Below are 288,358 nucleotides of genomic sequence, written 5' to 3'. Positions count from 1 at the left end.
GTTGGTGACTCTAATCTTACTATTAGTGAATTAACTGATAATAATAAATATAATTGTGGTAATCAATATAAACTGGTAATAATCAGTATAAAATTGAAATAATTGCTGACAGATATTAATTCATTGGCCATAAACCATTTGATAATAACGTCAGTATCTGAAAGATAAATTAGCTTTAAAATACTGGAATGTTACTAAATGAAGTGATAAGGTGAGAGGTTACAGTGCATGGCCTTAACCCTGGGCATTGGTGTCTCTTGAACTGAGACAGACACGACTGCTATCAGGAAGGTTTGCCAGTAGCATTTTAACTTAAAAGATGCTGATTTAACCCTTCAGAACATGATAATGCCCCTAATCAAGAGTCAGGCTTTAACCTCCCTTCCCGTTTCCTGTTTTTCTGATTATAAAGGTTTATTCCTGGCTTGTTATGCCTTTTGTTGCTACTAAAATGGTCAGTGCTTGTATGGCTCTCATCTCCCCTATCTTGCTTCCCTCCAGGATTTTTATTTTATGGGTTTTAAGGCCAAACAGAAATAATTCAGCAAAAAGGAAAAGCCTGGCCATTGTTTTTTTTTTTCATTTGTGAGGGTTCCCTGTTCCCATACTGCTACCCTTGCTCATTGCGTGTGAAAGCTCGCTTTATACGAAGTGGCATATTTGTGAGACTGTGCCTCCTACTCTTCATTCCCCCAGTCAGCAATTTAACTTATACAGTACATGCCCTAAAGTCAACGCACTAACACTACAGAATAATGACACATATCAGAGCTTTTATACAAAAGAAGTAACCAGATGTCAGACTGTATTATCAGCAAGGTCAGAGGACACAGTTTAGCATATCTATGCCCTATATGTTGCATCAAGATGCAAAAGCAGGCGAGGACATTTATTTCGCTAGCTTTCATCTTGAAGTTGAGTAAATCAGAACATTTAGTGGAAGTTATCATACATAGAACAAATGTATATAGATGTCCCTAAACAGCATATGGCAGTTATAAATAGATGCCCAATGGCCACTGCCACAATCCCAGGCTGTTATTGAATGATGAAAACATCCAAGGTCGGAACTAGGAGTAAGCAAAAGAGGCAGATGCCTAGGGTACAATGGTGATGGGGGCGCTAGGCACATAACGTTTTTGTCTGCCTACCACTAGGGGCACATTTACTAAGACACGAATCTGAACCGAATTGGAAAAATTCCGATTTGAAAACGAACATTTTGCGACTTTTTCGTATTTTTTGCGATTTTTTCGGCGTCTTTACGACTTTTTCGTTACCAATACGATTTGCGCGAAAAAACGCGAGTTTTTCGTAGCCATTCCGAAAGTTGCGCAAAATCTGGCGATTTTTTTGTAGCGTTAAAACTTGCGCAAAAAGTTACGCTTTTTTTGTAGCGTTAAAACTTGCGCGAAACGTCGCACCTTTTAAGTTTTAACGCTACGAAAAAGGCGCAACTTTTCGCGCAAGTTTTAACGCTACGAAAAATCTGCAGATTTTGCGCAACTTTCGGAATGGCTACGAAAAACTCGCGTTTTTTCGCACAAATCGTATTAGTAACGAAAAAGTCGCAACATTTTTCCAAAAAAATCGCAAAATACCGATCATTACGAAAAAAACGCAATCGGACGCATTCGGCCCATTCGTGGCTTAGTAAATGTGCCCCTTAGTCTGTGCCCTTGTCCACTCATCAGTGACTCTTGTCCCCAGCCACATTGTCACTACACATTTATGCCTTGTAGCACTGGGGTCCTGAGTTTGATTTCAACCAGGGTATCATCTGAGTGGAGTTTGTATGTGTGTGCATGAATTGTAGGGACTTTAGACTGTAACATCCACCAAGGCAGGGACTGACGTGCATTATGAACAATATCTGACAAATAGGATGGATTACACAGTGGTTTATATAAAATTTGCTGGGCATTATAGGAATCTTCTCTTTAGGGTCCACAAACCTTAAGGAAGATAACCTGTATATATCTGCATATTAGTTTGGACCCCATAGGACCCTCTTTACTCATGATTCCTGCCCCCATGAGCCACTGACTGTTCTGCCTGTGGCCATATACATTTTTAGTTTCAGACTAGACTTCTATTTATGTGCTCTGTTGCTTTATGTATAAAACAAATGGTGGTCCTAACTGATTCTGAAAAGGTTAATATGTGTTGTATTGAAGAAAAACAAAGCCATGAGCTGAAACACAGTCTTATTCCACCAATGTGGAATGTGAATAACATTTTGCCTGCTGTATGTATAAATACAAGTTATTTTCTGGAATCCTTTAATGGTGGTGGGAAAGAAATGCAAGCAATCTGATTATAAAATAACGAAGGTGTTGAGACTTGTGTGAGCTGAACTGATAAATGATAAGTGTTTAGTTGATTGAGGAGTTGATCCATTTATCACTGTATTTTTTCACTTGGTTTAACCAATGTAACAATTATTTGTATAGTATTTAACAACTTTACAGTATAGTACAGGTATGGGACCTGTTATCCAGAATGCTCTGACCTGGGGTTTTCCGGATAAGGTATCTTTCCGTAATTTGGATCTCCATAACTTAAGTTTGTTAAAAAATCGTTTAAATATTGAATAAACCCAATAGGATTGTTTTGCCTCCAATAAGGATCCATTATATCTTAGTTAGGATCAAGTACAAGGTACTGTTTTATAGTTACAGAGAAAAAGGCAATCATTTTTAAAAATTATAATGATTTGCTTATAATGGAGTCTATGGGAGATGGCCTTCCCGTAATTTTGGATAATAGGTTTCCAGAGAAGGGATCCCATACCTGTATATTAAAAGATTTAACCTGGTGCCGGTGATTTTTACAATAATCATCTTGTGAATCACTGAATCTAACACATGAGTACGAAAACTGAAAATTGATTTTGTTTTACAAATATCTTCTTACTCCCAAAACTCTAATTATCAAACTCTGTCTGTGGGCTGTTGTTATGAAGTGAGGGGTGTACAGATGCCCTACAGGTGCTGGACACCATTGGGGTAGGGGTAGGCTATCACCAAAATTCAGATTGATTCTGTAACCCTCTATTAATTGACCATTCCCTCCTGTTACTGTCGCCCTTCCAGTCCATAATGAACCAAGCTGCTAGACTTCTCTTGCTGTGCCGTGCCACTTTGCCAATCTCTGCAGCGGCCTCCTCTACCCTTCATGATGAAATTCATACTACTCATCCTGATATTTAAAGCAGTTAAAAAATCAGCCCCACCCTATATCTCTGAACTTGTCTCAAAATACTAACCAAACTGCTTGTTATGCTCTTATAACAATCTACTTTTCAACACCTCACTCATTACATCTTCAAATACACCAATTTAAGACTTTGCTGGAGCTGCACCCCTTCTCTGGAATTCCCTCCCACGTTCTATTAGTCTTTCTCCCAGTTTCTCAGCCTTTGAACAATCTCTCAAAGCACATTTATTTACGGAACTTTACCTTTATCTAGTCTGGCATTTCTTTATACACTATATAGTGCAATGCTTAGTGCCACGTCTTTCACATTGCTGACTCCTAATCTTCGCCTTCCTTAAACCTTGTCTATTAGGGAGAAGACACATGGAGCTACTTAGTAGCAGCTACTTGTCACAACTACTAACCCCTAGAAAATACTCTGCCATAGACAATACTGAGAATTGCCTCTTCTAAAACACATGTAGACAATTATCAGTAAATGATCAGCATTGTCTATTTTAGTAGCCATGACAAGTAGCTGCAACTAATAGCTCTGTGTGTCTTCCCCCTTATTGCCCTTCTAATTTTAACTCCTTCTCATTTGTAAGCTTCGTTGCACAGGACTCCTGTAATATCCTACATGTGTCAATATTCATCTCCAGCAGATGGCAGAGGTGTTCGGGTACATGTGGTTGAGAATTGAGGGTGTTTCATACCATCTGAATAGGATTTTCCTTTGGTTTTCTATGTGGTTAGTACATTTAGAGTATTTGTAAGCTGCGTTGGCCACTTGAAACCATTGGGATATTGTAAACGTTGTATTGAGATCATTTTCCCACTTCAGGATATGTGCTGGCTTTTCGTTGCCTGGTTCAGACAAGAGTATTTTGTATAATTTAGATAGGCCTTTCTTTTGTCCCGCTTTATGAAAGCACCAATGTTCGTAAGTAGTTTGCTGGTCTGTATGTTTTTCAAATAAGTAAATAATGAGTAAGTGGCTTATTTGGAAGTATTTGTAGAGATCATCTTTGGGTAGCTGGTATTCAGTTTTTAATTCTTCATAAGATTTCATAGTGTCGTTTGATAAAAGTTGTGATATATTGACATTGTGTGAGCTTACCATTGTGTGAGTTACCAGTTTTCCAGGTGATCAGTGCCGCCCTCTAATTGTTTGACCTCATGGTGCAACTCTTGTACTGTGTTTTTGAAGTCAGCCTGAATGTCTGATCGGAGTGAAGTAAGTAGCTCCTTTAGTATGGGTAGTGTTATATGTGGTTGCGCTGTTGTGTTTGCATCCGCTTGTGAGCTTGTTTTAGGGTAGAACGCTGTCATTTTAATCGACGATGCCTTCTTTTTTGTCTTGCCCATAGTGTTGGGGTTGATGTTGGTTGATTTGAGCCGGATCACCTGTTTTTCAAGGCTGCCCCGTTGGTTATGTAGCTTCCTCTGCACGGATCTCTTTAGAAGGCTTCCTGCTTCATTGGGTGTTGGCTCCACCCCAACTTTTCATCATTTTCTATCATTGTTTAATGTTCAGTTGGTTTTGTCCAGAGCAAGGGCACCTCAGAAATTGTCTATAAGCTGCTAACTTAGGCTGGGGAGTTTTGATCAATACAAGTCACAACTCTCCATAAAACTATGTATATTTCATATTATCATACATGTAAAAATTCAAAAAAAAAACCTTTAATAATCTTGTGCATAGGAGAAAAAAGGTATTGGATACATTTCTCTATAATATGGAAAATGATCAAATGTTGTAATTTTTATGTATTTAGAGCCTGTACCTTGTTATAGTAATAAAATTATACTACAGTTTAAGCAGATTTGGAAAGGTCATCAATACCTCCTAACCTGTAGGATTCAATTTACTCAAAGTAGCATGCCATTGTAAAACATGCCTTTCTCCCAGCTGACTTTAAAAGGGAAAACTCTTTTTACTACATATATTACAAGGAAATGTGATGTTTGGTCTTTTCTCTTGATGATTCTGATTTAATGTAAAGTTGTATAATTTTGATTAAAATGTAAAATACAAGAAAATATAGATGTCTGTATATATAGCCTTATATAATATAGACTTTTTTGGCACAACCATAGATGATCAATAGAAATTAGCAATTTTCGCATAAAGCTCAAACAAAATTTGAAAATCTCAAAAGTCTCAAAAGTTTTTACTAGGACACTGTTTTCCACCAGAAGGCAGGGGTGATCAAAGTGGCCCATGTACTAAATGCTCTGTCTGACATTGGCCTTGAGGGCAATATTAATCTTTCTGCTTTGTTATCTTCAGCCATTTACTGCTAGAGTATGATCCACCAGTTGTTTATTCCAGTGTATCTGGATAGGCTTGCATCCTGACCCATACAAATGCAAGTTGTTAGTGGTGTTGATAATAAGTTGTAAAGTGCCTTCTGTGTGTTACTTTAGGACCACATTGATGGGAACATAAGGCTTCATTCACTTTGTGCTGGTAGAAACAGCTGTATCTGTGATATATGGAACCTTTATCCAACACAGCCCTCGAAGTATGTAAAATAACAGAGGCACTTAATAGAAATTGAAGTCCTCTGGTGGCTGGAGGTAAACATACCACACTCTGTTTCCTATGTGTCTTTCATAAGTCAGGGAATCTGTATGAAACAGTCATTTGACTTGTAAAGAAAGGAAAAAGGGCTTGTTTGTACATTGGCTGACTCCTCACATATTCTGTAGTGTAGTTCTACTAGCCTGGAACTCATTTCATAGAGTCTCCCTTGTGGCCTATTGGACTGCCTCTGACTGGGACCTACATTAGATGCCTACGGTAGCACTATATAGTATATATGAGGGGGTATAAGGATGAAGACGGTGATGTTCTAAAACAATTTTCAGTTGGTTATTTATTTATTATTGGGGTGTTTTTACTAATTACTTAGTTCTTAAGTTCTCCTCTTTACAATTAAGACTTCTATCTGCTTTTCATGGTGGCACCTATCCTAACAACGAGGTAATCATGGACTGAAAGATGAATAGGAAATAGTCTGTCTGGAAGAACATAAAACATATAACCATAAATATACAGCAAGAGACTGAATGTGCTTTCTGGTTGCTAGGTGTTGCTGGCCCTAAAACCAGCAAGAGAGTGGCAAATAACTGAACAAGAAGACCAAATTAAAGGTAAAGGAAAGTTACAATCACTGGGGGGTTGTCAAATGTTAGGCACCCCAGTGATTATAATCACTTACCTGATACCTTGGGCCAGTGCTCCTTTTAGAAGAAAGCTGCACCAGGCCGGGGTTCATGCGACCAAGCAATCCTCTTCCTTTACTCGTCTAGAGCAGATTACATGCCACCCCCCTCACTCCCGCATCACTAGCTACTATTGCACTCTCTGCACTAGAAGAGCCGAAACCCTGATTTACAAACAGGAAATTTGGCTTTTAAAGTTACCAACTTGCCAGGTGCTGTCGCCTGAGGAAACTTTCACAACTCATCTCCTGGCAGCAGTGCCCCTGCCCTGCACACAAGTGCAAAAGCGCGCCCCTTAGTCCTCATTTTAAAATAACTTTTTGTTTGTTTATTTGATGTATTTCAAATCTCCTGTAAGTCAGTGTGGCACTTTCAGTAAAAATTGCTTGTTTCTTTTAACCACCTAACCTGCCAACCACCAGAGCAAGCTCAGCTGGAGTCCCAGTGGTTCTATTGATGCTATGTGTTCAGGTGCAACTGATCAAACCCAACCCATCTCAAACTGAGGGTAACTACAAAGAAATGCAAAAATAAAATAAATCTAAACTGCCTGTTTTTGGGGTGAGAGGGAAACTGGAGTACTTGGAAGAATCCATACAGTGTTGGACTGGCCAGCCAGGGTACTGGGAGAAAACCTGGTGGGACCTGGCCCTGTTGGCCCCCTGGGCACACAGCCAGGCAGTACAGTGCAACAGTGGAGCACGAGGGGGGCAGACTGTTTCAGGTGGCAGCAGCAGTAGTATTCATTGGTGATATTGGAAGCGGTATAGCAGGGATGTTTTGGCCCCTAATGTCACCCTGAGAAAGCCTAAGGAATGCCACCCCCTTACCCCTCTGTGCTTAGGTTTCTTGCGTTGAAGGGGGCTGAGGGGCAGCTGCTTAGCTAGTGCAGAGAGTGCAATAACTCTTTCTGCAAAATTCTAAATTTTGGCTCTGGGGGTTACCAGAAGTGGCTCTTTGCAAACCCTGATGAGTTTCTCAACTTGCCTCATGACAGCAGCACCCCTCAGTGGCAGCAGTAATGGTGGAAGTGTTGTAACTACTAGAAAAGCTGACGCCGCAAATATGGTGGGGGACCAGTGGGGGTTTAGTTCCTCGATATTCACATGCGATTTTCTGTGAGTTGGGGGTCATGGGGGACATGTGATTTAGTGGCAGGCAGTTAAGGCATAGTTGGTCTTGTACAATCATGGGTGCTAACCAATGTACAATATAAAAGTGTTCACAAGGACCAGCACTTAATTTCTTGTCAATTATTGCTAGATAACCAAAGAGTGATACTATCACATACCTCAGAAGGAAAGCTTGTCTTGATTGGAGTCAATGATTACACAGCCTCACCTACACCTCCCACAGGTTACACAGTCACTGAGGGTTGCAACAGAACTGTAACCAGTGGAATAGTGGCAGGAGTGCCAGAGATGTTCCAAGCATCAATGTAGAACCAGAACCAGAATAGCAGAAATAGTAGTCAGTTAGGGAGACGGTTGGTGCAAGTGGCAGACATTCAATCATAAGTCAGGCTGAAGGTCAGGAACTCAGAAGTAGCTTTAGAATAAAGGGGCTCAGTGTCTCACAAGTAGTGATGATCACTTTACAATGGAGCATTTATGTGCAAAGGCCTCAGGTAACAGCAATGATGTTGATGTTAGGTTGTCTTCTTCCTTCTCCTCAAACTGTTTGACGTCATGTTTTGTTGCTCTCTAGTTGATTTTCAAAAAGTTGCAAACAAATTACCTTCTACATTAATCTTCTTGGATATCTTTAATGTCCTCGTCCATCTCCTTGCACCCAGAAGGACTCATACTGCTCATAGCTTACACTGAAGCCAAAGATGGGGTGATGAGAGTCTACATTATGGCTGTTGGAAGTCATAGCTTGGTTCTTCTCTAGCACTAAAATGGCTCATCAACATTTGTTTTTTTTTTTAAATAAATGATTCATGTAGGTGATAAAACCTTCTTTACCTCCTCCTCCTCAGACTATCGGGCTGATTTACTAAGACACGAATTCGAATCCGAATTGGAAAAATTCCGATTGGAAAACGAACATTTTGTGACTTTTTCGTATTTTTTGCAATTTTTTCGCCGACTTTATGACTTTTCGGAAATTATCGCGACTTTTTCGTTACCAATACGATTTGCGCGAAAAAACGCGACTTTTTCGTAGCCATTCTGAAAGTTGCGCAAAATCAGGCGATTTTTTCGTAGCGTTAAAACTTGCGCGAAAAGTCGCACCTTTTTCGTAGCGTTAAAACACGACGTTTCGCGCAAGTTTTAACCCTACAAAAAAATTGCGACTTTTCGCGCAAGTTTTAACGCTATGAAAAAATCGCCAGATTTTGCGCAACTTTCGGAATGGCTATGAAAAACTCGCGTTTTTTCGCACAAATCGTATTGGAAACGAAAAAGTCGCGATAATTTCCGAAAAAATCGCAAAATACCAATCATTACGAAAAAAACGCAATCAGACGCATTCGGCCCGTTCGTGGGTTAGTAAATGTGCCCCTATGAGTAGTGCTATTTTTTTCAATCGTTTACCTACACTAAATTGGTGCAAGAACATGTTACCTTCTTCTTGAAACACAAAAGTAACATATTGCTTTGCTTCATGGACATCTTCAGTCTCCTCACCCCAAAATGACTCACATGGCTCAGAGCTTAAACAAAGTCCAAACTTAATCTTCTCCAAGTGCATTAGATGGGGTGAGGAGATGGTACATCACCTATATTAATCATGTAGACGGATGAAAAATAAGAGTTCAGAATTTCTGCTTTTTCCCTATTCTCATCAACCAACTGACCCCCTGTGAAAATAAGGGTCCCGTCCCTTCTTGCTTCATTCAAATTATTTTGGATTCCTTTTACTCCTTGCTGCAATACCCCTTTACATCTCCTTTACCCTGCTACTTTCCATTAATCATGTCTCTTGGGAATCTGGAATCAGCACAGATTACCAAAGTCGGCACACAAACTACAGATAAATATGTTTTAGGCCCAAATAACATGTCTGGGAGAAACAGGTACTCTAATCTAAAATATTTGCTGCTTTCATTTTCCTGATTAAATGCAACTTTTACCTGCAAGCTGTCCCATCGGTCAACCCACTATTGATACTCACATGGTAACCCATATCAAGCAGGACTCATATTAGTCCAGCGCAAGTCATCAAAGTGTAATTAACTGTGTGGGATTCAGAGATAATAGCACTAACTAAACTGTCCACCAGACCAAGAATATGATATTATACTCCAAAAATCCCAGCAACCTTACTGGTAAAAAACAAAACAAAACATAAAGGTAAACTGTGGATTCTTTGAGTTCTTCTTCCACTCTACTAAAACTGAGTTATAAGCAACTGTCAAACTTGTACAGTGTCTAATCTAACTAGAAAAGAAACTTAGCATTACCAGCTCTAAAAGGATCTGTATACAGAAAGAAGGCCTTGGCATTCACATCCCATTGGAAGAAAGACTTAGGGGAGCCCTAGACAGTAACAGACTGGATGGAAAGTTTCATTTCTGTCTTTATTTAAGCATCGTGTCATTTCTATATGGTACTGATGCCCCTCATATCTGCATAAATTGTATCCAAATATCTGTCTTATTAAATAGTCTGTACATTATCAATTCTCCATTAGTCCCAAAATACCCATGCGGTCAAAAAAAATCAGAAAACTTGAGTACTGGCAAAAACCCATGTGTAAATCTCAAAAATATCTAGATGTGAAAAAGAAATCGGCTTTTTCTCAAAATTGCTTAGTAAATGTGCCCCTAAATCTTAAATCTAAAGAAAATATTTTTACTTTTATGGCGTTAAAAATACAATAAAATGTTATTGATTGCCAGTATGGCAAAGAGGGGAAATATACTGTGGTTCTTCAGATACTGCACCTGAAGGACATGCAGCTCTTCTCTCTAGTTCTTCTTCATTGTGTTGTTCCACTGGTATTTCAGTTTTTGTTTCTTCAATTGGAAAAAGAACAATTTATTTTTCTATTGGTTTGGGCTTCTGATGAAAAAATATTGGGCACAGCATTAAAAATGTTATGAGAAAAATGGATACTCTTGCCTTAAAATAAATAAATGATCAGTCTTCAATCAAACATTTAACTGATTCAGAAAGATTGATTCTCAGTCAAATTAACAACAATGCACCAGGAAAATAAAACTCATTTGATATGATTATTTATCAAACAGGGAATGTAAAAGTTATCATTGCCTATATCTGGCAATTCAACAGAAATTGCATTGTTCCATTCATTATGAAAGAGCTCAACAGGTTGCTTCTTCATCATCATAGTTTTACATTATCATACGTTTGAAAAACTCAAATTAGAAAAAATCAAGATTGTATTTTAGTGCCATACTTTTTTACCCCCTAGGGGCAAAACATAAGAAAAATTATGGAAAAGTTAATCACAATTCTTTTATTTTACAAACGTCACCAAAAAATCGTGAAATATATTTTTCTATTCACATTGTTATAACAATATATTAACCCAGTTTTTACAACCACAATTTTGATAAATCTGTCTGAATGGTACCTCACCAACAACAAAACTGACACTAACTAGTTTGTAATTAGAAGTTGCCACTTTTTTGCAGTACTTTGTACCAATCCAGAGTCAGTTTTTAAGCCTTCATCACCTTGAGACTCGGCAAGCATTACTTTGATTTTGCATTTAATGATAAAGTGCCAGTTAGGGGGAGATTTAAAAAAAAAAACCCTAAGAGAAATGATTGCGGACTTCACAAAAACTTCACAATCTACCACCAGATAGCAGCATTTGCTAATATTACCTATTATTTAATGAAAGCAAAAAGTACTGTGAATTCAGAAACACTCATGCACTATTAGAAAAAATGGGGAAAGGTTAGAAAAACAGGCATAGAAAACCATGCTGTTTGCCCTTTGCACCTTGCAGCCTTCAGAATTGCTTACTGGGCGGTGGGGCACAACTCTTTCTTCTCTTAAGGCCCCCATACACGGGCCGACTATAGCTGCCGATATCAGTCCCTTGGACCGATTCGGCAGCTAATCGGGCCGTGTATGGGCAGAACAGAGCGGCCTGGCCGACCGAGATCTGGCCTGAAATTGGCCAGATCTCGATCGGCCAGGTTAGAAAATCCAGTCGGATCGGGGACCGCATCGGCTCGTTGATGCGGTCCCCGAACCGACTGCCCCATAACCTCAAAAATAATCCGATCGTTTGGCCCTGGGGCCAAACGATCGGATTATTTTTTTTTTAAGTCCCTTGCTACCCGATATCGCCCACCCGTAGGTGGGGATATCGGGTGAAGATCCGCTCGCTTGGCGGCATCGCCAAGCGAGCGGATCTTATAGTGTATGGGCACCTTTAGACTGGAGCAAAATGTCTTGCACCTCATACTGTACGCAGTGCTGAGAGTTGTCATCCTCAGAAGAAAATTCCAGCTATGGTTAGGGATAAGGTTAGTGAGTCTGGTGAGTTGTATTGGGGGTCTGGGGGGGGGGCAGGAGAGAACAGGGCTGACTTGGGAGCAGGGATTGAGGACAGGTATTTTCAAATTAACTGATACATGCATTGTTGGTAAATTAGCAAAACTGGCCCTGGCCATTGGGGGTCGCAGGGGCCCCTGAAGCAGAAGTCCCAGTGGGCCATGCACCCTCCAGTCCAACCCTGGCCCTGGCCAATGGCTGGTATCAATATACTGGCTAGGCTGTTGGAATACAAGCCAGGGCACATGGGTATCACCTTGTGGGTCATTCAGAACAAACAGTCCCGTAGGGATCTAACACTTGCACCTTTAGCAGTGGCATTTAACTCTACTCTTCTTTTCAGAAACAGAAGGGGAAATTGCAACTTTATAAGGTAAGCCACACAGCCCTACCACATTTATTACTGACTCTGCAGCAGCGGACAGGCTTGTCACCCAATAGCTTGTTCCCACCTTAAAGGACAACTATCAGGGCCAAATTTTCTTCCGCAAGTTGAGGGAAACAATAATATTTTTCCAAAACATTGCCCCCATCAGCACTATGCTGCTCATACTGGGAGGTGCAGGCGGTCACTCAGGAAAAAAGCGTGCAAATTACATTAAGTCCCAGATTTCTGACTGAGTGCATGCATAATGTGCAGGCCGGGACGCTGTATCTTCAAGCACGTGTGTGAGGAAACATGGCCGTGCACGTCCCAGAGCTCCCCCATCAGCAGCATGTCACTGGTAGGAAGCAGTTTGGCCTGCAGCTCTGGTGAAGGAAACAGTTTGGTCCCAATAGGTACCCTTTAATTTCAGTCTTCTTTGTGTATGGCTTTTGGATATAAAAGGCCAGTTCAGGTTTAACATAGTGTGAATGTACACAAAGATGAGGGAAATAGTCTTTATTTCCCAGCATTCTAACAAGCCTACTATAATAATAACACATGAGAGATAAGATTTGATAGGCTAATGGCACACAAAAAATTGAGGGCCAAAACGTTATCCATAATTGTCAATATTTATAATGTTATTCAGTAGGAAGCACACCGAACAGGCGGATCTCTCAAGCAATTCCCATGAGACATTAGGGTGAAGACACATGGGGCAATTAATTGGCGCAAGTTGGTTGTGGTGACTAATTGTGGTGGAAACTTTTTTACTGGGGCCTGTGAAATCTTCTCCAGAATGGGGGCCCGAATGTGCAAATGTGAAAGTTACATAAATTGAGTAAGTTATGTATTAAGTTACAGCAAAACATGTACAATTTGCCTGAATTCACAAAAACTGCTTAGAAACGTACATAACATACAGGCACATTTCCTTTTGTAGCTTAGGTAGTTGGCTTCATATGTTTTGGTTGTTGAATCACAAAGGTCTACTCCTATGTAAGATATGGATTGTGTTTGCTTTGGTAGTGAAACTGGTGTTTCTAGGGGTAATATTTGGCATTTGGTTTTATCAGATTATAATATGAAACCTTGCTTGTCCTGGCTAGAGGTTCTAGAGTAAAACTATAAGCTGTAATATCCCATACACAGTCACTATTTATTGGGCTGCTAGGGGCTGTTTGGGCCTCTGTGCACTAACATGAGTTAGACTCACCTCTGAACTCCTGTATGGGTAAGTATGGGATAGAAGCTAAAGTAGAGACCTGGTGGTGCCCAATTACTTTGGTTGTAAAAACCAACACTCTTCTGGTATCAGAGAGTGATTTGTGCCAAAGGGCCCAGACTAGTACTGACCCCTATAATACCACTTTTCTATTCCCAGGATCATTCTCCTGCTCAGTTTGAGTTTTTTAACACTAATAAGCAAGTATTGGGATTAAGGAATAGAATGCGTGATGTGCTCCAAATCTTGGAGCACAAGATTGGGACAATTATGGTATAATTGTCCCAGAATTATTTAAATATTTTTTACAGTAGAAGAACATACCTATATGAATGCTATTAGCAAATAGACTATTTCCAACCTTTTAGTATTGGCAATAATATCATCATATTTCCTGGCCAGGTGGTGACACTAACTTAAAGAAAACAAGAAACATGATGAGACAAGTCTCCACAAAGTTCTTCAAAATGTTTATTAAATACCTAATTGGGAAAAACTGTTTCTGACTTTGGGCCCTACTATGTACATTATGATCCATTATTAACAGATTAAAAGACAGTGTTCCACTTTCTGCTCACTGATTGGCTAGTGGTACACTTGCAGAATAATGTATCCAGCCCTATAACACAGCTTTGTTTCCCGCTGAAACACTCTCATTCCTTTCCAATTACTTTATTTTGCAGATGACTTGCTTTGTGTACAAACACAAATCTAAATAATAATATTTCCTGCTTTAGGTTTATTGTCACTGATATTGTGAACCACTGGCTCCCCAGAGACATTAGCAACAGATAATAATATGAGGTTTCTACTTTTGGAAACCTCATTAAAGTTGGAGACAGGGCACTGAGACAGCTGTTGGGAATATTAAACAGAGTATTTATAAACTGCAGCCCTGAGCTTCCCTGCACTACATCATCCGGCCTCCTGCTCCTGGGGATAAAGTGATCTCTTTTTCCTGCCAATTTTCTGTGGGAAAGTTCTCTGTAGTTACAGTTCTCCAGGGCCCTGTGTTTTGACTAGGACAACAGACACTATAGCATGTTATCTATCTGACTGCCATTCCTGCTCCGAATTGTATTTAGATTATCCTATAGATGCTAACACCAGTGCAGTGATGGTCTATATATGGTATAATTCCAAGTTTGAACCTAATTGGCTGGGTGAGTTTTCAGCAGTCTTTAGGGAACCTCCTAGCTTAGTGGGTAGGTCAATTAGAGTAAAATAGGAGGGTAATAAATGCAGTCATTCACAATAGTTGGGGCATTGTGGCATAGTTGTCAAGGCATATTCTGTGCTAGTGCTCCAAAAGGTAGGGTTTGTGTTTAGCTTTAAAGAGGCTGATGCAGAGTTGGAGTGGGGTACCCGGGGGGCCCACTGGGTACCCAACTCAAAGGCCCACCACTGCTTCCACTTTGGAACGCATGGCCATCTTTATTTTTTCACAGCAACTATGAGGAGGAACAGGAGCAGCTGGGTGTGGAGCAAGGTGTGGCCAAGGCAAAACAGAATTTGGCCCACCGGGTTTTTTCTTGGTAGCCCGGTGATCCAGTCGAACCCTGGGCTGATGGTAAGTTTCTTACTGAGGAATTAAGAAGCTGTAAGAGAGAAATGTTTACAATGGAAGATTGCTGTAGATATAGGGGTACAAAAATGCAGGGACTCAGGGAGGAGGAAAATTAAAAGGATTTAGAAAGAAGTGAAGATATGTATAGAGGTTTATAGGAGTAAAGTGCTTTGCATGACAAATAAAGGGAAGCATATAGGCAATATAAAAAAGGCAAAACACATTGTGGGTCATTTACATCCACAAATGCAGTAGCACTTGTCCCCACAGTCAGTGGCAAGGTACAGGTACTTGCATTCAAATGTGCTTTTTGCACTTCCGTATAATTACGCACAGGATCACTCAGTCCTTCCTAATTCCCAATCAAGTGCAGTTGCACCTATCGACACAGAGGAACCCCGAAACTAAGGCCACCTCCAGACTAGGATTCCCTCAGTGCCATGCATCAATAGGCGCAGTGCACTTGCATCTAAGGAATTGGTCACACCCGTCACTGGAAATGTATTGCTTTTTCCAGACAGGCACCTGTATTTTTTAACTAATTTCTATGTTTAAATTAGCCCTCAAACTGTGCTGTGGATATTTAATTTTTTCGACTGGAAATGGAGCACACCAGGAAACTTTTCATGATTTTTTCACACAAGTGGAGTGCAAGCACAATTGCATTAAGTTTACACATCAGATGGAATTGCGTCAGGCGCAATGCCATCTTGTGACCTCAACAATGCTGGAATTTTGGAGAAAAAACACTGCATTATGGGAAAAAACAGGTTATTAAACTTGAAATTGCACTTCACTCACTGCACTCGCAGTCATAAATGAGCCCTATTATGTTTCAATCTTGGACAAAAAATACAAATCTATTCAATAATCAATAGTGGTTTAGATAGAAATGGTCATAAAGTGACCCCTATAGCTTTTTGGGCCGAGTGCTGTCACCTAGCCTAGTGCTGAGTTAGGCTGGACATACTGTATATGGAACCACCTGCTCTGCCCAAACAAGTTTGTGTGGTCCTTGCCTAATGGGATTTGCAAGCTAGCTGTATTTTGGACAAATATTAGTCAGGCATGCTTTCTGAGGGTCTCATAAGCTGTCAGTTCTTATAAACTAACTTTATTAACATGCCTATGGAGGGCTTGGGTGGCTAGAGCAACCTGTAGGCCTCTGGCCTGAAAGTGTCCACTTTAACAATACTGTGCCAGCCAGTCCCACAAGTGTCAGGCTGCTAGTGACTCTGTTTGGAAACAGACAGTAACAATGGCTGTAACTGGGATGTCAGTGGTGATTGAACCTTTTTGTTATGCTCATTTCCCCTGCTGTGATATTAGCAGCCAAAGCTTGTTACTTCACCAAACAAATAGCACACATGATACATGAAATTGCACCTCCTGTCAGTACAATTACCAGTAGTCGGTAACACTGGTTCTGCTAGAAATTAAAACAGGCAGATGTTGGCCATTTACAATTCTCAGCTCAATAAGCTGCTGCCACATTGTACATATGGTGCAAGAGATAACTTTCATTGAGATGAACCACTCTGTGAATTATTTACACTTTGTATTACATTGTTATGGGTGGCCACACAAAGTGAATATACACAGCCATGCGCTAAAAGGGCCCATGTACAAGTCAGGCTTTCTTTATACAAGTATGGGATATAATATTTAGAATGTCTGAGACCTGGTTTTTTTTTTTTCTCCATAAGGGGTTGCTCCCTAATTTAGAACACCTTGGGGCACATGTACATCCGCAAGTGCAGTGATCAAAGAGACATTTCAATCACCATGTTTTTTTTCCCTGGAATTCCAGTATCTTGTGGGTGCAAATGGGCTATTCACTTAACGCAATTGCACTGCACCTACCACAGTTGTGCCCAATTGAAAAAAGTGGAAGCAACTATATGTGCCCCATTTTTCCCCCTCAGTGTAGTGTTTTTTCCCAGAATTCTGGCATCATTACAGTCACAAAGGGGTGACACTGCACCTATAGCACTTGGGTCCGATTAGCCAAAAATAAGTGCAAATGCACCCTATTGTTTAAGTGCAACTGATCTGTGGTGATTGACATAGGGTGCTGAGGGAATCTTGGAGCTACCCCTGGTCTGGAGGTGATGGTAGCTTCAGGGGTGCAGAAAGAGCCCTCATATCTTAAGGCTACAAAATGTAAATGGTAAAATTCCCAATAGGATTCTTTTGCCACCATGGATTTATGTAGCTTAGTTAAATAGGACTTAAAAATGGCATTAGTGTATTTAGAGCTCTCTTGAGAATAGGTTTCCAGGCAATAGATCCCCATACCTGTAACAATATATTAAAGTGTGACGGTAACGGACTAGAAAAATAATATATGGTTGTCAGATCAACCCAGGATCTCCTAGGATGTTTCTAACATAATATAACATGGACTTCACAGTGTCAGGTTTGGTAACTAAAGGCATCAGTCACAGCGATGTAATTCCATATATATGTCACTTCCATTAGAGCACAGTCCTGGGAAGATCATCTGTCAAGCACAGAAACAGAAGTGAATAAAGCATGGAACATTCAGTGACAAATATGGGAGAGACCCTTACAGTGGGCTGATTCACCTTTCCAGATATTTGTTCAGTACAATTAAAAGAGAGAATAATTTGACAAATTACACATTTGCATTTTTTTTTTTTTTTTTTAAACAAACATATTTGTAATAGCATTGCTTCAACAGACATACGATTACAGTTAAAATATAAATAGGATATAAAACACACTACTTTGAATAAAGAAAGTCAATGCTGTCCAAAATATTTTTCCATGCCCAGAAACCTCACCCATCCTGCAGATGAAATACTAAGGAATTCTCAAACGGTGGCCCTCCAGCTCCTGTATAGAGACCCCTAGTTTAGGAGGAAGTAATACAAGTAATCTTATTGTCAGCATATGAAAGATCCACTATGTATCTATTGGTTTTCAGTTTATGAAAGTCCTCACATATAAGGGATATTAAATGCACTATTTCAGCATGATTGGTGGACTTAGAGATTTATTTAGCAGCAGGGGCAGACCAATAAATTGGACAGGTACTACATTATGTAGTCTATAAGCACCTCCAAAAGTTTCCAGTTGGGTACTGAAGAGCACTGCTAAGGACATGTGTATAGCACCTTCAGCTACACTATGTCACAAAATTCCATGGTGGGCAGCTTTGTGCTATAAACCCAGCTCTTGCCCCAGCCCAGGAGGTGTGCAAAATCTAAATGCCCCACATTGGAGACTGAGGCTTCCAGCTAAGTTGCAAGAGCGTGGGGGCTCTTAGTGTGAGACCCCTGTGCTACAACATTGCATGGTATCCTATCCAACGATGTTTATGAAGCCTATCCTGTAGCCTGAACACCGTAAACACTTTCCGATTCCTTCTACTGTTTATCAAGTTCACCTACAATTCAGATTAACTCAGAACATTATTTGTCACACAAATATAAATGTCTCTCATTACCCCTATGGAGTAATGTTGCTGTATAACAGTGCTATCAGGCTATACTATTCTGTTCTTCCCCTGGGTCTGGCTTGGCAGCCAGAGTGATGGCAAATTGAAATGCTGGACACAGTTCGTGTTTGGGAGCACAGCAGGACACGCTTGGAATGTGCTGGGATGCAGGTCTGAGGAATAAAACGTTGCCCAAAAACACGGAACTTAAGTGCAATAAGAACATAAACATATACAAAAGAATTTTATTTCTTATTTTTTGCTGGTGTTTCCTCTGATGCTTTAGAACTTGGTGTCTCAGCGTCTTTATTGAGTTTCTTAACTTTCTGCTTGCCCTTAGTGGAAGCAAAGGAAAGACAGGGCTTGTTGAATTCCAGGGAGAAGACCCCAACGTCTCCATCAAATCTGTTCTTTGCCACCTGCAGGTGTCTCTTGCCTGGGCCAGTTACCAGCTTTCTGTCCTGGAGTATGAGAACATTATCGGCTTCCTGACTCGCCTGCAAGCAACAGAGCACATTATACTACAAACAATGGGACACAGGGCATTTGATTACCAAGTTACTACCTATAACACCCTTCTCATTCCCTTGAATGAAAAAAAAAAAAAAAAAAAAAAAAAAAAGTTGGACCTGCCTACCAGCATACAAGAATCCACACATGACAAGCTCCTTGGACCATGGTTTTCCTCCCTTACACTAGCCCCTACTTTCAAAGCTGCACCTCTATCCAAAATGGTGTCTTCCTGAACACGGTGACAAATAGAAACCCACTTAGTTCATCGTGGCACCACGTATGCCATCCCACCGACGATTTACATTCTAGCCGGTGGGATGGCATTGCGAGGAGATTAGTCGCCCACGACAACGAAGATGTGTCACTGCCTTAGGGCTCTGGGACACGGGGAAATGGGATGGCGGGTTATGGCAACTCGGGGAGATTAGTCGCCCGCGAACATGGAGTTTTGTCGCGGGCGACTAATCTCCCCGAGTTGCTATGGCCCGCCATCCCACCGGCGAACATGTAAGTCGCCGGTGGGATGGCGGGTCATGGCAACTCGGGGAGATTAGTCGCCCGTGACAAGGGAGATTTGTCGCGGGCGACTAATCTCCCCGTGTGCCAGAGCCCTTAGGGTGAAGACACATAGAGCTACTGGTAGCAGCTACAGAAATAGACAATGCTGATCATTACTGATAATTGTCTGTGTGTTTTAGCAGAGGCGATTGTCAGTATTGTCTTTGGCAGGGTATTTTCTGGTGTTTAGTAGCCCTGACAAGTAGATGCTACCAAGTAGCTCTGTGTGTCTTCACCCTAAATATATTATTTTTTTAGCCTTTAGTTCTCCCTTAACCAGCAAAATTTTGTTTATAGTGGTTAGACAGAGATATTAGAAGGCAGTGGCATCAAAGAAAGTCTGTATATAGGCAGTGCCAAGACAAACTGTTGCCAACTTCAGAGTGGTACTTTTGTTTTATTTACGCAGTTACTGGTAGAGTGCACATTATCAGTTTGGGCCAAAAGGCACTCTCACAAGCAATTTTAAAATTGGAACAATGGACTGAAGAAGCCATTATCTGGTTCTGCAAACTCATACGGGAAAGAAATCCATAAATAACACCACTTTGCCTACAGTAACAGAAAAAAAAATCATCCTACTTTTGCAGAGCCAAAAATTGATGAGGTTTGCAGTTCCTTGTCGTCATCTTCTTTCCGGGGATGAATGACTACGGTTACATGGCAATTATTATCTGTAGCAAATTTCCTGAAAGCCCCAACCATGTAGTCCTGAGCAGCAAATCTGGAACCAATAACGATGACAAAGGAGTTAGAGTCTTCACAGGAAATAAATCGGAGAGACAAAACAACACATCCAATCCCCATGCTGAGCAAGTCTTGGATATGATGCATTAAACATGTGCCCAGGGGAGACGTCTAAAGAGCCGCTTGAATCAGTAAGAACAATATGCAGGCATTTCCCATGTAAAAAAGGGCCGATGCCTGATGCCAGCAGTTTCAGTGAAGCTGATGTGGCACCCACAGGATATTATGTACCATACAACACAACTGTAGGAGATTACTGGCAGAATCCGTGCCCCGAGAATATATAAAAGGGATGTCCAGGCTGCGGCTCTTTACTGAAACAGCAGCTCCCATAATCCTCAGCCAGACACTGTGAGAATTACTTTTCTGTCTTCTATATTCTCCTACATCATAGGCTGTGTTTATATTTTGCACTTTTTACCCAGACTGCTCTGTAATGTTCACAAATTTACCATCTATGTTAGTACTTTCCATCCCATCCAGGACCCTAACCAGGTAACTGTCTCGGGATGATTGTATACAAATACGTGTTTGACACATAAAAATGTACATTAAATGATTTTTATTATCATTTTTGTATGCACGCTCATTACATAGGAGTGCATCCATAAAGCCCGGAGGCACCTGATCAGCCCCCAAATGCTTTATATGTTACTCTGTATGTCCAATGTATGAAACCCACTTATTGTACAGCGCTACAGAATATGTTGGCACTTTGTAAATAAATGTTAATAATAATAAATGCAATGTCCCATCAGCAGAACCTGTTTACCAATGCTCATTAACTACAAGTCCCAGCATTCTCTCTGCATGAGGCTATATGGCCACATACCAGCAGGTCAATCAACCGTAGCAGTTCAATGACCTAGAGGCGCATAGTAACAAATATACAAGTTCAGGTTTTTTTCAGGGAGATGGACAGATATCATGGATAAACTGTGCAAAATAGTGCATGTCGACAGCCTGTAACAGAAGAGCATGTTGTATTTAGTTACTCTTTATCAAATATTTTGGTGACCATGTCTTTTTAAAAAAAAAAAAAAACATTTTCTACAGTATGAACATGTAATTAGACATCTAAAAATGATGGGGTGTTGAGCTGTACAGAGGCTTACCTGTCAGTATAAAGGTTTTCTTGCCCCATCATGAACTGCAAGTTATCAATGATCACATGGGTAATATCATACATATACACGGCATGCTGCATGGTGTCGATGACAGATCTATGGAAAGAAAGGACTTGTGGTCAAGCTCCCTTACAGGAAACATGGCCATGGCTAACACACAGGGAACTAGATCCAACATGGCCATAGTACAACTTCTGGGGCCAGGACAGTTTGTTCTGTAATGTGAATTCTAAGCAAAGAAGAAGCAACTTTTGTTCCTTACAGCTGGATCACATTCTTTAACAAAGAGGCTTGCAACGTGCAAATTGGCAAAACCTGTTATATGAACCATGCTCCTTGGAGCGGCGCCTGTGTGGATGAAACAGACATTTTGCACAGCACTTACAGAGAATCTACAAAGCATCCCATTATTTTCCTTTCAAGAGCCAAGCAGCCAACTGTATTTTGTTTGTATTAATGCCTAGTGCCAACAACTTCTATAATAAACTCTGCCCCCTCAACCCACATATTATGGAATGTACAGAGCTGCCACTTAATGTCAGGTTCACCTTTGAGTTAACTGTTGGTATGATATAGACAGTAATATTCTGAGTCTATTTTTTAATTATTTCACTTTTTGTTTATAAGCTCTCCTGTTTAGAATTATATCTGTTATCTGGTTGCCATGGTTCAAATTACCTTAGCACCCAGGGAGGGGCTTGAATGTGAGAATGTGTTATAAATATATCTTATTTACCCTAGCAACCAGGCAGTGGTTTGAATAAGAGAGGTACTGAATAGAAAGATAAGTAATAAAAAGTAACTAGAACAATAAAATTGTAGCCTCACAGAGCTATTGTTTTTTAGCTGAGGGGGTCAGTGACCCCTGTTTGAAAGCTAGAAAAAGTCAGAAGGAGGCACATAATTCAAGGGCCAGTCCAAGAATCAGATGGGATTTGCTTTACCTTTTACTCACACAATGTCATACTGGACTTGCAAATCTGTTCTACAAGTCACACTGCTAAAACACCCCATTCAAGCACATAGAGTAGAATAAAGTGAAATGGCAGCTACATTACTTGATATTTTGCTGTCCGTGGAAAGTCATAAAGTAAAGAGGCAAGTCCTCAAATCTGTCTGCCCACTCATCGTATTTGTCCAGCTGCTCCTCCAAGCGCTGCAGAGCAAACTGGGTCAGCATGATCTTGGCCAGACGCACGTTGTTAATTTCAAAACTGCCCCACAATGTATTAACCCCCTGGATGCACAAGTCCAGAGCATACTCGCTGATGAATGTTGTTTTTCCACTACCAGTTGGGCCTAGGAAAACAGGGAAATAATAAGGTTAGACACGCTGAATTAAGGCAATTAAAAAAAAAAAAAAAAAGTGCCATCATTCATAACCATATACCCACATCATTTGATGTACAGTTACATCGGCGCCACCTAATGGCCTGAGAAGGTTGGTTCTTGCTCCTGGCAACAAACTAATATGCATTCCATTCACATGCCCAAAAATATTCAGAAATTTAAGTTCTGTACAAATGAAAACACATTGGCAGTCTCTGATTAATGTAGGCCAGGTCCAGACTGAGATTTATAATAGCCCTGGCATTTCAAATACAAAGAGGCCCAAACAGCAACCCCTCCCCCCCTCACTAAATAGTGACTGTCTATGGCATCTTACAGCATCCCCTCCGGCATCTGCCAGATCCCCCAGATTGCCAGTCCAGTCCTCGAGTAGGGCCTGGCTGCTGCCTAGGGAATGATGGTGGGCTACATGTGACATATCAGTAGGGTCACATGGGTGTATGACACCATTTTTTCCCTTGAATATGATAGGCCAGCCACTCTGGAGGAGGGCAATGTAAATTAAAATGGAAGATATGCGCAGTATAGTATGATTTGATTCCAAACTCTGCATGCACTAAAGAGCTAGAAGGGGTCAGTGCATATCACTGGTCACTTAGACAAACTCTGAACAACAATTGAGAATTTTAAATGCATGTTCATTACCAATATGCTTGATACTACATTATATGCAATATATAAAAAAAATATTGTCATCAACATGAACTACCTCTTTAATAAGCTTCTGCAACATTTCCACTTACTGTCTGCCTGCAGCTCTGCTTACAATAAGAAGTAGCCAAGCGCAATACTACATCCATTAATGTTTACATGGTATGCATTATTAACTTCTCATTCCATTAGGGAGGTAGGGTCACTACATCGAAAATTCAAGTAACTTCATAATAAAAGGTTCCTTGGATTATATGTATGTGTGTATATAAAAGTCCCAGTACAAAAAAAGCAGATATTTTACAAGGTAAGTGCCTTTGCTATGAACCTGGGTGCAGCCTTGAATAGCTCTGTATAGTGAACTTCAAAAGGCAATGAAAACAGATATTGTTACCCCTGTAAATGGGGATAAACCGGGTAAAGACATGTTCACAGAACTTGTAGCAGAAGGGTAAACACACAACCAGTTCATATTCTCTGCATGCCATGACTGTGATATTTCTTGGGGCTGAAATAAAGCTAAAAACAGAATAGCACTACTCAAATGTCATTCAAAACAAGTAAAGGCAGACCTATAGTAGCTGCCAAAACTGCCTGAGGTTTTTAGTATCTATCACTTGTATTAAATGATATTTTAATAAATGTGTAACTGTTTTGTTTATTCCAGCCTTGAGCAATATAAATGTGGTTGGTGGGCAGAGAAAATGGATGAGTGGTGCTTTTCAGTAAGGAAGTTTGAGATGAACAGCAAAAACGACCTGATGATCAAAAGGTACAAGGCTATTTCTACACTAGGCGGCTAAATGTAGGCTGGGAATCAGTTCCTAACTGCTTACTGATTTTTGCTAATGCAAATATATTATTTAAACAGACAAATCTGTTTATAAGGATGAACATCCCCTTTAAACCTTAAGAATCCCAAATGCCCCATGGACCACTCAGTTACACTTACACATTTTGGCCTAAGTGTGGTACTACTTGCTTTTTAAAAGCAAGTCCTTCTTTTTGTGTTCAAATGATGGCTTTTTATTTAGAATGTGGATTAGACAGAGTGCTGGCACAAGGGTGCGTCTAGCAGCTGCCTTGCTACATTGTTGATCTGGGGGTTTTTGTAGATAACAATTTGTCTGATTCCAGGCAGTGTCATTCTGTGGCTACTAAAGCAAATAAAGTGATGTCTTGTATAGGGCATTGACTCAAAGGAATGAAAACATAATTTTGCCTCTTTATAGGTCCCAGGTAAGGCCTCACCGTGAGTATGCGGTGCAGTTTTGGGCTCAAAAAGGATATTAATGAGCTGGAGAGCGTGCAGAAACTGCAACTAAACTGGTAAAGGGGGTGGAAGATTTAAACTAGGAAGTTAGACTGTTGAAATTGAGGTTATTTTCTCTGGAAAAAAGGTGCTTGTAAGGGGACATGATTACTCTGTACAAGTACATTAGAGAGGATTATAGGCAGATGGGGGATGTTCTTTTTTCCCCATAAAAACAACCAGCGCACCCGAGGCCCCCCCTTTAGATTAGGGGAACAGAACTTTTATTTGAAGCAGTGTAGGTGGTTTTTCATGGTGAGGCCAGTGAGGTTGGGGAATGCCCTTCCTAGTGATATTGTAATGGCAGATTCTGTTAATGCCTATACAAGGGGCCTGGATGAGTTCTTGAACAAGCATAGTATCCAAGGCTATTGTGATACTAATATCTACAGTTAGTATTAATGTTGGTATATATGGTTTATGTATGTGAGTGGATAGATAGGTCAGTATGGGTCTGTATGTGAGCGGATAGATAGGTCAGTATGGGTCTGTATGTGAGTGGATAGATAGGTCAGTGTGGGTCTGTATGTGAGTGGATAGATAGGTCAGTGTGGGTCTGTATGTGAGTGGATAGATAGGTCAGTGTGGGTCTGTATGTGAGTGGATAGATAGGTCAGTGTGGGTCTGTATGTGAGTGGATAGATAGGTCAGTGTGGGTCTGTATGTGAGTGGATAGATAGGTCAGAATGGGTCTGTATGTGAGTGGATAGATAGGTCAGTATGGGTCTGTATGTGAGTGTATAGATAGGTCAGTGTGGGTCTGTATGTGAGTGGATAGATAGATCAGTATGGGTTTGTGGGTGCTGGGTTTACTTGGAAGGGTTGAACTTGATGGACTTCGGTCTTTTTTCAACCCTATGTAATTATGTAACAATGTTGTTATATTTATTGGTTACATTCAATCAAGGGCAGTCTGGTCCAACTTATTTAATGTCACAGAGGTGGTTTAAATGGGGTTTCCCACCTTTAAATTACCTTTTAGAATGATGTAGAGTGTGAAATTCTGAGAATTTGCAATTGATCTTCATTTTTTATTATATGTGGTTTAATTTATATTTTTATGAAGCAGCTCTTTAGTTTGGAATTTTGACAGCTATGTGGTTGCTAGGGTCCAAATTATTCTAACAACCAGGTATTCACTTGAATGAAAGACTTGAATATGAATAGCAGATGCCTTAATAGAAAGGTAAGTAACTACTAACACAATTGTAGCCTTACAGGCCAAAAGTTATAACATACTAAACGTTAACTCAAAGGTGAAACCCCCTTTAAAGCTCTCTTCCTTATAGAGAAGGCTGCTAGCTATAAAGTCCTGTGCCAGTTATACATAGTTTTATTGTTCATTAGGAAAAGTTTTTAGGGGGATGTTGCAAACACAATGATTTTTTACATATAGGCAGTCTGAAGTCTAGAGTTTTCCCTTATACAGACATTTTCCTGACTTAAGCTGGCCATACACGTGGCGATCTGACGATGTTTCGTGTGACCATCGGTCGCACGAAACATCGTCAGATCCGCCACACACAGTCAGGGCTGAAACAGCAGATAAGGAGGTAGAAACAATAGGATTTCTACCTCCTTCTGCCGATTCAGCCCTGACGGCAGATTTTGGTCAGGCGCCTTCTATGGCGCCCGATCAAAATTGTCAAACTGGTCCGATTGGCGAGTCGGCCAATATCAGCAGCTTCCTGCGATATCGCCAACATGCCATACACGCACCGAATATCGTACGAAACAAGGTTTTGTACGATAGTATAGGTGCGTGTATGGCCAGCTTTACAGATATAGCCACCAAGCTTCACTCACTGCCACTCAGCAATACATGAATACAAGACTTCCAGCCAAGCACACTGGGCTTCCACAGATAAGTCCCACCTAATGCCACATAATGGGAAAGGAAGAAACTCAGGCCATCAATAAATTACAAACTCCATTACAGCATGTGTGTATATTTAGCAACTATATAAGGCAGAAAATTACCACACAGGTGGCTTCTAACAAATATTTACATTTTTAAGTGGCAAGGAATCACTAATATGTACCTGTAAATACAGTCAGTTCCCCTTTGCGGTGTCCCTTAAGAAGTTTATTGAGCTCGGGGAATCGTGCCCATTTTACTCCGGCAACCTGATCTGCATTCTCCAGCTGCCCAAATACCTCTTCTCTGAGTTGGCGGAAAGAGATGATAGATTTGTGGCTGGCAGGAAGAGAGGCCTTTAGGATTTTAGTGATATTCAAGCCATCATTAAGGGCCTGCAAAGGACTGGGCTGCTTGTCCCCAGGGCGGATCAAGGAACATCTCTTCATGTTTAATTTGCGAGCAAACAATTTGGAGGCTTCCCAGGAGCGCAGGTCGTCCCCTAGCCACAGGATGATACGCTTAAATTGCTCCAGATAGGGTAGGAGGACAGGGGGGAGGCAAGAGGCTCCCCTAGGCAGCGCTAAGGTGGTTACCCCAGTAGACTGGTGTATCGCTAAACAGTCCACTTCACCGTTAGTGATCACCACCTCCGTCTCCTTCTTTCCTGAGACACAGAGGCCAAAGAGATTGTAGTAGCGGGCAGGTCTTGGGAAGGTGGTTTCAGTGTAATGGATCTTCTGCTTATGGCTCTCTGCAGACAGTAACTTTAAGCCATTCAGGCTGAAATCCCTGGGGTTATACCATGGGAACACCAGGCTTTTGGTAGGCTGGAAACACTTCACCCCGAACTTCTTAAGGGTGCTGTTGGCAATCTTTGTAATGTTGTACATTGCCTTGATTAGCTCGGCCTCCTCCTCCCCCAGGTCAGAAAACCACACGGCCTTGTCCCAGATCCTGCGCACCTCACTGTCATTCAGCTGAGCCTCCGCCGAGTCCGAGTCACTCTCCGCCAGGTACCCGGCCAGGATGTCCGGGCTCAGGTAGGAGCAGCCTTCCTTGTGCAGCAGCTCCATGCTGTCCTGGAAGTCTTCCCAGCTGCCCTCCAGCAGTGTGGCCTTGCACAGGAAGCGCCCGGTGGTCTTGTCAATGAAGAGGCAGGTGTCCCGCTCCGGGGTGAAGGGGCTGGGGACGTGCAGGCAGCTGTACCCATCGCGGAACGACACGTTCTTGGAGCGGAGATACTGGCGGATTTCCGTCACAGTTACCGGCTGCAGGGAGCCGTCCAACACAGTCAGGAGACCCTTCTTAAAGTGCCTACGAATTGGTTCCCCCGGCACCTGGATGGCTTTACGGGGGCTCCGGCCATCTTGCTTCCTTAGGCAGCTGGCGAGGCGGTAGCCCCTGGCCGGGAGCCGCTGGGGGGACAGATGGGGCACTACACAGCGTATACACCTAACCCACAGGCGCTGCATGTTCCACGCAACATGTCCACACTTTCATCTCATATAGGGGTGACTCTTATCGGGCCGCAGAGCTCGCCTTACTGAGCGGGCATGGCCTCACGCATATCACTCGCCGCGTTGGGTCGGGGTGCCGGTTTCCCGCTCAGGTGACGGCACACATGTGCGCATAGGGCGCAGCCATGACACGTTTGACCTCAAAACAACAATTACGCATGCGCCCAACATCCTCTCTACTCCGGAAGGTAAATACCGGGTACGGGCTAACCATGTGACCTGAAAGCCCCGCCTTCGCTTGTTTGGAGCCGGAGAGAAACCTGGCTGGCAGATATAGTTATGATTAGATCAAGCATTACCGCGGACAGTATTATTTAAACAAACATAACATATGCTATGCTTGTGAAAAAAACACTGTATATTTGCTAGTTTAGATTATCACTAATGATAAACATTCCCTTATCAAATATGGCCGCCGATGCTAAGGTAGTGACGTCAGCAAAGCCGCTCCATGGACAGAGAACTTCCGGATCAGAGGCGTCATTGTGTCTGGGTGACCGTGGGGTTGGCGGTGTGTTAGACATGACAGCCCGGGGATCCCCCAGCCGCTTTCTGCAGAGTGTGCTACACAATGGGGTGGGCAGATACGTGTGTCAGCTCAAGAGGGTCTCTCTGCTCTTCAGCAAGGACGCCCCCAGCTCCCTGGGAGCCAGGTGAGAGCCCGGGGGTGTATGTGAGGGACGGGGGGTAAAGAGTGAGGGAGTGGGGACATGCACCGATGTAGGGACTGATGGGGACCGTATGTGAGGGGGAAGCTGAGACAGCAAATATGGAAGTAAGTTAAGTATTCGGCCTCTCCGCCATTGCTTTTCCCAAAGCCTTTATAAGAGTTTTGTGCGCCACCTAGTGACACAATGCGGAATCTGCTCCTACATAGCCATACCTGATACAGAATAGTGATATATACTTGGGCACAGGTAATGCTGAATGTTATAAAGAAACATCAGCAGTGATACTGTCCCCTGTGCAATGCAAATGGCAGCTGCATGGATTCCGACCCATAGGTCATAGGAAAACTATATTACGCCTGCATTTTTGTCACTGGCAACTGTCTAAAATGTCTCATGACATTGCTCTGCTTTAAAACATCACAAGACTACTGTTCTCAGAAAATTCATTTTCAGCCAACTGTAGCCAGTTGGCTGAACAGCAGGTGTTGCTTTTTCAATTAATGAATGCATTAGTGTTTAGATAAGCGCTCTGAGTAATGTTACATGAAAACTCATTATTTAACTTGTGGTAGATGCTCCCTAAGCAATATACATCCCTTTCATTCTGAATTTATAATAGGGGGAATGATTGATGTTGTTATAACAAAACTGCCCAGCATTATCTGTGGCCCCAAGAGGCCAAGGGAGTTATGTGCTGCCCATTACTGGGCTCACAGCATGTGCATCTAGTATCTCTATTCACTTGCCCTAAGAATTGGTTACAAAAGCACTCGCATAGGCGGCATATATATATATATATATATATATATATATATATATATATATATATATATATATATATATATATATATAAACATGTATTTAGCTATAATGATTTAGGGCCGATCCATGTTTTCTTTTCAGATTGATTTGCAGTTCTAGCAAGCATAGTGTTACCTTATATTAATACAGGACATGCATGGGTGCGTGCTTCTGTACTTATGGTTTATTCCTTTGATTTCAGAGAATTTATTGAAGAAAAAGCAGTGGATTTTGCCAGGAAGAACCCCAGTGTGGTGCTGTATGTTCATCCTCACAAATGCAGAGTCCCAAAACTAGTGGCAGAATACCGTAAGTATAAGAAGGTGATGTAGTGCTCAGTTGATTTTAGAAGGAACATCCCATCTCCAGTAAAGGGGTTATGTTTTCAGCATTCTTTAAAGGGGATATATACCCAGCAATGTAAAGTTGCTTTAGAGAACACTTTTGCAATATAGATTATTAAGTCAAGTTATTGCACATTCATTCAGTTTGAGGGGTTTATATTTCCTTTAATTAACTGATGCAGGAAGCATCTCCTGACGTTCCCCTGCTCACTTATATCACTGATTGTGACAGAAGCAATGGGACTGAGCAGAGGAGCGTATGTGAGGGTTACTGGCTATGATTATTAGTCTATATGGCAGAACTACAGCCACAAAATGCAAATGCATTTAGGTGATTACAAACCCAGTGTGTTGCTTGCACTGTTATTCTGTTTGTTTGTTTGTTCTAAGACAAGAAGGTTCTGATACACATTCATATACAGAATACTGGTTACCTGATTCCATGATTCCAGTATGCACACAATAGCACATTTCTGGTACTTTCTAGAACAGAGAGTCGGGCAGAGATATGCACCTAATATTATTCACTCTGTGAGCTTTGCAACAACATCTTATTTACACAACATCAATATGAGCTTGCGCCATGGTCAGGCTTCACACCTCCAAATCGCACGTATAGATAAGCAGATTTTAGGGACTAATTTGCTGCAGCTGAATTTTGTTTTAGGTGTTTCCCCATGTCTTGAAGACTATCAGCCAATTACATTTTCCTGTTTCCACGACTGCCATTGTATTAGGGAAAATCAGGGTTTTAATCTGCTGATTTCCATAAACATTAAAGGGGTTATTTACAGCAAAGAAGGGCTTGTGTAAAGTGCAAAAAAAGCTCAAATTGCCCATTTTTTTGCACTTTGCATGCTGCTTTCTTTCTGGCTGGTCTTTGCGTTTCGTTTTGGATTACAGATATCTGTGGCTGCCCCCTTGAGTAGAGCTTTGCTTGCATTCAGCAGCTTTGTATTCAAGAGAGGAGAGCCATGGAGATGCCCCTTGCCTATTCTCTGTCTTGCACATCATTCAGATGTACATGTTAGGGAGTAGCAGGGCCCTGTTGCTGCTCTACAGCAGGCAGTAAGGACAAGGCTAGCCTGCACCCCCTGACACTGTGGTCGGCATCTCACATTGGATTTTTGTTCCTGTCACGAGGTGCAGACTGGGGAAGGAATGCTGTGTGAATGAGGACTATGCGGCATATACTTGTGACCCTTGCACTTCTTCTCCCATTAAATGACCGAACAGAACCCAAGGTGGCGCTGTGTCTTTAGTTTTCACTTCACTCTTTATTTGGCTGGAGAAGGCTGCTGTGAATTTTAGCTTATGGTTCTTTGGGTGGGAGGGTACTGATTTATCCAATTCTCCATATAAATGAATGTGCCTTGAGTTTGCATATCTATCAGGCTATGGCTGCTATAATTCAAAAAAGATGTATTACACACTGCACTCCGCTGTCCCAAAGTGCCCCCCTCAGTGCAATAAATAGGTGCAACATGATAAAATACAGAATTTCCCATAGTGCTGAAGTGCAGTTATTTCTGCCAGCGCCCATTTCTCTTCCCTGATCATATCTGCACCTTGCCATGCCTCCTGTGTGCATCTTTAGTGCCTACAGCCGGCATTCACTCATGTCTAAGGGTGCGTCTTAGAGAATTACAGGAAAATAAGTGGAAGCAATATTACTGTTTGCATTTGGCCCTGCTGTTTTGGACAAAGTACCAGTTGAGGGGTGCCAGCCTGGAGGCAGCTGACATAGAGCTGTTGTACTGGGGTTTGAATACAGCTGCAGCTTATATTGCACTTTAAACATATCTACTGGCACAGCATCAGTGTGTCTCTCAGAGCTGACGAGCTTCATCTATTTACACAGTACATAAATGAGCAGCAATATAATGCAGAATTACGATGTCATATAACAGGACAGTTTTATATTGTTGCCAAAATACAGTGACATTTCTGTTATACATATTTGTGACACACTTATATTGTGGCACTAAACCTGTTGATAATAAACACTGATATACAGAGAGGCAGGTAAAAGATGAATGTGACCATTTTCTCCTCGCTGACCCTGGGGACATTGCTGTATCTGCCGGTTGGTATAAACCCTTCCGGTCTGAATGAATACACAGCAGAGGGGATTAAGCGCGGTTCTGAGTTCTAAAGGGACAGACAAAGCCATCTCTGATAGGCAGAATAACCGCCCGACACTTCATCCTGCTGGTTTTGAAATTGGGAAAGTTCTCAGGGCCGCGTTGTTTGCTCTACATTTCATAAGCTCCTCAGTGGGGGGGGGGGATGTGTCCAGGCCGGCATAGCAAAGCCTGTGCTCTCTCATAATAGATCCCTGGGCTGCCTGTATCACATGGAGGCTGACAGATATCAGAATATTGGCATGGGAGCCTGATACGACTCCTGTGTGTGTGTGTCTGGGTCAAAAAAGCGCAGCACTCTAGAATATATATATTATATGTATATACCTTCCCTTTGCCTTTATAACTGCTACAGAAAGTGACTTTATTTCTCATAAATCCCTATGGGGCAGCACTCCATGGTATTGCAACTTTGCAGTAAGAGAGCTCCCTGCCCAAGAGGGCCTGTAAATCAGCCTGTGAATGCTGCACCATGATTCCTGCCATTACTACACCGTCCCTCCCAGAGCTTCACGCAGCCTCTATTCTTATTTATCAACTACAGATTCCTTGGAAATCAACCCTGGGGTTGTGCAAAGCAGTAGCTCCCATATGTAATAAAAGGCACTGTTTGCCCATAAGCAGTAACCCATAGCAGCCAATAAGATGTTTGCTTTTAAATAGGTGGTCAGTAAATTCTGATTGGTTGCTATCAGTTACTGCTCCTGGGCAAACAATGCATTTTATTACATAACCTCTTACCTATCCTAATTATTCTCACACATTTTCTTAACCCTGCATTTTGTCCCCAATAAAATCAGCAGACTTTATCATTTTGTACAATAAAGTAAACGCCACCCTATCTCTGACATTCACATATTTATAAATATTTTATGTATGGTAGTTACACCAAAGAGAAACACAGCAATGTTTGAACTATGGAAATGTATAAATATTTATTTCATTTTACACCAATGCTTTGTACTTTGTTTTTCCCCAGTGAATGGCGCAGTGAGAGAAGAAGGCATTAACAGCAAATCTGCAGAGGAAATTGTCCAACTTATGCAAAAACTGGCCAACCAATCCGGTCTGGATATTATCCGCATCCGCAAACCCTACCATACGGATTCCCCCAGCGTCCAGGGACAGTGGCATCCCTTCACCAACAAGCCCCTATCCAATAATATAACAAACTTTAATGCTTTTAGTGAACACACACAATCTGTTCAGTAAACCAAAATGTGTAACCCAAGTGCCCATTTATTCTCACTGAGTGATCGGATAAAGCGGGGAAGTACAAAGGCTGTTTGTATCCAGATTAAGAAGATACATTGGTGGTGTGACACAAAGCCAGTGATGCTCAGCCTGTAGATCTACGCCTCCCACTTATATGGGTGCTGGGAGATGCAATTCAGCAAAAACAGGATGCCTGCTCATAGCTCTTATTTCTGTCATATTTGTGTTAGTTCAATAAAGATCTTTTTTTTTCCTAAATGCAATTTTGTAGTTAATATGTGTCAAGCAACTGGGGTGTGTCTGGATTTCCTAATAAATAGTGTCTATGGAATATTACAGCAGCCCCTCTGGCATTTGCCTGAACCCACAGATTGCCAGTCTGGGCCTGGCTGTCACCTGAGGTCATAAATATATTGTTCGTAGTAAGAACAAGGAAGCTTTGACTTTGAGACTCAGTTGTAGTATAGTATTTAGGGCATTATTATTATTATTATTATAATCCTTTAATATATACAAAGCTAAGATTCCTTAGCGCTTTACAGTGATTGTATCTGATTCACATAAGACCCTGCCCCAATAGAGCTTACAATCTGAGGTCCATATAACATTCACACATACTATCAGGTTTTAACTGTTTTTGGGGTATGGGAGGAAACTGGGGTACCCAGAGAAAACCCACACAAGGATGGGCTGAGCATACAAACTCCTTACAGATAGTGCCCTGGATGGAATCAGACCTAGGAGCCAGCCACTGCGCCACCATGCCATTCCAACTACTTGTTGTCAAGGACTTGGCAACATCGGGACCTCAGCAATATGACCCTATATGCTCTCTGTATATACGCACGCAGACAAATAGAATGTTAAAAAAACACAATGTACAGCACAACATGGCAATATGGCTTGTTTATAGAATGTTATCTAGAGATCTTGTAACTGTGCTTATACAAATCCCTAAAAGCAACTAAATGTCCTGGCCAGATTTTCATTTTGTGTTTTAATAGGCAGTTAAATATAAAACAGGATGTTTATTGCCTGCTGAAAGCCTGGGGCTAGCAGACTGAAGGGGAAATAAAGCTTAACTAAAGAAGTAGGCTAGAAATGTACATTTTTTTGCTTGATAATTTGCTATGACCCCTAAGCTTAGCTTCTCTACAGCTGCCCAGAGCGCACTGAGCATGTGCAGTGCCACTGACGCATCTAACTAGTTCCAGTATAGAGACCCCCTGTGACAACTTTAAAGTACTGAATCATTACTGAACCTTTAGGCTGGTTGTAATAATGGCCTTTCTAGCCATATTCAGTTTTAGGGTTTAGTTCTCCTTTAAATGAGGGGCAGCGAACACTCATTAGGAGAATTCATAATAGGTAGCTCTAGAGTCTCTCCCGCCTCTGTGTGGTGCCTCCGTATTTGCCTACAAACAATGGGTTCAGCATCACTACAAAATGTGCATTGTATGCTACTACAAGTACCGACCATTGGAGTGGGTCACAGTAATGTACTGCAAGTAGGGTTGCCGGCTTTCCCTTGCTGAAAGCTGGGCAGGGTGGCGGGCAGTGACATCACGGGGTGGGACAGTGATGTCACAGAATGGGGCTATGATGCCACAATATGTGTTTGGCCAATTGCTGCATCAGTCTAGGAAAGTCTTGCATGTTTTTCCAAATTTGGAAGACCGGGCAGGCAGTTTTGGCCTGAACAGCCCTTCCTAATTACAAGTCTGAAGTAGGTCTAGTAACCCATAGCAACCAAGAAGTAAAATTCAGTTATTTGAAAGGAAATATGAGATTGCTTGATGTGGACCTGGCCAAACTGTGCAACATGAATTAACACCATGATCATGGAAATAATCCATTAGAAACAGTGAATGCCAGACTGATGATGCCTTTATTCTACAAAATACTGTGAATTTAGTGTCAAAGCTCAACTATAATTGTTTTGTGGCTTTGTTTGATCTGCTTTCAATTCCTCTATATAAATCCTCTATATAAATCTTACTCATTTTGAAACATTCACAATCATTACACATCTTTATTTCTTTGTTTCCTTAAGGGACAATGTAGACCCCTTTTCAACATGAGCTACAGTAGCCGAGGGCCTGTGCCGCACGTACTTTTTGCTAATTGCTAATAACTATGGTTTCTGTTATTTCTGGCACTAAACAAGAATTTAAAGCCAATTTCATTTTAGTACTTCCTGTCATTTCCTGACCCCAAAGAACTTCAGAGGAGCTGATAAAACCAATTACCAGTCCACTAAGAAGCCCCTGACAATGAGCTGCTCAAAGGGAGAGGTTGGTTTGTGCAAAGGTAAATAGGGAGCTCTGAACAAATTGTCCTGTTTATAAAATAATGGGAGATGAGTTTAGTGAACAATGGGCAGAATGTAATTTCAAGTGCTATTTATTGTGGTAATTTAGCTCAGCTCAGATAGTTTGAGAGACATCTCTGCTTCATCTCACTTTAATTGCTCTCTGTACTGAGCTCTCTTCCTCCCAACTGCTCCAGTGAGTGTTATGGTTGCACAGAAGCACCACTTCCACCTCTCTGGGGCATGTGACTCAGCAATGACTGGAGGGCCCCAACTGGAAGGTCCCCACACTGCACTATGAGCATGACGGCCCCATTAGTAGGAGGATTTGGCATTATACTTGGGCTTTTCTATAAAGGTTAGAGGAATTTGCTGGAAGGAAAATTGTTCCGCTGAAGCTTTCAGTTTAACAGAGATAAAACTGAGCTCCAATCTACATTAACCCTTCCTACAGAACTGTACAATCTACAGCATTGGCCTGACTCTACAACGGTAGTTACATAATGGGTTAAATGAAAAGGTCTTTGTTCAAGAATGTAAATGGGGCAATGGATTTGACTACCAGACCATCTGACAAACAAGAGACTCATGATGATATGATGATTAAAGGAAATCTAACCCCCCCCCCCCCCCCCCGAACAATGTAGGTCTCTACATACAGCATTTCATAAAAATATATTTTCTTTAGCAGTATGTGCCATTGGGTATATCCTAAGTAGAATATTGCCATTTAAAGTACTAAGGGCCGCCCCCTGGGATCATAGAATTCACAGTGCACACAAACAAGCCAAGGCACACATACATGCTAGGCCCCATCAGCCAATGAATGGACAGAGTTCTGCCTTTTGCTCCCACACTACTTCCTGTTACAGTTAGAGCTGCATCACTTCCTGTCAGGTGATCTCTGAGGGAGCGCACAGCCCGTCACTAAATGGCACTTATTATGATGTATACTATTTTTTAGTTTCGCTTCGCTTTTTAGTTTTCCTTTAAAGTAATAACAGGAGTATATGTTACCCTTGATGCCTGAGGGTAATAGCTAAGAATATGAAAGTGACCCTGTCAGATCCCCACTATAGCCGTACAGTACAGCACTATGGAGTACACACAGTGCTTCATTAATAAGCAAGGGGTGTATGCACGCACACATGCGCTAACCTACAGCAGCCAATCACAGGGTCTCATTCAATTCAATTCCTCTTTAGTGTAATCAAAGCTACAGCCTTTCTAGTTCCTATGGGTTAACTCATTTGTGCACTTTTACACCTCAGTTTACATAAACTCCATAATGGTAAATGTTACTGGGAAATCTTTGTGGTGGGTGGAAATTCCTCTGCCACAAGATAACTCTTGTTATACTCAAATAATCCCAATTATACTACATTCACAAGAATTATCCTGCCTAGCGGCCATTTTTACTTTCTCCTGTGGGTTTGCCATGTCTGCTTTCCAGAATATTTGCTCTGTGTTTTTATGTGGGTGTAATGTCCCTCCCTATGTACAGTATACCTTCCATCGGCTTCTTAACTTTACATGTAGGGTTGCCACCTTTTATGTAATGTAATAGCGGCCTTTGTGTGGGGGAGTAGGATGTGATGTCACAGGGGGGTGGGGAAATGGGCAGACTGGGCAGGGAAATGGGAAGACTGGGCAGGGAAATGGGCAGACTGGGCAGAGAAATGGGGAGACTGGGCAGGAAAATGGGCAGACTGGGCAGGGAAATGGGCAGACTGGGCAGGGAAATGGGCAGACTGGGCAGAGAAATGGGGAGACTGGGCAGGGAAATGGCAGACTGGGCAGAGAAATGGGGAGACTGGGCAGGGAAATGGGCAGACTGGGCAGGGAAATGGGCAGACTGGGCAGGGAAATGGGCAGACTGGGCAGAGAAATGGGGAGACTGGGCAGAGAAATGGGGAGACTGGGCAGGGAAATGGCAGACTGGGCAGAGAAATGGGGAGACTGGGCAGGGAAATGGGCAGACTGGGCAGGGAAATGGGGAGACTGGGCAGGGAAATGGGCAGACTGGGCAGGGAAATGGGCAGACTGGGCAGGGAAATGGGGAGACTGGGCAGGGAAATGGGCAGACTGGGCAGAGAAATGGGGAGACTGGGCAGAGAAATGGGGAGACTGGGCAGGGAAATGGCAGACTGGGCAGAGAAATGGGGAGACTGGGCAGGGAAATGGGCAGACTGGGCAGAGAAATGGGGAGACTGGACAGGGAAATGGGCAGACTGGGCAGGGAAATGGGCAGACTGGGCAGGGAAATGGGCAGGGAAATGGGGAGACTGGGCAGGAAAATAGGCAGACTGGTAAGGGAAATGGGCAGACTGGGCAGGGAAATGGGCAGACTGGGCAGGGAAATGGGCAGACTGGGCAGGAAAATGGGCAGACTGGGAAGAGAAATGGGGAGACTGGGCAGGGAAATGGGCAGACTGGGCAGAGAAATGGGGAGACTGGGCAGGGAAATGGGCAGACTGGGCAGGGAAATGGGCAGACTGGGCTGGGAAATGGGCAGACTGGGAAGAGAAATGGGGAGACTGGGCAGGGAAATGGGCAGACTGGGCAGAGAAATGGGGAGACTGGGCAGGGAAATGGGCAGACTGGGCAGGGAAATGGGCAGACTGGGCAGGGAAATGGGCAGACTGGGCAGGGAAATGGGCAGACTGGGCAGGGAAATGGGCAGACTGGGCAGGGAAATGGGCAGACTGGGCAGAGAAATGGGGAGACTGGGCAGAGAAATGGGGAGACTGGGCAGGGAAATGGGCAGACTGGGCAGGGAAATGGGCAAACTGGGCAGGGAAATGGGGAGACTGGGCAGGAAAATAGGCAGACTGGGCAGGGAAATGGGCAGACCGGGCAGGGAAATGGGCAGACTGGGCAGGGAAATGGGCAGACTGGGCAGAGAAATGGGGAGACTGGGCAGGGAAATGGGCAGACTGGGCAGAGAAATGGGGAGACTGGGCAGGGAAATAGGCACACTGGGCAGGGAAATGGGCAGACTGGGCAGGGAAATGGGCAGACTGGGCAGGGAAATGGGCAGACTGGGCAGGGAAATGGGCAGACTGGGCAGATAAATGGGGAGACTGGGCAGAGAAATGGGGAGACTGGGAAGGGAAATGGGGAGACTGGGCAGGGAAATGGGCAGACTGGGCAGAGAAATGGGGAGACTGGGCAGGGAAATCAGCAGACTGGGCAGGGAAATGGGCAGACTGGGCAGGGAAATGGGCAGACTGGGCAGAGAAATGGGGAGACTGGGCAGAGAAATGGGGAGACTGGGCAGGGAAATGGGCAGACTGAGCAGAGAAATGGGGAGACTGGGCAGGGAAATGGGCAGACTGGGCAGAGAAATGGGGAGACTGGGCAGGGAAATGGGCAGACTGGGCAGGGAAATGGGGAGACTGGGCAGGAAAATGGGCAGACTGGGCAGGGAAATGGGCAGACTGGGCAGGGAAATGGGGAGACTGGGCAGGGAAATGGGCAGACTGGGCAGGGAAATGGGGAGACTGTGGTCAACCACATTGGGTAATTATTTGGGTGAAATTTCTAGTCAGGCTCTTGCATTCTCCTTTCTCCTCATCTTCATATCTTTTTATTGACTCCATATGGGCTTTATGGTTATTCAAATGAGCTAAGCGATGTATGAAAATTCAGCAACAATGCAAGCAGTGAACCAAGGGTGTAGAACAAGGATTGACATTATGTGCACAGCTTCCATATGCCACCTGAAACAGTGTGATATATGTGGGACACCAAAACACCTCTGTACAACTGCTCTTACAAGCCAAGATGGCAACAGTTGTAAAATGTGTATTGTGTCAGAGAATATCACTGGGCCCAAGGCAATTGTTTCCTCTCCCAAATATACCACTTATGGTGGTTGTGACTAGCACAGCAAGAACATTTGTCTGTTGTATACACATATATGCAGTTCTATTCTTGTGCATCTGATACCTGTACCAACATGCTGCTGTCACATGGAAGCATATTTGCCCTTTATGTCCATAACCAGATGCATGACCTTGGTCTGTTGGTGTTATTCGATTTGAAAATATCAAGTAAAAAAAAGACAAAGTGTGCCAGATACCAGAGGCCAGACATTAATGTAAACTGTGCCCAATTTGAACTTGCAAGGGATTGCACTTTCACACCCTTTATTTGCATGCATATTGTATTAACCGCTGCTTCAGTGGACATTTTGGATAAGGGCATTCTTCCGTTTTGCCTTTTGTCTATGATCCATTATCCTGTTCCTGTTTCCCACTTCCTGTCTAAGCTGAGGGCAAGTATGGAGCAGGCCAGTCTTACCTGCCATGTTATAATAAATGTACAGAAGTTACTGTGCTTGTCTGACTGCTTCCCCTGTACCAACACAACAGAATCATTTAACCCACTGCTATCCAAGCAGTTTATCACACATATGAAATGAACACAATATGTGCCCAACCTGTACTGATACCTGCCCAGGCAGGAGATAGGTACAGAGCCCTTGCGCCAGTGTGAGCTCCACCTTGAGCCTTATGCACCGAAGAGGGCACAGTGGGCAAACTGGCACAGGCTGCTGCCATACACGAGCACACACAGGGGCTCACATTTGCGTATGCTGTTTTTGGACGCAATCCTGCTTGTTTTACAACCTGCCAATGGGCCTACTAACCATAAATAAGCCCCTGTGTTTTTGGTACAGGTATGGGGTCCGTTATCTGGAAACCCATAGACTCCATTATAAGCAAATAATTAAATTTGTAAAAATTTTTTCCCTTTTCTCTGTAATATTTAAACACTGCCTTGTACTTGATCCCAACTTAGATATAATGAATCCTCATTGGAGGCAAAACAATTCAATTGGGTTTATTTAATATTTAAAATATTTTTTATTAGACTTGATTTCTTGAACAAGCATAGTATCCAAGGCTATTGTGATACTAATATCTATCTATATAGTTTATGTATGTGATTGTATAGATTGGTAAGTATAGGTTGTGTGTTACTTGGAAGGGTTGAACTTAATGGACTCTGGTCTTTTTTCAACCCTATGTAACTATGTAATGTATGGAGATCAAAATTAGGGAAAGACCCCTTATCCGGAAGACCTTAAGTCCCAAGCAAGGATTACAGGTCCCATACCATATAAATACTGGGGTTACCAGGAATACTGACCCTAACTGTAACTGTAGGGAATAATGGAAATTAAGGCGTTTGGCCTTTCTATTTTCCCCAACCTTATTTTACAATGTTCCCAACAGCTGTCATGCCATGGAACGCTACCTGCTCTGGCTCTACCAACATTCATTAAAATGTGCCCTTGAGCAAAGGGAAATTATGCATGCAGTTATGTTAAGGTTATGCATGCACAAGACTGCAGGTTAGAGCCCTATTAACTGTGGTCCATAAAGTGACTCAGGGTATAACAGAATTAAATAGGGTGACTAGATGGGTCTCCTTATGGCCTTAGCATTAGCCATCTCAGGGCTTGGATGGACTGAAAACCAAAATATAAATAACGGTAAATTTATATGAAAGTTGCTTGGCATTGAAATATCCCTGTAGTTTTAAATATCACACAGTGTTGTTTATAAAATTGCCTTTTAAAGTGCATGTTTGCCTTAAAATTCACAAATAGTCTGCAAGATTTGCAATTGAAAATAAAAACAAACATAAAACTGACATTTCAAAGTTCTGATTTTTGTTTGCTACAGTCAGGGGCCATGGCAACCATTTTCAGTTGTAGGCTGGAAATAGGATGGAAAATAGTTCACAAAATATATAGGGAGAAATTTATACCTTGCTTTCTCAAATATTTCATGAAACCCGAAAAGGTCATTTTCCTTTAAACACATTTTTAGTATATAATATACATATTAGTCTGAGTGATATTCTGAGATAATTTGCATTTGGTCTTAATTTTTAAACTTTTTGTTGTCTGAGTTATTTAGCTTTTTGTTCAGCAATTCTGCAATCCTGAATCCCAGCAGCTATCTGGTTGCTATGGGCAAATTTATACTAGCAATCTGGCATTGGCTCAAATGAGAGACAGGAAAATGAATAAGAGAGGCCTGAACAGAATAACCAGTAATACAAAGTAACCTTTGCCACCAATCCGGCCTGACTAGTGATGAGCGAATGTTGTCGCCAACATAAACGAGGGGAGCAATACTCCAAGTAAATATTTTTGTCCAGCGGGTAGCAATAAATTGATCGGAACTTATAGGTAAACCATTTACATTGTCATAACATTCTTTTTATTTCATATAACTGCCCTATTCACCAAAGGTTACATTCATTAAATAATCTGAATATGAGAGTTACAGTTCAGCAACATTGCCCTTTCCCTCCACCTCTGCATTGAGGTGCATAAGCTGACCCTATATCCGCAGAATCTGTGGGTTTACCTGTGGATCAGTCGAGTTTAAGCCAACTCTTTACTTTATGGATAGGTTCCCACTACTCTATCTCTGACAAACTGCTCCAGTCCCTTGCTGCTGCCACATTTCATTTATATACTGAAACGCATGCAGGGTCGGACTTGGCCGCCGGGACACTGGGAAAATACCTGGTGGCTGCAGATGTTCTCCCCTCATGCGTTTCACTTACGCGCATTTAGGAGAGGACATCAGGCGGGGGCAGCACCGGATTTCAATTCCAGGTCCCCCAAGGCCGCCCCCCCCCCCCCTGGCACGCATGCGCAAACATCTCCCCGCCGAGCCGGCGCAAGCGTGGTCATTGCTCCGTATGGCCGCAAAATGTTAAAATTTCGCTGCGGCGGGGAGACATGCTGCCCATAAAATTGTGCCGCCCTAGGCCCGGGCCTTTGTGGCCTTGCCACAAATGCGTCCGGCGGGGGTACCTTGGGGGGTGTGGGGCACCTGGGTCTATAGCCCTGATGGGCCCTATACCCCCTTTCATCTGAACTTCTCAAAACAAATACAGCATTGGTCACAGACATGCACAGGGGGGGAGAACTCTAATCCAAACCTGTTTTAGACCCTACTGACTGCCCCATCCTCTTTTGCAGATCCTACTTGCCTGGGTACAACGCTTTAGGTGGTCTGATCAAGCCTGTAATGGAGAGACTAGGCATTACTAAGCGTAACCTGGAGGCCTGCAACAAGCCTGCAAGTAAATGGTAACGCCGCACTGTTCCAGGCATCCACAGTCCACAGAATGCTTAGGGTCACAATAACCCATGAAATGGTGGAGACCACAGGGCCTGTCATTTGATGCACTGTATGCATCTGCTGCTGCCATTCCAAACATTAAACCAATGTGTTTTTGTAAAATGGGCATGAATTGGGGGCATAGCCACAAAGTCAGTGTTGGAAAATAAATTTGTGCAGTGTGGCGGATTCCTATATCTTTTTTCTATTTTGTAAGTATTGAGAAGTATGCATCTGCCAGTCATTAGCCCTCTAAGGAGGAGGGCCCCCATGTTTGTCTGCAGGGGATATATAGTGACCTTCTAATTCACAATAATGTTTCACATCCGCATGTACCCCAGGCAAAGACAATGGCCGGACATTATTCTCTTTTGTTTTCTCAATCACTAAAGGCCCACCGATTAAATGTGCACTCCTGCACCAGCTAGATCAGGCACCAATAAGGCTTTAGGACAATAAGAGGTTAAACTACCTTTTTGCTCCTTTTTACTACATAAAACAATAACTTATTATTTAGTGGCACATATTGAAATGTTAGATTGGCATCAGGTTTGTGCCATTTACTGTTCCCCATGATAGGGTATGTGATGCTAATGCTTTTGTTACGCTTTTCAGTATGTATAAGCTCTCCTGCACTGTGTGTCCTGCTAAATTTATTTATATTACAATATAATGCATAAAATAACAGTTCCTAATGAAAATGATAATAATTTCTCTAATAAATGCTCTTTCATTTCCTTAACCTGCACCTCAGGGTGAGTAAATATCACATACTGACATAGATCTATTTTATACCAGTGGTGCTAGAGTATAATGTGTTGGGTCTCTTATTTACTGTATATAAACCTTACACTGTAGGGAAGGGAGAACCTGCATGTTGGGCTCATGGCAGCTCCCACACAAACAAATGACAGTAAATGGTCTTCTATGCACACATAAAGCAATGTACATGGAAATTCATATATTAAACAGCCCAGAATCTGATTTGGATCTGAAAAAAGGGATTGATACATATATACATTAAGAATAAGAAAACTGATAAACTAACAGCATAGGGAATGTATGGGGGTTGCTAGATGCACTTTGTACTCGTAAGGGTCCTCTGTAAATAATTATAGTATCTATTATTTTAATGGAGATTCATCCTCATATTTCGTGCTGCAACAATGGTATCTAGCAGCCTGTGCCCAGGTTGGGATATGTACCTGGCTCTGTGCTACAATGGTATCTTCCAGCCTGTGTCCAGGTTGGGATATGTACCTGGCTCTGTGCTACAATGGTATCTTCCAGCCTGTGTCCAGTGATGATGTCACAGGGAAAGAGACCTCAACCGTTGGAAAGTGACAGTTGGTGTGAAGATTCAAGAGTGAGAAGAAGCAGGAGAGATTTCCACCCAAGAAGATGAAGAGAGCGCGCACTAATTCGGACACCCAGCCATCAAGAGAGAAGAAAAGGAGAGAAGAAGATGAAGAGGACAAGTTGAGGAACAAGGGCATCAATTCTGATTCTGATTCTGGAGAGTTGGACCCCCAGCCATCAAACGAGAAGAAAACAGAAGGTAAACATCAAGAAGAGGACAAGTCGAAAAAGAAAAGGATTTATTCGGATTCCAGGGATTCAGGCCCCGGACCCTCAAAAAAGAGGAAAAGAAGAAAAGAAGATGAAGAAGATGGAGAAGAACAGATGAAGAAGAAGAGGGAGAGGAGTTCAGAGGAACAACTGTCAGATGAGTGCTGCAGCGAGGAGAAACGAAGAAGGAAGGAGACTGATGAAGGTAAGAAATCACTCAAAAATTGCAGCCCACATGATTGCCAACTGCCACTAATTTACTGGGGCAATTGCTGATATTAACATCAGTACTAAAGTAAATTGCATTTTTAAATTGTAAGCTCTTTGGGACAGGGCCCTCTTTACCTCTTGTACTGTTTTTGGTTGTTGTTGTTGTATATATTCTGGTATGTTTAATGTATACACCCATTTATTGTAGAATATAACAATTATAATAAATTGCACAAGGGCAACTAATCATCAAATAGCTTTGAACAATATAGCCCAATTTGAAATATCTAATTGGTTGCTATGGGTAACTGCACTGGTGCAATTTAGCACCTATTCCTTATACATAATAAAAGGTTGTTATAAGTAACTAGATCTGTGCCAACCTTGCAACTTTACTACCTAACCCTATTGGGCTGATTTCAAACTTAAATGCTAAACTGCACCAGTGGAGAGACCCATATCAACCAATCAAATCATTGCTTTCATTTTCTAACATAGGCTGGATGTGTAACCGTGTGTACATTAAAGCCAGTAGCAAAACACTGAGCTACCCAATATATATTAGTACAATGGGGCCACAATATAATGTTACAGTGACCCATCAACTTTAAATCCATTCCCAATACTGTTTTCCCTGAAATTCTATAATTGTTCTGCTATCAGTTTGGCTGTACCTGTGGCCTAGGTGCCTTATATGCCCATGTGACATGTGCCTTGGCCATAGCAACAATACAAAGAACTCCATGAATTTTGGATACCAGAATTTGAGACATAATTTTAAAAATGTAGAATTTTGGCTCTTAATGTTACCAGAAGTAGATTCTTTTTGCCCCTGGGCCACAATGTGTCTATTAGCCATTTGACAAGGTTTTCCTGTGCTGTTAGGGAAAAGTCCTTTAGGTGCAGTATAAGGGAACAGCAAAATTAACTATTAGTTATTGAATAATTACCTATGGGAGCAGTATATATAACTTATTATTGTTCTATGAGCAGGAAATAAAATCTCTTTTCTTCTCTAGGAGGAGCCGAACCCGTGAGCGCACAAGCTGAACCTTCAAGGCCAAACCCGCTCAGTATCTCCAGCTACAACTTCTACTCCCTGCTGGGATCAGGAGGATTCGGCAAAGTGAGTGATTGGTTCCCATTAGGCTCAGATCTTTTTTGTAGGGTTTAAATCCTAAATGTGGTAGAAAGTAAAAGGAATGGGTGCTCTGGCAGTATTTTAAATGATGTGATAAGAAACAAAATCCAAATCTGAATAATATTTCCACCTCAGGGCTTAAATACACAGTAATAATAACTCTTTTCTTCCCCTTTTTAAGGTTATGTTGGCATCATTAGGAGACAAGAAGGCATATGTGGCTGTCAAATCCATCCCTAAAAAAGAGGCCACCAAATACAACAGCCTTCTCACCGAGTCTCAGGTGCTGAACATCGTCAGGCACATCCCGTTCCTTTGCCAAGGCTATGCCGCTTTTCAAACCCAGGTAAGACATTGGCTCCATATTGCCATTTAGTTTGTAATACTGTTCCCCTGTGTCCCCTACATGATAGCTTTAGTCATACATCTGATCCCCTTACATAATGTCCCACATATTATATATATATCTTATAGGTAATAATGAGCAAATTCTCCAGGTGGTAGCTTCAGAAGTGAAACAGGACAGATTGGCCCATTACTAATTATAGCTATTACAAATTACTTGACTCCACATAAAAACCAAACAGATTATACAGCACAATCCCAAAACCCTTCCTAATGTCATTATACACATTATATACGGCCTGCTTGCCTTGTACTCCCCATACATGTTCATGCAGGATTTATATATCCAGTACTGCATTCTGCCTGCAGAGATTAATAACAACATGCAGGGAACCCATCAACTGCCCGCAATATTATCTAGCTGATTCCATATATTCCTATTGTATCATTTTAATCTTTTTGTGCAGCATGTACAGGAGTGGGTACTACCCTATGTTGTGTAAGTGTTCTGCCATTTCTTCCCCCCTTTGACTCTTTCCATTTGTCTGTGTAACCAGCGGCATGCCTTCTATGTGATGGAGTTCCTGAGTGGGGGCAGCCTTGAGGATCAGCTGAAGTGGCACAGGATGCTACCCATGGACAGAGTACGGTAAGTATTACATGGTGCTAGTACAATATCACTAATACATAGCTTTATATCAATTGCACCTATAAGAGGGAGGGATAATACAATATGTACATTTTGGCACTAGGGAGCATCATATTCAAATTTAGTCAATTTTTATCTCATTTTCTCAAAAGAAAGCTAATGTATTACAGTTGAATCTTCATGGCGTTAACCATTATTTCCCTGTCTAAAAGGTTCCATTCTGCGGAGTTGATCTGCGGCCTGCAATACCTCCATGGCCTTGGGATCATCCATCGGTCAGTATAGATTTATTCCTGTAACATTCTACAGCAGAGGCCTCACACAGGTTGCTCTGCAAATCAGCAGCCCTACTTTTCTGTAACTCCTTTAATCTCTATATTACAGAGACATTAAACCCATGAATGTCCTATTGGACCATCAAGGACATGTTAAAATTGTAGATTTCGGCGTGGCAAAGCAGAGCATCTTTGAGGACGACGCCACCACTGGCTGGGCCGGAACCCTGGGATATATGGCCCCGGAGGTGAGACATGCAATTTCCGTTTATTAACAATAAAAGCAAGAAGTACAGGAGGACAAAAGAGCAGAATAAAGATTCCAGTTGAAGTCATAGAAGTCCCACTATTGGACTAATAAGGAAAGGGGGGGGGAAGGTTAGGAACTTTTTTCCCCACACCAGTGCTTCTGATTGTAAAACATTGCAGGGATCATTCTTTATAAGCACAAGGCCGCCATGTTACCTACATTTCCCAAGGATCCCTTGTGGCTTCTTCAGACTCCTAGATTTGTGCATACATACGATAGTTACATTTTCATATGCAAGGGAGGCTCGGGAAGTACTAAGAAGTTGGCTGTGGGACACTATTACCAAAGGTCCCCAGACCAATGCATTTTTTTTAGTAATAGGAGCACCAGTCTGGCAAAAAGAGTTAGCAATTAGATACACTGCACTCCATACACTCTGTGATCAGCTGAATCCATTAAACTCTGTTGCCTATATTATGCCAGTAGACATACCTCAAAGGTGCCATTTTGCAACTTGGTAAGTGATTTTTTTTCTTTTTAAGATTCTACATGGAAAAGCCTATAACGCAGCAGTAGACTGGTGGTCATTTGGTGTCACCATTTGTGAAATCGCCACCGGACAGTCGCCCTTTTACAACAGTGACCCCGACCAGCTTAAGGATTCCATCAAATTCCATGAGCCAGAGATACCTGATTGGCTGGATGAAGATTTAGCACATCTTCTGGGCAAGGTGGGTACAACTGTGGGATAGAAGCATTGCTACATTTACAAATATATTTATGTGCCATTTCTGCTCAGTTACTGGGATTCAAATTATTGTCCTTTGATCCTTTAGCTACTACAAAAGGATCGGAAGCAGCGCCTTGGTGTTCGGGGAGACATCAGGAGCCACCCATTCTACAAAGGCATCGATTGGGTGGCACTGGAAGAGGGAGAGTTACAACCCCCCTACCAGCCGAAAACAGTAAGTACATGGTTGGGGAATACAAATCACAAATGATTATACCCTGGGTGAATATCACTGACTAGTGAAATAGGTGAATCAGAAGCAGTGGGTTTAGTTTGTGGAACTCACACAGCCATGGCAGCCCATGGAAAACCTATACACAAGGCAGGAGGGATACTCTATGGGGGGGGGGGCAGGTAATGTGATGATTAAATCACTGAACCTTCTGGATTCCTCAGTTTAATCTGTAAAAAATCAGCCCCACAATGTCATAAAATGAGAATGTAATTTTCCATACAAAAGAAAAAGCTCTTAGCATTTATGCCCACTAGGGGCGTTGTAGCATTAAAAACTATGGAAGATGTCTCTACAAAGGCAATCAATAAACTACAAAGGTTGTATATTGCCATTGTAATGTTTATAATATAGTGATGTGAAACACATGGCAAACTGAAGCACAAACTGTTATTTTTACAGAATCAGAACCTTCATATGGACTTCCAAAAGCAAATGCAATGACTATTCTCTTGTTCATAATACATATTTTTCATCATGTTGATTAAAATTATTTTTTCCTTTTAATGCAGCCATCACCCGATCTGTTCCAGCCATGTACTGAGAAGCTGTCATTCCTCGAACCCCAGGAGGATGAAGCAACATCAGGGGAGAGTAACATCGTTCCCGGCTTCTCATTTCAAAGTTCCACCTGGCTGGAGCAAGTATGTAGGCATGCATGTAAGCCAGCCAGTGATAACACCATGCAATTACATGTAGCACAGGTACATAACACCGGCGGGAAGTTGGCAAATCTGTGGGCTTCGGCATCATCACCTGCTGCACAAAGGCCAGGTCATCTCCTGCGATTCCTGTCTCAACCATGAGCTCCACCTTCACCTGGGATTCCATCTCCCAGAGTATGAGACTGCCGGGTAACATCAGGCCTGGAATTATGAGAGGCAGTCTCTCATCTGGCACATCAAGAGAGGTAAGTTCCAGGTAAGTATTTATTTCTAAGAGAGAATGTGTGAGAGAATGTGAGCTAAGGGTGTAACAAGAAGGCGAGCAGATACTAAGATCCCAGCCTGCTTTGCCTTCCTGCACATCATGTCTATAGAACCCATACCCTGTTAGTTATGTTTATAGTTCTGTAATTCTGTAGTTTTTCCAGGCCAAGGGTTTTTTTCCCTGTCCGAGGCAAATTACCAGCTGCTTCAGACAGGTTTTTTTTTACCTTAGCCTGCAAATTTAGTTAAATCAGTTAAGGTTAAAGTTAAACGAGCAAAGGGTGGGACTCATAGACACGTGCAGTTGATGCCTCTTGAGTTGTCGTTGTTTGTCACGTTTGACATGTTTTGTGTTGAGGGGAGCCAATGGCAAATTATTCCCATTGGCTCTCCTCTGAGGCGTTACACCCGGAGGGAAAGGTGAGTGAATGCCGGTAACAGGGTTGAAGCCTTGCCGTGGCGTTACTGCTCACATGTAGAAACATGTGCTAATTCAACCAATGGTGTGCAGTGTCGGACTGGGGAGCCAAGGACCCACCAGAAAACCTTAGACCTTACGCCCACTCTCCAGATCAACTTTCCTTCCCTATTCACTTACTTTATTTAATTTCCTAATGACTTCTTTTTACATACTATTATCTATCCTTTCTTCCATTTCTTCTCATATAGAACTGGTAATGGCCATGGTAGAGGGTTGGGTGAGCAGAAGGGCCCACTGACCCTTGGGCCCACCGGGAGTTTTCCTGGTATCCTGGTGGGCCAGTCCGACACTGATGGTGTGACTGTGAATGATGTGTTTTTACATTGATGGAATTTGCTTCACTTGTTCACTTTCTTAAGTGCTGGATATATAATTTGGTCAAATTGTCTTTGAAATTTGTGATTGAGGTTTTATACTCTGATCATACTCCCCCAACACACTAACAATTAGTGGATAACTTACATTTTATTTACTTCTACCAAAGTGCATAACCTTGAATCTCTTTTGCCAGTTTGCTGCCCAGTTTTGCAGTTTAGTCAAATCACTCTTCATTGGTTTTCTCTATTCGCTAATGCAGTGCTGTCCAACTGGCGGCCCGCGACCCCCCTCTGTGTGGCCCCCCACCTGTCTGGCTGCTTTGATGGCTTACCTTTGAGTAAGCATTAAATGGTATCAGTACTGAGATTAACTGCCCCCCTGCATGGTTCACACCTCAGATTCAGGCTATAATCCCTCTGTAATCACTCCCATTGTTCACTTCTTCACACCTCAGACAAAGGTACTGTAGGCAGAGTATGGCACATACAGCCAGCATAGGGCAGGTAGAGTATGGCACACACAGGCAGCATAGATCAGGGAGGGTATGGCACACACAGGAAGGGTAGGGCAGGCAGAGTATGGCACACACAGGCAGGGTAGGGCAGGCAGAGTATGGCACACACAGGCAGGGTAGGGCAGGCAGAGTATGGCACACACAGGCAGGGTAGGGCAGGCAGAGTATGGCACACACAGGCAGGGTAGGGCAGGCAGAGTATGGCACACACAGGCAGGGTAGGGCAGGCAGAGTATGGCGCACACACAGGCAGGGTAGGGCAGGCAGAGTATGGCGCACACACAGGCAGGGTAGGGCAGGCAGAGTATGGCGCACACACAGGCAGGGTAGGGCAGGCAGAGTATGGCGCACACACAGGCAGGGTAGGGCAGGCAGAGTATGGCGCACACACAGGCAGGGTAGGGCAGGCAGAGTATGGCGCACACACAGGCAGGGTAGGGCAGGCAGAGTATGGCGCACACACAGGCAGGGTAGGGCAGGCAGAGTATGGCACACAGAGGCAGCATAGGGAAGGCAGAGTATGGCACACACAGGCAGGGTAGGACAGGCAGAGTATGGCACACACAGACAGCATAGGACAGGCAGAGTGCTGCCTGTGTGTGCCATACTCTGCTTGCCCTATGCTGCTTGTGGGAGGTGAACCTGGCAGGGGTTTGTTGTGGGAGTTTGTTAGCAGTTAGAAATAGCCATTAAATGGTCCCTAAGGTGTGTAATTATGTACTGGGGGTTGCTGTGCTATCCACAGGGGAGGAGGCGGCATATGGAATTTAAGGGTATATCTTAATATGACATAATTCTTTCACATATGAATGATGGTTGATATCCCCACAGTAAGGACCAAGCATTTGGGATTTTGCTGTGCTACCACCATTGTGACAAAATAGGTGTGGTTTGAAGTGGGTGTGGTTTCAAAAAGGGGAGTGGTCAAAACTGGCTTCCATTAGCGGCCCTCCACCATGTATGCTAGAGAAATTCCGGCCCTCGGCACCGTAGAAGTTGGACAGCACTGCGCTAATGTAATAACATATTAAATGCTAAGCTTTATCACTTGCTTATCTTGAGCTCCCTGGCTGGATTAATAATATTAATATAAATGATGTTGTAAAATTTGCCATTCCAACACCATATAAAGGCAAAAGGTTGGTTGAGTGCTTTTGTATAGGTCATGGAATCCAGGGTGAATATTATGCTTATATTTTACACTTTTGAGCTAATAACCGATTTTAACTGATGACATCACTAAACACCTTTTGTAATTTTATAGGATATTCACTGGGCTGCTGTATTATATATATAGAGCTATAAATATCATTAAAGTGGCTAGTGTCAGACCCATATGGATGTTAATTGCTAATAATCCATTATTTTTTGTAGGATATGGCTAATCACAAGATAAGTGAATTTTGCAGGAAGATTCAGCCTTTCCCAAGCAGAAGGTTTCGTTCTGCATTGCTAGGAACAGAGTGTTGTTACCTTTGCTGTGTATGGAGGTAGCATCTAAAGAGTTCAGCTTGTATGGCTGGATCATGTGGCTCATTAATCATGACTTAAAACCATCCGCACCACATGGCTTAATTATAAGCCATCTTCCCAAATTTATCCTAGCCTTTCATCACGTTGACCTTGCAGCATGGGAGGTGCTTACGAGAGTAAAAAGGGACCTTGACATGGCTGCTTATCATGTTGTTATGTTACCATCAAGGGTTTTAATTCCTAGAGTTTCCACAAGTTCTTTATAAAGTCACAGCAAGGTGTTCAGCTCAGTTCTGATTCTACATTGTATTTTATACTGGTGTGTAAAGGATAAAAGAACCATAATGAAAATATATTGCAGTAATTAGGCCCTACTCTCCCTGGTCTTGCAGCATGTAACTGGTTTTCTGGTCTGGTTTTGTTTGACCATACTTACCAACATTGCTTTAGGTTTAGTCCCCTTTGTCAAAATGAACACAGGCATAGGATCCATTATCCAGAAACCCCGTTACTTAGAAAGCATAGAATTACGGGAAGGTCATATCCCATAAACTGCATTTTAATCAGATAATTTAGATTTTTATAAATAATAAAACAGTACCTTGGCCTTGATCCCAGCTAAGATATCATTTCCTCCTATTGGTGGCAAAACAATCCAATTGGATTTATTTAATGTTTGTATGATTTTTGTAGTAGACAAAGTATGGTAATGCAAATTATAGATAGACCCCTTATCTGGAAACCCTGGGACACAAGCATTCTGGATAACGGGTCCCATACCTGTATAAGATCATTTGGGTTGTGATTGGAAAGCCAAAATCTGAATTATCAGTGGCAACTCACAAGGCAATTGGTCCCTAGCGACCCATACGTTTAGGGAATTCACTGAATATCTATGTAACAACAGGTGTGGTCAAGTCAACCACATTGGGTAATTATTTGGGTGAAATGTCTAGTCAGGCTCTTGCATTCTCCTTTCTCTTCATCTTCATATCTTTTTATTGACTCCATATGGGCTTTATGGTTATTCAAATGAGCTAAGCGATGTATGAAAATTCAGTAACAATGCAAGCAGTGAACCAAGGGTGTAGAACAAGGATTGACATTATGTGCACAGCTTCCATATGCCACCTGAAACAGTGTGATATATGTGGGACACCAAAACACCTCTGTACAACTGCTCTTACAAGCCAAGATGGCAACAGTTGTAAAATGTGTATTGTGTCAGAGAATATCACTGGGCCCAAGGCAATTGTTTCCTCTCCCAAATATACCACTTATGGTGGTTGTGACTAGCACAGCAAGAACATTTGTCTGTTGTATACACATATATGCAGTTCTATTCTTGTGCATCTGATACCTGTACCAACATGCTGCTGTCACATGGAAGCATATTTGCCCTTTATGGCCATAACCAGATGCATGACCTTGGTCTGTTGGTGTTATTCGATTTGAAAATATCAAGTAAAAAAAAGACAAAGTGTGCCAGATACCAGAGGCCAGACATTAATGTAAACTGTGCCCAATTTGAACTTGCAAGGGATTGCACTTTCATGCCCTTTATTTGCATGCATATTGTATTAACCGCTGCTTCTGTAGACATTTTGGATAAGGGCATTCTTCTGTTTTGCCTTTTGTCTATGATCCATTATCCTCTTCCTGTTTCCCACTTCCTGTCTAAGCTGAGAGCAAGTATGGAGCAGGCCAGTCTTACCTGCCATGTTATAATAAATGTACAGAAGTTACTGTGCTTGTCTGACTGCTTCCCCTGTACCAACACAACACAATCATTTAACCCACTGCTATCCAAGCAGTTTATCACACATATGAAATGAACACAATATGTTCCCAACCTGTACTGATACCTGCCCAGGCAGGAGATAGGTACAGAGCCCTTGCGCCAGTGTGAGCTCCACCTTGAGCCTTATGCACCGAAGAGGGCACAGTGGGCAAACTGGCACAGGCTGCTGCCATACACGAGCACACACAGGGGCTCACATTTGCGTATGCTTTTTTTTGGAAGCAATCCTGCTTGTTTTAGAACCTGCCAATGGGCCTACTAACCATAAACAAGCCCCTGTTTTTTTGGTACAGGTATGGGGTCCGTTATCTGGAAACCCATAGACTCCATTATAAGCAAATAATTAAATTTGTAAAAAATGATTCCCTTTTCTCTGTAATATTAAAACACTGCCTTGTACTTGATACCAGCTTAGATATAATGAATCCTCATTGGAGGCAAAACAATTCAATTGAGTTTATTTAATATTTAAAATATTTTTTATTAGACTTGAGTTCATGAACAAGCATAGTATCCAAGGCTATTGTGATACTAATATCTACAGTTAGTATTAGTGTTTGTATATATAGTTTATGTATGTGAGTGTATAGATTGATAAGTATAGGTTGTGTGTGCTGGGTTTACTTGGAAGGGTTGAACTTAATGGTCTTTTTTCAACCCTATGTAACTATGTAATGTATGGAGATCCAAATTAGGGAAAGACCCCTTATCCAGAAAACCTTTAGTCCTGAGCAAGGATTACAGGTCCCATACCATATAAATACTGGGTTTATCAGGAATACTGACCCTAACTGTAACTGTAGGGAATAATGGAAATTAAGGCGTTTGGCCTTTCTATTTTCCCCAACCTTATTTTACAATGTTCCCAACAGCTGTCATGCCATGGAACGCTACCTGCTCTGGCTCTACCAACATTAATTAAAATGTGCCCTTGAGCAAAGGGAAATTATGCATGCAGTTATGTTAAGGTTATGCATGCACAAGGCTGCAGGTTAGAGCCCTATTAACTGTGGTCCATAAAGTGACTCAGGGTATAACAGAATTAAATAGGGTGACTAGATGGGTCTCCTTATGGCCTTAGCATTAGCCATCTCAGGGCTTGGATGGACTGAAAACCAAAATATAAATAACGGTAAATGTATATGAAAGTTGCTTGGCATTGAAATATCCCTGTAGTTTTAAATATCACACAGTGTTGTTTATAAAATTGCCTTTTAAAGTGCATGTTTGCCTTAAAATTCGCAAATAGTCTGCAAGATTTGCAATTGAAAATAAAAACAAACATAAAACTGACATTTCAAAGTTCTGATTTTTGTTTGCTACAGTCAGGGGCCATGGCAACCATTTTCAGTTGTAGGCTGGAAATAGGAAGGAAAATAATTCACAAAATATACAGGGAGAAATTTGTACCTTGCTTTCTCAAATATTTCATGAAACCCGAAAAGGTAATTTTCCTTTAAACACATTTTTAGTATATAATATACATATTAGTCTGAGTGATATTCTGAGATAATTTGCATTTGGTCTTAATTTTTAAACTTTTTGTTTTCTGAGTTATTTAGCTTTTTGTTCAGCAATTCTGCAATCCTGAATCCCAGCAGCTATCTGGTTGCTATGGGCAAATTTATACTAGCAATCTGGCATTGGCTCAAATGAGAGACAGGAAAATGAATAAGAGAGGCCTGAACAGAGTAACCAGTAATACAAAGTAACCTTTGCCACCAATCCGGCCTGACTAGTGATGAGCGAATGTTGTCGCCAACATAAACGTGGGGAGCAATACTCCAAGTAAATATTTTTATCCAGCGGGTAGCAATAAATTGATCGGAACTTATAGGTAAACCATTTACATTGTCATAACATTCTTTTTATTTCATATAACTGCCCTATTCACCAAAGGTTACATTCATTAAATAATCTGAATATGAGAGTTACAGTTCAGCAACATTGCCCTTTCCCTCCACCTCTGCATTGAGGTGCATAAGCTGACCCTATATCCGCAGAATCTGTGGGTTTACCTGTGGATCAGTCGAGTTTAAGCCAACTCTTTACTTTATGGATAGGTTCCCACTACTCTATCTCTGACAAACTGCTCCAGTCCCTTGCTGCTGCCACATTTCATTTATATACTGAAACGCATGCAGGGTTGGACTGGGCCACCGGGACACTGGGAAAATACCCAGTGGCTGCCGATGTTCTCCCCTCATGCGTTTCACTTACGCACATTTAGGGGAGGACATCAGGCGGGGGCAGCACCGGATTTCAATTCCAGGTGCCCCAAGGCCGCCCCCCCCTGGCGCGCATGCGCAAACATCTCCCCGCCGAGCCGGCGATAGCGTGGTCATTTAAACTACCATACGGAGCAGTGGGGAGAAGTCCCCATTGCTCCGTATGGCCGCAAAATGTTAAAATTTCGCTGCGGCGGGGAGGCATGCTGCCCATAAAATTGTGCCGCCCTAGGCCCGGGCCTTTGTGGCCTTGCCACAAATCCGGGCCTGGGCGGATGCCCCTGCGGGAGGGTTAGGGGTGCATGGCGGGGGCCCCTGCAGGAGGGTTAGGGATGCATGGCGGGGATGCGTCCGGTGGGGGTACCTTGGGGGGTGTGGGGCACCTGGGTCTGTAGCCCCGATGGGCCCTATACCCCCTTTCATCTGAACTTCTCAAAGCAAATACAGCATTGGTCACAGACATGCACAGGGGGGAGAACTCTAATCCAAACCTGTTTTAGACCCTACTGACTGCCCCATCCTCTCTTGCAGATCCTACTTGCCTGGGTACAATGCTTTAGGTGGTCTGATCAAGCCTGTAATGGAGAGACTAGGCATTACTAAGCGTAACCTGGAGGCCTGCAACAAGCCTGCAAGTAAATGGTAACGCCGCACTGTTCCAGGCATCCACAGTTCACAGAATGCTTAGGGACACAATAACCCATGAAATGGTGGGGACCACAGGGCCTGTCATTTGATGCACTGTATGCATCTGCTGCTGCCATTCCAAACATGAAACCATTGTGTTTTTGTAAAATGGGCATGAATTGGGGGCATAGCCACAAAGTCAGTGTTGGAAAAAAAATTTGTGCAGTGTGGCGGATTCCTATATCTTTTTTCTATTTTGTAAGTATTGGGAAGTATGCATCTGCCAGTCATTAGCCCTCTAAGGAGGAGGGCCCCCATGTTTGTCTGCAGGGAAGTCCCCTAATTCTAGTTTCACCACTGTGAGGGATTGTGCAAGGGAATAGCCTCCAAATATCAGCAATAATAATAATTAAATTATACTCGTGTCCTCACACTAACTTTTTGGTGAGAGGAGAAGTGTGCTACATAATTTGTTTCATACAGGGGATATATAGTGACCTTCTAATTCACAATAATGTTTCACATCCGCATGTACCCCAGGCAAAGACAATTGCCGGACATTATTCTCTTTTGTTTTCTCAATCACTAAAGGCCCACCGATTAAATGTGCACTCCTGCACCAGCTAGATCAGGCACCAATAAGGCTTCAGGACAATAAGAGGCTAAACTACCTTTTTGCTCCTTTTTACTACATAAAACAATAACTTATTATTTAGTGGCACATATTGAAATGTTAGATTGGCATCAGGTTTGTGCCATTTACTGTTCCCCATGATAGGGTATGTGCTGCTAATGCTTTTGTTACGCTTTTCAGTATGTATAAGCTCTCCTGCACTGTGTGTCCTGCTAAATGTATTTATATTACAATATAATGCATCACATAACAGTTCCTAATGAAAATGATAATAATTTCTCTAATACATGCGCTTTCATTTCCTTACCCTGCACCTCAGGGTGAGTAAATATCACATACTAACATAGATCTATTTTATACCAGTGGTGTTAGAGTATAATGCGTTGGGTCTCTTATTTACTGTATATAAACCTTACACTGTAGGGAAGGGAGAACCTGCATGTTGGGCTCATGGCAGCTCCCACACAAACAAATGACAGTAAATGGTCTTCTATGCACACATAAAGCAATGTAAATGGAAATGTATATATTAAACAGCCCAGAATCTGATTTGGATCTGAAAAAAAGGATTGATACATATATACATTAAGAATAAGGAAACTGATAAACTAACAGCATAGGGAATGTATGGGGGTTGCTAGATGCACTTTGTACTCGTAAGGGTCCTCTGTAAATAATTATAGTATCTATTATTTTAATGGAGATTCATCCTCATATTTCGTGCTGCAACAATGGTATCTAACAGCCTGTGCCCAGTTTGGGATATGTACCTGGCTCTGTGCTACAATGGTATCTAGCAGCCTGTGTCCAGTTTGGGATATGTACCTGGCTCTGTGCTACAATGGTATCTAACAGCCTGTGCCCAGGTTGGGATATGTACCTGGCTCTGTGCTACAATGGTATCTAACAGCCTGTGCCCAGGTTGGGATATGTACCCGGCTCTGTGCTGCAATGGTATCTAACAGCCTGTGCCCGGGTTGGGATATGTACCCGGCTCTGTGCTGCAATGGTATCTAACAGCCTGTGCCCAGGTTGGGATATGTACCCGGCTCTGTGCTACAATGGTATCTAACAGCCTGTGCCCAGGTTGGGATATGTACCCGGCTCTTGGCTACAATGGTATCTAACAGCCTGTGCCCAGGTTGGGATATGTACCTGGCTCTGGGCTACAATGGTATCTAACAGCCTGTGCCCAGGTTGGGATATGTACCCGGCTCTGTGCTGCAATGGTATCTAACAGCCTGTGCCCAGGTTGGGATATGTACCCGGCTCTGTGCTACAATGGTATCTTCCAGCCTGTGCCCAGTGATGATGTCACAGGGAAAGAGACCTCAACCGTTGGAAAGTGACAGTTGGTGTGAAGATTCAAGAGTGAGAAGAAGCAGGAGAGATTTCCACCCAAGAAGATGAAGAGAGCGCGCACTGATTCGGACACCCAGCCATCAAGAGAGAAGAAAAGGAGAGAAGAAGATGAAGAGGACAAGTTGAGGAACAAGGGCATCAATTCTGATTCTGGAGAGTTGGACCCCCAGCCATCAAACGAGAAGAAAACAGAAGGTAAACATCAAGAAGAGGACAAGTCGAAAAAGAAAAGGATTTATTCGGATTCCAGTGATTCAGGCCCCGGACCCTCAAAAAAGAGGAAAAGAAGAAAAGAAGATGAAGAAGATGGAGAAGAACAGATGAAGAAGAAGAGAGAGAGGAGTTTAGAGGAACAACTGTCAGATGAATGCTGCAGCGAGGAGAAACGAAGAAGGAAGGAGACTGATGAAGGTAAGAAATCACTCAAAAATTGCTAACAAAAGAGCAGCCCACATGATTGCCAACTGCCACTAATTTATTGGGGCAATTGCTGTTTATGACCCTGATATTAACATTAGTACTAAAGTAAATTGCATTTTTAAATTGTAAGCTCTTTGGGACAGGGCCCTCTTTACCTCTTGTATTGTTTTTGGTTGTTGTTGTTGTATATATTCTGGTATGTTTAATGTATACACCCATTTATTGTAGAATATAACAATTATAATAAATTGCACAAGGGCAACTAATCATCAAATAGCTTTGAACAATATAGCCCAACTTGAAATATCTAATTGGTTTCTATGGGTAACTGCACTGGTGCAATTTAGCACCTATTCCTTATACATAATAAAAGGTTGTTATAAGTAACTAGATCTGTGCCAACCTTGCAACTTTACTACCTAACCCTATTGGGCTGATTTCAAACTTAAATGCTAAACTGCACCAGTGGAGAGACCCATATCAACCAATCAAATCATTGCTTTCATTTTCTAACATAGGCTGGATGTGTAACTGTGTGTATGACAATTGGTAGGCCCAACAGTTCTATCTAACATGTGTTCTCAGCATGGTAAATACTAGTACAGCATCTAATGGTGCAGACCCTCCCAGCATATATCTGCACAGTGGGCCTGGCATATCATTTTACATTAAAGCCAGTAGCAAAACACTGAGCTACCCAATATATATTAGTACAATGGGGCCACAATATAATGTTACAGTGACCCATCAACTTTAAATCCATTCCCAATACTGTTTTCCCTGAAATTCTATAATTGTTCTGCTATCAGTTTGGCTGTACCTGTGGCCTAGGTGCCTTATATGCCCATGTGACATGTGCCTTGGCCATAGCAACAATACAAAGAACTCCATGAATTTTGGATACCAGAATTTGAGACATAATTTTAAAAATGTAGAATTTTGGCTCTTAATGTTACCAGAAGTAGATTCTTTTTGCCCCTGGGCCACAATTTGCCAAGGTTTTCCTGTGCTGTTAGGGAAAAGTCCTTTAGGTGCAGTATAAGGGAACAGCAAAATTAACTATTAGTTATTGAATTATTACCTATGGGAGCAGTATATATAACTTATTATTGTTCTATGAGCAGGAAATAAAATCTCTTGTTTTCTAGGAGGAGCCGAACCCGTGAGCGCACAAGCTGAACCTTCAAGGCCAAACCCGCTCAGTATCTCCAGCTACAACTTCTACTCCCTGCTGGGATCAGGAGGATTCGGCAAAGTGAGTGATTGGTTCCCATTAGGCTCAGATCTTTTTTGTAGGGTTTAAATCCTAAATGTGGTAGAAAGTAAAAGGAATGGGTGCTCTGGGACTATTTTAAATGATGTGATAAGAAAAATCCAAATCTGAATAATATTTCCACCTCAGGGCTTAAATACACAGTAATAATAACTCTTTTCTTCCTTTTTTAAGGTTATGTTGGCATCATTAGGAGACAAGAAGGCATATGTGGCTGTCAAATCCATCCCTAAAAAAGAGGCCACCAATTACAACAGCCTTCTCACCGAGTCTCAGGTGCTGAACATCGTCAGGCACATCCCGTTCCTTTGCCAAGGCTATGCCGCTTTTCAAACCCAGGTAAGACATTGGCTCCATATTGCCATTTAGTTTGTAATACTGTTCCCCTGTGTCCCCTACATGATAGCTTTAGTCATACATCTGATCCCCTTACATAATGTCCCACATATTATATATATATCTTATAGGTAATAATGAGCAAATTCTCCAGGTGGTAGCTTCAGAAGTGAAACAGGACAGATTGGCCCATTACTAATTATAGCTATTACAAATTACTTGACTCCACATAAAAACCAAACAGATTATACAGCACAATCCCAAAACCCTTCCTAATGCCATTATACACATTATATACGGCCTGCTTGCCTTGTACTGCCCATACATGTTCATGCAGGATTTATATATCCAGTACTGCATTCTGCCTGCAGAGATTAATAACAACATGCAGGGAACCCATCAACTGCCCGCAATATTATCTAGCTGATTCCATATATTCCTATTGTATCATTTTAATCTTTTTGTGCAGCATGTACAGGAGTGGGTACTACCCTATGTTGTGTAAGTGTTCTGCCATTTCTTCCCCCCTTTGACTCTTTCCATTTGTCTGTGTAACCAGCGGCACGCCTTCTATGTGATGGAGTTCCTGAGTGGGGGCAGCCTTGAGGATCAGCTGAAGTGGCACAGGATGCTACCCATGGACAGAGTACGGTAAGTATTACATGGTGCTAGTACAATATCACTAATACATAGCTTTATATCAATTGCACCTATAAGAGGGAGGAATAATACAATATGTACATTTTGGCACTAGGGAGCATCATATTCAATTTTGGTCAATTTTTATCTAATTTTCTCAAAAGAAAGCTAACGTATTACAGGAGAATCTTCATGGCGTTAACCATTATTTCCCTGTCTAAAAGGTTCCATTCTGCGGAGATGATCTGCGGCCTGCAATACCTCCATGGCCTTGGGATCATCCATCGGTCAGTATAGATTTATTCCTGTAACATTCTACAGCAGAGGCCTCACACAGGTTGCTCTGCAAATCAGCAGCCCTACTTTTCTGTAACTCCTTTAATCTCTATATTACAGAGACATTAAACCCATGAATGTCCTATTGGACCATCAAGGACATGTTAAAATTGTAGATTTCGGCGTGGCAAAGCAGAGCATCTTTGAGGACGACGCCACCACTGGCTGGGCCGGAACCCTGGGATATATGGCCCCAGAGGTGAGACATGCAATTTCCGTTTATTAACAATAAAAGCAAGAAGTACAGGAGGACAAAAGAGCAGAATAAAGATTCCAGTGTAAGTCATAGAAGTCCCACTATTGGACTAATAAGGAAAGAGTAGTACACGGTGGGGGGGGGGAAGGTTAGGAACTTTTTTCCCCACACCAGTGCTTCTGATTGTAAAACATTGCAGGGATCATTCTTTATAAGCACAAGGCCGCCATGTTACCTACATTTCCCAAGGATCCCTTGTGGTTTCTTCAGACTCCTAGATTTGTGCATACATACGATAGTTACATTTTCATATGCAAGGGAGGCTCGGGAAGTACTAAGAAGTTGGCTGTGGGACACTAATACCAAAGGTCCCCAGACCAATGCAATTTTTTTAGTAATAGGAGCACCAGTCTGGCAAAAAGAGTTAGCAATTAGATACACTGCACTCCATACACTCTGTGATCAGCTGAATCCATTAAACTCTGTTGCCTATATTATCCCAGTAGACATACCTCAAAGGTGCCATTTTGCAACTTGGTAAGTGATTTTTTTTTCTTTTTAAGATTCTACATGGAAAAGCCTATAACGCAGCAGTAGACTGGTGGTCATTTGGTGTCACCATCTGTGAAATCGCCACCGGACAGTCGCCCTTTTACAACATTGACCCCGACCAGCTTAAGGATTCCATCAAATTCCATGAGCCAGATATACCTGATTGGCTGGATGAAGATTTAACACATCTTCTGGGCAAGGTGGGTACAACCGTGGGATAGAAGCATTGCTACATTTACAAATATATTTATGTGCCATTTCTGCTCAGTTACTGGGATTCAAATTATTGTCCTTTGATCCTTTAGCTACTACAAAAGGATCGGAAGCAGCGCCTTGGTGTTCGGGGAGACATCAGGAGCCACCCATTCTACAAAGGCATCGATTGGGTGGCACTGGAAGAGGGAGAGTTACAACCCCCCTACCAGCCGAAAACAGTAAGTACATGATTGGGGAATACAAATCACAAATGATTATACCCTGGGTGAATAGCACTGACTAGTGAAATAGGTGAATCAGAAGCAGTGGGTTTAGTTTGAGGAACTTATATTTAAGTATTAAAATCACAAGTCCCCACACTCACACAGCCATGGCAGCCCATGGAAAACCTATACCAGGGGTGGGCAAACTTTTTGGCTCACGGGCCACATTTACTCACCCCCGGGCCAGGGCGGGCCCCCTTCGTCTCTTTAATTCCGGCACGCCAATGACACCAAGTCTCGCGTGATGAGACTTGGCGTCGTCGGCGGGCCGGATTAAAAAGGCAAAGGGGCCGGATGTGGCCCGGGGGCCGTAGTTTGCCCACCCCTGACCTATACACATAAGGCAGAAGGGATGCTCTATGGGGGGGGGGCAGGTAATGAGATGATTAAATCACAGAACCTTCTGGATTCCTCAGTTTAATCTGTAAAAAATCAGCCCCACAATGTCACAAAATGAGAATGGAGTTTTCCATACAAAAGAAAAAGCTCTTAGCATTTATGCCCACTAGGGGCATTGTAGCATTAAAAACTATGGAAGATGTCTCTACAAAGGCAATCAATAAAGTACTTTCAACTATAAAGGTTGTATATTGCCATTGTAATGTTTATAATATAGTGATGTGAAACACATGGCAAACTGAAGCACAAACTGTTATTTTTACAGAATCAGAACCTTCATACAGACTTCCAAAAGCAAATGCAATGACTATTCTCTTGTTCATAATACATATTTTTCATCATGTTGATTGAAAAATTATTTTTTCCTTTTAATGCAGCCATCACCCGATCTGTTCCAGCCATGTACTGAGAAGCTGTCATTCCTTGAACCCCAGGAGGATGAAGCAACATCAGGGGAGAGTAACATCGTTCCCGGCTTCTCATTTCAAAGTTCCACCTGGCTGGAGCAAGTATGTAGGCATGCATGTAAGCCAGCCAGTGATAACACCATGCAATTACATGTAGCACAGGTACATAACACCGGCGGGAAGTTGGCAAATCTGTGGGCTTCGGCATCATCACCTGCTGCACAAAGGCCAGGTCATCTCCTGCGATTCCTGTCTCAACCATGAGCTCCACCTTCACCTGGGATTCCATCTCCCAGAGTATGAGACTGCCGGGTAACATCAGGCCTGGAATTATGAGAGGCAGTCTCTCATCTGGCACATCAAGAGAGGTAAGTTCCAGGTAAGTATTTATTTCTAAGAGAGAATGTGTGAGAGAATGTGAGCTAAGGGTGTAACAAGAAGGCGAGCAGATACTAAGATCCCAGCCTGCTTTGCCTTCCTGCACATCATGTCTATAGAACCCATACCCTGTTAGTTATGTTTATATTTCTGTAATTCTGTAGTTTTTCCAGGCCAAGGGTTTTTTTCCCTGTCCGAGGCAAATTACCAGCCGCTTCAGACAGGGTTTTTTTTACCTTAGCCTGCAAATTTAGTTGAATCAGTTAAGGTTAAAGTTAAATGAGCAAAGGGTGGGACTCATAGACACGTGCAGTTGATGCCTCTTGAGTTGTCGTTGTTTGTCACGTTTGACATGTTTTCTGTTGAGGGGAGCCAATGGCAAATTATTCACATTGGCTCTCCTCTGAGGCGTTACACCCGGAGGGAAAGGTGAGTGAATGCCGGTAACAGGGTTGAAGCCTTGCCGTGGCGTTACTGCTCACATGTACAAACATGTGCTAATTCAACCAATGGTGTGCAGTGTCGGACTGGGGAGCCAAGGACCCACCAGAAAACCTTAGACCTTACGCCCACTCTCCAGATCAACTTTCCTTCCCTATTCACTTACTTTATTTAATTTCCTAATGACTTCTTTTTACATACTATTATCTATCCTTTCTTCCATTTCTTCTCATAAAGAACTGGTAATGGCCATGGTAGAGGGTTGGGTGAGCAGAAGGGCCCACTGACCCTTGGGCCCACCGGGAGTTTTCCTGGTATCCTGGTGGGCCAGTCCGACACTGCAGACGCCATCCAATGATACGTCCCAAGGGGAATGTATTGAAGCAGCATGTTTTTCTATCCAGCCTAGCGATGCTCAGTACAAGATGTGTGGATATCTGTATATATCTAGTAATGAACATTAGTTAGCCACTCCAGCAATTATTCAAAAACAGGATTTTCCGTGACTTCCTTTTAGGGTAACCAACATGCACAGCCATTCAAAAGGCCATTACCCGTTCAGCCAGGGAAACGTGAAGCATAAGTGAGGCTGAATAAGGCTTCAAAAAAGTGTTCCTTCCAACCAGAATTCATACACAGGATAGTACCTTATTAAAAATCTGTATATATTATAAGACATAAAAGTCAACAGAACAAGTCACTCATGTCCACCCTGGTAATACTACATAACTACAGAACATAAATAACCGAATATTCCCTTTAAAGTTCTATATAAAAATTATGGGTGCAGAGATCATTGGGTTACAGGAGGATCAGCCTATCAGTAGATGAACAGCAAAACAAGAGGACAACGAGCAATTTGTAAGGGATTAGCAAAAGCCTAGGTAGGAGATAAGCTGATTTATTATTCAGAATGCCTGGGCTTGGGGTTTTCTGAATAAGGGATCTTTCTGCAAAATGAAGAACTCAAAGGATTGTTTTGCCATCAATATGGATTCATACAGGTTAGTTACCATGAAGTACAAGCACTGTTTTATTATTAAATAGAAAATGGCATTTTGGAACTTTCTGGATAATGGGTTTTCCAGATGCCATTGCCGTTGTATAAGAAGATATAGAAGGGCTGTGACATAAGAAACACAGTTTTAGGAAGAAACCCCTGTAGACAATTCTATGATAAACAGTTGGAAATTGTTTTGTGGAATTGCAGTTGGTCTCTAGCAACTTATTTATATTTGACAGTTCAAAAACCTTTTTTAAATGTTCAATGTTCCAAAATGTGTCTGGAATAAGCGAAATCAGCCAACAGCTTGCCCAAAGCGGCATTTAGCCACAAGGTCCTTTCTTGTTCCTGTATGGGGTAGCTGACAGTCAGTGCAGCTGTGTAGGTGTAACATTAGGTTCTGCCAGGGATATTGGATCTGTGCCCAGAAGCTTCTGTACAATGGATAGACAGGCCGCCACCAAGATAAGCCGTTTGCAGAAATATGAAGCTCCCTCACCTTGCATTGCAGTCTTGTTATAGCAGAGAAAAACATGGGATGATTAATGGGAGCTCGGATTCTGACAAGCTCCTTATTCTCTTTCCAGCAACAATTGGCACTTCCCGCACTGCTCTTACAGGTGGAGGCTTGCAGTTGGTTCTATTTGTAGCTGCTACTGTACATGAAATACAAAAGGCATCAACATGAGACCATGGCATATTTTTTATTTAACCCTTGATATGATAAAAAATCTAGTTCCAATGGGTATCTTGAAAAGATCATTACTTCTTCTATGTTGATTTATAACCAACAGTGCAATGCCAACTCACTGGGTTACCTGCTGTACCAATACCCTGCTCCACTTGCATATTCTCTTGGTTTCTGTAATATCCCAGTGTCTGGCAGTACAGAGCTAGTGTATAAGGGCAAAGACTAGGGTTGTCTCCCAGCCAGTATTTGATAGGCCAAGTCAGCTAATCACCAGCTAGAGCCAGTGCTGGTATTACAAATTTGCTGGCAATATAAATGCTGGTAAATTTGTAAGGGCTGCAACCCCTCCTATAATCCCTCCCTTCCCTGACTCTTTCTATGGCAGATCATCCCCTTTTATATAGTGGCCAGCCCTTGCCCTGCCCATTCCCCCACCCTATCTGCACATTCCCTGCCCCATTCCCCTGCCTAACTCGCCTATTTTCCCACCCCCATAGTATCATTACTGCTCGCCCCAACCTGGGGCTGGTAGTACTAGCTGGTAGTACTAGCAAAAAAAAGGTGCCAACCCTAGCAAAGACTAGTTGTTATTGCTTTTTTTAATCTTTTTTAGTCCGGCCCTCTTCTATTCATATTCCTGTCTCTTATTCAGACCACTGCCTGGTTGCTAGGGTAATCTGTACCCTAGCAACCAAATAACTACTGAAATCCCAAATTGGAGAGCTGCTGAATAAAAAGCTAAATAATTCAAAAAACACAAATAATCAGAAATGAAGATCAATTGCAAACTGTCTCAGAATATCACCCTCTTCTACATCATACTAAAAGTTAATTTAAAGGTGAACAACCCCTTTAATGTCCAATATATATAAATTGATAATGGGTGAGTGCAGAGGATCTCTTGTATCTCTCAATATGGATTTGTCCTCTCAGTAAAGTGTAGTGTAATATGTTGGCATTATAAAAAGAAATTGAAATGACAGTAACAATTCAATCAGAATTGGAGTTCCATACACATTAATGGCTCATTGCACACATACAGCACCCCATAATGACATGGGAATATTTCATAGCTCTGCTATAAGCTTATTTTTTTAACTCTTTTGTGTGACTATAAACCCATACGTGCGAGACTCAGATCAGCTGACCAAACGACCAAAATATCATGTGAGGCCAGCGCCCTTATGTACAGAGGTGAGGGATCACTGGCCTTCCCAGACTGCATTTGTAGACCAATCAGCTTGTGGGTAAAATTAGAGTAAACCTAGCCAATTGCATGTGGCCAAACTCATGATCTGACATGTGTGCTCAATGTTATTTGGCCACAGACCAAAGCAGCTGATTTATGAGAAACCTGTGAGTTAACTTTTAGTATGAGTATAATATTCTGAGACAATGTGCAATTGGTTTTCATTTTGTATTATTTGTAGTGTTTTAATTATTTCATTTTTTGTTTAGCAACTCCCCAGTTTAGAATGACAGACTGGTATATGAACCACAAGAGGTCCTTAATAGAAAAAGAACTAATAGAAAGTAACAATAACAACAGAATTGGAGCCTCACAGAGTAATAGTGTTCTGGCTCCGGGGTCAGTGACCCCTTTTGAAATAAAGAGTCAAAAGAAAGCACCCAAAGCATTGAATATGTGGCCGATATCCGCTGAAAAACACAAGACATTTTACATGTGGCATTAGCCTAAGCTGGCCATAGACAAGTTGATAAATGCTGTCAATGAGTCAGCGGTTTATTGGTCCGTGTATGGGGCCCCCAGCCTACCCAACTGATATCTGAATGAAAAGTGCCAGTTTTAAAAATCCCGTCGGGACGAGGAGCTCATTGGAACATTGATGTGGTCCCGTCCCCATGGCCTCTATCCCAGCAATGTGATCTGATATCACCCACCTCATGGTGGCCATATCGGGGAAAGACTTGCTCAGTTGGGGGCCTTGCCAAATAAGCAGATATTTCTGTGTATGGCCAGCGTTTCCATGCATATGAGCTGTGTAGTGGGTCAGGCAGGTTTGAAATCTTTGGATAATGTTCATGTATAGTAACAAAAAGGATTATAAGGAGCATTAGAGGCAAAGTATGATGTTCCTGACTATGTCATAACTGAGGTCTTTACAAGTCCAGTTTGTTGGTGGATCTTTCCTGCATAAAGTCATATTTCCAAGAAATCTTCATGTTAATGGTTTATTGCTTACATCATGGCTGATCTTTAAATCATTCATAGGGTTATGTGATATGTACATAATAATCATAAAGCAGCCCCCAAGATACTCCCAGTAGTGCTTATCCCTGTCTGTGGGGTATATATCAGCAGAGCCAAGTAATATGGCTGCTCCCACTCATAATTTAAGAGATGCACAGATTATTATATACCCTGGCAACATATTTCCAAACCTACCAAGCATTTGATTTTTTAATCAAGCATTTTTATGTGCATATCAAATGAGTTATTATTACAAGTGCCATTAAATGTGCATTTTCTGAACTCCCAAATTAACATCTTTGTTAATCTAATTCTGTTTTGCAGGATAATTGCTGACTTATCTACTGGGTAATTAGACAACATTCCCCCTTTCTTTAATGCATGAAATCAAGGCAATGGGAACATTCTTTGTTTGTGCAGATGCGCTATTGTTACAAGCACACAAACATTCCAATTAATCACAGGCAGTGAAATAATTGGACAATGAGGGAGTGTTACACCGATACAATGGAGCCGCGTGCTGCCCGGCAAACACCGACATGTAATTGGGCCGTCGTTCTTTATTTCAGTATTTGCACTGAGATATAGAATCACTTGGTGACTGTAATCCATTCTACATGTAAAATACACCCACTGGCAGATTTGTGTTATTCTGGGTATTACGGAAGCCTAGACATGTCTGGAGCGGCACAACTCCCCAGAGGTACAGTGCAGCCCTTAAGCTGGCCATACACGGACCGATAATATAGTAGGAAACCTCGTTTCGTACGAAATTCGGTGCGTGTATGGCAAGTCGGTGAGTCGACTGATATCGCAGGAGGCTGCTGATATCGGTCGACTCGCCAATCGGCCAGGTTAAAAGATTTTGATCGGGCGCCATAGAAGGCGCCTGAGCAATATCTGCCGTCAGGGCTGAATCGGCAGAAGGAGGTAGAAATCCTATTGTTTCTACCTCCTTATCTGACGTTTCAGCCCTGAACGTTAGTGGCGGATTGGAACGATGGTCGCATGAAAGATCGATAATCGCCACGTGTGTGGCCACCTTTAGAGAAATTATTTCACTTCAGACCAATAAGGGCCTCAGGGTAAATGCTACCAGCAGGATTCCTCAATGGCACATTTGACCAAAATTTGGCAGCTACTGTACTGGAATAGTGCACATCATTTTGTTGGTCCTTAATAACTGGCAAAGGCAGGTACTGTATATAGAGTGCAAGCCTTCAAGCACCCCATACAAATGAGTTTAGAGCTTAATACATAAAAACATAATACATAAAAACGTTCTATTAATTCCTATGGGATTTGTAGGGTATTTATTAAATGGTGAGTTCTCTCACTGATAAATACACTCATTGATAAGACCCATTGATAAATACGCTTCAAAAAATCTCATAGGAATGAATAGTATGTGGGTCTCTATGTACTAATAATCTATATATGAGTAAATATTGCCGTTTTACATCTTTTCTCTGTGTGCTCAGAGATTACCTGACAGGAAGTAATGCAGCTCCAACTGTAACAGGAAGTAGTGTGGAAGCAAAAGGCAGAACTCTGTTCATTAATTGGCTGATAGGGCCTAGCATGTATGTGTGCCTTGGCTTGTTTGTGTGCACTGTGAATCCTGTGGTCCCAGGAGATAGCCCTTAATTCTTAAAATGGCAATTCTCTATTTAGCATTACCCAAAAGCACATACTACTAATAAAGTATATTTTTCTGAAAATGGTTTATTTAGATGAAGCAGGGTTTTTACATATGAGCATTGTTCGGGGGGGGGGGGTATAGTTTTTCTTTAGAGGGCACCTTAGGTTAATGCTTTTTTTTACTTTCCTGTTAGGCATTTTAGATTTTTAGAAGGTTCTGGACAATAGAAAAAGTTTCTGAATATATTTACAGTTTCTGTATCTGAATATCAAGCATAGGCCCTATTTTTTAGGATATATGTAATAATTAAACCAAGCTTGTTTATTTCTCCAGCATCAAAGCAGACTTCCCTGTAGCTTTCTCATCCTAGAAAATAACCATGTAAAATGCATCAACGTCAAAACAGACACCCAGGTCACAGGGGCCACATTAAAGGGGTCACTATGCTTTATATAATGTGTGTAGCATCGGGAGCTTCTCTGTAACACTCACTTTGTTATGTGGAACCTTGGGCACAATCTGCTGAACTACAATAATCACCATCTCTTGCCTTGATGGTGGGAAAGAGAAGAAGCTGGGAATGTTGAATTCCTCATATAGAAAGGGGGACCCTCTCAGGTCTTCTGACCTGTATATATATATATTATTTTCAAGTTATTAACATATAAATGTTAAACATACAGGTGTGGGTTGTTTGGTAGGGTAAGCCTTCATTTACATTCTACCTGTGCTTATTCACATCAGTGGGAGCAGCCATCATTAGTCTCAGCTGCAGGCTCACGTTCGCCCTCTTGTGGCTGAGTTTTTTAGCCATTTCTACAGACTCCTTATCAGGCGACTGTATGAAGCATCCAAGTACCACAGTTCCCACCAGTTGATTTTAAATATCCAGCACACAAAAAAGGACTCAGGTTTGTTTTGTCACATAAAAATAGAAATATTTTGCAATTAAACTGTACATCCCACATTACATTAATTTTTGTTACACAAAATGAATCTTAGTGCACAATATTGTACAAAAACCATTAATATAGAGATGTGAAATTTGGTGCTTACAGAGTTTCGTGCACATCTCCCAGCATCCTCAGCCAATGAGCAGCAGCCGGGGAATGCTGGGAGAAGTAGATCACCACAGCTGAATTTGAAAACCCAAATATATACTATTTACATCTGGTTATAGATTAAGCACTGTATATCTGTATATTCTATATTGTAAGGAGAGCTTGTATCTACTGAAGCCACATATAATAAATAGCCAAACTGCCACTATGTATACAGTACGTATTGTTTTGTTTTGTTTTTTTTAATACTTTTACAGGCATTTCCCATGACCCTTCTCCCTGCTGATATTTCTTGAGAAATATGCTGCAGCCCCTGGTGGTGTAATTAGAAATTCACAGGCCCCCCAAATCTTCAAGATGATGATGTGTTTCACACACATATGCTGAAATTGCTTATCATTCAGTAACCCACCAGGTCCAGACTGTGATTCTGAATCAGCAGAAGGAGGTAGAAATCCTATTGTTTCTACCTCCTTACCTGCTGTTTCAGCCCTGAACGGTGTGTGGCGGATCTGACGTTTCGTGCGACCGATGGTCGCACGAAACATCGTCAAATCGCCACGTGTGTGGCCACCTTAAGTCTCTTTCAAGTCTTGGGAATTGCAATTGAAATTTACCATATCTGATTTCTTGTAAGTCAAAATGTTACATAAGTAAAGCTGGCCATACACATCAAGATCCACTAATTTGGTGAGGTCCACTAATTTGGTGAGGTATCCAAACGAGCAGGTATCTGGGCCATTGGACAGAGGACTCCATCAATAGACTCAATGTGGTCCCTGATCTGACGAGTAAATCAAGCCTGTCCAATCAGTTAGGTTGATTGACTCTTTTAACAGTCCAGAATGTGATATAATGACTTGTAAAATCTTCTGACTGCCCAAATGTCTTTATTATTAGTTAAATTGAGTGTACCTGTGGCTGTGTTATAGATCTCAACCCCAGAGACAGAATGGTCCAGTTCCTCCTTCAGAAAAGCTGAAGGTATCGTGAGAATCTGTACAAACAATTATATGCAAATCATCCAGGGATAAATGGACTTTGTTAGGGCAACAACAAAGGACCTGGTGCCGAAGATGGAGGCAAAGTACAGTGTATCAGCATCCACCATTGAGAGAGTCCTTTATTTCCATGACCTGAAATACTGACATGTAAGGAATAAATTCCTACTCCTACTCGGCACATAAATGCCACACTAAAGATTACAGATGATACTCAGGACTTAGACTCTGACTATTGGAGGAGGGATCTCTGGTCGGTTGAAACAAAAATAAAACTGTTGGCCATGATGATCATCACTATATATTGAGGAACAAAGGCAAGAACACCATCCCAGCTGGGAAGCATGGGGGTAAAGGATCATTCTATGAATGGGAGTTGCTGGATAATGGACTGGTTCAGAAACCAGATGGCATCATAAGGGAGGAAGCATCAGCCCGGTATCCAAAGCAGAACTCCAAAGTTGGAAGAAAATGGCTGAAAGATAATAGTGAAAGAATCCAAGTCATCACAAAGCCCAGACATATTGTGAGAAGCTTGCGGAGGGCGACCCAAAGTGTTTGACTCGAGCCAAATTAAAGGCAATTCCACTAAAAATGAAGTGCACGTTACTTTTGACCCACAGAATATTAGATATGGTAAATATAAGCTGAATTAAATCAGCAAATACAGTAATCTATGACTTTGAATACTTTTGAATAGAGATATAAAGTAGATACCCTAATGCATGGCAACATGGTCAGAATGAATTTGTAGAAAATGAGTTTGAACATTTTCATCATATGTAAACTTTAGTCTGATGCCACACAGGCTACTGTAGGTTTATTCTACCTTGTGCCTGCACCCGAATAAATAAAGTACGCTCGGGTGCAGGCACATGTAGCTGATATCCGCTAAAAAACACGAGACCTCACATCTTCAGCGGATTTCAGCTACATGTGCCTGCATCCAAGCGTATTCCATTCATTCAGGTGCAGGCACAGGTAGACGCATATGGCGTTATTTTTGGCAAGCGATTTTCGGCTTGCCGAAAATATACACCATACGCTTAGTGTGGAGTCAGCCTTAGGTCTCAACCACAGGCCTTAGATGCCACTGAAACCTCTTGAGTAGTTAATTGTATACCAGACAGGGGCCTGCTGGTTTGTACATCTAATTTTTTAGGGTTTCCTCAGTTTGTTGTTTTGGCAGGAATTTGTTCCCTACCTTTTACATTTGTTAACATTACACCAGGTTAGCTAAAGCTGTAGGAAGAACTGACTAGGTATCACTAAGATCTGACAACTTGAAAGGGAATTCATGCTCATGCCCTACTTGCTAAGCAATATAATAATAATAATAAAAAAAGGCTAGAATTCTTCACACCATACTGACCAACTTCAGTTTTGGTTCTGCTCTCTCATGCAAGGATATGCCGACACTGTGCCCGGCTGGGTGGCCCGAAGGAATCAATACTGCAGTTCAGAGGTAATGAATGTGTAAATGCAGCACAGTAAATACATCTGTTTTGGCACATGTACCACGGTGGAAATTAAAGTTGAAGAAAGTTCTGTGACACAGAAAACAGTTGCAGGACCTGCCAGCAGATCATATTGTTGCAATGTGTGTGGTAAAGCAATTAAGCACCAAAATGACTAAAATGTGCGCTCAACCAGCAGTAAAATCCTATAGTTGACTCATACATTAAACACAGAATGGGGCCCTAAACATCAACAAAATATAAAATATGTGCACTGTAAATATCTGGCATAAACAACATTTATATAGTTCAAAACAGGTTAATTGCGCCTGCATGGCCAGGGTCTTATATATACTCCCTTGTTCTACATGAGTGCAATGAACAGAGTTTGTGCAGAACATACATTTTTGGATAATTGTTTTAATCATGAAGACTCTATGTTTTGTTTAATTTATTAATCTCCACATTTGGTCCTTGCAAGATGAATAATTAGGTTCCCAGTGTACAGATAAGTAGAACTGCATTACGCAGGGAAATGATCTGTGCACTGGGAATCTATTTATCTTGCAAGGACCAAACATAAAGTAGCTTCAAGTTCCCTGTCTGGCCTGTTTAGCTCGAGAAATAAAAAACAAAGATTTTTTTTTAATACAATAGGCAATAGCCCTGACTCTTTATGCCCCACATGACAAAGACACTAAAAGGGTGGCGGGCAGTAAGACTATAATTATTGTATCTGAGCTGTTGCACACACACAGTATTGATGATGATGATGATGATAGTGATGATCAATAATGATATGTTTCAAAGCCAAGATGATCAAGCTCCAAAATCATCCGTTTTCCCCCACCCCCAGAAAGGCAGAGATCTCTCAGTAAAAAAGCAGAGCTTACAATGAGGGCTGTGGCTTACGCTCATGTGTTTGTCAATCAGATAGAAAGATCATTGCGAGACTCCCATGGCCGCTGTAACAATATCAGAGACCAAATTAAGGGGGTCTTTTTTCAATGACCATGGAAAAGGTGAAGAAAAGAAAGGGGGAGAATAGGAAGTGAGGGAACATGCAAGGTTAGCAAATGGGCACATAAAGCAATAGAATGGAGAAGAGAAATAAGAACGGGGCAAAAAACATGTATTCCTCTTAGCATAGGTCATATCTGCCACTATTAATGGTCTCACTGCAGTCACTGACTCTGAACGTTATGCAGTTGTTTGTACTATTACAGTGCTTATTATTGACAAAAGATGCTCAGTTATTTTACAGAAGTCTCAACAAACGCATCACATTAGCCCTTTCTAATAGCCACGTTGGCCTGTCCCTGAATCCAGCCATGCAAACACTGGCCCAAAGTCAACCGGAGAGCACAAAACATAATATTAAAATATATATCCCATTTGGGATCATATGACAGTATCACCTCCAGCTTGGTACCCAGAGAAATAAGATGGAGAATTAAACTGGAGCAAGAACAATCTGCAGGTGGTTCATAACAGAATATCTCCCTGAAGTTCATATGACCATGTCTTGTAATGTGATGGTAAATCCTAGTAACATGGCTGGGAAGCATCGGTAACGTTCTTTCCACCTTCACGTCTGACATTTAATCACTTTTAGTGGAAGATGTTTCCATCTCTTCTACAAATTCAGCACTCAAGAGGTTCTCAATCATCATGGTCGACATTATATTTCTTTAGCGGAAAATGTTCCCATCACTTCTAAAAATCCAGCACTGAAGAGGTTCAGGGTTGTCTGTGTTTCTCTGTGAATAAAGGCAGAGCAGACATGTAGCCCCATCCACGTACTTTATGAAAGCAGAAATATCCCTTTGTTTTCTTTGCCATGGTTATGTTCTCCTGGCCTATGTCTGCAGAGATGGAACACGGCAGTTAGTGCCATAAATTGATCAATTTGCTTCTAACCAGCAGCTCCAGTGCTGTGCATCCTCCTCACATCCAAAAAGTTAGGGAATTTTCCAAAAACATAACTCCGATTTCCTTCTCCATCTTTTTCTCTCATTCATCTCATTTTTTTTGTTCTCTCGCTGAATACATTTCCTGTGTCCTGCAGAAAAGGGGTAAGTTAGTCAATTGCACTGTAAGTGGACAGAGAATTCTGTAAATGTAACATTCAAGCTAAACGCTATGGCTGTGCCTAAATTATCGATTTTTCAAGATCATTCCTTTAGTGCTCTGTGCAGCAAATACCTAGAAATAATCATCTGCACGAGAAGCTGCTGCTCTCCTATTCATTTAGACTTGGGTATCATGTTATTTGAGCCATGCAGCAAGATACATTACCTACACTATGGGGCCTATTTACTAACATTTGTATTTTGTTCACTTTCATGAATCAATGTTTTTTAGTACTAAATATCATGTATTTTACTAAGTGTAAAAACCAAATAACACACTAATACAAAACCACCACCTAAAAGCTGGTGAGGTCATGTACACATCGACGGGAGGTGTTCTAGGCAAATTGTAACTGTATCTTTATTTGAGGTTTTTTGTGATATTTTTCCTTTGTAAGTACACAAAGATTCTTACAAATAAAAAGAATTTCGAGATTTTCTTTTTCTTATTCAGATTGGTTCCGCATTTTCTATTCATTCACGCTTTTTATTTTTATTATAATAATAAATAATTCAACATTAGTGCTTTTTTTAATTTGTGTATTATTTGGTAGTAGAAAAACCCACAAAGATCCAACTTGTTTTACCCAAAGCAACATGTTCTCTTAAACAAAGCAAATACTTTGCACCTTACTCAAAGCTGTGACATAAGGGTAAACACACACTGAGCTACTTAGTAGCAGCTACTTTTTCATGGTTACTAAAACACCAGAAAATATCCTGCCATAGACAATACTGAGAATTGCCTCTACTAAAACACATGTAGAGACAATTATCAGCATTGTCTTTTTTAGTAGCCACGACAAGTAGCTGCTACTAGTAGCTCTGTGTGTCTTCACCCTTAGGGCAGTGGCACATGGGGAGATTAGTCGCCCCACAACAAATCTTTGACGCTGCGATGTCCCAAAGTTGCCCGGAGTTTCCTCTCAAGACAACTTTGGCCGACTTCGGGATATCGCAGCGACACGTATGCCATCCCACCGCCGATTTACATTCCAGCCAGTGGGATGGCGTTGCGGGGAGATTAGTCGACTAAAGCAAAGCGACTAATTCTCCTGATTGCCCCTATCTGCCTCATTTTCAAGGAGAGGCGCTAACATTTTGCACTGGACGCTATTATGCCAGTATATTCAGAAAAGGACGTCAGTGTAGATACATACGTTATGACTATTCTTGCTTTATTCAAGACTATTGCACTATTTTGGGATTCTGCCGAATCCTAATTTGCAGGGGTTAAAGAAAACTGTGTGCACAGAAAAAAAAAATTCAACATCTGTGTTAAAGGATTTGAATTCAGTTCGGCTAGGCACTTGGATTTGGTAGAATGTGAATCCTGCTGAAAAAGGCCAAATCCTGGATTCCTAAAAACTATAGGCAAAGAGTAATCTCAGCACAAGCCCTACTCACTGCACTCATGTTGAACCAACAGGGGGAATACTGCCCCTTTAACAAAGCAGCTTCCCTAACCACAACCCCCTCCCAGCGCCCTGTCTGAGGTTGAGGAATTGAGGCAACAATGATTATTTACAGATGCAGGATGGATGTCCGTATAACAAACAATGGTTTGCTAATGAATAATGCATTATGATAAAAAAGATGCACAAAATGACTCCTCTAATTCACAATATTTCCCCCCAGAGGGGTTTACTTATTTGTAACACATCCAAGCTGGAAATCTTCTCTCACAATTTACATTTCACAGCAGAAGTTTCTCTGTTCTTGGCAGAAGACTGGCTGCGGCACAGCTTTTATCTAGATAAAACTAAATATAGCGAAGCTGAAGGGAGGAAACCTGAACTAGGTTTATCTTGGATTTCAATGGAAATAATATAATCTTTGCCAGGAAAGTGCCCATGCTTTGTAGAATCATATAGTAGCTCAGGGTCCTGGTGGGAGGTGGGGGGGCCCCTAAGGCCTCTGCACCCCCCAGTCCGACCCTGTAGTAGCTTGGACTTACTATGTAGATTGGGCACAGAGAGTAGAACATATTTTACTATTTATAAAGCATAAGTTAAAAATTATTAAAAAAAAAAAAAAAAGTCTAAAATATGAAATATTCACATATGTAATGGCAAAAGGTTACTTTATTTCAGTTTTTATTAACAAAATAACTTAAAATCCACTGAAACTCTATGATGAATGCATAACTGAAAGTTGCTTACAGTGATATTTTCTATTATTATGCAAAAAAGTTTGTGGTCCCAAAATAATGGAATGATATGTGTCTACAGCTCATTGAAGTCAATGCAACACACTGTTTATAGCCAGTAGAGCCGGGCCAAGTAGTACAGGTATGAGACCCGCTATCCAGAAAGATTTGAATTACAGGAAGACCATCTTCTAAACACTCTTTTTTAATCAAATAATTCACATTTTAAAAAATGATTTCCTTTTTCTCTGTAATAAGAAGATAGAATTCTGTACAACAGGTCCCATACCTGTATTGAAGCCCAAGGCAATAGCCCTGCACCCACAAGCCCACACATACGCCTACCCTCTGGCATGTGTCTGTCCTGTCTATCCCTAGCTCCAGCCCTGTCTATCCCTAGCTCCAGCCCTGTCTATCCCTAGCTCCAGCCCTGTCTATCCCTAGCTCCAGCCCTGTCTATCCCTAGCTCCAGCCCTGTCTATCCCTAGCTCCAGCCCTGTCTATCCCTAGCTCCAGCCCTGTCTATCCCTAGCTCCAGCCCTGTCTATCCCTAGCTCCAGCACTGATTACCAGGATCATCTGTGAAGCTCTGGGAAGCCTGAAATGACTTGCACGAGCCTGCCACTATGTTTAACTCAGTTAATAAATTATATGCATCACATACTGACAGAGGTGAAATAAAACTGCCTTGAGGATACCTCCTATAAACTATTGATTTAGCACAAGACCATCATCATGTGCATATTCTATGCCTATAATACTATAACACTGTAATCTAAAAACATCTGGTAGCAAATGTTAGACAGGGTTAGCAGACTAATGGGGCCATGTAATAAAAGATGTTAAGTTTGCCAGGTCCAATAACCCATAACAACCAGTCAGCATTTTATTGGTTGCTATGGGTTACTGCTCATTGGCAAACTTAGTGCCTGTTATTACATATAGGAGTTAATATGGCAACAGTTACAAATGTAACTGATTAATGAAAGTATTACATAAAAACATTTTGTCTTATTTTATTTTTTTACCTACCTGATGTGTAATTTGGTGTAGTTTGATGTGTAACTTTTTCCCAAACCAAACAGGATCCAGATTTCTGCCTCAGCTGGACGTGCCTAATCCTTCCCACGAGTTTATGATTTATTCAACAAAGCTTAAGCCCACAGGCTGGTGGAAAAGCCAATGTCTCCAAACTGAGGTGGCCATTTCGTACTTATAATGCTTCAAGGTTTTTGGTTTTTTTTTTAAATATGTAATGTGGGTTAAAATAAAAAAACAATATATTATAAAATGTAATTTTTTTAAAAATTGCCATTGAGGTAGATGAGGTTTAGTTCTTTGTATTTTTTCAGTCTATACTACACAGAACTTTCATCCAATTTTTCAACCAGTTGTGTATGTTTCCTCTTCTCAAGGATCTTGCTGAGCTCCTCTGTAAAAGAATTGTATGAGGGTAGGCTGGACTCCTCATTCTGTCTAAGAAGCATATAACTGTTGCCATTCATTTTCCTAAGCATGTTGGGTAGAGTGCTTATTCCATTGGTGAACTCCGAGGGCAATGGAGGTGGTGGAGGTGGGGGCGGAGGCATGTCTTTGTGGGGAGACAGTGTGGGTGCCTCTCCAGGGATGATCTGCAGGCACCCATCAGAATAACTGTTCAAGTCCTCTGCCTTTTCTTTAAACTGAGATGATACAGTCTGAAGCTCAACATTTGTGGAGCGAGAGTTTCTCACAGCATACTTACCCTTCTTTTTCTGCTGGCAAGACACATATAACAAAACAATAGAGAGGACGACGCACAGAACACCGAGAATGGTGATTGTGGAAATGTAGATGAATTGAATATTACCAGTAGACTGAGGGGCAGCTGTTGGCAGTTGGATTATCGGTGTTGGCGTGGAATAGTTCTTCTCTTTTGGAAGCTCCAAGAGGACATTTAGAGAATACACTGCTACCAAAGACTGCAATCCGTTCTCTTCTGAGTAACAGCTGTACTCGCCACTGTGCTCCGGGAGAGTGTCGGTAATTAAAAGACCATCGACTCCCAGCCTGGTGTGACCCTCACTGTCATATAGCTTATCGGTGCCATTAACATACCACTGAGGCCTGGCTAGATTGGACCGCAGCTCGCACTGCAGTAGGACATCGTTTCCTTTTAACACTCTCCGTACCCTCTTCTTTAGAGCTCCTAATAATATAAATGACAAAAAAAAAAATATGATCGCACTCTGTTATGGTGACATTCATTCAACTTAAACTAAACTATGTGGTAGAAATGAAAATGAAAGGAATCAGTTGTGGCACCGTCAAGGTCACACAATGTTATGCTACCTCCCACTCACCTACCTACAGCTCTATCTAGTATTTATAATAAAAACCGAGCAGCTCAATTGTGAAGTGGATTAAACCAAAGTGAAGTCACAAATAAAACATCCATGTTACTTCAGCTTTGATGAGCTTTAAGAACAAAGTATAGATATAGAATGTGTGAAGCTTATTTATCTACTGAAGCTCAGGTTGTGCCTTAAAGACTTGCCAACCCCCCCCCATTTTTTAAAATTGTGCCTTGGCATTTCTGAAAAGGAACCATCAAGATAGACGAATGCACACTATTTATGTTGTTGAGGCTTCCTTAGTATCTAAAAATACCCATAACCAAACCTGCAAACTTATACTAACCCTAAAATGCCAGAGTTTCTTTCATTCTACTTAGGTTCTCCCAAAGTCCCACTGTCCAAACAAAGATCCATCCCCCTACCCATCTCATTCTCACCTGACAGATCTATGTTTTGCCTGTAGACATGCTGATTTGGTGCTTAATAGATACAAGTCATTAAAGTGCATGCACAAATTTCACTTGGCTTTATATTCTGTCCCATGTGTAGGCAGTGTTAGTATTAGTTATGTGTCATAGTTGTTTGGGTATGTATCTGGGGATCAGTGCATGGTCTTTAATCCAAGGGCCTAAGGGACTGGTAGCCAGACGAGCACAGCCATATTTGGTCACAGCCTGTGCAGAAAGACAGCATTGCATGTAATGTGCTGTACGGTTAAGCTAAGCACGTTTATAAATTAACATAAATGTTCCTTTATAAATCAAATGCACTGCCTAATTGCCTATTGATGCTATAGTGTTTAATAAAATAATACTGACACTTACTAACCAGCCTACGTCATTTTAAACAAAAAACTAATGGGCATAATAAAAATAAATGGGAAATTTTAAAGCCAAGCATACAAAGTAACTGGTTAGGGCAGCATTGTGGCTGCGTGCAGGTATTTCCATGCAGTGATGTGTGACCTGTAGATTTGTGTGAATGTACGGCAATAGACTTATGTATACTGCGAAATATGCTTGGGGAGCATACATATTGTTTCTAAAACACCAACTGCTCTTAGATAAACAGCAGCTGATGTTGGTTCTTGAGGCAGAATAATGCTCTGGATAATTTCCATTTACCCATGATTCAGTGCAGCACTGTTAAAATGATTGAAATTAACATTGGAAAATAACAAGGGAGCCTTCTCTAGCTGGCTCCTCAATCCCTCTACCGTGCCAGTTCCTATGTCCCATTTTATATCTTGTTGGTTAACCCTCCCCCCCCAATACTATTAATAAGACGAGCTGACCCATCTTGCACAAATTCTGGCAGCTTGTAGAATGCTTGCCCTGTGTTTATTGTACATATGTTTCTAAATTATAAACAGTTAAAAAATTCTTTCCCTTGAACAGTAAGACGCACAGAGCTTTAGTCCAGCTTAAAACGCTGACTTCATGGGATCTATTCCAAGTGGAGCTGGCCACAATGACTGCTGCATGATCTAATCATCTGGCCTGTAAGCCCACGTGTTAGAACTGCCCATAAATGTGGATAAACAGATCTCCTTTGGTTGGCATATGGGCTGATTGATCAAACTGCAGGAACCATAAGAGTGGGGTGATGCTTATTTCCTGTAGGCTATTTACAACCCACATTCAAAATTGGGTGCTAATTTTTTTTTTGCTCTGACTGGCCAAGTCTGAATTATGCTGAAGCATGCTTAGTACATGGGTACTCTATAAATGTCTTGTGGTACAGGCGTTGCATTGTGCAAGCATGGGGCATGGGTTGTTCTACTACTGGTACTGACACATCTTACTGATGACCAGCAGCACTTTTGGGGGTATCCGATAATAACCCCACTGGATAATTTTTTAGGGTATTATTAATTCATAAGATGTTATGGAAGGTGACAAGAATGAGTTTGGGACAAGGAAAGAGTCACTATAATTTATTACAAGGTAAAATCTGCAAGCAGATTGAGACAGGTTTTTAAAGAGAAACCATTAAAAACAATTTATTTAATACATTTCTATACAAAGATAAACTTGAAAAACTAATTGGTCCCAAGAGTAGATAATCTTTTGAGGCGCGTGGGTCAGGTTGAACTCCTGATATGAGACAGAGAATGAAACACAGGTGATCGCTAATTCCCTGACTCTATCCAATGTATGTAACTAAACACAACCTACAGAGCTGGCTATCAGTTTGCATGATTACATTCCACTGTGTGTATTCGCTGCTTAAGGAACGTCGTCCTACAGGGTAACACTAAACAGCATTATCACTTAAAAGAAAAATCTGCAAGCGTGCAACACTGATGTTGTAAAATAAACAGAGCATTTACCATCGTCTGTGCTGTTTAAACATCCTCCATTCCCATTCTGCATGTCCTGCGTCATCTGTGTCCTGCAAGCAGCCAAAGAAAACAATTTGTACTGTGAAAACTGATGACAATTACAGATCTCGAGTACATTGGAGGGGAGTTAAAGAAGCCCAGCAAGCTTGATTTACAAATAAAATGGATCACTAGAAAAGGCTCAACAGTTTCCCAAGATGGGAAAAAGTAGGAAGAGGCGGAAATGCAGATTTCTGCTCACTTTATTTACATTTGGTAGCTAAGAGCAATGGGACATGGGGGATACTGTCATATTCGATTTGGGGAAAATACTTTCATCAGTTATACTTCTGTCAGTTACGTAAACAGTGTTAATAGGTACGCTATGTTTTTATGAAAGTAACATAAGATTTTGCATAAGTTACACAAATTGCGTAAGTGTAGGGGCCCAATGATGTTGCTGCAGGGCGCAATAACCAGTAATTCCCTTGCTGGAAAGTTCATGTAGAAGATGCTGAAATTTTTGATATTCTTGTTTAGCCCTGGTCACCAAATAAGCAAATATTTTTTTGTCAGATTTGGCCATACAAGTGGCCTCACATTGTATTTGTACTAAGTATGATCCATTACTTCAGGAGTTCACTGTATACTCTACAGAATGGAAGTTTTCACTTAAAGAGCACCCTTCTGAATTAGATGGGGTGCACTGTAATGAGTATATATGCTTGGTGAGGGGGTGGCCTGGCCAGATTTGACTAGGGTACCAAAAGATCTAATGCTGTCTCTGACGAAGTAGGACCTCTTCACTGTGGTGTGCTATGCCTGTATTCATAATTAATTTGGTCTATTTCTATTTCCTTAAGGGCCATTTAGCTCCTATAGAGTATGTTTTTCGAAAAAATCAAAAATTCATGGTACTAGGGTAACAACCAAACCTATTAGAATAGGACATTTACCCTCCCTGGATCTACAAGTACTAATGTGATTTATGAAACTCATCACCACAGGGCTATAGAGCCAACAAAGGGCAATCTTGCATCTAAATCACCAGCCACAGACAGTCAGGGGCTTTCTACTGTTTCTGAAAATGTCCAGCAGTTATTTTATGAGTAAGTCTGCAAAAATGTGCTGACTCGATTGAGAAGCCATTGCTCCCAAACCACTGCCATTTGCAGAAATGCTGCTGAAGTCTTTGTTTTACTTTACAAGCAGAGTTTTCAATTTCTTTTAAACAGAAAAATGAAGACACGTTTGACCAAATTCTTTTTTGTCAAACAGATTTCTGTGCTTTTCTGATGTTAAACTACAAATTCACGAACTCAAACATCCTCCATTACCTGAATGGCTAACCTTGAACTGATTTTCCTTTAACGATTTGCACACCCCAGCCTGGCTTTTCTGGACATCACTGGATTGTTTGGGTTGGGTTCTGTTTAAAATAACATCTACATACTGCACACTGAGCAGGTTCACACTACAGAACCATGCAATATATTATGCAATATATTGTCTGGGATTTAGGAAAGTGTAGCCTTTCTTTCTATATACACAAAAGACCTGCATCTCTAGCAATATTAATCTGAACCCAACCATAACAATAAAAAAGAAATATGTTGGCCCTCTGGCCAACATCCTGTGTATTATGGTCTAACACAGGCCGCACAGGCTAATATGATGTGCAACTACATTTTCTGCCTGGCCAGACTGATCAGTAAACAAGGTTAAGTAGCTAGAATATAGTTGCACTTGCATTGACACCATTACAGGATAAAGTCAGCTGGTGATGGTAGCTTGGAGTCAGCCAGGGGTAGGGTTATGTTGGGAGATGTAGTTAGTTTTTCCATATTTGTAAGGCCAGTGACTTTGGCAATAAGCAAAAAGCTAAATAAAGGTCATTGAACTGTATATAGTACATGTAGTAATGTTGTTACCAAACCAGTGGAAACACAGGACTGTTGCATCTTAGTAATACTTGGAGCTTATTGTGTACCAAACAAACTGACAAAAGTTTGTCTCTTGGGCTGTCTGATGCAGAAGACTAAGAGTAGTGTACAGTATTGGGGCTCTTCATTGTACAGTAAAGCCCATACCTAGAATTGAGCTCTGTTCAGCTATTTGCCCCATGTGGCTGAGCTGTTGAGCAAACCCAAGATTTTCTTGCTGACCAGTCAGCCTAATCAACAGCCACACAGATAGGAACCTCATTGTGCTTTGTGGAATGCCTATTATTTATTTACCTATTCTTTGCGCCAATAATGTCCCGACAGGCATGTCCGTCCCAGGCACAGTAAGGGTTCCTGGCGAGGATGCAGTCATAGCATGAGGTATATTGGCTACAGCCAAACAGCGGGATCTGGAGGACACCACTTTGTGCTCCGATGTATAATGCATTCTGCAATTAAAAGCAAGAAAAATGTCACAAAGTACTTAAAAATCTAACGTTTGAGATCTGGATTGTTCATATTTTTTAATGAAAAGCTTCATAGAAATGTCTGTTGACTTTAGAACAAGATGCACTTTATCCATAAAGGCAAAATACATGAAGACATATGTCATTTCCATAACTGTGCTGCTGGGAATTCCAGCCCACATATAAAACAGTTAGCAAAAGTACATCAGTTGTAATATAAATCTTGTTTAGTCCTTAAAGGGAAAATACTATCAATAAGCTGTTCTAGCACTCTTTTTATGTAAACTGTACAACAAATGCCCTTTGAGTTAACCCTATGTGCTATTTTCTCTAAAGCCACCCTATTCTTATCCATAGCATATGAGGGAGGGAGACCAATATTGTTATTAAAAAAAAAATACTAATACAAAATGTACAGGAATATTTGCATTCTAAATGGATTGTTGGGTTATGAAGATGACTCTCTGCCTTAACATGGTTCCCATCTGAAAAATATTAAGAGGAAGTGGTGAATAGGAACTCCCACTAAAGGCCAGTCAGGGCGAGATTTGAAGATGAATTCTTATTTGCTGTCTTATATATGACTGGGACTATAGCAACATTTTCTGAAGAGTTGGGGGTACAGAGAGGGGAAATGTAGCCAATAAGGCTGAAATAAATAAATTCTGCACAAAGTACTTTTGGATTAACTCTGTTCCTTAGGGGTAGAAAAGAGAGGCAGCTGCCCTGGGCCCTGTGCCCAAGAAAGACACTCATGGACTGTGTTTTAATGGCAATTTATTTGTAACTTATTATTGCAGACAAGCTATCCTATTAGTAACGTTGTGCCCTTTTGCAGTGTGGAAGCTGTGCCTGGCCCATGATGACTGCTGGCTGCTGCCTCGGTTTGCTTTAAATTGCCTGCTTACTGACATCCACATAGTCATGAAAGAGGCCTTCAACAATATAGGGACACCAGCCAGCATAGCTTGCCCAAGGCCCCCTAACTACCCTCAAGGGCAGCCCTGCTGTTCCAAACTCCTTTCGGATATATTGCCTTTACTGTACAAGCAAGCATATGTTCTTTCAGCTTGCAGATTTTCTTGGAATCCCCAGTTATTACAGTTGAGGGGGAGTTAACTGATAACTAATTAATTCTCTGAGGTTCCAAAATGTTGCTTTGCAGTTAGAAACCATCAATATTTGCGTCACAGAATGCCAAGGCATGGGATAGTGGAAAGAGACTTTACTGCTACTGCCAAGCTCACATTTCTGTATGCACAATAACAGGGCTGAATGGGGCTATAAAGATGACTATTAAAGCATGAAGTTAAATTTGACTTTGTTTGAATCTTGGGTTAAAGTACAACACAGAATATCCTGGCATCCATATGGTAAGCAAATGAATACAGTCATTTCTTTTTAACCCACACACTGAATAATGAATAAACAGAACAAGATCTGCCTGTAACAAATCCCTACTGTATCCAAACCACTAAATCAATAAATGGCTATTCCACAAGCACGTTTTGTATCTGCTTCTCTGTGCTCTCTGACAACCACAGGGCAAAATCCTAATTCTATTAAAGATTTCCACCTGAAAAGGTGATAATAGAATTATTTGTATTATTTGACACACAGATATGTAATTGTATGAATACAATTCGTTCCATTCCACCAAAACTGTGCAGGTATGGAATCTGTTATCCAGAAACCTGTTATCAAAAAAGCTTCAAATTACTGAAAAGCCATCCTCCCATAAACTCAATTCCTATACAGTACATTGTGTATATATTTTATGAGTATTGCCTTTATAACACAAACAGTTAAACCATGTTTGATTGTATGCCAGTGTGAGTGCCACCTATTGTATTGCTTCAAGTTTGGCTTTAAATTTTTGTATTCCCCATAAAAGGGGATGGAACAGTTTTGCAAACATCAGCTTTATGGCCCAGAGAACAATGGACTTATTGAGCCTATTTAAATAATATGCCCTGAGCAAAGCAGAAAACATGGAAAATGCAGTAAATATTGTTAGGTTTTTTATTGCAAAAAAAAGGGGGCAAAGTTTACCCAACCTTAATAATCCAAAGCCAGTACTAAAATGTTGAAGCAGAGTTACATGTTTTAAAGCAAAGCTGTACAAAGCAGCCTGTTAGTATTTTTGCACAGACAGAACGAGAGACACCCTTAATGCACCCATATTAATATACACAGGAAGGACAAACACTATAATAAATATAAATATATGAAGATTAAGTGCCATGGGTAAGAAAGACAGTAAGAAACAGGTCTCTGCCCCATAGAGCTTGCAATCTAAGCAGATGGATAACATAGTGGCACAAATCGGAGGGCAAAAGTGCACAAAGCTTTAGGATTGTTAGTCTATATACCAAAATATACATCATCTTTGCACAAAAATTGCTTAGTGAGACCAAAACTTCCCCTTTTGCTAATCTATCTTTGAAACTCACTGGAACAATACAAGCAGACAGGATTTATATTTCCCCACAGTCCCCACCAAATCACCAATATTACTAATTATTAACATGTTTCTTTTGGGATCCCAGAGTCACTTTGATCCTCTGCACATGGCTGATATATAAATTGCCTTTGAATTCCATGTATGTACCTGCTGGGAGAGCTCTGCCCTTATTAATCCATAACACCAGATAGGGGGGCAATTTTTGCTTATGTAATATTACAGGTGCTGTTTTAGCAGGACAGGATACAGAAATATTAATTGAACCAAGGTGAGATTGAAATATATTTATAAGTAAATATTACACGATGGACTATATAAATCCAAATCCCTATAATGATTATACCAGTAAGGAGTAGTACAACAGCTATCTGAGACAGCTATGTCCTAGATATACAGTTTGCACAAAAGGCAATTCACTACTAGGGCTGCCATGAGTGCACTATGAATTACGCTTGGCTAGGTTAATAATACCCTGTTCCACCTGTATGTGTTCACTGCTTTCTGATCCGATAGTCATCATGGTAAAATGCTGCTTTTTTGGAGGTTGACCATTAGCCTCTGATCCCATAGAGGAAGACAGGCACGCATGCAGATGGGTGACCCTGGTGATTGGCATGTTCCCATGCTAGTCACTTAGCCGCAGCTGCTGATCTAAGACATAAGGAGACAAAACGGCAGCTCCTACTTATATTTGAAGGTTCCCTCTTATTTCAGAATATAATTACTTGCCTCCAGTAGCAACATTCTTAACTTAATTTGTGTATGTGTGGGAGCTACATGGAATATATTATTCTGTGAAGGTTTCTCTGGCCTGGATCTGGGGCATTTCATTTGATTCTTATGTAATAAAAAGGCACTAAATTTGCCCAGTAACAGGAACCCGTAGCAACAGGAACATGCAAACAGTCCTAAAGCCCTGAGTCTGGTACAACTATTCTATAGATTCAGGAAAAAAAACTGACACATAAGTGATAGCCCTGGAGAAAGTGGGACTCCATATCCAAACTGCTACTGATAGGTTGCTATGCGCACACAGTGTATATATACCTACCACATGTTCCTGCAGTAATACATCTGAATCACAGCTCAGTTAATCCTGAACTGGTAACAACGAGACAGATGCTATAAACCAAACTCTGATGCCGCCCCTGGCAGGACTGCGCTTATATTTCCTGCAACCGAATGACTTCACATTGCAGCTCAGGTTTAGACTGATAAAAACTACAAGCACATAGAAATTTATGGACTGATCAGAGTCCCATGTGGCTTTTGAGATATCATTTCAAGGGACACATTCTTGGAAAACATATAATTATTTTAATGGATATTCAATCACAATCTTCTGGGAACCGTAATCATTTTTTTCTATCTACTTGTTTCAAATTAACCTTCTCCATTTGTACCTGGAGCACTGCGAGCCGCACGGATGAACTTAGTGCATCCATGGTCCATTTAATTATTTTCTCAGCATCAAGCGCATGTGCTATATCACATTTACCAGTGTCACCATCATGCTTTTATTATCACCCATGGCCAGCACCCAGAAGGAAAAGAGCAATGCTTTCAAGGACCACTTCATCCATCTTGATTTTATATTATCCTTCAGTGTATATCTGTACAGTCAGTGGCAATATTACTATGTGTAAGTGATTATTCTGTCTTGCTTTGTTTTAGAGGCTTTTGTGAAGGTGATAATGATTCATCTTGCAGAGCCATAAAAGGGCCAATACTGTCTGCCAACTCAGCCACTCCTGTTGGTATATCTGGAGCTTGGCCAGATAAAGATTTGGCTGGATGAAAAACCTATCATTCTGCTGAATGGGGGCAGCATTGAGCCAGCGACAGTCCTTTAACATGAACTGACCATGACCAATTTGGGTTTTATCATCTCTTATAACCCACACTTAGAGAGTTATAATTAATAAAACTGTGGTCTATCTAATCAAATCAGCTGTTACTTTTTACTTTCCCCTACTTATGTATCATAAATAAATATATATATATATATACATACGAGGGAGTAATCGACTATCTTGTCTGCTGAAGCCAGACTGCACTAATCAGTTGCAAAGTGTTCTGGCTCATGTAGCAGTAATAGTGGCAAACAGAACACAGCCATTCAAATGAAAGGGGACATATATTGGCAAATTAAAGGGGATATATTATGTAAAAAAAAAAATGAAATGTGCCAATGCATTATACTCTTAAATACAGAAGGAATGTGCTAAAAAAAAAAGTTGTGTTTTGAGCTGATTTGTTAAAAATTGCTCCAAAAAACCTACTAGTCCCAGCCATCTATTCCCCTGCTCCCTCCTTTCCCAGGCTGTGCAGGGGGGCTGCAGCACTGATGAAAAGCTTTTGAACCGACCCCACCAGCCACTTAAAACACTAACTGCATTACCCACTCTGACAGCAGTTACCAGATGACAATTAAATCATTTTTTTTTAAATGTACTTATAAACATGTCAAATGGGAATTACTAGGAGCTATTTTCCATTTAACCTTATGCATGGGCAAATTTTGCTTTGTTACATTGCCTTTAAATTTAGATTGTTAACTTTCGAACTTGCAGTAAATACTGAAACACAGACAGTTGTGACAAGCAGTTGCAGCAACAGAAAAAAAAAATTCCACAATTGCAAATAAAAGTGTGTGATGACAAATTGTTGGCAAGATATTTGTGTGATTGATGATCATGTGAAGCAAGATACCACAAAGCCAGGTGGAGCATGATGTTGGCAGATCTAGTCCCTAGTCCCATCAGGCACATGGTGAGAAGACTCACTATCTGATAAATACTGTTATGGTCACAAAGTGTTCCATTGAGTGAAATACAGCAAATAAGACTTGATTTGAGAATTAAGGGGATTAGGTTTGGGTTTCATTTTTTTTAATGTCATTAAATCATTACATTTCTTTGCAGCTCACACGGCGTGATCTATTTTTTATCATCTCAGTTACCTATCATTTTGCAATTCAAGTTACTGCAGTCCCTCTAGGAGACATGCTTGTTGATGATGGTCGCTTCAAATTAATGTGATTGGCAAAGTAATGGTCTATTGTACATGCTTCGGACAGTAGTTGGGATCACTCAGGAATATTTAATTCAACACAGCCAATTAAACTTGCCCTCTGCCAATCACTCCTGGGATAGTCTTGTCACAATCAATGACAAGTCTGTCATCACCACAGGGGACCGATGCAGGCAGCAAAGTACCTTCTTGGCCTAGTGCTGGGTGGAACTTACACTGAGAAAGGGAGTGTTAGGGTGGCACATAGCAATTGAAATCCCAAGCCTTGGGGTTGCACAAGAAAAAATGGAAATAATTCAATGAAGACAAATGGCAAACTGTCTTAGTATACTGTTTTCTACATCATAATAAAGTTAATAAGGCAGTCTTTCAGAGCTAGTATTCAAACTCTCTTTCACATTTCCCCTATGCCTTGAGCTTGGAGCTCTCCTTTCCCAGTTATATATCATTCATGCACCCTAATCTGCACTTGTGTATCTGCACTGGCTATCCAATGCCAATTATATGAAACAGGAGTTCTCTAACACCAGGAAAGTTACTTCGCAAAATAGAAAAGACCTAAAAGGAGACCCAGAACCATTTGTATTAATGTATCTACCATCATCTTTAGGGAAAGCTACAAAACTGGTTTAAATATTTTACAATATTAGTACTCTTAGTACTAGTTGATCCAGGGACTGGTCCGATTGCCATCTTGGAGTCAGGAAGGAATTTTTTCCCCTCTGTGGCAAATTAGAGAGGCTTCAGATGGGGTTTTTTTGCCTTCCTCTGGATCAACTAGTAGTTAGGTAGGTTATATATAGGCATTATGGTTGAACTTGATGGACGTATGTCTTTTTTCAACCCAACTTACTATGTTACTATGTTACTATGTTACAAGGATATAGGAAAATTGGCAACCACATTGGCACTATTACTTTCTACATGAAACTGAGAAAACTGCTTTCCCATTGGTTCTGACTTGCCTTACAGTAGAAAGTATGCTGCCCAAACATGGATACAGATGCCTGCTACAAACACTAACAAGTACAATCCGGGGAAACACAGCCATATGTAAACAGAATGTCAGGGAGTAACACACACCAGGTCAAACACTTCCAGGCCTGTTCTTTTGAGTTCTGCATTCTACCAACAATAACCATAGAAATGGAAAACATACTCTGTGGATTAAAAGTTTATTTGCATGCGTTTATTTTGATGCTTTCATTTGGAGTATGGATTAAGAACAAATCAATAGCTACAGGGAGTTCCTTCCCTATACACAAATATATTTATATTACATGAGGGGGCGTTCGTTGCCATACAGCATACCTTGGGAGATGTCTTTTCCACAGTCCAACTAAATGCAGTGCAGTCTGTTTAAACTGCCAGCTTACCTGATAACTGAGGTCTATGTCTAATATTGCAAGTGTGATGGGCAGTAGCAGCTGACACTCAAATATATAAATGTGTAATAAGTATATTTAATATGTAAGTATGTGTGTTGAGGTGAAGAAGTGGGCATCATTAAAGTGGTCAGGTATCCTACAACTCATACAAGACTATAACTGCTAAAAATCATTTGAACACTATATTCCCAGTAATTAAAATCTAATCCCTATTAATTACCTAGTCCTCACTGACCTGTTTCTTGGAGATCACCAGATTTTCAACTGGCTGTGGGAACTTGTAGACTTGTATTTCTTCTATTATATGGACCATGGATCCAATGACCACTGCCTTATGAATCCAGCCATCATCTGTATAATTTGAATTAAAAAAAAAAAGTTTAGTAAATGCAGTTTACGTGTACCAAACAGTAATCGATAATAAAATATTCGATCATGTATAGTGTTGCCACCTTTTCTGGAAAAAAATACTGGCCTCCTATATTTTTATGCGTTTTTCCTATTAATAACATTGGCATCAGTTTTTCAAAAACATAAACAGATTTTTTTTTTTATATTTTATTTAAAAATTTCACATAGGGCTAGCCATATTCTTCATTTCCCAGGGTGCCACAGGCATGTGACTTGTGCTCAAGATAGCAGCCCCCTGTATTGTTAAAAGTGGTAGATATCAGAATAGCACTCAATAGAAAGAAATCCAAGTCCGGCTTGGGACTCCTCCAGTTACATGGGAGTAGGGGAAACAATAAGTTACCTGAAAGCAGTTCTAATGTGTAGCGCTGGCTCCTTCTGAAAGCTCAGACTCAGGCACAATGCACTGAGATGGCGCCTACACACCAATATTACAACTACCAAAAAAATAAATTTGTTGGAAATTTGTTGGTTATTAAATTTGGCCATGTAGGGTTACTTTTACCAGCTGGCAATTTTTTTTAATAGATACTCACCATATGCTTTGTTAAAAAATAAAATAAAAAAAAATGAAGAATGTCACTGACCTGTCCCAAGAAATAGCACATCGTAGTACTCGTCGTTTAGCGCTTTAACCCTATCCACAGCTATTCTGGTGTATATGATGTTTTTCTTAACGAGCAGCGGCTGCTCCCCAACCGGTCTCACCTTCTCGTACATCAGCGGATGAAGTTTTACAAAATCTAGAACGTTATTGGGGAGATCCTGGGAGGTGTTGAACCCATTCATCCGAAATTCATTTGTGATGCACTGCAAACAAAAATCAGAAATGCAATGAGGTTTACACACAAGACATTTAGAAGTTTTCACTTTTTTGGCAAACTTAGTGGCATTAGTTACTGAAAACCCTCCTTATAAGAACATCTCAAATAGCGCGGATCGGCGGTCGGCATGGAAAACATCTGCTTTCGCGTTTTCCTGGCCGACCTCTGATCCGCTCCACTCTGTGTGCACACACTCAGGCTGTTGCCATAAGTTTGAGTGCACACAGAGTGGAGTGGCGTACAGAAGGAGATCCGCTCCAGGCAGATATGCGCAGGGCTGAAGCAGATATACGCTTCGTCTGCCCTTGCCCTTAAGCTGCAAGTCTCAGTTCCCCCAAGACACCTGTTCAGCTTATTAGTTACAATCGTATCTAAGTGCAGGTATAGCTTAAGTTTCTGGGCTCTCTGCCAAAAGCTACTTTTTAATTCAACTGGTATCCTCAATTTGTGTGCACACTGCAGGACTGTAATCTTCCTGTAAGTACACACATGGAGCAGATTTCAAACAGAAAATGCATGTTTTAAGGCTAAAAATCCCCTCTGTGTCTGCAGTGACTGAGATAATACAGTCTTTTACTATGAGTTAACAAAAGACATATAAACACGCATAAAGTATAAGGATGGATAAAGAACTTATGTGAATAATTAAACACCACTGTAAAGGAATGTGTATAAATTGCATAAACGAGGAATATTAAAATAAGCAGGTAGTAGGAACCATTAGCACCAGTGCTAAAAGGGAACCTGCCATTTATTCTATAACTTGTGCTATTAAAAAAGAAGGAAAGTCTCAATTACCGGGGGGGAGGGGTGGGGTGCCAAATGTTAGGAACCCCTAGTGACATGGCTTACCGGATACCCCCGGCCGGTGCTACTTTTAGCAGAAAACTGCACCAATCCAGGGATCTTCTCAAAAAGCACCACAAAGCGTTCCTCTTCCTCCTTCCTATTTATTTAAGTGGGTGCGCATGTGAAGTAGAATGAAAAGTGGAACTGTATTGTGCATGTGTTACCCCGGGGCAGTGCAGTTTTCTGCTAAAAGGAGCACTGACCCTGGGTATCAGGTAAGCGATGACAATCACTAGGTTTTCCAACCATCTGGCACCCCCCAGTGATTGAGACTTTCCTTCTACCTTAACAGCAGCTTTGCTAATATATGCGTCCCTCTAACATTACATAGTAGTGGAGGCTGAAAAAGGATATACACTTTTGTCCAAGTGAAACCTACATAAAAAGTCTAATTGATCCAAGCCATCTTAAGTCAACTCCTATTTGCTTCAGAGGTGGGTAAAAAAATACTTCCAGAAGGATTTATAAGCCCCCCTATCCTAAATGTGTATGAGAACTGTGGGGGTAATTGCTCGACATGCCGTTACTGGCAGTTCACACTGCAGTAAGTATGGCTTTTTACTATGCAGTTATCTCCTGCTGATCCAACCTGACCACAATAGTCAGTTTTTTCCTGGTTCATCCAGCCTGAACGCTGTTGTCAAAGTTACTTCCTGGTTCATCCAACCTGACTGTTCTAGTCAGTCATGTCACACGGAAAGGAAAAAATGTGTTCTATGTGACCCTTGTAAATTCCTGATTCAGAAATAAACATGTTTACAGCACCTTTTCTCTTTTAACTAGTAGGATGTGATCATAAGACTTGTAGCTTCAGGACTGCCATGAGGGAAAGCTGTGACAGCAACATTCAGAATAATGTAAAATTCTTCAGGTCATGTTAAAAGCTACTTACACCTTTTGTATCAAATAAGGGTGCAGCTAGGAGCAGTATACATTCATACTCTGCACAGGATTGTTACTCTTACAACCAAGTGTTGCAGCGCTGCTGCTGCCGATATGAAGCACTCAGTAACATGATTTTTCTTGTGGAGAATGGAAAGGCCACAATGCTACCATTTAACATTCTATAAAGTATTATTTCCTTACTAAAGCAAAGATGGGGGCAACATAAGTATAAAGTAACTGCCTTTCATCAGGTGGAGCCGCACTGAGGTGTACTCCTAACAAGGTGGCTAATAGGGGATGGAATAGGCGAGTCCCATTAGGGGCTAGGGGGACGCAGACAGACAGTCTGATTCTTGGTCTACAAAAGGAATTGGATTTGCAGGTAGGAGACAGGTAGGATTTGAGTAGATTATGGGTGTGTTTAAAGGACTTATATTTCATGATCTAAAAATCCCCTCAATTCCCAGACTGGCAAAACTGGGATACTGGTTGTTGTTGCTGGAGAGCTACAGGTTGAAGACCTGAATTAAAGGAAAACTAAAAACGCCTACAGTTTCAACCCTTCACCTTCTCTTTACATGCAAAGTTTTGAAGTGGAGTTGGCAGCCTTCATCTATGGGCTCACCCCTTCGGGTTTTAGGCTTCATGATGATCACTGACCAGGACCAGGCACACTGGAGGCCAGGATCCAGAATAGCTTCCACTAAGCGTTCTCCCGGTCATAAGTGTCCAAGCCAGATGTGGCATTAGTGAAAAAAGTGGCTGCCAACTCCACTGAGCAGTACATTTTTAATAACAAGTTCCAGGGACCCGAAGAGTTTTTTAAGGTGCCTGCAAAGCAGTTAGAGAGGCTACATGGGGCCATGTGTGGGGTGTTTAAAAGTTAAAATCTCACAGTGGTTTAGTTCTCCTTTAAGTAGAATAAATGTAAAAATACATTTTTGGCATGGTTATTTATGGCGAAACGAGTTTATGAGGAAATGAAACATCTGAAAATTAAAACTGGTTTAGCCACTTAATAAATCAGTAAGAATCAGAAAATGTAAAGTTTCCTTAGCAAAGCTGCTATTTTATCTGGCCCTAAAGTATCTATTCTGTAGCAAGTGCAGGCAGGCGTGTTTGGCAACGCAGAGCCACAGCTGTCATACTTTAGTTAACACAATGTTGTAATTAGTCACAAGCTTTAAAGCAAAAAGGTGATTAAGGCAAACACTGCCCACTCCTCTGTGATGATGGCGAGGCATGTGCCTTTACTTGCAAGCTAGCAGAATCATGAGAGAACTTAGTGGATATGAAACAATATAGGTAACATTGTTAAAGGCAAATATACTCTATTTATAATTATTATTATCTAAATTTTTCATATAAATATAACATTTTGCAGCTCGGTTCCGCCAATATTTAAATCTATAGCAGGGGTGATCCTTGTAGCAGCCCCGAACCTACATCCATGAATCTGTTCCATTAATGTATATACCAGCCCATAGTGTCTTCGGCTTACAATAGTTGGAGTGCCCTTCAAGTAGTACATTTAAAACACTAGAATTTTGCTGATGGTGCTGTACAGGCTATAAACTAACAGAGGGTGGCTTCTTCCACAACAATGTCCAAGGCATGTAATCACTGGTAAGCTGTGGGGCACCATGGATGTGCCCAGTACTATCAGACCACATTTCATATTAGGTCACACCTTTTACTGGCACAGAATGACAGGTGACAGTTGGAGAGGAGCAGATTGACCACCTTTGTTTTTCACCTGATGGCAATGCTGGTCAAATCCCCCCATTTGGCCTAAGCATTATTAGAGCATAATAAGAACTGCAGTGAAAAGGCATGGACATCTTATACAAGCTTAAAATAACAAGACCAGGTCAATGGTACAAGCAGTAAGAAACTCAGAACGGAGGTTTACCTGGCACCAATGTGCATGGGATGCAGTGAAAGAAGAGCATTTTGACCTTGTTTTGTTATTGACATCTCATTTTTTCAATTAAATAAATACAAAGCAAATGCTGTGTTTATCTAACCTTTCTGTATTATTTAAGTTGGCTAAACAGTAGAGAACAACAAAAGAGTGATTAAACATCTTGGTGCACCACCCCATTATGGCACTAAACACTCTGCTGTGCAACACCAACCTGCAACAGTGAAAGAGACATTTGATTTGCATCTATCTGTCTATAAGTCAAGAGATTTAAAACAATTACATTTTGAATTTAGGGTGAACAGACTTATTAAAGCTAATCTGGTTCCCTCGTAGGGCCCCAAGCCCTTACAGAAGTCTCATACCATCAAACAATGCATTTACAGAAACTAGGACACAACTGTTCCAGAGCAAGGCAAGCCTGTAGTAGTGAATAATCATTTTAAAAGTAATGCATTTTTGCTGACCCACTTCAATAATATGCGCTGTTTACCTGAGCATAATAAAGCACACGATTTAATGAACTGGGTGTAGCACTTGTCATTTCGTGACTGAGGGCACATTTTTCTGTTACCTGCATCATGAAAACACCATTTACCTTAAAGGCACATTCAGATGACTACTGTGTATAGTAAAAGGCTGCATAAGTCACCAAAAAGGATGCAACTGTATGAACATCTGAAAAGCAGCTACCACTTCCAAAAAAGCTAAAAACTAAAATGTCAGTCATAGCTGGCTGTAATCTTTACTTAAGATCCTCACTAGCTTTGTACATTTGCTGCAGATTTCATCCCACTCCCACAGGTACTATACTGTATTATTCTCCCACTCCCACAGGTACTATACTGTATTATTCTCCCACTCCCACAGGTACTATACTGTATTATTCTCCCACTCCCACAGGTACTATACTGTATTATCCTCCCACTCCCACAGGTACTACACTGTATCATCCCACTCCCACAGGTACTATACTGTATCATCTTTTCCACTCCCACAGGTACTATACTGTATCATCCTTTCCACTCCCACAGGTACTATACTGTATCATCCCACTCCCACAGGTACTATAGTGTATCATCCCACTCCCACAGGTACTATACTGTATCATCCCACTCCCACAGGTACTATACTGTATCATCCCACTCCCACAGGTACTATAGTGTATCATCCCACTCCCACAGGTACTATACTGTATCATCCTTTCCACTCCCACAGGTACTATACTGTATCATCCCACTCCCACAGGTACTATACTGTATCATCCCACTCCCACAGGTACTATACTGTATCATCCCACTCCCACAGGTACTATACTGTATCATCCCACTCCCACAGGTACTATAGTGTATCATCCCACTCCCACAGGTACTATACTGTATCATCCCACTCCCACAGGTACTATACTGTATCATCCCACTCCCACAGGTACTATAGTGTATCATCCCACTCCCACAGGTACTATACTGTATCATCCTTTCCACTCCCACAGGTACTATACTGTATCATCCCACTCCCACAGGTACTATACTGTATCATCCCACTCCCACAGGTACTATAGTGTATCATCCCACTCCCACAGGTACTATACTGTATCATCCTCCCACAGGTACTGTACTGTATCATCCCACTCCCACAGGTACTATACTGTATCCTCCTCCCACAGGTACTATACTGTATCATCCTCCCACTCCCACAGGTACTATACTGTATCATCCCACTCCCACAGGTACTATACTGTATCATCCTCCCACTCCCACAGGTACTATACTGTATCATACCACTCCCACAGGTACTATAGTGTATCATCCCACTCCCACAGGTACTATACAGTATCATCCTCCCACAGGTACTGTACTGTATCATCCCACTCCCACAGGTACTATACTGTATCCTCCTCCCACAGGTACTATACTGTATCATCCTCCCACTCCCACAGGTACTATACTGTATCATCCTCCCACTCCCACAGGTACTATACTGTATCATCCCACTCCCACAGGTACTATACTGTATCATCCCACTCCCACAGGTTCTATACTGTATCCTCCTCCCACAGGTACTATACTGTATCATCCTCCCACTCCCACAGGTACTATACTGTATCATCCCACTCCCACAGGTACTATACTGTATCATCCCACTCCCACAGGTACTATACTGTATCATCCCACTCCCACAGGTACTATACTGTATCATCCCACTCCTACAGGTAATATACTGTATCATCCCACTCCCACAGGTACTATACTGTATCATCCTATCATTGTTTTGTTCATTTCTAGTTACAGTGGAGCCCTCTTGAGACTGGATAGCTGGGAAACAATCTAATGTTGTGTATCAGTGTTATAGTGCCAGGGCCTGAATATCTGCTATCTGTACCCACTGCTTCTCACTGCATATAATGTGCCTGGGGTGCTAGAACCCACTGAATATAATGTCCCTGGGGTGCTAGTACCCACTGAATATAATGTGCCTGGGGTGCTAATACCCACTGCATATAATGTGCCTGGGTGCTAGTACCCATTTACTATATTAACCTGATGAGAGACAAAGTCTGCTTATACAGTGAATACTTTAAATATATGATTGCAAAAAAACTATTTATGCTTGAACAATTTTGGACTACACCAAAATAAAAACATATTACTTACAGATCCTGGCCTGGGGCTGGGAACCTCTCCTTCGTATCGAGACCATTTACGAGATGAATACTGATATTCCATATAAGGTCCCTCAAACACCTTCTGGATATCAGAAATGCTGTATCGACATATAGCAGACTCTTCCATGTTTTTCCTGGGTACAACACAAGTAATTTATTTAGTGATAATTCAATAATCTGATAGAGAATAAAAGCTCCATTAACATAATCACGAGATTCTTAATTGAACACAGCACTTCAAATTACATGCAGCACTGTACCTTTGTAATGTGTTGTTTGCAAACTTACACCTCTATACATCTCTGTACCCAGCCACATCTACATTAAGCTCAGTGGGGCTCATTTTGAACGCAGTGGTGCAAATAGCGCCTGCAGTGGTGCAAATAGCACCTGCAGTGATGTTAGTAGTGCCCACAGTGGTGCAAATAGCGCTGCAGTGATGTTAGTAGCGCCCACAGTGGTGCAAATAGCGCTGCAGTGATGTTAGTAGCGCCTGCAGTGGTGCAAATAGCGCCCGCAGTGATGTTAGCAGTGCCCACAGTGGTGCAAATAGCGCTGCAGTGATGTTAGTAGCGCCCGCAGTGGTGCATAATTGGTCCAACTTACACCTAATCTGATACTATATGGCGCTGTTTTTGTGACCGCTACGTCCCTGAATAATGGGCTGATGTTTTTCTGTTGTTGGTGTGTCATTTTCCACACATTTATTTGGAGTCTTGTTGACTTTTAAAATAAGAAACAGCGCATACCAAAAACCCCTGTGGCCTGCCAGCCTGCCCTAAATGTTTTATTTATACAATATTCCTGGCACGAGTATTTCTGTGCCAACGCAGTGGGAACCTAGCCATCCTGCAGGTCCCTACATTTCTCTATCCTGCTCCCTCTCTCTTTATTTCGCACTCTCTTTGTGAAGAGCGTTCTCCCCACCACGCGGTTTCTCTTCGGGTGTTGTCATGGCACATGCAGCGGCGCGATTTCGGCAAATCGACGAAAATGCCTCGCGAGGCAACTTCGGCGATTTGCCGAAATCGCCTGCGCAGCGTGTGCCATCCCACCGGCGACTTACATTTTCGCCGGTGGGATGGCAATTCGGGGAGATTAGTCGCCCGCGAACAGGGAGATTTGTTGCGGGTGACTAATCTCCCCGTGTGCCAGAGCCCTAAATGCTGCAATCCACTCCCCCCTGACCTAAACCCCCCACTAGGTGTGAAGTGGCGGGTGGGGAAGTTAGAATATTTGAATATTTTTTAGGATTACAAGATAGGGGAAGGCAGAAGGAAGAGGTGTGTGCCTAGCACTCCCCCAAGTTAGTGGACAGGTAGAGGATGCCTACGTGCCTCCTGCCGTTCACCAATACACTTTGGATAAGGAAAAAGGTCACTGTGCTCTGAAACAGAACACAGAAACAATTCCTAAACAGTATAAAAAATGCCCCAATAAAGCATTTTTTTTGCACTTTGCACGCTGCCCTCTGTAAATGACCCATTATTTGTTCTAGGTTTCTAGCAAATACTAAAATGACCGTCATACATGAATTTGCCTTTGTGGTGCTGAAATACCATCTAGATACGTATCAAATACAACCTTTTCTCTTTCATTTCCTGGAAAGCTATATAAAGAACACAAGCACAGATTATCATCGCACACCAGTGAAAATATTAGGTAAAGTTATTTAGGAGAGAACTAGGATATGGATAAATATACTGTCCAAGACCACACAAAGGGTATAGATGAACCTTGATAAATGATCTCTTGCCTGTCATGCAAAATATTCCTAGGAACACACCATAGTTATGACTCCTACTCAGCTCTTGTTTAAAGAAGCTCAGCTTTGTCTTCTGTTTCTCTGAAAGAAAACTCTATTGACTGTCTCCTATTCTTCAGGGGCATGTAAAGATTCCTCTTCTTTCTGAATAGCTTAGATTGGGACCAGTCAAGTGTGGGTGGAAGTGGGAGGCCCCGTAACATTTTGCTTTTAGGAAAACAATGGCATCTGTCATAAGCCCAGCTCCCTGCAGCGTGCATCCCATTATCTCACATGGCATCAAGCTTTCTGTGCATTTTAAAGTGACAGCAAAACTAAGCTACAGATCCTTATAATGATCAGGTGAAATAAACAAATATATAGGTAATAATGTGTAAAAATATAAGGCTATTTGAAAACAAAAAGAGCACCATGACCAAATAAAAACATAAAGCTGCAAGCCATCATATTTTAAAGTAGGGGTTAATTTTTTATAAAAACATGTGTCTAAGAGTGACATAAAAAAGGGACATTGCTAATCAGCAATAATAACATCACTAAGCAGAGTTAATACAGCTCTAGTATATTAACTACATATATGATATATAGAAAAGCTAGCAGGGTGGTACAGAGATACAACATTATGGGTGGCATTCTTTGCTGGGAAGCTGACACCTAATATTTAAAGGAGAAGGAAATAAGTAATCCTATGCTTAGCTCCATTTGTTTAGTTATTATCTCTACCCTTGGTTTCTGAGGGGTAGAGTTTTTGGGGTTTTTGTTTGATCTTGATCTCCACTTGACATGTATATAATCTGTAATACTGTATTTTAAAACTCAATAAAATTCTTTCAATCATAGTGATAATTCATAAATGATTCATCACTGGGGAGATGCCAATTTGTTGGGTGGGGGGTACCCCCGAGTGATAATTATCACTTATCACAGACCCCCGGTGCTCTTTTCCTAGCGAGCACCATGCTTCTCGCCTTTCCTTGGGTTCCTTACCTGCTGCTCTGGGCTCTGCACATGCTCAGTAGAGTAATATTGGAACAGAGAGTAAAAAAGACAAACTTTTGCTTTACTGTGGAAGACAGGAAAGAAAAGTGCGGCACAGTGCTCACTAGAATACTAACCTGGCCAGCAAATTTCATTCAATAGGGGCAAAGTCTGAGGTAAGCAATTATAATCACTAGGGAGTGCCTACCTAATTGCCACCCCCCTGTTTAACCCTTTAGCATGTCACAGAAATTTCATTTTAGTGAGCCCTAGAATTTTTAATTGTCAAAATGAGGACATCACTATTTTATTTAAGCCAAGCCCCCAAACATTTTAGAGCAAATTCACAAAATAATAAATTGGGGAGCCCAAAGGACTCACAGAAAAGCGTTTCATGAACAGACACACTTTATCAAAGCAAATCAGTGTGTCTCACCAGAATGGAAACAACTGCTTTGAGCAGTCAAATTCAGTTCTTTCCTATGAGCATTAGAGAGAAACCCATGCCAACACCATCTTAGCTGCTGTTCCTTAAGCCAAGCTGTTTGCATTAAGGCGGACATACACATTTAGATTTTAGTCTTCTTCCAATGAACGTTTGGAGATCGATCAGAAACTAACATTCAGATTGAATTGTAGGATAAAGCACTAAAAATAATAAATCGGAGAATGTTCTGAACATGAAATAATATACACCAATCGTGCAGTGCCCACACAGTCCAAAACTACGCTTTGTACTTTTCTTTACTTTAGCACCTTTCTAATGTGCCACACAGTCTGGATGTGGGTTGAACATAAGCTGGTTAGTGTAATGTTGGCTTTTATTTATTGACCTGCTTATCTCTAGTCAAAGACTAAAAATCCTGACCCATAACATACCACCGATGTCGGATAAGAAATCTCTAGATCATTTACTGCCCATTAACCTTGTGATTATTTGACAGATTTGTTGGATTGCACTGAAATTGGTTGTTAGGTTAACATGTATGGGCCTCCTTTACAAAGGCACATTGGAGGATTGCGCCAGAAGATAAACAAGCTGTTTGCATGGAATTTCACAGCTGCTAGAAATTAATGAAATCCAATGATTTGCAATAAATGTAGTAATTGCAAGCTGTGTGATTGATGTTTTGTAGATTTCCAGTATCTCTGATATTAGCAAACAGTCCCATTTCTGTGCCAGCTTCTTACTCAGAGATCTTGGCAGGGTCCCCATACATATTTAATGTTTGCAACAACAGCAAATCTGTGTATCTGCTAATAGGAAGAGCCACTATTCCACCTACATGTACAGATATTGTCCCAATACAGGGTTTCGCATGATATTCCGTTTGCATATAGAGGAAATGCTCTGGACAGATATTATTATGCCCTGGGTACTGGCCATTTTTGCTAATGGAAAGTCTGATTGCAGACTCCAGGTTAAAGGAGAACAAAAGCCTAACTAAAAAAGCAGCGCAGACATTATGTTTTGGGCTTCTGTACCAGCCCAAGGCAAAGATGGCCCTTTAGCAGGGAAGATCTGTGCCTCCAAAGATTACCCAGTAGCTCCGCATCTTCTCTTCTGCTGATTCTATGCATATGCTCTGTGCTGCTGTCACTTATATATATATATACATACATACATACATACAATATAAATGTCACAATATAGGGCTAACTAATAATTAATACAGATAATTACAATATGGCAGCTCAGCAACCAGTGCAATTAAAATGATAATTTAATAATCAGCCCTGTAGCATCAGCTTTTATGAAAGGCCAACCTCATCGTCTGCTTGATAATTTGTTACAACCCCAAAGCTTAGCTTCTCAAAATCTGCTCAGAGCGCACTGAGCACGTGGGTGTGACAGACACTTTCCAAGATGGGAAGCTCCTGTGACAAGTTTAAAGTCCTGGATCATTGTTGCTATTAACATGCTGAAACTTTAGGCTGGTGCAGTAAACACAGAACATAAAATAAAGCATTTTTAGCCATATTCATTTTTAGGGTTCAGTTTTCCATTAAGAAAATTTGTATGTGTCCATCTTACTATAACAAAGGTACAATCTTTCTAATCTAGATGATTTGAAGATTGATCTTTTATACTAACAATCCAACTGTATTTGCAATATAGCAGCCTTTATGTTTATTGCTGATCCAGTCTTATGACCATCAGTGTGGTATGGCAAACTATCTATCCTGCAGTGACAGTCATTCCAAATCTCCTGATGTGTGTGCTATGTACTTCCTCAGCTTCAGTACCTTACAGAATCACTAATTTGATATCTTTGCTACAACTTATGTCTCAACGTGCTATCCTAATACTGCCAGCCACACCACATAATAACTTCCATATTGAATCTATTTATTCTATAAAATTCAACTGGTACTGGAATGAAGACCTTCTTGGCCAGCGTTGAGTATCACACTAGTCTAAGCTCCTCAGACAAGCCAGGCAGTATCTATAGTGATGCTCTTTAGACAAACATCTTGCTACATGTTGATAAATGTGGCCAAACATTTCATATTTTCAGGATATTTTTCTGCGTCTGGAAAACCAATTTTTATTGTGATGAGTTGCACATCTGGAGTTCTTAAGGCTGAAAGCTGAGTGGCATACTTCCCGCTGTGAGGAGAAAATCCATGTCTAGCGGAAAAAAGAGAGGCTTTTGTACAGCAGAATGAGACTCCTATTCCTTATTGTTCATATGTTATGGTAATAAGCTTGGTATTATCTCTAATACAAAAAGCAGTAAGGAATGTGAATCATTTATACAGTTCCAGACTGGCAAACTTTGTATTCAACACCTACCAATGTATTCATAGTCATGTGGGCCACAATTTGGGATGAAAAAAATTACAGACCCGCGACCCAGACCAATTGCCTGCCTAAACCCTGGGCACTCTCCCCTGACCTTCCCACCCAATTGCGGGTGCAAGGGAGAATGCAATGTGCACGCAAGTCAGAGTCAGCTGTAAATATGAAAAAGAACGGCACATAATGTATACAGTGTATTAGACAAATATTAGACAGATATTTTCCCTTTAGCCTAACCACTGGACGCACATATCAGACATTCTTTGATATTGTTGCTTCTGATTCAGGTGACTGATAAATGCTGTTTGCAGCAGATTTCAAATTCAATACTTCAATCTTAGTCCATCCCTAATTAAACCTTTGCTTCTGATACATGGTTATCTCTTGATAAGTTAATCAGCAGCAATGCAGCAAAAAAATACATATTTATTATACCTCTTTTGCTTGTTCAGAATGATAAATACACAAAGTTTGCCTTGCTTTACTTGGTCAAAGGTAGGGAACATTTTCTCACCACTGCAAGATGAAAGCCCCGTAGAAAATGGTCGTATCCCAGGATCCCAATTCCAGGGTGTAGGCGCTCTTTAAGACTTCATAAAAAGGCATGTAGCAGACAAGTCTTGCCTTTAAGAATGATGTCCATTTCTTCTGTAAGATTTTCTTGCCACCCATGTCATCCTAAAACATGAAACAAACAGGGAGACTCAGTTCTCATGATACTGCAATACTCCACTTTCACACTGTCCCTGAAACACAAATACAGATTAAATGGATCAAACACTTGTCTGAATCATGCTAAGGCTGAAGCTATGCGTAGCTGATCCAGCCACCTGGTATTTCAGGGCAATTTTATGCTTGAACAACATAACTGCAATGGTCAATAACTGGCTTAGAAAGATAATTCTTTCCAGGCAAGGCAGCCTCAGTAACAAAAGAGCAGACATTTTCAAACCTCTCAGGCTGGAAAATCTCTGTCTACTGATCTAAAATACTTGTTTATGGGTTCTATATTTCACCAATATTATTAATTAATTCACTGTAACTTTATTCAGTCATGAAATAACCATACAATAGTTTGTCTGTGCATAATAAGGGCATGATGTTGAGACTAAAATATGATTAAAATGTGTCTTTTCTTGCAGTCTTGTAACTAGTAAGTTGGCATAATAAATGGGGTAAGCTCCCCAGCTGAAATTTTGCTTGAGTGCAGTCTCTATTTCTGCTTTGTTCTATACATTGTAACTAGTAAGGCAATTCCAAATTAATTATTTAACCCTACCATTCTATGCGTAGCAACAAATGCAACTTGATCTATGTCCATTTACAGAGATTTGACCCATTCATTCCCAGGTATTTGTTATGATAAATCTATTGAAGCAATATGCTTTAAGGCTAATATTACCCTGTAATCTGTTCCTTCGTATATAAAACACCATCATCAGATGGAGGTGAGGAACCATGAGAGCTCCATGTCATGCTGGCTGATCAGAACCCTGCTCCTTCCTGATGAGCGCCAAGCCAGTCTGTAGCTGGAACTTGATCTGGAACTTGGCTGTAATTTTAAAACCCAGTGAATTAATCTGTAGGGTTTCCATGGAAGCAGAACATGAGTACAGGTGGCCATACATGGGTCAACCTTCCAGTTATTCGAAAGACCGACTCACCAGCTGAATTGAGACACTGTATGACTTGGCCATTTATGCACTGGCTTTTCGGACAGCACCACAGAGATTAATTGGTCCCTTTCATTTCTATAGGCACCAGCACTGAACTCAAAAACAGAGCAAGGCCTATCTGAGACGATGCAATCTAGGGTAAAAATGATCAGCAAAGTGACTGTGTGTCTTTTATCAAAGACACGGGTCCTGTACCCGACCCAAACTGGCTATCCACACCAGCAATGGCAATAACTGTAGTACTGCACTGCTGTCTGGAGAGATCTTTGCCCCTTATAAGTGCAAAAGTGGACAGGATAATCACTCTGGCTAAAGAAGAACAAACAAACCATGTAACTATGAACCTACCTAGGTATATGAAATCTAAAATTGTGTCAAAAACAACATAGAACAAAAATGCTTTGGATAAAAACAACTTTTAATATGTTATAGAATGCCAAATTCTAAGCAACTTTTTAAGTGGTCTCCAGTTTTTGAATATTTACCTTCTTCTTCTGACTCTCTCCAGCTTTCAAATGGGGGTCACTGACCCCAGCAGCCAAAATACTATTGCTCTGTGAGGCTACAAGTTGATTTTTTTTAACTTTTTATTATCTTTCTATTAAGCCCCTTTACTATTCATATATCAGTCACTCTTCCAAACAACTCCCTGCTAACTAAGGAAAATTAGACCCTAGCAACCAGATAACTGCTGAACTTCCAAACTGGAGAGCTGTGGAACAAAAAGTAAAATAACTAAAAAAAAATACCAATAATAAAAAATCAAGACCAATTGCAAATTGTCTGAGAACAGCACTCTTTGCATCATACTAAAAATGTTCTCAACGGTGAACAACCCTTTTAACAATGGGATTATCAGCACAAACAGACCTGGTTCCATTTGGAGAATAACATTTCATGGTACTTAAAGGGAAAACTATACCCCCAAACAAACTAGGTCTCTATAAAAATATATGCATGAACCAGGTGATTTGTAAAACCCTGCTTCATCTAAATAAACCATTTTCATAAAAATATGCTTTTTAGTAGTTTGTGCCATTGGGTAATCCTAAATAGAAAATTGCCATTTTAAGAATAAAGAGCCACCTGCTGGGTTCATAGGATTCACAGTTCACACAAACAAGCCAAGGCACACATACATGCTAGGCCCTATCAGCCAATGACTGGACAGAGTTCTGACTTTTGCTCCCACACTACTTCCTGTTACAGTTAACGCTGCATTATTTCCTGTCAGCTGATCTCTGAGGGAGCACACGGACTGTCGCTAAATCGTGGATCAAGGGAAAGGATTTAAAAGTGCAATATTTACTGATATATATATAGTCCAGTTTGGAGAGATTCTTTAATTGGTCACTTAATATAAAATAAACTATCTGTTGGTTAAGTATTCATTCTGGGGGTATGGTTTTCCTTTAATCAAATTATAACCTTGCATACTAACAAGGTACATGACCCATTTACAGAAACTGGGGATGCTGGGAGTTGTAAAGTGCAATATCAGATCTGCTATACAGATACTATACTTGCTCAGATCTGGGGCCTGATCGGAACAGCTGCACTAATGCAGAAGGATAGGAAAGGATTTAGCTCACAAAGCCATGGCAGCCAGTTCGACTCCTGAATTAGTGAACCAGAACCATGACATTTTCCTTTTTTTTTTTCTTTGCAAGGCCCATATCTTAAGAATTTCAAAAGCTTTCATTTATCAGTACTTTTAGTTGACAAGTAGGAGAGAGGTATTTTTCTCCAAATATGCTTTGAGCAGGGTTGTTGGCTGAAACACCGGCATTCCTTTATACAAAAACATTCCCCTATTTTGGAATTGTATGCGTTAGACAAGAATGATATTGAGAAAGACATGTTATCAAGCTGTTAGGAGTGAGGAATGAAAGCTGGGTGCGTGTCTGTTCCTCGCACTCTCGAACACTAGGCTGCTGATGACTGCCTGCTGATTGCTAAGTGACAACTTACAAGGGGGAAACCTAAGGCTGAGATAGTTCAGCACGTACTGTTAAAGGTATATGCCACCCCGATAAGAAAATAAAAAATTAATATTCTGACCATGAGGTGTCCCGAAAAATGTCAAAATATAATATTTCTAGCCTGCACGTCAATGAAAGAGGCAGTGACTTGCCTGTGGTTGTTTTTGCTGCACTCCCCAAAAGAAAAATTACAAGCAGTGGCTTAAATAGAGTCACCCCCTCCATCTAGATTAGTGATCCCCAACCAGTGGCTCCAGGGAAACATGTTGCTCACCAACCCCTTGGATGTTGCTCTCAGTGCCCCCAAACCAGGGAGTTATTTTTGAATTCCTGACTTGGGTTGAATAAAGACAAGATTTACTACCAAATAAAGCCTCCTGTAAGTGTGCACAGAGGCCCCTAATAGCCAATCTTAGCCCTTATTTGGCACCTCCATGAAATTTTATGATGCTTGTGTTGCTCCCCAAGTCTTATTACATTTGACTGTGGCTCACGAGTAAGAAAGGTTGGGGACCCCTGATTTAGACGGACCCCTCCCATAACTGTAATTATAAAACAGTACCTTGTGCTTGATCCCAACTAAGATATAATTAATCCTTATGGGAGGCACAACAATTCTATAGGGTTTATTTAATGTTTAAATATTTTTAAGTTCACTTAAAGTATGGAGATCCAAATTATGGAAAGACCGCTTATCCAGAAAACCTTAGGTCCCGAGCATTCTGGATAACAGGTCCCATACCTGTAATACACTTACTCTGTGACCACAGCTATATAACTGCTTTACACTGCAGGGGTGAGTCATTGCTATTGAATACACATAGGACAAGTAACAGAACAATTTCAAGATTATAAAAAAAAATCTGCAAATCAGACTGAGATCAAAAAACAGATATTAGAACTCAATAAAAACTATTTTTAAAAAAAAGTAGAGCCATAAAGTGGCAGTGCACAGCATGTTGATTAAACATGGCCGGTTGTTATGAGCAGGTTAATCTCCTGTATTGTTATAATTCAAGCAAAGTCACACAATGTTTAGGTTGAAGAGTGCATGAAGCACAAGCTGCTGAAACAGTCTGGAATGCCTCTGGAGTCTGGTAATTTAGGGGTATTGAGAAGCTTATTTTACAATTCATCTTCTGCTTTCATCTGACAGGCCGTTCAGTCACAGCAAATTACTTACTGCTACTTATCCACAAAATCTGTATAAAGTTTGAAATGAGATTAAAAACAATATCCAGAAACACTTGTGTGGGGTATGTGTGTGTTTTCATATTTTAGGCTGTCTAACCGGTGGGCATTGAAAGAGTTTTTGGCTAATAGCATAGGCTTGAATATTACTATGGATCTGGATCACTCTTCCTGAATAGCTTAGAAGTTAGTGTTCCAAATGAGGTCATATGATTCTTGCACCTTGTATCCTTGAGCACTTGGGTCATACCTTTCTATGGGTTTGTGTGACCTATCACTTTATGAACAAACTGTTCCTACACCTAGACATAAGAACGTCCCAATTACTTTGCTTACTGATTACTAAAGAGGCTCCATAAAGCAGAATTTTTTCTTTTCAAGTCAGCCTTGGTCACATTCATTAATAGTACCATGCACTCCTTGCTGTTCTGAATACATGAATACATCTTCTAGCTTCCCTTGCCAGAAATACTGAATCTTTTCTTGGAGCAAGTTTTACTTTCCACTATATAAATATTAAACATTCATCCAGAAAAATAAAAGAAAAAAAAGCAAGACATATCTTTGTTACACAGTAATATTAATCAGCAGTGCTTTGCAATATAACAATTGGTTGTTTAATAGAAAGAACTGTATTGTAAGGAGTTTGACCATAAGGCTTCACTGCCGCAAATAGACGCAGAGCATGAAGACATACGTTTCTCTAATATAAAAACCTGATGTAACATTAACTCATAGCTGTGCGGCAGTGTGCCTGGCTAGGATACCAATGTTCTCTCTCTGTAAAACCAACTTTGTACAAAGTGTCCATATAAGGTCTCCTTCTCCTATAAACATGCAGGGAGCTTAAAAGGGAAAAAGAGAAGAAAAGGAATCTAAAGCACATTTCACAACACCCAAGAAACTGCAGAACTTGGACGTGATTTCATAAGGCTGATTCCATGATTTCATAATGTTACAGGAGCTGCCATCTGCCTTGGAGTCACAGGGCAAATAGCAAGATGGGCAACCTCCTCCGGGAATCCCTTTGACATCAATAGTGGTAGGATAGAGGTTTTGCCCCAGTCAGCATGACGCTGAGTGGGAAACTGCTCCCAAACTAGCTCCAGGTTGGAGTGGAGTACAAATACAAATACAAAAATGGAGTACAAGGTATGTGATCGGATCTTTAGAAAGTTCTGAACTACAGCAGGTCATCTCCCATAGACTCCATTTTAATCAAATAATTCAAAATTTAAAACATTTCCTTCTTCTCTGTAATAATAATAAAACAGTACCTTGCACCTGATCCCAACTAAGATATAATTAATCCTCACTGGCGGCAAAACAATCCTCTTGGGTTTAATTCATGTTTTTAATCATTTTTAGTAGGCTTAAGGTAGGAAGATCCAAATTATGGTAAGACCCTTTATTTAGAAAACCCAGGTCCAAAACATTCAGGAGAACAGGTGCCATACTTGTACTGGTCTATGTAAAAGATAAATAGAGCCCTGCTTCTTAAAGCTTGCAGTCTACATACTGTAACTAAGGAAGTATGAACCATGAATAAATAAGGTGAAACACCAATCCAGTTACACGTATATGCTGTATGCGGCCCTGTGCCCTGGGGCTGCCTAGCAATGCCTCCGTACCCTCCCAAATGGCTGCAGCAATAGCATGTCTGACCCTGCATATTGTATGTAAGTTAAAGGAATCTGTAAATTAAGACACACATTCCATTGAAAGTTATTACTGGCACTATTGCTAATGTTTTTACCCCATTTACACAACCTCCACAAACTGGAGTGCATTCCCCTTATATACCCAACCTCAAAATCTGCCGCACAAACATCTGAAATACTTACAAAGATACTTAGCATTGACTGAAAAGAAAAACACTGAATGTGGAGAACAGAAACCATAACATATGAGATTGGCAGTCCCCTATGTTTGCACTAGATAGGTAGCGAGAGGGTGGTTACAGTCCAACAGGTACATACAGGGAAAGAACATTCAACTCCCTTACCACAAAGCCATATAAGAGGGGAATTCTGCCGGTAATTACACCCTGCTGGGAATCACTGCTGTGCACCAGCACAGGCACACCCACATGCTTAATAATGCAAAGAAAGGTTTAGTGGCATGGTACCAATTAGGTACAACCTTTACTAAAACCACTAAAAAATTATATGTATGCATGTTGCCATTTATAATCAAGTGGATAACACTGGTGCAGTCAAACAGGGATAGGAAAGGGTGTAAATGCGACCCGCTAAACAGAAAGGCCTCATGTCCCTGTAGCAGATCGCTTACTTTTTTTCCCTGGATATCCTAAATACTGCCTGCAGTCTCTGATTTTCCTAAATACTATATTTCTTCTATTGCAGCCGCCATGTTGGATAATCATTAAACATGGCGCCGTGTAAGTTACTGCGCATGTGCGAACCTTCTCCCTCCCCTAGACGCAAGCGCGACCTACTCTACCCGAGCTCTCCTGCTTTGTGAGATGGAAAGTGCGCTCACAGTCTATGTTATATGCGCATGCGCTTTCTGAGTAGCTGGTCATAGTGTCCGTGCAGGAGCGATGCATTCTGGGAATCTTCACTACACAGCTCAGCGTTTTTTCGTCCTGTTTGGCTTCTGATCTTCTGAACGACTGAAATATGGGGAGACTTAAGGGCACTATTGAGAGAACTGAAGGTATGCCTGCAGCTTGAGATTAACTCTTTACTAGCCTTTTCTTCTCCGTTAAGCAAAAGAACTGCAAAAAGGGGGCATGTGATTCTTCCCTTCATATTCTGTTTTATGTGCTTTTCACTGGCACGAGAGCCCACTGTAATAACTTTTACCCATGCGTACCTGTAACATGGGTGGGGTTAGAACTAACCTGTAGCTTAGAGCTTTCTGGACTTTTAGGTCTACTATGAGGTGCAGCATATTGTCAGGGCTCCTCTTAGATATTAAGAAGGTAATTGACCTTGATGTACCAACGTCTATGCTGGACCCTGGATTGCCACATTTCTGGAGATGAATTCTGACCTCCCTATATTTTTAAGTTTCTTCCCTATTATTAACATTGCCACCAAGCATTGATGACAACCACTGGCCAGGTCAGTAAAATTTTGGCTAGGTGGAGAACCTGGCTGACACCCCTCCCCCCCAGCTACTGCTTCCTGACCTACTGGGGGGCCAGCACCACAGCTTGGCAACCACTGCCGTAGCCAATCATAAACGGAGATTAATGCTTCTCCACACCAAACTGCAAGACGATCTGTTTATCCATGCATATGATCTATTCTTACCATGTAAAAAAAGATAAAGGCACAAAGGGCATACATGCTTTATCGGTTGTACATTTTTAATACATTTTCAGAAGATAAATCAGAAATGACCAACCTGCAGCCCCCCCAGCAGTGTTGGGACTGCAGCCCCCCCACCTTTGGACCAAAAGGAGAGTGCTGGTAGGGAGAAACAGCTGAACAACAGCTGGATGGTTACAGTTTGAATATCCCTGCCTTACATAATTCTTACATCTTAGATTAGTAATGCTTAGCATCTCCGTATTGCTAAGTTTAGCCCCGTGGAGAGGTAACTGAATAAGAATCCTGATTTGCATTGTGTGCGCAATTGCTCTAAAACAACAATGATTACATCATCTTGTAAACTGCAAAATTCCAAGGACTAGGCTGCATCCACAGTGGAACTTTGGGTTTGGAACATTGCTATTCCATAATATTTCCCCTTCTTTCAGAAGCCAGTCTGAAACTACTCTACTCATTCAGGCAGCAAGTTAGTCACTCTATGGGAATTTTACAATTTTACAGAATGGCTGTTCTCCCTGACAACAAGTATGGGGGAACAGAGAACCCCATTTATTCCCATCATGTGCAATTCTCCTGCGGGCAGTAAAGTCACTTCTATTTAACATGAAAGTGCTGGCACAGAACATTAGTTCAGTACTCTACCTTGAATGTGTGTTATACCACAGGAGTTATTGCAGCCTGGGGTGCCTTTTAAATAAGCAAAATAAAAGTGGTAACACTGTGAAAAGTTTACATTTACATTTACTCACCCAGAACATATGTTCTCTGTGGGAACATGCAATGCTAATGGGACCGAGGTCAAATAAATAAAATTTACTAGCTTTAAGACTTATATCACACAGGGATATACATTATATTGCTAAGATCCCAGACAAACTGCCTGTACAATACTACATGGTACTACTAATGGTATTATAATATAAGATATATATAATATAAGACCCCCCTTTGCTGCTATATCAACCATTCTTTCTCTGGGAGGGATTTCCACTCGTTAGTACTGGTGGCTACTTTACTGGTGGCATTTACTTCCATAAGAGCATCAGTAAGGTTGGGCACTGATGTTGAAAATCAGGCCTTTGTCACAATCAGCAGTTCTATTAGTCCCAAACGTGTTCAGATGGATAGAGGGCTTTATGCAAGTCAGTCTAGTTCTTCCACTGTCCCTGTATGCTGTAGCCTTAGGGCAGGGGTACACAGGGAGATTAGTCACGCCGCGACAAATCTTCGCTGTTGCGGGCGACTAATCTCCCCACAATGCCATTACACTGGCTAGAATGTAAATCGCCAGTGGCATGGCAAACGTGGCGCCACGATTTGTTGAAGTTGCCCTGAAATGAAACTTCGGGCGACTTCAGCAAATCGTGGTGCCGCCTATGCCACCCCACCAGCGATTTAAATTCTAGTTTGTGGGATGGCACTGCGGGGAGATTAGTCGCCCGCGACAATGAAGATTTGCGACTAATCTCCCCATGTGTCACTGCCCTTAAGGTTAGCTTTCAGTGAAACAAGGGGCTTCCACACCAAATCATGAAAAGCAGTCCTAGACCAATTTGTATTCTTCACCTGGAAGCCACCAAACCCATACATGTGCAGAATCTGGTCATCTGTCACTCTAGTTCTCCATAAGATTTGCGACTAATCTCCCCATGTGTCACTGCCCTTAAGGTTAGCTTTCAGTGAAACAAGGGGCTTCCACACCAAATCATGAAAAGCAGTCCTAGACCAATTTGTATTCTTCACCTGGAAGCCACCAAACCCATACATGTGCAGAATCTGGTCATCTGTCACTCTAGTTCTCCATAATTGCCAATCTGCTTTGATGTGATGAGACCAGAGGTTTATCATCTAAATATCTCAGTAGGGGGGCCACACACACCAAGGATCTTACCGTTGGTCTTAAATGAATCAAAATGTATAAGAAATTGATGTTTATGGTTAGCATTGCAGTCTGTTAATATTATATACGAGGAGAATAAATGTATTCTGCGCTCTTTTGTGTCTCGAGTATCTATCATTGCAAGACACAGTCAGCCATTACCACTACAACTTTTATCCAGTCGCAAGTCCGATCATCCTCTCCTAATTGAGACAGACCCAAATTCATCTACATCGTGTTATTAGATCAGACCAGGTACCAAACCCACTCTTCTGCATTGGTCTTTGAAGGATACTGGACTTCATATTTCAACAACAGGTAGAGGTCTTAGGATAATGGAATAAAGTTATGTTAAAGAAATACTGTTATGGGAAAATATTTACTTTACTGCAAGTTGGAGTGATATCACCCCCCTCTCTTTCCTCCACAGCAGAACAATGAGAAGGGAACAAGATAGCAGCTCCCAGTAGGGAGCACTCAATAGTAAAAAATCCAAGTCCAGCTTGGGACTCCTCCAGTTACATGAGAGTAGAAGAAAAAATAAATTTGTTCATTCAAGAATAAAATTTAAATGGCAGAGTGAATAATTTACTATGTAAACAGTGTAATGTAGAAATAAAAAGTACCCCATAAAAATCATGACAGTATCCCTTTAAATGAAATCCTTAAACCCATGGCTTACAGCTATTAAAAATGTGTTTGTTATATAAATTCCAATTAAACTCCAATCCTGCCCCTTCCCAAGTAAAACTGAACATAAAATTGCTGTCAGTGAAACTGAAATGCCTAACTTATCCTGAAAACTATGGAGTGTATGGTCATATTCAGATGATCCATCTGGTCACTGAAATGTTGCCTTAAATGTCCCATGTTGTGAAATTAAACAGCAAGAGGAAATGTTCTAGATAAGAAATAAAATTCTTTACCAGCTGTCTGAACTATAAAATATCCTATCTGATGGCATGTAGCACAACAATAATACGATCATTTAGAGAACATTGCTTTATTGAATTTTGTAAATCTGTGTCTTGTTTTAAGACAATGCAGTTGAATTGCTTCTTGAATTAATGATTACATTTTAATAATCATAGAACTCTATAAGACTCTGTGCTATTACAGATTAAACGTGTGTGCACAAATGTCTGTTACTAAGATAATATTTACTTTCTACTGCAAAAAATAGCCCCAAAGCAGGTTGTATATATGTGTTGGGGATAGAATACGGTTAATAAAATCTGCTCTTTCGTACAATTTTCTTCACTCTATTTTAAGCTCAGACAGTGAATCTGCTATCACCTATTCGCTTAGTAGTAGTTCTATAATATGAATAAAGACAATTCAGCAAATTCACTAAATTCCTAAAAAGAAAAATATTGATAGCTGCCACTTAATGAGGTGTTTCACTTCTAAATTAACTTTTAGTATGATGTAGACCAGGGGTGGCCAATATGTCGATCGCAGTCCACCAGTCGATCCCCCGTGGATTTCTGATGGACCGCAATGAAGCCGGGGATGTGGACGTGCTGTGTGAATGCGTACATTCACACCGCACTTCCGCATTTCGCGGTCGTTAGTCGATCGTGGAGGATACTAGGAGGGAGCTGGAGGATACTAGGGGGGAGCTGAAGGATGCTGGGGGGAGTTAGAGGATACTAGGGGGGAGCTGGAGGATGCTGCAGGGGGTGCGGCCAATAGTATGGGGACACTGGGGGAGAACCAGCAATGTTTTAGGGGGCCCTGGGCTGGCTAGCAATGTTTTAGGGGGTCCCTGCCCTGGCACCACTGCAAAACATAACACCTGGCTACCAATGTTTTAGGGGGGCCCTGGCTACCAATGTCTGTGTGTCCTTTGTACTGATGGGACATTATTCAGTTCTGGCGATTTTCTGAGTTTTGAATTGTTTAGAAATGGGTATTAGAGATGCTGAGGGTCAATATGTAGCATGGGATGCTTGTGCTACACTGAGTCTGTCATGATATACAGGTGCCACAGTGTGTAATTAAATCCTTAAGGCCACAATATGTCATAAAATGATTGGGGCCACTGTGTCTGTCTTCTGGTGTACTTTGTGCATGTTATGCTTTTCAGGTGTGGTTTTGTAAAATGGGCCTATTTTTGGGGTGTGGCCATAAAGTGGGCGTGACCTGATATTCTTGTCCCTCCTTCTACTTTTCAAATGTTGGGAGGTATGCTTGGGGTACTGCCCAGGTCCAAATTTGTCCACTACAGTTAAATGTGCCCCATATGTAAGATTCCTCCTACATGGCAAAAACCAGAAGTTTCAGAAGAAATCAGAAGTTTATCTGCCTGCTTCCTAAGGCCAATGTGTGACTGGGGCAGACCACGGGGACAGCGATTGAACTGAATGCTTGAACTTCGCCTGCTAAAGTTTGTCTGCTATGTTGGAACTATATTTATAAAGAGTGGAGGCAAAGCTCTCTCCCAAAAAGCTATGCATTGCATGTGAATACATTAATGTCAGACTTGAATAAGCGCACTACAAACAACCCCCCTGCAGTAAGTGGGGTGTACCCATTCCAAATGATCCCTCATATCTTGTGGAGCTAAAGCAAACTGGCATGTGATGCAGAGAACCTTGGTAAGGGTAGTGTGAAGTTGTTTGTGTTCAACAGGGCAATAAATATTGTAGTGACTCTATCGCTAAGGAACGGGTACTCCCTTAACATCATAACGATTATTAATTACATTTGGTGAGAAAAGATATTCAAACAGGTGTGTGACCATAAAACACCTACACAAAATATCCTGAACTTTCCCAAGCCTCTTAGACAAATATGAGATATTGCTGATAAAGCTTTCACTCCCCTGGTCAAATTTCACAGTTGCACAAACATGTAAGTTGTTAATCTTTCTAAATTACATAAATATCATATAACCAAGGTAGAAGCTGAATAGCAGGAATAGAGGGGGCAGAGACTGCAAGCAGGATTATGGCAAATTGCAATTTTCTTTCTTTACAAATATTCCAAGTAATAATTGGCTGAGATACAACCCAAAAAGCTGTGGTTATGGCACATGCAGGGCATGATCAGTGTAGAACAGAGGCCAATAGCAATTCTTTATGTCAAAGGATCTGTGCTACTCCCTTATTTAGCTGCACCTCTAGTATTACAAAATTGCCTGGGTAGTTGGTTAAGTGTATGTTTCAGGCTGATACATATATATCATCTTGCGAATAATTGCAAGTTGGGCCTGAAAATCTAAAGGCTCAGTAATAATTGCTATATTTTGTGAAGCTATTACAGGTATGGGATCAGTTATCTGGAAACCAGTTAATACAAGCTCTGAACTATGGGACTCCATTTTAATCAAATAATTTAAATTTTTAAAATTGATTTCCCTTTTCTCTGTAATAATAAAACAGCACCTTGTACTTGATCCCAGAGAGATATAATGAATCCATACTGGAGACAAAAAAATCCGATTGGGTTTATTTTATGTTTTTATTTTTTAGTAGTGATCCAAATTACAGAAAGATCCCTTATCTGGAAAACCCCAGATCCCAAGCATTCTGGATAACAAGTCCCATACCTGTACATTACTCAGTGACAAGGAAATAATAATGCAAAGTGGGGGGGGGGGGGGGGGGGGGGCTGGGAAAGGCAAAGTTACTAGATACGAAGGTGATCTGACCCATTGCTTGTCACATTGTGGCACTGATATAAAATGTTAGCATTAGAACTGCCTAATAAAGCAATAATAATCAATACAGTCTATTATCTTCTATTATCAGTTCTGTAACTGTTCCAACTGGATGAAATATAACCAGAATTCACCTTAAAAATGAATTCTACAGCAGTGGGCTGTTTTCACTCAATGAAGGGTTGACAATACCAGTTACTCTACTTTATCTGTCCTTTATCTACTGTATAAGGCTTAAAGGGGACCTGTCATCCAGACATAAATCGCTTCATAATAAAGCCCTTTTCAAATTTAAAAAGAAACTCATTTTTTTTATTACAACATCCATTCCTGTTATAAAAGCATTTGAAAATTCCTAAATTGCCTTCTCACTTTCACTTTCATTTTTGCACTTCCTAGATGTCACTGCACTCCTCACATCCCCCCCCCCCCTCCTTCTATAATTGTGTACTCTGTGCAAGGGAAAATGTATCAGGCCCTCTTTCTGCCACCTACACAATATTTTGGGATGTTACAAAGTTTGCCCTGATAATAGCTTCCACAAAATGGCTGCCACCTGCTTGCTGTAATTATGAATTCCAAAAGAAGAAGAAAACAAATAATATTTACTTGATTTATATAGTGTATTCAACTTTGTTCTGCCAGACAAAGTTTTTTGAATTATTTCTTAGGGTGACAGGTCCCCTTTAAAAAATGAGCATGACTGGAGTAATGTCATATATTTTATCCTGCCATAGGGGCATAATTTGCAGTCTACCATGAAAATCGCAGATTCTCCATTAAAAATATAACTGCTAGCTGCTTCTGAAAACAACAAAAGAAGGCTTTCACATGCTTAAAGATGAAATCTATTCCAAATAATGTTTAAGGCTAATCCATGCCAAACGGCACTCTCCTATATTATAAATGTGCAAAGCCTTCTCTATGAATATACTTGCAATGGAATTTGCTTTTTGCTTTCATGCAGCTTAAACTCTGGCCTACAATCCAAATGTCAACCACAAAGCTCAGCAGGTGCAAGACAAGCTATCTCTGCAGAAAGTCTGTTAAAAAAATCAGATCACCTACTATTGATATAAACATAAAGAAACTGCATCACTGGTAGGTCAAACAATTGACCACTACACTTCTTCTAAAGGGAAACAAAGCAAAGAGAAGTTAAAATCAGAACATGTTTTTCGACGGTGTGAAAATATCCATTTGCAACAAAAATAACACCAACAAGATTTTGACAGTTCATTATATCCTGTGTATGTCAGCGGGGAATGTGTCATGGGCTGCTCACAGCCTGCTGCCCCCATGGATGATCTAAGAGCCATGTTAGGGGGTCAGTGACCTCCAGCACTGACTGCTTTACTAAGCTCAGCTGTAAGTTTAATAATGTGCAATAATAGAGCAGATTCAGCATAAAATGGAAAAAAAAGGGTAACATGACTTGTACTTGTGTGGCAGCCAGCAGAATTTACAGATAGGAAAGTAGAGTTTGCACTGAATGATACATAGGTCTAGTTTAACCACCCAAAGTATGACTTCAATTCAGGAAAAGCTATCTCATGGTTTATCACATGAAAACTCAACTGAAGCCTATGAGGGATAAACTGGAACTGAATTAGGAGAAATGAGTTTTCACATAATAAACCATAAGATAACTTTTTCTGAACTGAAACTGTCCCAAAGTGTACAAAGTCGCAGTTAAAGTGACACTGGCAGCTTTTAAAATATACTTGATCACGTGCACATTCCACCTTTGTATGTGTCAGTAAATCTGGATCAGAGGTATTTTGACAGAATTACCCTATTTAAGAAGGAGAGGTGCCAGAAGTTTAACTTTTGTTTTTTATTATTTTTTTCACAGAATTTGGGAAACAGTGGCAAGAAGCAGTTGTGAGGGGGTTAAAGGATTAGAATTAAACAAAAGGTTAAACCACTGGGCACACAGTGATGTGATGAAATGGTTCTTTTCAAGGTGAACTCTGGCTTCCACACTAAAATATGTTAAAGAGCCCCACACAACACAAAAAACCCTAATATACCTATCACTGTAATCTGTTTCTTCAAAAAGTATAAGTATATACTATTTTATATGCTAAAATCCAGGATGCAGGCTGAGGACAGTAAACTACTGACACATGTTTTTTTTGAGTCTCAAATTAGTCATCCAGATCAGTTGTAGAACAGGGGGCCAGGCTTAGGTAACTGTATTATTAGATTTAAAATAATGAAAAGGCTGCATATTTTTTAACTGATGTATATAGCAAAGTTGTTTGAAATGAGCTTTTCATAAAGCTTAATTTGTGTTTGGGTGAAGTTCCCCTTTAAGTTATAATCATCACTCCCTGATGTCACATTAAGTAATTTATAACAAAGGTATAGCAATTTAGATGCCTCTGGTGCATAATAAAGACAACAGTTCCACATTCTTTAAGTCGTGGCTCTAAAAAAGCTTTATGATTACTGTTTTTTTCTTACCTTGCACACCCGTGCTACACTTGCCGTCTTGCTGCCGAGGAAAGCGGAGTTCTCTTCTACAACTTTTTCATTAAAGAAATAATAGATTTTATCATCATCCCCCACTTCAACGTTCATGCTTTCCTGAACCAGAGCAGCAGACACGAACTCGGGATCTACAGAAGAAAATCCCAGGAGTTAAATCATTTTTCTGACAGCTTAGAAGACACACTGACAATGCGAACCATAAGGAATGATGCTGTTAAAATAATGAGTTCACTTGAAAACAATGTGTAATAGTGTGTAAATCAAAGTAGTTCTCAAAAAATCTATTCATTTTTCTTACATGTTACTTGGCCACAAGGGGTCCACTGGAATATTTATTGGCTCTTGGTGATCTTTCTATTGATACAATATTTTCGACTGCAGAACCGAAAATATTGTATCTCCCACTCCCATGATGTTTTCTCACAAATAAATATTACCATTTTATATCTTTTTTGCCTTAATGTCATTGAAGATATGAAAGATCTATGATCTGCAAGGGGTTTGGATTTTCAATATTCCCCCAGTAGCAGAATAAAGCTAGATGTTTTTCTAGGATGGAAGAGAAGGAACACTAGAATAGAAGAAATGTTTCAGCAAACAGCAATACAGGGAGCCCATTAACATGGCATTAGGACTGGATATGAAATGAATTGTCTATTTAAACTCCTGATGGTGTGAAAAGCCATTTTAATCTGAACTTAATAGACTGGACATTTTCAACATATAAAGCAGCTGAACACCCAGTAATATGTAGCCTGTAAGAGCCTTGCAGGAATAGGCAGTTATTGGTACCAGGAGGAAATGGGCATCAGACCCCTGCACCAGAGATCTGTATATGGATTTATTATTGATATGCATGAAGAACTCTGCACCCAAGTCTGTTTTGGGAACATTTTTATTATATCCTGTACGGTTTTTGTGCATTATATAGTGCCATGTCTTAACATCTACAGATGAAGCGCAGGTTTTCCCAAAACTTAACTAGTTACAAGATAACACAGGCTATCCTGTTGTGTTATCTCGTGCCATCTCCCTGCTGTGTCAGGGGAAAAAAAGCCTTCTTAGGCTGTTATTCTGTTTTTAGACAGCAGGTGGTGCCTGGAAAGTAACGTTAACATGCACAGTAGGGGGTCCATTTTGACACCAGACTTCTCCAGCCTTATCTTTTTTCTGGAATGTGGGAAGTGCTAAGAGTGATTAAGATTATCCCCTGGTAAAAGCAAATAGAGCACTAGTCTCTCCTGTGGGTAATTACACACTGGGCTGTTTCTGGGCAAATCCAGTTGGTACAACGTATATCAGGCGCATAATCATATATTTTTAATACTGTAGTTTGGCATTTTTCCCTCCTCTTTTCACATTATGCAATTTTGTTTTCCTCAATCATTTAACTATTAGAGTTCCCAGATCCCTGCAAAGAATGGGCCCAGACAATACATAAGTTCCCTTTTCTCTGTAATAATAAAACAGTACCTGTACTTGATCCCAACTAAGATATAATTACCCCTTATTGGGGCAGAACAGCCCTATTGGGTTTATTTAATGGTTAAATGATTCCCTTTTCTCTGTAATAATAAAACAGTACCTGTACTTGATGCCAACTAAGATATAATTACCCCTTATTGGGGCAGAACAGCCCTATTGGGTTTATTTAATGGTTAAATGATTCCCTTTTCTCTGTAATAATAAAACAGTACCTGTACTTGATGCCAACTAAGATATAATTACCCCTAATTGGGGCAGAACAGCCCTATTGGGTTTATTTCATGCTTAAATGATTCCCTTTTCTCTGTAATAATAAAATAGTACCTGTATTTTATACTGGGTTTTTTTTGTGGTTAGGATGGTTTTGAGAGAGGGCCATTTGTATAACTTAGCCTGCAGCCTTGTGCTTTATATGGGCACAGAACCCCTCAGTGACTTCTAAAATCCTTATCATTTACAGTAGGGGGTACATTATCCCTTATCATACATGAGTGATACTCAGAGTTCCTGTATAACTCAGCCTGCAGCCTTGTGCTTTATATGGGCACAGAGCCCCTCAGTGACTGCTAATATCCTTATCATTTACAGTAGGGGGTACATTATCCCTTATAATATACGAGGCCTGCAGCTTTGTACCTTTATCACAGAATGCCTCCAATATCCCTTTTAATACATAAGAGATTATTACAGCCATGTTTTTCATTTATAGTTATTAAGGTTAAGGCCACAGGCAGTGACAGCAGCTTTGGACAAGTATAAATGATAAATAAAGCAGACATTATCAATAGTTAAGAAATATATCTTTCCACAACTTGGGACAACCTATCTGTACTGAACCCAGTGAGTTTCTTAAGCCCTGTAGGCAACACTGACACCCAACACTGCACCACACCATACCTCCCAACATTTAAAAATTAAAAAGAGGGACAAAAGTATATGCTGCGCTAAGTGATGCAATATTTTTTGACCACGCCCCTCTGACCACACCCATATTACAAAACACCCCCATTTTCCATGGTTGGAATGGCAGCATCAGACAGACCGAGTGCACTAGTGTTTTAACTCTTTTACTGCCAACGACGTATGGCATACGTCGTGGCAGTAAAAGGACTTAAATGCCAACGACGTGTCCCATACGTCGTTGGCATTTATGCGCAGCTCTCTGCAGCGGCGGCATGTGCCGCCGCTGCAGACAGCTTCTATCCATGACAGCCCCCCTGGGCAACGTGCCAGGGGGGCTGTCATGAGGGTCCTGCAAGACGATCGCTCCTGCTTCCTCCTTCCCCCCTGCCGGCCGGCCCACTGAAGAGGAGGCGATCGGGTCTTCAGGACAGGTAAGAACTTTTTTTTTTTTCATTTACACACTTACATACATTTATACACACTTACATACATTTACACACACTTACAGCACACATTTTAGCAGTTTTTTTTTCATTTTTCACACTTTTATACACTTATTTACACTCATATACACAATTACACACTATAACAAAACTTTTACACATGTACACACATGTATACACAAACACTTTGGTTTTTGTTTTTTGTTTTTTTCATTTTGCCACTTTGTTTTTAGTTTCTTTTTGACAGCGTGACTATTGGATCAGATATTCTGACCACTAATTACACTGTCATGTGACTTATTTTGTTGTTTCACTGATTTGCACAATTTTTGTGGTTTTATCGCATTTTATCCCTGTATAAGTGTTCCTAATCTGTTTTTAGCGTAGCTTTGCCAGGTGTAACTTTGGTGTACAAAAATAACTTTGCCTATTTTGAATTCATCAGAATGTGTACTTTCCAAAAATATATGGTTTCCTGGGGCTCTCTGTATAGTTGGGGGGGGGGGGGGTTACGGCACATAATACACTGACAGGGGGCTCTGTGTGCAAATGCTGAGCTGGCAGGCGAGAAATCCTTATGCGCTATTTTCATTTCGGGGTCAGTACATACCGCAGACTTTGGTATATCTATGCATATTGGGCATCAAACTGTTCAGTAGGCCTCTGGTGTTCCTATTTGGGGTGATTTGCCTTTATCTGATCTTTATCAAGAAATTGTGAGAGATAAATGCGGCAAATTGCAACATTTTTATGCGATTTTCTAAATGTCATATAAATCTGCAAACTTAGGAAAGCTTTACAGCTTGGTACTTTGGAGCAAAAAGAAATGTTTACCCATTATAGATTCGGGGGGATGTGTACTTTCCAAAAATATATGGCTTTCTGGGGTGAGCGTACTTTTTTTGTAGCATTATCCCACATAAAGGATGTAAATGTGTTGATTTTGCAGGAGCTGAAATGATACATCATATGGGGGTATGTTCCCATTGGGGCCCCTACATGCCACATACTTAGCTAAACCTATACATATTGGGCATCAAACTGTTCAGTGGACCCCTGGCGTTCATATTTAGGGTATTTTATTTGGTTACTTTATGACCTGTAGGAGATAAGATACTATAGACTGGAAGTTTTGAAGCAATTTTTAAAAAAAATCACAAATTTTGATAAAAACCAATAACTTTAGGAAAGCATTGCGACTTGATAGTTTGGAGTAGACAGACAGTTCTGCCTATTCTGTATTCCCCAGAATCTGTTCTTTCCAAAAATGTACAATTTTCTGGGATTAACCTTCTGTTAGTGGAAATTTTGTCCTTGAAATCTAAGGTATGCCGCTTTCTGGAGCAGTGCTTTGGAAATTTGGTAATGTACTGCTGGGAGTTTTTGAGAAATCTCCATAAAACTATATATATTTGGTATTGGCACGTTCAGGAGACATGGGACTTTACAAATCAGTTGTATATTCGTGCATAAAATAATTTTTGTTTCTAGTATGTGTGTTTATATTATGGAAAATTAGATTTTTTTTGCATTTTTAGACATTTAGAAGCCTATATCTTGTTACAGAATTGGAATTACACAAAAATTCTACCATATTTTGAAAGCTTAGGTTGTTCTGAAAAAAACGATATATTGTTTTCCTGGGTAAACTAAAAGTCCCCCCGAGGAAAGGCCCCTAAAGTGAAACAGTGCAAAATGTTCAAAAACTGTCTGGCAATACAAGTTCCGCTTTGACCAAAACAGCTGGCAGTAAAAGGGTTAATAGCTGGCATCATAAATCATGAGCTGCCCTTGAAAATACAAAAAGGAGGAGGCCAGGACGCGCCTGTGGCCATCAATGGTCCTTCATAGTTCAATTCCCTTGGTGCGTCTGCCTCTATCAATGGGGCTCAATGCTGATACCATTTCTGATACATGCCCTACCTAAGGCATCAGCTTTGAGACCCAAGGAAGCTCAGCTGCCAGGGCGGGACTCGAACTCCAAACCTTACGGGGTAGGAATCGAACTCCAAAGCCAACGGGGCAGGAATCGAACTCCACACCCGGCGATGTAAGGGCGTGCGCTCTACCACTTCGCTATCCTTCCTCCTCCCACTTGTAACATGTTTCTTCGTAATCTTGTCTTCTGCATATTGGCGGTTGGTGTATCCTAACCGACTGACTGAAACACTCAGGGTTAGAGCCTGCTGCTTGCCCCAAGCCCTATATAACTAGGGGGGCTGTTATAGTAGGGGGGAATGAATCCTCCATTTATCAACATTCTCTGGGGGGAATGAATACAAGGGTATAAGTTTTACCCCCGGGGCAAGAGAGGTCCCCAAATTTGCCCCATTGACTTATGATGGGGATTTTGTCAAATAACTAGTTTGTCGTAGACCCATGAATGAGGTGTTAAACTGTGCGGCTAATTCGAGAATGGGGTGCAATGACTTTTCTGAGGGGTGGGCAGTTAATTGCCCCAGCAGGGGGCAATTATCCGCCCATAGACTTAACATTGAGACCAACTTTGACTGAGTCCCGCACCATTTTTGGTAGACCCATGAATGAGGTGTCAAACCGTGCGACTTATTCTGGAATGGGGTGCTATGACTTTTCTGAGGGGTGGGCGGTTAATTGCCCCAGCAGGGGGCAATTAACCACCGTTTGTCGTAGACCCATGAATGAGGTGTCAAACCGTGCGGCTTATTCGGGAATAGGGTGCTATGACTTCTGTGAGGGGTGGGCAGTTAATTGCCCCAGCAGGGGGCAATTAACCACCGTTTGTCGTAGACCCATGAATGAGGTGTCAAACCGTGCGGCTTATTCGGCAGTGGGGTGCTATGACTTTTCTGAGGGGTGGGTGGTTAATTGCCCCAGCAGGGGGCAATTATCCGCCCATAGACTTAACATTGAGACCAACTTTGACTGAGTCCCGCACCGTTTTTTGTAGACCCATGAATGAGGTGTCAAACCGTGCAGCTTATTCGGGAATGAGGTGCTATGCCTTTTCTGAGGGGTGGGCGGTTAATTGCCCCAGCAGGGAGCAATTAACCACCGTTTGTCGTAGACCCATGAATGAGGTGTCAAACTGTGCGGCTTATTCTGGAATGGGGTGCTATGACTTTTCTGAGGGGTGGGAGGTTAATTGCCCCAGCAGGGGGCAATTAACCACCGTTTGTCATATACCTATGAATGAGGTGTCAAACTGTGCGGCTTATTCGGGAATGGGGTGCTATGACTTTTCTGAGGGGTGGGCGGTTAATTGCCCCAGCAGGAGCACGTGTTTTGCCACGCCAAGCACCACTCACATTTTCTTCAGGAAATATACCTATCTAGTTATTATTATTGCCGTGGTAAAACTCGTGCCCCTGCTGGGGCAATTAACCGCCCACCCCTCAGAAAAGTCATAGCACCCCATTCCTGAAAAAGTCGCAAGGTTTGAAACCTCATTCATGGGTCTACAACAAACGGTGCGGGACTCAGTCAAAGTTGGTCTCAATGTTAAGGCTATGGGCGGTTTGACAGTAAGTGCCCAGCTGGTATATAATACAGGATATATCCTCTGAGCGCTGTTACCCCCTGCTGGTATATGTGCCACACCTCTCACAACTCTGGTCATGCCCATTCCCACACGTTGTGTCTCAACCCTTTCTCCTTGTAGACTGTAAGCTCTTTTGGGCAGAACCCTCTTCACCTCTTGTATCGGTTATTGATTGCTTTATTTGTTACTCTGTATGTCCAATGTATGGTGCTTGCCGTGGCAAAACTCGTGCCCCTGCTGGGGCAATTAACTGCCCACCCCTCAGAAAAGTCATAGCACCCTATTCCCGAATAAGCCGCACAGTCTGACACCTCATTCATGGGTCTACGACAAATGGAGGTTAATTGCCCCCTGTTGGGGCAATTAACCGCCCACCCCCTATAAAAGCCATATCACCCCATTCCTGAATAAGCCGCACAGTTTGACACCTCATTCATGGGTCTACGAAAAATGGTGCGGGACTCAGTCAAAGTTGGTCTCAATGTTAAGTCTATGGGTGGATAATTGCCCCCTGCTGGGGCAATTAACTGCCCACCCCTCAGAAAAGTCATAGCACCCTATTCCCGAATAAGCCGCACAGTTTGACACCTCATTCATGGGTCTACGACAAACGGTGGTTAATTGCCCCCTGCTGGGGCAATTAACCGCCCACCCCCTAGAAAGGTCATAGCACCCCATTCCCGAATAACCCACACAGTTTGACACCTCATTCATGGGTTTATAAAAAACGGTGGTTAATTGCCCCCTGTTGGGGCAATTAACCGCCCACCCCCTAGAAAAGTCATAGCACCCCATTCCCGAATAAGCCGCACAGTTTGACACCTCATTCATGGGTCTACGACAAACGGTGGTTAATTGCCCCCTGCTGGGGCAATTAACCGCCCACCCCCTAGAAAGGTCATAGCACCCCATTCCCGAATAACCCACACAGTTTGACACCTCATTCATGGGTTTATAAAAAACGGTGGTTAATTGCCCCCTGTTGGGGCAATTAACCGCCCACCCCCTAGAAAAGTCATAGCACCCTATTCCCGAATAAGCCGCACGGTTTGACACCTCATTCATGGGTATATGACCTCATTCATGGGTATATGACTCAGTCAAAGTTGGTCTCAATGTTAAGTCTATGGGTGGATAATTGCCCCCTGCTGGGGCAATTAACCGCCCACCCCTCAGAAAAGTCATAGCACCCCATTCCAGAATAAGTCGCACGGTTTGACACCTCATTCATGGGTCTACGAAAATCGGTGGTTAATTGCCCCCTGCTGGGGCAATTAACTGCCCACCCCTCAGAAAAGGCATAGCACCCCATTCCCGAATAAGCTGCACAGTTTGACACCTCATTCATGGGTCTACGAAAAACGGTGCGGGACTCAGTCAAAGTTGGTCTCAATGTTAAGTCTATGGGCGGATAATTGCCCCCTGCTGGGGCAATTAACTGCCCACCCCTCAGAAAAGTCATTGCACCCCATTCTCGAATTAGCCGCACAGTTTAACACCTCATTCATGGGTCTACGACAAACTACTTATTTGACAAAATCCCCATCATAAGTCAATGGGGCAAATTTGGGGACCTCTCTTGCCCCGGGGGTAAAACTTATACCCTTGTATTCATTCCCCCCCAGAGAATGTTGATAAATGGAGGATTCATTCCCCCCTACTATAACAGCCCCCCTAGTTATATAGGGCTTGGGGCAAGCAGCAGGCTCTAACCCTGAGTGTTTCAGTCAGTCGGTTAGGATACACCAACCGCCAATATGCAGAAGACAAGATTACGAAGAGACATGTTACAAGTGGGAGGAGGAAGGATAGCGAAGTGGTAGAGCGCACGCCCTTACATCGCCGGGTGTGGAGTTCGATTCCTGCCCCGTTGGCTTTGGAGTTCGATTCCTACCCCGTAAGGTTTGGAGTTCGAGTCCCGCCCTGGCAGCTGAGCTTCCTTGGGTCTCAAAGCTGATGCCTTAGGTAGGGCATGTATCAGAAATGGTATCAGCATTGAGCCCCATTGATAGAGGCAGACGCACCAAGGGAATTGAACTATGAAGGACCATTGATGGCCACAGGCGCGTCCTGGCCTCCTCCTTTTTGTATTTTCAAGGGCAGCTCATGATTTATGATGCCAGCTATTAACCCTTTTACTGCCAGCTGTTTTGGTCAAAGCGGAACTTGTATTGCCAGACAGTTTTTGAACATTTTGCACTGTTTCACTTTAGGGGCCTTTCCTCGGGGGGACTTTTAGTTTACCCAGGAAAACAATATATCGTTTTTTTCAGAACAACCTAAGCTTTCAAAATATGGTAGAATTTTTGTGTAATTCCAATTCTGTAACAAGATATAGGCTTCTAAATGTCTAAAAATGCAAAAAAAAATCTAATTTTCCATAATATAAACACACATACTAGAAACAAAAATTATTTTATGCACGAATATACAACTGATTTGGAAAGCCCCATGTCTCCTGAACGTGCCAATACCAAATATATATAGTTTTATGGAGATTTCTCAAAAACTCCCAGCAGTACATTACCAAATTTCCAAAGCACTGCTCCAGAAAGCGGCATACCTTAGATTTCAAGGACAAAATTTCCACTAACAGAAGGTTTATCCCAGAAAATTGTACATTTTTGGAAAGAACAGATTCTGGGGAATACAGAATAGGCAGAACTGTCTGTCTACTCCAAACTATCAAGTCGCAATGCTTTCCTAAAGTTATTGGTTTTTATCAAAATTTGTGATTTTTTTTAAAAATTGCTTCAAAACTTCCAGTCTATAGTATCTTATCTCCTACAGGTCATAAAGTAACCAAATAAAATACCCTAAATATGAACGCCAGGGGTCCACTGAACAGTTTGATGCCCAATATGTATAGGTTTAGCTAAGTATGTGGCATGTAGGGGCCCCAATGGGAACATACCCCCATATGATGTATCATTTCAGCTCCTGCAAAATCAACACATTTACATCCTTTATGTGGGATAATGCTACAAAAAAAGTACGCTCACCCCAGAAAGCCATATATTTTTGGAAAGTACACATCCCCCCGAATCTATAATGGGTAAACATTTCTTTTTGCTCCAAAGTACCAAGCTGTAAAGCTTTCCTAAGTTTGCAGATTTATATGACATTTAGAAAATCGCATAAAAATGTTGCAATTTGCCGCATTTATCTCTCACAATTTCTTGATAAAGATCAGATAAAGGCAAATCACCCCAAATAGGAACACCAGAGGCCTACTGAACAGTTTGATGCCCAATATGCATAGATATACCAAAGTCTGCGGTATGTACTGACCCCGAAATGAAAATAGCGCATAAGGATTTCTCGCCTGCCAGCTCAGCATTTGCACACAGAGCCCCCTGTCAGTGTATTATGTGCCGAAACTTCCCCTAACTATACACAGACCCCCACAAAACCATATATTTTTGGAAAGTACACATTCTGACAAATCCAACAAGGGTAAAGAGTCCTTTCTACACCAAAGTACCAATCTGCAAAGCTTTCCTAAAGTTATTGGTTTTTATGACATTTCAGAAAATCGCCTAAAAATGTTGCAATTTGCCGCATTTATCTCACACAATTTCTTGCGTACAAAGGCAAGTCACCCCAAATAGGAACACCAGAGGCCTACTGAACAGTTTGATGCCCAATATGCATAGATATACCAAAGTCTGCGGTGTGTACTGACCCCAAAATGAAAATAGTGCATAAGGATTTCTCGCCTGCCAACTCAGCTTTTGCACACAGAGCCCCTGACAGCGTTTTATGTGCAGTAACCCCCCCCCCCTAACTATACAGAGAGCCCCAGGAAACCATATATTTTTGGAAAGTACACATTCTGATGAATTCAAAATAGGCAAAGTTATTTTTGTACACCAAAGTTACACCTGGCAAAGCTACGCTAAAAACAGATTAGGAACACTTATACAGGGATAAAATGCGATAAAACCACAAAAATTGTGCAAATCAGTGAAACAACAAAATAAGTCACATGACAGTGTAATTAGTGGTCAGAATATCTGATCCAATAGTCACGCTGTCAAAATAAACAGTTTTTGGGTAAAAGAAACTAAAAACAAAGTGGCAAAATGAAAAAAACAAAAAACAAAAACCAAAGTGTTTGTGTATACATGTGTGTACATGTGTAAAAGTTTTGTTATAGTGTGTAAGTGTGTATATGAGTGTAAATAAGTGTATAAAAGTGTGAAAAATGAAAAAAAAAACTGCTAAAATGTGTGCTGTAAGTGTGTGTGTAAATGTATGTAAGTGTGTATAAATGTATGTAAGTGTGTGTGTAAGTGTGTGTGTAAGTGTTTAAATGAAAAAAAAAAAAAAGTTCTTACCTGTACTGAAGACCCGATCGCCTCCTCTTCAGTGGGCCGGGCCGGCAGGGGGGAAGGAGGAAGCAGGAGACGTGATGCAATCGCGTCTGCTGCTTCCTGGAGGGTCCTGCGAGCGAACGATTTGCAGGACCCTCATGACAGCCCCCCTGGCACGTTGCCCAGGGGGGCTGTCATGGATAGAAGCTCTCTGCAGCGGCGGCATGAGCTGTGCTTAAATGCCAAGGAAGTGTGGGACACGTTGTTGGCATTTAAGCCCTTTTACTGCCACGACGTATGCCATAAGTCATTGGCAGTAAAAGAGTTAAAACACTAGTGCACTTGGTGTTTCTGATGCTGCCATTCCAACCATGGAAAATGGGGGTGTTTTGTAATGTGGGTGTGGTCAGAGGGGCGTGGTCAAAAATATTGCATCACTTAGCGCGGCATATACTTTTGTCCCTCTTTTTAATTTTTAAATGTTGGGAGGTATGGTGTGGTGCAGTGTTGGGTGTCAGTGTTGCCTACAGGGCGTAAGAAACTCACTGGGTTCAGTACAGATAGGTTGTCCCAAGTTGTGGAAAGATATATTTCTTAACTATTGATAATGTCTGCTTTATTTATTATTTATACTTGTCCAAAGCTGCTGTCACTGCCTGTGGCCTTAACCTTAATAACTATAAATGAAAAACATGGCTGTAATAATCTCTTATGTATTAAAAGGGATATTGGAGGCATTCTGTGATAAAGGTACAAAGCTGCAGGCCTCGTATATTATAAGGGATAATGTACCCCCTACTGTAAATGATAAGGATATTAGCAGTCACTGAGGGGCTCTGTGACCATATAAAGGTACAAGGCTGCAGGCAGAGTTATACAGGGAACTCTGAGTATCACTCATGTATGATAAGGGATAATGTACCCCCTACTGTAAATGATAAGGATATTAGAAGTCACTGAGGGGTTCTGTGCCCATATAAAGGTACAAGGCTGCAGGCTGAGTTATACAGGCAACTCTGAGCATCACTCATGTATTATAAGGGATAATGTACCCCCTACTGTAAATGATAAGGATTTTAGAAGTCACTGAGGGGTTCTGTGCCCATATAAAGGTACAAGGCTGCAGGCTGAGTTATACAGGCAACTCTGAGCATCACTCATGTATTATAAGGGATAATGTACCCCCTACTGTAAATTATAAGGATTTTAGAAGTCACTGAGGGGTTCTGTGCCCATATAAAGCACAAGGCTGCAGGCTGAGTTATACAAATGGCCCTCTCTCAAAACCATCCTAACCACAAAAAAACCAGTATAAAATACAGGTACTATTTTATTATTACAGAGAAAAGGGAATCATTTAAGCATGAAATAAACCCAATAGGGCTGTTCTGCCCCCAATAAGGGGTAATTATATCTTAGTTGGGATCAAGTACAGGTACTGTTTTATTATTACAGAGAAAAGGGAATCATTTAACCATTAAATAAACCCAATAGGGCTGTTCTGCCCCCAATAAGGGGTAATTATATCTTAGTTGGGATCAAGTACAGGTACTGTTTTATTATTACAGAGAAAAGGGAATCATGTAACCATTAAATAAACCCAATAGGGCTGTTCTGCCCCAATAAGGGGTAATTATATCTTAGTTGGGATCAAGTACAGGTACTGTTTTATTATTACAGAGAAAAGGGAATCATTTAACCATTAAATAAACCCAATAGGGCTGTTCTGCCCCCAATAAGGGGTAATTATATCTTAGTTGGGATCAAGTACAGGTACTGTTTTATTATTACAGAGAAAAGGGAATCATTTAACCATTAAATAAACCCAATAGGGCTGTTCTGCCCCCAATAAGGGGTAATTATATCTTAGTTGGGATCAAGTACAGGTACTGTTTTATTATTACAGAGAAAAGGGAATCATGTAACCATTAAATAAACCCAATAGGGCTGTTCTGCCCCAATAAGGGGTAATTATATCTTAGTTGGGATCAAGTACAGGTACTGTTTTATTATTACAGAGAAAAGGGAACTTATGTATTGTCTGGGCCCATTCTTTGCAGGGATCTGGGAACTCTAATAGTTAAATGATTGAGGAAAACAAAATTGCATAATGTGAAAAGAGGAGGGAAAAATGCCAAACTACAGTATTAAAAATATATGATTATGCGCCTGACAGGCCCGGATTTGTGGAGAGGCCACAAAGGCCCGGGCCTAGGGCGGCACGCCGCCCCGCGCCAGAAAAATTTTTCAATTTGGCTCCCATACGGAACAGTCGGGACCTCTCCCCACTTCTCCGTATGGGAGTTTAACGGAGCGTTCGCGCATGCGCACTGGGGAGAGGCCGCGTTCTCCAGATAAGGCTGGAGAAGTCTGGTGTCAAAATGGACCCCCTACTGTGCATGTTAACGTTACTTTCCAGGCACCACCTGCTGTCTAAAAACAGAATAATAAAATTTTTTCCCCTGACACAGCAGGGAGATGGCACGAGATAACACAACAGGATAGCCTGTGTTATCTTGTAACTAGTTAAGTTTTGGGAAAACCTGCGCTTCATCTGTATGTAATTTTGTGTCCACAATGAAAGATATGAACAAAATGAACATATGAATCAAAATATACATGTTACTAAACTTCATCGTTTATAGTTTCTCATTATTTGCCTTTCCCTTCTCCATCTTTCCAGCTTTTAAATCTAGCAACCAGATAGCTGCTAAAATTCCAAACTGGAGAGTTGCTGAACAAAAAGCTAAATAACTGAAAAACCAAAATGAATTTAAAAAAATGAAAACTGATTGCAAATTGTCTTGGAATATCATTGCCTACAACATACATTTAATTTAAAGCTGAACAACCCTTTAACACAGAAACCTAGTTCTGCACATGCTCACGTGGGTGAGGCAGGGTGGATAGGTTTTCCTGTGAGTAAATGCACTGATCTGGTGTATTTGGCTGAAAACCTTCACCAGTACTCGAGTGCTTTAACACAACTTAAAAAAATCATTAGACTTGCAGAAAGCATTGTAGACAAGATAAACATGGTTTTCACATCACAATCCCAGAATACTGGCAAGGCTGACTATGGATAACATGATGGAAGTTATTTACAGGTATGTAAATAAATGTATTGACATTTCTATGCCTGTTAGAAATTTTAGCTCTGCAAATCCAGTAGATCCCTAGGGTCCAAAGATCAAATTAAAATGGCGGCCATAGACGCTGTCGGGCCAAGGACCTCATCAACGAGCCGAGGCAGTCCCCCATCAAAAAGAAAATCAAGCCTGTCCAATAGGTCCGTTAAGGGTGCCCATACACAGGCAGATAAGCTGCCAAAGTGGTCAAAAGAACTCAAATGGGCAGCTGAAATCTGCCCCTGTACAGCCACCTTTACTTGCAGGCACAATCACATTTTTATACAGCACAGAGCCAAGCCATTACTCTTTCCACTCTGTAAGGAATTCTGTGGGATGTTTGCACAGACTATTTCATTTTGGTTATTAATAAAATTAGACACTGAAATGACAAATTACCAACATACCATTCAACCAGTGCAAATTGGATTCCTCTGTCTTCAGCGATCGTTGCAAGAGGTTTCTCCTTATATCAGGCAGATTACGGAATTCATAGAGAGAGGCAGTGTACAATCCTCCATCTAGAATAAACACAAATATATATATATATATATATGTGCTATCTGCTCAAATATAAAACTAAATAATCCTTTTGAATAAAGATATATACAGTATTTACATAAAGTTATAGAGTGTTCATTGATACAGTGGTGTGAAAAACTATTTGCCCCCTTCCTGATTTCGTATTCTTTTGCATGTTTGTCACACTTAAATGTTTCTGCTCATCAAAAACCGTTAACTATTAGTCAAAGATAACATAATTGAACACAAAATGCAGTTTTTAAATAAAGGTTCACGTTATTAAGGGAGAAAAAAAACTCCAAATCTACATGGCCATGTGTGAAAAAGTGATTGCCCCCCTTGTTAAAAAATAACTTAACTGTGGTTTATCAATTTCAATTTTCAATTTCAATATCAATTTCTGTAGTCACCCCCAGGCCTGATTACTGCCACACCTGTTTCAATCAAGAAATCACTTAAATAGGAGCTACCTGACACAGAGAAGTAGACCAAAAGCACCTCAAAAGCTAGACATCATGCCAAGATCCAAAGAAATTCAGGAACAAATGAGAACAAAAGTAATTGAGATCTATCAGTCTGGTAAAGGTTATAAAGCCATTTCTAAAGCTTTGGGACTCCAGCGAACCACAGTGAGAGCCATTATCCACAAATGGCAAAAACATGGAACAGTGGTGAACCTTCCCAGGAGTGGCCGGCCGACCAAAATTACCCTAAGAGCGCAGAGACAACTCATCCGAGAGGCCACAAAAGACCCCAGGACAACATCTAAAGAACTGCAGGCCTCACTTGCCTCAATTAAGGTCAGTGTTCACGACTCCACCATAAGAAAGAGACTGGGCAAAAACGGCCTGCATGGCAGATTTCCAAGGCGCAAACCACTTTTAAGCAAAAAGAACATTATGGCTCGTCTCAATTTTGCTAAAAAACATCTCAATGATTGCCAAGACTTTTGGGAAAATACCTTGTGGACCGACGAGACAAAAGTTGAACTTTTTGGAAGGTGCGTGTCCCGTTACATCTGGCGTAAAAGTAACACAGCATTTCAGAAAAAGAACATCATACCAACAGTAAAATATGGTGGTGGTAGTGTGATGGTCTGGGGTTGTTTTGCTGCTTCAGGACCTGGAAGGCTTGCTGTGATAGATGGAACCATGAATTCTACTGTTCTACCAAAATATCCTGAAGGAGAATGTCCGGCCATCTGTTCGTCAACTCAAGCTGAAGTGATCTTGGGTGCTGCAGCAGGACAATGACCCAAAACACACCAGCAAATCCACCTCTGAATGGCTGAAGAAAAACAAAATGAAGACTTTGGAGTGGCCTAGTCAAAGTCCTGACCTGAATCCTATTGAGATGTTGTGGCATGACCTTAAAAAGGCGGTTCATGCTAGAAAACCCTCAAATAAAGCTGAATTACAACAATTCTGCAAAGATGAGTGGGCCAAAATTCCTCCAGAGCGCTGTAAAAGACTCGTTACAAGTTATCGCAAACGCTAGATTGCAGTTATTGCTGCTAAGGGTGGCCCAACCAGTTATTAGGTTCAGGGGGCAATTACTTTTTCACACAGGGCCATGTAGGTTTGGATTTTTTTTCTCCCTAAATAATAAAAACCCTCATTTAAAAACTGCATTTTGTGTTTACTTGTGTTATCTTTGACTAATAGTTAAATGTGTTTGATGATCAGAAACATTTTGTGTGACAAACATGCAAAAGAATAAGAAAACAGGAAGGGGGCAAATAGTTTTTCACACCACTGTATATAAAAGCAGCAACTACAAAAATAACGATAAAAATGCAATATTATTATAAAATCCATTGAATATTCTAAACTTTAATAATAGGGCATATAATACACTAGTTTTGATACAAGTCACATCACTAAGCACTAACCAAAGGCTGACTTCAGGAGTGCCAAATCTAAAAGAAAAAAGCCACACAGTTTGGCAATAGAAGTATGGGGCCCTGTAACTCCTGATGGTGGCCCTGCTCCTAAGTCAGAAGGGCCTTCCCCCCCAGGGGTCCCCTATTAACCCATTGGTCACCTGGGTGTAGAGCCCTGGCAACAAGTAGAATGGGGCCACAATGGTGAAAAAAGACTAAACCACACCCAGCCACATCCTATAATACCGAAAACCCTTCCCCTTTGCAGCCTATGAGGTACACTTCACTGCACATCACTGCAGTACTCTATGTGCTGCCCTGATGGCAGCCCTATCTAGAAGGCAGGAGTTGTGAGGTTCTTAAGGTTTAGGGAGATGGAAATTTATTTTGAGGTGCTTATCCAGAAGGCTGCTGTGTAGGATGAAGACCCAAAAAATCCAGTGAGACTTCAATTAAGATAGAGTTTGCAAGGTGCTGGAGTGGTAATTTTATAATAAATAGTAGTGTAATAGTAGGGCAATTTTTTCTTTTATTTTCCACTTTTTAAAGTGTACTTCCCCTTTAATTGTTAAAATTGAATTTTAAAATTTTTAACTTCTTGGGGTTAACCAACACTTGCAAATATAAAGCTATAATTGTTACATTTTTTATTTTTACCAAATCTGCCGGTATAAAAAGAGTAAATTGATTATTTCTAGCTATATATTTTTCTGAAAATCATGCTAATATATCTGCTGTCATTGTACTGTACTTTGTAATCACTTTGCTGCTGTAAGAAACGTGCAGATCAGGCGAGCTCAGCTACACAGCAGGCAATCAGAAACACTAAGTGATCTTCACACATATAATTAATTACATTCTTTTCTGAGCATTTAGAGGGCCACATTTAGAGGCTATCAATATTCAAATAACATTAATTGATTTTACAACAGAAAGCAACACACACAATTCTTGGAGGAAATCTGTAAAATTTGGCAAGTACTAGAGGGGCTGCTAAAAGATGCCACAGACAGTCACTATTCATTGAGCCTGTGGGGGGCTGTTTGGGCCTCTGCGCACTTGAAATTCAAGAACCTATTTTGAATCTCAGTCATCAGTTTAGTAAAGAGCAGACAAAGAGAATAGCGTAAAGCCCCCACACTACCCCCTATTATACAGATGGATTATACAGTCACTTACCCACTAGGAGACCAACGTATCCTTTTGCTGGATCATAAGGGCATTTCTCCTTTCCTTCTTCTGTTTCTGAAGACAAAACAAAAGTCCTGGAATCCTAAAACAACAAATAATAGGGCAATATACCAGCTTGTTTCTATTTTTGTGCTAGACCACATAAAATGAATATTATAAAGAACCTCATAAATGTATTAGCATTGCTAATGAGACACTGATAATGCTATTCTATTAACTAGCAGGATCCTACTGAATTGCATATGAAAACAATTTTTTATATATATCATTGTGTTTCACACATATTCCACAGTATTAATGAGGGATATGTTAGGCTGGCCAAACACAGGCCAACACTCGACCAAGTTGCAACTCTGTAACTTATTAGACTGTGTATGGGCCAAGGAACAGTCTCTGTGATATCTGAATCAGACTGAACATAGATTGGGAAAGGTTGAAGAAAAGCCAACATTGCATCAGGTTGTAGATGCATTCAATTTCTGATTAGCCTGCCCATGGCTTTTGAAGCCAAATGATCAGATCTGTCTGCCACCACCTACAAGGTCACCAAATTGCAGATCTTCCCATGCATGGGCATCTTTTGGGCACAAGGGATCTGCATATGTAACACCTGCCATAAGCAGCTGGCAAGTACAGGCCACTCTGGCACCTCCGGCTCTTCCCCCTAGCTTGCACATTCTGAGTGAGGTGCATGCTAAAGGGTATATTTATCATGCTGTGTAAAAAGTGGAGTGAAGTATTAACGGTGATGTTGTCCAGGGCAACCAATCAGCAATTTGATTTCAACAGTTAGAAAACTAAAGCAAAGCATCTGATTGGCTGCTAAGGGCAACATCACCAGTAATGCTTCACTCCACTTTTTACACAGCATGACAAATATACCCCGTGTGTTCCAAGGGGCACCTATGTGGTGGTTATCTCTTGTCCCTCCTGTATGCAACGGCACCAAACAAGGGCTGTGCTGCATACAAAGTCAGCCACAAAAAGAGCACATACGCATTTGCACACACACAGAGCATACTGCATGACTCCTACCAACGCACAAAACCACTATTAATCTCAAATTAACAGATAAAATCAGCATGAAATTAATTTGAAGAAACCATTTATGCATTTCACAGGTGCAGAATAGGAACTACTAATTATGTCAACTCATTAATGTGCTAAGTCATTTGGATGAATTCAGTGTGAGTGTTATTCCTAGACACTGAATAAATACTGGATACAACACCATGCTTTAGCTGTTAAATGTAATATACATAGAAAACACTGAAACAACTATGGAATCCTACTTTAATTTTAGATATTATATTTTTGCTTCTGAGCAGATATAACACCCTAGTAAAGTGGAGGGAAAAGTACAACACAAATCTTACATCAAGCCTCTTTGTGTACAAATATTTTCCATAACTGTCTTTAAATGCAGGGAATTCATTTTAAAGAAAAACAATAAGTGATATATTCTACGATATAATACAGACAGTATATTCTACAGCAGTGATCAGCAATATGTTGCTCACCAACCCCCTTGATGTTGCTCCCAGTGGCCACAAACTACCATACAACAGACCTGCACAAGGCCCAGGTGGTCACAGGGTTTGCTGTATGGTTTTAGCACCGCTGGGGGCCGGACACAAAAAGCACATATGCGGAACGGTGCCGGCGCAGTGGCTGACCCTTCAGGCCAGTGATGCAAACGATCCAGTCACACGGGAAGTTTTACCTCCCACACTTAGGGGCATACTTATTAACATCGGAGACAAACATCACCGGTGATGTTGCCTTGATCTACTCTAGTGTGGACAACAAAATGTTTCCTTAATGCTGGTGGGAAAACATCACTCATAAGGCAACTTCGAAAAGCAGTGGCAACAAGTATGTTTTCCTCCCGGAGAATCAGGAGGACTGGATCTCAGATGAAGTAAAGAGAAGCTCACTTCCTCATCTGCAGATGCACCATGTTGGAGGCAGCACATGAACTTTGCAGTTTGGACAGGTCAAAGAAAAGTCTGTCAAAATTGACCCCTACAGAATTGCCCATGTCTGGGCCTGACCAATATGGATCATCAGCGTGACCTAAATTGTCCCTTTTTTGAAAATTAAATACTGAGGATTATGCATAAGCAATGTTCAAAGATAAAGAGCTGCCGAACTGAAAGAACTATTGCCCACATTACTGCACATAAATGTTTTTGACCTTTTATTAACAATATAAATTAAATATTCAATTTTCAAGTTTTATACAAGTCTGTACCAAACTCTAAGAGGACAGACCTACTACCATTTGTTCACCTAAACTGCTATATTGCAAATATTCCTCAAGAGGAACAAACTCTCTTACTAATTATTATGTCTTGTGTTCCCTATTATGACTGTATTATACATACATAATACCTACAAGGTTGATAATGCATTCAAATGCCAAATTACTTCCACATTAGTCAAACTATAGCAAAGTTATCTAACCAAGACAATACATTTTGGGCTGTTGCCTGTGGGTCTTTACTTATTCGGTCAGGTAATACCAAATATAAAAAAAAAAATACAGAAAAAAATAGGGTCTCAAAACACATAAAAACTGTGCTGCTTTCTTTACAAATGTAATAAAGGCAAATTATTTGCTGCAAAATAAAACTACACAACATAATTAGTAAACAGTAAATTTGATTTGTGCTTTGATTTTTTAGACTAGAAGCATTTTTTATTACAAAGGTCTTGCACGCTCTGCTGTCTCATAACACCCAAGCCTCAAAAACAATTTTAAACACCATTACCAAAATTACAATTATATTTGCAAAGGGATAAGCATATTTTGTTGGAAAAAAAAATACATACATTATAAACAGAAAGGTCATTGGAACTTTAAAACAGTGTAGAAGAAGATGGAAATAACATTAGGCCAGTAGTTGCCAGACTTTCAGTTCAGGACCGCCTTAGGGTTATGGCACTTTGGGAGATATGTCAGCCTTGATAAATCTGCTCTACCATGGGCGACTACTCTGCCAAAAATGCTTTCCCATCGGCAATAGTGTAAATAGCTGGTCAGAAAACATGTTATTTCACTTTTCCGACGTTGCCCAAAACTGGCAATAATGTTAATCGCCAGTGGGAATACATACGTGTTGCTTCATTTTCCCAAAGTTGCCTCGCAAGGAAACTTTGCGGTTTTGGGAGATTTGTCTCCCATAGCAGTGCTGATTTATGGCGGGTGACAAATCTCCTCCTGTGCCATGGCCCTTAGCCTGGCCTTACACAGGCCAATAAAAGCTGCTGACAGTCTGCATTTTATTGGCCCGTGTATGGGGCCTTCAGACGGGCCTACCCAAATGAGATCTTGCCAAAAAAGAGCCAAACTGTTGATCGAGCAGGTTTAAAAATCCTGTGGGGACAAAGAGTACATAGATGCGTTGACGCAGTCTCAAAGGTCTCTATCCCTGCAATGCAATCTAAGAGTTTGGCCCAATGGTCCAACGATCAGATTATTCCGATATCATCAAACGAACAAACCTTTCAGTATATGGCCACATTTACGGTTACAAAAATCCACCATTAATCATTAGTTTGTGTCCCCTGCCAAAGCTCCAGACACCAGTTACCCCAGCAGGGCAGCCTCACAGTTTGGGAACCAATGCACTATAGACAACACAAGAACTGCAAGTAAAGTTGGCCTCTAAGTTTGAGAAACAGTATAATACATAATACAGAACCACTGCTAGGAAACTAGGCCCCAGAGTCCAATACTAATTAAGTTCAGAAACAGAAGGCAAATTGCATCATAACTTGCAAATTGCCTTACTTCTTATAGTCAAGCAATTAAATTTTAGTTTTACTTCTGCAATATGTATGTAATCTTAGTCTCAGTGGCTGAAAGTTGATTTATTGCAGTATTATCACTTTTTTAGGGCCAGCTAGCTACCTGTATTTGCTGGAATGTAAAACAACTGTAGATGCACTTTTTTTTCTGTGAAAAATCATGAAAAAGTTATTCATGTATTGTGCCATCAATCAAAACTGATAAAAGGACAAGAGACTGGATTATAGAGAGATGCCACTATCCGCACCTTCAATAGTGTACTGGCAGAAACCAGAAAACCCTAAAATAAAAGGGACTGGAGTAAAGTTTTAGGTTATAGTAGGGGACATGGGGAATCTATAATCGCACCTGCTGAAGTGGTAGATACTTATATAAATGTATTGGAAAGAAATAACTCAAGAACAAACAGAAACTTTACTTAATAATAAATATTCTATAACATAATGTATAACTAGACATTACTTATAACATGACGCAGAGGGAATTGGTAATTTGATACAGTCTTTATTAGTATTATTGGCCTAAACTGACCTAAAAATGCATTCAAAAAGGCTATACAAACCCATTTAGAAATCACTTCATTTAAATGGACACACAGAGCAATTCAGTCTTATTTAAACTGCAAACATCAGACAGTGCAGTTAAGATAAGTAATGACCTGACTACAGTCTTGGGCATTTAAGAGGATTTTAAAGTCCCTACACATAGAGCAGCCACGGTGAGTGATGACAAGTATATATTATAATCATCCAATCAATAAAGGACAGGTAGAGCCTACTAAAGGTAGCCATACACAGTAAGATCCCCTCATATGGCAAGGTCCCCATATAAGTGGATCTCCTCTCGACACGCCCACCTAAGGTGATATCGGGCTAATTTAATAACTTGGTCCTATGGCCAAGGTAATTAAAATGGCAGGTTTATGGGCCACTGGATGGAGGACCGCATCATCAAGCCGCTGCAATCCCCATTCTGAATGGGAAAAGTCAAACCTGCCTGAGATTTGTCATTTTAGGCCAGATATCAGTCAGCGGCTGAATCAGTCTGAAAGACCTGAGTTAGTAATTGAAATCTGCCACCTTAAGGGCCGTAGCAGACGGGGAGATTAGTCGCCACGTGACAAATCTCCCTTGTCGCAGGCGACTAATCTCCCCAAAATGCCATCCCACCGGCTAGAATCGCCGGTGGGATGGCATGTGCAGCGGCAAAATCGCTGAAGTTTCCTCTCAAGGCAACGCCGTCGATTTCGGCAAATCGATGTGCCGCGTATGCCATCCCACCAGTGATTTACATTCTAGCCAGTGGGATGGCATTTCGGGGAGATTCATTTCCCTATCTGTGACTGATAATTGTAATGTACTTTCCTATGGGCAACCATGAAAATTCTTGCTGTAGGAAACACTATTTTACACATTTTTTTTTCTTTTAAAACCAATATAAGTGTGATCTGACAAAGCCCCAAATTATCATAAAGTAAGTGTGCACAATAATGTGTCCATTGTCCAACTGCAGGCAGCTACCCACAGTTTTTCCTAGCTTGAGCCCAACTATCACTTGAAATAGTTGTTTTCATTGATGGACAAATCGTACTGTAAAATGATCGAATCAAGATAAGCTTGGTTGTACGAAAACGAAAAGATCTTTTAAAAATCTATACGTATACGGCCAGCTTTGTGGCAACATCTCACATTCATTTATTTGAGCTCTTTATGATAATATAATTTTAGTATTATAACCTATTGCCCATGAATCGCCATTGAACTAAAGCTACATCATTATAATATCATCAAGTTAAAGGGAAATGTGTCATTATAATAAACAAAAGTATATAGTTTATGTATTATATTATTTATTAGAAAGTTCCTTAACCTAACATTTATTTCTGACCGCACTGGTGCTGTGAGTCACGGACAGATTTCCTTCGCTCTAACAGGCTCATTCCATCATGATCTGCAATCTGCAATGAAATACTGACAAACATCATGGCAGAGATATTATCTAGAGAAAAAAATGTTAGGTTAAGAAAGCAACAAAATAAACCTGTTTATGAAACAGTATTATTACACATCTTTTACAATTCGGGTGTGTGCCAATATCAATGACAGTTCTCCTTTAACTATTACCTAATATAACCTGTTTGGTTTTAACTCAAACTATTCTGCCAGCATGACCAGGGATTGTAGCCCTGCCCATAGCATCATTACCCCTCCAAAATTCCATCACTCCATCCCCCAAAGCCATCCCCAAGCCCAGGTCAGATTTAAGGTACCAGTGGGCCCAAGGCAAAAATCTAATTTGTGGGCCCCCACAACTGCTCCAATAAATATCTTATAGGACTACTGTCAAGCAGGGGAACTTGAATACAATAAAGGCAGAAAACACAGAAAAAATGTCTGTGCTTATTGAAATAGACATTGGGTCCAGGGTGCCAGCCTGTAGATACGGTGGTGAGAAAAGTTAAACTGTAATCACAAATACCTGTACCGCCTTTTTATTAAACAATATATCCTTTAGGAACATTTGTTCTAATAGAAAGGTAGTAGAAAGGTTTTGTTGAGCACTTGTTAAGCTTCTTCTGCCATTTTGTGGGATGTTTCAGTCAAAAGTTATAGCAGATGAAAGTCAATAGGGATTAAAGATAAAAATAAAGGATTTTTTTTGCCAGAAAATGTGGCAACTCTATGGCCCTGCCATGCAAAGAATGGAATGTGGTAACCCTATACCCCAAAGTTGAAAGCTAAAAATGCTAGATCTGGAACTGGGAAATAAGCCTAATGTAATGGCCTGAGCTGCAGGCTTTCCCTTGCCCTTTCATTGCTGACACTGTTACTGTTTCCCAGATCCGGGATCATTGTTGAGCCCTTGCCTTAAGCCTACTAGAACAAGTGCACAGAAAAACAAATCAGTCAAACGAAGAATTATTTGTTTAAATATGGGAAATGGCACTGCCATGTTTTGGGGCTTTCTGAATACCAGATCTCATACGGCTTTGCTCATAGTACCAAACATGCCCAAAAGCACACATGATAGTAACTGCAGAGGCATGGAGAGATCATATTCTGACAGAATAATTTTGTTGCTAAGCAACAAACACACGGGAGGAGGGGCTGCAGTAAGCTCCACTGCTTTACTATAGTTATGGGAATGATCATTTTGGCAGCAGTACATAAAATGTTTGTTCCAGCAGTAATTACCGTTTTCTGTACATTAAACTACATGCTTGTTAAAGGGAAAAATATGTATTTCAAACTATTTATGTAAGGAAATGTGATACACTAATTTTTACACTTTAATACTCAGTCTGATGACATTACAACTAGTCTTTTCGGCTTGATTGAATTAAAAAATGTCCTAAAACAGGAACTGTCACAATAAAAGCTTTACACATTTTAGATGTTGCAACTTGCTTTACATTGCACATATATATATATATATGTATAAAAGAGAATGCTGGAAACCAAGGTTAAAAAAACAGAAGAATATTTTAGATTTTTTTTTAATGAGGTCAAACTCAAAGTTACTTGAGGCCAAATAAGTCACCTGAGTTTGTCTTTAGAAGCAAATAAAGAGACAGAGCCAAGGGATTGCTGAATGAACAAGCCACACAAAAAGCCGCCCACACAAAGCAAACAGCATTATCTCACCCGCTGGAGTAAACAAGGGACGGCTCCAGTACTTGTCCTCTTTGGCTCTGCAGCACACACATGTGGAACTGCACATGGAATCATGCTATCTTGTACTGTGTAACTTGTCACAGCCTTGCTTTGTCTCCCCCACCCTCACAGATGTGTAGTTGTTCCATACTGGGTGCAGTGATATATAATGGGATATTTTTTGCATTTGAGGGTTCAGTGCTTATGCCAAGGGGCTGAAACCAACAGCTCACCAAGCCCGACAAAAAAGGAATCATTTTGACTAATGCGGTCAGTCTAAAAACCTTTCTATGAACAATAATCACAAAAGAATATTAGCAGAGGTGCAGCTGACTAAAGTACAATTCCTATCAGCTCCTCCTAAAGCTGGCCATACACGTGGCGATCTGACGATGTTTCGTGCGACCATCGGTCAGATCCACCACACACCATTCAGGGCTGAATCGGCAGGTAAGGAGGTAGAAACAATAGGATTTCTACCTCCTTCTGCAGATTCAGCGCTGAAGGGAGATTTTGGTCAGGCGCCTTCTATGGCGCCTGATCAAAATTTTAAAACTGGTCCGATCGGCGAGTCGGCCGATATCAGCCGACTTGCTGACATACCATACACGCACCGAATATCGTACGAAACAAGGTTTCGTACGATATTATCGGTGCGTGTATGGCCACCTTTATTTTCACCACAGGCCCTAACTAACTATAGTGAAGGGATCTTAAAGGAACAGTAACACCAAAAAATGAAAGTGTTTTAAAGTAATTAAAATATAATGTACAGTTGCCCTGCGCTGGTAACACTGGTAAGTTTGCAACAAAAATGCTACTATAGTTTATATAAATGAGCTGCTATGTCAACACGGGGGCAGCCATTGAAGCTGGGAAAAAGGAGAAAAGGCACAGGCAATTGCAGATAACAGATAAGCTTTGTAGAATATAATGGGGTTTTATCTGTTATCTGCTAAGTAACCTGTGCCTTTTCTCCTGTAAATGGCTGCCCCCATGGCTACACAGAAGCTTTATTATATAAACTATGGTAGTCTTTCTAAGTAAAACACACAAGTTGTACCAGTACAGGGCAGCATTACATTATATAGTAATTACTTTTATACACTTTCATTTTTTGGTGTTACTGTCCCTTTAAGAGACCCAGTCTATTATGGCTCAACATGAATCAATCTTTTGCTTAAATGGAATTATACCTCAGAATAATGTAGGTCTCTATAACAATATATTTAATAAATATCTCACATGCAAAACCTTGCTTCAGCTACATAAACCGTTTTAAAATATAGTTTGTTTGTTTTTTTTAGCAATGTGTACAACTAATCCTAAATTGAAAATTGCCATTTTAAGTACTAAGGGCTGCCCCCTGGGATAATACGATTCATGGTGTACACAAACAAACCCACACTACTTCCTGTTACAGTTAGAACTGCATTATTTCCTGTCAGGTGATCTCTGAGGGAGCACACAGGCCATCACAAATGGTGGCTCAAGGGAAAATATGTAAAAGGGCAATATTTACTAATATATATAGTCCAGTTTGGTAAGATTTCTTCATAGGCCACTTAATATGATCAAAACTCTCTGTTGGTTAAGTATTCATTCTGGGGGTATAGTTTTCCTTTAAATATACTGTAAGGCAGTGATCCCCAACCAGCGGCTCAAGTGCAACATATTGCTCACCGACTCCTGAATGTTGTTCTCAGTGCCCCCAAACCAGGTAGTTATTTTTGAAATCCTGACTTGGTGGCAAGTTTTGGTTGAATAAAAACAAGATTTGATACCAAATAAAGCCCCTGTAAGCTGATAGTGTGCATAGAGAAGTGTTCCCCAACCAGTGGCTCATGAGCAGCATGTGGCTCACCAACCCCTTGGATGTTGCTCCCAGTGGCCTCAAAGCAGGTGCTTATTTTTGAATTATTGACTTGGAGGCAGGTTTTGGTTGCATAAAAACCAAGTATAATGCCAAACAGAGCATTCTGTTGGCTGCCAGTCCACATAGGGGCAATTAAGTAGCCAATCATAGCTCTTATTTGGCACCCCCAGGAACATTTCCGATGCTTGTGTTGCTCCCAAACACTTTTTCCATTTGAATGTGGCTCACGGGTCTAAAAGGTTGGGGATCCCTAGCATAGAGGTTACAATAGCCAATCTTAGCCCTAATTTGACACCCTTTTATGATGCTTGTGTTGCTCTCCAAGTCTTTTTACATTTGACTGTGGCTCACGAGTAAGAAAGGTTGGGGACCGCTGCTGTAAGGTAATAGCAGCAGTGCTTTAATCCAGGAAACTCTCTACAACACACAAATCATGCAACTCCCAAGTATTAGGCCCTTCAAGTTGAAGTTAGGTGAGCTACAATAGTCCTATCTCCCACACCTAGCATAAGCCATAACTAAACTTTCCTCCAGCTAGCTTCATCTACTGGCTCCACTCAGGATCTAACCTGCCTCCACCTCTGAGGAAGGTGGAATCCAAAGAAAAAGGCAGAGCACATGTTGGCTTCCCACTTTATAGAATAGAACAATGACGTCTACTGGTCAGTTACTGAACTGCCAGGAGAATACTCTAACTAGGAGAGGGAAACAGCTGTAAATATGACCCACTTAGCTGGCTATAACCTTAGGGGACTACTTATAAAGGGCAACTAAACCTTCAGTCAGAGAAACATGACATTTTGCTTCATTTTAAGCCAAAGGCAACATTAAAATGTATTGTATCTGTGCTCCATCTATAAATGATATCTAAAGGGCTTTTAGCTACTGAATTGCTACACACTGTTAATCAGATGGGCCAGTCACATAGATTTAAACACATATTTATTAGCCAGGTCTTTAGTGCAGCCGCTGTTTACTTAAGAAATCAGAGCATGTCTTCTGTCAGATACTGAGTTTGTTTCCATCTAACATGACAGGTTACAGGAATCATAACATAAAAGAACAGAGACGGGCGGCAAGCTTGGTTTCAAGCCAAGCACAAAAGAGATTTATATTCAAATACAGCAAGCCTGACACTTGATTTGAAGGAAATATAGTCCGTCTCATTAACAAACCCTTTCTATATCAAATCCTATTTGTTCAAAATAATGATGAGACAGATGTGCTCAGTAAAGATGCACAGAACTGAAATCTCAAAAAGAGATAGCACACTATTGCCTGTTTTTTTTCTCATTTTGTACACTGGCCTAAATATATCAGTCAAATCAGATTCTATCTATATAATTTAAACTCTGGGAGGTATTGTTTCCTCTTTCTTGGATAACCTTTCATTTCCAACCAGATAGCCTTTCTAATCTGCTGATACCATACTCTTGACTCTGATTCTGTGTCTAAAATTCCAGCCACAACCAAGACAGTGCAGCTGTTTTTGCCACAAGGGAAGTACAGCCACACGAACACACAAACAGTGCAAAAGTGACTATTTTGAATCTAATGTAAAAAAAACTGGACTGCTTTACAGAATATTAAATAAATACACAACTTTGGATTCACAAATCTATATTAAGGAAGCATGCATAACAATTACAGAAAATATAAAAAAATAATTATATATATGGATACATACATATATAATGTTATATGTATTATTTGCTAGACAGACTACACTGAAAAAATTCAGACAAGCAAGGAATACTGTGGATGGTCTGTGGCCACAAATTGTATGTGTGACTAGCTTCTCCTGCTGAACCCTTAGAGCTAAGACACACAGAATTACTTGTAGCAGCTACTTGTTGTGGCTACAAAAATAAATAATGCTGATAATTTACTTATAACCATCTCTACATGACATCTACATCTTTAGCAGAGGCAATTCTCAATATTGTGTATGGCAGGGTATTTCTGCCATTTTGTAGCTGTGACAAGTAGCTGATACTAATTACAGGTATCTGTATCCTTATCCGGAAACCCATTATCCAGAAAGTTCCGAATTACAGAAAAGTCATCTCCTATTGACTCCATTTTAATCAAACAATTTACATTTTAAAAAATATAAAACAGGACCTTGTACTTGATCCTAACTAAGATATTATTAATGGCGGCAATTAATTGGAGGCAAAACAATCCTATTTGCTTTAATTACTGTTTAAATAATTTTTTTGGTAGACTTACGGTAGGAGATCTGAATTACGGAAAGAACCCTAATCCGGAAAACCCGAGGTCCCAAGCATTGTGGATAACAGGTCCCAGGTCACATACAAATATATAAGTCTGGCACTGCCTACTATGAGTATAAGGTATCTTCAGATCAGAAAGTGATGAGATCTCATCTCTCTCACTTCCATTCAAATATATTGATGGATCAGTTCAGATTTATTACAAGTTATACTACCTTTGTCGCCTTGCACAAAACTGTTCAGAGAGCTTAGTAATCAGATGGATGTCTACAGTTAAGGTTTACAGTAGCTGAAGAGACTGAGCTTGGCATTGCTTCCCCAAAATATTGATTGTGCAGTCCCACTAGCCATACCAAGCACCCACTTCTCAGTGCGGTTTTGGTTCTCTTTATCTGTAGTTTATTATTGTAACAGAGCAGTATTATATTCTAAAATCTGCTTCTAATACTTATGAGGTTTGGCATGGTGCCGAGAGACTGGCGGATTGCTAATGTGGTGCCGTTATTTAAAAAGGGATCTCGTTCTCAGCCTGAAAACTATAGGCCTGTTAGTCTGACATCAGTAGTAGGAAAGCTTCTGGAAGGGGTAATAAGGGATAGGATAGTTGAATACATTGCAGTTCACAATACTATTAGTTTGTGCCAGCATGGTTTTATGCGTAACAGATCTTGCCAGACTAATTTAGTTGCCTTTTATGAGGAGGTGAGCAGGAACCTTGATGCTGGAATGGCAGTTGATGTCATCTACTTAGATTTTGCTAAAGCGTTTGATACAGTACCGCACAGAAGGTTAATGATCAAATTGAGGAATATTGGCCTAGAACATAATATTTGTAATTGGATAGAAAACTGGCTGAAGGATAGAGTACAAAGAGTGGTGGTAAATGGAACATTTTCTAATTGGGCCAGTGTGGTTAGTGGAGTACCGCAGGGGTCAGTCCTTGGTCCTTTGCTTTTTAACTTGTTTATTAATGACCTGAAGGTGGGCATAGAGAGTACTGTTTCTATTTTTGCTGATGACACTAAATTGTGCAAAACTATAAGTTCCATGCAGGATGCTGCCGCTTTGCAGAGCGATTTGACAAAATTGGAAAACTGGGCAGCAAACTGGAAAATGAGGTTCAATGTTGACAAGTGCAAAGTTATGCACTTTGGTAGGAATAATATAAACGCAAACTATCTACTGAATGGTAGTGTGTTGGGGGTATCCTTAATGGAGAAGGATCTAGGGGTTTTTGTAGATCACAAGTTGTCTAATTCCAGGCAGTGTCATTCTGTGGCTACTACAGCAAATAAAGTGCTGTCTTGTATAAAAAAGGGCATTGACTCAAGGGATGAGAACATATTTTTGCCGCTTTATAGGTCCCTGGTAAGGCCTCACCTTGAGTATGCAGTGCAGTTTTGGGCTCCAGTCCTTAAGAAGGATATTAATGAGCTGGAGAGAGTGCAGAGACGTGCAACTAAACTGGTAAAGGGGATGGAAGATTTAAGCTATGAGGTTAGACTGTCGAGGTTGGGGTTGTTTTCTCTGGAAAAGAGGCGCTTGCGAGGGGACATGATTACTCTGTACAAGTACATTAGAGGGGATTATAGGCAGTTGGGGGATGTTCTTTTTTCCCATAAAAACAATCAACGCACCAGAGGTCACCCCTATAGATTAGAGGAACAGAGCTTCCATTTGAAGCAGCGTAGGTGGTTTTTCACGGTGAGGGCAGTGAGGTTGGGGAATGCCCTTCCTAGTGATGTGGTAATGGCAGACTCTGTTAATGCCTTTAAGAGGGGCCTGGATGAGTTTTTGAACAAGCAGAATATCCAAGGCTATTGTGATACTAATATCTACAGTTAGTATTACTGGTTGTATATATATAAAGTTTATGTATGTGAGTGTATAGATTGGTTAGTATAGGTTGTGTGCTGGGTTTACTCGGATGGGTTGAACTTGATGGACAATGGTCTTTTTTCAACCCTATGTAACTATGTAACTATGTAACTATGTAACTTATGTCTGGATAAAGGTAACATGCCCTGCATTTACGATTATGCAGCAAATGAAAATTTGAAACCATGGGAAAAATAAACCAGTTAAATTAAAGTTAAATTCTTATACATATATTTGCTTTGGCAAAAAAAGATCATCATTCTACTACAGCAAATATGTGCTTGTTACACGTCTGTATGTGAATACTGCAGCTTAAATTAGTGACCGGCAGTAATGTGCACTTCCCTATAATAATTCTCCCTAATTGCAATACTTTTCTATTATGTAACTTGTCTCTAGCTATATTTGGTGTCCTCACCCTGTCAAGATTTTTAAACCTGCCTGATCGATATCTGGTGATTTTCCAACAGATATTGGTCAGGTGGGCTGTCTGAGGGCCCCATATACTGGCTGATAAGCTGCTGACTCGGTCCATCTTCAGCTTATATCGGCCTGTGTATGGCCACTTTTTTACCATTTGTTTCAAAACCAGTGAACCTCCCTGCTTCTATATATATATATGAAAGAGAGAAACCACATGTAACTGCCTATTTGAAGGAGCCAAAATCAATGATCCCCTCTTTATGGGATAATCATAAACCACATGATACACATGTAATTGTCTGTTTGGGGGAGAAAAAGTCAGTGATCCTCTCTTTATGGCAAAAGTATAAACCACATAATTAACTTGTAACAATCTGTGGCAGACAAAATTGGCGATCCCCTCTCTCAATATATATGAAAGAGAGAAACTACATATAATTGTCTGTAGGAGACAGTCAGCGACCCTCTCTTTATGGGAAAGTCATAAACCACATGATTAACTTGTAATGGTTTGTGGGAGATGGTCAGTGATATGCTCCTTATGGGAAAAACATAAACCCCATGATTAACTTGTATGTTAATCAAGTGAAGTCAGTGATCCTTTCTTTATTAACTGGCAAGCTACCTGTGACAGAAGAAAAATAAAACTCATTGTTTCTTTAAGGAGCAGTCTGCACTGCAGTCTGTATGGAAACCTAATTTTATCCTGCAAGTTGTAGCCAACTACAAGTCGTTCATCTGGTTTAGCCTGGGAGGTCAAGGTATCTACTGTTCTCATACAACTGCAGCACAGAGAACAAAGATAAATAGGTAAAAAAGGTAAATAGCAAGTAAAAGAAAACATAGATTTGCCATATGCATTAACATATGAGGGGTCACTTATTATTTCTATTCTAAGCATGTTGTTATATATATATATATATATATATATATATATATATATAAAATGTGTTTTACCATTTTCGAAAGGTAAAAAAAATTAGCATTAAGCTTCCTTTAAAGAGACAGTTTATCTTCAGGTTAATTTTTGGTATGTTATAAAAAAAAAAATGCCTATTTTCAGCAACTTTTCAGTTGGTCTTAATTTTTTATTTTGTATTTGCTTTTTTTCTCCTGACTCTTTGTAGCTGTCAAATGAGGATCACTAATTATTGTTTTGTATGGCTACAATCTTATTGTTATGGTTTACTTTGTATTACTTTTCTTTCTATTTTGGCCCTCCTCTGTTCAAATTCTTGTCTCCTTAAAACCAGTGCCTGGATGCTAGGTTATATTGGACACTAGCAATCAGATAGCTGCTTAACAAAAAGTTAAACACAAAATATAGATCAATTTCAAGTTGTCTCAGTATAGCATTCTCTACATCACACTAAAAGTTAAAATAAAGGTGAACAATCCCTAAAACATCTATGAGTGGCTCTTCCATTTATTTCTATGAGCCATAAAACAGCCAATCATATACATGTATGGAATCAGCACTACTTACAATAAAAGAACAGAGGGGAGAAAAGGCATATGTTCCGCAGACATACAGGTGGGTTTCATTAAATCTAAGCAGAAGCCTTATATGGTTGAAGCACTCTGTCTGCAAAGAGAAGAAAAAAGGAATGATTACATTCTGAGAGCGAAGCACTAAATCCTGCTAGTTAGGTGACATGCTAATCTTACATTAAACAGGGATGGCTTCATATAGAACTTTACAAAGGTGGCGCAATTCTTTGAGGTTGAATGGATGCAGTGAAATATTTATTTGGACTCTAAAAAAGTGGGGGGGGGTGGGAACTCCATTTTCCAGACACCACACAGACAGAATTATAGGACAAGTTAGGGGGTTGGGGGGTAATGCCATATAATCTTCCAGTTATTAATATTCCGTGCAGGACACTTTAATGCCCTGGTAGTGATGTCTCCAAGCATTATTGGCACCCAGGAGCTGTACAGTGAAGCCTAACAAAACTGTACTGTAGTTTTTTTTATAGTTTCGCTGCAGTTGGGCTATAAAAATACGCAGAAATTTGATTCTAAAATTAAAGTAATAGCAAAGCAAACAAACTTTTTAATAATTAGCATTATGGAATGTGGGACTGAACATAACCACACTGGTTCTGTTATAGTTGACAAAGGGGCTATAGTTAAGGGCAAAGACACACAGAGCTGCTTAGTAGCAGCTACTTGTCACAGCTACTAAGGGTGAAGACACACAGAGCTACTAGTAATAGCTACTTTTTTCACAGCTACTTAACACCAGAAAATACCCTGCCATAGACAATACAGAGAATTGCCTCTGCTAAAACACACGTAAATTATCAGTAAATAATCAGTATTGTCTATTTCTGTAGCCATGACAAGTAGCTGCTACTTGTAGCTCTATGTGTCTTCACCCAAAAAGGCCTATAACCCCAGTGGCCATACACTAGCTAGCAGAAGAGCTGTGACTGTCAACCTGACATACAAGCCTAGACGATAAAGCAGTATGGTACAAATCAGTCAAACTCTCTGGCCAAAGCATATATTTGTTTCAGAATTCACTTCTTAGATTTGAACTCTTTTGCCATAGTCCTTCTCATCCTATCACTCCCTTAAAAGAGAAATATTGTGTAAAAAAAAAAGCAAGAATGTGCCAGTACATTATACTCTTCTAAATATAGAAGGAATATGGTTTAAAAAAAAAAATTGTGTTTTTGGGGTGATTTATTGAAATGTTCTCTAAAAAAAAAACGTACTAGTCCCGCCCATCTGTTCCACTTCCTGCTCCCTCCTTTTCCAGGCTATGCAGGGGGCTGCAGCACTGTGGGATAGGAACCAATCAGTAACTAGGGGGACCTGATAGGGAACTGAAGCCTGACTTTGCTTTTGTAACTGCATGCCCACAGCCATTTTTAAAGCTAATGATAACTGTTAGCCCAGAGTGAAACCAGCATCAATTATTGTTTATTATTACCTACAAAATTATGGGGAGGAGGTTAACTTGTGTTTTCTGTCTCCTTTACCTCCCCTCCAAAACACAACCGTGAATTAGTTATTAGCTCTGACTAGTCACTACTTATAAGTACATTAAAATTAATTTATAAGGCACTGTTTGCAAACTTGAAATAGGGAAAAGTGAATACCTGGTTGTTTTTGCCTTTTTTTATGCATTCGTCGTGCTTTTGTGCAGTAACTTCCCATGGGATCTAAAAGAAGAAAACAATTGACATTTGTTATGAATATTTCAGTAATCATTAGTAATCCCGATCTAGTGATCAGCAGGTATATTAAAAAAACAAACAAAAAACCCTTGAACCAATCCCATGCCTATTAAATTTTTCATAACAGTCTGTGCCCAGGCTAATCTAGGGGGTGTCCAAGGAGGTAGAAAAAGGTTAAAGCTTTAGGGGAAATAGTCCCTTCTATATTAGTACTGCATGCATCTACCACTCAACCTAACGTACAGAGCTTACATTTACCTGTAATCTAAACCCACCAATCTGCTTATCACTATTATATAGAGCAGGGATCCCCAACCTTTTATACCAGTGAGTCACACTCAAATGTAAAAAGAGTTGGGGAGCAACACAAGCATGAAAAATGTTCATGAGGGTGCCAAATAAGGACTGTTATTGGCTATTTTGTAGCTCCTATGTGGACTGACAGTCTACAGGAGGCTCTATTCGGCAGTACACCTGGTTTTTATGCAACCAGAACTAGCCTTTAAGCCTGGATCATTGATATAGATCATATCGCCCCCTTGACTCAATAGAACAATGCCCCCCAGTAAAAAACATGCATGGGCAGCAATTCCTATCTGGAATAACTTGATTCTATAAATTGTTCCAAGTAATTAAGTTAGTCTCTTTTAATCAACGCTCTCTCCCCGGTTCTACCCCATAATTTCCAGTAGCATGAGACCCCAATTAACCACCATACTGATTAAAGGGGATTTCCACCCAAAAACTGATATTTGTACAATGGAAAAAATTCTAAACAACTTTTTCATAAACATGGAAAACCCAGAACAAAATGAAAGTAAAATTGCTCACAGCAGTCTTTCTGAGCACTTTTGCAATTTATATTAAGGGAACACTGTTGCTTCATATATAAGTATGAAAACTGCTAATATCTTGGAAACTAGAATAATGCTCAGAAGAGCGCTCTGACCAATTGTATATGAAAAGATTACATTTCCTTCAATTAGGTTCAAAGTTATAAGCAATTGTAGTTGAATGTAGTATTTTGAGGCAGTTCATGAATATGATCTTAAGCCCCAACATGGGGCCCCTAACGTGTTGTCTGACTGATATTTGGGCAGGTATGAAAATCCTGCACCAATCCATGTACCATCATACATAAATGCACTCAAATCTAAAATTGTAAACCGATTATCTCGGGTAAAGAGTCAGTCACCAGCAACCTGCCTGAATATGTGGACTTTTATTTACAAGGATTGGTATCTAAACAAAGGGCATATCTTTGTGACACTATGTATCTACTTATTACAGTAGAGAGTATTGAATGGAAGGATACTTTTGGTGGATTACATGTGATGTTTCCTCTTTTTACAGGTGCATTAACCCACTAGGGGCATTGAGGCCATTAGAGATAGGCTTAGATCTGAAAGTATATATACTAATGAATTTCAAGAGTTTTTAGTGTCCAGCATTGATTTTATACTTACACATAATTATTTCATGCTTGGCGGTCAATTTCTTCTACAAAAACATGGTACAATAATGGGCAGCAAATTCGCTTCAGTTTACGCTAATTTGTATGTGGCTAAATGGGAGGATCAGTACATCTGGGTTTCCCAGAGTCAGTTCAAAGAACATATAGTCCCATAATTAAGATACATAGATGGTCTGCTCTTAGGTATAGGAGTCAGATGTTGATAGTTGACAGGTTACATACACTGGTGCGTGCTCAGGAAAAACTCAACCCACACCTGACCCTAAGACGCAAAACCTTAACCCGCACCCAATCCTAACTTGCAAAACCTTAATCCACACCCAACCTGTATCCACATCTTTCCGCTCTGTATGCTACTTCTGCATGTGTCTAAGGCTTCAAGACAGGAAAATTGAAAAGACAGGGAAAAGGAAAGACATGGGTACAGGGTGGGTTATTCTGGAGCAGAGGAAGAGTGTACTTCCTCAGTTTGACCTGCACCCAACCCAAACCCACAAAAGTAGCCCACATTTTAACCCTAGCCTGCCTGACCTAAGGGAATACCCACCTGTCACACATCACTAGTGTGCTCCCTTTGTCTGGCCACAGACAATGTATTAGGGTGAGGATACATGGAGCTACTAGTAGCAGCTACTTGTCACCACTACAGATGCCATCCCACCGGCAAGAATTTAAATCGCTGGTGGGATGGCATACATGACGCTTCGGTTTCCCGAAGTCGCCAAAGTTTCCTTGCACAGCAACCTCGGCCAACCGAATCGACGATTTACATTCTTGCTGGTGGGATGGCATTATGGGGAAATTAGTCGTGGGCAACAAGTCTCCACGTGTGCCACTGCCCAAATAGACAATGCTGATCATTTACTGATAACTGTCTGTACATGTGTTTTACCAGAGATAATGGTTTTTAAATTAACACACACTAACACAAAGCTGCACGTAGCGAAGCAGATTGCTGAGAGGGAAATAGTGAAATGTTATGTTGGCCATAGACCAGGTTTTTATCAGTTCAAGTATAGTCATACTTGTTTATTTCTGAAACGGACAGAATTTGTGATTGATTATCTTTAGAAGGTTTCTGATTTCCACAAGCTCCCAAGATTCGAGATTTGAGAGTCCCCTTTTAAGTTACTTGTGGATGTAAAGCTGTCAAGTTGCAGTTGCTAATGTTGGAATGTTTGCCAGGGATGCATACTATGCTATGCAATAGTTAGAAAGAATTTTATAAGTGTCATGGTTCATCAGAAACCCTCCAACCATCCACAGTCAAAGGCAAAATGCTACTGACAGGTTTTTTTTTTTTTAAATATCTAATTCCCTATAAGAGGCAGCAGGCCTTTCAGACCTGAGCTGCTAATTTAATGTGATGCCCTACGTAATGTTGAGTGCCTTAATAAAATGTAGCTGCTTACTATTAGGTTTTTTTATGTTAATAAATATGATTACATACACCAGACATTGCCACTTTAATGACATTGTCCAATCATGGGTAATAATTTTTGTAAATTTGTGTAATAAGAACAAATCTGAAGGCAAATTTACCCTTTCAGTCCCCACTTAACATAGGGCAAAATGGCCTAAATGTAACCCTTTCCTGTCCCATGTTTCCATGGCCTAAATCTTGATCAGTGGCACATAGCTTAATCTGCACTGCTTCATAAAACAAACTGAGCTTTGTTCTAAAATTTGTTATTAAAATCTAGACAACAATTTATTTCCATACTGAGTCACTGCGGCAGGGAATGTACAGTTATGGAAGTTCCCACATGTTTACGGTCTAGTCCTGTGCAGAAGAAAAGGTGTCTATAACTTTGCCCTACGGCATGGAGATTTTCTCTGCTCCTTAAAAAGAGAAAATTAAAAATGTATGAAGTAATGAAAAGCAGCAATTATGGTAACATGTTTGGGTAGTGAAACTGAAATTAAAGGAACAGTAACACACAAATAGTGGGGCAGCCGGACAGGCTGAAGAGGGCAAAAGGACACATTAACATAACAGATGCACAGGGTCAGGAAAAATACTGGTGGGCCCTGCCACCTGCCCACAAGACAGGCTCCAAATACCATTCATGGTTCTCTACAAATCAACAGACACAAACTTTAAATGTATTAAAAAAATATTTGTACTTTTTGATGTTACTGGACCTTTAATACACAGTAAAAAGAATATACCCAAACAATACCTTCTGTGCTCCTAAGCATCAATGCTCATAGTTTACAGTAATTTACAATGTTTCAAAATATTTATTTATTTTTTTAACTGCGGCTTGTTCTTCCACAAGAAATAACATTCCCACAAAGAGTAAATCCATTCAAGGGAAGGTAACACTGGCACACCACCAGCGGAGGAGTCAGGCTATGCCACACGTTCATGAGTCACCCTTCCAACTGTTTGACTTAGCAGAAAGGAGCCAGCTCTGCGTTTACCTCTCTGAGGACACAAGGAGTGCCTTGCTATCGTCTGCTTAGTCACAGGCGTCTGTGGGGGTCATGGATGACAAACTGAAATTAACTAAAGCAAAGTTCAAATGTGCTGCTGACACAATTAATACTCGTGGTGATGTATAGTCAGGATTCATATTGTATACTCCAGAATACACAGAAGTGCTGTACAAATGCCTGATAACAGTATGTATGTCTTTGCGCTATCAATCTTTTTGGATAACTACTTGCAAAAAAAGCTCTCCTTCTCTCACCCAGCAGGAGAAAGGAAGAGGGTCTCTGGTATGGTTTGATATCTTCAATTTTTCATTTTAGGATTAAGCCTTTTTGATAAGCAGACATGCCAACTCACAAGGGTTCTTCAGGAGTCACCCTATTTCCCCCTCACCTGTCACCCACACTAACAGCCCAGCTACCTGCTCCCTTGCACATTTTCCCATGGATTGTTGTTAAAGGAAAGCAGACCCCAGTCAATGAGGGAACATCTGATGTGGATAAAAAAGAGGTATGGGGAATTAATGTTCCTTTAATAATCTCTGTTGAAATGCACCCAAATATATCCCATTATACCTCATGTCTCATAGTGTGATCTTGGTTAGGGCAGAACATGGCATGGCCAAGATGCACCTGACATACAGTACAAAGCCACTGGGTTGAAGTACATGTACATCTCTATGGTTAAGCAAGGGGAAAAGGTTTGTGTGTCCACATGACATGGGGCCCTAGTGATTTATGAGTTTCTTATTAGCCCAAATGATGGTGAAAAGTGTGTCAATGACATGAATGACTTGTTGTTTATAGTTTAGTGATGCCTTCCAGTAATTCCTTCAGAGGCTTTAAAGGAGGATGAGTAAATTCTTAGCACTAATGGGGATTGGTTTAAAGGAGGCTCTCTTTTTGTTACTAATGATTTCTGTCATAATGCCAAAGCATTAATTTGTATAACAAATGGGCGATTTCTTACCACTGTCTATAAAAGTTCTGATACAGAGTCAGAGGCACCAAACTCCAATCTATGGTCAACACACAAATCTTTACTCTGGAAACCCAAATCAAGTTATCAAATTATTGTGCCCTACACAATAGAATAGAATAATGTGCTAACTTAATTTGGTTCTCCAGAATAAAGATGTGTGTTCTAAACATTAATTTGTACATCTTAAGGTGTTCCTTCATGGTGGTGAGCTTGCCAAACGAGCAAACTTTTCCCCCGATATGCCTACCTTGGGTGGACCATAGCATGCTAAAGCCCTAGGGCCAAACAATTGCATTAAAATGAAGGGGATATGAAAAGTCGGAGTGAGGAAAAATCAAGCCTGCCCGATTTTTGGCCAGATATCGGTTGGGGAAGCCTGTCGTAGGGCTCAATACACAGGCAGATAAGCTGCCTAACTGTTCTGAAAGACCCAAATCGGCAGCTTAAATCTACATGTGTTTGGCCACGTAGCCCTGTTTTCCTTACAAATCTCCTTTGCCTTACCCCACCCTGCCATATAAAACTTGGTGCCTAATTTCCTTGATGTTAATCACTGGTAAAGAGAACTGCCTGGTGATTCAATCAGAGAAACACACCAAATAAGTGCTGATGGTGCATTTATGAATTATGCTGCATGATTATGAAAATACCCGTACATCGCAATAGGATGAAACTTTAGTTTAATTTATGACATCAAATCTTACTCAATATAAGATACTATGGTATACACTCCCAGTGGCCCCAGTAGGCCCTTCTGCTTATCCAACCATGTAGCCTTGTATGCTTATACCATGACCATTCTCAATTCATGTATAACATAAGGGGAGATATGGACGGAAGAATAGATGATTGTATATACAGTATATACTCGAGTATAAGCCGAGGTACCTAATTTTACTAAGAAAACTGGAAAAACGTATTGACTCGAGTATAAGCCGACTCCCCCAGTTACACGGGAGTAGGAGAAACAATAGGTTACCTCAAAGCAGTTCTAATGTGTAGCACTTGCTCCATCTGAAAGCTCAGACCCAAGTACAATGCAATGAGATGGCACTACACACCTACAGCCCCCTGCCTGTGCGCTACACACTGCCTGCTCAGTAGGACTATACTTAGTGGGGGATGGAGCCGGCAGGGGTGACTGGCCTGGGAGCCGCTCATACAGGGGCCCCTTGTAGGAAGAACGAGTGTGGGAGAGCGACTTGTTGCCTGTGATGTCATGGGACATCTGCAACAAGAAAGCAAAATCTGTTTTAGTTTTATTTTGATGAACCCTATAACAGGGAGTGAAAAGAGAAGTGTCACAACATACTACATACCTTATATTTACTGTATATAACCCTTATATAGCACAATATCACAAGCTCCCAAACCCAGAATGTGCCCATCTCTGCAATAGTACTACTGAGTGAGCATGGGAGACAGCCAGTACTGGGCACCTGATGTACAGTTCCACTTCTGGGCACTACAATCAGGACATGAGATGGTGACCAGGTGGTTGAGTGATGAGGAGTCACCATTGTGTCACCATTGTAAAATGCCCTGGTACCCCAGAACTGCACTGGCTCAGCCATTTTCCTGCCCTGCCTTTTATGGACACAGGCCCATTCCCTTCTCCAGGAAAAGGAAACTCGCGCTGTTGGAAAGGGAAAAATGATATTTTCAGCCAAGAGGGAGGGACTCTGACTGGGCATCGCTTCTGATATTCTGGTCGCTAGTTACACAGCACCCACTCCGCTACTTCATCAAATGCCAGGCAGCGGACCCTTTATCAGATTTGTATCAATTCCCTCTCGTATTTACCTTGGTTCCGATCTGGTTCCCGCACTGCCCCGCTTGGATATGCACAATTTCCCTCACAGCTGCTGCTTCCCTTCAGCCCATCCCGTTAGCCCTTGCAGCGAATGAATCCTCCCTGTCCCACAGAGCTCTGATATATCCGCACCTCACACTCTGCCTGCAGCTGCCTCCTTTGGGCTGGGCCTGGGGAATGACACTTCTCACCCGGGCAATGGGTAGGGATACAGCTCCGGCCTTAAGCAGGGACAAAACTATACAACATGTATTGCTAAGTAGTTTGCGCGCGTAACGAGTGAAACGATTTACCGTATATATGCTAGTATATGCGCGAGTATAAGCAGAGGGTTACTTTTTCAGCTCATTTTTAGTGCTGAAAAACTCGGCTTATACTCGAGTATATACGGTAATGTGAATAAAGATGGTGAGTGAAGAGGTGGACCTTAGGTCCAAGGTCTCCTGGGAACTGGACACCCCAGTCCTACTCTGGTTCTGCCTTGTGAGTCCTACAGGACATGCAATGCAGAAGAGAAAGCAAGGTGATAAGAAGTGCATAAAATACAAAGTGTGCATTAGTTTGCACAAGTGCTCAACACATGGCTCCTTAATGCTGCAGTATTTGGGCCTGTACCAGTGGTAAATGATTATCCCTATTGTGTCTGGCCAGCATGTACAAACTATACATATCTTCCTACACACGCCAATACCCAAAATACTACCACAAAGAAGAGCCCAAATCACCGTTCTTAAATCAAAGCTCCCTTAAACTAAGTTGGCCCTTAACTCCCTTAAACTAAGTTGGCCCAACTATAGCTTATGACAATATCCCCACATAATAAATCAAAAATAAACTGTCCTATTGCAGTCTGTGGCCTCAGACTTTAATCCATGAGTATGTTACCTTTAATATTAGGTTTCCAAAGTGCAGCCTACTAAATATTTGACTGTGAATTACATTCTGAAGTCTGTTTATTGACCTGGTGATTTCAAAACTTGCTGAAAAGGACAGAGCACAAAGCAACCAAATTATATTTAATAGACTTCTCTCTAGAGCAATAATAAAGAAAAATAATCCGCCTGTAGCAAAATGGTAATGTTCCACTTGCTGGGATCGATCTCAGTCATTCTCCCACTCCATATGTCGATAGCTCAGATATAATTCTCCAACAGACATTTAATATAAAACATTTTCATTCCAGCTGTCATGAATCAATAGTAATTATATGTATCATGGCAAATGTTCTGAAATTTGGGGAACACAGACAGGCAATGAATAAAAAGCACTGTATGACTTTCTATAAACTAATGAAGCACTTGAATTATTCACTGCTACAAGGGGCTGGAAACAATTAAGTGTTAATTCAGAGAAAGGGAAATAATAGAAGCCAAATATTTTGTAAGATGGAAGCATGGATAGTGGCCCGTGACTGAGCTGCAATTAAACGAGGTGCGGGCCACAAAATGAACTTCTGTCAATGCTGATAACCCAACAGGCTTACTGATCAAGGAGCAATACATATTTATGCAAAATTCCACATTGCCCTGGGAATGATCCTAGCAGCAAAATTCACATGAAGATATCTCCACCTAAATTTTCATTAGTTTCGAAGATTACTTTGGTATTAAAGGGCTAAAAGAAAGCACAGAAGAATGATACCATGAGTTTAAATGATGGCACTGGGTTGCAAGCAGTAGGATCTGGCTACTGGCTAGACTGGGGGACAGGGAAGGAGGGAGTGCAAATAAAGACCAAAAGGGCTAGGTATAGGGTTAGCCTAAGTAAAATAGTTATAGGTGTATATACGGTTGATACGGGTCCTCGGATGCCTACAAATAACATATTTTATATATATATATATATATATATATATATATATATATATAGTTTTATTGGTGTATTAGGTTTACAACACTGGGGGTTGGTAATGGGCTACACACTATGTGACGTCATAGGCTACATTTTGGCGCTCATTTGGGTTTAAGAGGGGGTTTGTAACTATTTTGAACACTTTGAGAAAGGCTGTGGACACAGCCGAAACGTTAGATAGACGTTTTTCACAATAAAGAGACTTTGATTTTTTCGACTAAGTCCTTTGAGTGCGGTATTTTTGTTGTATTTGTGCTACATTAATTGTATATACTGCACCCAGGCATATTTTGGATCCATTAATACGTGAGTGCCTGCTTTTTGCCAGTTTTACTTTTATTCTTTTATTAAAATTCTACTGCTTCAATAATACGTAGGTACGTACAACGATGCAGTTGGCCAGCTTGAAGTATATTGCACTATATGGACAAACAATCAAGCAAAGCATTTCTTGGTAGCTTAATGCACAGAATGTCTTAGGGCAGTGGTAAATGGGGAGATTAGTCGCCCAACGACAAATCTTTGTTGTCGCGGGCGACTAATCTCCCCGCAATGCCATCCCACAGGTTAGAATGTAAATCACCAGTGGGATGGCATACGCGTCGCTGCGATGTCCTGCAGTCACCCGAAGTTGTCTTGAGAGGAGACTTTGGAACATCACAGCAACATGTATGCCATCCCACCAGCGATTTACATTGTAGCCCGTGGGATGAGATTAGTCGCCTACGACAACAAAGATTTGTCACGGGGCGACTAATCTCCCTGTGTACCACTGCCCTCAATGTCCTATATTTATATTGATAATAGGTGAGTGCAGAGGATCTCTTATTGATGCATATATATATATATATATATATATATATATATATATATATATATATATATATATATATATATATATATATATATATATATATGTACACTACTAAGGTAGAAAAAAGCATGAGGCAGAAAAGTGAATAGATGCTTGGTGGAGTTTTTCGCCCAAAGCCAAGGAGTAGGCAAAACACCACAGCATCTCATTAAAACTGGCTACTCAGTAATTAAATTAATCTATTCTTCGCATCCTACTATGGAAAACAATACTGGCCTTACTATAATATTTATATACCTTTCCTATTCATAAAATTGTCACCATGCATTCTTGCTATAGACCAGGTGGAAACCCTATCTCACAATGAGGCTTGCATAATTAAATGAATTTTGGCTGCAATGTCAATCCAACCTGGGTCAGAGATCCCAGTTAAGTGCTACATTTATTCTAAATTAGTTTTGAACTATAAAATGCAATAAGGATTTCTCAATGGCTGACCTAACAAAATAAGTTCAAACATATAAAGAAGAGAAATTGGGTCTCTTTAAATTAAACAGAACACAGACAGTGTGTTACTTACTGCTTTCTGGTATCTCTGTGATATATTGGTGGAATTGAGCGAGAAGATGGCACCTCTTGCCCCAACATACAGAATCCCCCTTTCATCTTCCAGTAGTAAGGTGCTATAATTTGATACTCGGCTGCTGAACCTCCTCAGATCCAAGATTTCTGTAGAGAGAAATGACCATGTGTACTAAGAAACAGTGCATATACAAATTACAAACTAAATCACAGGAAAAGCAAAAAAAATGATGAAAACGAAAGGATGATTGTATAATAAGCTCCCATAAGAATACATTTATAATAACTGGACATGTAGATAAATCAAATGACTCCAAAATCTACGTCAAGAATTTCACTTTAAAAATACCTTAGAGAGGTAGTTCACCTTTAAGTTAGGTTTCAGTATTTTATAGAATGGCCAATTCTAAGCAAACCACCCCATGGTTCCTAAGGTAATTTGGACCCTAGCAACCAGACAACTGCTGACATACCAAACTAGAGAGCTGCTAAACAAAAAGGGAAATGACAAAAAAACACAAATAATAATGAATGAAGACCAACTATAAATTGTCTTAGAATATTATTCTGAACATAATACTAAAAGTTAACTTAAATATGAACAACCCCTTTAAGCCAATAGTTCCTTTACTGTAGGGCTAACCCCCTCCAGGCTCAGAGCATGCCCAGCCTGAAGGAAATACTCCTGGAAAGTCTGACAAAGCATTTACTAAATTGCAACTTTTTGGCTTTTTGTCGCCGAAAACCCAGAAAAATCACAGAATAAAAGTGCGGCTTTCCCGAGATTAATTATAGTGATGCACAATCAGTTGTAAAAGCTTTGACCGAATAACAAACCAACAACCAAATTAGACCACGAAAGGGTTAAATAGAGGCGCGCACTTTGCACATACTTAAAAGTGTTTTTTACTTCTGTAATCCCGTTACAAAAAGTCACATGGTTTTAAGGATTCGGTTAGCCTGAATCAAAGTTCTGGCAAAAAATCAAAATCTTAGATTCGGTGCATCCCTAATTTATAATGCATCAAAACTGCGACAATTCTGAATCTGAAAATACTCTAGCTAAAACACGTAGCAGTCAACGGCAGAAGTCCCATTTATAAGTGGAAGATTGTTCTTTGTTTTGTGGTTTAGAGGTATTATCTGCGTTGTTGTGCGACAACTGGAGAATTTGCGTCTTTTGCAACCTTTCTGAGATCATTTTGGAAATTTGTGTTTTTGATGGTTTCAAACAAATATAAATCCGAACTAAAAGAGTTTTAGTAAATCCCTGCATACTACATGCTCTGTATCAGTGCTGTCCAACTTCTGTGGCACCAAGGGCTGGAATTTTTCTGTCCTACATGGTGGAGAGCTGATAATGGAACACAGTTTTGGCCACTCCCCTTTTTAAAACACACCCACTTCAAACCACACTCATGTTACCACAAGAGCTTGTAAGACCATACCCATATTAATGTGATAATGCAGCAAAAACCCAAATGGTTGCTGCTCCCGGCACTCATATGTGAAAGAAGTTTATTCTGTCATATAAAGACACACCCTTAGGGCTCTGGCACACGGGGAGATTAGTCGCCCGCGACAAAACTCCCGGTTCGCGGGCGACTAATCTTCCTGTGTGCCAGAGCCCTCAAATCCATATGGCTCCCCTGTGGATAGCACAGCAACCCCCAGCATATAATTACACACCTTAGGGGCCATATAATGACTATTTCCAAATGCTAACAAATTCCCATAACAAACCATTGCCAAGTTCACCTCCCACAGGCAGCATAGGGCAGGCAGAGAATGGCACACACAGGCAGCATAGAGCAGGTAGAGTATGGCACACACGCAGACAGGGTAGGGCAGGCAGAGTATGGCACACACAGGCAGCATAGGGCAGGCAGTACATACAGTGACACTGTCTCAGGTGTGCACAAATGAACAAAGTGGGTGCTTACATTCTGAGCCTGAGCTGTGAACAATGCAGGGACTAGAAGATGTAAACAATAGAGGGAATTACAGTAGTGAATAATACAGGGGCTTACAGCCTGAATTTGAAATGTAAATAAATGCAGGGGGCCAGTTAATCTCAGTACTGATACCATTTAAAGCATACACAAAGGTAAGCAGTCAAAGCAGCCAGACAGGTGGGGGGGCACATAAGGGGGCAGGTTGCGGGCAGACCTGCGGGATGCCAGTTGGACAGCACTGCTCCATATAATCTTGGAACTGCGGCAGATTGGCTCATAAAGCAATGTTTTCATATGTTTGTAATCTTGTTATGGGTTAAATGGGATCCCTACCCAAAGGCTTGGCTTCAAATATCGAATAAGTCAGAAGACCATTGCCTTAAGCCTTCACAGTGCAAATATTTGCCCCTTAAAAAGTGCAGTGGAACCTGGCCTAAGTGAAAGAGCAGGGACAGGTTGGCAGGGAGGCAAGTATATAGCAAGGGAATCATACCAGTATAATTAGCAGCTGTAAAAAAACAGAATGACTGAAGCTGCAGCAAAGCACATCCATACAGCCCCACCGCCTTCCCAAGTGTAAAGGTTCAGGAAAACCCCCAATGTGCAGAGCATTCAGGGCCCTATGGGAGATCGAGAAAGTAGGGGAAACAGTATTAACTTGTACTCCGGGCTATGGGAATCTGCAATCTGCTCCGAGCTACAGGGTTGCCACCTGAGCAGTATTATGCCAGCCCAGCGGGTACAATAATGCCCAATGCCAATTTTATAAAAAGAAAAGGAAGATAACACATATAGGAAGGCAGAAAGGCACTATAAATTCCAATAGCATAAGCAAGTACTATATGCATAGATTGAGAAATAAATATACAAATGTTGCAGGATTCTGTCGGAGTGTTACTGCGCAGCTCGCTCTGTTTTGCCTTCCAGCTATGGAGACATTAACAGCTTACTGTATGATCCAGAGTTTAGAAAAGAAATCATTGATGATTAAAGTTCAAGGATTTTGGATACAAATGCAGCGTATTTCTTTTGTGATGCATGCTTTTTGTCCATAAAGAAAAAGCATGCTTAATGTAGTTATTTCTCTACCAATAGGAGGCTGGTACCTCAGTGCCGCTCTACATTACATCCCAGTGGTCTGCCGATTAGTGGTTGCTAGGCAATTTCCTTCTTCCCATAGCAAGCCAAATGAAGACTGCTACCCTGACTGCTGTTAGTCAGTCACCTCAGCCATAGCAGGAGCAAAGTGCCATATGGATCTGTTTCCTCTGCTGAGCTGAAATTAATTCTCCATATCCAATAAACAGAACTGAAAGCATCTGATGTAATGTTCATCTTTAGAATATTCTACTACTGACAATTGGGTCTATTATTACTTTATCCCTGCTTAAACTCAATGCTCCTGCATTGTCTCTGTTCTCCTTATGTATGGGACCTAATATCCAGAATGTTCAGGACCTGGGGTTTTCCGGATAAAGGATCTTTTCATAATATGGATCTTCATATCTTAAGTCTACTAAAAAATATTTTAAACATGAATTTAACCCAATAGGAGTGTTTTGCCTCTAATAAAGGTTAATTATATCTTAGTTGGGATCAGGTACAAGGTACTGTTTTTTTTATTATAGAGAAATAGGAAATCATTTTTAAAAGTTAGAGTTATTTAATTAAAATGGACCTGTATAGGGCAAGCATCTTGGCTTTCCTCCAGTGGCCCTCAGTGCCTAAAACATTCACTAGTGGTGACACTCACTGCTATCCTGAGGATGATTTTGTGCCTACCCTAGAGGGAGAAAGAGATTTAAAAGTAGAGATTTGCTTTCTTAAAATATAAGGACATCATTACATCCTTTTCTGTTCATTCCTATGCTGTTCTGTTATTTAACCACAGCGAAATGCCTATGTTCATTTTACTTTGCTTCTATTTAAATACTCAACTCACATAGCTAATGCTCTAAATTGGATATATGCTGTGGACAATGTTTCCTTTATTCTCAAGGGATTCAAATTAATCAGCTGTGTGACCTAAAGTGAAAGAGGTAAGAGTTTTAATTAACTTTAAGCATGATGCAGTGGTTTTTTAATTGTTAAGCTTTTTGTTCAGCAGTTCTTTGTTTGGAAGTTCAACAGTTTGGAAGTTCAACAGCTATCAGGTTGCTAGGCACCAGTTTAACTTAGAAACCTGGAACTGCATTGAATGAGAGACTGGTTATGAAAAAAAGAGCCTGAATATGAAATAAAAAAAAGTATTAATAAATAATAAAATTGTAGTCTTACAGAACATTAAGGTGGCCATACACTGTAAGATCTGCTTGCTTGGCGAGATTGCGACCTACCTACGCGTGTGCGATATCAGGTTAATTCCCCAGGACCAAACAATCAAATTAAAACGGCGGGTATAGGCACCGTCTGTTTGTTTGGAGACCGCATCAGCCTGATCAGATGGAAAAATCGGGGAGGCCCGTCATTCATGGCCATACACGAGCAGACAAGCTGCCAAATCAGTCTAAAGGACCGATATCGGCAGCTAAAATCGGCCTTTGTATTTCCACCTTTAGTCTTTTGTCTAAAGGGGTCAGTGACCCCCATCTGAAAGCTGGAAAAAGGCAGAAGAAAATGCAAATAATGGTAAAACTATAAAAGATTAAAAATGAAGACCAATGGAAACATTGATCAGATTAGGACACTCTATAACATACCATAAGTTAGCTTAAAACTGATCTACCTCTTTTTAAGTCTACACCTTATATTAATTACTGCTGTCTACTGTAGCAGCACGTCACTCAACTGAAGGGTGTTTTGTAAGCGGACGGGGAGAAGTGGATCCGCTCCTATACACTCCTTTCTCTAGCTGCATTGCCAGGCACAGTGTCAGTCTAAATGAAGCTATACGGAGCAGAGATCAGCACAAAAATGCATCCTTTCTGGCCAATCTCCATTCTGTTAAACTACACTCAAGCCAACACTATGCCCGTCAGTGGAGCTACACACATGAGCATATATAAGCAGATCCTCTCTGGTAAGCAACCGCACGAAACGTGTGCCTATGCCCTCAGTCTATACGTTCTAAAGGAGTAATTGTCAAACAGCCTATACTGCCCCACAGAAGTCAGTGTAGAATAGGATATGACCTGCAGGATATGATAAAAAAAAAACCTACTAATATTTAATAATGCAAATATGCACAGTAGGAACATCCTGTGTACAGAACAAACAATACCCACCTACCATTATGACTATGCAAAGGATAATAAATATAATGCAATACAGGGTACATTGCACCTTTAAAAAATGTGTGCATTAAGACTTTGGAATGTACAACATGCACCAGATACAGATTGACACAAAATACAAAAGTTCAAAAGAAGAACAGACTATATTTTATCCCAAATTGAGCAAGGTCATTCTTATCAGAGTTTCGTGGAGCACTTGAACTCATGTTAGTAGAGAAATACTCCAGACACCAAAATGGAGCAAGATTACAACTATTAAAAACCATTCAGTTTGCACAAGCTGGGGCCATCCATTTGCTGTTGACCTTCAACTCCCAGCAACAGGAGTCTGTAACTGTGACGCTTATGTACTCAGTCTGGTAACTGCAGATCTTGCTATAAAAACTAAAATGGATAGTCTTCAGATTGGGTTCCAGGGGCTCTTTAGCAAAACGTGTTGGTAACCTTGGGAGTAGGGATAAAGTTACATCATTTACAGTATAATACATTAAAGCTTGTGGATTCTCGTCACTCCCAAGAAAAACTTGCACTCACATATAATCTTCTGAAATGCTGCGGTTCACTGCTTAAAGCTTGAATACTATAATTTAATCATCCCTCGCAAAACCGGAGTGAAAGAGGCAGTTTTGTTAATGTTAAACACGCGTTAAAGCAAGCATTGTGACAAAACACTTCAATAAAAACACATCAAAAAGCAAAAATATTCACACAACATAATTATTTAAAAGGATTAATATCATTGGGGTCTCCATGAATAATAAAGATATATGACTATATCAGAAATATTTTTGCATTCTGTCTCACTCCATTTTATTGAAAACAATGGCAAGTATGCACTAAAGTCCATTTACAGACATTTATGGCTCTCTTCTGTCAATAAGATGAGCCAACTGTATGCAGAGGGCAATTGGTTTCATTTCACAATGACCTTTGTCATATTTATGAATCAATTGTTTAATATATGACAAGAAATTAAAGGAAAACTATAACCCCAAACAATGTAGGTCTCTATAAAATGCATTGCATAAATAAACTTATATGTACAACCCTGCTTCATCTAAATAAACCATTTTGATAATAATGTATTTTTTTAGTAGTATGTGCAATTGGGTACTCCTAAATAGAAAATTGCCATTTTAAGAATTGCTTTAAGAATTATGGGCCGCCCCCTGGGATCACAGGATTCACAGTGCACACAAACAAGCCAAGGCACACATACATGCTAGGCCACATCAGCCAATGAATGAACAGAGTTCTGCCTTTGCTCCCACACTACTTCCTGTTACAGTTAGAACTGCATTACTTCCTGTCAGCTGATCTCTGAGGGATCACACAGCCCATCTCTAAATGGTGGATCAAGGGAAAGGATGTAAAAGGGCAATATTTACTTACCATGGCACTGCTTAAAACAAAGCCTTAACTAAAGCCCCAGCACTTCTCCAATGTCAAGTGCCATGTAAAAGATAAGGTAACATAAGAAGCAAATGACCATAATATTCCTTTAGGCAAAGAAGAATGTTAAACAAGAAGGTAACAAACCCCCAGGACATCACTACTGACATTCTGGGCAGGCTTTTTTGTACGGCCAGAGCTAAACCCATGCAGCCATTCACCACTTTACCTTTCAGGTTTATACGTCAGCCTTTCTATTCCTAGACATAGCCAAGCATATATAAGTTTCAGCATGCTGAGTGAGTTTTGGTGCAGGTGAATAGCAAACTCTTTTCCTTCAATGAAACAAAAGGATCTCCCCTACTAAGCCATAGCACATTCTTAAAAAGAACTGCTCAATATTCCAAAAATACCTTTCAGACCTGCAAAAAAAGAAGAGCTTTTATCTGGATTATAATAGCAGTAATAATCCGTAAAAAAAACAAACAAACACAGTTGTAACCTACTGACCCAAAAATGACATATAAAGAAAAGCTCGACAGAAAATGTAAAGTCTAATTACCCTGCAAAGAGTCAAATCCCATGAAGCCCAGGGCCATGTTTTGTAACCACTTTTGCTATTTGCTACTAATGCTCTTTACAAAGGTAAAATGGGAATTACTGTAAATCACTGTAATTATACTCAAAATTCAAGAAATGCTGGCTCCTTATTGTGGGCAACTTTTTTCTTTTTTGAATTTAAAATGGTCATTGGAAAATCATTTTTATAAAATTAGCCTTTAAAAATCTTTACTGTTATAAAAGTATTTTAGCGATACCGACCATTAGAGGTTACCTTTGATTGCTCTGGCAGCAATTCCGGAGATAGTGGCCACTCCAGACATAGCATACTTGGCCAGCCTTGCATGATATTGCTTCCCCTACTCAGTCCTGCAAGGTTAACTTTCTAAGCAGCACAAAGCAGATTTCTGAAGACCACCCAGGGGCTGCCCAACATGGCCCTCTCAAATAACTTGATCTGCTTCCACTGAAGCACATACACATATGTAAATCACATGCATCATTTCCTAGTTCTGGTTACTATATAAGAAACCCTCTTTTAATGACACACATCAACAGAAGGTACATTTTGCCTCAAGCCTGCCCCATTCTGTTAGGGTCAAAAGCAGGGAAGGGTGGTCCTGACTGCCAATAGCTTAGTTTTTCCACATGCGGACACTTCCCACGCACAAGTGTAAATAATGTGAAATAAACAAAGTAAATAAATAGCTACATGCTCAGACATTCCATTTGCTTAATGATGCAGTCATTATGGGTAAATGCAAAAGCAAACACTTGAGTACTATACTCTAAGCAGGTGCCTCCACACAGGCGTGGTTCCTAACAAGCAATATTCCCTATTGCTAAGTGACATTTACATTCAGCTTTACTTTTCTATAAAAAGTGTCAAAACATTAGAAAAAGGTCATTAATTCAGTCGGGGCTTCCCCGCTTTAACCTTATGACGCAGGCGACTAGTCTCTCCTTCTGTCGATTCAGCGCTGAAGGCAGATTTTGCTAAGGCGCCTTCATTGGTGCCTGATCAAAATCTTTTAACCTGGCTGATTGCGGCCTTCTGCAATATCGGTCGCCTCGCCGAGTTGCCATACTTGCACCGAATATCGTACGAAACAAGGTTTCGTACTATATTATCGGTGCGTGTATGGCCAGCTTAAGAATCCAGTACCACTGCTCTGAATAATGAAAAGAAACATCGAAATGATAAATTCTTGAGAGCTTTTTCAACAACTTATTTTCACTGAGCAGATATGTGTCTGATGTCAAAGAGCTACAGATAGAGCCATAAATGTAAATCCATTGTGCAGGCATAAACTCCCCCCCGCTGTATTGTACAAGGAAAGAGGACCACGGTGCATTGCAAAATCTTTTATCTAAGCACAACAATTGTGTAATCACTCTTTGTAGTACTGCGCCCACCCCAGGCACTCAGGCAGTAGCATGTTCAAGCAATGTTAACATTGGTGTGGTAGGAAACATGTATACCCATCTATTTATAGCACAGAAAATCTTTCTTTAAATGATTGACAGTTTTATAACAAGCTACCAAAGCCATCATTGTGTTTGTAAATATATGCAATTTTTCAGGACATATATATGAACTGTACTCTTCAGCAGTCAGTTGTAGATCCATACCCCACTAGGCTTCCACTCAGAGAAGTCCTAAAGTCAATGCAGCCACATACTATTTAAGTCTATTGCAGGCAGCCCAGGAGGCTGGTATTTCACTGCTGGTGGAATGTTGGCGGAGCAAATACCTGGGTGTGCCATGCACCTTAAAGCCTATGACACAGTAGGTCTTTAGACATAGTCCTCAAAGAGACCTTTCCCACCTGCAGCCAATGTTCCCTTTAAAGCTGTGTGCTTGTAATAGGGTTACCACCTTTTGTCATGACTAATACCAGCCAGGGTGTGAGTGTCTGTGAGGGGGGCCGGCCTATGCTGTTGAAGGCGGAGTTGTGCCAGGAAAAGGGGCAGAGTCAAGATGTCACCAGCCACGGTTCAGAGGTGGGCCGGGGCCTGAGAACTTTTGTCCTTTTTATATCCCACCCACTAATCAGTGCATTGTGCCCACAAAAGATCATTTTTAGCACACAGCCAAGAAGAAAGTAGAGGGAGCACTGCCTGCAGTCTCTTCTCATTCAAATTAATCTTTCTATGGCAGTTACTGTCCCTGATGGGTGGGGATCATTCAGAAATACACACTTGGGTTTTAACCAGCACCTCCACCTAATAACTTCAACATGTTAATATTCTGCTAATATGTGCACATTTACTGCCAATATTCTCCCGCTGGTTATATGTATGAAAAGCAGCATGTGGTATTTTATGATTTAATACATGGAAACTATTAAAAGCTGAATGCACATGAAGTATAGATGATTATGGAGCACTTTCATTTTATGTTACCATACAAATATATGATTTCTACTGCCAATATAGAGCCATGGCACACCTTTACAGTTTAAGCAGATTTTTTAACTAATTCAGAACCTGCACTGAGTGTTAGGTTCTCTAGAGGGCCCACAGAGGCCCAGTCCAACAATGTATATATATGTCCCTGTATCCTCAGCAAAGGGAAGACACCCGTAGTGAACCTGCATTTGTAGCATATCAACACAAATGAAGACTGCGGAGTAAATTAATCTTCCAAATAACCACAAAGCAATATTCCATGCCAAGTGTGATACATCTTTATCCTCCCTAATATCAGATCCTCTCGCTTCCAAAAGAAGGAACACGCAATGCAATGTCTAGCAGTAATAACACGGTGGTTAGAGTCAGCATTCCAGTCTCCATCTTGGAATTTGTGTCAATAACGCAATTCTAAAATCATACGGCTGCAATAAGGCTTCCTATTTAAGTGCCTATAAATGGAAAATAAATCCTGCTATTAAATAATGTACAGATGCACCTTTGCCAGGCCATTTAAATAAATTAATTTCTCTGAGAACCAGAAATAAGATTCTGCAGCCATGCGTCCAATGCCACTTATTGTTAATTTGTTAATGTAGGAGATCTCTGTTTAAAACATGGCCCTCTACCTGCTGAGAATAAATTAGAATCATTACATTTTGATTAAGCTCTGAAAACTGCTGGATAGGTCTTCTTCGTTAAGAACAAAGCCAAGCAGAAAGAAAATCTCAGGCCGCTGAGGCGTTCCACTGCGCTGGATTTCCGCCAGAACAACAATTACTTCACATTGTCTTGGAATAATCATCCCACACCAGATACACTTCCCTCACAGTGACATTCAATTCCTGCAGAGCCAACACGTTGTCCTTCCTACTTTGTGTGAGAAACAGCTTTGCTGCCCTGGATGGCGCTCTTTTTATGCGTTTTCATATTCTTTATCTCCACTCTCTCTCACTGATCAGAAAAATATAAAGATATGGACTTTGTCAAAGCATAACCCCGAGCTTATTTGGTGACTACCCAACATCACCATGCTGAGTGTGTCAGTTTGTCTTAAGGTGGCCATACATTATAACGTTTGGTCATTTGGTGAGATCGTCAAACAAGCAGATTTTTTCCCCCCCGATATGCCCACCTAAGGTGGGTGATACCGGGCCAAATACGAGGAAACTGCAGGCGACTTAGTGATGCTTATGTCTTCCTGCCACCAATTCACATTATTGCCAGTGAGAAAGGATTTGGGGGAGTGAAGATTTATCGCCGGAGACTAATCTTCTCGTGAAATATAAGCCTCAGGCAGCCTCAAACTAACTGCAAGGTCTGGTTTTCCGATTATCAATGGGATTGCTACCCAGGAATGATAGATAATAGCTTAATTTTAAGTTTCAAGCTGTTTTAGATTTTCAGATGTGACTCTGAATGATGGCAAAAGGGTGCTCAGCCCAATTAGCAATGCAGCAGTCCCTTCCACAAGGTGCAGGGATAATGAGCAAGGTGAGGCTAAGTGTTCTTGCTAAGCATGACATTACGCATGCCAGTTTCACTATGGCTTTCTTAAGAATACATTTGAGGACCACTTGATGTGACAATTGATGTAATGAATTGAAAGCCTTTATACCTTCAATAAGTGGCTTTCTGAAAGCTCCCAAGCATGTGTAACAGCCTCTTAAGACTAATCTTCAGGCAATTTCATGTATTATATAAAAATTAATTCAGAAAAGTATTATCTGGGTAAACTCCTAATGGAAAATAAATTATACTTAAATAAACCAAGTTAACCTTGACTTTAAACAGCAACCATGGCTTTTCTAGATTCAGCATCAAAGGCAAATCGCTTAACCACTAGAGTAGTTCCTCCCTTGTTGTTATTATTACTCTTTATTCACATAGCATCTAAATGTTACACAGAAATTTACAGTATGAACAATTTTATCTGGAGCCAATTAACCTTAGACCAAGATTTAGTGTACAAAGACAGGTTGCCCAGTGGTATACATGGAGCTGCTGAAGGCTGCAGAAAGCTGTAGTTCTACTACCTGTAAAGAGCTTGCACTGCAACCAATACAATATTGGTTGGGCCGTGAACAGAGGTTCCCTTACTAGTCAAGTTAAATTTATTCTACAGGCAGTTCAATTTTTGTTACCCACCAACTATTTTCTCTTTGTTTCTATCTTCAGAGGTGTGGAGCCGTGATGGGGGCTTCCTTTGCCCCACCTGTGCCAACCTATTCATGGGTTGGTGGGAACCCATTTTGGAGACAGATCATTCGCTTTTATTGGTACATCGATGATTGTATTGGTGTGTGGGGTGGAGATGAATTGTTCTTGCAGTCCTTTGTAAATTATTGTAATGAAGCTGTAGAGGGGATTACGTTTATTTACGAGACTGATCCAGTGAAGATTTCCTTTTTCTCTATAGAAAACAATAGGGTGATAACGGATTTTTATCGTAAACCCTTTACACGAAACACACTTTTGCACGCAGAGAGTGGACATCCCGTGGCTTGTATGAGGGGTATCCCAGTGGGACAATTTTTGCGCCTCAGCGTTATATGTTCCTCTTGGGATGCATTTCAGGATCAAACAATGCAGCTATGGAACAGGTTTATCCAAAAGGGTTATGACACTGAAGTGATCAAAATGGCTTAGCAATAAATCAGGCACGTGCAATATGTTTTATACATAATGGATATGTGCAATTATAATTAAAAATTTCCAGTTAATGTACAATTTGCTGTATGTATTTATGTTTAAATTAATATATGTTTTAACAATTAACTGTAGTCATGGCTGTGAGGGATTCTTACCACATGAGTGGGTTTATGTTGGTTTTAAATGTTATTATGCTGATTGGGTTATTTGTTGTAATGGGTGTAGACTGGTGTGTTTATTTAAATATGTGGTGGGTTTGGGACACTGTAGTAGCTTCTGATAAAGTGCCGTGAAGCCATGAAACGCGTTAAGCTTTTGGGTGTGATATCTCTGTTATGATTTTAAAGAAGACAATAAAAGTGACTTTTTAATCAAGAAGTGACCTAAGTGCTCCGCTTTAGTTTTACTGGCTATTGCAAAGAAGAAAATCAGGGCTACCATCAGAAATCATGGGGCCTGTGTGGCATTAGCCTTAACTTGTGCACAGAAGTTCCTGCCCTCCCTTATAAAGTCAGCAGCTCAACAGATGGGGGGCGGGGGGCCAGGCCCCCTTTAAGACCTAAAAATCCAAGTTCCTTTCCCCCCAATGGTAGCCCTGCAGAAAACTGTTCCAGCTCAACCAATTTAAAAAAAAAACACCTGGAACCTAAATATAAATATTTTTTTCAGAAGCATTTGTGGAAAGACCAATAACCACAAATAATCTTCTCCCTGAGTCAGAGCTCAGCAGAGTATTTAAATAACAGTCATTTCTCTCTTGATACACGTTCTTGCAGACGCTGTGTACACAGGGGCCCAGTAAATATCCTATGAAAGGTCTGTATGGAAATGAGAGTTTTTGGTACAGTACATTGGCCGATCTCCCTGCCCACTAACCACTATCACATCAGTAATTCCATTCTCTAACTGGCCTATGGCTGTGTTCACATGACATGCAAAGCTTTTCTGCAGCATTCTTAAGAATTAGATTATGTTCAAGAAAAACTGGTTTTAGCATTAGTTTAGGCAGGAACAGTCCCTAAACACCAATTGCACTCCCTTTAACCTCCTCCCCCCCATACAGGGAAGAAATCATTAGTGTCAGTACATGCCACAAGAATAAAAACAGAGAGAAAGAAGATTAGCAAGAGGCAAAACAATTGAGTGAATGTGTTTCATTTTTCATTTATATTACAGTTGAACCCCCATTTGATGTTTACCAGGGGGACCAAAAAAATTGTGTAAAACCCAGAAAAATGTAAAATCAGGAAAATGCATTATGCATTAAAACCAGGCAAAATCGGGGCCTGTCGATGACATCATTGGTGGGACTGGTAACGGTGAGTGCGGGACCAGTGATGCCAGGGACAGGGTCATTAAACAAAAAGGCAATTGGCTGGATTTTTGCCCAGTTTTCAGGCACTCCAATTCAACTATAACATTAAATCATCAAATAATCTGTAGGATCAGACCCAAAATGGGGTGATTTGATACCAGTTGCCTTTTAACACTGGGGACAGATTTTGGGTACTTTTCCTGCATGTGTGGGACCCACCGGGGGGAGGCTATTTTTATTCAAAAAATAAACATCCACTGCATTATATAATCATTCCAGTGGAAACAGAATTGCATGAAAGGTTGTTATGTGCCAAGCTAAGAGTACAATGCCTGCAGCATCTGGCATCCTCCCACCATACCACAATTGCCATTTGTTTAATATCTGTTCATGTGACAAGTAGATCATTATTACATGATGATCGGGAGGGCTCAGTTGCTGCAGGCGGATATTTTTATGATAATACATTTATTTGTGAGGAAAATTCTCCCACTTCCCACCTGGGGGCTGGTTTATTAAGTCCTGTCAGTAATTTAAGAATGAGAATGTAAGAATTTGATCATTTATGAATTTGAGAAGAATGGGTTAGCCACTAACACACCCTGTGGCAATTTTCGGCTATTACACCTTCCTCCCACCTGATTGTAAGCTCTTCGGAGCAGAGCACCTGGTGTTACTATACATGAGCAGTGAGGATTTGGGGCTTGATTGGTACATTAGGAATGTTGGAGGGTATATTAATTAGGGATGCACCAAATCCAGGATTCATTTCGGTATTCGGGCTTTTTCGGCAGGGTTCGAATTCGGCCAAATTTACGGTCCTGGGCGAACTGGATCAGATTTGGAAGGGTTAAATGCTAGAATATATTTTTTTTTACCCCTTCCAGATCCTAATTAGCATATGCTAATTAGGATTCGGATTTGGTTCAGTATTCGGCCGAATCCATTGGGATGGATTTGGGGGTTCGGTGCATTCCTAATGTACACCTGCCCCTCTTAGTGCCTGTATTAATGGATTTCACTTGGCATTGATACAATATCTGGCACTGAAGCAATTGAATGGCTCTCAAAATCTTATGCTTCTGCAAGATACAGTTTTTCCTGTAAGTGAGATGTGCCAAGTTTATAAATCTTTATTTTTTTGCCTTATATTAAGGATAAGGCTAGAGCCACACATGGGTGACTCTTGGCCTGTGGTCAAACGCAGAGGGAAAATCCGCCCCTACGCTCTTTAAAGCCTTTTTATGTGCCTGCACCCCAAGGTACTGCGTCGGCTCGGGTATGGGCACATGGAGTGGATCGCAGCACAGAACTGCTCACAATGGCTCTGGCTGCCGGCACATAAAGAAGTTTAAAGGAGTATAGAGGAGGGAGTCTCCCACGTGTGGCAGTAGCCTAAGGCAGCTGCGGGTCAGATTGGGTAGCGGGTACAGGTGGGGAAAAATGAAGCTTCGGGTTGAGTCTGGGTTTTAAAAATTGGACACACACAGGACTCTATCTTGATATATAATGTCAGGAATATATTTGTTTGCCTATAGCTTTGCAGCCAGATAATTTATTGTAGAGCTATATATATGTATAGCCCTGGTGTGCCACAGACTTTCTAAAATCACAACCACACTTATAGGATCTGGCCTTAAAGCCATATAATGCCTTCCTCAGGGCCTGCCTGTACAAGGCCAAAGTACATCTTATCTGGCACTTTATCTTACAAATCCAGTGGCCAACACCTTCCCTACTGCTCACAGAACTCTTCCCATGCAGCTTCTCTACTAAATACTACTCAGGGAATAGAAATGTGCTCATCTGAGCTGCAACTGTTTCCTGTTTAACAAAAATTAGCATCAGTTGAGTCCAAAAAGGCAGGTGTAATCCCTCCGGATAATTTACAGATAAAGACAATAAAATACAATTGAAAGCAGCGCTGCAAGATTTATTAGACTGGAATTACTTTCCAGTGTACACATTTCATTGACTGAACTTTCCTCTAGTAATTTATGGGCCTGCTCCTTACGAAGTGTAAATAATGGGCTTGCTCTATTGTCCCGAGAGAGATTAGTGACATTAAAAGTGCATTGCATGCAAACAGCAGCATGCCGAAATAGACAGGCTAAGTAATGAGAGCCAACTCCCTGTGATTTAGATGACTTACTATTGATTTGAGATTGGGCTAGTTTAGTCTTAAAAAACATACTTCCATAAAGGGAAACTAAACCAAATTCATGGGAACCTCTTTAGTTAAGGTTTTAGATACAAAAAAAAGCTTAGAATGTGATCCCCAAGAAATGGTTAGTTGGGAAGTTATGGCCATGCCAACAAAGCATGGACAGTATTTCAAGATGTTTTCCCCACTGAACCAGCACTAATTCATTGAATTCAATCTCCACTGCTAGTTTCTCTTTAAATCAGAGGCTCTCAAGTAGTGGATTGGCCCCAAATCAAAGAAATGAGGATCCCGCCCGTTCTTTTCCGAGAACCCCAGCCTAATTGTGCAATGTGTATGGCCAACTTTAGGGCGAGATTTGTAATCAGTGTTTATTTTTCCCCCTCAATAATCCCAAGATTAATGGCAGTTCAAATTAGATTTTTCTTGAGTGTTTGTTATCTTGAATTTTCTATATGAACAATAGCGGTGATGCTGTTACAAATATTGTATATATACTTAGTGGGCTTTTTAAGCTAGAGGCCTCATGTCAAGTGTAACTAGAGGATAAATAGAGACTGGACCCCACAGCAAACTAACTAACTTTAGGCCCCTCAAACTTTCAAAAGTAGATTAATTTATATTGAAATTGCTCATTATTTATGGCCCCCACCAGTCTGCTTAGATAGCAGTATCTGCTTCCAAAAGAAAAGCTGGACACCTCTACACATTACAGTAATTAGTTTGTGGCAGTCTATTAACATTTTGATTTGCTGTTTGACTGGGAACAACCCTCAAGAATCCATTCCTGAGTTACACGACACATCAAGGTCTTTGTCAAGGACAACAGGAGTTATATGGTTTAATCAATATCTATGGGAGGCTTCAGCATCAGGATGATTATCATTGTGCAAGGAAGAAAGCCAAAATCTTAGAAGAACAGTAATATCTTGCAACCCCTCCCCCCATATATCCTGCTGTTTTATTCCTATAACAAAAATCTGACTCATCAGAAAAGCAGCTTTATAGAAATGTATATCTTTACATAGCTGGTAAATTGGTGATGGTATACATCTACTATATCTGCTATTGCACAGCCACAGTCCCTTCCCAGAGGCTATTATCCCACTGCTACTATAGGCACCATCTCTCCCTACTATATCTGCTATCGCACAGCCCCAGTCCCTTCCCAGAGGCTATTATCCCCCCACTGCTACTATAGGCACCATCTCTCCCTACTATACCTGCTATCGCACAGCCCCAGTCCCTTCCCAGAGGCTATTATCCCACTGCTACTATAGGCACCATCTCTCCCTACTATATCTGCTATCGCACAGCCCCAGTCCCTTCCCAGAGGCTATTATCCCCCCACTGCTACTATAGGCACCATCTCTCCCTACTATACCTGCTATCCCACAGCCCCAGTCCCTTCCCAGAGGCTATTATCCCACCACTGCTACTATAGGCACCATCTCTCCCTACTATACCTGCTATCCCACAGCCCCAGTCCCTTCCCAGAGGCTATTATCCCCCCACTGCTACTATAGGCACCATCTCTCCCTACTATACCTGCTATCCCACAGCCACAGTCCCTTCCCAGAGGCTATTATCCCCCCACTGCTACTATAGGCACCATCTCTCCCTACTATACCTGCTATCCCACAGCCACAGTCCCTTCCCAGAGGCTATTATCCCACTGCTACTATAGGCACCATCTCTCCCTACTATACCGGTTATAACCCAGCTTTCTTCCCAAAGCTATTATCCCACTGCAGTTGTACAACTGTGCTGTGCACCCTGCATAGTACATTAGTAGCTAGGCCACACTACTCCTACTTACAAGGAAGGGTCCAGTTATGTCACAGTTGATTGAACTTTCCGAGAAAGATCTGTATGACTACACAAGACATACAGTACATCCCAACTTGTGACTGTTTGTGGTAAGCTCTAAAGAGTTGCAATTATTCAAGACAGTGTGCGATAGGTTTGACTATGACTATTCTTTTTTTATTTTGTACAAACAACTGATAATATTTTTCACAGCAGTAGCCTCTAGTGGGTTTCCTTGGCAATGAACTTACCAATAAGCTGAGTACTTGAATTCCTTCTTTAATATTCCTGTAGTTAGGTCCAGTTGCTGGAGCGAAGGCTCTAAATCATATTTACTGCGAATATGAAGCTGTCTGCTGACGCCAGGGACTCTAACAAGAATCTGAGTTCTGAGATCCTGTGGGAACCGCATCCTTTATAGAAATGCCAGCGCACTTGATTGTGTTTCCCCAGTGGGATCCTGCACCCTACTCAGGGAACCACTGAGCATTGTATACTCTTACCTGACTTCTCTGTAATAAAAATGATTTGTAGATCCAATAATTGCCTCTTCAATAGACAACTTAGTTACTGTAAAGACCTGAGTGATTGACTACCACATTTCATTTCCAGCCTCATTAGCACCATCATAAATAGCCTCATCTAGCTTTTATTCTAAGGTGGGGAGGGAGGATTTTGTGCCATGTCCAAATAATACATCCCAGTCAAGATGAGGTGATTGGTTACAAGATTACAGACTGAAAATGTATTAAATTATGGCACAAATTATTTGGAAGACTTGGGACCTGGCGAGGTCGCCAAAACAGCAGATCTTTCCCCAATATGCTCACCTTGAGGCAGGCAATATCGGACTAATCAGATTGTTTGACGCTCAGGCCTAACAATCAGATCTCGAATGTCAGCAGCTATTATCGGCCCTTGTATGGCCACCTTTAAGATCTATACTGGTTATCACTGAAACTTATAGTACTATATTTACCAATGTTCACCAATTTAAACTTCAATGATGTAAGTACTTTGGGAAGAAGCTAGGTGCATCCTGAACAGTAAGTGCACAATTTGGCTTCTAAGGTGGCACAGGTGGGTTTCCCAACAGAAAAGCCCCAGCCATGGCACTGCTATGTCACAAAATGTTTACAGCAAAACCTTATAGGATTTTCGGTTACCAGAACTTTAATAAATTGTGGAAATCCATATAGGCAAAAGAAGTGACCTAAAGGACAATTAAAACTGTACTATTCATGTAAGTTTTTGTATTTTGTTTCCTGCGGGTAATATCGAAATAAAACACTACACAATGCTGACTTTGACAGAACTTAAGGAGAAACAAATGCAGCCTGGTTTTTATTCAGAATTAAAATCAAGTAACAGGCCGCACACTTATTACAGCAGCTCATCATACTAATTATGATTCTTAAAAAGAAAAGCATCATTCTGATACATATAAGCATTGCTTATATCAAGCAGGAATAGCAATGGCTTTGTAAAACATATTTAAAATAAGTGTCAGCTTTGTTTGCTCTGCTTTATACAGATTTCTTCAAAGCTAAGTGTATTACAGACTTCTCCAGATAGAAACCCTGATTCAACAACGCTGGGAAAAGGCTACTTGCCTGATATGTTTTTTTAAAATTACGCTGGAAAGCAGTGTTTTGATAAATAAAAGATTATTAAAATGCTTTTATAATCCATACTATTGACGCTCACCACTTGTTTTTTTGTTTGCTGTTTTAGCATCTGGGGGTCTTGTGCTTCAGAAGGGCTGAACTGCCTGATATTTAAAAAAAAATAAAAAAAATGCATCATTGGTGGGATTTGAATATAGAGAAAGCTCTGGAAATAGTACAGAGATGCTGTAAATGTGCTTTATTTTAATTAATCCAGCAGTCTTGTCAGACCTTTGTTTTTGAATTGGTTCCTATACTGAATGCATGGGACAGTGCTGATACTATATGTATCGAAATGAGTGGTTATACTGTACAAGTATATCAGCCTGGGAAGGAGTAATAATACTATAAGCATGGGAAGGGGTCCCTGTACTGTAATAGTGGCCATACATGTTACAATTATGATCTTTTCTATGGCCATTGGTCGCAAGAAAGATCGTTTGTCCACTCCACATGTTCACAGCTGAATCATCAGATATGCAGGTAGAAAAAACAGAATTCTACTCTTATCTAATGTGCTAAATATTTGCCGGTGCTTGGGCACCTTCAAAGATACCCAATAAATATTTTCCGTCCAGCCCGATCGACCAGACGATTGATATCCAAGCCTTTTGCCAATGTCAGGCATCTTGTATCTCACCATACACTTACTGCATGTATGGCAATCTTAAGAATGGGAAGGGGTGCCTGTAATGTTTGTACTGTTTGTACAGTAAGTAGTGCCTGTACAAATTGCATGGAAAGGGGTACCTACGCTGTTTGTATAGGAAAGGGTGCATATACTGCAAAAGCACCAGCTATGGAATTTCTTTATTACATAGGTGCTGTTGAGTGATTGATCTTTTGAGATTATATCCGGGTTGAATTGCTTTCTATTATTGCTTATGTAATAAAACCAGCTGCAAATATTCTGGGGCATATTCCAAAGGATAATGATGTGCTCATGAAGGGTCCTGCTTGGGCGTATTGTCTTTTCCCTTTATCATTACTGAGTAGAGACAGCTTTGCAGAGGTGAAATCTGTCAGGAATGAGCAAAGGAAGTCCTAGTCGATATAAAGGTCACTAAGTACAGATGGTTATTTATATTTCATCACCAATAGTCACAATAATCTGAGGTCTGTAAGACGCAGATATTAAAACTCACTAATGTAGAGAACTGTATGCCAGGGTTCAAGTCATTCTTCACTCAGCTCATAGAACTACTGCTTTCCCTTTGCCCCACCAATATTCCCACTATTTCCTTTACAAATCCCAACACTGCCTACTAAATGACTTCACTGATCTCGAGCTGAATTAAAAAGTAAAGTAAAACAAATCTCTGCACAATATTCAAGCCTCATAAATACCAGGCTGTGGCGCACACTAAGCCAATCAGGTTTCTATTCATGTAGGATTCAAGCAAAGCAAATATTATACACTCGTTTGTCGACTTTCATATGAAAATGAATGATTGGAATAGTGTTTAAAGGAATTTTGGCAAAGGAAAACATGATTATTTTAAACTATTAACTAATGTCTGTTAATAGTTTTCCTCCAGCAGAATCCTGTATTGAAATTCGTTTTTTAAAAAGAGAAAAATATTTTTTTATATTTAAATTTTGAAATTTGACACCGAGCTAGCCATATTCTTAGTTTCCCAGGTGCTCTCAGCCACGTGACTTGTGCCCTGATAAACTTCAGTCACGCTTTACTGCTGCACTGCAAGTTGGAGTGATACCACACCTTTCCCTTTGCCCCCCAGCAGCCGATCAGCAGAACAATGGGAAGGTAGCAAGATAGCAGCTCCCCGACACCTGTATTGCTAAAAGTGCAAAAAAAGTGAAAAAAAAAAGTCCACCTTATGACTTTTGAAATTTTGGCTAATAAACCCTAAATGTCTTGAAAGCAATTTCTGCAATACTCTCTAAACACACTTACTAACATGACCCCATGAATGTCCATGAATGAAGGTGGGCAAATACAGAATAAAGCAACAGTATGTCAACAGTATTCAAGGCTAAACAAAATTGTATTTGTAAAATTAAATTAAATGCAACAGACTTAGATGTAGATTACTCCAAAACTATTGCCATCACAGGAATGCCTGACTATTCAGCAAATGTTGGCTAAGGAACTATCTCATTCAAACATAGAAGCAATTGCTGCATTGTTCGCTGAATGCACTCACCAGCATGAGCCCTAAGTACATCCATGGGCTGCCAACGCCAAAGGAAGAGTTGAAGGGCATGCTCACCCTCAGGTAAACTTTTAGTATGCTATAGAATGGCCTATTCTAGGTAACTTTTCAATTGGTCTTCATTAGTTTTTTTTTTTTACTATTTGCCTTCCTCTTCTGACTCTTTCAAGTTTTCAAATGACCCCAGCAGCCAAAAAAACTATTTGTGAGGCTACAATACTATTGTTATTGTTAGTTAGTATTACTTATCTTTCTGTTCAGGCCCTCTCCTATTTATATTCCCTCAGACAGTGGCTGAAATTCCAAACTGGAGAGCTGCTGTGCAAAAAGATAAATAATATGCAAATAGTCTTAGAATAGCACGGTCTACATCAAACTAAAAGTTACATTAAAGGTGAACAACCCCTTTAGAGCACTGTAAGTAGATGAGCAGGGGGATCAAAGAAGACCCCTGCTAGGGCAGAGTGATGGAAATAGAATTAGCTTATGAACTGGTCAATGGAAGGATACATATTTTTACACACAGATTATCCACTATATTAAAAAGTGAGTTTGCACAAATCTGAATTTGCTAATCGGCCAATGGATGCTGGGAGATGCATTTCAGCCGGACAGCCATGTTCTAGAACGGTGCTCCCCAACCAGTGGTTCGTGACCAACATGTTGCTTAGCACCCCCTTTGATGTTGCTTTTTTTATATTTAAATGTTGTTCACGGGTTAAAAGGTTGGGGACCCCTGTTCTAGAAGCACCAACAAACAGGCTTGGTTTGCACGGCAGCAAGCAATATGCAGCTGTCAGTCTGATCATTATTATAAATTAGCAGCTGAAGATCTGTCACATGCATGAATGCCGGCTGCCAAGCCAACTGCCGGAATACAAATAAACATTGCCTTAATGTGCCAAAGGCTGATTATAAATGATGAAGGAACGTGTATTTTAAAATAAACACACGGTTTCTAATAAATTCACTTTTGCAGAGCTTGATTTTGAGCAGTATTTCAGGGGTGTCAAATTCAAATTCTTCCACTGTTGTGAGCTATAAATTCTAGTACAGGTATAGGACCCGTTATCCAGAATGCTGGAGACCAAGGGTATTTTTTTTTTTAATGATGAGTAATAGAAAGTAGCAATAAAAAAAACTGTAACCTTACAGAGCATTTGTTATTTGAAAGCTGGAGAGAGTCAGAAAAGGAAAGCAAATAATTCAAAACCTATATAACAAAAATAAGAAAAATTAAAACTAACTGAAAAGTTGTCCAGAATTAGCTACTTTATAACATAGTAAAAGTTAACTTAAGATGAACAACCCCTTTAAAATATTTCCTTTTTCTCTATAATAATGATGATTATTATTAATAATAATAAAACAATACCTTGTACTTGATGGTAACTAAGCTGCACGAATCCATATTGGTGGCAAACAGTACTATTGGGTTTATTTAAGAAATTGTGACCAGAAAACATACCTTTCTCCTTGAATTGAGTTTCATGTAGATTTTTTATCATAAGCAGCTCAACTGCAGGTCTCTGAGCTACTTCCTAGTATAGCATAAAGCTCCACCCTCTTTTCTTTGCTGAGCTCTTCTCTTTCTAACTGTGATGATGATAGAAGCTGTGCCTACTACGCATGCTTGCTGCCTCTGCTTCAATGAAAATCAATCAGGCATGTGCAGTAGGCACCTCTTTCACCATCTTCAATGTCAAAAAAAGAAGGAGAGCCCAGCAAAGAAAAGAAGACAGAGCTTTACACTAGACTAGGAAGTAGCTTAGAGAGCTGCAGTTGAGCTGCTTGTGATCCAGAATCTACATGAAACTGAATACAGGGAGAAAAGTATGTTTTTCTGGGCAATATTAAGTCATTTTAACCATTCCACCATCTTCACAGTCAGAGAAATATAGGGGACTAATACAAACATTGAGGGTTATCCTTATAGCAACTTTACTTTCTGTTCACTACAGTTATTTTTTTAAGCTTTACCACCAGTTTAGTTCTGTGAAGACTAATGTAGTGTTAGCATGTAAAGTAACACAATCCTATGGAGCTTGTGCAGTTAAAGTTGACATGCTGCACTAAGAAGGAACCAGCTGAAGCTCTTATAAGAGCTTAAAATGTAAGCTCCTGTGAGCAGGGCCCTCCCCCTATTGTCTACTAACAGTAAATGTGAATCATTTTTAGGGAAATGTTTGTCTTTATATATTAACTGTTCGGTCTTGTATTAATAAAAAAAAAAAAAAGATGGATTCCAGCGGACAACATTATATTCCCCGAGTGGCAGACTAGATCATGTAGCCCTTTGGGATGCTAATGCACAACATAAAATGCTAGCTGAACGGCAATGATTAGCACATGCCAAGGGGGCTCTGAGGACATTCAAAGAGTCTCTCAGTAATCCAGAGAGTTGACTAATCTGGCAATAGAAAAGACACAAATGGGGTGCTGTGCTCATGCCAAAAAATACCAATTTATATTTTCTTAGCCTCCTGTTGAAGGAAAAATACTAATCCCAATAAAATGTGTTCCTTCAAACTCTTGTTAGCTCCAGAAAGTGTTCAATAGTCCAGTGTGTCTAGTGCCTTCAGAGATTCTCACTACAGCAGAAGAACATGTTCCCATGATGCTCATAAGTAACAGGCAGCCGTATTGTACCCTGTGAGAACTAATATCTGTAAATGCATCAGTTAATAGCACTGCTCCTAGAGAATTATGCACTAAAAAATGCACTTTAAAAGAGCAAACAGATTTTTTTATATGTAATTTTACAAAATTTGATTTGACATGAGGCTAAACATATTGTTAGTTTACCAGGTGCCCTCAGCCATAGGGCTTGTGCTCTGATAAACTTCAGTCACATTTCCCCACCCCCAGCAGCTGATCAACAGAACAATGGGAAGGTAACAGGATAACAGCACCCTTACACCTGTATAGATAAAAATGCTTCCATGCCCCACCTACGGGTAGATATCAGAATAGCACTCAATAGTGAAAATCTGGCTCATACAGTTACATTGAGCAGGAAAAACAATTATCTGAAAGCAGTTCTATTGTGTAGTTCTGGCTCCTATTGAATGCTCAGACTCAGGCACAATGCAGACATCTGCTTACACACCAATAATACAACTAAAAAATACATTTGTTTGTTCAAGAATAACATTGCAAATAATTCACTCTGCCATTTAAAATGTAAACAGTGCAATTTAGAAAAAAAATGTACACCATAAAAATCATGACAGAACCCCTATAATTTGATAAACACAAAAAAGCATGTGAGGTATTGAGGTTCAAACATCAGCCCTATAAAGCAATTCGAATGTTAGGTTAGAGAGCAAGAGCTATAAATTCGCTACACCTTGACTATAAGTTACATATTAATATCTGGACATTGATAAGTGCAACTTCATACCTGTACATGAACACATATGGCTGACTGTTCAGCAGTTGGTAATACCCCCCAGATCACGTGGAGCTTGGGCAGACTGATGTTCCAAAAACTATATACAGATGCCAATGTGATCATAAGACTATGCCAATATGACTACAGCTGATACAACCATATTTTACAGTGTTTGGCAAACCTTATTTTTTCTTTTTAAATAAAGGACAGGAAACCAACACATTCACTGTCTATAGCAGTTGTCATCCCATGCCTTAGTAATTTCACATCCTTTCTAAACCTTACATTCACTTACATTACACACTCTGAAGAGACATTAACTGCTGTTGTAAGCAAGTGTTATCGGTCTTTTGCACAAGGTTAATTCCAAATCAATTGTACCAATGGATCAATATCTATAACCAGTCACATGGATGTTTGTCTGTGCAGAATAAACAATAGGATTGAGGGCCAATTTACCATTGTAGGTCACAGTTATCCTTGGCGTGGCATCCAAACCCATAGGTGAGCCGTCCGTTGAATAATATCCAATAACTGATACTGTGCATAGAACCACAAGGCAGCTTGTCAAATGCCTCATCATCTTCTCCTTCTTCTAAGACCAGTTAATAAAGTTGTAAGAATCCACAAATTTCCAGAATGGCTACTTCTGCAGCAGTGATGACAGGAACACTATGTAAAGCCAAAGGGCAAGGGCTCAAACCTGAAAGACAAAGTAGAACATTATGTTAGATTCCTGTGTATAAAAAATGTCCTATGACGTTTTAGGTCCACTAATTAGGAATATCGTAAGAAATAGGGACAGACTGGTGATCAGATAGTATTAACCAAATTATCAATTAATCCTTATTGGAGGCTAAACAACCCTATTTTGTTTAAATGGTGTTTAAATTATTTTTTTGTAGACTTAAGCGATGGAGATCCAAATTACAGAAAGATCCCTTATCTGGAAAACCCCAGGTCCCGAGCATTCTGGATAACAGGTCCTATACCTGTACTGGATATATACAGCTGTGTAAACCACAGAAATGAAGGGGACCTGTCACCCTAACAAATAATTCCACATTTTTTTCTATTGCGATCGTCAAATAAAATAAACTCCACTTACATTATATGAATTATTTAAATCTTGTTTTATTTAGTCTTGGAATTCAATATGACAACAAGTAGGCAGGCATCATTTTGTGGGAACTCTTATCAATACATGCTTTGTACTGCCCCAAAACCTTGTTTATAAACCAGAATGAGGGACCTGATGCCCACGCCCATGCACTGGCTACACAATTAGATGGTGAGGAGGGAGGGGGAAAGTGACAAGGGCAGTGACACCTAGGTAGTGCTAAATGGAAAGTGAAGGCATATAGTTGCAGCAATATATGATTGACAGCTGGGGTTTTTAAAAAGTTTTACAATGGGTACGGATGCATTAATAAATAAAGGGTTCCATGTTTAATTTGAAAAGGACTTTGTTTATACAGCTTTTTACACAGCTCATCAGAACTGCCTTACTGCTTGAGCTGACAAAAGGCTTCTACAAAGATTTTGTTCAAACACACAGAAACGTGGTCATAAAAACTGAAAGTGCGGTAGCACTGGTATCCATGAAAACATCTTACCCAAGGTAAGCAATATGACAGCTCCCTCTCATACATAAAAATGGAAATACAATTAGGGACAGTGTGTGCCTATGTGAACTAGAAGATATGTACTCAATCTTTACTAAATATGAGGAACATAGATACAACTTTACATTAAAAACCCAACACAACAAAAAAAAGGTTAACATAGGTCTGCACTTCTACAGTTATTTATACCCTTTAATAGTCTTATAGGTATTCAAATTCTGATTTGTATGGAACATCACAATCCTGTAAAGTGTCACTTAAATCTTCTTCATTATTGTCTAAGTCATGATTGATTACATAGTATTAACATTTCTACACTAAAAGATATCACAACACATACTGTATTTTATATAATAAACTTACACTATAAACCAAGAGGTTCAGTAGTAATAACAGTAATTATCCATGCCTTCAAAGTTCTATTGATATTACTGCAGATAGAGGTTAATAACACTTATAATCATATTTTCATAGGTATAAGTCCTCATTTGATCATCCATCTGCATGAAAAAGCTGGCAATTTTAGCTAAGTAGTTTCTGGGGGCAGTATTTGGGTGTTGTATAAAAAGAGAGCTGCAAATTTAACTTTTTCATTTTTTAAACTGGAGGGGCCAAGAATAAATGATTATCAACAACAAGGTAGTTAAAATCTAAATCCACGGTCTTAAAAAGACAGCATCCCCAAATATTATCCATCAATAGTTTTGCACATCATAATTGTATTGTATGATTGGTTTTGTTTACTTTTTAAAGTTGATGGGTTTTTCTACTCTCTGCTTAACTAACAACACATTGGACTTGGAAAAAAATGGGTCAAGATATCCAGATGCACTCAGAACATGACAAATGAGAACATCAATAGTAGATGGTGAAGCACAAGCAGAGCAGGTCTATAAAGCACATGTTATGGGATATTGGAATAGTCCATTTAGCGCAGGCTTTGCTAACACAGCAATACATAAAAGTTATTTTGCAGTTTCCAAACTGCCAAAATAGCATAGTCTGTACAGACTACAATACTTTTTCCTGTAGCAGAATAATTTGGAGTTATGCAATTGGCATTTGCTGTATTTTACAATCAAATGGAGTAAAGGTATATGTAGCCCTGTACACAAGCAAAATCCAAAAACCTTAACATATGAGCCCTGTACACTTCCACAAAAATAAATAACCCCATACACATGCAACATCTACAACTTACATACACAACCAAACATACAGCCCTACATACTTTTAGAACCAGAGCTAAACATATAACCATGACTACGTGCAACACCGAGAACCTCAGAGCTATACATATACATATATATATATATTAATAATTTGACACATAGGCACAAAATCTCTAACTTGCAGCTTTTCAAGATGGTGTTTAATAATAAAACTCCAGTGCTACAATACCAATACCCATATACAGTATATAACCTAAAAAAGCTAATCCATATGGAAGAAAAGCATCATACCCAAGGAAATGAAGCCCCATTGTGTAAGTAGTGCCAGGCAGGGATGGTTTGCTTCAAAACTATATTAAAATGAGGTGTTTCCAAAACAGCAATAGTCAGTTTCCTACAAAAAGCTCTTGCAGGCATGATATTAAGCATAAATCCCTGGCACAGCAAGGGGCTTGATATGTGCACTACAAACACAGGCACTTCTGAGTTCAAAATGCCAAAGAAAAACAGTTCTCATTTCTTTTTTAACCTGAAGTCATAGAAGCTTGTAAAACGTCTGGAGAGTGTGACTCCCTAAAGCTAAGTCTGTCTTCTCTCAAGGGGAGGTTAGCCAGGCAGCAAGCCAAATGGAAGATGAACGGGAAAAGTTTTTGCCATCATTTCTCTAGAGGCTGCAGGACTAGGTAAAAATCAGATCAGCAGTAAATATAAAAGGGGAACTGTTACATTTATGGTTTTATCAGCTGGTTACATTTCTCCCCAATCCAACCCTTACAAAATTAAGAACAGTGATGTAAAGTTACCATGTTACCTACTGTACCTGCTATCCCAACAGCCATACTACCATATAAGACCACAGACCATACCACATTAGGAACCAGTATAGTGGACTGTAGTGTGCACATGTGCCATAATCCTTTCCCAGAGGCTATTATCCCACTGCTACTATAGGCACCATCTCTCCCTACTATACCTGCTATCCCACAGCCCCAGTCCCTTCCCAGAGGCTATTATCCCCCCACTGCTACTATAGGCACCATCTCTCCCTACTATACCTGCAATCCCACAGCCCCAGTCCCTTCCCAGAGGCTATTATCCCCCCACTGCTACTATAGGCACCATCTCTCCCTACTATACCTGCTATCACACAGCCCCAGTCCCTTCCCAGAGGCTATTATCCCCCCACTGCTACTATAGGCACTATCTCTCCCTACTATACCTGCTATCCCACAGCCACAGTCCCTTCCCAGAGGCTATTATCCCCCCACTGCTACTATAGGCACCATCTCTCCCTACTATACCTGCTATCCCACAGCCACAGTCCCTTCCCAGAGGCTATTATCCCCCCACTGCTACTATAGGCACCATCTCTCCCTACTATACCTGCTATCCCACAGCCACAGTCCCTTCCCAGAGGCTATTATCCCCCCACTGCTACTATAGGCACCATCTCTCCCTACTATACCTGCTATCCCACAGCCACAGTCCCTTCCCAGAAGCTATTATCCCACTGCTACTATAGGCACCATCTCTCCCTACTATACCTGCTATCCCACAGCCACAGTCCCTTCCCAGAGGCTAATATCCCCCCACTGCTACTATAGGCACCATCTCTCCCTACTATACCTGCTATCCCACAGCCACAGTCCCTTCCCAGAGGCTACATAAACAACAATAAAGAAACAGAGTACCCGAAACACAGGGACTTTGGGAAAGAAAAAATAGTCCCTGTGTGTGCGGTACTCTGTTTCTTTATTGTTGTTTTTTGGCCAGCACCCAGGGCGCTTGATTCTCTGAAGGGTGTGCTCTGTTTGCTTTTGTATGTATATATATATTAGGGATGCACTGAATTCAGGATTGGGTTCGGTATTCGGCCAGGATTCACTCTTTTTCAGCAGGGTTCGGATTCAGCCGAATCCACGGTCCTGGGCGAACTGATTCATAATTAGCTTATGCTAATTAGGATGTGGAAGGGTTAATGTCGCAGCATAAACATAGAAGTGTAAAATCTTTTGCCGCACGTGGTAACATTTAACTCTTAACATGGATTTTGGGGTTTGGCCAAACCCCAAAAAACTGGGTTTGGTGCATCCCTTATATATTGTCATTCTCTAAGGAAAATTGAACTGCTCCTGTTGCCCATAGCTCAACCTTGCCTGTGGTCCATTCATTACATTTTAATTCATATAAGAATTGTGACAATATCATATTAAACTTTATTTGGACAGAACAGTGATAGTAGAAAATAATCAAATTCGGAAGACTGTAAAATACCCAGATACAGTTACATACCCAGATACAGGTTATATTTGAGTTATTTTATGGAAAAGTAAATTTGAGGGTATCTGTATGCAACATATAAGTAGATTTAAATTTCAAATTTCTATCCCTTAAACAATCAATTAAGTCTGGGTACATGGCTTATTGTGTACATATAAAATATTTCCTCCACGTGGATTTGCGTCAACATTCCATATGTAAGTAGGAGTGTATTGTTTGCCTCAGCAAAGTCATTGTCTGTCAACGGCAAATCTAGAGCTAGAAAAAGTTTGCCGTTCTATTTTGGTGATTGGCTTTAACAATATATTAACCAATATAAAAGTAAGTATTGTAATAAAGGTTACTGTATGGCAACTGTATGGTTATATTAATAATACAGAGAACCCATGCAACTCATGCAAACAATATGGAAACTCCCTCTTGTATGTATAAATGCCAGTTCTATAGAGAATCTTCTTTGCATAATATATGCTTTTAACAGCTACTACACATTTAGAAAACAAAAATCCTATTGCAGTTGATGCCTTCATGAGAAATCCATGCTCATATTGTGCTTATTCTCTGTACACAGGAATAAAGTACTGAGCTGTTTGTTTTTTTTAATAAAATGCTAAGCACCTTTTTGATCAGAACATTTGCAGTTTATTTTTGTATTCAGCATTAGTCTACAAACTTCAGATGCAGAATGTAATCATTTGTTCCAAAGGTCACCAGTGAGAAGTGGTTTGGCATAAAATGAAATGAACTCATTCTCATCGATGTCTCTCTTCATTAACCCAATCTATTTATGCATAAAGCAAGAATAAAAACCGCTCAATATCTAAACGTAAATTAATAATGCATGTGTCATTGGGCAAGCAAAACATGCCTTTAAAGGAAAACACACCATGACATTTTAGCTATTTGTACCCCTGTTCTGTCCCCTTTCCCATTCTTAAGCCTTACCAAGAGCACTTCCAAAGGCAGCCCTGCTGCCCATTACCTGATCTTTAAAAGCAATGGTGTATGGTGAGGTTTGTGTCAAATATATGGGCACACCAGTTACTTGTTCCCTGGATCTGAACATCTACCAACTTTGGCAGGATAAGCATTATTTCACGTGCATTGGGTGACTGTTACTATGGCCGAATGGCTGTTATACCATTTCTTCCATTCTTCTATTTCTGTAACCTTGTTGTCACCTAAGGTCATGTTGTCAAACTCAACCAGGTGTCTGAAAACCACAAAACCACAAAAAAGCCAAGCTCCATGGAATTATGTCCCCTACTAGGCACAAATTGACCTGACCTCTTCTGTTCTTGCTAAGGTTTTTCTAGAAAAGAAATATTTTCTGTTGTATTTGTTTCCTAGTTGTTGTTTTTACCATCTGGGCCGGCAAAATAACAGCCAGGTGGCAACTGTTCATAGCTACAGTCAATGTTTCAGAGGAGCCAAGAATTTTGACAGTTCCAAATCATATAAATTGTTCAGTGCACACAATAACTTATGGCTTTAAACAACTATTTAGACCCAAGGGACTCAGTAGGTTTCAATCCCTAAGATCCTTTTGGGTGAGAAGAGCACACAAGTCTCCCTAAGCAATTCCCTCCTCACAGCGCCAATGTTTGTCATGGAAAAACAAATGCAAAGAGACTACAGAAGGATGAGGATGTTTGACGTTGCAGGCAATAATCAAACACACCATGTAACGTGTGTTTTAATGAACTACTTCACATCTTTGGTTGGTTCTGCCCTAAGCAGTGTGTTTTGGCAAGTACAAGAGTTTGGTGGCAAGCGGGCCCCTAATGAAAAGGGAAGAAATATACTTTGACTGCCTCTTTTCTCATCCTAAAAAGGTTTTAGCAGAGGAATTGAGGTTGGGATGGAAAAAGTAGAACTGCAAATTTGTATTTTTGATACCGCACCAAATTACCATAAATGGTGTCCAGTCATTCATCAATTTATAACCTTTCAATAAATTTTCCTTTATCTCCTCCAGTTATTTGTCTGGTCTGTGATTCATTAAAATGTGTTCCTATCTGGGCAGCAGACCCCTTTCTAAACAGATGTGGAACCCACCAGCCTTAGATTAGATCTTACCGTAAATGGAAACCAGGATATAAGAATGCAAGAAAACAAAAAGATTATTATGTAATAACACAGTACTCTGGAAGTTATCAGACAACGGTTTTTACCAGATGTTTTGATTGAAGTGTTTGTGTCACATTCAAAGCATGTCTCCAAAATAGGGGGTTCATGTCAAATGACTTATTTTCTGATTAACTTTCTTGTGTTTTTGTGAACATGCCCTGATAACTGATGGATAGAAATCTCAATAGTGGAACATTCCACTCCATTTTTACTTGTGGAAACTCAAAAGTCTCAAAATTCCAAACCTGTACTAAACTTTAGAATTACAAGACCCAGAAATTTCCATAAGCACAGAAAAGAGTTTGTTTCTGTTTTTAGAGTCTTTTAAAGGAATACTGTCAGGGGAAAGCATGCACTGAAATGGCGCCTACACACCAATATTACAGGTATGGGATCCCTTATCCAAAAACCCCGTTATCCAGAAAGTTCCGCATTACGGAAAGGCCATCTTCCATAGACTCCATTATAAGCAAATAATTCCTATTTATAAAAATGATTTCCATTTTCTCTGTAATAATAAAACAGTACCTTGTACTTGATCCCAACTAAGATATAATTACCCCTTATTGGGGGCAAAACAAGCCTATCGGGTTTATTCAATATTTAAATGATTTTTAGCAGACTTAAGTTATGGAGATCCAAATTGTGGAAAGATCCCTTATCCGGAATACCCGGGTCCCAAGCATTCTGGATAACAGGTCCTATACCTGTACAAGTAAAAAAATAAATTTGTTGGTTCCTATGATAAAGTTTTAGTGTTATCAAAAGATTAGGCTCCTGAAAAAGACCTACCCATAGAATAAAAGAGGGCATCGGGAACTGTACTACTGTATATTTTCCTTTTTTTTTACTGCATTAATATTTCAAATGTACAATTGGATGTGGTCCAGAATTAAGCTTAATTTTTATATTTATATATGTTTGTTTGTTTTTTTTAGAGGATTGCGTTTTTAGGCAAATACAAAAATGATGATTTGGTACATCCCCAGAGCAAATAATGAAAGCAGACTTTTTCCCTAAATGCAGTTTATAGCAGTAAGATGCTGCTGTACAGATAAAACCTTGCCCTCCAAAAGGTTAAGAGATAAATTGTACCCTGTGGCATTACGTTATATTCTAAAATATCCTTCTACCAAGGGAAATATCGGAGTGAAGTTTGTCCTTGAAAGGTAGGGAATTAGAATAAATTTGTTCTGAAGCAGGGTTTCTACTGAACTGGGCCCACCCATACAATTAAAAGTCCAGTTCTTCCCATGATGTGGAAAGCCAGCACTGTCTTAGCACGACTGGGACCAAGATATTGCATTAACCCCCAAAAAAGGTGCATTAAGAAAAATAGGCTTTTTAAGCCTAAAATTGCCAGTCTCCCAACAGCCGTCTTGGCTGCTCACCTCTGACATTGGTCAGCAAATATTTGTTCCCTTTATATATGAGGGTGAGATAATTAATATCAAAACAATTCTTCTATGAAAGCAATACATTCATAATATAAAGGTGTTCAATGCACACCATGTCTAATAACCATCTTCAATTAGTTGTTAATTCAGAGGAGAACTATGAAATTAAATATACATCTCATTTCTAATTACAAAAAACAGATGCAGATATAAATAACCTTATTTCTTATTATGCATTGCCCAATACAGGCTGACTGATTACCTTCAGAGCTGTAACTGCCACCAAGATTCACCTTCCTGATTTAAGCATTGTTGGACTGGGTTGCCAGGAGCCCAGCAGCAAAAACCTTAGAATGCAGGCCCACTCTCCAAACTAATTTTCCTTCTCTCTTCTTTCAGTTTATTCTATTAATTGCTTCTCCTTACTGATTATCCTACCTACTATATATCCTTCCCCATTTCTCCACTCATATAGAAATGGGGAAATGTCTATGTTATAGACACACAAAGGAAAACAGTTGAGTAAGCAGGAGGGCCCACAAGAAGTTTTTATAGAATGCCAGTGGGTCAGTCTCTCACTTCATTAAAGCTATAATAGAATTTTTTTTTTTTTTTTTTAAAAAGCTTCTTAGACAGTATAGACAGTAGGCTGGCCATACACGGGCAGATCCGCTCGCTTGGCGATGTAACCAAGCCAGCGGATCTTCACCCCATATCCCCACCTATGGGTGGCGATATCGAGGTGGCATGTAGGCGAATTCGATCGTTTGGCCCTGGGGCCAAACGATCGAATTCTGCACGCGGCAATGGGGCAGTCGGCTCGTTGATGCGGTCCCCAATCCGACTGGATTTTCTAACCTGGCCGAAAGATATCTGCCCAATTTCAGGCCAGATATCGGTCGGCCAGGCCCCTCGGTTCTGCCCCTACGCAGGCCGATAAGCTGCCGAATCGGTCCAAGGGACCGATATTGGCAGCTATAATCAGCCCGTGTATGGGGACCTTTAGGCTATGGATGTAGATAGCAAGATAGTAAGGTTTCCAGTGCTATTTTATAGAATGAGGTCTTGCATTTTCTGATTCAGCACTGGGCATTTTATCAATAAAAACAACTGCAGCCTCTGAAAACACCTGCGAGACTGGCTACTGAAAATATTAAGTGTACAGCAACAATTCTGGAGTCTTGGAAGACGACTGACACAAAATATTGCAGTAGTGGCACCATTATTCTATAAGAAAACTTCTCAAGCAGGAAACTTTAAGCCTGTAAACCTGATGACTCTACTAAGAATGATTTTCAAGAATGAACTGCAGCATTCAAAAAAAAAATCTGCCATAACGTTTTTATGAAAAATATTTGATTTAATAGTGAATGATATCATAGACCTGCAAAGCTGGTTATGGCATGAAGTACAATAATCAAACTGGCTAAAGGCCATGATGCAGATTAGCAATTAATATACAGGATTTTTTTCAGTTTGGGTAACTTTAAGAGTATCCCAGCATTCTGTTCCCAGCCTGCTCCCCTTCAATATGTCCATCAACATCACAAGACTTGGCACGGCCAACAGTGTTTCAGTTAATCAAGGTAATAAGTACAGAGCGGGCGGCTTTTATTCTGAAAAGAATTAGATTAAAATATTGGACTGGGTAAAGATAGACAGATTCAATTCAGCATAAATGCAAGGTTAGACAGAGTTTGGCATTGCAAATTAGCATGGAATAGCACTTGTCACATTCATTTAGCCACCTGCTGTAGAATGAGCAGAGAAGACTTTCTGCCAGGCCTAGAAGTTAATGCTGTTTCTGCTCCCTAACTCTGGGTAAAGCAGTCTGCAACAATAGCGATAGCAGAGAGAGGGCTGCTGGTGGTCTAAATGTCATTAATGGTCTGGCACAGCTCCTCAGTGATTAGCAATGTCAATTTATATCTACTGTATGAAATTATATATATATATATATATATATATATATATATATATATATATATATATATATATAATAAATTAACCCCCTATTGTAAAATATAAGGAAGTTCCATGACCGACCATATAAAGTCATGAGGCCAAAGGCCAGGTCATGAAACTCTGAAGTGACTTTCTGACTCCCTGAGCAGGTAAGAGTTACAGAAGGACACAGATGCCGGCTACAACAGTTCATCTGTCCTTGTCTCCATAGCGCTCCATGTCACTGCCGGCTGCAAATTCATGCCAAGCCAAACACAGCGTAGACGAATGAATAAAATAACAAGCTCTCGTCCCACATTCACATTGTATTAGCAAAAACTTAGAGGCCTGGAATCTCAAGAGGAAAGTGACGAGCATGCAAAATTCCTAAAATAGAACCACACGGATGGCAGTCATTGGATGCAGGTTGCTATGGCAACAGCATGCATCCTCCAGGGACAGTAGCTGCCCCGATGCAGGCTGAGCAGTCTAAATGCATCACTCCTGTGTTTGCCCTTACACCGGTTATTCTCCTCTGCGCTATTCTCATTCCTTCATAATTTAAGCAGAACGAGTGGGACAAATAGACTTCTGATTAAGGCAACAGCTGTCCGTCTGTATCAAAATTATATATATTTTACACACACACACATACACAGCTACTATTAGTTATGTTAAGCTATATTTATCAGTGGCTCATAATAGAACATAGAATTTGGATGGAAAAATCAACACAAGAAGATAAGACAGCAAGGGCAGGCGTCATGTTCCAAGTGCCTTCCATTCAATAGGTGCCACATTAGTATTCAATCCACTCGCCAATTCCAGTGGCACTCGCTGATGCACAACCTCAGCATCATTTCTGCTCCAATCAGGCTGGATTGTAATGAGTTTGCCATCTCCTGCTGACACTCCAATTACCTATTCTGCACTAAGGGATATGCTAGACAGGCACAAAACTGCACTTTGGAGAGATGATTTGCTTGGCACTGCTAGAAGCAGAAGGGTTCAGAGCCCCAGTTAATGCAGCAGGACTCTCTCTGTGCTTTTATTTGTACTCATTTGTACACTCGGAATGGAGCATGACAGCAGCGCGTAGGTACCAAACAGGCAGCCATAGGAAGCAAATCCAATCCACGTACACCATTGCAGAAAGTTTGCTCACATTCCAAACAGATTAGGAACAGTTATTCAAATGTGACTGCATTGGTTACACTGCCTGCAAATTTAAGATTCTCAAAGCGATTTCCAAGTTACCCAAGCAGCAGCCAGAGTCAATGCTGCACAAAACCCACAGAACCTTTTGTGAATACTGATCTCTGCGGGGAGGTTGTTTATGCCTTTTTTTTATTATAAGAAAAAAAACAGACAATATTGTCCTCAAATGTTTTGGAAGATATGACTAGTGAAAATTAGCACAAGGTTAGATGGAGAAAGCTCCTAAGAGCGAGGGGCTAAGAATACTACCAAGCAGAATATTAGCCGTTATCAATAGCTGTCTCTGTAGATTACATTAATTTAGCTACAATAACTTACTGCATTAACATCCACTGAATCCCTAGTTATTATTTCCTTAGACTCAATTAGCATGCCTGAATACACACTCAGTAAATGATAGGCTAAATAAAGATGTTTGTTAACCCTGTGGGTGTCTCAATATAATATTATCTGTTAGTTTAATTACTTTCACTATTCTGAGGCAGGATTATCATTCTTTTATTTTCCCTAGTGAAAGGGAGTAACGCTGAATGTGACTTGTTGCTATTGCCTTGGCTGAGGATACCATGGAATGATATTCAAGTTTGCCCAAGGAGTTAACTGGCCAGGCCATACACAGCATTTGTGGCAAACCATTTGTTTTAACAAATGATTTATACCTCAGTGGTTAACAATATGCAAGGAGACTTTTGTTGTATCTTTGATGTGTTGACAGCAAGATCATACATATATCAACCAATGGCTATTTGTTCCTTTGTAAATTTCCGGTATGGGACCGGTTATCTAGAATGCTTGAGGAACTGGGGTCTTCCAGATAAGGATTCTTTCTGTAGTTTGTAGCTACATAACTTAAGTCTATTAAAAAATAATATAAATGTTAATTAAACCCAACAGGATTGTTTGCCTCCAATAAGGATTGATTGTATCTTAGTCGGGATCAAGTACAAGGTACTGTTTTACTATTACAGAAAAAAAAGGAAATCATTTTTAAAAATGGTAATTATTTGCTTATAATGGAGTCTACAAAATATAGGCCTTTCCATAATTTGGAACCTTCTGGATAACACATCCCATACCTGTAATAACAAGATTGCATTTGTCTGTGAAAGCCTCATTCGATACTGCAACCCACACGTAATATGCAATATGAATGCAGATATGAGTACTTAGATAAATTCATTAAAATAATCCACAGATTTAATGGGTATTAAAAACCTACCTTATTTATCTCCTCGGAATGCAAACTGTACATATATATACCCGCAGAAGAGATTATACAATCACTCTCACTACTAATACTTTGTGATTCCAAGCAACGTACTCTTTGTTATTAAAAAGATGTCGAAATATCAAAAAAAGCAGATACGTAAATACGGATACACATAAGAATCAGTGCCTCCATAATGTTATTTCAGCATCTATGTCCAATCAGTATGGTAAGTCCTGCTTTGTAACAAAGAGCCTCCATGATTTCTGCTCGGTGCCCAGCTCAGGACTCAATCACTGATTAAATCAGGGCCAGAACCAAACTGTCAGGTTTCCGGGCACAGTTACACAGACACATGACAAGGACAACATAGTGCCCTCTAAGCCTGTGCCGGCTCTCCATCCTTTGTGCATGGACTTAGCTGCTGCCTGGACAGAGGATTAGCAGCGGAATGCACTGTGTGTGGAATCTACTACTAAGCAGGAACAGAACTAACAGAAGAAACACTGATTTTACTTAGCAGTTTATTCATTATTCATTAACACTGTTACTGGAGGATGCAAAATCATTAATTGTTTGAAAAGAACATAATAATTTTACTAGAAAAAATTGTCACGGATCACATCTCCTTTGTCTCAATTTACATCTCAGGTTTCCCCCAGGATTCTACTCTAGATTCTGGGCACAATTAATCAGATCATGAAAAAAGTACAATTATCTTTAGCTTGATACTTATCACAGAATCATTTTTTTTTTTTTTTTTTTTTAATAAAGGTGGCCACAAGGATTGGGGGCAAGTGGGATACACAGGCCAATGAATAAATCAAGGGGGAGGGGGTGACTGAAGAAAATGTCTGATTTTTCCACAATGTACACTGTAAAGGCTCCCCTTTAGCACAATTACTACATCTGTGTATAATATCTGTAACATTTAGGGTTGCTAACATGGACAGTATTTTACAGGCTTTTCCTAGAAAAAGTGGCAACCCTAATAATATTCCATAATTGGTCAAAAAGGTGGCCACACATGGGTAGATTTAAGATGCCAATTTGAGTACTTCAAATTGATTCGGCAGCTTAACTACCAATGTATGGGGACCCTCGATGGGCCTTCCCGACCATTATCGTTCGACAGGTTTCATTTTCCTGTTGAATCAGGGACCACATTGGCTCATTGATGAGGTTTTCGCCCTGGTGGCTTCTATACCCATTGTTTGATTTAGGTATTGTTAGGCCCTAGGACCAAATGATCAAAATAGGCCAATATCGCTCACCTTAGGTGGGCATATCAGGAGACAGATCTGCTCATTTGGAGACCTTGCTAAACAAGTGGATCTTAATACTGTATGTATGGTCACCTTTAGCCAAGGCCAACTTGTACACAGATTTCCATCGGCTCTACTGTAAGCTAGGAAGCAATATGGTAATTTGCACACCATTCCCCTCTTTAAACGGGGACCCCAAAGGCACTGTGGCTAGATTAATTTCTACAGCATCCCAGGAGTAACAGGTAAAGTTGCTATCAGTACCAGACATAGTGGTAATATATTAAAAGACAGTAAGAAAAATAACATTTCCAGTATAACGAGCAGGTCACCTTGACCAGCAAAGGCTACAATAAATTGAATGGAATTGCTCAGAAAGTTTCCATCATTCTAAACAGAGGCTGTAACAAACAAATGAGGGATAGAGGAGCTCTGTAAGCCAATCTGATAGTTTTGTACATGTATGTCAACCATGAAAACTGATTTCCAGCCTGACAATTTCATTCCACGGTAATCGAACACCAAAGCTGAGATAACAGACAAAAAGAATTTGGCCAGTTAGACCAAACTTAATAGCAGATTCAAATTAGCAGTTTGTTGTTAGAGCTGTAGAGATAAGTGCCAAACACAATGGGGCCTCGTCATTCTGTGTAGGTGGCACTGATTTATGGATAAAATGGGTGGCATCATGGGTATAGCTACTATCAAGGGCATTTAAGACAAGCCTATGGCACATCAGGCAAACTGTGGTATTTCTGTTTTTTCAATGGTTCCTAGAGAGAAAAAAATTTTGAAACAAGAGCCAGGCATTCTCTCTAGGAAAAGTCTACAAGAGTTTGCGGTGTCTTAAGTCAATAATGCCCTGTGAGTGCCATAACTAATGTGATTGCCACACACTATTCTCAATTTCTGGTGTTTTAAGTGTGCATTGTGTACATTAAGCCTAAGGATAAAGTTACACAGGTTAAGTTTAGTGCAGTGAGGTAACAAATCACTCAAATCATCCCATAAACATCTATCACAAAAGCAATTGTCAAACTCTCTGCTATCTCTAGATTACTGGACAGGAACTCAAAAATCTAAGGTCAATGGCACACAAGGCATGCACTCCACTGGCGGAAAAATGCCATGGATTTTGGCCCAAAACCGTGAATTTTAACATTTTCAGTTCCAAAGTCTGCCAGTCCCACAAAGTCTATAGCAGGTAGCCCGAGTAATGACAGAGTCTCTCCACCAGTTGAATAACTACACTCAGTATGTGTTTCTTGCAGGATGTCGGCCAAATTTGTAAAGGTTGTTTACCTTTAAATTAACTTAATTATGTAGAAAGTACTGTTCTGAGACAATGTTCAGTTAGTCTTTTTTATTTGTGTTTTTTTGAATTATTGACAGCAGCTCTCCAGTTTTGAATTTCAGCAGCTATCTGGTTGCTAAGGTACAATTTAACTTAGCAACCAGGTAGTAGTTTAAGGTACAATTTAACTTAGCAACCAGGTAGTAGTTTAAAAGAAAGACATGAATAAGAAAAGAGGGTCTATATAAAAAAAGATAAGGTAAGAAAAAAAATAAGAATAAGAATAAAATTGTAGCCTAACAGAGGCTGCCCCATTTGAAAGCTGGAAAGAGACAAACGCTTAAGGCAAATAATTAAAAAAACATATTAAAAAATTGAAGACCAACTGAAAAGTTGCTAAGAAGAAGCCATTCTATAACATACTAAAAGTTAACCTGAATGTTAACCTGAATGTAAACCACCCCTTTAAGCAGCATCCACTTTGTAATGAGAACCCTCACTAATACCTAAGTGACTTATAAACAGGAAAAACATGAGATGACAAGGTATGAAAAAAAAGAACTTACACTGTTTTTGATGGGTATAAAGTATCCCTTTTTAGGTCTGTTCACATGCACTGTTAGGCTGCCGATTACTGGAGCGAGGGTACAAGAACTTGCACCTGGACTTACTAAATAAATGGAAAAAAACATTCACACTTTTCGAAAAACTTCCATGGCTAAGGGTTGCTTATTTCGGAACGTACTGCTCAGTGAGGCCACTGATTTACTGTTAGATGATAATCCAGCCATTAGTGGCACTGTCCATTGGACTCTACTAGAATCATTAACTGGAACCAGTATTTAGTTAAGCAACAGCAGAAGACTGGCTATTTAAGAGTCACCCAGTGAGCCCATGCAGAAAAGTTAAGATTCAGAACGTACACCCTTGGCACACAAACATATGTTTATCCGGCACAAAGTGCTCACCGTTCCCTTTCAATGGATGTTAACTGTGCACAAACAGAGGCAGTCATGCTGAAATCCACAGAACCTTGGTTTTTAACCTCTGTGCTTACTAAAAATAACGATTCCTTAAGCCTTTTAATATTTAACTAATATTTTAACTCTAACTGCAAATATTCTGAACTTTATATCTTAAATATTTTATTTTTATGTTTTTTTATTAGGGTCTTAAAGAGGTAGTAGGCTACTATAATTAGTTATAGTACATATCAAGCACCAAATCCATTATTTCTGAATTCAGCCAAATACCAAACACTGCCGCAGAAAGGTATTTTCCATTGTTGTCATCTGCAGGGAACGTAACAATGAAGCAACCTATGTGTCATCACCCTTATAAAGAAGAGGAGCAGAGGCCCTGAGTAGAATGTGATTAGACTGGCTGGGGGTGCCTAATGAATTGCCAACCCTATGCCCTGTTATTTTTATTTTCGTTCTTAAGTGATGTTGAGAAATACAGGAGAAAATTCCCTACCCTGTACAGCTTACGATCTAAGTGGGTGTGCACATTGTTTTTTAATACAAAAGTCTCAGAGAGTGACTAAAAACAAGTGACATCACAAAGTATCAACGGATGACATCACTAATCCTCAATTCTACAGATTTATATTACAGGTCATTCATGGCTAACGGGCATAATAATGATTTAAAATAGAAACACAGAAAACAAAGTTTGCACCATTTCACAACACATACCATGGCCTCTAACACTGCAGCTCAAGGCTGTACATGAAGTTATAGAGTTGCTCTTTGTCCCCAAACAGTCAATAAATAAATAGCCTATCACAGGAAACAGCAGTGAGCCAATCAGAGCCCAGCACCTCTCATCCACCCAACTATTAATCCATAAAGCAAGGACAGGCTACAACAACAGGTGATATTGCACAACGTACGCAGATAGGCCAAAGGGGAATGGTCGACACAGAGGGAAATTATTTAAACATGGAAAAATTAATACTTCACCATGTAGTTATAGAGCAATGTCTCCGAGGTGATTGGCTGGGGCAGTACACACCAGCAATGTACAGAAAAAATGGACATACACAACATCTGATACACTGTATTTATAACATCAGCTACTTTGTATCTTAAAACATACTAAAGTCAATTTTTTTTCTGTTTATTAGGCAAGAAGACTGTTGTAAGCTGCAGTTTCACCACAAAAGAAATGTCAGTGGCCCTATAATAAGGACGCTGGATGGTATAGGTAATGCATTAGTGGATAGCTCTGGTTTCTATGGCTACATTTATGCTCCTTGATGACTGAACAAAGCCATTGCAATAAGGAATAAACAGCCCAGTGTTGCTAAGAATAATACTTTCATTTCCAATACTATGTATTATACATTGCCTGGCTGACTGCAATAAGAACAATGTCTCATGTTATATATCATTGCCGGTACTACTGCCTTACATAGCTTGCACCAACATTACTACAGCATTCAGCACAGCCATTTTTGCCTATATAGCAGCTGCTTAAAGGGATTCTGTCATAATTTTTATGGGGTACTTTTTATTTCTAAATTACACTGTTAACATAGCAAATACTTCAGGCTTCCTTTTAAAATGTTATTTTTGAACCAACAAATGTATTTTTTAGCTGTAATTCTATGAGCAGGAATGTATGTTATATCTGGGGTTCTCATCTGCCATATATGCACTAGCACTAATGTAGATAACCTTATTTTCAGACTTTACAAGCCAGCTTGCAGTTAGTGGCACAGTTGGCATATAGTTAGCAAGTGTCCCAGTCACCATCTCTGCTTTCTGCTGCTCCAATGGAAGCCCAAGAAACCAGAATGCGTGCCATACTTGTTTTTTAGCTGTAATATTGGTGTGTAGGCGCCATCTCAGTGCATTGTGCCTGAGTTTGAGCTTTCAGAAGGAGCCAACGCTACACATTAGAACTGCTTTCAGGTAACCTATTGTTTCTCCTACTCCCATGTAACTGCAGGAGTCCCAAGTCAGACTTGGATTTCTTACTATTGAGTGCTATTCTGATACCTACTGGGAGCTGCTATCTTGCTCCCTTCCCATCGTTCTGCTGATTGGCTGCTGGGAGGGGGGTGATATCACTCCAACTTGCAGCTCAGCAGTAAAGTGTGACTGAAGTTTATCAGAGCACAGGTCACATGGCTATGGCACCCTGGGAAATGAAGAATATGGACAGCCCCATGTGAAATTTCAAATTTAAATATAAAAAAATCTGTGTGTTTTTAAAAACTTGCTTTTTCAAGGACAGAAGGATGAAATACTCAGGTATTCTTTAGGTTCAGGTGATCAACTTGCATGCAAGCCAATAGATTTTACTCATATAATGTAATGCAAGCAGAACTGAATGAGATTAAATACAAAAATGTATTGTTTCTACAAAACAAACATCATATATCACATATTGAATTTACATAGAAATCCCTATTTAATAGTTTTATTTTGGACTAGCAAGCTGGATATATATGCTGGCCAAATTGTTCATGCTTTTAAAGGCCATTAGCGCTGAACTATGCAGCCACAGAGGTAAAATATTTGGTATTTAGCTGGCTATTGGAGCATCCTAAATGCAGCTTTCCCCCCAATGGGTTTGCCTTTAAGGGGATGCTTTTCACTGCAGTTTAACAGCAGGAGAGATACATTTAAAGCAGGGGCTTGCAAACAATATGTTGCTCACCAATCCCTTTGATATTGCTCCCAGCGGCCTTAAAGCAGGCACTAGTTTTTGAATTTCTGAATTGTAGGTGAGTTTTAGATGCATAAAGACCACGTGTACTGCCAAAATGAGCCTCCTGTAAGCTGCCCGTCCACATCGGGCTACCAAATCCCTAATTACAGCCCTTTTTGGCCACCCCCTATGAACTTATATATATTTAACTGTTGCTCAAGGATAAAAACAAAGGTTGGGGGCCCCTGCTTTAAAGAGACAGACTTTCAAACGACAGCACTCTTATTCCATGTCTAAGCTGGCCAAAATATCGTCAGATCCGCCACACACCATTCAGGGCTGAATCGGCAGGTAAGGAGGTAGAAACAATAGGATTTCTACCTCCTTCTGCCGATTCAGCGCTGAAGGAAGATTTTGGTCAGGCGCCTTCTATGGCACCCGATCAAAATTTTTAAACTGGTCCGATCAGCGAGTCGGCCGATATCAGCTTCCTGCGATATCGGTTGACTCGCCGACATACCATACACGCACCAAATATCGTACGAAACGAGGTTTCGTACGATATTATCGGTGCGTGTATGGCCACCTTAACACCTACAGGTACTGATCTTTACACTCAATAGATCCCTGCGGAAATAATGGGAGAGTAGTTCTGCCCCAAGAGTGACAGCGAGAAAAGAAGTTATTCAGAGATCTGTCGTTGTTGGCTTCATTTCAAGTAGAAGATTTGAATATGGAACAAAAACTAATGAAAATTCAATTCTTCCCTGGAAACAGAAACATTAACCAGAAGAGAGCCACATGTAGGAACACTCGTGCCAAAAGCTAGGTATGTATAATAGGCGCCCTACTTCTAAATTTATGCCCCAGCAGAACAGCAGCTGGCATGACTGAGTGCCAAAAACACCTTTTCCTAGTCATTGGCTCAAACTCTACATTTCCTGCTTGTTCACCTAGCAGGTACAAGGCTTGTATGGCATTTTCATTCACTACCCTATAAAATACATAATATTGCCCTGCTTGTGGCAAGACATTAGTGAAGGACCATCAGAGGTTGACAGCAGTAAGGAACACAGAGTTATGGGGAAATAAACACAAATAAATGGCAAACTTTGCAATTCAAAGCTAAAGATTCTTATGTTGGAAGGAATTATATATATCCCTCTCAGAGCAATCAAAGACATTATACTGATATCAAACTAGTCTCTACCTCTCAATATAGTTGCCTATTTAAAAGTGACAGGATAATTCTAATTCACTTGAAAGTTACACATTCATGATATTAGCAGTGTAAAATGCCTAATATGTAATTTAAACTGGTTGTGTTGTGCCAGAAACGTCAGCCCACACCTCTTGGACATTATGCTTTGCTTCCTGCTAGTTTTTCATTAAATGCATTATAACACAACAGGAAGGCTATTAGATTGCAAAGGATACAACAAGTAATAAGCTAGAGCCAATGGAATCTTACGCAAGGTTGAAACCACAATATGGATGGGTAACAGTCCATATTGTGGGAGAACCAAAAGCAAAAAGAAAATAATTACACGGAGGCACCCAATAGTACAAAGCACAATATAAGTAAATAATAATCATAAAAGCAACCAATCAAAACAATTAATATATAGAACCCAGAGATTACAGTGTGACTATGATGATACTAATACAAGTGATTATCATCCAGGTGGGCACTTGAGTTTATTTAGAGGGAAAAGACTGACAGATTATCAGCCATGTGTTCCATTAGCTTCCAGGGACCATACCCCAACAGTAGTTCAATCATTATGGATATCTTTGCCCTGGTAACTTTATGTTCTCTTGTACAGGTATGGGATCCCTTATCCAGAAACCCGTTATCCAGAAAGTTCCGAATTATGGAAAGCCATCTATCATAGACCATTATAAGCAAATAATTCTAATTTTTAAAAATGATTTGCTTTTTCTCTGTAATTATAAAACAGTACCTTGTACTTGATCCTAACTAAGATATAATTAATCCTTATTGGGGGCAACACAAGCCTATTGGGTTTATTCAATATTTAAATGTTTTTTAGCAGACTTAAGTTATGGAGATCCAAATTACGGAAAGATCCCTTATCCGGAAAACCCCAGGTCCCGAGCATTCTGGATAACAGGTCCCATACCTGTACTTACTGTAACTGCTCCAGGATGGACACCATAGCACTAACACCAAAATATAAGCTGTGGAGGAAAAAAAAACTAGATCTAGAGGTGCCATAACTGCGAAATTGCTGTCATTTTCTGCACAATAAATCCAAACAAACTACAGGACTCTTCAAACCATTTAAGCTACTACCGGTTCTGCATATAGTAGTCTAATACCTGCAGCTAAACTGCTTGTATCTAGTTGTAAATGATTTAGGGTTTATTTCAGATTAACTATACCAGATCCTTTTACTTGCACATATTGTGCCCTGGCTATCAGCAAACAATAAAACCTATTTGCGGCTGGCATGCCAACTAGATTCAAGTGTGAAGAATTGCCTGTAGGTGGGCAGCGAGCAGCCTCAGGACATTCATGGTGGGATATCCTGATAATGTTCATTGAGCCAAATGCACCCCTGCCATTTTGACTCACCAGTAAGGCCAAACTGGCCGTTTTAGTGATAACATTGAAAACATATAAATGGAACAGGAGGGTTGGCACAGTGATGAAAGCCTTTAAACCACTTTACCCTGATTAAGAGAATACTGAAATGAAAGGACAATTATTTACAAGTTTAAGAATTTAAAAACCATGCTTTCTGGTCCTCCTAGTGCCCTACCCTGCCAGCTTGTGCCTGTAAGTAGCACTTTCCCCTGAAATATGAGCTTGTAAAGCACTGCGTACACTGTTAGTTTTATTGTATAAGATCTACGCACACATACACACATTACTGTCTGACACAAACCCATGCTATGTATCTCAGTTGGTCCGGAGGCAACTGTAAACTAAGCCATTAGAATAACAGCACCCTACAAAGCATAACACAAGTTAAACATTTGCTGATGCAGCCCCAGAGGAAGCAAGCAACATGCGTCTGTACGGAATAATGTTCTTCCCAGGCAGTGACGGGTTAATAAAATGAATGGATTTTACGCTGGATGAAGACGCACACATCAATAGGCAGGCTGATCCTTACTTTGATCTCTGGCAGCGCCTCGGTGCCATGGAAGGGAATTGTTATAACAAACTGCAAGAGCGTTGCAACAGACGTCATTAAAATCACTTTAAACAATGCAGAAAAAGAAAGGTATATTGCAAATGATAGCAATCGGTCCCTAAACTGAATCAAACAAATACGTATAGGAGATATCCCAAAAATGGAAATTTCAACAGCCAAATCATATACAATATTATAGTATGTGCAGAGCTGGGGGGGCAAAAACCTTCATGTGAAATCCCCCTCAATCACTATTATAAGGAGTATTGTTACTATTAACTTGTATTTATAAAGTGCCAACAGCAGTGCCGCACAATAAACGGCTTATACTTTGAACATACAGAATTAGATACAAAGCAAGGAATAACTGATACAAGAGGTGAAGGGGCCCTGTGCTAAAGAGCTTACAATCTAAAAATTGACTCTGCTTGAAAAAAAGCACTATTTGGCTCTTTTTATCACTTTAATGAGAACACTTGGAAGCACCAAGAGCTCTGCAAATTCAGTGGCTGCTGGGGATTGCACAGAACAAACCTGTTTGGGCTGTCCTGCCTCTAGGGATTAGCAGGGGGTAAGTGCCAGCAATTCACTGCCGCCTGTGTTTGTAGCAGGATCTGGGCTGCCCAGGTGAGATTACCAGGCCTGTCCTCTAACTGAGCGTGAGTAATAACAGATCCATGTACAACAAGGTGACAGTAGGGGGATTCAGTCCACTGTTGTGTATTTATTCACTGTGCATTAGAAGACTTAACCCTGTCTAGTCCAAACTGTCAGATGCTGCTGCAAATTAAACTGGGCCTTCACCTTACACATTCCTAGCAATGAAGATAAAGCAAACGATTTCCATTCAAAGTTTAGAGCTACCTTCACATGGTCCTGGCAGTAAAGGGCACATCTATACACAAGTGGGAGCTGCCATAGAAACTACTGTATCCTGCATAAGAGCTACTGTGCATAAAAAGCAACACCTGCCATGCAGACGTATAAACAGCAACCGGCAGAGAATGAATGTTGTGCCCAAAGCTGTAGCTGTTGTTATTATTACTGTATTTATAAAGCAGCAATATATTCTGCAGAACTGTCTAATAGAAGGTGCCTGGAGGGGACACTCAGCCCGGTCTGATACAGAGAGGGATCCTGCCATGTCACTCCTGGAGGGGACACTCAGCCCGGTCTGATACAGAGAGGGATCCTGCCATGTCACCCCTGTAGGGGACACTCAGCCCGGTCTGATACAGAGAGGGATCCTGCCATGTCACCCCTGGAGGGGACACTCAGCCCGGGTCTGATACAGAGAGGGATCCTGCCATGTCACCCCTGGAGGGGACACTCAGCCCAGTCTGATACAGAGAGGGATCCTGCCATGTCACCCCTGGAGGGGACACTCAGCCCGGTCTGATACAGAGAGGGATCCTGCCATGTAACCCCTGGAGGGGACACTCAGCCCAGTCTGATACAGAGAGGGATCCTGCCATGTCACCCCTGGAGGGGACACTCAGCCCGGTCTGATACAGAGAGGGATCCTGCCATGTCACCCCTGGAGGGGACACTCAGCCCAGGTCTGATACAGAGAGGGATCCTGCCATGTCACCCCTGGAGGGGACACTCAGCCCGGTCTGATACAGAGAGGGATCCTGCCATGTCACCCCTGGAGGGGACACTCAGCCCGGTCTGATACAGAGAGGGATCCTGCCATGTCACCCCTGGAGGGGACACTCAGCCCGGTCTGATACAGAGAGGGATCCTGCCATGTCACCCCTGGAGGGGACACTAAGCCCAGTCTGATACAGAGAGGGATCCTGCCATGTCACCCCTGGAGGGGACACTCAGCCCGGTCTGATACAGAGAGGGATCCTGCCATGTCACCCCTGGAGGAGACACTCAGCCCGGTCTGATACAGAGAGGGATCCTGCCATGTCACCCCTGGAGGGGACACTCAGCCCGGTCTGATACAGAGAGGGATCCTGCCATGTCACCCCTGGAGGGGACACTCAGCCCGGTCTGATACAGAGAGGGATCCTGCCATGTCACCCCTGGAGGGGACACTCAGCCCGGTCTGATACAGAGAGGGATCCTGCCATGTCACCCCTGGAGGGGACACTAAGCCCAGTCTGATACAGAGAGGGATCCTGCCATGTCACCCCTGGAGGGGACACTCAGCCCGGTCTGATACAGAGAGGGATCCTGCCATGTCACCCCTGGAGGGGACACTCAGCCCGGTCTGATACAGAGAGGGATCCTGCCATGTCACCCCTGGAGGGGACACTCAGCCCGGTCTGATACAGAGAGGGATCCTGCCATGTCACCCCTGGAGGGGACACTCAGCCCGGTCTGATACAGAGAGGGATCCTGCCATGTCACCCCTGGAGGGGACACTCAGCCCGGTCTGATACAGAGAGGGATCCTGCCATGTCACCCCTGGAGGGGACACTCAGCCCGGTCTGATACAGAGAGGGATCCTGCCATGTCACTCCTGGAGGGGACACTCAGCCCGGTCTGATACAGAGAGGGATCCTGCCATGTCACCCCTGGAGGGGACACTCAGCCCGGTCTGATACAGAGAGGGATCCTGCCATGTCACCCCTGGAGGGGACACTCAGCCCGGTCTGATACAGAGAGGGATCCTGCCATGTCACCCCTGGAGGGGACACTCAGCCCGGTCTGATACAGAGAGGGATCCTGCCATGTCACCCCTGGAGGGGACACTCAGCCCGGTCTGATACAGAGAGGGATCCTGCCATGTCACCCCTGGAGGGGACACTCAGCCCGGTCTGATACAGAGAGGGATCCTGCCATCATATTAACGCCAGACATGGATACAGCCCAGGGCTCGGACAGGTTCCCTCTAGGAACAAACTCGACGCAGCGCAAGAAACCAGCACCTGGGCTGCACCTCTCCGGGGTCGGAAATGAAGGTCACGGAAGAGCTGCAGCCGGGGGGGGGGGGCTCTCCCGGTACAAACACCTACAGGTACTTGGGGATAAAGCCTCACGTACAGGCAGCCACCTGGCCGCTCTCTGTGCCCTGTAGCTCTGCTTACCGTGCCGCCTCGGTACCGCGTCCCACAGGTACTCCCGCTACTCCCGGGCCGCTGAAGAAAGCCCCGCTGTATAGTCCATGCGATGGCACCGCTCTACCCCCACGGAGCTGCCAGATACAAGCAGCTTTCTCATTTCACAACGCCACTTCGCTGCCTCTAGGTAACGTGTGGAAGCTCATTGGAAGCTCAGGTTCAGCGTCTCTCTAGCGCCGCCCACCGGCAGCCCAGCCGGAACTACAACTGTTGGAGAAAGCCTCATAATGGCCAATAGCGGCAGCGTGCTGTCTCTCAGGACCCTCCGCTCTTTTATTGATAGGGGGTTGTTATATGGGAAAATACTGGCTTAGCGCCTCTCTACCATATACATGGGGGTTAGTAAGTGGCTGATGCTCCTTGGGTGCCGCTATACAGAGGCCAAACTCTTTGCAGCCGTAAATAAATGAAGAGTTGATTGGTGTGCGAAAACTAAGGATTGTAAGCTCTTTTGGGCAGGGCTCTCTTCACCTCTTGTATCGGTTATTGATTGCTTTATATATTACTCTGTATGTCCAATGTATGAACCCCACTTATTGTACAGCGCTGCGGAATATGTTGGTGCTTTATGTCAATAATAATAATAGGGGACTCACCCACTTTCTGTGCCTTTCGATGCGACTTTTAGAAGAGTATTAATCAAATAGTGAACTCTATCTTTCACACGTTGATAACACTTCTAAAACTCCCATAGGAATAAATAGAAAGGGGGTGACTTTTTGTAGTAAATGCTAATCTTGCATTTTGAGAAATCTGCTCCAATTAGTTGTAGATGAACCTGCACTGAGGAGCTTTTTATTTGGGCACTACCTGGCCAGGCTCTTCTAGACTGAGCACAAACTGCAGAATTGTTTAATAATCAATCAAACTAGCCACCCATGGGGGCCCCATATGGAGCGCTGGCTAAATAGTAGAATTGGCCAATCACATCGCTCTCTGTGTGCCACCTTTTGTCATAAATCTTATTTTGACCTTTGATCCTTTAATTGTCATTTCAACTTCAAATACATTTTAATTATGTTATGGAAGGATGTTTTTTATAATCAATTATATCCTGCCTCTTTCTTCCCTGCAGCTGAAAAATATTGGGCAGCTGACTCCAGATCACCTGAGAAAAGATCACAGTGAGGCTTCAGATTTGTTTTTATTCTATTTTTATTGCTTATATTTCTGCTGAGCCCTTATTTTTGTCTTCCATTCTGAGTTCAAAGCTGTTTCATGTTTGAAAGGGTAATTGAACCCTAGCAACCAGATAACAGTTAAAATCCCAAGCCGGTCAGCTGCATAGAGAAAAATGTAACCACAAAAATAGAAGTCTAATAGCAAATTATCTTTTTTATGTCATAGTAAAAGTACATTTTAAGGTAACTACCCATTGAGCAAGATCCCCAGCCTTAATAGAGAGTCTCCATTGAGTAACAGAGGGATTGGAGTTATTTCCATTATTGCAAAATATCACCTAGGGAAACAATTCTGGGAAGAAAGAGATTTTGCAGCATTTGGTAAAGCAGACCAGTGGTACATTAAAACAGAAGGTCTCTACTTCGTTTTTCATGGAGAATACGGTTTTAGGTAACAATGTGACTTGTCTTGCATTCATCTTGTGATGTTTGTGTTGGTTTAGTACTGCCCTGTGGGGGTGGGAATGCTATTGTGTTACACCAGGGTTGGGTGATGCAATAGGAAATGTACTGTTACCCCAGCACAGGGTGATTGCAAAAAGAGCAATGTGACAAGGATTTATAGTGATAATGAGCTAAATAAGTAACTAAATTTCAATACAGTGGGACTCCTTATACTTCCAGGGTCCTAGAGCAGTGGTTCCTAACCTGTGGTGCTGGCAGCACTAGGGGAACCTGGAGCAGTTGTTAATTCCCAAAGATTAGCCACACCCGGCCCAACCCAAGGCCTTATGGTACATGGCCAGTCAGGCAGAGGCTGTATCGGTGGCCATGCATGCATACAGCTACTTTTCTATTCTGTTAGATTCTTTTGGTATGTTATATTCTGTTCTGTTAGATTACTTTTGTATTTAATATTCTGTTAGCATTAGTATTCTGTTATCATTCTGTTAGCATCACGTGGACAGCAGTAGTCTTATCCAGTTTGTAGCTGGACATTTTCTATTTTTCAGGCTTAAAAATAACAACTATAAAGTAGTTATGGGTTAATTATGCTAGCAACTAGGCAGCCGTATACCATGTAGAAATCAGGATGGAAGACAGTTAGCAGGGGACCGAAAAGAAAGATTAGCAATAGGAAATAACAATAGACTGACCCCCCCCCCCTTCATCCTTCTGTGTGTTATTTGGCTGCCAAATTGCTGGCTGGAAATTAGCAGACAACAATTGATATTACTATTCATTATGATACAGATTCTCTGTATCTCAGGTTGGCTTTTCCAAAACTGGTAACGTATGTATTTTTCAAATATGAATATAATTTCACAAACTAGGGTAACGCATGAATATATTTCAAGATGAACGTCATCTTTAAAGATATACAATATTAATCAGGAAGGTAAGATAAAAATGCTTATAATTATTATGCACTGTAAACCTGAACCTTATGCTAAATAGAATTTGAAAAAATAACCCAATAATAACAAGACTAAAGATAAAAATTTACCACACAATCCTTCTGTTGGAATGTATGCACAGTAATAGGTTACCCTTTTTTCTTAGATCACTGTTCCGTTTTTCACAATTAACGTTATATACTTTACAGAAGAATAACTTGATTTCAATCTCTATGAATAACGCCCTTACCTGAGCTTGAGAAATGTGTGGCTGCCACACATTAGGAATCAGCAGTAACCAAATAGCTCACAAAAGGAACATGGTTGGCTTTATATAAGAAGCTTGGGACAACTGCATTGCTTGCTATGCAAATCGCCCTCAGCAGCACCCATAGAGCAACTCTTACCATCATGGTTCTCCTTCGCCTTGTAAGAACAACTCAACCTCTGTTGTTCTATAAAAAAAAAAATCCAGATATTTAGTAATAACTGATATAAATATTTTCCATTATTCCATGTCTTAATACATTTCCATTATGTTAAAAGATGGATTTTTAATATTTATTCAGTGCTTTGCTCATGCAGTTATTTTATAAGTGGGTTTTGACACATGATAAGAGATTGTTAGATTTTCCAATGAGAAAAAAAGCTGGTTAGAAATTGTTGAAGAGATTTAGAAATTGTCGGCGTGACTAATTTGGATGTACAGTATGGTATAATGCCTATATTTATGCCTATGGTATAACTTGGACCTAAAAGATCTAGTCCTCAACAAAGAGAAACAAATTGTGCCAATGAAGCACTTCACTCACAGTCGCACCATTGGTTGAATTAGCACATGTTTGTACATGTGAGCAGTAACGCCACGTCAAGGCTTCAACCCTGTTACCGGCATTCACTCACCTTTCCCTCCGGGTGTAACGCCTCAGAGGAGAGCCAATGGGAATAATTTGCCATTGGCTCCCCTCAACTCAAAACATGTCAAACGTGACAAACAACGATAACACAAGAGGCATTAACTGCACGTGTCTATGAGTCCCACCCTTTGCTCATTTAACTTTAACCTTAACTGATTTAACTAAATTTGCAGGCTACGGTAAAAAAAACCCATATCTGAAGCGGCTGGTAATTTGCCTCAGATAGGGAAAAAAACCCTTGGCCTGGAAAAACTAGAGAACTTTAGAACTATATATATATATAACTAACAGGGTATGGGTTCTATAGACATGATGTGCAGGAAGGCAAAGCAGGCTGGGATCTTACTATCTGCTCGCCTTCTTGTTACACCCTTAGCTCACATTCTCTCACACATTCTCTCTTAGAAATAAATACTTACCTGGAACTTACCTCTCTTGATGTGCCAGATGAGTGACTGCCTCTCATAATTCCAGGCCTGATGTTACCCGGCAGTCTCATACTCTGGGAGATGGAATCCCAGGTGAAGGTGGAGCTGATGTGCTGATTAGAACTTACGGAAGAAGATATGGCCTTTTGCAGCAGGTGATGTTCTTGAAGTCCCACTGTGCTCAAGTACCTGTGCTTGATGGAATAGCATGATGTTATTATCGGCTGGCTTACACACTTGCCTATGCACTTACTTCAGCCAGGTGAAATGTAGAAAGGAATAGCCAGGAACGATCTTTCCATCCACTGATGAAGCGTCATCCTCCTGGGGCCCGAGGAATGACAGCTGTCCTTTATACGGCTGGAATAGCTCTGCTGATGGCTGCATTAAAGGAAAAAAAATTAGTCAACATGGTACAAAATATCTATTTCTGAGATAAAAATAATTTTTTCTTTGCAAAATAATAGCTAGTCTCTGATGCCAATGCTACAGCACCCCTATTGGTTCATTGTTTTTTCTTTTACATGAAAAATGACTTTTTTAATCATTTGTTGTTATTTGGGGGCAAACAGAAGGTTCAGGATCATTCCATTACTTGCTGCATCCCTTGTGCCTTATGGATATAGGTTTTCCATGGTTCTGCAAGCTAAACCCACTGCTTTCTGATTCACCTATTTCACTAATCAGTGCTATTCACCCAGGGTATAATCATTTCTAATTTGTATTCTCCAAACATATACTTACTGCTCTTGGCTGGAAAGGGGGTTGTAATCCTTCTTCTTCCATTCCCACCCAGTCTATGGATTCATAGAATGGGTGCAATCTGATATCATTTTCCAGACCAAGGCGTTGCCTTGGCTCCTTATTTAGTAGCTAAAAGATAAATGGATAATTATTTGAATTATAGCAAATTAACAGAAATGTAGAATGAATATATTTGTGAATGCTACAATACTTCTATCCAACTATTGCTACCCACCTTTCCCAGAAGATCTTTTAGATCATCATCCAGCCAATCAGGTATCTCCGGCTGATCCGAAATGATGGAATTAATGAGCTCCTTCCTATTTTTGCCCTTAAAGGGGGTATTTCCGGTGGCCATTTGGCAGATGGTGATGCCCAACGACCACCAGTCTACTGCTGCAGTGTATGCCATATGTTGTAGAATCTTTAAAAGAAAGAAAACATCTGTTACTAAGTTATGCCCATTGAGTGTATGAAGTGCAGCGAGTAATGCATGTGACCAGTTGGTTGACAAAGCCAGCTGTATGGCTATTATTCTGTCACAGGTAAAAGAACCTGCATGGTCAAGAATAGATGATGCCTGGCACAACATGGGTGGCACTAGAGTTATAGAAATGTGTATTATGTAGGATAAGTCATTTTATTGGCCTGTAATCAATATAACCTGTTAAAGTGCTGCCATATTCACAGATACAAAAAAATCCAAATGTATCAGCTGGATTTAGATACCATTGGCCTATAGTTCTTGCTTTTACTAGGTTCCTACTGTAAATATACTGTATTTTCTTACCTCTGGGGCCATGTATTTTAGTGTTCCGATCCAGCCAGTGGTGGTGTCATCTGAGAAAATATTCAGTTTTGCCAGACCGAAGTCCGATATTTTAACATGGCCGTCATGGTCCAGTAAAATATTGCGGGGTTTCAGGTCTCTGTAATATAGAGATTAAAGGAGTTACAGAAAAGTAGGGCTGCTGATTTGCAAAGCAACCTGTGTGAGGCCTCTGCTGTAGAATGTTACAGGAATGAAGAAATCCATGCTGACCGATGTATAATCCCCTTGCCGTGTAGGAATCGCAGGCCGCATATAATTTCCGCAGAATGAAACCTTTTAAACAGAAAAATCATGATTACCTCCTTGAAAAATATCCTATAATATGCTTCCTTTTAAGATATATATGACTATGACAGATGAATATGGTGCTTTTTAGTGTCAAAATGTACATTTTGTATTATTTCATCATTCTCTCAGATCAGTCTAAGAGGAGAGTTAGTGGAAAAGATAAGAATAAAACACCTATATTTGTCTATTTGCAAACATACTGTAGCTACAAACGGTACAAAAATAGCAGATATGGGTGCCACTGGTATAAAGCTATTTGTCAGTGATATTGTACTGGTACCATTTACCCCATGTACCACTTACCGTACTCTGTTCGTAGGTAGCTGGCCGTGCTGCTTCAGCTCATCTTTAATGCTGCCCCCACTCAGGAACTCCATCACATAAAAGGCATGCCGCTGGTTACACAGACAAAAGGAAAGAGTCAAGGGGAGGAAGAAATGGCACAACACTTAGAGCAACATAGAGTAGAATGTGTTTTATTAACTACATTAATGTCAAGCCAAATAGGAAGGGAAAAGAAATCTAGTACAGGATTACCCAATCGCGTGCATGCTGCACAAAAAGAATAAAAAGTATAGAAGGAATATATGGCATTAACGCATTCATATTGTGGGTAGTTGACGGATACCTTGCAAGTTGTTATTAATCTCTGCAGGCAGAATGCAGTACTGCCTGTGCGTGCCATACTGCATGTCCTATGCTGCCTGCGTGTACCATACACTGCCCGCCCTATGCTGCCTGTGTGTACCATACTCTGCCTACCCTATGCTGCCTGTGTGTGCCATAATCTGCCTGCCCTACCCTATGCTGCCTGCGTGTGCATACTGCCTGCCCTATCCTGCATGCGTATGCCATACACTGCCCGCCCTATGCTGCCCGTGTGTGCCATACTGCCTGCCATATGCTGCCTGTATGTGCCATACTCTGCCTGCCCTATGCTGCCTGTGTGTGCCATACTCTGCCTGCCCTATGCTGCCTGCATGTGCCATATTTTGCCTGCCCTATGCTGCCTGCATGTGCCATATTTTGCCTGCCCTATGCTGCCTGCGTGTGCCATATTTTGCCTGCCCTATGCTGCCTGCGTGTGCCATATTTTGCCTGCCCTATGCTGCCTGCGTGTGCCATACTCTGCCCTATGCTGCCTGCGTGTGCCATACTCTGCCTGCCCTATGCTGCCTGCGTGTGCCATACTCTGCCTGCCCTATGCTGCCTGCGTGTGCCATACTCTGCCTGCCCTATGCTGCCTGCATGTGCCATACTCTGCCTGCCCTATGCTGCCTGCGTGTGCCATACTCTGCCCTATGCTGCCTGTGTGTGCCATACTCTGCCCTATGCTGCCTGTGGGAAGTGAACCTGGCGGGGGTCTGTTTTGGCATATGAATTTGTTTTGAATATGGATTTACGGGAGCCATATAGATTTAAGGGCATGTTTTAATATTAATTCATCAACTTGTCTTTTAAATGAGTGATGGAGGATATCCCTGCAGGGAGCACCAACCATTTGTCTTTTTGGTGTGTTACCACCATTTGTCTAGATATGGTCTTAAAAAGTTTGCATTAATATAGGTGTGGTTTAAAGTGGTTGTGGTTTCAAAAAGGAAGTGGCCAAAACTGGCTTCCATTGTCTGCCCTCCACCGCGTAGCCCAGAAAACTCCGGCCCTCGGTACCACAGAAGTTGGACAGCACTAATCTAGGGGACACAGGGAAACAATATAACAAACGATATGGCAATATGGAGCCAATGTCTTACCTGGGTTTGAAGAGCGGCATAGCCTTGGCAAAGGTATGGGCAGTCTTTGGCGATCTTTAAAACTTGTGCCTCGGTGACAAGGTGGCTATAATTGGTCTGTTTTGTCTTCCTGATATATTTTATAGCCACGTATGTCTTCCTGCCTCGTAATGTAGCCAGCATAACCTAATTGAGGCAAGAAAAGAGTGAATTACATGGATTCACAATTTATACCCTATAAAAAAGAGCTGAGCATAATAGGAACCAATCACTCACTTTGCCATAAGAGCCTGATCCCAGCTGGGAGTAGAAGTTGTAGCTGTAAATGCAGAGTGGGTTCAGCCTTGAAGATTGAGCTTTTGCACTCACGGGTCCAGCGTCTCCTAGAGGGGAAAAGAGATTTTATTTGCAGCTCATGGAATAAAAATGGTTAATATAGCGCTACTAAAATTCTTTAGACAAAGTATAATATGTGTTGCATTATATCTGTCCCCATGTTTGCTGCTCCCATATACTATAAAATATTTAATATAAAATATATCAAATGTGACCCTTCTTTTTGTTAATAGTATAGGAGAACCTTATCAAACAGCTAAAAGACACATTGTGGATAACATATTTTACTTCTCAAATTCAGTTTTCCAATTATTAAGGAGATCTGTGCCTCGTTGCTACTGCCAAAGCACAGTAACCATGTCACATTCGCATATAAAGCCAAGTGGTACCAATTTACCACTAAAAGCAGGTGGTTGGAAAAATTCAGATGTAGTATTTGCACATTATTCAGACTGTGCCAGCCTATTCCCCCCGATGCTTCACCTCAAGCTGAATAATTTATCCAAAGGGTTGCACTCTAACACCCCTTACCAGGGCCAAAACTAGGACTAAGAGGCACTTGCCTAGGGCGCAATGGTGGGGGGTGGCATTAGGCAGGTACCTCTTTTGCCTACCCCTAGTTCGGAATTGCTTCCCCCATCTTTGCTTGTCACTGCATTCCCCCTCCATCTGTGCCATCACTGTGTATGCGTAGGTGAGGTGGCCGGCTGAGTTGCCTAGGGCATCTGTCCAGTTTGGCCCACCTCTGCCCCTTACTGCTCTTGCACGCTTCCATGGTCAGTAATTGCACCAATCATAGCCAATAAGCAAGAGGCATTTTCTGATAACTTGTTTAAAAGCAAACATCTGATTGGCTGTGATGAGCTACTGTATCTGGGCAAACTTAGTGCTTTTTAATCCATATATGTTCAAGTACTAAATTGCACCAGTGCAGTTACCAATAGCAACCAATCACTGTTCCAAACTGCTTGTTGATTGGTTGCATTTAGAAACTGCACTTGTCAATATAGCACCTACCCTGTTTTCCCGAAAATAGGACATCCTCCGAAAGTAAGGCACCCCCCTGATTTTTCACCCCCTCGGAAAATAAGGCACCCCCCGAAAATAAGACACCCACCCAAACGATGGAATAAATGTGTACTGTATTCTTCTTCATTGAAAAATAAGACATCCCCTGAAAATAAGTCCTAGTGCATATTTTGGAGCTTAAAAAAATATAAGACAGTGTCTTATTTTCGGGGAAACACGGTATGTTAGAAACTGAACCCTAAAAAAGATCACACCAGTAAATTTGGGGCAGTTGGCAATCATGGGCCACTCCTTTTGGCAGTTAATCTAGGGATGTCACCTTTTCTGGAAAAATACCAGCCTTCCTATATTTTATGTTTTTTCACTATTAATAACATTGGCATGATGCATAATGTACCATAATTTGCCTAAAATACCAGCCAAGTGGCAACCCTACCATGATCAGTCTCCTCCTTTCTTCGTTTCTCCTCTGGCAGTTGTTCCTCCAGACTTCTTTCTCTCTTCTTTTTCAACTTTGATTCTTCCACTTCTTCGTGTTCTTGTCTTCTTTTCTTCTCCTGCAAGGCCCCGGGGTCCAAATCACCGACATCAGAATGAGTCCTCTTCATTTTCTCTCCAAAACTGATGACAAATGTCTGCTGCTTCTTCTCTCTCTGATCTCCTCACATCAACTGTCATTTCCCAACGGCTGAGGTCATGTGCCCTGTGGCTGTAGGCACCTTATGACATCATCACTGGACACAGGCTGCTAGATACCATTGTAGCACAGAGCCTGGTACATATCCCAACCTGGGCACAGGCTGCTAGATACCATTGTAGCACAGAGCCAGGTACATATCCCAACCTGGGCACAGGCTGATAGATACCATTGTAGCACAGAGCCGGGTACATATCCCAACCTGGGCACAGGCTGATAGATACCATTGTAGCACAGAGCCGGGTACATATCCCAACCTGGGCACAGGCTGATAGATACCATTGTAGCACAGAGCCGGGTACATATCCCAACCTGGGCACAGGCTGTTAGATACCATTGTAGCACAGAGCCAGGTACATATCCCAACCTGGGCACAGGCTGTTAGATACCATTGCAGCACAGAGCCAGGTACATATCCCAACCTGGGCACAGGCTGTTAGATACCATTGCAGCACAGAGCCAGGTACATATCCCAACCTGGGCACATGCTATAACAGTGCTGTCCACCTTTCTGCTGCTGTGACTGCTTACATTTGTGAAAGCTTTAACTGGTATCAGTACTGAGACAGGCAGGTTAATTGACTCCTGATAAAACTGACCCTACTGCGTGTGAAATTGACATATTGGACATATTTGGCTTTCAGATGTTAGATAGTTTTTATTATATTTCTAACCTGCAACCCTTAATAATTTTATTATCGCTTCTAAATTTTCGCGACTTATCGCACGATTCACTATAAGCACACTTGCGCTAATTTACGCGCGATACTGCATGCGATATTTTATGCACTAAATAACGCACGCGGGGTATTTTTCGCATGCACGCTAATTATCGCAACTGCGATAGCTTTTATACGCGCGCTAATTGTCGCAACATTACGCACGCGGCAATCGGCAGCAGCATAAAACTGGCAACATTTTTCCCTGGGACAGCACAGAAGTGCTAGAGAGGTGCTGTATAAATGTTTATTTGCAAAAAACCCCCCCAAAAAACGATAAAAATATAAGTAAGAGAAAAAAAGAAGTGCTACAGATAATAAAATAGGGGGGGGGGGCATTTAAGAATATTTAGCCAAATACTTAGGGGTCCGTTTGCTAAAGTGGCTTAAATTAAGTGGGAGATTTTAGACACAGAATAAATGGCAAATATGTTATGGGCACTTTATTAAACGGGGACAAATATAATATTGCAATTATTCTTGCAACAAAACATTGGATTGGCAGTTATCACACTCGCCAGAAAATACGCACTAATTAACGCAAGTTTTACTATTCAGCAAAATGGGCTAAAGACAAAATTGTTGCCAGAATATTTGCAAACATTTAACCCATATAGCATATTGATGCTGTTACTGATAAATGTAAGAGTGTAGGGGAAACTACATGAAAGTATAGAATACCATATCAAGGAAGGCAAAATAATTAGACATTACCCAGTTCAAAAGTAGAAAAATAACAAGTTTTATTTTAACAATAACATTTAAAACATTAAAAACTTAGGCCTTGCTGGCCTTGAGTTCCCCCACATCCTGCTGCAGCTGGGCCATGTACCCCCGGAGCTCGGCCAACTGGGCCTTTATAGTGTTCAGGTCCTCCTGCACTGACCGAAGTGTGGGGTCAGTCCATCCAGGTGTTGCTTGGGTCCCCACATCTTCGGTCTGTCGTGAGGGTGGAGGACCTGGTGCCCAGTGTTTGGCCTGGGGAGAGTCCAGAGCTGGTGGTGTAGCCGGGGGGACTCTGCAGCGTGGGGGTCCTCGGGGGCCTGGGGGTCCTCGGGGGACTGTGGGTCCTTGGGGGCCTGTGGTGCCTCGGGGGCCTGTGGGGCCTGAAGAGCCTCTGCAGCCTGGGGTGCCTGGGGATGAGGCGCTACGTCCAGCTGAAGTTCTGTGAGATAGTATTGCAAGATGTTATTTTGTGTAATATATTATACATATATATATATACATTCATACACCATCATAAATAACGGGGCCCCTCACAACAACATTTTTTGGACCTCCCACGCCCCCACTGGCCCCTTTCCCCTGTGAACCCTCACATCAATACAAAGGACACACAGACATTGTTAGCCAGGGCCCCCTAAAGCATTTGTGGCCCTTCCCCAAATGACTCACACTATGGGCCGCTCCCTGCTGCTTCCCCCCTGCTTTAAACTCATTTATGCATATGTATTTGAAAATAGATGTGTATATACAGTGGAGGAAATAATTATTTGACCCCTCACTGATTTTGTAAGTTTGTCCAATGACAAAGAAATGAAAAGTCTCAGAACAGTATCATTTCAATGGTAGGTTTATTTTAACAGTGGCAGATAGCACATCAAAAGGAAAATCGAAAAAATAACTTTAAATAAAAGATAGCAACTGATTTGCATTTCATTGAGTTAAATAAGTTTTTGAACCCCTACCAACCATTAAGAGTTCTGGCTCCCACAGAGTGGTTAGACACTTCTACTCAATTAGTCCACCTCATTAAGGACACCTGTCTTAACTAGTCACCTGTATAAAAGACACCTGTCCACAGAATCAATCAATCAAGCAGACTCCAAACTCTCCAACATGGGAAAGACCAAAGAGCTGTCCAAGGATGTCAGAGACAAAATTGTAGACCTGCACAAGGCTGGAATGGGCTACAAAACCATTAGCAAGAAGCTGGGAGAGAAGGTGACAACTGTTGGTGCGATTGTTCGAAAATGGAAGGAGCACAAAATGACCATCAATCGACCTCGCTCTGGGGCTCCACGCAAGATCTGTGTCAATGATTCTGAGAAAGGTGAAAAAGCATCCTAGAACTACACGGGAGGAGTTAGTTAATGACCTCAAATTAGCAGGGACCACAGTCACCAAGAAAACCATTGGAAACGCATTACACCGCAATGGATTAAAATCCTGCAGGGCTCGCAAGGTCCCCCTGCTCAAGAAGGCACATGTGCAGGCCCGTCTGAAGTTTGCCAATGAACACCTGAATGATTCTGTGAGTGACTGGGAGAAGGTGCTGTGGTCTGATGAGACCAAAATAGAGCTCTTTGGCATTAACTCAACTCGCTGTGTTTGGAGGAAGAAATATGCTGCCTATGACCCCCAAAACACCGTCCCCACCGTCAAGCATGGGGGTGGAAACATTTTGCTTTGGGGGTGTTTTTCTGCTAAGGGCACAGGACAACTTATTCACATGAACGGGAAAATGGACGGAGCCATTTATTGTGAAATCCTGAACGACAACCTCCTTCCCTCTGCCAGGAAACTGAAAATGGGTCGTGGATGGGTGTTCCAGCACGACAATGACCCAAAACATACAGCAAAGGCAACAAAGGAGTGGCTCAAGAAGAAGCACATTAAGGTCGTGGAGTGGCCTAGTCAGTCTCCGGACCTTAATCCAATAGAAAACCTATGGAGGGAGCTCAAGCTCAGAGTTGCACAGAGACAGCCTCAAAACCTTAGGGATTTAGAGATGATCTGCAAAGAGGAGTGGGACCAACATTCCTCCTAAAATGTGCGCAAACTTGGTCATCAAAAGAAACGTTTGACCTCTGTGCTTGCAAACAAGGGTTTTTTGTTAGAGGGTTCAAAAACTTATTTCACTCAATGAAATGCAAATCAGTTGCTATCTTTTATTTAAAGTTATTTTTTCGATTTTTCTTTTGATGTGCTATCTGCCACTGTTAAAATAAACCTACCATTGAAATGATACTGTTCTGAGACTTTTCATTTCTTTGTCATTGGACAAACTTACAAAATCAGTGAGGGGTCAAATAATTATTTCCTCCACTATATATATATATATATATATATATATATATATATATATATATATATATATATATATATATATATATATATATATATATATATATATATATATATATATATATATATATATATATACAATAGGAAGTGCTGGGAAGCTGCACACCATAAGGAACAATAACACCCGGGTGCCTGTGGCAAAACAAAATCTAGACAGGCATGGGGTGACGGCACACACAGGATTTTCACAAGGAGTCACAAAGATGTGAAATAATATTCAGAGGTTTATTGTGACCAACGTTTCAGTTCCTCACTGGCATTATGGTTGAATGTGATGGACGTATGTCTTTTTTCAACCCAGCTTACTATGTTACTATGTTACTTTCGTCATCCCTGACATTTCTTAAATTTGTACTTTTAGTTCAAATTACTTGCTAAATCTTTTACTGAATGTATACTGTAAAAGCATAATAAAGTACAATAATTACCTTCTGCTATTTCAGCGACCAGATCTGAATTTCTGCGCTTCAGGTCCGACCATATGCGCTGGAGCAGGCAGAGGTCCACATCAAGGGCAAACCTGGCGAGCAACCAAGCTTTGAGCTCACGCAGGATGGCCCTCTTCCTCTCGTGGACCCCTAAGGGCCCCAGCGGCAGCCTGTCATATCCTGAGCACAGGAAAAAGGTCACAATTTATCCCCTGGTAGCAGATCAGAAACCCCAGGCATGATGCTCTCTGTAGTGTGACTGCAGACTCAATGACAAAATGGCCGCAAGTCTCACATGTCACGAGATTACAAAGTCCCTACAAAATGGCCGCAAGTCGCGAGATTACAAAGTCATACACCTAGTAATACCTAGTAATGTATTTGTGCGACAAAATATTTACCACTATAGTACTGCATATTATGGCGACTAAATATTTACCGCTACAGTACTGCATATTATGGCGACTAAATATTTACCGCTACAGTACTGCATATTATGGCGACTAAATATTTACCGCTACAGTACTGCATATTATGGCGACCAAATATTTACCGCTATAGTAGCGAAATTCCATACATGCCAAGACTTTAGTAAAATTTTGTAAAAAAACACGTACTTGAATAAATAACACTGTAAGTCCATATTTTATTGCCAAAAACTCATTAACTGTACTTTTCTATAATTATCGCCTGCCTGAAGTAGGTGTTAATTTTCGCATAGACCAATGTGATATTTAGCGCGCCTAAGTGTTTATGAATCATGAGTTCGTATTCTTTTCAGCGCGAAAATTAACGCATGCGTTAAAACTAACGCATGCGGTAGCGCCAAAATTAACGCATGCGATATGCGACTTAATGCACGCGATAATACTGTAGTGAATCGCGCGCTAATTATCGCGTCTATTTTAACGCAAAAAAAGTGCGATAAAATTTATCTCACTTTAGTGAATCAACCCCTTTATATCATTACAATTTAGTTATACTGCTTAGAGTGCCCATACATTTACAAAGCCATAGGTTGTAAAAAGTAAATCATCATTTCTGGTATAGGGGTGGATAAACCATTCTATGAGCAGGAATGTATGTTATATCTGGGGTGCTCATCTGCCATAAACTACAGTATATGCACTAGCACTAATGTAGATAACCTTATAACTTTCAGACTTTACAAGCCAGCTTGCAGTTAGTGGCACAGTTGGTATATAGTTAGTAAGTGTCCCAGTCACCATCTCTGCTTTCTGCTGCTCCAATGGAAGCCCAAGAAACCAGAATGCGTGCCATACTGTTTTTTAGCTGCAATATTGGTGTGTAGGCGCCATCTCAGTGCATTGTGCTTGAGTCTGAGCTTTCAGAAGGAGCCAGCGCTACACATTAGAACTGCTTTCAGGTAACCTATTGTTTCTCCTACTCCCATGTAACTGGACGAACTTGGATTTCTTACTATTGAGTGCTATTCTCATACCCCCCAACTGTCCCGCAGTCCCGGTTTTTATAGATTACGGAAATGTGGAACATTCTTTGAACTATCAAGCACAGCAGGATGTGTTGCCTGTAACCGGCCAGCTTCTTCTGCGGTGGAAACAGGCCCTTTTATAGGGTTGCGCCCCGTGCGTACATGTGACGTCAGTACGCAGGGGACGCAACCTTATAAAAGGGCCTGTCGCCGCCGCAGAAGAAGGAGCGGCTATGGGGGCTGCTGTGTAAGGGGGCTAACGTGTTGATATTACTATTCATTATGATACAGATTCTCTGTATCTCAGGTTGGCTTTTCCAAAACTGGTAACGTATGTATTTTTCAAATATGAATATAATTGCACAAACTAGGGTAACGCATGAATATATTTCAAGATGAACGTCATCTTTAAAGATATACAATATTAATCAGGAAGGTAAGATAAAAATGCTTATAATTATTATGCACTATAAACCTGAACCTTATGCTAAAAAAAAAAATAACCCAATAATAACAAGACTAAAGATAAAAATTTCCCACACAATCCTCCTGTTGGAATGTATGCACAGTAATAGGTTACCCTTTTTTCTTAGATCACTGTTCAGTTTTTTCACAATTAACATTATAGTTAACTCAACCTCTGTTGTTCTATAAAAAAAAATCCAGATATTTAGTAATAACTGATATAAATATTTCCATTATTCCATGTCTTAATACATTTCCATTATGTTATAAGCTGGATTTTTAATATTTATTCAGTGCTTTGCTCATGCAGTTATTCTGTAAGTGGGTTTTGACACATGATAAGAGATTGTTAGATTTTCCAATGAGAAAAAAAGCTGGTTAGAAATTGTTGAAGAGATTTAGAATTTGTCGGCGTGACTAATTTGGAAGTACAGTATGGTATAATGCCTATATTTATGCCTATGGTATAACTTGGACCTAAAAGATCTAGTCCTCAACAAAGAGAAACAAATTGTGCCAATGAAGCACTTCACTCACAGTCGCACCATTGGTTGAATTAGCACATGTTTCTACATGTGAGCAGTAACGCCACGTCAAGGCTTCAACCCTGTTACCGGCATTCACTCACCTTTCCCTCCGGGTGTAACGCCTCAGAGGAGAGCCAATGGGAATAATTTGCCATTGGCTCCCCTCAACACAAAACATGTCAACGTAACAAACAAGGACAACAAGAGGCATCAACTGCACGTGTCTATGAGTCCCACCCTTTGCTCATTTAACTTTAACCTTAACTGATTTAACTAAATTTGCAGGCTAAGGTAAAAAAAACCATATCTGAAGCGGCTGGTAATTTGCCTCAGATAGGGAAAAAAACCCTTGTCCTGGAAAAACTAGAGAACTTTAGAACTATATATATATATATATATAACTAACAGGGTATGGGTTCTATAGACATGATGTGCAGGAAGGCAAAGCAGGCTGGGATCTTACTATCTGCTCGCCTTCTTGTTACACCCTTAGCTCACATTCTCTCACACATTCTCTCTTAGAAATAAATACTTACCTGGAACTTACCTCTCTTGATGTGCCAGATGAGTGACTGCCTCTCATAATTCCAGGCCTGATGTTACCCGGCAGTCTCATACTCTGGGAGATGGAATCCCAGGTGAAGGTGGAGCTGATGTGCTGATTAGAACTTACGGAAGAAGATATGGCCTTTTGCAGCAGGTGATGTTCTTGAAGTCCCACTGTGCTCAAGTACCTGTGCTTGATGGAATAGCATGATGTTATTATCGGCTGGCTTACACACTTGCCTATGCACTTACTTCAGCCAGGTGAAATGTAGAAAGGAATAGCCAGGAACGATCTTTCCATCCACTGATGAAGCGTCACCCTCCTGGGGCCCGAGGAATGACAGCTGTCCTTTATACGGCTGGAATAGCTCTGCTGATGGCTGCATTAAAGGAAAAAAAATTAGTCAACATGGTACAAAATATCTATTTCTGAGATAAAAATAATTTTTTCTTTGCAAAATAATAGCTAGTCTCTGATGCCAATGCTACAGCACCCCTATTGGTTCATTGTTTTTTCTTTTACATGAAAAATGACTTTTTTAATCATTTGTTGTTATTTGGGGGCAAACAGAAGGTTCAGGATCATTCCATTACCTGCTGCATCCCTTGTGCCTTATGGATATAGGTTTTCCATGGTTCTGCAAGCTAAACCCACTGCTTTCTGATTCACCTATTTCACTAATCAGTGCTATTCACCCAGGGCTACAATCATTTCTAATTTGTATTCTCCAAACATATACTTACTGCTCTTGGCTGGAAAGGGGGTTGTAATCCTTCTTCTTCCATTCCCACCCAGTCTATGGATTCATAGAATGGGTGCAATCTGATATCATTTTCCAGACCAAGGCGTTGCCTTGGCTCCTTATTTAGTAGCTAAAGGATAAATGGATAATTATTTGAATTATAGCAAATTAACAGAAATGTAGAATGAATATATTTGTGAATGCTACAATACTTCTATCCAACTATTGCTACCCACCTTTCCCAGAAGATCTTTTAGATCATCATCCAGCCAATCAGGTATCTCCGGCTGATCCGAAATGATGGAATTAATGAGCTCCTTCCTATTTTTGCCCTTAAAGGGGGTATTTCCGGTGGCCATTTGGCAGATGGTGATGCCCAACGACCACCAGTCTACTGCTGCAGTGTATGCCATATGTTGTAGAATCTTTAAAAGAAAGAAAACATCTGTTACTAAGTTATGCCCATTGAGTGTATGAAGTGCAGCGAGTAATGCATGTGACCAGTTGGTTGACAAAGCCAGCTGTATGGCTATTATTCTGTCACAGGTAAAAGAACCTGCATGGTCAAGAATAGATGATGCCTGGCACAACATGGGTGGCACTAGAGTTATAGAAATGTGTATTATGTAGGATAAGTCATTTTATTGGCCTGTAATCAATATAACCTGTTAAAGTGCTGCCATATTCACAGATACAAAAAAATCCAAATTTAGATACCATTGGCCTATAGTTCTTTCTTTTACTAGGTTCCTACTGTAAATATACTGTATTTTCTTACCTCTGGGGCCATGTATTTTAGGGTTCCGATCCAGCCAGTGGTGGTGTCATCTAAAAAAATATTCAGCTTTGCCAGACCAAAGTCCGATATTTTAACATGGCCGTCATGGTCCAGTAAAATATTGCGGGGTTTCAGGTCTCTGTAATATAGAGATTAAAGGAGTTACAGAAAAGTAGGGCTGCTGATTTGCAGAGCAACCTGTGTGAGGCCTCTGCTGTAGAATGTTACAGAAATGAAGAAATCCATGCTGACCGATGTATAATCCCCTTGCCGTGTAGGAATCGCAGGCCACATATAATTTCCGCAGAATGGAACCTTTTAAACAGAAAAATCATGATTTAAAAATTATCCTATAATATGCTTCCTTTTAGGATATATATGACTATGACAGATGAATATGGTGGTTTTTAGTGTCAAAATGTACATTTTGTATTATTTCATCATTCTCTCAGATCAGTCTAAGAGGAGAGTTAGTGGAAAAGAAAAGAATAAAACACCTATATTTGTCTATTTATAAACATACTGTAGCTACAAACGGTACAAAAATAGCAAATATGGGTGCCACTGGTATAAAGCTATTTGTTAGTGATATTGTACTGGAACCATTTACCCCATGTACCACTTACCGTACTCTGTCCGTAGGTAGCTGGCCGTGCTGCTTCAGCTCATCTTTAATGCTGCCCCCACTCAGGAACTCCATCACATAAAAGGCATGCCGCTGGTTACACAGACAAAAGGAAAGAGTCAAGGGGAGGAAGAAATGGCAGAACACTTAGAGCAACATAGAGTAGAATGTGTTTTATTAAATACATTAATGTCAAGCCAAATAGGAAGGGAAAAGAAATCTCAGTACAGGAATACCCAATCGCGTGCATGCTGCACAAAAAGAATAAAAAGTATAGAAGGAATATATGGCATTAACACATTCATATTGTGGGTAGTTGACTACTCTGCCCTATGCTGCCTGCGTGTGCCATACTCTGCCCTATGCTGCCTGCATGTGCCATACTCTGCCCTATGCTGCCTGCGTGTGCCATACTCTGCCCTATGCTGCCTGCGTGTACCATACTCTGCCCTATGCTGCCTGTGTGTGCCATACTCTGCCCTATGCTGCCTGTGGGAAGTGAACCTGGCGGGGGTCTGTTTTTGCATATGGATTTATGGGAGCCATATGGATTTAAGGGAATGTTTTAATATTAATTCATAAACTTGTCTTTCAAATGAGTGATGGATGATATCCCTGCAGGGAGCACCAACCATTTGTCTTTTAGGTGTGTTACCACCATTTATCTAGATATGGTCTTAAAAAGTTTGCGTTAATATAGGTGTGGTTTAAAGTGGTTGTGGTTTCAAAAAGGAAGTGGCCAAAACTGGCTTCCATTGTCTGCCCTCCACCGCGTAGCCCAGAAAACTCCGGCCCTCAGTACCACAGAAGTTGGACAGCACTAATCTAGGGGACACAGGGAAACAATATAACAAACGATATGGCAATATGGAGCCAATGTTTTACCTGTGTTTGAAGAGCGGCATAGCCTTGGCAAAGGTATGGGCAGTCTTTGGCGATCTTTAAAACTTGTGCCTCGGTGACAAGGTGGCTATAATTGGTCTGTTTTGTCTTCCTGACATATTTTATAGCCACGTATGTCTTCCTGCCTCGTAATGTAGCCAGCATAACCTAAGAGAGGCAAGAAAAGTGTGAATTACATGGATTCACAATTTAAACCCTATAAAAAAGAGCTGAGCATAATAGGAACCAATCACTCACTTTGCCGTAAGAGCCTGATCCCAGCTGGGAGTAGAAGTTGTAGCTGTAAATGCAGAGTGGGTTCAGCCTTGAAGATTGAGCTTTTGCACTCACGGGTCCAGCGTCTCCTAGAGGGGAAAAGAGATTTTATTTGCAGCTCATGGAATAAAAATGGTTAATATAGCGCTACTAAAATTCTTTAGACAAAGTATAATATGTGTTGCATTATATCTGTCCCCATGTTTGCTGCTCCCATATACTATAAAATATATAATATAAAATATATTAGGCAGGTACTTCTTTTGCTTACCCCTAGTTCGGAATTGCTTCCCCCATCTTTGCTTGTCACTGCATTCCCCCTCCATCCGTGCCATCACTGTGTATGCGTAGGTGAGGTGGCCGGCTGAGTTGCCTAGGGCATCTGTCCAGTTTGGCCCACCTCTGCCCCTTACTGCTCTTGCACGCTTCCATGGCCAGTAATTGCACCAATTATAACCAATAAGCAAGAGGCATTTTCTGATAACTTGTTTAAAAGCAAACATCTGATTGGCTGTGATGAGCTTCTTTATCTGGGCAAACTTAGTGCTTTTTAATCCATATATGTTCAAGTACTAAATTGCACCAGTGCAGTTACCAATAGCAACCAATCACTGTTCCAAACTGCTTGTTGATTGGTTGCATTTAGAAACTGCACTTGTCAATATAGCACCTATGTTAGAAACTGAACCCTAAAAAAAGATCACACCAGTAAATTTGGGGCAGTTGGCAATCATGGGCCACTCTTTTGGCCGGTAATCTAGGGATGTCACCTTTTCTGGAAAAATATCAGCCTTCCTATATTTTATGTTTTTTTCACTATTAATAACATTGGCATGATGCATAATGTACCATAATTTGCCTAAAATACCAGCCAAGTGGCAACCCTACCATGATCAGTCTCCTCCTTTCTTCGTTTCTCCTCTGGCAGTTGTTCCTCCAGACTTCTTTCTCTCTTCTTTTTCAACTTTGATTCTTCCACTTCTTCATGTTCTTGTCTTCTTTTCTTCTCCTGCAAGGCCCCGGGGTCCAAATCACCGACATCAGAATGAGTCCTCTTCATTTTCTCTCCAAAACTGATGACAAATGTCTGCTGCTTCTTCTCTCTCTGATCTCCTCACATCAACTGTCATTTCCCAACGGCTGAGGTCATGTGCCCTGTGGCTGTAGGCACCTTATGACATCATCACTGGACACAGGCTGCTAGATACCATTGTAGCACAGAGCCTGGTACATATCCCAACCTGGGCACAGGCTGTTAGATACCATTGTAGCACAGAGCCAGGTACATATCCCAACCTGGGCACAGGCTGATAGATACCATTGTAGCACAGAGCCTGGTACATATCCCAACCTGGGCACAGGCTGTTAGATACCATTGTAGCACAGAGCCAGGTACATATCCCAACCTGGGCACAGGCTGCTAGATACCATTGTAGCACAGAGCCTGGTACATATCCCAACCTGGGCACAGGCTGTTAGATACCATTGTAGCACAGAGCCAGGTACATATCCCAACGTGGGCACAGGCTGTTAGATACCATTGTAGCACAGAGCCAGGTACATATCCCAACGTGGGCACAGGCTGTTAGATACCATTGTAGCACAGAGCCAGGTACATATCCCAACGTGGGCACAGGCTGTTAGATACCATTGTAGCACAGAGCCTGGTACATATCCCAACCTGGGCACAGGCTGTTAGATACCATTGCAGCACAGAGCCGGGTACATATCCCAACCTGGGCACAGGCTGATAGATACCATTGCAGCACAAAGCCGGGTACATATCCCAACCTGGACACAGGCTGTTAGATACCATTGCAGCACAGAGCCGGGTACATTTCCCAACCTGGGCACAGGCTGTTAGATACCATTGTAGCACAGAGCCAGGTACATATCCCAACGTGGGCACAGGCTGTTAGATACCATTGTAGCACAGAGCGAGGTACATATCCCAACGTGGGCACATGCTATAACAGTGCTGTCCACCTTTCTGCTGCTGTGACTGCTTACATTTGTGAAAGCTTTAACTGGTATCAGTACTGAGACAGGCAGGTTAATTGACTCCTGATAAAACGGACCCTACTGCGTTTGAAATTGACATATTGGACATATTTGGCTTTTAGATGTTAGATTGTTTTTATTATATTTCTAGCCTGCAACCCTTAGGTCTTTCATTAGTTTCTTTCCCTGTTGGAAAAAAATGGGTTTTGTGTTCAGACAAAATATCAATAGAACAAATTCTTCATACAGCTTTGGTTAGGCACGACCAGACTATAAGGGCAATGGCAAACAGAGAGACTGTGGCCATTTTGTCATGCTGGTAGTCAACATCTCTTTAAGCAGGCACCAAAATCCCAGAATCATACTCCATTCATTTACATTAGCAAGCATGCTCACCAATCAGTTGACTGATGCTGACAGCCACTTTAGGGCTGATTCACTAAAGTGCGTTTTAACATGCGCTATTTATAATAATTTTATTATCGCGTTTAAATTTTCGTGACTTATCGCACGATTCACTATAAGCACACTTGCGCTAATTTACGCGCGATACTGCATGCGATATTTTATGCGCTAAGTAACGCACGCGGGGTATTTTTCGCATGCACGCTAATTATCGCAACTGCGATAGCTTTTACACGTGCGCTAATTGTCGCAACATTACGCACGCGGCAATCGGCAGCAGCATAAAACTGGCAACATTTTTCCCTGGGACAGCACAGAAGTGCTAGAGAGGTGCTGTATAAATGTTTATTTGCAACCCCCCCCCCCCAAAAAACAATAAAAATATAAGTACGAGAAAAAAAGAAGTGCTACAGATAATAAAATAGGGGGGGGTGCATTTAAGAATATTTAGCCAAATACTTAGGAGTCCGTTTGCTAAAGTGGCTTAAATTAAGTGGGAGATTTTAGACACAGAATAAATGGCAAATATGTTATGGGCACTTTATTAAATGGGGACAAATATAATATTGCAATTATTCTGGCAACAAAACATTGGATTGGCAGTTATCACACTCGCCAGAAAATACGCACTAATTAACGCAAGTTTTACTATTCAGCAAAATGGGCTAAAGGCAAAATTGTTGCCAGAATGTTTGCAAACATTTAACCCATATAGCATATTGATGCTGTTACTGATAAATGTAAGAGTGTAGGGGAAACTACATGAAAGTATAGAATACCATATCAAGGAATGCAAAATAATTGGACATTACCCAGTTCAAAAGTAGAAAAATAAGTTTTATTTTAACAATAAAATTTTAAACATTAAAAACTTTGGCCTTGCTGGCCTTGAGTTCCCCCACATGCTGCTGCAGCTGAGCCTTGTCCCCCCGGAGCTCGGCCAACTGGGCCTTTACAGTGTTCAGGTCCTCCTGCACTGACCGAAGTGTGGGGTCAGTCCATCCAGGTGTTGTTTGGGTCCCCACATCTTCGGTCTGTCATGAGGGTGGAGGACCTGGTGCCCAGTGTTTGGCCTGGGGCGAGTCCAGAGCTGGTGGTGTAGCCGGGGGGACTCTGCTGCGTGGGGGTCCTCGGGGGACAGTGGGTCCTCTGGGGTCTGTGGGTCCTCGGGTGCCTGGGGGTCCTTGGGGGACTGTGGGTCCTTGGGGGACTGTGGTGCCTCAGGGGCCTGTCGGGCCTGAAGAGCCTCTGCAGCCTGGGGTTGGGCCTGGGGATGAGGTGCTACTTCCAGCTGAAGTTCTGTGAGATAGTATTGCAAGATGTTATTTTGTGTAATATATTATACATATATATACATTCATACACCATCATAAATAACGGGGCCCCTCACAACAACATTTTTTGGACCCCCCCTCCTCCCACTGGCCCCTCCCCCTGTGAACCCTCACATCAATACAAAGGACACACAGACATTGTTAGCCAGGGCCCCCTAAAACATTCGTGGCCCTTCCCCAAATGACTCACACTATGGGCCGCTCCCTGCTGCTTCCCCCCTGCTTTAAACTTATTTATGCATATGTATTTGAAAATAGATGTGTGTGTATATATATATATATATATATATATATGCTGGGAAGCTGCGCACCATAAGGAACAATAATACCTGGGTGCCTGTGGCAAAACAAAATCGAGACAGGCATGGGGTGACGGCACACACAGGATTTTCACAAGGAGTCACAAAGATGTGAAATAATATTCAGAGGTTTATTGTGACCAACATTTCAGTTCCTCACTGGCATTATGGTTGAACGTGATGGACGTATGTCTTTTTTCAACCCAACTTACTATGTTACTGTCATCATCCCTGACATTTCTTACATTTGTACTTTTAGTTCAAATTACTTGCTAATTCTTTTACTGAACGTATTCTGTAAAAGCATAATAAAGTACAATAATTACCTTCCGCAATTTCAGCGACCAGCTTTGAGCTCGCGCAAGATCGCCCTCTTCCCCTTGTGGACCCCTAAGGGCCCCAGCGACAGCCTGTCATATCCTGAGTGCAGGAAAAAGGTCACAATATAGCGCCTCTCCCCTGGTAGCAGATCAGAAACCACAGGCATGATGCTCTCTGTAGTGTGATTGCAGGCTCAATGACAAAAATGGCCGCAAGTCGCACAAGTACTGCATATTATGGCGATTAAATATTTACCGCTATAGTACTGCATATTATGGCGACTAAATATTTACCGCTACAGTACTGCATATTATGGCGACTAAATATTTACCGCTATAGTACTGCATATTATGGCGACTAAATATTTACCGCTACAGTACTGCATATTATGGCGACTAAATATTTACCGCTACAGTACTGCATATTATGGCATCTAAATATTTACCGCTATAGTAGCGAAATTACATACATGCCAAGACTTTAGTAAAATTTCGTTAAAAAAACCACATACTTTAATAAATAACACTGCTAAGTCCATATTTTATTGCCAAAAACTCATTAACTGTACTTTTCTATAATTATCGCCTGCCTGAAGTAAGTGTTAATTTTCGCATAGACCAATGCGATATTTAGCGCGCCTAAGTGTTTGTGAATCATGCGTTCGTATTCTTTTCAGCGTGAAAATTAACGCATGCGTTAAAACTAACACATGCGGTCGCGCGAAAATTAACGCATGCGATATGCGACAACGCACGCGATAATACTGTAGTGAATCGCGCGCTATTTTAACGCAAAAAAAGTGCGATAATTTATCTCACTTTAGTGAATCAACCCCTTTATATCATTAGAATTTAGTTATACTGCTTAGAGTGCCCATACATTTACAAAGCCATAGGTTGTGAAAAGTAAATCATCATTTCTGGTATAGGGGTGGATAAACCATTCTATGAGCAGGAATGTATGTTATATCTGGGGTGCTCATCTGCCATAAACTACAGTATATGCACTAGCACTAATGTAGATAACCTTATTTTTAGACTTTACAAGCCAGCTTGCAGTTAGTGCACAGTTGGTATATAGTTAGCAAGTGTCCCAGTCACCATATCTGCTTTCTGCTGCTCCAATGGAAGCCCAAGAAACCAGAATGCGTGCCATACTGTTTTTTAGCTGTAGTATTGGTGTGTAGGCGCCATCTCAGTGCATTGTGCTTGAGTCTGAGCTTTCAGAAGGAGCCAGCGCTACACATTGGAACTGCTTTCAGCTAACCTATTGTTTCTCCTACTCCCATGTAACTCTTACTATTGACTGCTATTCTCATACCCCCCAACTGTCCCGCAGTCCCGGTGTTTATAGTTCATTCTTTGAACTATCAAGCACAGCAGGATGTGCTGCCTGTAACCGGCCAGCTTCTTCTGCGGTGGAAACAGGCCCTTTTATAGGGTTGCGCCCCGTGTGTACATGTGACGTCATTACGCAGGGGGCGCAACCTTATAAAAGGGCCTGTCGCTGCCGCAGAAGAAGGAGCGGCTATGGGGGCTGCTGTGTAAGGGGGCTGCTCTGTAAGGGGGCTAACGTGTTGATGTTACTATTCATTATGATACAGATTCTCTGTATCTCAGGTTGGCTTTTCCAAAACTGGTAACGTATGTATTTTTCAAATATGAATATAGTTTCACAAACTAGGGTAACACATGAATACATTTCAAGATGAACGTCATCTTTAAAGATATACAATATTAATCAGGAAGATAAGATAAAAATTAGTGCTGGGCGGTATACCGGTAAAAACCGATCACCGGTTTTTTTTTTGAAACCGATATGAATTTTCTACATACCGGTGTGCTGAATACTTCCGGGTGCGCACGTGACGTCAGCGCGCACGTGACGTCAGCGCGCACGTGACGTCAGCGCGCACGTGACGTCAGCGCGCACGTGACGTCAGCGCGCACGTGACGTCAGCGCGCACACTCTACAAAAGCGCCATCGCTAGGACGCATTCAGAGTCGGATACCAATGTGAGCTGTCGGGGGGTGCCTGGCCAGTAATTATATTTTATGTGAAGGGGATGGGGTTGTGTTTGGGGGGGATGGGGTTGTGTTTGGGGGGGGTGGGGTGGGGGGTTATATTTATGTGAAGGGGATGGGGGGGTGTTTGGGGTGGGTGGGTTATACTTATGTGAAGGGGATGGGGTTGTGTTTGGGGGGGGGTGGGATGGGGTGGGGTGGGGGGTTATATTTATGTGAAGGGGATGGGGGGTGTTTGGGGTGGGGTGGGGTGGGGGGGGTGTGTGCGGATGGGGGGGTGTTTGGGGTGGGGGGGGTGTGCGGATGGGGGGGTGTTTGGGGTGGGGGGGTGCGTGCGGATGGGGGGGTGTTTGGGGTGGGGGGGCTGCGTGCGGATGGGGGGGTGCGGGGGTTGCGTGCGGATGGGGGGGTGCGTGCGGATGGGGGGGTGGGGGGCTGCGTGCGGATGGGGGGGTGTTTGGGGTGGCGGGGGGGTGCGGGTGGCGGGTGTTTGGGGTGGTCACCTAATCATGCATGGGGAAAAAAAAATACCGTCAAATACCGTGATACCGATATAATTTTGAAAAATACCGTGATATAAATTTTTGGTCATACCGCCCAGCACTAATAAAAATGCTTATAATTATTATGCACTATAAACCTAAACCTTATGCTAAATAGAATTTGAAAAAATAACCCAATAATAACAAGACTAAAGATAAAAATTTCCCACACAATCCTTCTGTTGGAATGTATGCACAGTAATAGGTTACCCTTTCTTCTTAGATCACTGTTCAGTTTTTTCACAATTAACATTATATACTTTACAGAAGAATAACTTGATTTCAATCTCTATGAATAACGCCCTTACCTGAGCTTGAGAGATGTGTGACTGCCACACATTAGGAATCAGCAGTAACCAAATAGCTCACAAAAGGAACATGGTTGGCTTTATATAAGAAGCTTGGGACAACTGCATTGCTTGCTATGCATATCGCCCTCAGCAGCACCCATAGAGCAACTCTTACCATCATGGTTCTCCTTCGCCTTGTAAGAACAACTCAACCTCTGTTGTTCTATAAAAAAAAATCCAGATATTTAGTACCAACTGATATAAATATTTCCATTATTCCATGTCTTAATACATTTCCATTATGTTATAAGCTGGATTTTTAATATTTATTCAGTGCTTTGCACATGCAGTTATTTTATAAGTGAGTTTTGAGACATGATAAGAGATTGTTAGATTTTCCAATGAGAAAAAAAGCTGGTTAGAAATTGTTGAAGAGATTTAGAAGTTGTCGGCGTTACTAATTTGGATGTACAGTATGGTGTAATGCCTATATTTATGCCTATGGTATAACTTGGACCTAAAAGATCTAGTCCTCAACAAAGAGAAACAAATTGTGCCAATGAAGCACTTCACTCACAGTCGCACCATTGGTTGAATTAGCACATGTTTCTACATGTGAGCAGTAACGCCACGTCAAGGCTTCAACCCTGTTACCGGCATTCACTCACCTTTCCCTCCGGGTGTAACGCCTCAGAGGAGAGCCAATGGGAATAATTTGCCATTGGCTCCCCTCAACACAAAACATGTCAACGTAACAAACAAGGACAACAAGAGGCATCAACTGCACGTGTCTATGAGTCCCACCCTTTGCTCATTTAACTTTAACCTTAACTGATTTAACTAAATTTGCAGGCTAAGGTAAAAAAAACCCTATCTTAAGCAGCTGGTAATTTGCCTCAGATAGGGAAAAAAACCCTTGTCCTGGAAAAACTAGAGAACTTTAGAACTATATATATAACTAACAGGGTATGGGTTCTATAGACATGATGTGCAGGAAGGCAAAGCAGGCTGGGATCTTACTATCTGCTCGCCTTCTTGTTACACCCTTAGCTCACATTCTCTCACACATTCTCTCTTAGAAATAAATACTTACCTGGAACTTACCTCTCTTGATGTGCCAGATGAGTGACTGCCTCTCATAATTCCAGGCCTGATGTTACCCGGCAGTCTCATACTCTGGGAGATGGAATCCCAGGTGAAGGTGGAGCTGATGTGCTGATTAGAACTTACGGAAGAAGATATGGCCTTTTGCAGCAGGTGATGTTCTTGAAGTCCCACTGTGCTCAAGTACCTGTGCTTGATGGAATAGCATGATGTTATTATCGGCTGGCTTACACACTTGCCTATGCACTTACTTCAGCCAGGTGAAATGTAGAAAGGAATAGCCAGGAACGATCTTTCCATCCACTGATGAAGCGTCACCCTCCTGGGGCCCGAGGAATGACAGCTGTCCTTTATAAGGCTGGAATAGCTCTGCTGATGGCTGCATTAAAGGGAAAAAAAATAGTCAACATGGTACAAAATATCTATTTCTGAGATAAAAATATTTTTTTCTTTGCAAAATAATAGCTAGTCTCTGATGCCAATGCTACAGCACCCCTATTGGTTCATTGTTTTTTCTTTTACATGAAAAATGACTTTTTTAATCATTTGTTGTTATTTGGGGGCAAACAGAAGGTTCAGGATCATTCCATTACCTGCTGCATCCCTTGTGCCTTATGGATATAGGTTTTCCATGGTTCTGCAAGCTAAACCCACTGCTTTCTGATTCACCTATTTCACTAATCAGTACTATTCACCCAGGGTATAATCATTTCTAATTTGTATTCTCCAAACATATACTTACTGCTCTTGGCTGGAAAGGGGGTTGTAATCCTTCTTCTTCCATTCCCACCCAGTCTATGGATTCATAGAATGGGTGCAATCTGATATCATTTTCCAGACCAAGGCGTTGCCTTGGCTCCTTATTTAGTAGCTAAAGGATAAATGGATAATTATTTGAATTATAGCAAATTAACAGAAATGTAGAATGAATATATTTGTGAATGCTACAATACTTCTATCCAACTATTGCTACCCACCTTTCCCAGAAGATCTTTTAGATCATCATCCAGCCAATCAGGTATCTCCGGCTGATCCGAAATGATGGAATTAATGAGCTCCTTCCTATTTTTGCCCTTAAAGGGGGTATTTCCGGTGGCCATTTGGCAGATGGTGATGCCCAACGACCACCAGTCTACTGTTGCAGTGTATGCCATATGTTGTAGAATCTTTAAAAGAAAGAAAACATCTGTTACTAAGTTATGCCCATTGAGTGTATGAAGTGCAGCGAGTAATGCATGTGACCAGTTGGTTGACAAAGCCAGCTGTATGGCTATTATTCTTTCACAGGTAAAAGAACCTGCATGGTCAAGAATAGATGATGCCTGGCACAACATGGGTGGCACTAGAGTTATAGAAATGTGTATTATGTAGGATAAGTCATTTTATTGGCCTGTAATCAATATAACCTGTTAAAGTGCTGCCATATTCACAGATACAAAAAAATCCAAATTTAGGCCTATAGTTCTTGCTTTTACTAGGTTCCTACTGTAAATATACTGTATTTTCTTACCTCTGGGGCCATGTATTTTAGGGTTCCGATCCAGCCAGTGGTGGTGTCATCTAAGAAAATATTCAGCTTTGCCAGACCGAAGTCCGATATTTTAACATGGCCGTCATGGTCCAGTAAAATATTGCGGGGTTTCAGGTCTCTGTAATATAGAGATTAAAGGAGTTACAGAAAAGTAGGGCTGCTGATTTGCAGAGCAACCTGTGTGAGGCCTCTGCTGTAGAATGTTACAGAAATGAAGAAATCCATGCTGACCGATGTATAATCCCCTTGCCGTGTAGGAATCGCAGGCCACATATAATTTCCGCAGAATGGAACCTTTTAAACAGAAAAATCATGATTTAAAAATTATCCTATAATATGCTTCCTTTTAGGATATATATGACTATGACAGATGAATATGGTGGTTTTTAGTGTCAAAATGTACATTTTGTATTATTTCATCATTCTCTCAGATCAGTCTAAGAGGAGAGTTAGTGGAAAAGAAAAGAATAAAACACCTATATTTGTCTATTTATAAACATACTGTAGCTACAAACGGTACAAAAATAGCAAATATGGGTGCCACTGGTATAAAGCTATTTGTTAGTGATATTGTACTGGAACCATTTACCCCATGTACCACTTACCGTACTCTGTCCCTAGGTAGCTGGCCGTGCTGCTTCAGCTCATCTTTAATGCTGCCCCCACTCAGGAACTCCATCACATAAAAGGCATGCCGCTGGTTACACAGACAAATGGAAAGAGTCAAGGGGAGGAAGAAATGGCACAACACTTAGAGCAACATAGAGTAGAATGTGTTTTATTAAATACATTAATGTCAAGCCAAATAGGAAGGGAAAAGAAATCTAGTACAGGAATACCCAATCGCGTGCATGCTGCACAAAAAGAATAAAAAGTATAGAAGCAATATATGGCATTAACACATTTATATTGTGGGTAGTTGACTACTCTGCCCTATGCTGCCTGCGTGTGCCATACTCTGCCCTATGCTGCCTCCGTGTGCCATACTCTGCCCTATGCTGCCTGCGTGTGCCATACTCTGCCCTATGCTGCCTGTGGGAAGTGAACCTGGCGGGGGTCTGTTTTGGCATATGGATTTATGGGAGCCATATGGATTTAAGGGAATGTTTTAATATTAATTCATAAACTTGTCTTTCACATGAGTGATGGATAATATCCCTGCAGGGAGCACCAACCATTTGTCTTTTTGGTGTGTTACCACCATTTATGTAGATATGGTCTAATATGAATGCATTAACGCATTCATATTGTGGGTAGTTGACGGATACCTTGCAAGTTGTTATTAATCTCTGCAGGCAGAATGCAGTACTGCCTGTGCGTGCCATACTGCATGTCCTATGCTGCCTGCGTGTACCATACTCTGCCTACCCTATGCTGCCTGCGTGTGACATACTGCCTGCCCTATGCTGCATGCGTATGCCATACACTGCCCGCCCTATGCTGCCCGTGTGTGCCATACTGTCTGCCATATGCTGCCTGTATGTGCCATACTCTGCCTGCCCTATGCTGCCTGCATGTGCCATATTTTGCCAGCCCTATGCTTCCTGCATGTGCCATATTTTGCCTGCCCTAGGCTGCCTGCATGTGCCATATTTTGCCTGCCCTATGCTGCCTGCGTGTGCCATACTCTGCCCTATGCTGCCTGCGTGTGCCATACTCTGCCTGCCCTATGCTGCCTGCGTGTGCCATACTCTGCCCTATGCTGCCTGTGTGTGCCATACTCTGCCCTATGCTGCCTGCGTGTGCCATACTCTGCCCTATGCTGCCTGCGTGTGCCATACTCTGCCTGCCCTATGCTGCCTGCGCGTGCCATACTCTGCCCTATGCTGCCTGTGTGTGCCATACTCTGCCCTATGCTGCCTGTGGGAAGTGAACCTGGCGGGGGTCTGTTTTGGCATATGGATTTGTTTTGAATATGGATTTACGGGAGCCATATGGATTTAAGGGCATGTTTTAATATTAATTCATAAACTTGTCTTTCAAATGAGTGATGGATGATATCCCTGCAGGGAGCACCAACCATTTGTCTTTTTGGTGTGTTACCACCATTTATCTAGATATGGTCTTAAAAAGTTTGCGTTAATATAGGTGTGGTTTAAAGTGGTTGTGGTTTCAAAAAGGAAGTGGCCAAAACCGGCTTCCATTGTCTGCCCTCCACCACGTAGCCCAGAAAACTCCGGCCCTCAGTACCACAGAAGTTGGACAGCACTAATCTAGGGGACACAGGGAAACAATATAACAAACGATATGGCAATATGGAGCCAATGTCTTACCTGGGTTTGAAGAGCGGCATAGCCTTGGCAAAGGTATGGGCAGTCTTTGGCGATCTTTAAAACTTGTGCCTCGGTGACAAGGTGGCTATAATTGGTCTGTTTTGTCTTCCTGATATATTTTATAGCCACGTATGTCTTCCTGCCTCGTAATGTAGCCAGCATAACCTAAAAGAGGCAACAAAAGAGTGAATTACATGGATTCACAATTTAAACCCTATAAAAAAGAGCTGAGCATAATAGGAACCAATCACTCACTTTGCCGTAAGAGCCTGATCCCAGCTGGGAGTAGAAGTTGTAGCTGTAAATGCAGAGTGGGTTCAGCCTTGAAGATTGAGCTTTTGCACTCACGGGTCCAGCGTCTCCTAGAGGGGAAAAGAGATTTTATTTGCAGCTCATGGAATAAAAATGGTTAATATAGCGCTACTAAAATTCTTTAGACAAAGTATAATATGTGTTGCATTATATCTGTCCCCATGTTTGCTGCTCCCATATACTATAAAATATATAATATAAAATATATCAAATGTGACCCTTCTTTTTGTTAATAGTATAGGAGAACCTTATCAAACAGCTAAAAGACACATTGTGGATAACATATTTTACTTCTCAAATTCAGTTTTCCAATTATTAAGGAGATCTGTGCCTCGTTGCTACTGCCAAAGCACAGTAACCATGTCACATTCGCATATAAAGCCAAGTGGTACCAATTTACCACTAAAAGCAGGTGGTTGGAAAAATTCAGATGTAGTATTTGCACATTATTCAGACTGTGCCAGCCTATTCCCCCCGATGCTTCACCTCAAGCTGAATAATTTATCCAAAGGGTTGCACTCTAACACCCCTTACCAGGGCCAAAACTAGGACTAAGAGGCACTTGCCTAGGGCGCAATGGTGGGGGGTGGCATTAGGCAGGTACCTCTTTTGCCTACCCCTAGTTCGGAATTGCTTCCCCCATCGTTGCTTGTCACTGCATTCCTCCTCCATCCGTGCCATCACTGTGTATGCGTAGGTGAGGTGGCCGGCTGAGTTGCCTAGGGCATCTGTCCAGTTTGGCCCACCTCTGCCCCTTACTGCTCTTGCACACTTACCTGGTCAGTAATTGCACCAATTATAACCAATAAGCAAGAGGCATTTTCTGATAACTTGTTTAAAAGCAAACATCTGATTGGCTGTGATGAGCTACTGTATCTGGGCAAACTTAGTGCTTTTTAATCCATATATGTTCAAGTACTAAATTGCACCAGTGCAGTTACCAATAGCAACCAATCACTGTTCCAAACTGCTTGTTGATTGGTTGCATTTAGAAACTGCACTTGTCAATATAGCACCTATGTTTGAAACTGAACCCTAAAAAAAGATCACACCAGTAAATTTGGGGCAGTTGGCAATCATGGGCCACTCTTTTGGCCGGTTATCTAGGGATGTCACCTTTTCTGGAAAAATATCAGCCTTCCTATATTTTATGTTTTTTCACTATTAATAACATTGGCATGATGCATAATGTACCAAAATTTGCCTAAAATACCAGCCAAGTGGCAACCCTACCATGATCAGTCTCCTCCTTTCTTCGTTTCTCCTCTGGCAGTTGTTCCTCCAGACTTCTTTCTCTCTTCTTTTTCAACTTTGATTCTTCCACTTCTTCGTGTTCTTGTCTTCTTTTCTTCTCCTGCAAGGCCCCGGGGTCCAAATCACCGACATCAGAATGAGTCCTCTTCATTTTCTCTCCAAAACTGATGACAAATGTCTGCTGCTTCTTCTCTCTCTGATCTCCTCACATCAACTGTCATTTCCCAACGGCTGAGGTCATGTGCCCTGTGGCTGTAGGCACCTTATGACATCATCACTGGACACAGGCTGCTAGATACCATTGTTGCACAGAGCCTGGTACATATCCCAACCTGGGCACAGGCTGTTAGATACCATTGCAGCACAGAGCCAGATACATATCCCAACCTGGGCACAGGCTGTTAGATACCATTGCAGCACAGAGCCGGGTACATATCCCAACCTGGGCACAGGCTGTTAGATACCATTGTAGCACAGAGCCGGGTACATATCCCAACCTGGACACAGGCTGTTAGATACCATTGTAGCACAGAGCCAGGTACATATCCCAACCTGGGCACAGGCTGTTAGATACCATTGTAGCACAGAGCCAGGTACATATCCCAACCTGGACACAGGCTGTTAGATACCATTGTAGCACAGAGCCAGGTACATATCCCAACCTGGGCACAGGCTGTTAGATACCATTGTAGCACAGAGCCAGGTACATGTCCCAACCTGGGCACAGGCTGTTAGATACCATTGCAGCACAGAGCCAAGTACATATCCCAACCTGGGCACAGGCTGTTAGATACCATTGTAGCACAGAGCCAGGTACATATCCCAACCTGGGCACAGGCTGTTAGATACCATTGTAGCACAGAGCCAGGTACATATCCCAACCTGGACACAGGCTGTTAGATACCATTGTAGCACAGAGCCAGGTACATATCCCAACCTGGGCACAGGCTGTTAGATACCATTGTAGCACAGAGCCAGGTACATGTCCCAACCTGGGCACAGGCTGTTAGATACCATTGCAGCACAGACCCAAGTACATATCCCAACCTGGGCACAGGCTGTTAGATACCATTGTAGCACAGAGCCAGGTACATGTCCCAACCTGGGCACAGGCTGTTAGATACCATTGCAGCACAGAGCCAAGTACATATCCCAACCTGGGCACAGGCTGTTAGATACCATTGCAGCACAGAGCCAAGTACATATCCCAACCTGGGCACAGGCTGTTAGATACCATTGTAGCACAGAGCCAGGTACATATCCCAACCTGGGCACAGGCTGTTAGATACCATTGTAGCACAGAGCAGAGTACATATCCCAACCTGGGCACAGACTGTTAGATACCATTGTAGCACAGAGCCAGGTACATATCCCAACCTGGGCACATGCTATAACAGTGCTGTCCACCTTTCTGCTGCTGTGACTGCTTACATTTGTGAAAGCTTTAACTGGTATCAGTACTGAGACAGGCAGGTTAATTGACTCCTGATAAAACGGACCCTACTGCGTGTGAAATTGACATATTGGACATATTTGGCTTTCAGATGTTAGATAGTTTTTATTATATTTCTAGCCTGCAACCCTTAGGTCTTTCATTAGTTTCTGTCCCTGTTGGAAAAAAATGGGTTTTGTGTTCAGACAAAATATCAATAGAACAAATTCTTCATACAGCTTTGGTTAGGCACCACCAGTCTATAAGGGCAATGGCACACAGAGAGACTGTGGCCATTTTGTCATGCTGGTAGTCAACATCTCTTTAAGCAGGCACCAAAATCCCAGAATCATACTCCATTCATTTACATTAGCAAGCATGCTCACCAATCAGTTGACTGATGCTGACAGCCACTTTAGGGCTGATTCACTAAAGTGCGTTTTAACATGCGCTATTTATAATAATTTTATTATCGCGTCTAAATTTCGCGACTTATCGCACGATTCACGATAAGCACACTTGCGCTAATTTACGCGCGATACTGCATGCGATATTTTATGCGCTAAATAACGCACACGGGGTATTTTTCGCATGCACGCTAATTATCGCAACTGCGATAGCTTTTACACGCGCGCTAATTGTCGCAACATGTCGCACGCGGCAATCGGCAGCATAAAACTGGCAACATTTTTCCCTGGGACAGCACAGAAGTGCTAGAGAGGTGCTGTATAAATGTTTATTTGCAAACCCCCCCCCCAAAAAACGATAAAAATATAAGTAAGAGAAAAAAAAGAAGTGCTACAGATAATAAAATAGGGGGGGGGGGGCATTTAAGAATATTTAGCCAAATACTTAGGGGTCCGTTTGCTAAAGTGGCTTAAATTAAGTGGGAGATTTTAGACACAGAATAAATGGCAAATATGTTATGGGCACTTTATTAAACGGGGACAAATATAATATTGCAATTATTCTTGCAACAAAACATTGGATTGGCAGTTATCACACTCGCCAGAAAATACGCACTAATTAACGCAAGTTTTACTATTCAGCAAAATGGGCTAAAGACAAAATTGTTGCCAGAATATTTGCAAACATTTAACCCATATAGCATATTGATGCTGTTACTGATAAATGTAAGAGTGTAGGAGAAACTACATGAAAGTATAGAATACCATATCAAGGAAGGCAAAATAATTAGACATTACCCAGTTCAAAAGTAGAAAAATAACAAGTTTTATTTTAACAATAAAATTTAAAACATTAAAAACTTAGGCCTTGCTGGCCTTGAGTTCCCCCACATCCTGCTGCAGCTGAGCCTTGTCCCCCCGGAGCTCGGCCAACTGGGCCTTTATAGTGTTCAGGTCCTCCTGCACTGACCGAAGTGTGGGGTCAGTCCATCCAGGTGTTGCTTGGGTCCCCACATCTTCGGTCTGTCGTGAGGGTGGAGGACCTGGTGCCCAGTGTTTGGCCTGGGGAGAGTCCAGAGCTGGTGGTGTAGCCGGGGGGACTCTGCAGCGTGGGGGTCCTCGGGGGCCTGGGGGTCCTCGGGGGACTGTGGGTCCTTGGGGGCCTGTGGGGCCTGAAGAGCCTCTGCAGCCTGGGGTGCCTGGGGATGAGGCGCTACGTCCAGCTGAAGTTCTGTGAGATAGTATTGCAAGATGTTATTTTGTGTAATATATTATACATATATATATATATGCATTCATACACCATCATAAATAATGGGGCCCCTCACAACAACATTTTTTGGACATCCCACGCCCCCACTGGCCCCTCCCCCTGTGAACCCTCACATCAATACAAAGGACACACAGACATTGTTAGCCGGGCCCCCTAAAGCAGTGCTGTCCAACTTCTACGGTGTCGAGGGCCGGAATTTCTCTAGCGTACATGGTGGAGGGCCGCTAATGGAAGCCAGTTTTGACCACTCCCCCTTTTTGAAACCACACCCACTTCAAACCACACCTATTTTATCACAATGGTGGTAGCACAGCAAAATCCCAAATGCTTGGTCCTTACTGTGGGGATATCAACCATCATTCATATGTGAAAGAATTGTCATATTAAGATATACCCTTAAATTCCATATGCCTCCTCCTCCCCTGTGGATAGCAGAGCAACCCCCAGTACATAATTACACACCTTAGGGACCATCCAACTGCTAACAAACTCCCACAAAAGAACCCTGCCAGGTTCACCTCCCACAAGCAGCATAGGGCAAGCAGAGTATGGCACACACAGGCAGCACTCTGCATGTCCTATGCTGTCTGTGTGTGCCATACTCTGCCTGCCCTACCCTGCCTGTGTGTGCCATACTCTGCCTGCCCTACCCTGCCTGTGTGTGCCATACTCTGCCTTCCCTATGCTGCCTCTGTGTGTCATACTCTGCCTGCCCTACCCTGCCTGTGTGTGCCATACTCTGCCTGCCCTACCCTGACTGTGTGTGCCATACTCTGCCTGCACTACCCTTCCTGTGTGTGCCATACCCTCTCTGACATATGCTGCCTGTGTGTGCCATATTCTACCTGCCCTATGCTGGCTGTATGTGCCATACTCTGCCTACGGTACCTATGTCTGAGGTGTGAAGAAGTGAACAATGGGAGTGATTACAGCCTGAGCCTGAGGTGTGAACACTGCAGGGGGTGAACAATGCAGAGATTAAAAGGTGTGAACAACACAGGGAATTACATATTTAAACAATACAGCCTGATTACAGCCTGAATCTGAGGTGAGAACCATGCAAGGGGGGCAGTTAATCTCAGTACTGATACCATTTAAAGCTTACTCAAAGGTAAGTCATCAAAGCAGCCAGACAGGTGGGGGGCCACACAGAGGGGGGCCCTCCCCCAAATGACTCACACTATGGGCCGCTCCCTGCTGCTTCCCCCCTGCTTTAAACTCATTTATGCATATGTATTTGAAAATAGATGTGTGTGTATATATATATATATATATATATACAATAGGAAGTGCTGGGAAGCTGCACACCATAAGGAACAATAACACCTGGGTGCCTGTAGCAAAACAAAATCTAGACAGGCATGGGGTAACGGCACACACAGGATTTTGACAAGGAGTCACAAAGATGTGAAATAATATTCAGAGGTTTATTGTGACCAACGTTTCAGTTCCTCACTGGCATTATGGTTGAATGTGATGGACGTATGTCTTTTTTCAACCCAGCTTACTATGTTACCATGTTACTTTCGTCATCCCTGACATTTCTTACATTTGTACTTTTAGTTCAAATTACTTGCTTAATCTTTTACTGAATGTATACTGTAAAAGCATAATAAAGTACAATAATTACCTTCTGCTATTTCAGCGACCAGATCTGAATTTCTGCGCTTCAGGTCCGACCATATGCGCTGGAGCAGGCAGAGGTCCACATCAAGGGTAAACCCGGCGAGCAACCCATCTTTGAGCTCGCACAGGATGGCCCTCTTCCTCTCGTGGACCCCTAAGGGCCCCAGCGGCAGCCTGTCATATCCTGAGCGCAGGAAAAAGGTCACAATTTATCCCCTGGTAGCAGATCAGAAACCCCAGGCATGATGCTCTCTGTAGTGTGACTGCAGACTCAATGACAAAATGGCCGCAAGTCTCACATGTCACGAGATTACAAAGTCCCTACAAAATGGCCGCAAGTCGCGAGATTACAAAGTCGCGACAAATAAGTCGCCAAAATATACCTAGTAATGTATTTGTGCGACAAAATATTTACCACTATAGTACTGCATATTATGGCGACTAAATATTTACCGCTACAGTACTGCATATTATGGCGACTAAATATTTACTGCTATAGTAGCGAAATTCCATACATGCCAAGACTTTAGTAAAATTTTGTAAAAAAACACGTACTTGAATAAATAACACTGTAAGTCCATATTTTATTGCCAAAAACTCATTATCTGTACTTTTCTATAATTATCGCCTGCCTGAAGTAGGTGTTAATTTTCGCATAGACCAATGTGATATTTAGCGCGCCTAAGTGTTTGTGAATCATGCGTTCATATTCTTTTCAGCGCGAAAATTAAAACTAACGCATGCGGTCGCGCGAAAATTAATGGATGCGATATGCGACTTAATGCACGCGATAATACTGTAGTGAATCGCGCGCTAATTATCGCGTCTATTTTAACGTAAAAAAACGTGCGATAAAATTTATCTCACTTTAGTGAATCAACCCCTTTATATCATTAGAATTTAGTTATACTGCTTAGAGTGCCCATACATTTACAAAGCCATAGGTTGTGAAAAGTAAATCATCATTTCTGGTACAGGGGTGGATAAACCATTCTATGAGCAGGAATGTATGTTATATCTGGGGTGCTCATCTGCCATAAACTACAGTATATGCACTAGCACTAATGTAGATAACCTTATTTTCAGACTTTACAAGCCAGCTTGCAGTTAGTGGCACAGTTGGTATATAGTTAGTAAGTGTCCCAGTCACCATCTCTGCTTTCTGCTGCTCCAATGGAAGCCCAAGAAACCAGAATGCATGCCATACTATTTTTTAGCTGTAATATTGGTGTGTAGGCGCCATCTCAGTGCATTGTGCCTGAGTCTGAGCTTTCAGAAGGAGCCAGCGCTACACATTAGAACTGCTTTCAGGTAACTTATTGTTTCTCCTACTCCCATGTAACTGGAGGAACTTGGATTTCTTACTATTGAGTGCTATTCTCATACCCCCCAACTGTCCCGCAGTCCCGGTTTTTATAGATTACGGAAACGTGGAACATTCTTTGAACTATCAAGAACGGCAGGATGTGCTGCCTGTAACCGGCCAGCTTCTTCTGCGGTGGAAACAGGCCCTTTTATAGGGTTGCGCCCCGTGCGTACATGTGATGTCATTACGCAGGGGGCGCAACCTTATAAAAGGGCCTGTCGCCGCCGCAGAAGAAGGAGCGGCTATGGGGGCTGCTGTGTAAGGGGGCTGCTGTGTAAGGGCGCTAACGTGTTGATATTACTATTCATTATGATACAGATTCTCTGTATCTCAGGTTGGCTTTTCCAAAACTGGTAACGTATGTATTTTTCAAATATGAATATAATTGCACAAACTAGGGTAACACATGAATACATTTCAAGATGAACGTCATCTTTAAAGATATACAATATTAATCAGGAAGGTAAGATAAAAATGCTTATAATTATTATGCACTATAAACCTAAACCTTATGCTAAATAGAATTTGAAAAAATAACCCAATAATAACAAGACTAAAGATAAAAATTTCCCACACAATCCTTCTGTTGGAATGTATGCACAGTAATAGGTTACCCTTTCTTCTTAGATCACTGTTCAGTTTTACATTATACATTATACACTTTACAGAAGAATAACTTGATTTCAATCTCTATGAATAACGCCCTTACCTGAGCTTGAGAGATGTGTGACTGCCACACATTAGGAATCAGCAGTAACCAAATAGCTCACAAAAGGAACATGGTTGGCTTTATATAAGAAGCTTGGGACAACTGCATTGCTTGCTATGCATATCGCCCTCAGCAGCACCCATAGAGCAACTCTTACCATCATGGTTCTCCTTCGCCTTGTAAGAACAACTCAACCTCTGTTGTTCAAAAAAAAAAATCCAGATATTTAGTAATAACTGATAAATATTTCCATTATTCCATGTCTTAATACATTTCCATTATGTTATAAGCTGTATTTTTTAATATTTATTCAGTGCTTTGCACATGCAGTTATTTCATAAGTGGGTTTTGAGACATGGTAAGAGATTGTTAGATTTTCCAATGAGAAAAAAAGCTGGTTAGAAATTGTTGAAGAGATTTAGAATTTGTCGGCGTGACTAATTTGGATGTACAGTATGGTATAATGCCTATATTTATGCCTATGGTATAACTTGGACCTAAAAGATCTAGTCCTCAACAAAGAGAAACAAATTGTGCCAATGAAGCACTTCACTCACAGTCGCACCATTGGTTGAATTAGCACATGTTTCTACATGTGAGCAGTAACGCCACGGCAAGGCTTCAACCCTGTTACCGGCATTCACTCACCTTTCCCTCCGGGTGTAACGCCTCAGAGGAGAGCCAATGGGAATAATTTGCCATTGGCTCCCCTCAACACAAAACATGTCAACGTAACAAACAAGGACAACAAGAGGCATCAACTGCACGTGTCTATGAGTCCCACCCTTTGCTCATTTAACTTTAACCTTAACTGATTTAACTAAATTTGCAGGCTAAGGTAAAAAAAACCCTATCTGAAGCGGGTGCCAATTTGCCTCAGATAGGGAAAAAAACCCTTGGCCTGGAAAAACTAGAGAACTTTAGAACTATATATATATATATAACTAACAGGGTATGGGTTCTATAGACATGATGTGCAGGAAGGCAAAGCAGGCTGGGATCTTAGTATCTGCTCGCCTTCTTGTTACACCCTTAGCTCACATTCTCTCACACATTCTCTCTTAGAAATAAATACTTACCTGGAACTTACCTCTCTTGATGTGCCAGATGAGTGACTGCCTCTCATAATTCCAGGCCTGATGTTACCGGCAGTCTCATACTCTGGGAGATGGAATCCCAGGTGAAGGTGGAGCTGATGTGCTGATTAGAACTTACGGAAGAAGATATGGCCTTTTGCAGCAGGTGATGTTCTTGAAGTCCCACTGTGCTCAAGTACCTGTGCTTGATGGAATAGCATGATGTTATTATCGGCTGGCTTACACACTTGCCTATGCACTTACTTCAGCCAGGTGAAATGTAGAAAGGAATAGCCAGGAACGATCTTTCCATCCACTGATGAAGCGTCACCCTCCTGGGGCCCGAGGAATGACAGCTGTCCTTTATACGGCTGGAATAGCTCTGCTGATGGCTGCATTAAAGGAAAAAAAATTAGTCAACATGGTACAAAATATCTATTTCTGAGATAAAAATAATTTTTTCTTTGCAAAATAATAGCTAGTCTCTGATGCCAATGCTACAGCACCCCTATTGGTTCATTGTTTTTTCTTTTACATGAAAAATGACTTTTTTAATCATTTGTTGTTATTTGGGGGCAAACAGAAGGTTCAGGATCATTCCATTACTTGCTGCATCCCTTGTGCCTTATGGATATAGGTTTTCCATGGTTCTGCAAGCTAAACCCACTGCTTTCTGATTCACCTATTTCACTAATCAGTGCTATTCACCCAGGGTATAATCATTTCTAATTTGTATTCTCCAAACATATACTTACTGCTCTTGGCTGGAAAGGGGGTTGTAATCCTTCTTCTTCCATTCTCACCCAATCTATGGATTCATAGAATGGGTGCAATCTGATATCATTTTCCAGACCAAGGCGTTGCCTTGGCTCCTTATTTAGTAGCTAAAGGATAAATGGATAATTATTTGAATTATAGCAAATTAACAGAAATGTAGAATGAATATATTTGTGAATGCTACAATACTTCTATCCAACTATTGCTACCCACCTTTCCCAGAAGATCTTTTAGATCATCATCCAGCCAATCAGGTATCTCCGGCTGATCCGAAATGATGGAATTAATGAGCTCCTTCCTATTTTTGCCCTTAAAGGGGGTATTTCCGGTGGCCATTTGGCAGATGGTGATGCCCAACGACCACCAGTCTACTGCTGCAGTGTATGCCATATGTTGTAGAATCTTTAAAAGAAAGAAAACATCTCTTACCAAGTTATGAAATGGAACCTTCTAAGTATGTCTGCTTGGATAAAAGAACCTGCATGGTAAAGAATAGATGATGCCTGGCACAGCATGGGTGGCACTAGAGTTCTGTGTAAAGCTGAGTTAGAAATAGAAATGTGTATTATGTAGGATAAGTCATTTTATTGGCCTGTAATCAATATAACCTGTTAAAGTGCTGCCATATTCACAAATACAAAAAAATCCAAATGTATCAGCTGGATTTAGATACCATTGGCCTATAGTTCTTGCTTTTACTAGGTTCCTACTGTAAATATACTGTATTTTCATTTCTTACCTCTGGGGCCATGTATTTTAGGGTTCCGATCCAGCCAGTGGTGGTGTCATCTGAGAAAATATTCAGCTTTGCCAGACCGAAGTCCGATATTTTAACATGGCCGTCATGGTCCAGTAAAATATTGCGGGGTTTCAGGTCTCTGTAATATAGAGATTAAAGGAGTTACAGAAAAGTAGGGCTGCTGATTTGCAAAGCAACCTGTGTTAGGCCTCTGCTGTAGAATGTTACAGAAATGAAGAAATCCATACTGACCGATGTATAATCCCCTTGCCGTGTAGGAATCGCAGGCCACATATAATTTCCGCAGAATGGAACCTTTTAAACAGAAAAATCATGATTACCTCCGTGAAAAAGAAAATTATCCTATAATATGCTTCCTTTTAAGATATATATGACTATGACAGATGAATATGGTGCTTTTTAGTGTCAAAATGTACATTTTGTATTATTTCATCATTCTCTCAGATCAGTCTAAGAGGAGAGTTAGTGGAAAAGAAAAGAATAAAACACCTATATTTGTCTATTTGCAAACATACTGTAGCTACAAACGGTACAAAAATAGCAGATATGGGTGCCACTGGTATAAAGCTATTTGTCAGTGATATTGTACTGGTACCATTTACCCCATGTACCACTTACCGTACTCTGTCCGTAGGTAGCTGGCCGTGCTGCTTCAGCTCATCTTTAATGCTGCCCCCACTCAGGAACTCCATCACATAAAAGGCATGCCGCTGGTTACACAGACAAATGGAAAGAGTCAAGGGGAGGAAGAAATGGCAGAACACTTAGAGCAACATAGAGTAGAATGTGTTTTATTAAATACATTAATGTCAAGCCAAATAGGAAGGGAAAAGAAATCTCAGTACAGGATTACCCAATCGCGTGCATGCTGCACAAAAAGAATAAAAAGTATAGAAGGAATATATGGCATTAACACATTTATATTGTGGGTAGTTGACTACTCTGCCCTATGCTGCCTGCGTGTGCCATACTCTGCCCTATGCTGCCTGTGTGTGCCATACTCTGCCCTATGCTGCCTGCGTATACCATACTCTGCCCTATGCTGCCTGTGGGAAGTGAACCTGGCGGGGGTCTGTTTTGGCATATGGATTTATGGGAGCCATATGGATTTAAGGGAATGTTTTAATATTAATTCATAAACTTGTCTTTCACATGAGTGATGGATAATATCCCTGCAGGGAGCACCAACCATTTGTCTTTTTGGTGTGTTACCACCATTTATGTAGATATGGTCTAAAAAAGTTTGCGTTAATATAGGTGTGGTTTAAAGTGGTTGTGGTTTCAAAAAGGAAGTGGCCAAAACTGGCTTCCATTGTCTGCCCTCCACCTCGTAGCCCAGAAAACTCCGGCCCTCGGTACCACAGAAGTTGGACAGCACTAATCTAGGGGACACAGGGAAACAATATAACAAACGATATGGCAATATGGAGCCAATGTCTTACCTGGGTTTGAAGAGCGGCATAGCCTTGGCAAAGGTATGGGCAGTCTTTGGCGATCTTTAAAACTTGTGCCTCGGTGACAAGGTGGCTATAATTGGTCTGTTTTGTCTTCCTGACATATTTTATAGCCACGTATGTCTTCCTGCCTCGTAATGTAGCCAGCATAACCTAAAAGAGGCAACAAAAGAGTGAATTACATGGATTCACAATTTAAACCCAATAAAAAAGAGCTGAGCATAATAGGAACCAATCACTCACTTTGCCGTAAGAGCCTGATCCCAGCTGGGAGTAGAAGTTGTAGCTGTAAATGCAGAGTGGGTTCAGCCTTGAAGATTGAGCTTTTGCACTCACGGGTCCAGCGTCTCCTAGAGGGGAAAAGAGATTTTATTTGCAGCTCATGGAATAAAAATGGTTAATATAGCGCTACTAAAATTCTTTAGATAAAGTATATTTGTTGCATTATATCATGTTTGCTGCTCCCATATACTATAAAATATATAATATAAAATATATCAAATGTGACCCTTCTTTTTGTTAATAATATAGGAGAACCTTATCAAACAGCTAAAAGACACAGGGTCCAATTCACTAAAGTGCGATTAAACGTGCGCTGTTTATAGCGTGCAGTAAAAATTTTATCGCGTCTTAATTTTCGCGACTTTTCGCACGATTCACTATAAGCATACTTGCACTATTTTACGTGCGGTATTTCATGCAACATTTTTGTCGCGACAAATAGCGTGCGCGGTATTTTTCGCATGCACGCTATTTATCGCATGCGCTAATTGTCGCGACATTACGTATGCGACAATCGGCAGCATAAAACTGGCGACATTTTGCCCTGGGAGAGCACAGAGTGCTAGAGAGGTGCTGTATAAATGTTTATTTGCAAAAAAAAACCCCCCAAAACCAATAAAAATATAAGTAAGTAAAAAAAGAAGTGCTAGAAAATACGCTACGTAATTAACGCAAGTTGTTGCCTGCGACTATTATTTTTTGAAGCCTTTGTCAATTTTTGGACGTGCGGGGAATTTTCTAGTGGCAAATTTTTTTCTGCGTTTTGCCATTGGCAGATTGTTTTGCTGCGGAAAAATTCGCCGCACATCCAAAAATTCGCTGCGAACCCATGCCTGCCGAAACATTTCATCACTTGTAGCCGCATATAAATAGTTGCGCAAATGAACGCACGCCATGTTAGCCATACACGCCAATACTTTCGTAAAATTACTGTATTAAAAATCACCATTTCCCTGCAAACTGGCGGCTGCGTCACTCTAGGGGAAACACAGACTTGAATAAATAGCACTGCAAAGTCCATATTTTATTAGCAAAAGCTCATTTACTGTACTTTTCTATAATTATTATACCTAGTAATGTATTTTGTGCAACTAAAGATTTACCGCTATTGTACTGTATAATATCGCGACAACATTTTTACCACTATTATACTGTATATTTTGGCGACTAAATATTCACCGCTTTAGTACTGTATATTTTGGCGACTAAATATTCACCGCTATAGTACTGTATATTTTGGTGACAACATATTCACCGCTATAGTACTGTATATTTTGGCGACTAAATATTCACCGCTATAGTACTGTATATTTTGGTGACTAAATATTCACCGCTATAGTACTGTATATTTTGGCGACTAAATATTCACCGCTATAGTACTGTATATTTTGGCGACTAAATATTCACCGCTATAGTACTGTATATTTTGGCGACTAAATATTCACCGCTATAGTACTGTATAATTTGGCGACTAAATATTTACCACTATTGTACTGTATAATAGTAGTGAAATTCCATACATGCCAAGACTTTAGTAAAATTGAGTAAAAAGACACATACTTGAATAAATAACACTGTAAGTCCATATTTTATTGGCAAAAACTCATTTACTGTACTTTTCTATAATTTTTCGCCTGCCTGTAGTAGGTGTTAATTTTCGCATAGCCGAATGCGATATTTAGTGCGCCTAAGTTATAGTGAATCATGCGATCGTATACTTTTCAGCGCGGAAATTAACGCAAGCGTTAAAACTAGCGTGAAAAATACTGCATGCGAAAATGGCGACTTAACGCACGCGATAATACTATGGTGAATCGCGCGCTAATTATCGCGACTTATTTAACGCAAAAAAGCGTGCAATAATTTTTATCGCACTTTAGTGAATCGGGCCCACATTGTGGATAACATATTTTACTTCTCAAATTCAGTTTTCCAATTATTAAGGAGATCTGTGCCTCGTTGCTACTGCCAAAGCACAGTAACCATGTCACATTCGCATATAAAGCCAAGTGGTACCAATTTACCACTAAAAGCAGGTGTTTGGAAAAATTCAGATGTAGTATTTGCACATTATTCAGACTGTGCCAGCCTATTCCCCCCGATGCTTCACCTCAAGCTGAATAATTTATCCAAAGGGTTGCACTCTAACACCCCTTACCAGCGCCAAAACTAGGACTAAGAGGCACTTGCCTAGGGCGCAATGGTGGGGGGTGGCATTAGGCAGGTACCTCTTTTGCCTACCCCTAGTTCGGAATTGCTTCCCCCATCGTTGCTTGTCACTGCATTCCCCCTCCATCCGTGCCATCACTGTGTATGCGTAGGTGAGGTGGCCGGCTGAGTTGCCTAGGGCATCTGTCCAGTTTGGCCCACCTCTGCCCCTTACTGCTCTTGCACGCTTCCCTGGTCAGTAATTGCACCAATTATAACCAATAAGCAAGAGGCATTTTCTGAACTTGTTTAAAAGCAAACATCTGATTGGCTGTGATGAGCTACTGTATCTGGGCAAACTTAGTGCTTTTTAATCCATATATGTTCAAGTACTAAATTGCACCAGTGCAGTTACCAATAGCAACCAATCACTGTTCCAAACTGCTTGTTGATTGGTTGCACTTAGAAACTGCACTTGTCAATATAGCACCTATGTTAGAAACTGAACCCTAAAAAAAGATCACACCAGTATATTTGTAGCAGTTGGCAATCATGGGCCACTCCTTTTGGCAGTTAATCTAGGGATGTCACCTTTTCTGGAAAAATATCAGCCTTCCTATATTTTATGTTTTTTCACTATTAATAACATTGGCATGATGCATAATGTACCATTATTTGCCTAAAATACCAGTCAAGTGGCAACCCTACCATGATCAGTCTCCTCCTTTCTTCGTTTCTCCTCTGGCAGTTGTTCCTCCAGACTTCTTTCTCTCTTCTTTTTCAACTTTGATTCTTCCACTTCTTCGTGTTCTTGTCTTCTTTTCTTCTCCTGCAAGGCCCCGGGGTCCAAATCACCGACATCAAAATGAGTCCTCTTCATTTTCTCTCCAAAACTGGTGACAAATGTCTGCTGCTTCTTCTCTCTCTGATCTCCTCACATCAACTGTCATTTCCCAACGGCTGAGGTCATGTGCCCTGTGGCTGTAGGCACCTTATGACATCATCACTGGACACAGGCTGCTAGATACCATTGTAGCACAGAGCCGGGTACATATCCCAACCTGGGCACAGGCTGTTAGATACCATTGTAGCACAGAGCCGGGTACATATCCCAACCTGGGCACAGGCTGTTAGATACCATTGTAGCACAGAGCCGGGTACATATCCCAACCTGGGCACAGGCTGTTAGATACCATTGTAGCACAGAGCCAGGTACATATCCCAACGTGGGCAGAGGCTGTTAGATACCATTGCAGCACAGAGCCGGGTACATATCCCAACCTGGGCACAGGCTGTTAGATACCATTGTAGCACAGAGCCAGGTACATATCCCAACCTGGGCACAAGCTGTTAGATACCATTGTAGCACAGAGCCAGGTACATATCCCAACCTGGGCACAGGCTGTTAGATACCATTGTAGCACAGAGCCGGGTACATATCCCAACCTGGGCACAAGCTGTTAGATACCATTGTAGCACAGAGCCAGGTACATATCCCAACGTGGGCACATGCTATAACAGTGCTGTCCACCTTTCTGCTGCTGTGACTGCTTACATTTGTGAAAGCTTTAACTGGTATCAGTACTGAGACAGGCAGGTTAATTCACTCCTGATAAAACTGACCCTACTGCGTGTGAAATTGACATTTTGGACATATTTGGCTTTCAGATGTTAGATAGTTTTTATTATATATTTTAGCCTTCCACCCTTAGGTCTTTCATTAGTTTCTGTCCCTATTGGAGAAAATGGGTTTTGTGTTCAGACAAAATATTAATAGAACAAATTCTTCATACAGCTTTGGTTAGGCACCATCAGTCTATAAGGGCAATGGCACACAGAGAGACTGTGGCCATTTTGTCATGCTGGTAGTCAACATCTCTTTAAGCAGGCACCAAAATCCCAGAATCATACTCCATTCATTTACATTAGCAAGCATGCTCACCAATCAGTTGACTGATGCTGACAGCCACTTTATATCATTAGTAAGTAAGTAAGTGGAGTTTTATTGTCATCCCAACAATATACTTACAAGTACACAGTGGGACGAAATATCGTCTTCCTGAATCAAAAAAGGTGCAATACATAACTATAATTACTATATTAAAAGAAAAGAAAATTACATTAAATTAAATTAAAAAATTTAAAAAAAAAAATCACAGAACTGTGCAACACAAAATCAGTGCAGTGGTAAGGTAAAATGACTAAATGAATAAGCAGTACAGTACAAAAATAGTGCAATATTATAATTATTGGAGAGGGGTAAGCAGCATTATAAACATTGTGTTTTTTCTTCTTCCTTTCAATTATGCAATACAATAAATGTGCAGTGTGCAAGTTTGTGCAAAAATGTGATAATATTCAAATACATCATCAGGTAAGTTTTTAGTTTTAGATCTGGTATAAATATTCAAAAGAGTGTAACGATTGTATAAAAGTCTTTGTGCATCTTTCACACATGTTTTATAACTGTGTGGACAAAAGATAATAAAAACAACTAAAAACAAAAACAACTAAAATGCGCCTTTTTTCTTTTTGGATCCGGAGTAGCCGCTGCACCCTAGCGCGCCGCCCTAATTAACCCAGGAGCAGGAGGGGTAGTGAAGCAGGTGGGGCAGTGAAGCAAAAGGACAGTAAAGCAGGTGTGTAGTAAAGCAAGTGTGTAGTAAAGTAAGAAAACAGTAAAGCAGGTATGTAATGAAGCAAAAAGGCAATAAAGCAAGTGTGTTGTAAAGCAAGAAGGCAGTAAAGCAGGTATGTAGTAAAGCAAGAGGGCAGTAAAGCAGATGTGTAGTAAAGCAGGTGTATAGTAAAACAAAAGGGCAGTAAAACAGGTATGAAGTAAAGCAGGTGTGTAATAAAGCAAGAAAGCAGTAAAGAAGGTGTGTAGTAAAGCAAAGCAAGAGAGCAGTAAAGCAAGTGTGTAGTAAAGCAAGAGAGCAAAAGCAGGTGTGTAGTAAATCAAGAAGGCAGTAAAGCAGGTGTGTAGTGAAGCAAAAAGGCAGTAAAGCAGGTGTGTAGTAAAGCAAGATGGCAGTAAAGCAGGTATGTAGTAAAGCAAGAGAGCAATAAAGCAGATGTGTAGTAAAGCAGGTATATAGTAAAACAAAAAGGCAGTAAAGCAGGTGTGTAATTAAGTCAGAAAGCAGTAAAACAGGTGTATAGTAAAGCAAAGCAAGAGAGCAGTAAAGCAAGTGTGTAGTTACTGCTTAGAGTGCCCATACATTTACAAAGCCATAGGTTGTGAAAAGTAAATCATCATTTCTGGTATAGGGGTGGATAAACCATTCTATGAGCAGGAATGTATGTTATATCTGGGGTGCTCATCTGCCATAAACTACAGTATATGCACTAGCACTAATGTAGATAACCTTATTTTCAGACTTTACAAGCCAGCTTGCAGTTAGTGGCACAGTTGGTATATAGTTAGCAAGTGTCCCAGTCACCATCTCTGCTTTCTGCTGCTCCAATGGAAGCCCAAGAAACCAGAATGCATGCCATACTGTTTTTTAGCTGTAATATTGGTGTGTAGGTGCCATCTCAGTGCATTGTGCCTGAGTCTGAGCTTTCAGCCAGCGCTACACATTAGAACTGCTTTCAGCTAACCTATTGTTTCTCCTACTCCCATGTAACTGGAGGAGTCCCAAGTCGGACTTGGATTTCTTACTATTGAGTGCCCCATACCCCCCAAATGTCCAGCAGTCCCGGTTTTTATAGCGCATCCCGATGTCCCGGATAGATCAAAGAATGTCCTGCATTTCCGTAATAGATTACGGAAACATGGGATATTCTTTGAACTATCAAGCACAGCGGGATGTGCTGCCTGTAACCGGCCAGCTTCTTCTGCGGCGGAGACTTATAACTGACTGCCCTCTCTTTTTATTTGTATTTTATATGTAGGAGTTGCTATATTGTTTTCCTTAGGTAGTACAGGATGAGTGTATAGCACATTTTGCGTCTGATCCCACCATTCCAACTATTTAAATGGAGTATTTTTTTTTTTAAATGGGGTGTGGTAATTGGGGCGTGGTCACAAAAGTGGGCATGGTCAAAAAATTGCCACGCAGCACAGGATTCTGCTGGAGAAGCTCTATTAACTGATGCTTTTTGAAAAAAAACATGTTTTCCCATGACAGTATCTCTTAAAGAATTGTTTCATTTTAATGCACTGGTAATTAGTATTGGGCCTTCTCTGTTACTAAATATATCCAATTTTTTTACATTTCATATGGAAGACTATGGTAAGTTTTCCTGTGTGATAAATCCTGTTTTTGCCACTCAAAATCCTGCAGTGATGTAAACAAGCAATTTCTGTACAGTGTTGTCTAAAACTTTAATTATAAGCACAGCTTGGCCCCCAACCATTAAGCATGTCAGCAACACTAGTTCATATATATTATATAACTAATATATTTTCAGCATTTCTAAACATGGCAAACTGCTTTCGGCTTCAACCCAGAGCCTGTTTCTGTCGTGATAAATGAGCCTTGATGGCCTTGTATGGAGGAATTGGTAGATTGCATTAAATGATTCTGATGTTTACAGTTGGTAATTGTCATGATATTCCTCTAAAACCTTAAACATGACTTAAAATATCTTATTATGTGTTTAGAAGCCTTTGTGCTTAGTCAGGGTTGGGGCGCAAACATATATTATCCACCCAAAAAGAGTTCAAATTTCTAACAGCAAAGGAAATAAAGCAGTTACTTTAATGGTTTTGCAGCTAAATTATATGTTGTACTTGCTGCCTTTGAAGTCAGTGTGATGCTTTTACTGAGAATTGCTGACATTTAAGGAAAAGACAACCGTCATCAGCTTTTTTCTTGTTTTCTTTTTCACAGACATGCCCCATCAAACAGCATGCACAACCCTGTCGCACCTATTTGTTCTTGTCAGTATTTGCCTACTCTGAGCCTACTTAGGTGCACCATGGGGCTCAAGGGACAGCTGGCTCTGGCACAGGGGAGCCTTGGGCGCAGGGTCAGACTGGGCCGCCGGGACACTGGGAAAAATCCCGGTGGGCCCCGGCGGCCCAGACCCGACCCTTGCGGCGCTCCCCCTGCCTGACCGCCCCTGCCCGGACGCGTTAAATTTAGGCACTCAGGGAAGGACGTAGAGTGGGGGGCCCCGGCGGCCCAGACCCAACCCTTGTGGCGCTCGCCCTTCCCAACCGCTCCTGCCCTTGGGTAAGGATGTCGGGTAGGGGGCCCACCAAGGGGGGTTAGGGGGGCCCCTCTGGGGGCGGGGGGGAGGCTATGGATGCATGCCATATGGGCGGGTTATGGGCGCAGCCCCGGTGGGCCCTTCACCCCCCAGTCCAACCCTGCCTGGGCGTAACAGTTGTGTTGAGAGTATTTAAAAGACAAGGAAAGGTCAATATAAATTAAAAGTAAGTCTAAAGGCATTCTTTTTAAGTACTTACTGCATTTGTAAATTCCCAGATCCCTGCTTGCTTCTCTGAGATATGGTGCTGGCAGCCTACAGCAGTGTGAAGCCTACAGTGACATCACTGAAATCTCTCTCCCCTTTCTGTAGGCTTCAGTAGCAATGCACATGTGCATAAAAATACCTTTTTAAAGATGGCCGCCTGTTCAAGAAAACAGATGACTTGCATTCTCCTTTAAGTTCAGGGCTCCCTGTTACTGCAGGTGCTTTCTGGTGCATCAGCTAAATTACATGCAGTTGAAGAAAGTATATATCTGTAACCTCTATTTAACCTCAATAGGTGCCTTCCCTGACTAGTACCAGTAGAACATGGGTTACACTGTACTCTCTTACCCAGAATGGGCCTTTGCTAAGTGGAAGAGGAAGGTGAGGGTGTTGTGCAACTACACCTCTCTTGCTGCTATGCAGAAAAATGAAAACAGAGGGCGCCAGAGGATCTTGCAAATAACAAAATAATAAGTGTTTATTGAACATCCACAGGGTTACTCACAATACAGCTTCAGAGGCCATTGGTACAGGCAACACATACCGAGTGTATATTCAGACTCACACTCTCCTGCGGGCAGACTGGCAGGAATCTCCCTTCACCTCTGTGACACACCCTGTAGTGGATCCCTCAGGGAATTCTCTATCCTGATTCCTATTCACTTGGATCCCTACACTACAGGCAATATGGCCTGGGAGAGCTATCTCCAGAAAAACTGCAAATCCTATGCAGGAGCTCAGTGCTGCTCATTCTAGCTCAACCCTAACTGCCTTACACCCCCAGAGGGTACTATACAGGGAGCTACACCTGCCACTATCTAATGCCTCACTCACAGGGCCCTGTTCCCCGACTTCACAGAGCCTAGGCCCATGGCCTGGATTCTCAGCGCACACATCCACCTTGTCCCTAAGGTGGTAGCAAACAAACAGGAAGGTGCCACTCCTCTCCCAGCACGATACCAAAGTCAGGCAGGATGTGGTCACCATAACATCTAACCAATAGCACACATATGTTAATGAACTCACTTAGATACATTCCCTTCTGCCCAGCAACTAAGGGAACTGAACCTGTAGGTATTTAAAGCCATAGGGGCCATTTAACCCTATGGGTCCCTACATATCCATGCACCAACCATCAATGAAAATGCCTTAAAGTGATGTACACTAATTTTGTAAGTTTGTCTTTCTATTTATACTTCATCTCTTCTGTATGTTCCAGTTTCCTCTATTGTTAGAATTTGTTTAAATACTATGCAGAATACAAAGTCATCCATAGTCCTGTAGCCTGTGGTCTTAAAATAGTATGTTGGGAGTCTGAATAAAGCCTTGGCCTGTGCAGAATTTAATATGAGATCTTGAAACTCTGATTTTCCGTCTTTCTTTGCTTTTCCATTCAATAAACACTATTTGTAAATCATGTTTCAATGACTCAGTCCTTAATGGAGAAACTTTTCCCGCACATTACGTATGTTTCTGACACGCCAGTCCTGAAGAACTGAGTTACTCATTAATCCCCTCAGCCTGAGTGTGAGTTGGTGTGTATTTCCTTCCCAGCTGGCATTACCGGGGAGCCTGGAGAATTTGTTTGAAAGATTTGAAAGATGACGACAAGTTCCAGCACAAAACATTTGTTAATGGATTTTAATATTGGCGCTGACACATGTGAAGTTGTGCCAGGGAAATGAATAATGACCAATCTGCAAAATGTATTATATTACAGGACAAATTACCTTTCATATGAATGGCTCATTGAATAGAGTTCCCAAATTAAATTTTATGACCCCCGACTGGATTAGTGAGAAACTGTTTAACAGGGTTAGGTGTTTAGATCTCTCCTACTTGGCTTTCCTTTTAGAGGACTATTATAAGAACTCAGCGTCTGAAAGGTTAAATGATTCTGACGACAACACTCCTAGGTATTGTGCCATAAGTAAAGTACTACAGAAAAGAAAAATGAACTCATTTTAGCTTAATCTTAACAAATCTCAGCACTTCATATTTAGTGCTCTTTTTACATAGCTTTGGCTGCATTCATTCAGTTAGATTAAAAAATAGAATTAAGTTGAAATGGTTGGAACTGGTTTTGAGAACACATGGCCAGACATCTGGAAGTCACTTTTGTGGAAGAAGATGGTTCATATCTTAGTAAAAAATACCTTCTAGGTGTCTGAGATATCGATGGGCACAAGCCCATGCCTGATGGTAATAGCTATAGAGCAGGCGGATCTTGCAACTTCTGGGGTGCTCAGGGGATATAGGGGTGCAGTGGGACACTTACTGCCAAGCAGTTTTAATATATGTTTTTGAAAACATATATATAAGGGGGTCCTAAAATTCATTTGCTGTTGTGTCTGGTAATTTCTAATTGCAACATTAGGCCTAAAGAATAAGTAGACTCTCTACTGGTGGCATCACTGCAGCTTAGGCCAAGTGAAGCTGAGTGTATGAACCTAGAACTTGTTGCAGTTTATGCTTTGGCTTTACATCTGCACCCCCATCTCTAGAAGAAGCAAACAAAGGTAACTTACTCAGTAGATACGTTGAAGAGAGTAGCAATGCCAAGGTCAAGGCAACCAGAGTTAAAGACCGTGAAAGCCTTATTCACTGAGAAAACCAATATGTCAGATCCATGGTGAATCCATCCAAGTCTTTTTTCTGGGCCACGGCTCCGTTTAGTACAAAAATGAACCAGCACAGGGAAAAAAGTAACATCTCTTATCTTTCCCAGTTGTTCCTTTGCAGGCTTAGACTTGCACATGAACATTTGAATAAAATCTTCAGATTTAAGAAGCAGCAATAGGGATACTTTAGGGAGGTTAGATGACATTGCAGCACTGCGTTGTTTTTTTCCCATGGCTGGATTCACTGGGGGGGTGTATAATACAGTATATTGGCACCCCCAAATGAATCAAACTTTCCTTGTCCTTTCAAGCATAGGCAGAAGGCAGGCTGGAGGCAGAACCAAGAAGACTTTATTATTAGCACTTGGTTTAGTCCTGAGTGGCAACTAAGAAAGTGTTATATTCTAGGAATAGTTCAAATTATTGGACTGAAAGCTGTGGATAGGGGCAGCTTATGGTTGAGATTTCTGGTGCACGTAGATTTGTTGTTCTTAATACCTCTGGAAATATAGCAGGGTTACTACTATTAAATTGTTTTCATATATCTATACCTGGTTTATGAGCTAAAGTTCATCAAAACCAAAAAGCCTGCTGTCTAAGGACTCCTGCTTGGAAATCCACTGCAGTTCTTGTGATTGTTACTTTTATTTCAGGTTAGATATATTTGGAAAGTTTAGAAATAATTATTTCCATAAAGTGTATATAATAAACAACATTTGCTCATAGTCCAAATAGCACCCCAATCTCTTCAGATTAAATATATCAACAAGAAAGTGACACTAATTCTGTAAAATGGGTAGAATTTATCCATCAGTCTTGCTAGTATTAATAGAAATGGGGGGTTTGATGCCATTGCCATATTATGGGGCAAAAGTTGTGTTACGATAACAACATTTAAGTTTTCTTTCATCTGTTTGTTTGTTTTGACATTGATTCTATTTTGTCTTGTGTTTGGTCCATACCTAATTATCTTCAGCTTCTTTTGTAAATTTGTTGCCATGGTGACCCATCAGTGGGGGCGTCTGGATAGCAATTGACCTCTTGCTTTCAAGAAATGGTTTTAGCAATAGTATGATGACAGTTTTCACAACAGAGAATGTTCTGCATTGGATTCACTTGTCACAATAAATGAGGTAGACTCCCTGCCTGCGTGATATATTGTGTGAATGAAACTCCTTTAAAAATAATGTTTTGTTCCAGTTTAGGATGTGTGCCTACCTTCTAGGGTCGTCTGCACCACCACCATTGCAGGACTGTGTAAACTGTGAGGATCAAACAAGTTGTACTACTGGTTCTACTGACTGATCATATGTGTGCCATTTTTTCTTGAAGTAGGTACTCTCAGGCCCGGACTGGCAACCTGTGGATTCTGGCAAATGCCAGAGGAGCTGCTGTAAGATGCCATAGAAAGTCACTATTTAGTGGGCTGGTGGGGTATGTTTGGGTCTCTGTGTCGGGCCTATTTTGAATCCCTGTCCAAGCCTGGGTACTAAAACCATAGTTTGCCAACATAGGTGTATTGTACTGTTGGAACTTTTGAAATAAAAAAAATACACTGTATGGCCAAAAGTATGTGGACACCCCTTCTAATTATTGGAAATGGCTATTTAAGTCACCCCCATCATTCAGCACCATAATACGCACACAAAGTGAGGTTCATAAAGATATGGTTTGGGAGTGGAAAAACCTGACTGTCCTGCACAGAACCCTGATGTCAATCCAACTACTGAATTTAAATACTGATGCCATGCAGGCTTGATCTCCTGGCATTAGTGCCCAACCAACAATGTTCCAACATCTAGTGGAAAGCCTTCCTATTAGTGTGGATGGAAACGGCCATTTTAAAGAGAAGACAAAGTTAGTCTGGTGACAGCTAAGGCCAACAGGTGTAGGCTAGTGTGCTGTTGGCTTTATAATGTTTGCAGACTCACTGTGCAATCTCCATGCCCAGATGTTATGATTCCATATGGAAGTGCACTTCCACCTTATGTATTTCAATCTATTTCACAACTGTCAGGGAAATATCCAACCTCCCTGCAGGATAACACTCGCACTGGTACTTTCTGCTGAGACTTCTCAGTTACCTTGGTACTTCTGTTTGAGAATAAATTGAATGAGTTTATGAGTATTGGGGAGGGGGAGAAAGAACAAACAGCTATTTAATTAAATATACCAGAGCAGATGTTTTCTTGGCTTCTCCACTCTTGCTCCAAACAAAGAGATTTTGTTGTGGCTGTTTCCTAAATTAAAACAGCAGTCCACCACTGGGGCTTCATTAAATTCCCTTCCCGGCAAGAAAGCATGCTGCATTGCTTTTAATAGAGTCAATCTCTTTGGGAGGTTGCAGGAAAGTGCACTTTGCTGTAGGAACTGATACATTTGGAACAAAGAGAAAAATAATTGCCTCCTTCCCACAACAGGAGGTCCTGCTTGTCTGTTACCAATGAGCTTGAAAATAATTCCGTTGCTATATAAAAAGAGCACAAGATAAACACAGGAATCCAAACCACTAAATTCAGCGTATTGTAAAGGGGAGGTAATATTTCCACAGAAGCTGACAATATATCTCATATGTGTTATCATCTGTCTAACAACACGTAGGTCTGATTCATTAAGAATTCTACTACTTTACATTATACATTTTTCACAGGGACTGAGTTTTACCTGCACCTTGTTTTCTAGGTTAAAACTCCCAAATGGTTGCCTTTCATTGGCTCCACTGGGATCACCTGACTAGCTGGGAAGGGTGGGAGCTGGCCACTGCTCCTGTATAAACAAAAGCAAAAAAGGGAAAGTGGTGCTCACCACTAAATGATTTCAGACCGTTAGGTGGGAACGCAACAAGGGTGTGGCCACACATTTTATAAAGACAAAGAGGTCCTCTGCATTCTACATCTTACCAAATACTGTTTCATGTCTCAGTGCAGTTGTTGCATGGAGTCTTTTTTCCTTACAGTATCTGAATAAAAATAATTTAAAAAAAAAAGCTTGATAATGACACTGAGCAATTACCCCAAGGACCCTACTTGCTATAGGACTTTTCATTTGTATATATATATATATATATATATATAAAATAATCATCTGTTCAATGCTTTATCAAAAATTTATTGAAAATATATTGTTAAAACCGACGTTTTATCCTTGAGAAAGGTCCTAATGAGGACTGAAATGTTGGTTTTAACAATATATTTTCAATAAATTTTTGATAAAGCATTGAAGGGTGTGCTGGCCACAGATGATTATTTTCTGTATATACATAATTTTGGCTATGCACCCCGCAGAATATTGAGCCTTGGAGTGCGGACACCATTTGGATTGAAATATATATATATATACAGAAACAAAAGGAGCACACCCTTCAGGCAATCAAATGCCCTAGGTGCTGGTCAAAAAATTCAATAAACAAACAGGGTACCGCACACATAGGGACTTTATGAAAAAACAAAAAATGTTTATTGAAAAAGATCCTAATATATAATATATATATATGGTAAGGATGTGCTCACCACTAAATTTTTAACCATTAGGCTGGGATGCAATGAGGCTGGGATCACAAAATTCATACAGACATCAAAAAAGAGCTTCTATGCACTCACCCATTATCAATATATTTAGGACATTAAGACATGCTGTGCATTAAGCTACCAAGCAATGCCTTCCCCTTTAAGCAAAACAGGGATTGTTTGTCCATATATTGCAATATACTTCAAGCTGGACAACTATGTCATCCCCGCCCTGGCCAGTCCTACACTCACTTTCATCTGTTTCATTGAAATTACTGCTTCAATATACATTTAGCAAAGGGACTGAGTTTTACCTGCAACTTACTTGCTTTCAAGGTTAAAACCCCCAAATGGTTGCCCTTTTATTTGCCCCACTGGGATTGTTTTCCAGTGTGCCCTATTTAGGAAACTTCTGCTTCAACCAATGTTTCTCCAATACTATTTAGACAAAACTTATAGTTAGCAAATAGCCTTGTTTATAATGAACAGAATCTGGGCCAAATAAGGATAAATTGCCAAATCCAGCCTGGTGAAATTCTATTTTTTCTAAATGGATGAAAACAGTTGTCAATGTGTTGTACAGAATAATAATGTATTGCCGTCCTTGAAATGCCACTGAAATAATAGGATTCCAGTAACATTTTATAGGTGATATTTACATTACTGCCTTGGTAACTACTGGGAAATCTTGTGGAAACTTACTGAAGCTTTATACTGTATCTGTTTATTAAATATCTTTATTATTTAAGAGAAAATGAATCATTTTTAACAATTGTTAAGAATTATTTGCTTATAATGGAGTCTATGGGAGATGGCCTTCTGATAATATGGAACTTTCTAGATAAGGGGTTTCTGGATAACGGATCCCACACCTCTATCGAAAAGCCAACTGGAAAGGTAGAATTTATGCTGTTGGAACCATGATCTTTTTTAGGTCAGCACAATAGAGTCTGTGTAGGTTCTATGGCACTAAAAGGGTTAAAATTGCTTTTTCCATGGGAAGATCCAAATGCCACAAGGACGGTGTTTGTCTTTATTTACAGGAACGTGACTGTGACACAAATAAGTAACTTGAGGTTACATCCACCTCTGTCTTATCTTCTGGTGCACACCCATATGGCTGCAAACCTGTGTCATAAAATCCTCATTTAGTTTGTCCCAAAAAGAAACCAACATGAAGAACAAACTCAGTATCAAATTGTATTTTTATAAATGCTGAATTGTAAAATGATATATTCACAGAATCATCTTTCTTTATTTTTATTATATTATTTGAATGCAGTATATATAAGGAGATATAAACACCCATGAAGTGTATAATCCTGTACGGGAAACGGAGCCTTGCTCATGCGTTACCTACCATTACTGTATTTCTGCTGAACATTATATTAATGTTATTGTCTCCAAAACAAAATAATTCTTTGCCGGTCTGTGCTTCTGTAACAATATCTATAAATGGATATACCTGGTGGCCTGAAAGAACATAAGGTTCATAGTGACAGACAAATATAATCCAATAGCAGCTCCAGGAGTGTGGCTGTAAAGTAGTGACAATTAAAACATTGTGTGCCATGGTGGATCAGAGAGAAGTATTCCTACTTTGTAAAACTTGGGTCCAGAGTTTAATTCCAACCTGGCAGAATTTTTTTTGCACTTTGCATACCGTGTTCTGCATTCTGTAAATTCCCACAAGGCACTGCGCTCTGTTTTGTTGCACAAAGACCCTAATATATAGCACTGAATCCGTTAGTCAGTGCGGGAGGGGTAAAACAATTAAATCACACATCTGATTGGTTGCCATGGGTAACTGCCCAGGTGCAAATTTGCCAAGTGTTTATTAATGACCCCTAACTTACCACCAACTGTTTGAGGGCAGTAAGTCAAATAATGAGGCCCTATGCACGTTGCATTGCCCCCTCCATCCTGCCCCCCCAAGTGATTGTGATTGACTGACCAAAATGGGTAATTGAATTATGTGCAGCTTGGTGACATAAAAATAGCTCCATTGCACTGATTCAATGACTGCCATGTAATAAACATCTTAGTCCTGTATAGCCATTGAAAGTATGGTCTTGTGGCCATAAATAGAATGCACTGCTCTATCCTGTTCATGGGAATTTAAACCCACTCCAAAAAGAGATTTCACATCAACTTTATTTCTATTTGGCAACCTGTCTATAGGGAGCAAAGGTTCGTACAGGTAATGGCCCTGTTATTCAGAATGCTTAAGAACTAGAGTTTTCCAGACAAAGGATCTTTATGTAATTTGGATCTCTATACCTTAAATCTAAAAAGAAATAATTTAAACACTAAATAAACCCTATAGGATTGTTTTGCCAGCAATAACAATTATTTAAACCTTAGTTGGGATCAAGTACAAGGTACTGTTTTATTAATACAGGGAATAGGGGAATCATCAATGTTGAATGGGAGATAGCCTTCTCACAGGGCCAGAACTAGGGGTAGGCAGAAGAGGCACCTGTGAGAGGGCACAAAAGTGAGGGGGTACTAGGCAGGTACCTCTTTTGCTAGCCCCCTAGTCTGGGTTCTTTTACCCCCATAGCTGATTTCCTGTTGCTCCCCCCCTTCAAAGCGTTTGTGTGCCTTGCGTGCTGCCCTCCCCCTCTACGGTGTCCCCGAACGTGCAAGCATTTGTGCATGCGTGGTGGGGTGAGAGGCAAGCAGTGGGGGCAAGGTGGCCGACCGGGTCACCTAGGGCACCGGGATAGCCTTCCTCTGCCTCCCCATAATTTTGAACTTTCTGGATAACAGGTTTTTCAGATAATGGAGGTGATATCTGTAAATGGTCCAACACAGAGATTTATTTATTGTTTTATGCTGCTTTTCTTGGTTTTTTAAAGATATTTTTTGTAAACTCACCTGGGCACATACATGCATTTTACTGGCAGCTAAGGGAAGCTCAGTGCCTTGTAGGAATAGCTGTTATATATTGTACCTATCAGTTCATACCATTCATTCCTTGAAATAATTATATAATATTCATGAAAACAAACTCATTTGGCTGCATTTAGCTTTGTCCCTGTGCCTGAATGAGCCTCCGACATACAGTACATTGTCAGGTTAAAGGGGTTCAGTGTTTATTAGCATCTTGCCTTTTACTTTGTGACTCATTTTTCTTTTTTGTTTGCTTTAATGCTGAAAAATAACAAAAGCCAGTGAAATCCTTTGTTATATACAGTACAAGGGAAACAAAAACCTGAAGAAATGAGTTGCATTTATTAACAACCATCCTTGACAGGTCAGGTTTTATGTTGATCTTACAATGCTCTCTGTGATTCAGTGGCTCCTTTAATGCATGGCAGCTTCTGTACACAATCCCTCTTCAAAGCGCTCAGGGTGCTACACACAGGAACTTGCTCACAATGCAATAAAAAGCTGATAACTTTTAAAAATGTTTGTAAAACCTGAGGGCGGTTGCATGCTGGGATTGGTCTATTTATTCTATCTAGGCAGGTCTTTGAATAGAGTGAAGCCTTTACCATTAGCCTGGTTGACAGCCAGGTAATAACAGGACATGTAAACCCTCCACGAAAAAACTGAATCAGAAAACATCCTCTTTGAAATCTTTAAATACCTGCCACTCTGGTCTTTTAAAGGTTAATACCTGCCACTCTGGTCTTTTAAAGGTTAATAGTAAGGCTACAGCACCCCCTGTAGCCGGCGAACAGAGGGGATATATGCAGGACAAAATCATGTGGTTTGGGTGCGGGGATATATTCCCAATATATGCACAAGGTAGGATAATGCAGGGTTTACATGTCCTTTATTAATTTGTAGTTGCAGGTTATCATTACAAGGGGTGTAAACATTACACTAGGTCCCTGGAAATGCTTCTGTGGGAAAACTCATTACTCCCTCAGGTCCAAACACTTTACTGTCACTGTACTGGAATTGGCCTAGGGTTTCCTTGGGAATAAACTATTTATGTTAGGTAGCGGAGGCAACACAGCTGAAAACTGCTCACAACTTCCTGCCCAAATGTTATTCTATAAATATATATAGATATATATATATATATTCCATACTGACATGCTTTCCTTGCAAAATATCATCTGGGCCCACTTGGCTTTATCTAGAGCACACACAGCAGCCCAAGATGGCTAAGGCAACTATCCTGATGTAGGAACTATAACACTTACCAGCACACCCTGGCCTTGCCATATGAATACTGGTGCTCAGTATATGATGAGGGATCGGCACCCTTTACTAAAGGCCAGAATAAGGAAAAATACTGGCACAACAGGGCTTCTTCTGACGAAGGGGTGTGCCCTCATACATTATATGGTTTGCACGCAAAAAAGCTGGGTTTATCCTTCTGAAACAATCCTGTTGTGCCAGTATTTTTGCTTAACTATCCTGATATATGCCATAGTACTTCAACCTCTTGCTGCACTAATGGAAAAATGCTGGCTAAAATGGATTTGGATATTTCTATCCCGATACAGTTGAGGAGGCCTGATAGGAGATATCGGCCCAAATCCCATAGCTGCCAATCTGAAACAGAGGCAGACTGATTCCGGCGAAGTTCCTACACAGAGTTTTCTTGACTTCAAGTAGATGAATAATAATAATATACTTAGAAACACCTGATACTGGCTATAAATGCAGGCTGGAAGCTGGAACCTTCTTCCATGTGTTCAATGCCTCACTATCCGGAGATTCTGGACTGAAGTCAGAGGTCAGTATATTTGTTCTCTGGCGCTGTGCCTGTTGGGCCACTTTAGATGCTGCATTTTGCTAACTCAAATGTCCTACTAACCTGGATGTCTTTCAATGCCCCAACAAGAGCTCTACAGAAAAATAAATTAAATATTACCGCTACATAAGACATGTGTACATGGGCCATGGTTGCCCAGATGCTTTTATATAAAAGATAAAGGGTCTGGAGCTGATGAAAACTATATACGGATATTAAAAAGTCTCTTTTTAGGGAGGCTAAGCCTCCATAAATCCTAATTATTATCTGCCTAGGAATCTTGACCAGCCAAACAAAAGCAAAAAAGTTGTTGTTCCCACTGAAAAAGCTAATAAGCTTTATGATCTTAAAACAAAGACAATTTTTGAAGGATATGTGCCTTGTGTTGTACCCACCTAAGAGTGAAGATTGACCCACTGAGCCCATTGAGTACAGAACAGAGGAATGTATGGATACATCTGATGTTAAATATCTATGAGCAGTACCACCAGTATTACTAGTCTGAGCAAATGTCGGCTAGTACACAGCCCAAAACGGTGGATCAGAACTGCATGTGGGAGGGGGAAAAAGATGCTACTAACAGTAAGGAAGGTGAGTCACTTATTATCTCATTTTATTCCAAGAACGTTTCACACTAATCGTTGTTGTTTATTTCTTTGTGTTTGAATAATCCCTTTTTGCTTAAGTTACTAAGAACTGTACAGTCATCCTAGGCCCTGAGGGCTAATTGTGGCCCTAGGAGGGGTTGTTAAGCCCCTCCCCCCACACACATCTCTGCAGACCCACATGACATCATCATTTTAATATCAACGGTACCAAGTTATGTTGAATATCACATCAGATAATGGGCATACTAAGCATACTGCCTCCAGGTGGTTATAGTATATTGCACTGTTAGAATGTGCCCATGTATGCATCCCTATGTCTTAGTCCTGGAAAGCTGGCAACAAGGAAATACAGGTATGGGATCCCTTATCCGGAAACCCATTATCCAGAGAGTTCCGAATTACGGAAAGCCTGTCTCCCATAGACTCAATTATAAGGAAATAATTCTAATTTTTAAAAATGATTTGCTTTTTCTCTGTAGTAATAAAACCGTAACTTGTAATTGATCCCAACTAAGATATAATTACCCCTTATTGGATGCAAAACAATCCTATTGGATTTAATTAATGTTTTATTGATTTTTTAGTAGACTTAAGGTATGGAGATCCAAATTACGGAAAGACCCCTTATCCGGAATACCCTTAGTCCCGTGCATTCTAGATAACTGGCTCTATACCTGTAATAAAAAAAATCTGGGAAATGGGTCCTGATCCGTGATGCACAGAGGAACTAGAGTAGGAGGTATACTTGTCCTTAAATAATGATTACATCTGGAAATTCATGTAAAGATTTTCTTGTTTGGCATTATTGCCTGATTGATCTTAATGCCAGCATATACAAACCCATCTCGGGATGGTGGTATTAAAGGAGAAGGAAAGGTAAAAACTAAGTAAGCTTTATCAGAAAGGTCTATGTAAATACAGTCATAAGCACTCACAGAAACGCTGCACTGAGATCTCGATCAAAAGAAAAAGGATTTGTTGTCTCTTTGTTTTCCTGTGCCAGAGTCTGTGCAGCTTTCTCCTCTCTCTCCTGCTCCCCCCTCCCACAAGAATGCTAAGAACTCACTCCCCCCCTTAGGAATGTGGATCTGAGCCAATCAGCAGGAAGCTTCCTCATAGTCTTACTAACTGAGCATGTACACCGGTTTTGGTCTTGGTGCAGGAGTGAGGCATTATGGGAACTTTCTTTACAGAGCTCAGCATTTTTTTCCCTATGAGGCTTCTGATCATCTGAACGGGAGAAATATGGGGAGACTTAAGGGCACTATTGAGAGAACTGAAGGTATGCCTGCAGCTTGAGATTAACTCTTTATTAGCCTTTCCTTCTCATTTAACAGATATACCGTAACTTTGTTTGTACAGTATACATTGGATCAGATGCAATCTAATATTCAAAACAATATCCAACTACCTTAGAAACTGGCAGATGTAAATCATAGGGTTAGGTGTAATCAGTCAGATAGAGTTCTAGTTTGGGTGCCGTAATATGAAAATCAGCAGTGCATATTGGGTTTCTGTCAGTGGCTACTGGTTTACGGCACTGGGGCATTTTGCATTGCCATGATGCTCTCAGGAAGACTGAGATGACTACTTCTCAATGCCGGTATCTGCTATAGACAGAACATTTCTGCACCACTGAAGTCAAAATTCAATATGTCCCACAGGCCCAATGCACAATGCACCGCAGTTCATTTTACACCTAGTTTTAGTCAGGAAATATGTTATAGTGCAATGAATGAGGTGATTTTATTAGTAACATTTAGTAGACAGAGACTAACTGCAATGGTGTCAGCCACAATTACACAGCAATAAAGCTTCAGCTATTCTCAACCCATTGCTTTATATTCAGTATGTGTGAAGTGCCTAGAGAGACTGAAGCCATGCGAATAGTGGGAATATGATCTTGGGTCAGACTCAGTGGTATAAATGAACCCTAAATTGCCAGTACCAAGTAAATTGTTTATACCAAGCTGCCAGAGAGTAAAGAAATGTTGGCATTTCTGCCTTTATATTTCAGTAAATTGACCTTGGTCTCTCCCACAGAATGACTCAGAAGCAGAAGTTTTATAGCAAGGCTTTTACTGAGAAAAGAAAAAGTAGTCTGTTAAAACCATTGCATGTTATAAAAAGTGTTACCCATATAACCCATAAATGTTGCTGCACCTCCCTGTGATATGGAAATAACACCCTCATAACTGCTACATACAACAGCACACACCCAGAGCAGCAGGCCACAAAGCTCTCACTTTGAAACTCCATTCATCTGGCTTGGGGTACAATCTAAGAGATGTCATACTGTGCAGCTGGTTATATGGGTATATGTCTGTCCCAGGGGTAGGGGCCAATTTAACAGTTGTGTATATGCTGCTAATTTGGGTTCAAAGAGGCAACCAATGTTAGACCGGCCTGCCTGAGTGGGTCATTCACCTATCCTGGATCCCAGAGTATTAACTTATTACAGGTATGGGACCTGTTATCCAGAATGCTCGGGACCTGGGGTTTTCCGGATAAGGGATCTTTGTATAATTTGGATCTCCATAAGTTAAGTCTGATAAAAATCATTTAAATATTGAATAAACCCAATAGGCTTGTTTTGCCTCAAATAAGGATTAATTATATCTTAGTTGGGATCAAGTACAGGTACTGTTTTATTATTACAGAGAAAAAGGAAATCATTTTTAAAAATTAAAATGATTTGCTTATAATGGAGACTATGGGAGATGGCCTTTCCGTAATTTGGAAATTTCTGGATAACGGGTTTCCGGATAAGGGATCCCATACCTGTACTTCATTTCCCAAGTTCTGTTTGTGTTGTAACTTATTCCCAGCAGTGAGAAGGATAGGATAGACTGGGATTAGGCGTCTGTGATGGGGTCGAAGAAATAACAGAATCCAAATGTAATGCCACAGACAAGCAGGAGAATCCAGGGAGACTGTTCATTCTATATACTATACTATATACTATAGGGCAGAGAGAACTTGCACAGTGTAAATGGGAGAGCAAGAGCTATGAGATTCCCCAACCAACTATATAATCTGGGCCGTAACCAGCACGACATAGAGAGGTTTGGCCTGCTCACTGTCTGTCTGTCTGTGCTATCCTCTGCAGTCTGTCTGTGTGTATCCAACGCATTGCTCTCAGCTCTCACACAGTTTGTAGCAGCAAATGCCGCACAGTGCAACAAACAGAACACACAGGAGAACTCAGCTGCCCATATCGCATTAGTCCTACATCTGTCCTGTTGAAAGCTGCCACTTTGGCTGCTGTGATATGTATAAAAAATTGTTTTAATAACAGTAGAGTTCATTTACTTACTATGCCACAGTGTGCAAAGTGCAATTAAGGATGCAATCACAATGTTTGTTTACCCACAATGCAGCATTTTTTTTATAATTTCAGCATCATTGTGGTTGCCAGTCATTTGTGGCTGATGCATCAAAATTGATTTAATTGCATTTTGACCATAATCAGACAAGAGAATGAAATAACATTCATTATAGGAATTATTTAGTCTTTCCTATGAGGTCAGTCACAGCCCACTTCCCTCTCTCCATTTATTACTGTGGGTTCAATACCTACCTACCATTGCACCCCATAATTACCTTAAAAATAAATAAATACACAGATGGCACAAACTTAGCATTTGTTTTGTTTTTTGTTTTATTTAACTCCAAACAGGCTGGCACAGATATATAGAGCCTATCTAGATATTGCAAGAATTGTAATTTAGATCAAGGTAATTATTTTCATTTGTTCATGGAGCGCCCTAGGATTCAGCAAGTCTGGACTACAAAACATACCTACATTGATACTTTTCTAGGACTGCCAAACATAAAGACACCTGCATTCTGCCTGCTGGGACACACCGAACGACTGACCCTGTCATTCAGTGATAGACTGTCACACACAGTTACTACACTATGCTAAAAAAGCAATCCTGATGACCTGTAAAGCCATAGTGCTCCCTACTTTATGTTTCTATATTCAATTGATTGACGTTATCCTCCCAAGGCAAAAAATAGCCTATATGGTACGAGGACGCCCAGTAAAGTTTGGGAAAATATGGGGCCGATGGCTGACTGAACCCTCCCCCTGGGGTGGCCAGGTGACTGGCTAGGGGGAAATGGTGGCAGGATCCTGTTGCTGTGCATGCTGTGCCCCTACTCAGATTTTTTGCCATATTTTTTACCAAATGCTGGAGGGTCAAAACAAAAGTAAGACTGAATGTTTATAGCCCTGCAAGGTAAAAACAAAACCTTTTCATATCCACAAGCTCATAATACATATAGAATAAGGAGCATCACTGTTGTGTAGGAGGTTTATAGAAATGGTAGAGATCAAGGTCCAAGGAATTTCTGTGAATATTTTTCCATAAGCAGCCAGCTTTAAGAGCACATTTATCTACATTATTTATAAATATAATATCACACTATAATCAGCCGTCATGTTCCTTCTTATAGCTAGAAGAGGGATTTAATGCCTTTAGTGACTATCGGATCTCTGGCTCAAGAGAACTTCAAATTTCAGTCATCTGTATATGTACTGTAATTGCTGCTGAAATCAGTGTTTATCCGCTTTCTGCACTGCTGGTTCTGGTTCCAGGGTCGGACAGGGCTGCGGGGGCACTGGGAAAAAACCCAGTGAACCTGGAGGACGGGTGGTGGGGTCCCTGGGGTGGAGGCCACGGTGGGCACCCATTGGGGGGGTGCAGGAGTCCCTGAGGTAGTAGCCCCAGCTGGCCATACACCCCCCAGTCTGACCCTGAAGTCAGCCCTGAATTCTTCAGCCCATGTCTGCTAAATATTAGAAACATTGTAATCGATGTATATCAGAAAGTTGCTTAGAATTTGAATTTCTTTTATTTTGGACACACACAATGTGGAAACATAAAGCATTTTGTGCTACATGTGTCTAGGCCTCTCTTCCATAATTTATGAGAAGTCCCTGTCACATTAGAAAACAATGTGGCTAAGCAACAGTCAGTTTCCATTTCTTCACAGCGAAAACATTGCAACTATAAAGTGCTATGAAGTCTGCGCAGGGCTGAAGTGCCTCATAATTGTGCTGGTTACTGGCTGCCGTGACAAGTACAAAAGAAAACATGCAGCTATGTAGTATATATATATATATATACAGTATATCTCAAACTCCCAGAGTGCTTCAAGATTGTTTGACTTTGCAAATTGAATAGGAAGTACCTGGAACTTGCCTTTGACTTGGTGAGTGCCAGAACTATTCATATATTATATATATATATATACAGTATATATATATATCCAAAAAAGACCAGCAACACCGAGTTATATTCCAAAAACAAATCAATTGTGTATTAAAAACGCATGAACAGCCAACGTTACGTTTTGGTCCCCATCGGGACCTTTCTCAAGGCAACCATGCTAACCAACCCCATGTTCTATTTATCCATAGTGAACCAGCAAATAGGAATACACACATATATTTATTGGCTATTTCCCACAGGACATGGAGCTAGCAGTAGGATGGCAGGGTAACTCTGTTCCTGTGTTGGGAGGTCTGTGTGTTTTGGGTCTGTCAAAGACAGAACATTAAAGGAAAAATATTCAGTATGAAAACCATCCTTTTCCCAGGATTGCCTCCTTTTCAACTCTGCCTCCCAGTGTTGTGACACTAAAATCTGTCTGTTTTGCTGTAGCTGCCCTGGTTTCATAACCTATAACAATCATCATCATCATCATTTATTTATATAGCGCAAGTAAATTACAAGGATTGTAAAAATTTCAACAAATAAGGGTATACAGAATAATACAGAGTAACAATAGGATCAGAGGGCCCTGCTCGCAAGAGCTTACAATCTTCAAATGAACCCCATACTTGTTTTTTTTTCGGGGGTCTTGATGATATCAAAGTGGGTGTGCTCTGTAAATTCGGGTGTGGTTTGCTATAATTTTCAGTACCATGGTCCATGCGCTGCTTATACCTTGTGCCCCCTTTATAAGTTCCAAAATGTGGGGCCCCTTATTTATATGTATATATATATATATAGCATTGCAGCACAGGGAATTATCCTAAGGCTACTTGGTCCAAATGAGTCCTATATAATGGGGGGATGCAGTGGTACTGCACTGGGTGGTACCGTATAGAAAGTGAGTTAAACTGTGGCCATTACTTTTCTATTTCCAGTTAATGAAAAAGAACTGTTTCTACAAAGGACAGACAAAACCAAAATAAATATATATATAATTTTTTTTCGGACTATTTACGTTGAGCTAATATTTTCTAAGTGACAAACGCAAAAGTGTCAAAATAAAAGATGATATTTACTCCTGGGAAACTTTCAGGTATTTAGCCACCTGCATAACTGTGTCAGACTGTGCCCTGAATCTGTGAAAGAATGAGCATGTAGGCTGCTAACCCAAAAACAAACTGGTTCTTAAGGCATTCTCTCTTTAATGTGAAGGACATTCTTTACCTAAACAGAGTGTCATGTTCTCTTTCTGTAGGCAATGAGTGGACTTGGGGGTGTTTATTTCATTCTATGCGTTCTCTTGTATCATTGTGTATTTGTGCCCATACTCCAAATGCAGTCACATCATGCACCTCTTATCAGCAGGCCATCCTCAGCTCTATCATATTGCCAGAGGATTATAACCAGATGATTAGAGTCGGACTGGGCAACCCGTGGGCCCCGGCGGCCCATACCGACCCTTGCCGGTGCTCCACCAGGCAGATATATTGTGGGGGGTAGAGACAATGGGTGGGGGGCAGAGATAATGGATGGGGCAGAGGCTGGATCCAAGTAAAAGAGGGTGATCTGTCTTGAAACAAGTCAGAAAAGGGAGGGATTATAGGTAGGGTTGCCACCCTTACAAATGTACTGGCAGATATATTACTCATAAGTTTGTAATACCAGTCCAAGCTGGTGGCTTGCCAGCCAAATACCAGCAGGGGGGCAACCCTAGACCCCCTGGGCCCACTGTACGTCCCCTAGCAGCTGCAGGGTATGCTTCCTCTATAGATGTGTCGCTATTTATTATAACAATTATTTATAAAAATTAGATATTTCAGAAGGACCTAGTTGTAGTCACCTAGACAATAAAAATTGGACTTCACTAACGGACTGCAGATAGGATCTCAGAATAGACTGTTATAGTCAACTAAATTCACAGCCATAAACCATGGCAGATCTGTGGCTTAGTAATCAAAAGGGATTAATTTGTTACATTTGATTAATTGATAACTTTTAAAATGTAAACTATTTTAATGTGCTAAACCGTTGTTATCTAGTATGGGTATTATATAGATTGTAAGCTCTACGGGGCAGGGACCTCCATCCTCTTGTGTCTTTGACTCTTAACTTATTGCAGCTGTTACTGTACCTTGTATTTATTTGTATTTATTGTTATACTTTGTATTTATCTATTATAATCTTAATAACCCCCTGTTTGTATTAATGTATTCTACTGTACAGCGCTGCATACATAAGTAGCGCTTTATAAATAAAAATATACATACATACATGGGTATTAGATTAGGATATATGTTAATCGGTGCCCTTACATGTCATCCAAATATTTTGGTAAATAAGCCCTAATGAGTATAAACCATAACTGAATCAGGTAACTGCTGTGTAGCTGTGCAGGGGAATGAACAAAACTTCCAAAGGGGAATATGGGCACATAAAGTAGCACAGTGTGGTATTAGCCTTAAATATGTCCCAGGGGAGCAATTGGCTTTATACATATGTTTGTAAGGAAACATCCCAGTAGGAACAAACAACCTGCTCAGCCAGCTCCGTCTCTCACATGTTCCTCATTACTTTCCTTATTGATTCAGGTTGAACAAGAAAGCCAAGCATGGGGATTTTTAGGGTGTTTTTTTTTACTGTGGATTAGATACCAGCACTGATCCTGTTGTTTATTGATACACTTTGGCGGAACATGTTTGACGTAATTAGTTCTGGTTGGTAACGTAAACGGGTCCTTCATGTAAAGGTCATAGAAATGAAATGACTATGCAGTGTCCCAAATGTAATATGGCCACATGAAACTGATACTTTGGCCTAACTGCCCCCCTTCAAAACACCCAGAAGCCACCTTTTACCAATGAGATCACATTCAATCAGCAGATTTATCAAAATAATTTCTTGGGATCCCCCCCGAACACTTGAAACAATGGTTGCCCTATTGGCTTATTGTGATATAACGTATGTGTTGGCAACTTTAATTATAGGAATGAAGGACAGTGTCAGTCTGGGTCTCCTAGAGCCCAATAGATACCCTGGGCCCATTGCACATCAATTAGATACAGATAGTGTAAATGCAGGACAGTCAGTGCCCTCATGGGGTCCCAAATGTTTATCTCTGCTCAGCTTTTCATTTGCTCTGAACTGAATACAGGAAATACAATTTGGTTAGATGGTTTTACCAATCTTTAACCTTACTAATAATGTTAACCAGATCACATAACAGTTACTTGATGAACATGCTAAAAACAGTGTCCAGCAGAGGAAATGTATTTTACTGATCACAAGATCATTCTAAAGGGATAGTGTCTTAATACTGTGTATAGTAATGTCATTCTGGGGGATAAAGTCAATTCTTAAATAATTCTTAGTTTTCTTTCATTATTTTCCAAAAGCGAAACACATTAATTCTGAGTGCAGCTCACTAACCATTGACTCACTGGGCTCAAATAACAGGAATCATAAAAATTCTTGCATAGACATTAAGAAAATTTATGTGCATTCATGTTTAGAAGTTCAATGCATCAGCTTAGACTCATAGGGCATATCC

The 288,358-nt window shown here is 41.0% G+C and overlaps 3 protein-coding genes and 1 long non-coding RNA gene across 6 annotated transcripts; 2 read left to right on the top strand and 2 right to left on the bottom strand.

The window, feature by feature from the left end:
• Positions 1–17,303: 17,303 nt before the first annotated feature.
• On the bottom strand, positions 17,304–28,341 carry twnk (twinkle mtDNA helicase). The gene is made up of 5 exons (XM_002938720.5): positions 26,832–28,341; positions 22,535–22,775; positions 21,465–21,572; positions 20,185–20,326; positions 17,304–19,028 (listed from the first exon to the last, which is right to left on the bottom strand). Exons 1-5 carry the CDS (start codon positions 28,120–28,122, stop codon positions 18,777–18,779), a joined length of 2,034 nt encoding a protein of 677 aa, XP_002938766.1. The 5' UTR covers positions 28,123–28,341; the 3' UTR covers positions 17,304–18,776.
• Positions 28,342–28,670: 329 nt separating this feature from the next.
• mrpl43 (mitochondrial ribosomal protein L43) lies at positions 28,671–33,600 on the top strand. The gene is given in 3 exon segments (NM_001016727.2): positions 28,671–28,820; positions 29,842–29,948; positions 33,107–33,600. Coding segments are annotated over 3 exon segments (471 nt in total). The 5' UTR covers positions 28,671–28,689; the 3' UTR covers positions 33,340–33,600.
• Positions 33,601–70,438: 36,838 nt separating this feature from the next.
• On the bottom strand, positions 70,439–215,879 carry sema4g (semaphorin 4G). Of its 2 annotated transcripts, none has more exons than XM_031906658.1 (16): positions 215,627–215,879; positions 190,689–190,932; positions 165,497–165,645; positions 155,469–155,531; positions 153,845–153,943; positions 138,466–138,559; positions 135,290–135,403; positions 121,061–121,215; positions 105,412–105,575; positions 99,341–99,485; positions 92,792–93,014; positions 92,029–92,144; positions 84,736–84,890; positions 82,508–82,569; positions 78,872–80,027; positions 70,439–75,620 (listed from the first exon to the last, which is right to left on the bottom strand). In XM_031906658.1, exons 2-15 carry the CDS (start codon positions 190,810–190,812, stop codon positions 79,198–79,200), a joined length of 2,493 nt encoding a protein of 830 aa, XP_031762518.1. In that variant the 5' UTR covers positions 190,813–190,932; positions 215,627–215,879; the 3' UTR covers positions 70,439–75,620; positions 78,872–79,197. The 2 variants fall into 2 exon arrangements, with proteins under 2 accessions (XP_031762518.1, XP_002938767.1); XM_002938721.5 differs by lacking the exon at positions 215,627–215,879 and adding an exon at positions 206,328–206,477.
• Positions 215,880–216,012: 133 nt separating this feature from the next.
• Positions 216,013–246,055, top strand: LOC101735144. Of its 2 annotated transcripts, XR_004223698.1 has the most exons (5): positions 216,013–216,100; positions 216,735–216,783; positions 219,569–219,677; positions 232,449–232,557; positions 244,072–246,055. It is a non-coding gene; the product is annotated as an uncharacterized LOC101735144 (long non-coding RNA). The 2 variants fall into 2 exon arrangements; XR_004223697.1 differs by lacking the exon at positions 244,072–246,055 and having other exon boundaries at positions 232,449–234,442.
• Positions 246,056–288,358: the final 42,303 nt, after the last annotated feature.

This window comes from Xenopus tropicalis, chromosome 7 (genome assembly GCF_000004195.4).
Source record: "Xenopus tropicalis strain Nigerian chromosome 7, UCB_Xtro_10.0, whole genome shotgun sequence".
In the NCBI taxonomy this organism is placed as follows: domain Eukaryota; kingdom Metazoa; phylum Chordata; class Amphibia; order Anura; family Pipidae; genus Xenopus; species Xenopus tropicalis.
This window is presented reverse-complemented; position numbering and strand designations above follow the sequence as displayed.

Coding starts and splice junctions, on each gene's coding strand:
- sema4g (XM_031906658.1), bottom strand. CDS start 190,812: ATGATGAGGCATTTGACAAGCTGCCTTGTGGTTCTATGCACAGTATCA. Junction 155,532..165,496: donor CACAGAGATACCAGAAAGCA/GTAAGTAACACA, acceptor TTCTTCTTTTAG/ATCCCATGGGAAGTTACTGC. Junction 105,576..121,060: donor GTGTAGCACGGGTGTGCAAG/GTAAGAAAAAAA, acceptor TTCATGTTTTAG/GATGACATGGGTGGCAAGAA.
- twnk (XM_002938720.5), bottom strand. CDS start 28,122: ATGCAGCGCCTGTGGGTTAGGTGTATACGCTGTGTAGTGCCCCATCTG. Junction 22,776..26,831: donor GGAACTGACTGTATTTACAG/GTACATATTAGT, acceptor CTGTTTTCCTAG/GCCCAACTGGTAGTGGAAAA. Junction 20,327..21,464: donor GAAAACCTTTATACTGACAG/GTAAGCCTCTGT, acceptor TATTGGTTCCAG/ATTTGCTGCTCAGGACTACA.